A 223,132-nucleotide genomic window follows, 5' to 3' on the forward strand; every position below is an offset into this window, starting at 1 on the left:
TAAAGACTTTAGAAGGCAGACTAATTATTCTTAAACTCACGAGGGACTGTTGTTATCTTGTGTATATTTCTACTTTATTTATTATGGATCTTTGTTAATAAATGCACTCAGTCGGCTAATAGCTTACTCTTCTAGGAAACAAACCATCACAGCCTTTCACGTAATCCGACAGCTCACAGATTCAAATTTTTTTATCGCAAGTCATCGGAGCAGAATTAGGCCATTTGGCCCATCGAGTCCACTCCACCATTCAATCATGGCTGATCTATCTTTACCTCTCAACCTCATTCTCCTGCCTTCTCCCTTTATCCTTTTAATTCTCTCCTCTGTAAAAACCTCAATTAAGAAAACATTTTATTGGTTAGGATAGAACATAGCTGTATCGTAGTGGACATGATGTTGCTTTGTCTTGCACTGAATTGCACCTGTTGTGGATTCTGTAGCCTGATGAGAATGCAGATATGTGAGGTTTCCCAACATAGGGCCAGTTTTGGGCAACGTTAGTATTGTGACCAATGGAGAGATGTCAGGCTCAACCCCATGTTGCAATGTGTGGAGGGATGTAGCAGTTGCTAAACATCTCCCACCTCAGTCCCTGTCCTAGAGGCTGTTCTGATTTGTTGCCAACCATTGGTTTTCACCGTGAACTGTGCTGTGCCTTGTCCAGGGCCCCAGCTCCGGGATGTCCCCCACTTCTGCATACTCTTCCTTCTGGTAGGCCAATCCTTTAACCAGCTTTTGGGTGGCTTGGTCTTAGAAACCTGTGCTCAGCATCATTTAACACCCCAGGAGTGATTTACTGTAAATGCACATAGTTTTGGTAGAGGCAATAATTGAACTTACAACAGGAGCTTTTACTAGGCACGCACAAGATCTTTTCAGCACTTCTTGAGGTAGGGAGAAGCAATGAAGGCAAACACACCCATGATGGCTCTGACCAAACCATTAGCCAAAGCTACAAGGACAAGGATGCCATGAAACAGGCCACAATGTGGTTTACTCTTTAACCTCTTAAACCAATTGGTGGCTCAAGTTTAATTAGAAACCTTCAGCATATATTCGAGGATTTTAATTGTTAAATAAAAGCAGCGCCTTACAATGAAATGTGCATGGCTGTGTCTTTTTATATATATTTTGAACAATGAGCAGTGTTTCTATACATTTTGGAGTGGTTTCAAGCCCGTTACTTTTCTCACTCTTGTTTACAGAGTGTGAGGTACATGGGCACCAGTACATATCCACACACAGCAGTGAGCAGATGCAATGATAGAGGCTTATGCAGTGTCAACTGGTTAGGAACTTCATATATGGTTGTAATTGGCCACTTGTCCACTACAATAAATATAGGACGTAAAGTGCTGGAGTAACCCAGCAGGTCAAGCAGCATCGCTGGACAACACCAACAGTTAACGTTTCAGGTCTTTAGAAGAGGACGGTATGAAGAAGGGTCCAGACCCAAAACTACACCTGTCCATATTCTCCAACGATACTGCCTGACCTGCTGACTTACTCCAGCACTCTGTATCCTTTTGTTGTAAACCAGCATCTGCAGTTTGTTGTTTCTGTAATTAAAGAGTGGAGATTTCAAATCACAGCTGTTTACGATTGGAACAGTGATAGAGGAATTGAAGGGGAGGGTGGGGAAGACCGATGCAAAATTATGTTCAACGCAGCAAGATAAAAGTTAATATTTAGCAATGCTGTGAAATAAGTGGATGTTCAAATACTGAACCAGTCCGACAATTTTTATAAAAACAGAGACACTGCATAATTCTCCAGGTTTATTGAATTTTTCCCACAGGCTAATGCACCAGAGTGTAGAAATTTAACAAAACCAGATTGAGATATGTCCTGTCAAAGTCCGACTGTTTTAATAGATGGTGACATGCTTACTTTTTAGTTGGAGTACAGCTGTCGTTGGCTATGTTGAATAACAGAATTGTCACACTCAATGTAATTGTGTTCTAAAGTGGCTGTTAATTACTGAACTGTAACTAAACTGAAAACCACTTAATAAACTTGTAGATAAAGATGATTTCCACTTGCTCTTTATTTCAAATAATTTGGTCCTTTTTAGTAATAGGATTCATTTTATTTCCTTGTTTTAAGGCATGACATTGTTGTTGGGAGATACAGATTAAGCAATTCATTGTGACATAAATCACTGTTTGAAAATGATTTACATAACCTTTAAAGCATTTAAGACATCTCGGGGCAGAGTCAATTGAATATTTAATAATTGGTGGTCATCGTTGTATTCAGGAAAATCTTTGTGACGACCACGATCCCACAAACAACAACTCCGCTATTGTAATGTGGATTGAGATAAGTATTGACCAGAGCTCCACTGAGAATTCTGCCACTCTGCCAAATAGTACCATTTAAAAAAAACCCAACCCTAGGTAAAATGTTATCTTGTCGCATTAGCAGTCTATTTAAAATGACATGTCTTAATGCCAACTGCTTTTAGTATTTACATTTGTCAAATATTCTCAATTTGTAAGAACTCACCATCATCATCATAAGTACATGAATTTGTATTTCCGACCGTTAGATGGCTTAAAAATTGAATCTGATTTAAAATGAAATGTCTTATTGCCAACTGCTTACGGTATATAAATTTATCCAATATTCCCTACTGAAGGATCTCACCATCGCAAGCACACGGGTTTGCATTTCCGACTGTTAAAATGCTTAAAAGTGGAACCGGACTTCTGAAACTTAATGTTACAAAATACGTCAAGCCGAGTTATTTATCCACTTCAAAGATATGCCAATGTTGGCAGTGAGATTGTGAGTTTACGTCAACAGAAGCAGAAAGAGAAATCGTGGTGAGGTAAAAGCGAGTTGTCCAATGATACAGAAAAGACTTTGCTCATTCCAGACCAACTGACTTTGTGGCCTTTAGCAATCTACTAGTTCTACGTTGTCCCACTTACACACCCAGTCCTGACACACTCGGGGCAATTTAGAGACCAATTAGCCTACAAATCCACATGTCTGAACTGTGGGAGGAAACAAGAGTGCCTGAAGGAAACGTGAAGAAAATGTAAACTCCACACACAGATAGCACCCGAGGTCAGGATCGAACTTGGGACCCTGGCACTGTGAAGCAGTGCCCCCTTTTTTTTGATAAACATGATTTTCATATTCTAGTTCAGTACCTCATGAAGTTACACAGCGAACAGCTCATGCTGACCTCTTCAGATTAAAAACAAATCCTTGCTTAAATAATGGACAATGTCCTGCAAATTAATGTCGAACTGTACACTGGTGTTCACCACATCCTAGCCCTGGGTGAGAGAATATTGCAGACAACATCATATATAGTTAATGCATTGGCTTTCTTAATCCTCGGAAAATGTTTGATTTTATTTATTAATAGTATGATTAAAGATGGAAAGCGACGGAGAAGTCTATGTGCACTCTATAAAAATATATACATATTATCAAGGTTGTTAAAATGTTAATAGTAAAGTTACCGCTCCCAAAAATCAAAAGTGGAACTCCTCTGTGAGCTGTGATACGATTCACGAGGCTGGGTTGGGCTCCTGAGAGGCAGCGCGGACATCATTAGCTGAGGGGTGAGGAGCAGAAAAGACACAGATCTCCTTCACAGCTGGCTACAGAAAAGACTTGGCCCTCTCGTTCCTCAGATATCAGGTCTATTGTCTCACCCCATTGACCACTCAGGCCCCACCAGCCGTGATTTGTCAAGGGTTTTGGCTGAACTGCACAGTGGCACTTAGTTTCCCTTTGCAAAAGAAGGCCTTGGGTTTAGGATGAAGTGGTACTGTATCAAGGCCATCCACAGAATGGTTTACAGAACATAAAAATATGCAGCACACACAAACACACGCGTACAAAGACGGACTCTGTATTTACAGCGTTCAAGTAAATGTAGCAGTCGTGCCGGTGGCCGTGGTCGATCGCGTGCCCAGGTGACCACGGCGGAGGGCGGTTCAGACGGTCGTCTGCACGGGGGATACCGAGTGTGTGGGGGAAGCTCTCTCGGACGAGGACGACACCGCCAGGTTGCTGACCTCACGCTGAAGCTCCTCCACCTTCTTCTGCAGCTCGGCCCGGATGCCCAGGAGCTCCTTACTGTTCTGGTGAATCGGAACCTGCCAGAGGGAAGCACAATGGGACTGTCACTCACACACGTGCAATTAATCCCAGCCACTGCCCAGCAAGGACCAGTTCAGTTATACACAGACAGGGGCTCGCACTGTCCTGGGGCAACTGTCCGCAGCTATTTGACATTATTTTAGTAGAGCAGCTGGTGGAGCTACTGCCTCACAGCAGCAGAGACCCAGGTTCGATCCTGACCTCAGGTGCTATACATGGGAAGTTTGCACGTTTTCCCTGTGACCAAGTGGGATCCTTCTGGGTGTTCCGGTTTACCACCACATCAAAAAGATGTGAAGGTTTGTATGTTAATGCCCCTGGATAGATACAAAAGTGGGACTAGTGTGAACGGGAGATCAGTGGTCAGTGTGGGCTCGCTGAGCCGAAGGGACTGTTTCCATGCTGTATCTCTAAACTAAATTAAATCAGATAAACCAGTGGCAAATGGTGGAAGAGGTTGTTGCTGCCCTGATAATTCAAAAGTGTGTGTTAAAGATCCAATCCCACCACAGTAGCTGGAAAATTTAAATTCAGTTAATTAACGAATTAGGAATTAAAAATCAGTCACTTTGAAACTTAAAAACTGTCATAAAAACACATTTGCCAGAGAAGGAAATTTGTAACATTGATTGAATGATACAGCCCTTCGGCCCACCAAGCCCATATCGACCATCAATCACCCTGAGGAAACCCCATGCAGTCACAGGTAGAACGTGCAAACTCCACACAGACGGCTATCAGTCAGGATCAAGACCTGGTCTCTCTCGCTGTGAGGCAGCAGCTCTACCCATTGTGCCAGCCTTTACTTTGAAGTGATAAACACTCTGGTTTGGTGCAAGTTGACATTATTTCCAGCCAATTCCAACTTGGTATAATTACAGTGCTGTGTTTCAGTGAGCACCCCTCTATTCCTGTCACTTAAAGATTCCTACACTACAGTTGTGTGAACGGTACGGTTAGGAGATGAGCACTTTCTGGATTAAACCAGGGTCTCTGGCACTGTGAGGGAGGCAGCAGCTCTACCTGCTGCTCCACTGTGCCGCAGTGTCGTTACGTTGACCAGAATCGGCTTATTTTGGCCTATGGACCTGAACTATCGTTGTCGACTGTGGAATGGTTGAAGCAAGTCTTCAATAAACTGCTGTGTTGGAAGAAGGGTCTCGATCGAAACGCCACCTATTCCTTTTCTCCAGAGATGCTGCCTGACCCACTGAGTTACTCCAGTATTTTGTGTCTATCTTTGGTGTTTATTCATTAGTTTAGTGTAGAGATGTATTGTAGAAACTGGCCCTTTGGCCCATCGAGTCCACACTAACCAGCAATCACCCATACATCAGTACTATGCTACACATTAGAGACAATTTACAGCAGTCAATTAACCTACAAACCTGCAAGTGGGAGGAAACGCAGCACCTGGAGAAAACCCACACGGTCACGGGAAGAATGTACAAACTCCGTACAGACAACACCCGAGGTCATGATCCAACCAGGGTGCTCTGGCGCTGTGAGGGAGCAACTCTACTGCTGCGACACTGTACCGTCATCTGTAGTTCAAGGCGTTAGCTCATCTCCCCCTTCTCAATAGTAACTAGGGATGGACACCTTATGGGGCTGTCCCACTGTATGAGCTAATTCAAGAGTTCTCCTAAGTTACCCCCGATTCAAACTCGGAGATTTACGGTAATAGCCCCTCATAGGTACTCGGGGCTCTCGTGGACATTTTTCAACATGCTGAAAAATCGTCAGGAGTCTTCCCGAGCTTACAGCATTTCCCGCGTACCTGCTGTTAGCGTTACGAGCCACTAAGAGACGTCCCGAGCTCCGACGTACCCACAACGTACATTCCACGTGCTTACACAAGTTTGATTTTTTGTTTTAACTCGGGAGAGCTCTTGAATTAGCTCGTACAGTGGGACAGCCCCATAATGCTGCCATTGTCAGTGACATCCACGCCCCATGAAGGTGCAACAAAAAGATGAGTAAAACAAGGAGTTGCTGATGGAGGTGGTTACTATTGGGGGAGATGGATTGCCCAAGCAAGACGAGGGCGAAGGGAGACACTACCAGACAACTTTATATATCACATTTGAAAGATTTGGAGAAACACAATATTACATTAATTTTGCAAATCTCCAGTCAGTTGAGAAGAAAGTAAAATACTGGAAGCACTGATGATTGAAAAATGATGCATTAAATGATAAAGTGGGAATATATTACTTCAGTTAAAATGTGCCAAGGGAGCACTGCTGTGATGATTAATATTTTTCTCATGATGGTGGCCAAAGCAGTGTGAATCAGCCAAGAAAGCACTAAATTTGCATGCACTAATCCCAATAGCGGGGGAAAACAATTGCTCTTCCAGTTATCATAGAGGTTCCTAACAAACGGACAGTTTCTTCCCAACTGTTATCAGCCAACTGAACCATCCTCTCAACAACTAGAGAGCGGTCCTGAGCTACCATTGGAGACCCTCAGACACTCTTTAATTGGGCTTTATCTTGCACTAAACGTTATTCCTTGATCATATATCCATACACTGCAGATGGCCTGATTATAAACATGTATATTATTTCCGTTGACTGCTTAGCACGCAACAAAACGTTTTTCAGTACCTCAGTACACGTGACAATAAGCTAAACTAAACACAAGAAGAGGCCATTTACTTTATTGTGCTTTTCCTTTACATTCCCCACCATTCAATCATTCATTGAATCATTCATTCATTCAATCATTCATTGAATCATATATTCATTTATTCATTCAGTCATTCATTCATTCATCATTCATTCATTCATTCATTCATTCATTCATCATTCATTCATTCATTCATCATTCATTCATTCATTCATTCAGTCATTCATTCAGTCATTCAGTCATTCATTCATTCATTCATTCATTCATGTGACAATAAAGTATCAATCCTAATTTTATCTTCTTCCTGCCTTCATTCAATTCACTCTAGAAAATTAATACTCAACCTGCTTCCATCCCATCTGCAATTGCAGATCATACCAAGCTGTTGCAGAAAGAAAACTCAATGGATTTGTGGACAGATGATAGAAGTATACACAATTATGGGGAGGATAGACTGAGTAGGAAGTCAGAACCTCATTGCCAGGGTGGAAATATCAAAGACTGTGACCACATGGGTTTTCTCCAGGTGCTCTGGTTACCTCCCACAGGTTTGAAGGGTTAATTGGCTTCAATAAAATTGTAAACTGTCCCTAGTGGGGAGGATAGTGCTAGTGTACGGGGTGATCACTGGTCGGTGCGGACTCAGTGGGCCTGTTTCCACGCTGTATTTCTAAAGTCTAACCAGGAGCTAGAAGACCTGATTAACAACTCTGATCAGCCAAAAAATGTTAGCTACTAAATTCTTGATTGCAATTTGGATTTTTCTGTCAAACTAAAAAATATAATTGTGAAAATAGAATCACAGAACTGTTTGTTAACGGAACAAGGCCATTTGATCCATGGATTTGATTTTAGACTTTAGAGATACAGCGCGGAAACAGCCCCTTTGGCCCATCAAGTCCATGCGGACCACTGATCACCCCATACACTAACACAATCCTACACACTGGGATTTACAATTTTTACCAGAGCCAATTAACTTACAAGCCTGCAATCTTTGGAGTGCGGGAGGAAATCGGGAGCACCTGGAGAAAACCCACGAGGTCATAGGGAGAAAGTACAAACTCTGTCCAGACAGCACCCGTAGTCAGGATCAAACTCAGGTCTCTGGCGCTGTGAGGCAGCAACTCTACTGCTGTGCCAATTCTGTGCAGGTTCCCAGGAGAACACTATTACTCTCATTCCACACAATCTTACAATTTTATGAAATAAAGCTGTCTACATTATTAGAACCATACGCTATAGGTTTAGGAATCTTTATACAATTGAGTCTGTTTTTTAAAAAGCATCCAGGTCCTGAAGAATTAGTTTGTCTTTTATCCTTTGTTACATGTTTTAATGCCAATGATTATTAGCTCTCGGGTAATCTTGCAGCTCTGAATGTTTCTCCTAAATGGAGCCTTTGAATAAGCCATTGTCGTAAAACAAAGCAACTTGGAGCGTGGTAAAGGATCAGTCTGGTCCTGGTACCAGCAGCTGCGTTCCAAACAGCAATTACATCAGCCCTTTGACCTCCGTGACTAAAGCAGCCTCTACACTAGTGAGGAAAGCCATCCAACAGCAGCAACATTTATCCCTAACACTCACCAGTTTCCATTCATTAATACATCAAACCACATGGGAATTCCACACAGGGGCCGGCCCCTCAACATCACCAGTCCACTTGGTCTCCTGTATCGCAGTTTACTAAGCCTGCGCCCCATCCCCACTCCAGTCTCTCTTTATTCTCCTTTCTTTCAAACGCTTCATGGACGTCCATCTAGTCTCTGCTTCAATGGCCAATTTGTTCCACAGCCTCTCAGCCTTCTGCATAGAAAAATGTTTCTCTTGCTCCCACACCCTGCACTTCTTCCTTCCATGTTGTACATCTCTGCTCCCTTGTTCTGTATCCCTCTATCACAGCAAGTTGTGTTTTGATCCAAGTTTAGTTTAGTTTAGTTTATAGTCACGTGTACCGAGGTACAGTATAAAGCAGGTGTCGGCAACCTACGGCCCACAGGCCGAGCGCCGCCCGGATCCCGAAATTATCCGGCCTGCAGGTGTAGTTTTTCCTCCCGCAATCATCTGGCCCGCAGACGTCCATCATCTCCGGTACCTGGAAGGTGATTTTCGGACCTAGGGTCGGATGAAACTCGCTGAAAAAGCCACATTCAATCCTGCAGCCCATCGCCCTGCTTGAGGCCAGGCTCCTCCTCCTGGGCCCGAGGCCACGGTGACGCAAGGAGGCCTGCGCTGGAGGCCGCAATGGCTGTACCGCATCCTGCGCAAAGCCGCTGGCACAGCCGCGCACCTTCTGTGCCTGGGCTTCGCTGGCGGGATCGAGGTTGTCAATAGGCCGGGGACGAGTGAGTACGAGTATTTGAGCCACCGCCTTCAGGACAGAGCCAAGGCAATGGTCCGTGGGTGCGCCATGTTCGTGAGCGCCCGTAACTAGAGGCCAGTGCCCTGGGTGGCTTCCTCGAAAGGGCGGGATCCATGTGAACACGTGATTTGCTGCCTGCCATCCGGGGCGGGATCCATGTGTACACGTGATAGATGTGGCCCGCCATCCGCTCAGACATGCGTCCTGGCCCCTATGCAGAACAAGGTTGCCGACCCCCGGTGTATAGCTTCTTTGCTGCGTGCTATCCAGTCACGGGAAAGACGATACATGATTACAATCAAGCTTTTGATGAAGGAAATAATGTTAAGTGCCAGATAATGTTTAATGCCAGATAAAGTCCAGTACAGTCCGATTAAAGATAGTCCGAGGGTCTCCAATGAGATAGATGATAGGTCAGGATTGCTCTCTAGTTGATGATAGGATTTTTCAGTTGCCTGATAACAGCTGGGAAGAAACTGTTCCCGAATCTGGAGGTTTGCATGTTTATACTCCTGTACCTATTGCCTGATGGGAGAGGTGGGAGTTACCAGATATTTACCTTATTCCATTCCTTAATCACTGCAAGTACAACTTCTAAATTATCCGATCGTATTCTCTGTTCTGACTAACCACAATTTCCATTTCTTTCTTCGGATGAGGATTCTGTCATTCCACACGCTATCCTAGTGAAATGTTGTTTTACCCTGACATTCCACCATCATTCCTCTTATACAATGACGCACTTAACCAGACACAAACTGCAGGAGTATCTCAGTGGGTCAGGCAGCATCTCTGGAGAAAATGAACAGTGACACTTTTGGTCGGGACCCTTCTTCAGGCTGATTGTGGTGGTGATTGGGGGTGGGGGGTGGGAAAGCTAGAAGAAAGGAGGGTCGGGACAAAAGCTGATGAGTGATAAGTGGATACAGATTTGGGGGTGGTTTGATTGTTAGTTGATTTGGATAAATGAGATTCACTAGAATATTACCGGGACTTCCTATACATAAGGTTAAGAGAAATATGGGCCAAATGCAGGCAGATTACTAGAATGTTGCCTGGGTTTCAGCAACTAAGTTACAGAGTAAGGTTGAACAAGTTAGGTCTTTATTCTTTGGAGCGCAGAAGGCTAAGGGGGGGACAATAGAGGTCTTTAAAATGATGAGAGGGATAGACAGAGTTGACGTGGATAAGCTTTTCCCACTGAGAGTAGGGAAGATTCAAACAAGGGGACATGACTTGAGAATTAAGGGACTGAAGTTTAGGGGTAACATGAGGGGGAACTTCTTTACTCAGAGAGTGGTGGCTGTGTGGAATGAGCTTCCAGTGAAGGTGGTGGAGGCAGGTTCGATTTTATCATTTAAAAATAAATTGGATAGTTATATGGACGGGAAAGGAATGGAGGGTTATGGTCTGAGCGCAGGTGTATGGGACTAGGGGAGAATACGTGTTCGGCACGGACTAGAAGGGTCGAGATGGCCTGTTTCCGTGCTGTAATTGTTATATGGTTAAATGGGACTAGCACAGAGTGCCAACATTTTGTGGAATGGACAAGTTGGACTGAAGAGCCTGTTTCTTTTAGTCTCTGACTCTGACTCTCTCATTCCTGTCTGACAGTGAACAGATCCCAGTTCGCAGATGACAATGCTCGTTTTAGATTTTGCAGATGAATTTCTGCTTTGCCATCCTCCAGTTTAGATCCAGGCATTAAAGTAAATGCAAACAGATTTCCTTTGAGACCATGTGGTCAGGATTACCAACATCCAGGAGCACCAGGGGAAACATCAGGAGAAATACCAGTATGCATGCTTCCTTTAAAACTTGTTTAATACTCGCCCTCACTTGAGTGAGTGAAACTGAATAGAAGATTGCTGGATTTCCACCCTGTTAAGGCAGCTTTCCAACCTTTCCTGGCTCCATACTTGAGAGCACATCCAACACCAACCCAGGCAATTACAACACGCATGCCTTAAACAGTAAGCAAGCTATTTCTAATGCTCAGTAAACATACGCGTTACTGAGCACAGTGGCGCAGCTGGTAGAGCTGCTGCCTTACAGCACCAGAAATCCGGGTTCCATCCTGACCTCAGGTACTGTCTGAGCGGAGTTTGCACCTTCTCTGTGACCTTGTGAGTTTCCTCGGGGTGCTCCGGTTTCCCAAAGACGTGCAGGTTTGTAGGTTAATTGGCCTCTCTAAATCGCCTGTGTGTGTGTGTGTGTGTGTGTGTGTGTGTGTGTGTGTGGGTGCGTGTGTGTGTGTGTGTGTGTGTGTGTGTGTGTGACAGTGGGAGAATGTTGAATTAGTTTGCACAAGTGATCGATGGTTGGTGTGGACTTGATGGGCCAAAGGGCCTGTTTCCATGCTGTATCTCTAAACAAAATTAAAACACCAGTGTGCTTTTAATTCCAGAGGGGATTGAAGAATGGGAATTAATTATTCAGTAGCTTTGCACATAGCAAAGTTCATAATCACATCTCCATTCAGGCAATCAATGGGGTTAAAGTGCCCACAGCTCAACTTTGTGTGAAGGAAATATTTCCAATACACTTTCAACTGATGCTATCTGCTAATAGTTTGCTGAACTTAAGATAGAATGGATGTGGAGAGGACATTTCCAGTAGGGAGAGAGTCTAGAACCAGAGGGCACGGCCCCAGAATAAAAGGACATACCTTTGGAATGGAGATGAGGAGGAATTTCTTCAGCCGGAGGGTGGTAAATCTGTGGAATTCATTCCACAGACGGCTGTGGAGGCCAATCATTGGGTATTTAAAAATGGAGATTGTGGGTTTTTGATTCTTGATGAGTAAGGGTGCCCAAGGTTACGGGGAGAAGGCAGGAGAATGGGGTTGAGTGGGAAAGATTGATCAGCCGTGATCGAATGGCGGAGCAGACTTGATGGGCTGAATGGCCTAATTATGCTGCTATATTTTATGATCTTGAATTTTAACAAATGTTGGTCAAAATTAGGCAGCTGAGCTGAAAATTGTGAAGCGCTGGTAGAACGAGATCATGGAGGCACTGGCAGGCAAGGTGGTGGTGCTGGACACACTGAGGAGAGATGACTGAGGACTCACACCAAAGGGACTGCTGGATTATGTGATGGGGGGGAAATGGGGGGCAGCTACTTGGCGCAACTGTATCAAGCGGCATAGTAGCGCAGCAGTAGAGTTGCTGCCTCACAGCGCCAAAGACCCGGGTTTGATCCTGACTACGGGTGCTGTCTGTACAGAGTTTGGTCGTTCTCCCTGTGACCTGCGTGGGTTTTCCCCGAGATCTTCCATACTCCAAAGACGTAGAGATTTGTAGGCTAATTGGCTTGGTGTAATTGTAAATTGTCCCTAGTGTGTGTGGGAAAGTGTTAATGTGTGGGGAACGCTAGTCGGCACAGACTCGGTGGGCCGAAGGGCCTGTTTCTGCGCTGTATCTCTAAACTGTACTAAATAAACTAAACTGAAGTGGCAGGTTGGGAAACACAACAGCAAAGTTAAGCCTTAGTTAGCAGGAGGGAAACTAAAGGAAAATACAAAAGCATTTGAAAGTAGAGAAAAAACATGGTGGTGCATTTCCACCGTAACTTTCATGACTGTGGAACAGGACAGGAAAGGTTTGGAGGGATATGGGCCAAACACAAGGACGAGTGTAGATGGGGCATGTAGGCCAGTGTGAGCAAGTTGAGCCAAAGGGCCTGTTTCCATGCAATATGACTATGATGAAAGGAGCGTTTAATCTCTTTTCGTGACACTGGTTTGGGGAAAGATTTAATCGAAACCTGAGGGGTAATTTTTTTTTTTACACAAAGGGTTTTGGGTGTATGGAACGAGCTGCCGGAGGGAATGGAGAGATATGGATCATGTGAAGGCCGAGGAGATTAGTTTAACGTGACACTATGTTCAGCACAGACATTGTGGGCCAAAGGGCCTGTTCCCATGCTGTACTGTTGTATAGATCGGGTGAATGCACAGAATCTTTTACCCAGAGTTGGGGAATCAAGAACCAGAGGATATCCTGTAGGTTTACGGTGAGAGGGGAAATATTTAACAGGAACCTGGAGGGAAACTTTTTTTTACACAAAGGGCGATAGGTATAAGGAACGAGCTGCCGAGATACAGATATTAGACTGGTCAATGAACTGTGGAAGTCGGCTATGGGAACAAACGGAGTTCCAGAGCCCCGGCCACACGGGGCAAATTCAAGTCACCGACCGGCGCGGAAGTCACGATGAGGTAGAGGTCAGCCGCCTCACCGGCTTGGGCACCACAGGAGGACTTCTTTTTCGGAACTTCCGGGGGTGGTGGGGATTTTGGTCCGGATTAAGGGGGGGGGGGGGGGGAGGGGGGAACCCGGAACACCCAATTGCCGAAGATCAGTGGTGGACCTGTCCTCATGTTAGGACTTCCGGGGGTGTTCTTGGCATTTTCTTTTACCTGGCCGGGCCTCAGGGTTCCCGGAACACCAATTGCCGGAAGATCAGTACCTGTCCTCATGTTATTTATCACCTTCTTACCTGTGGCCTCATCCTTGGGTTCCACCTGACGTAATAATTCACCCACAGCTCCAGGTGCCGTAAGCTGGTGACTGGGTAGAGCACGTGGTTTTCATAATTCACGTAGAACGGGTTGGTGAACTCCTCCAGCTGGCTGTTTATGTAGGACCACAGAGACACCGTCTTTGTCTGTACTTCCTGCGGAGAGACGGCACAGCACACAGCAACGTTACACTTAACCACAGGCCGTCTAGACAATGCGCCGAGGCTGCATCAACGCTTTGCATTCACACACTACAGTGCAGCTGGTAGAGCCCATGCCTCACAGCGCCAGAAACCAGGGTTCCATTCTGACCTGGGGCCCTGTCTGTGAGGAGTTTGCACGTTCTCCCTGTGACCATGTGGTTTCCCCCGGGTGCTCTGGTTTAGAGCACCCGGGGGAAGGGGGTTAATTTGGTGAGGAGGGGTTAATTGGCAGATGGATGGACAATGCTTAGAGATGAGAAGGGCACAAAATTGTGTCGGGTAATGAGAGAACAGGAATGTAATGTACAACGTGAGGGATGCAGGTGGAAGGGGTGGGGGAGGGAGGGGTGGGGGCGGAGGTCGGAAGGGGAAAGAGGGGAAGGATAGTGGAAGAAATGGGTGCACACAAGGACAGGCACAGGAAAGAGAGAGGGTGGAAAAGGGGGGATCTAATCCAGAATTGGAGAATTCAATGTTCGTAATGTTGGGTTGTCAGCTGCCCAAGCAAAATAAGGGGTTCTGTTGCACCAGTTTGCAGGTGGCCTCGCTATGACAGTGGAGGAAGCCCAGGACGGTAATGCCCCTGTCCCACTTAGGAAACTTGAACAGAAACCTCTGGAGACTTTGTGCCCCACCCAAGGTTTCCGTGTGGTTCCTGGAAGTTGCAGGTGGTTGCAGGTAGTGGAAGCAGGTAGGGAGACTGACAAAAACCTCCGGCAACCGCACGGAAACCTTGGGTGGGGCGCAAAGTCTCCAGAGGTTTCCGTTCAGGTTTCCTAAGTGGGACAGGGGGCATCAGATCAGTGTGGGAATGGGAAGGGGAGTTAAACTGTGGGGAGATCAAGTGGCCAGTCATGGTGGAGTTACCACAGAGACTGCGAGCGGGGGTTCACTTTCACACTCGTCACTTACCTCCTTCACTCGCTGTTGTTCACTGTTGAAGAGGAAGGTCCCAAACAGACAGCTGTACAGATGGTCCAAGATGGTCAACAGGAAGAGCTCATTAAATTCGAAGGCAGCCGGAAACTAAAATGGTAGAAACATACAAAATATACATTTCGAGCAGCAAACAGTCTTGATTAAACAGGAGGTAGACACAAAATGCTGGAGTGACTCAGCGGGTGTGGCAGCATCTCGGCCCGAAACGTCACCCATTCCTTCTCTCCGTAGATGCTGCCTCACCCGCTGAGTTACTCCAGCATTTTGTGTCTACCTTCGATTTTATCCAGCACCTGCAGTTCTTTCTCATTGATGAAACAGAATGTGGAAGAACTATGATATGTTATGCCTGGGGAACGGAAGAGTTCTAATTTCTGGAGGTTCCCAACTCTAACTGATGTCCATGTTGGGAGTTGGAATTAGGGTGGAGGGGGTGGTTTAGTTTAGTTTATTGTCACGTGTACCGAGATACAGTGAAAGCTTTTTTTGCTTGCTAACCAGTCAGCGCAAGACAATACATGATTACAATCGAACCATCCACAGCATGATAGATGGAATAACAGTAAGTGCAAGATAAAGTCCAGTAAACGATAGTTTGAGGGTATCCAATGAGGTAGATGGGAGGTCAGGGCCATTCTCTAGTTGGTGAGAGGACGGTTCAGTTGCCTGATAACAGTTGGGAAGAAGCTGTCCGTGAATCTGGAGGTGTGCGTTTTCACACTTCCATACCGCTTGCCTGATGGGAGAGGGGAGACGAGGGAGTGGCCAGGGTGAGACTGATCTTACTTTGTGCTGTTGGCCTATGAGATGCAAAACACTGCAGACGCAGGATATCTGAAATATAAGAGAATGCTGAAAGTACTCAGCAGGTCAGGCAGCATCTGTGGAGGGAGAGAGAAAAAAGAGTTTACTTCACCTTGAGGGCCACCCAGTGGTCGGGTTGCTGCGTTGCAGCACGAGACTCATGTTCAATCCTGACTATCGGTGCTGTCTGTATGGAGTTTGTACAATCTCCCCGTGACCGTGTGCGTTTTCGCAGGTGCTCTGGTTTCCTCCCACACTCCAAAGACATGCAGGTGTGTATGTCAATATGCCTCTGTAAATGACCCCGATAGAGTAGGATGCGAAACTGGAATAACATACAAGTAGTGTACGGGTGATCGCTGGTTGGCGTGGACTCGGTGGGATGAAGGGCCTGTTTCTCTAAACTGAACGTTCATCAGAAGAGTCAAGGTAAGGCTGATTATCTGAAACAGTGGATTTCAATGCTGAGTCTCAAGGTATTATTAAGTGCCCAGAAGGTCGGCTTTGATGAACGCTGAGTTTGGGGTAGTAAGTGGAGCCAATCCAGATACACAAAGCACAAATAAAGAGTGAACGCACTCCTACCTGTCTGGTTATCTGCCACACACAGTCGATGAACTGCAGGAAGATGGGCGATCGATCTGCGGCTGCATGGTTCTCATCCCCATGTCCTACTCTCTGAATGAGACACAAAGACGTGAGCTTATATCAAGTCTGAAGAATGGTCCCGACTCGAAACATCGCCTGCCCAATCCCTCATCGTATGCTGCCTGACCCGCTGAGTACGTTCAGTTTAGTGTATTCTCACATGAAAAGCTTTTCGCTTCCTGCTATCCGGTCAGCGGGAAGACTACACATAATTACAATCACGCTGTCCAGACATACTCCAGCACTTTTTGTGTTTTGTTCAAAATTCCAGCATCTGCAGTTCCTAACGTTAACGTAAATATCTGCCTGGCCTCAGGATGTCACTAAGCAAAACCTGCTGCCTCACGGGGCCAGAGACCCAGGTTCCATCTGTGTGGAGTTTGCACGTTCGTGTGACTGCGTGGGTTTCCCCAGGTGCTCCGGTTTCCTCCCACATCCCACAGGTTTGTAGGTTAATTGGCCCCCTGTAAATGACCCCTAGAGTGTAGGGAGTGGATACAAAAGTGGGATAACATACAACTAGTTGAATGGGTGATCGATGGTCGGCATGGACTCGGTGGGCCAAAGGGCCTGGTTCCATGCTGTATCTCTAAACTAAACTAGTTAAATGATGTACTGACGGAAGTTTCGTTTAGTTTTGTTTCTCGTCACGTGTAACGAGGTACAGTGAAAAGCTCCGGACCAAAGGGATTCCACTTCACTGCACTGCGTTTACTCACAACGGCAAATCTGTGTCCAAAGCTGAGCCATTCCTTCTCCAGCAGCACCTCAAAGCCCTTGATGGTTCGGTAGTAGCTATCGAGGATCAGCATGCTGAGCGACACAAGCTGAGAGGTCCGGTCCCACCCGTCGCTGCAATGGATGACCACAGAGGTCTTTGCCGACTCCACCTTGTCAGCCATGCGGACCGCTCCCGCCAACAAGATCTGGGAAGAGAAGGCGATGGCTAGTTAACAAACGCAGACGCTCACCCACACCCGGAATGTGTCGCAGGAAGAGACCATTACGGACACATAAGCAGTCTCGTTTATTTCACTTTCGCTTATTGCCACATGAACCGAGCCTTTGTTGCGTCCTATCCAGTCAGTGGAAAGACAATACTAGATTACAATCGAGCCATTTACGGTGTATAGATACATGATAAGGGAGTAACGTTTAGTGCAAGGTAAAGTCAGCAAAGTCCGAGCAAGGATAGTCCGAGGGTCACCTATGAAGCAACTGCAGACGCTGGAATCTCGAGCAAAAACGCAAAGTGCTGGAGGAACACAAAAGGTCAGGCAGTATCTGTGGAGGGAATGGACAGGTGACGTTTCAGGTCGGGAGCCCTCTCCAATTGTAAGTTACTGAACATTTGAATTCTCCAATTTTTAGTAGCAAGTCTGAAGAAAGGTCCCAACCTGAAACGTCGACTGTCCATTTCCTCCACAGATACTGGACGCAAGGAACTGTAGATTTTGCCTTACAAAGAAAGACACTTTGTAACACTGGAGGAACTCAGCAGGTCAGGCAGCATCCCTGGTGGACATGGACAGATGATGTTTCGGGACAGGTACGAAGGAGGCCTCTGACCCTTAAATCCACCTTACGTTCTCCAGCGATGCTGCCTGACCCGCTGAGTTACTCCAGCACTTTGTGTTTTGCTCAAGAGACCAGTGGGAAGATGCTGTACATCCACGTGTTTGGTCCATTCAAGGCGACTTGCTTCTGTTCCACAGGCAAGGGGTTAGCCACCCATCGGTACACAGCAAGATCCCACAGGCAGCCACCAGCTGTGGGTATTGGCCGAGAGAGCTCCACGCCCTGCACTGAACCCCACACTGGGGGGATCGTTTATACCAAGCCGGAGGAGTGGGGCACTATTTGTGGATGTGGACGGGATAGAAACATAGAAAATAGGTGCAGGAGTAGGCCATTCGGCCCTTCGAGCCTGCACCGCCATTCAATATGATCATGGCTGATCATCCAACTCAGTATCCTGTACCTGCCTTCCCTCCATACCCCCTGATCCCTTTACCCACATCTAACTCCCTCTTAAATATAGCCAATAGACTGGCCTCAACTACCTTCTGTGGCAGAGAATTCCAGAGATTCGCCACTCTCTGTGTGAAAAATGTTTTTCTCATCTCGGTCCTAAAATATTTCCCCCTTATCCTTAAACTGTGACCCCTTGTTCTGGACTTCTCCAACATCGGGAACAATCTTCCTGCATCTAGCCTGTCCAACCCCTTAAGAATTTTGTAAGTTTCTATAAGATCCCCCCTCAATCTTCTAAATTCTAGCAAGATCTAGCGGATGTTTCCACAAGGCAGACTGAGCGTTGGCGTTCAGTGAAACGATCGGCCAGTGTGCGCTTGTACAAGTAGGTGGATGCAGGTCAGAAGCGGGGGCACAAACATCAGTCAGGCTGACTCCATCATGGGACATAAAGCGTCTCACCCGTATGTATTCCAACCAATGCGTCGAGTCGATGTTTGACAGCCACTTGGATTCGTCTATAACTGGGTAAACAACGTCCTTCAGTTTCCTCAGAGATTCCCGGATCACATGGATATTATGGATTTCCAAGAAAACAAGCTCGGCGTTGGAATAGGCACTTTCACTCTCGTATCCTCCCCCCTTGGCCTACACAATGGCAACAGACAATGCAGTTATCAGTGGATCTTGCAAACATTCAACAATGTTCTAACTCCTTCACCACACGTTGAAAGTAACGTCCAACATGCATTATTGCAGCGGCCAACATTATACTGCACAAAAACTACAAAGGGGACAAGTTGGAGGCACAAGGAACTGCAGGTGCTGGAATCTCGAGCAAATAAAAAAGTGTGGAGGAACTCAATGTGTCAGGTAGCATCTGTGAGGGGAAATGGACAAACGACGTTTTGTGTAAGGATCATCCGTCCGGAGAGATTGGAGTGTGGGGGGGGGGGGGGGGTGGAGAATGCTGGATAAGAGAGGTGTATACTAGCTTGGCAAGTGATGGGTGGATACAGGTGTGGGGGTGACTGGCGGATGGGTAGAGTAAGTAATAACGGCCAAAGCGGTGAAAAGGAGACAAAAGGGGTCAGATAAGAGAAGTGGAGTGAAATGTAAAGCTGGAGGGGGAATATGTGTGGACGGGGACACGAGCAGACAGAGAAGTGGTGGGAGGGGTGGGGGGGAATAGAGGGGGAATGGGGGACTCAGGTGAAAAATTCAATTGTGCTCTCATAATTTTGTCTGGATTAAAGGTGGTTCCGGACCACCAGTTGGTCGGTGGTGGAACTATACGTTATAACCATATAACAATTACAGCACGGAAACAGGCCATCTCGACCCTTCTAGTCCGTGCCGAACACGTATTCTCCCCTAGTCCCATACACCTGCGTTCAGACCATAACCCTCCATACCTTTCCCGTTCATATAACTATCCAATTTATTTTTAAATGATAAAAACGAACTTGCCTCCACCACCTTCACTGGAAGCTCATTCCACACCGCTACCACTCTCTGAGTAAAGAGGTTCCCCCTCATGTTACCCCTAAACTTGTCCCTTAATTCTCAAGTCATGTCCCCTTGTTTGAATCTTCCCTACTCTCAGTGGGAAAAGCTGATCCACGTCAACTCTGTCTATCCCTCTCATCATTTTAAAGACCTCTATCAAGTCCCCCCCTTAACCTTCTGCGCTCCAAAGAATAAAGCCCTAACTTGTTCAACCTTTCTCTGTAACTTAGTTGCTGAAACCCAGGCAACATAACACCGACATCTAGTCCAATCATTCAAAGGCTTAGGGTTTTCCAACAATTTCTTTTGTAAATATTAATTTTTGCTGCCCCCAGCACAACATTCACATTGGGCACCTTATTGGCATCGGCCACACTGTTTTGCCGAGCGTCGAAGATGGTCAGCTTGTGAGACTGGGCGTTGGCATCCATGATGGTCTGCAGGTACTTCTCGTCTTCCTTGCACCGCTTGTCGTTGGGTCCCACCATTGGCTGGCTGCATCTGGTAATGGTGGCTTGGGTTTCCGGATGGATCCATGACAAGACCTGTGGAAACACGGGGACAAGTTTCATGGTTCATCCACGTCCAGCCGCTCAACAGAAACAGAGGCGTCTGTGGACAATATCCCAGGAGTGAGTGGGTTAACCTCCGATGAGCGTTTGACCGCACTGGGCCTGTACTCACTGGAGTTTAGAAGGATGAGGGGGAGGGGGACCTCATTGAAACTTGCTGAATAGTGCAAGGCCTGGGTAGAGTGAATATGGAGAGGATGTTTCCACTAGTGGGAAAGTCTAGGACCAGAGGGCACAGTCTCAGAATAAAAGGACGTACCTTTAGATGAGAAGCAATTTCAGAGGGTGGTGAATGTGGAATTCATTGCCACAGACGGCTGTGGAGGCCAAGTCAATGGATATTTTTAAGGTGTAGATTGGTAGATTATTGATTAGTAATGGTGTCAGGGGTTAGGGGGAGAAGGCAGGAGAATGGTGTTGAGAGGGAAAGATAGATCAGCCAATGATTGAATGACGGAGTAGACTTGACGGGCCGAATGGCCTAATTGTGCTCCTGGAACTTTTGAACCTGACGGAAACATTAACAGCTTCACTGCACCAAACATGGTGAGTCCATTCCCCAGACTGCTGTCCCTTCAGTCACCTACCCTACCTCACAACGTTAGCCCGCAGCCAATAAAACTATGACATGGTTCAACTCCAGATATGGAAGAGCTGGTCCTGTTGCTAAGTGACCCAAGATGTGACTGGGATTCAGTGCACTAGGAACGTCATGGAGACTGGGATATGACGCACCGCTAGTGTCAGGGAGAATGGGATATGATGCACTGGGAACATGAGGCAGACTGGGGTACGTGGTACTGGGAATGTCATGGGGACTGGGCTACGGGGGACTGGGAACGTCAGGAAGACTGGGATAGGGGGGCGCTGGGAACGTGAGGGAGATTCGGACATGAGACACTGCTCATGTCACGGACACTGGGATAGGAGACTGTCAACAACTCACTGGGAATCTCCCGCTGGTCCGGAAAGCCGCCACTTTGCACAGGTCGTCATCTTTGACGTTGGTTGGCATCACTACAATAGCTGGGTAAGTGTCGCAGAGCTCGTAGTTGCTGTTGACTTTAGATATTGTCCAACTTTCATTTGGCAGACCCTGCAACAACATTGGGCGGAGAAAAGGTTTTAAGGTCATAAGTCATTGTAGTAGAATTAGGCCATTTGGCACATCAAGTCTACTCTGCCATGCAATCATCTATCTCTCCCTTCTTCCCATAACTACTGACACCTGTACTAATCAAAATTCTATCTACCCTTGCCTTAAAAATATCCAGACTTGGCCTCCACAGCTTTCAGTGGCAAAGAATTCCACAGATTCACCACCCTCTAACTAAAGACATTTCTCCTCTTCTCCTTCCTTACAGAATGGCCTTTAATTCTGTGGCTATGACCTCTGGTCCTAGACTCTCCCACTAGTGGAAACATCCTCTCCACGTCCACTCTATCTAAGCCATGCAATATATTGTGTACGTTTCTATCAGGTCCCCCCTCATTCTTCTAAACTCCAGCGAGTACAGGCTCGGTGCTGACAAACGCTCATTATAGTCTAACGTACTCATTACTGGAATCATTCATGTAAACCTCCTCTGGACCTTCTCCAGAGCCAGCACATCCTTCCTAAGAAACGCCGCCCAAAATTGCCCACATCGCACCCGTAGTCAGGATCGAACCCGGGAATCTGGCGTTGTAAGGCAGCAACTCTACCGCTGCACCACTGTGCCTCCCGCCTAGATCCAAGATGTCATTGGAGCCGGGTGACTCTTTGTGTGCTGGGCCTAGAGGTGGATCTGCAATCACTCCTTACAATCGCTCCACTCTTATAAATCTTTACTTCAACTAAAGAAATGTTATTCCGTGTGAAAAAGAAACATCTTCTAGATGCGCTGGACGCGACCTCAATGATGTGACCTGGGGTCATCGGGTGTTTCGGGTCTCACAACATCAGACTCCCTCGCCCAGGCGACCCAGCCGGGGTTGATCAGGCACCGACTTGCGTCCCAGCAGCAACAGCCCACGGATCAGCCATCTTAGTAACTACTCTGCAGGGGTTGGGAGATTCTAGTCCGTGGAGGGACTGGGCTCTGTGGGGTGAGTCCTGGCCAGGCTCCCCCTGTGTCTCACCAGGTTCAACGCCTGTGCGCTGCACCTCTTTCTCCTTCTCCGAGCATTTAATTCTCGTCTGGTGGGTTTTTAGGCCACGGTGGTTCATTGGGCCTTTCCGTAGCTTTGTTGGGTGTTTTTCTCACGAAAGACACAGACTGGGGTGCTAACCCAGCCTGTCCCGGGTGCAGTCTCTCCGTGCCGTCAGCTGTCTCTCCAGTAGTCACCAAACTATTCTTGGTCGTCCCATTATCCTGTATCTGTACACGATGGGCAGCTTGATTGTAATCATGTACAGTCCTTTTGCTGACTGGATAACCAAAAACACAAAGTGTTTCCCTGCACCTCGACAATAATGAACTAAACTAAAAATAACTCTTGCAGGATTTTGACATGGCAACATTGAAGAGATGGAGATAGAAACAGAGAAAATAGGTGCAGGAGTAGGCCATTCGGCCCTTCAAGCCTGCACCGCCATTCAATATGACCATGGCTGATCATCCAACTCAGTATCCTGTACCTGCCTTCTCTCCATACCTCCTGATCCCTTTAGCCACAAGGGCCACATCTAACTCCCTCTTAAATATAGCCAATGAACTGGTCTCAACTTCCTTCTGTGGCAGAGAATTCCACAGATTCACCACTCTCTATATAAAAAATGATTTTCCCATCTCGGTCCTAAAAGACTTCCCCCATATCCTTAAACTGTGACCCCTTGTTCTGGACCTCCCCAACATCGGGAACAATCTTCCTGCATCTAGCCTGTCCAACCCCTTAAGAATGTTGTAAGTTTCTATAAGATCCCCCCTCAATCTTCTAAATTCTAGCAAGATGTATTTCTACTAAACTAAACTAAATGATTGAACATTGGACCTGCCACCCTACGCAATCGGGGCTGCAACTCAAGTTGTAGACTATGGGAAGACGCTAAATTAGTTCAGCGATATAGCCAATGAACGCTCAGAAGACAGCTTGCCATGACTGTCCCAAGTCAGGGAGAACTTGCTGGGAACCAACAAAGGAAAGGAGAGCTTCCATCATCACACATACTACGTTGGATCGGTAAAAGGGCCTGTCCCACTTTCACCACCTAATTCACGACCTTTTTCACTCGTGGACATTTTTCATCAGGTTAGAAAAGCGCCCCGACCTACTTGTTGCCACGAGTACCTGAGACTAGCCTCACGGCCTGCTACGTCCTACCTTCAGCCTCGTGACGACCATGCTGCGAGTATCAGTCAAGGGCAAACTCGGCAGCGGGCGAGAATTAGGTCATGAAAGTGGGACAGGCCCTTTAGGATAGAGGACAGGAACCAGCAGCTCATCACCTACCCCAACTCAATGGGTGGAGGAGCTGAACATTTTCCAAAACCAGCATTAAAAAGCAAAAGGAACTGCAGACTCTGCTTTATTAAACAAAGGAAAAAAGCAAAGTCATTGGGCCTGGCCTGAGAGGCAGTGAGGGTCACAATGTATCCAGACTGAGGAAGGGTCCCATCCTGAAACGTCACCAGCCCGTATCCTCCAGAGATGCTGCCTGACCTGCTGAGACACTCCAGCATTGTGGCTTGCAGTTTTAAAAAGTAGATTGCTCAAAGGAAATCAACTTCACACAAGAAATAGTGACAATGCACTAGATACCTGTATAGTGACACAGTGGCGCAGTGGTAGAGTTTCTGCCTTACGGCGCCAGAGACCCAGGTTCGTTCTTGACCACAGGTGCTATCTATTTGGAGTTTGCACGTTCTCCCTGTGGCCGCGTGGGTTTTCTGCGTTGGTATCCTCCTAAATTGTAAATTGTCCCTAGTGTGTGGGATAGTGCTAGCGTGTGGGGAGCGTGTGGGGATTGCTGGTCAGCATTGACTCGGTGGGCCGAAGGGCCTGTTTCCATACTGTCTCTCCAAATTAAAGTCTATGGTACTGTAGTGACCAAAAGGAACATAAATGATGTCTGAAGAAGAGTCTTGACCCGAAACGACACCCATTCCTTCTCTCCAGAGATGCTGCCTGACCCGCTGAGTTACTCCAGGATTTTGTGTCTACCTTCGATTTAAACCAGCATCTGCACTTCTTTCCTACACATAAATGACATACCTGTCTCTTATATTCTGCAACTGGGTCGTAGACCTTCCAGCCCTGCACAGGGAAGTTCTCCTTATATTTCATTGCAAACAGTGGCTAAAGAGGAGGAGAGGACACAATAGTTTAGCAAGACAACGTTTCATCATGGAGTGCATCACATGCAGCTTAGTCACAAAACCCAAACAATATGCTGCTGTACATGGACTTCAGTAAGGCGTTCGACAAGGTTCCACATGGTAGGCTGCTCTGGAAGGTTAGATCGTATGGGATCCAAGGAGAGATAGTTGAATGGATAGCAAATTGGCTCCGTGGAAGGAAGCAGAGGGTAATGATCGTAAGTTGCTTCTCGGACTGGAGCCCTGTGACTAGTCGTGTGCCACAGGATTCGGGGCTGGGCCCGTTACTGTTTGTCATCTACATCAATGATTTGGATGAGAAACTACGGGGCAAGATTAGCAAGTTTGCTGATGATACAAAAGTGAGTGGTTTTGCAGACAGTGAAGATGGTTGTGAACGATTGTAGCAGGATCTGGATCGAATGGCCAGGTGGGCGGAGGAATGGTTGATGGAATTTAATACAGAGAAGTGTGAGGTGTTGCATCTTGCGACGTCAAACAAGGGCAGGACCTACACAGTAAATGGCAGGTCTCTGGGTAGTGTTGTGGAGCAGAGGAATCTAGGAATACAGGTGCATGGTTCCTTGAAGGTCAAGTTGCAGGTAGATAAGGTGGTCAAAAAGGCTTTTGGCATTTTGGCCTTCATCAGTCAGAGTATTGAGTATAGAAGTTGGGAGATCATGTTGCAGTTGTAAAAGACGTTGGTGAGACCACATTTAGAATATTGTGTTCAGTTCTGGGCACCATGTTATAGGAAAGATATTGTCAAGCTTGAAAGGGTTCAGAAAAGATTAACGAGGATGTTGCCAGGACTAGAGGGTGTGAGCTATAGGGAGAGGTTGAGTAGGCTGGGTCTCTATTCCATGGAGCGCAGGAGGATGAGGGGAGATCTTATAGAGGTGTATAAGATCATGAGAGGAATAGATCGGGTAGATACACAGAATCTTTTGCCCAGAGTAGGGGAATCGTGGACCAGAGGACATAGGTTCAAGGTGAAGGGTAAAAGATTTAATAGGAATCCGAGGGGCAACTTTAGTCTCAGTAACAATGCTGTATCTATAAACATATTAGCAGTAGACCACTCGGGAGAGAGGCAGCATCATGGGAGGGAGAGGGAGAAAGATAGAGAGAGGGAAATAGAAAGAGAGAGGGAGATAGAGAGAGGGGGGGTAGGATGGAGGGAGAGAGGGGATAGGAGGGAGGGAGAGGGAGGGAGGGAGGGAGGGAGGGAGGATTCCAATGTACAATGAGCTGAAATCTCTTCTCCAAAAGGATGTTGCATAATGAGAATGTTGCCCGCTAGGTGTGGCGTCTCAGTTGCTAGGTCTACAGGAGAGAGTTTGATAACAAGGGGCTGGATTCCTGCCTCAGGTTCTTCATTCCTTTGCTGTAAAACAATGTCTCCATTTACACACCGCTGTCACTCACAGGAGAGGATGGTTTACCTGATTACCTGTGATTGGTTTTTACTACCAACTCCTTTTTCCATCAGCTGTAAGTATTTAATTCCATTCCCCTTCAGGGTAAATTGTGATTGAACATTGAACAATAAATGCCCGTGCGAGTTCACGGCACAGGCGTGCAGGCTTACCAAGTTTATTGAGACGGGAAAGGCAAAGTGTGTGAGGTTCTCAAAGATCTCCAGTTTCCCATGCTCCTCCTGCTTGTAAGTGAAGCGTAGATTTCTCATATCCTGCAGGAACAGTTGGACAACATTACGTCTAATCGTTTCCAGAAATAACATGAAATACTGGAGATGTAATTCTATCAACTGAATTATTTTCTTAAAGGAGTTCAACTGGACTGGGACATGGATTGGGAAAGGTTTGGAGGGATGTGGGCAAATGGGACTAGCTTAGATGGGGCATCTTGGCTGGCGTGGCCAAGTTGGGCCGAAGGGCCTGTTTCCGTGCTGCATATCTCAACGACTCGAAGCACTGTCTGGTGAACTACCAGGAGGCATGAGAAATTGCAGGGACTGGGATCGTGAACAAAAACCAAAGTGCTGGAGGAACTCAGCGGGCCAGGCAGCTTCTGTGGAGGGAATCGGGTCAAGAACCTTCTTCAAACTGAGCGTTCCCTCCACAGGTGCCGCCTGACCTGCATTTCACATCCGCCGATGAATACACTAATAAAATCAGGGCCGTGTCAGGGAATGCCAAGTGGACAAGCTTTATAGATTGTGGGGTGGCACAGTGGCTCAGCTGGTAGCTACAGTCACCCAGGTTTACTGCTCTCCTTTCCTGGCAGTGTGGAGTGTGAAACCAGCCAAAAATGCCCGGGTTAGTTGTTGAACTGGTCACTGTAAACCTTTAGGCAGCATGGAAACAGGCCCTTCGGCCCACCGAGTCCATGCCGACCATCAAACAACCACTCACACTAGTTCTATGTTATCCCACATTCGCGTCTCCTGACTGCACACTAGGGGGCAGTTTACAGAGGCCAATTGACCTACAAACCTGTATGTCTTTGGGATGCAGGAGGAAACCGGAGCACCCGGAAAAAAAACATGCAATCTCGGGGAGGCACAAACTCCACACTCCTCCCGAGATCAGGATTGAACCCGCTACTCTGGAGCTGTAAGGCAGCAGCTCTACCAGCTCCGCGCCACTGTGCTACTCTTCTTTCTAATCTGCAGACTAGGGTCAGTATTGGAGGAAGAGGATAGGAATATGGGTTAAAGCATGATTAGTGCAACCTGCTCCCAGATCCCATGCATGATGGTCACCATTGACTTGATGGGCTGAAAGGTCTGTTTCCGTGTGGTATCTATTACTGACTGGTGCAAAATAAAACATGAACAGCACGGTGGCGCGGTGGTAGAGTCGCTGCTTTACAGCACCAGAGACCCCGGTTCGATCCTGATTGTGGGTGCTGTCTTTACGGCGTTTGGACGTTCTCCCTGTGTCCGAGTGGGTTTTCTCCAGGAGCTCCAGTTTCCTCCCACATTCCCAAAGACATGCAGGTTTGTAGGTTAATTGACTTGGGTAAAAATCGTAAATTGTCCCTGGTGTGTAGGATAGTGTTAGTGTACGGGGACTGCTGGTCGGCACGGACTCAGGGGACGAAGGGTCTGTTTCCGTGCTGTATCTCTAAACTAACTTGCTCTATGTGATAAAAGACTTGGGGGGATTTTACAATTGAGCTCTGTAAAATTGCCCCTAGTGTGTAGGGAGTGGATGAGAAAGCAGGACAACATACAACTAAGGTGAAGGTCGACTGGCTTGGGTCTGTTTCCATGCTGTATCGCTAAACTAAACTAAATCACAAAGTGATTTATGTCTGAAAAAGGGTCCCGACACGAAATGTCACCCATCCTTTTCCTTCAGAGATGTTACCAGACCCGCTGAGTTACTCCAGCACTTGGTGCCTATCTTCGGTAAGTACTGACATTGGCCCCACTCTCGACTCTGCTCCCTTGCCTAACAGAATGCGCCTGGGCTTGAACTGGAAGCTTTACCTTGCACACAATCTCCAGGCCGCAGGAACTTGCTCCGTGCCCTTGTAAACCAGCGATTTGTTCAATGCGGCTCATGACACCAAGTGGGATGTCGAGAGTGAATGGAGGCTCCTGGAGTATAATGGCAAATTATAAGATTGATCAGGGCTTCATTTAACCAAACTGTAAAACACTGAAACTAGGAGCTTCAAGACAGAGCCAGCATTGGATTGAGATGCACAGAGATGCCCATGTTGTAGAATCCCTTTGCACAGGAGCACCAAAATAATAGAATGTTGATGCATGGGACCACCCACGCAAGAGCACTGCTGCACAGGACTGATAATGCGTTAAAACACCAAAGCACTGCTGCCACTGCATGAGTGTACTATTGCAATGGAACAATGATGGGGAAGGATGTTAATGCAGCTGATGCACAGGACTGATAATGCAATGTTGCAGTGACTTGACCCTTAACACTATTGATGTACAGTGGGGTCTTGAGGTCCAATTCCATAGCTCCACATGTAGGTAGTGTTAAAGATGGCATAGTGTTAAAGAAGGCTTGCTTTCACAGGTCGGGGCATTAAGTGTAGGAGTCCGGAAGACATGAGGTCGTTTTATAGGACTTTGGTTAGGCCGCATTTGCAGTTCTGGTCGCCCCATTACAGGAAGGATGTGGATTCTTTGGAGAGGGTGCAGAGGAGGTTTATCAGAATGATGCTTAGATTAGGGGGTACTAGCCACAGACTTGGATTGTTTTATCTGGAACGTCAGAGAATGTGAGGAGAGCTGATAGTATATAAATTTATCACAGCCATGTAGGTAGACAGTCAGAACTTGTTTTCCCAGGATGGAAAAAAATCAAATACAAGAGGGCATACCTTTAAGGTGATAGGGGCAAAGTTTAAAGATGTACGGGGGCAAATTTTTTCGTCAGAGAGTTCTGAGTGCCTAGAACACACTGCCAGGGGTGGTGGTTAAGGCTGTTACGATCGTGGCATTTCAGAGACATTTTGATAGGCACATGGATATGCAGGGAATGGAGGGACATGGATTAAGTAAAGACAGCTAAGAGTTGGTCTTGGCGTCAGGCTCGGCACAGACATTGTGGGCCGAAGGGCCAGTTCCTGTGCTGTACTGTTCAACATTCTATGTTCCACGAACGTTGTATGTATGTTCTTTACAGGAGCGGGGCTCAGCCAATGCAGCCCAGTCACACCAACGATGTCTGCCTCCTGCAAATAAATAACAGCACAAAGACCCAGCCTGAAATAGACTTCAGCAGTCCACTTAAATCCAAGGACACAAGAGCAAGGTCTGGTTAACTCACCCGTTCCACGCTTTTGAAGTACAATTTGTAGTCAGTTAGTGTAAGTGTTCCACTGATGGCTCCAATGAACGGGCAAATGTACGTGACATCTTTGGCTGGGGAGAGAACGTACAGATTTCAAAATGCAATCTGAACACCTTATTCCACTTTTTGAGCTATATACACACATACACATAAAAATGAACAAACAATACTGGTCTCCTGGTCTCCTAATCTGAGGAAAGGTATTCTTGCCATAGAGGGAGTACAGAGAAGGTTCACCAGACTGATTCCTAGGATGGCAGGACTTTCATATGAAGAAAGACTGGATAGACTCGGCTTGTACACACTAGAATTTAGAAGATTGAGGGGGGATCTTATAGAAACGTACAAAATTCTTAAGGGGTTGGACAGGCTGGATGCAGGAGGATTATTCCCGATGTTGGGGGAGTCCAGAACTAGGGGTCACAGTTTAAGGATAAGGGGGAAGTCTTTTAGGACCGAGATGAGAAAATCATTTTTTACACAGAGAGTGGTGAATCTGTGGAATTCTCTGCCACAGAAGGTAGTTGAGGCCAGTTCATTGGCTATATTTAAGATGGAGTTAGATGTGGCCCTTGTGGCTAAAGGGATCAGGGGGTATGGAGAGAAGGCAGGTACGGGATACTGAGTTGGATGATCAGCCATGATCATATCGAATGGCGGTGCAGGCTCGAAGGGCTGAATGGCCTACTCCTGCACCTATTTTCTATGTTTCTAATAGCATAAAATGGCAAACCCAATGCCCACAAGTCTAGGTCGTTCGGAGCTTATTTGGAGGTTGTAGTGTTTAATAGCCTGATGGCTGTAGGGAAGAAGCTGTTCCTGAATCTGCACGTTAGTTTCCAGGCTCCTGTATCTTCTTCCCGATGTCAGGAGTGAAACGAGTGTGTGGCCAGGATGTGGCCTGCCAATAAGTGGTCTACTGTACATCTGTAGAAGTTCCTCTCTGACCCACCAAATCTTCGCAATCTGATGGGCGTTGATGGTCTTTCGTTATAATTGCATCAGTGTGCTGTGTCCAGGAAAGATCTTCAGAAATATTATCACAGTTACCAAGATACAATGAAGACCGTTTGCTTGCGATCCAGGCAAATCATGCCATGCTTAAGTGCAACAGGTAGTAGAAATGAGAAAAGAAACAGAGTGCAGAATATAGTGGAGGAAGGAGCTGCAGATGCAGGTCTACACTGAAGATAAACACAAAATGCTGGAGTAGCTTAGCGGGTCAGGCAGTATCTCAGGGGGAAAGGAATACTGTAGGTGACTTTTCTGGTCGAGACCCTTCTTCAGACAGAATATAATGTCGGGACCCTTCTTCCCGACCTGAAACCTCACCTATCCATTTTCTTCAGAGATGCTGCCTGACCTGCTGAGTCACTGAGACACTGAGTTTTTTGTCTATCGTTAATATAAACCAGCACCTGCAGTTCCTTTTTATTGCAGGTTATAGTGTAACAGCTGCAGGGGAAGTGTCACTTAAAAAAGTGCTGGGGCCGCAATGGGGTAGATTGGAAGATCAAGAATACATCCTTAGAATACGAGAGTGCATTAGCAGTGGGAAAGAAGCTCTTCTTGAATGTGGTGATACATACTCTCAAGCGTTGGTATCTTCTGTCCTATGGGAGTGGGGAGAAGAGAATGACTGGGGTGTGAGTGGTCCTTGATTATGTTTGCTGCTTTCCTGAGACAGCATAAAAGGTACAGTAAATTAATTGGAGGGAGGATGGTTTGCTCGATTGTGTCCACAACTCTAAGCATTTTCTTATGGTCTTGGCCAGAGCAGCTGCCATACCAAGCTGCGATGCATCTCAATAGGATGTTTTCCATGGTGCATCTGTACAAGTTGGTAAGAGTCGTTGGAGAATTTCCTTCGTCTTCGGAGGAAATAGAGGCAATAGCGAGCTTTCTTGTGAGAATTAAGTGCTCTCACGTAATTCTGCCCGGATTAAAGGAGGTGCCGGACTACCGGAAAATCAGTGGTGGACCCGTGAAACTTAAGTAAGAATTCAACACTTACCGATTGTTTTGATAGCTTCTCCTGGAAAGAGTGGTGCCTCCTCCATTTGAGCCACCTTATTTCCATCCCTCAGGACCTGATGATCAATCAAACCCAGTTAAAGCATGGCCCGCCCATTCATTTCACCTTGCCCCGCTACCGCTGTTGCCTCTGTCTTTCTTAATGTAGTGACTCCACTGTAATGGGCCTCCAGGCAACTAAACCTACCCAGCTCGTCACTAACAACATGCCCAGGGCAACGCGCACCTCCAGATTCAGGGACAGTTTCTTCCCTGCTGTAATCAAGCAGCTGAATCATCCTACCACAACTAGAGAGCAGTCCCGAACTACTATCTACCTCATTGGTGACCCTTGGACTATCTTTCATCGGACTTTACCTTGCACTAAACATTATTCCCTTTATCTGTACACTGTAAATGGCTGGATTGTAATTATATATTGTCTTTCCACTGATGGGGTCCACGTGACAATAAACTAAACTAGAGGGATTTTCAGTGGTATTGCGGAGATCCAGTTTGCACTGTGCGGACTCTTTAGCTTTTAGATCAAGCTGGAGCCGGAGCTTCTGAGACTTTGTCTTCAATCGCCACCGCCTGCTGGTTCCCCTCCAATTCACACAACATCCCCCACCTAGAAACACACTCCGTTCCTTCGTCTTGGCTGGGTCGAGACAGTCAATCTCCCAACGCCCTGCACGTTAACGGCGCCACAATCCTCCTTCTCACGACCAATAAATCCCAGCGCTGCCCGGAATCTGGAAATCCAATGTGGATAGGGACATGGAAGTGAAGGGAATAGAAGGATATGGATCATGCACAGGCATACTTGAGATGCACAGTGTGGAAGTAGGCTCTTCAGCCCACCCAGTCCACACCGACTGGTGATCCCCATACATTAGCACTATCCTACACACTAGGGACAATTTACAATATTTACTGAAGCCAATTAGCCTACAAACCTGTGCGTTTTTCAAGTGTGGAAAGAAACCGGAGCACCCGGAGAAACCCCACAAGGTCACAAGGAGAACGTATAAACTCCGTACAGACAGCACCCGTAGTCAGGGTTGAACCCGGGTCTCTGTGCTGTAAGGTAGCAATTCTACCGCTGCACCACTGTGCCACCCCTAATCAGTTTAACTTGTCATCACGTTTGACACAAACACTGTGGGGCCCATTCCTGTGCTGCACTGTTCTATGTTCAAAATGATAAAAACAACTGCTTTACAAAATAATTACAAGTTGAAACAAGACGTTTGTTTGTGAAAGGGTCCCAAAAACCTAAAACCTGTTGCATCTGTATTCTGTCGACTCAGCATAGGGGTTGGCGTGAAAAATGATCGGCAAATTCTCTTGGCTTCATCTTATAATACTTCCGAACCACAAGAGTTGGCTTGGACTTACTCATCAGAAGATTAAAGCTGCCACAGGTAAATAATGTGCATATCTTTTACTCTGACAGTCTATTGACAGGAATATAGTAACACTGCTGATGATTAAACTCAATGGCATTGATGGTGAAGGCCAGTATCCGTTCTGTGGATAGGGTGCAGGGTACCAAGACCGTATGCATTCACATTTTTGCCTGCGGTTATTCATCTGTGCGGGATTAGCATTTAACATGCTCCTCGCATGCTGTGAATACAGAGCAATAGCCAAAACCCCCAGAGACCGGCCATTTTAACTGCAGCATTTTCTAACACACTGTTCCAAATGATCCATTGGATCAAGACACTTAGTTACCTGAACCAATTCCTTTTATATTTACATTCCATTTCACAAACATACACATAACATGATGCATTGTTAGTAGGCATTGCGTGGTTAACAACCTGTCTTAGTGACACAGTGGGACATAGCCAGTCTGAACACCCAGAGCTCCGAATATGCTTTGTACAGAGCATCATTTCACAATGAGACACGAGCTCGAGTATATCTCTCTCTCCAATTAAAACAATGCATGGTATTTTTGTTTCAGATTTTGTGTCTGTTAAATGAATGCCAACAGATTCACAGCAGGCAGACTGCAGTGAAGGATAAATCAAGATGATCTGAGTTGTAACTGTGTTCAGATTAGCATGTCCCACACTGGAAGCAGAGAGAAGACAGAAGCATGCAACGCACACCCACTGATTTGACCCGAGACAGTTGGCTTCCATGGCGTTATTTATTTTGGGGGGAGGGGGGGGGGGGGGAGGGGGGGGGAGTGGGATAAAACCCAATTCATCAGCATGCAATTCATTCATTAGTAAGTCTGAAAGTCAACTGATGTCTGAAATCTCAGGCGCCAGTCAAAGGAACAGAAAGGAACATCGCAGATTGGGAATAAAGAGAATGGTCACTTGCCGAAGGGAGAACACCCTGGTCAGGGTCAGAAATACAGGAGCCATTACGTCCATCCTGATTCTCCTGTACATCCGAGTGAGCGATGAGGGAACAGATTTGAGGGAACAGAGGGTGGGGAGGGTGGGGGGGGGGGGGGGGGGGGGGGGGGGGGGAGGGGGGGGGGGGGGGGGGGGGAGTCATGCAGAAGGGGAGAGGCATTGTAAGTTACACTTTATCACCATGCCACACCAGACCAGAGGGAGGGGCAAGTTCCTGCCGCGCGATTTGAATTAGTTTCAAGGGTGCACTGGAGGTGTTTCTTTAAACAATGAAATCAATGCAGAAATGAGCAGTTTGCACTTTCTATCCTCAGGTCACAAAAACGGTGTTGGGGAAACTGTACTAAACCGTGCAGGTGCACTGAATGAGCATCCTGCTTTTCAACCCGAGAGCGTTCGATCCTTCATTAAAACTGCGAGCAGACTTCAAAGGGAAAAAATGGGTTTCTTTGGTTGGGGATGAACTTTGAAGTCTCCTGAAAGGAACATGAAAAGGACTTTATAAAAGCATTTGATTTACGGTGGTGTACAGCGGCGTGCTGTGCTGTTCTCTGCTTGGAGTCCGCTGCCGCACTGTGAACGCCTGTGTATCGCCCATGTTCAGCTTGAGCTTGAGTCAACTTCAGCGGTTCCCAGCAGTGGGAGCTTGGCTGCTGCTCAATGGCAAGGACAGGGAATGTGACTCCAAGTTCTCAAACCTGCTCACCAGTTCATAAGATCATAAGTGATGGGAGAAAATTAGGCCATTCAGCCCATTAAGTCTACTCTGCCATTCAATCATAGCTGATCTATCCTTCCCGCCTAACCCCTTTCTCCTGCCTTCTCACCATAACCTCTGACACCCATTCTAATCAACAATCTATCTATCTCTGTATCCACTGACGGCCTCCACAACCTTGTGTGGCAAAGAATTCCACAGATTCACCACCCTCCGACTAAAGAAATTTCTCCTCATCTCTTCCTAAAAGAACGTCCTTTAATTCTGAGGCTATGACGTCTAGTCCTAGACTTTCCCACTAGTGGAAACATCTTCTCCACATCCACTCTATCCAAGCCTTTCACTATTCTTTGATAGTTCATCGATTCTTTGAAACCATGACTCAGTTCGAGTTTTAAAAAATAGACACAAAGTGTTGGAGTAATTCAGACAGTTGGGCAACTTCTCTGGAGAACATTTTGGAGAACAAGTGACGTTTTGGGTTGGGACCCTTCGTCAGATGATGGTCCTGACCCGAAATATCACCTATCCATGTTCTCCAGAGATGCTGCCTGGCCCGCTGAGTTACTCCAACATTTTGTGTCCTTTTATCTCAACCAGAATCAGCAGTTCCAGAACTTGGACAGAAAATCAACATATTGCAAGTAGCATTTGATGGCTAGGAAGACATCACTCTATGGAGGGGGATCTCGCAAGCTGTTAACATCACCCTAAAGTGTACATCTTTTTAAACCATTATAGGTAAATAGCTTGAAGCACTTTAGATAAAATGAAGGTAAAATCATATTGGAAAAATAAGGACATTTCCATATTGTTATTCAAACTAATTTCTTAATAGTGGTCATCTATTATGGCTCATCTTTAATTTTTTTATTGGCCTTGGTGTTTAAATAGCATCCCCACTGGTCACTGAGGAAGGATGTCCTTCTGTGGCAGGATGCGATGGACGAAGCTTCGGGCCTACCACGCCCTCGAGGTTGGCTGCGGGAGGTGCCCCCGGGACACAATGGTGAGGAGCGGGATGTTGTGTCCAAGGATAGTGAAGGCCGGATTCATGCGACAGCTGGGGCTTGCCTGGAACGGGCACTGCTCGCAAAGACTGGAGCGTGGACCGGACTTGGAAAATGGCGCCCAAACATGGCGACTCTTGCATGTTTAGTAGACTATGTCTGTACACTTGCTCATCGAGGATGTGCTTGGGGATGGGAACGCTCTACTGAAGAAAATAATTCCACTGTGCGTTTGCACCCATAAAAGCACCATTGAACCATTGAAAGGCTTGGTTGAACCAAGAGAAGTTTGTTCCAAGTTCTGGCCCTTCTAGAATAGACCCCTCCTCGTGCTCTTTCAGTGTCTGAAAGCCCTCATGTAGGTCATCTCCCAACCTTCACATGACCAAAGGGAGCCCCACCCTCTCAACCTACCCTGACAGGTAGTGCTTCAGTCCCCCAGTATTATTGTACATTAATCTACACATCAATGCCTCCAAATCCTGGTTACAATCCAGAGTCTGAAACCCGTGACCACTGAGGGGAGTTTCTTCCCAACCACCATCATGCTCCTGAACACGACACAACACTTTCCTCAGCTATGAACTTCCATGGACTGTCTTTGGTTGCATTAAGATCTACAGGTTTTTGCACTGGTATTGCAGTTATTCATTTATTGATTTTGTTTGCTGACTGGCCCATTCTATGACTAGCGGCACAACACAACTGGTCGGGTTGCTGCCTCATGGCACCAGAGACCCAGCGTCGATCCTGACCTCGGGCGCGATATGTGTACGGAATTTGTACGTTCTCCTCGGGGATTTCCACAGCTTCCTCCAACGTCATACCGGTTTGTAGGTTAATTTCCGACTGTAAATTGCCCTTGAGGTGTAGGGAGTGGATATGAAAGCGGGATAGCATAGAACTGGCGTGATTGGGTGATTGATGGTCGGCATGGGCTCGGTGGGCCAAAGGGCCCGTTTCCATGCTACATCTCTGAACTAAACTGATCTAATGTAACTTTTGTTTGCGGGCCTGTTGTGTTGCTGCAAGCAAGAATTTAATTATTGTGTAGTCGGTACACATGACAATTAAACACTCTTGACTTGAATTGACTTAGCCAAGGTTCCACATGACATTTTTAATCACAACCTTTTAGAAGTGAGTGGCAAAGTCTGTCATTTTCCTTAAAAAAATTAAATGTGGATCTGCTGTTGAACTGTAATTCCCTCTTCTTGCCCAGCTCTTTTAGATTAATTTTGTCCAATAATTATCCTTCTCACTAAATCGTATTCCACAGGGTTCTGGTGCACGGGCCACTTTACACAGCCACCCTGCAGGTTTGTTAAAGCTATCGCCTACTGTGTTATCTATACACTCCTAATTCACTGCCACCGACAGTACTTTCAGTTTAATTCAGAGACGCAGCATGGAAACAGGCCCTTCGGCCCGTTGAGTACAGGCCGGCCATCAGCCACCCGTTCACATCAGATCAATGTTATCCCATTTTCTCGTCCGCTCCCTACGCACTACGGGCTATCTTTCGTAGGCCAGCTTTAACCTACAAACCGGCGCGCCTTTGGGTTGCGGGAGGGAAACCTGAGCAACCGGAGGAAGCACACCCAGTCACACAGGGAGAACGTGCAAACTCCACACAGACAGCACCCGAGGTTGAGATGGAGGCAGGGGCTCTACCATCTGTGCCACTGTGCCGTCCTTGCTGAGGTGACCTTCCTGGAGATGTATCACCGGTTGAAGAGGGCGCACACATGCACTAACTTTCGGGATTATTGATCTCTTCGTTATGATCACTTTGACAATGACTTCACCGTGTTATTTTTCGGTGGGGGATGTAATCAGAGCACGATCAAATTGTCCTGCATATTATAAACTGTGGGCCCGCTTCATGAGGCCCGCAGTGAAGGGAAAAAGGGAGCAGCTGAAACCTTTATTGCCGGCACTCTATTTGGAACAGGGTTGTCTTCACATGAAAACAAACCCTTCCTCCTGCCATCCCTACAGCCCCACACGTCAACTTGGCACATTCCACGTCTTTTGTCAGCTTGGTGCAAGTAAAAAATATCATCTTCATTAAAAGGCCGCTAAAACATAAACAGTAACTGTATTTACACTGCAAACAGGAAACAAGGGACCAAACACACACACACACGCACAGCAAGCTTTGCATCAGACTACAAGAACCAAACAGGAAAGAAATAAGCCTGCTGTGTTCCTGATTGGTTTTATCCTTACCCTGAGATCAGGTCTCCTGAAAACCTGTTAGTTAAAATACATCAAGATGAAATCAACAAAAGATGCTGGATATGAAGGGGCATGGCCCCAGCATTGAATCCTGTTCATCCCCGTCGGCCAGCATTGGAAATAAATTACTGTAATAAGACAGATTGCAGTGATACCCCAAATTCTACAGCATTCACACTGTGCTGACACTGTAGTTTTTTTCACTAGTACTAGCATTAACTCAATGTATTGTTGTCTGCTGGGGCACTCAGTGACCGTGTTCCCTTTGATCTGTGCAGGGAATGCTGTGGTGTGCTGCGATCACGCAGGTTTCCCTGCGGTATTCAGAACTGGCAACAGAGGCTGCTTGCTGCTCCAATGCAGCCAGACTCGCCAGACGCAACATGCGGGAGATGTGGCAGGAATTAAACATGTGTGTGTGTGTGTGTGTGTGTGTGTGTGTGTATGCATGTATGTGCAGATACGCGCGTGTCTGTATACATGTAGGTGTGTTTATATATATGTCTGCATGTATGCATATATAGGTAGACACAAAATGCTGGAGTAACTCAGCGGGACAGGCAGCATCTCCGGAGAGAAGGAACGGGTGACGTTTCGGGTCGAGACCCTTCTTCAGACTGATGTCAGGGGAGTGGGCGGGACAGAGATAGAATGTCGTCAGAGACAGTAAGACTGGTGGGAGAACTGGGAAGGGGGAGGGGATGGAGAGAGAGGGAAAGCAAGGGCTATTTGAAGTTCGAGAAGTCAATGTTCATACCGCTGGGGCGTAAGCTACCCAAACAAAATATGAGGTGCTGTTCCTCCAATTTGTGCTGGGCCTTACTCTGACAATGGAGGAGGCCCGGGACAGAAAGGTCAGATTGGGAATGTTAGGGGGAGTTAAAATGCTGAGCAACCGGGAGATCAGGTAGGTTAAGGCGGACTGAGCGGAGGTGTTCAGCAAAACGATCGGCGAGCTTGCGCTTGGTCTCACCGATGTACAGGAGTTGGCGGATACATTAGATGAGGTTGGAGGAGGTGCAAGTGAACCTCTGCCTCACCTGGAAAGACTGTCAGGGTCCTTGGATGGAGTCAAGGGGGGAGGTAAAGGGACAGGTGTTGCAGCTCCTGTGTTTGCAGGGGAAAGTATCTGGGGAGCGGTTTTCTTGGGAAGGCAGAAAGGGGTGGAGATGGAAAGATGTGGCCAGTACTGGGATCCCGTTGGAGGTGTATGCATGCGCGTGTGTGTGTGTGTGTGTGTGTGTGTGTGTGTGTGTGTGTGTGTGTGTGTGTGTGTGTGTGTGTGTGTGTGTGTGTGTGTGTGTGTGTGTGTGTGTGCATGTACGTGCATGTACGTGTATGTGTGCATACGTGTGTGTGTGGGCCTGTGCGTGTGCTCGCACGTGTGTGTGACTATTTTTGTTTAGTTACTTTAGAGATACAGGATGGAAACAGGCACTTTGGCCCACTGAGTCCACACCGATCATCAAACAGCCGTACAGGCTGGTTCTATGTCATTCCACTTTCTCATTCACTCCCTAAACACTAGAGGCAATTTATGGAGGGCCAATTAGCCTACAAACCCGCACGTCTTTGGGATGTGGGAGGAAACTGGAGCACCCAGAGGAAACCCAAGCAGTCACAGGGAGAACATGCAAACTCCACACAGACAGCACCCAAGTTCAGGATCAAACCCGGGTCTCGGATGCTGTAAGGCAGCAGCTATCCCAGCAGCGGCCCTGTGCCGCCTAAAGCTAACACATACAAAACTTCGTTGTCCCCAGCTCCTGTACATTCAGCTGCATTGGTTTCAGCAGACGTGAGGCTGCTGGTGGATAGAACAAGCAACCAAATCTTACACACGTTCGTAGAGCAGGTAATCAGCGAGGAATTTACCCTTGCACTCCCTGAAGTCAGTAGCGCGGCATTCAAGGAAGTGAAGCATGAAGTCTATTTATTCTTAAACAGCTACTGGTAGTCACCGAGAGAGACACACGCACACAATGTCTCAGGAATTGAGTGGGAAATTAGAGGGCAAAGCTGGAAGATGAGACAGGCATCATTTAAAGGACGCAGCATTACTAGAAGGATGTAGAGGCTTTGAAGATGGTGCAGAAGAGTTTCACCAGGATGTTGTCTGGAATACAATGTATTATTAATGAGAAGAGAGCAGACAAACTTGGATTGTTTTCTCTGGATCATCAGAGACTAAAGGAAGCTCTGATAAAAGTAGTGTGTATGTGCAATTTTGAGAGGTGTAAGCAGGGTGGATGGAGTTTTTCATTCTCAGGATGGAAAAGTCAAATCCTAGAAGGCGCATAGATTTAAGAGAGGGGAAATTTAAAGGAGATGCGAGGGACAAGTTTTTTCTTACACAGAGCGACAGATGCCTGACATACACTGCCAGGAATGTTGGTGGAAGCAGATATAATTGCAGCATTTAAGAGGCATTTAGTCAGAGACATGAACAGGGAGAGAATGGAGGGATATAGATAGACAAGGTGCAGGGAGATGTGCATATGGTTGGTACACATTTGATGGGCCAAAGGGTCTGTTCCTGTGCTGTGCTGTTCTGCGCAACTCTGAAGAGAAGGGAAGAGGAGGAGATCGACTGTTTTGGAAAAGCAGAAGTCACGGGCGTTAAAATAATGTCACTCACCCTATAGTCCTTGGAGACGGCTTCTGGCACTACAGAGGCTGAATGTTGGGTTGAGATAGTAGCAGCTATAAGCTGTTTACACCATTCAACGTGAGACCCTGCAGGACTGGATAAGGGGAAAGTGTCAGATCGTTGGACAGCCATCACTGTGAACGCCCCAGCCCCTCTCCTTGATGCATGCACACTGGCATTGAGGCAGTTTGCCCGCTATTTGTAGTGGTCAATGAACCCAGAGCAAGGTATTTTTAAACCAGGAATCTGTTACCGTCTCTGCTAATGGTGAGGCAGTTACATGCTGGATCCCATCATATTAGAATGCTGACAACTGACTAAAGACTCATTAATGACCTAAAACCAATAAAACTCCGAACCCCAGTTTAAAAAAGGTATGTATTTATTGGAAAGGGCATAAAGTGCTGGCATAACTCAGTGGGTCAGGCAGCATCTCTCCAGAACATGAACTAAGTATGAAGAACTGTCCCGACCTGAACGTTGGCCATCCATGTTCTCTACGGATGCTGCCTGTCCCCCTGAGTTACTCCAGCACTTTGTGTCCTTTTGTGAGAAGCAACATCTACAGTTCCTTGTTTCTACATTCAACTAGAAAATCACTTAAAAGATGCTTAGGAACTTTAAAAGTAGAAAAAAAAAGCTGTGCTGGAAAAAAACTGTTTAGATAAAATGAACAGTTTGCTTGTAAACTTCCAGCAGTAATCAGATATCACTGAGCCACAAGAACACAATCTGTTAGTTTCACTGTCGGCATTGAAATTGTGAAGCGATGGCTACTATTGATATTTGAGAGTCATACCGCACGGAAACAGGCCAGACCAACTTCAGCCCAACTTGCCCACACCGGCCAACATGCCCCAGCTACACTAGTCCCACATGCCAGCATTTGGTCCTTACCCCTCCAAACGTGTCCTATCTATGTACCTGTCTAACTGCTTCTTAAATGTTGGGATAGTCCCTGCCTCAACTACCTCCTCTGGCAGCTTGTTCCATACATCCATCACCCTTTGTGTGAAAAAGTTACCCCTCAGATTCCTTTAAAATCTGTTCCCCTTCACCATATAACATATAACCACATAACAATTACAGCACGGAAACAGGCCATATCGCCCCTTCTAGTCCGTGCCGAACACTTATTCTCCCCTAGTCCCATCTACCTGCACTCAGACCATAACCCTCCATTCCTTTCCCGTCCATATACCTATCCAATTTATTTTGAAAATGATAAAATTGAACCCGCCTCCACCACTTCCACTGGAAGCTCATTCCACACAGCTACCACTTTCTGGGTAAAGAAGCTCCCCCTCATGTTACCCCTAAACTTCTGTTCTTTAATTCTCAAATCACCTTGAACCTATGTCCTCTGGTCCTCGATTTACCTACTCTGGGGCAAGAGACTTTGTGCATCTAACCCGTTCTATTCCTGCCATGATCTTAAACACCTCTCACCCATTGATCCAGATCCTGCTGCAAATCTTTCACAACCATCTTCACTATCTGCAAAACCACCCACTTTTGTATCATCAGCAAACTTGCTTAATCTCATACAATCATTGATATAGATGACAAACAGTAACGGGCCCAGCGAACCGTGAGGCACACCACTAGTCCTGGCCTCCAGGCCCGAGAAGATCACCCCCTCATCCTCCTGCGCTCCAAGGAATAGGATACCCAACCTCTGCCTATAGCTCAGACCCTCTAGTCCTGGCAACATCTTCTCTGTACCTTTTCCGGCTTGACAATATCTTTCCTATAACACGGTGCCCAGATCCGAACACAATAATCTAAATGTGGCCTCGCCAACGTCTTATACAACTATAACATGACCTCCCGACTTCTATACTCAATATACATTCTGCTCTGCCATTCAATCGTGGCTGATCTTTTCCTCTCAACCCCATTCTCCTGCCTTATCCCCGTAACCTTTGATTCCCTGATCAATCAAGAACCCGTCAATCTCCACTTTGAAAATACCCAAAGTCTTGGCCTCCACCACCTTCTGAGGCAATGTTTCCACAGATTCACCGCCCTCTGGCTGAAGAAATTCCTCCTCATTTCCTTTCGCAAAGTATGTCTTTTTTATTCTATTATTATTTTTTTTATTAAATCATTGAAAATATTAGCGACGCAGTGGTGCTGGTTTCCGACAGGCATTTATTCCAAGGCTGTGCCATTTGGTCCTAGACGCTCCCACTAGGGGAAACATCCTCTCCACATCTGCTCTATCCATGCCTTTCATTATTCGGTGAGCTTCATCGAGATTCCCCTCCTCATCCTTCGATACTCCAGCGAGTGCAGGCCCAGAGTCATCATACACTCATCATACGTTAACCCATTCACCCCCAGGATCATTCTCGTAAACCTCCTCTGGACTCTCTCCAGCGCCAGCACGCCCTTCCTCAGATATGGGGGGGGGGGGGGGGTAAGTCTGCTCATAATACTCCAAATGCCATCTGACCAGTGCCTTATAAAACCTCAGCATTATATCCCTGCTTTTATATCCTAGTCCTTTTGAAATCAAAGGTAACATTGCAATCACCTTCCTTACGACTGGTGGTATCATAGACATCTTCACTGTCTACAATACCACCTGCTTTAGTGTCATCTGCAAACTTACTAATCATGCCTTGTACATTCTCATATAAATCATTGATACAAACCACAAACAGTAGACTTTGCCCTCTCATCTTTATTTGATAGGAAATAGCTTCTCACAGTTTCCCCAATCCATGCCACTCATCATTTTATATACTTTTATCACGTTCTCACACAACCTTCAGCGTTGCAGAGAAAACAACTTCTCCCTGTAGCTGACACCCTCTAGTTTTAAGAAAGAAGTGCAGATGCTGGTTTAAATCGAAGGAAGACACAAAATGCTGGCGAAACTCAGCGGGACAGGCAGCATCTCTGGAGAGAAGGAAGGGTCTCTACCCGAAACGTCACCCATTACTTCTCTCCAGAGATGCTGCCTCACCCCGCTGAGTTCCTCCAGCATTTTGTGTCGAAGCTCTAGTTTAGTTTATTGACACATGTACCGAGGTACAGTGAAAAGCTTTTTGTTGTGTGCTATCCAGTGAGCGGAAAGACTATACATGATTACATAGAAACATAGAAACATAGAAAATAGGTGCAGGAGTAGGCCATTCGGCCCTTCGAGCCTGCACCGCTATTCGATATGATGATGGCTGATCATCCAACTCAGTATCCTGTACCTGCCTTCTCTCCATACCCCCTGATCCCTTTAGCCACAAGGGCCACATCTAACTCCCTCTTAAATATAGCCAATGAACTGGCTTCAACTACCTTCTGTGGCAGAGAGTTCCACAGATTCACCACTCTCTGTGTGAAAAATGTTTTTCTCATCTCGGTCCTAAAAGATTTCCCCCTTATTCTTGAACTGTGACCCCTTGTTCTGGACTTCCCCAACATCGGGAACAATCTTCCTGCGTCTAGCCTGTCCAACCCCTTAAGAATTTTGTAAGTTTCTATAAGATCCCCCCTCAATCTTCTAAATTCTAGCGAGTACAAGCCAAGTCTATCCAGTCTTTCTTCATTTGGCTGCTTACAATCAAACTGTCCACCATGTACAGATACAAGATAAAGTTTAGTGAAGGAATGCTGCTGTTGGGAGTAGAGGATTTAAAGAGTGGAGCGATTGTAATTAATGATTGCAGATCCACTCCTGACTTGGGTGCCATCTTGTTAATTTAGCCATCTAATCCAGGCATCGTTCTGTTAAACCTCCTCTGCTCCCTTTCCAAAGCCCCCATATCCTTCTTGTAATGGGGCGACCATAACTGCAGGCAATACTCCGAATGGTCCAGTCTCTCTGCCCAAGGAAGGATGTTCTTGTGATGGAGGTTTTCACTGAGGACTCACCAGGTTGACGGCTGGGATAGAAGGATTGAGGAATGAACAAGTCGAATGTGTCAATCCTTGCTGGAGATTAGAAGAACAAAAGGCAATCTCACTGAAAACACATAGAATTCTTACAGAGGATTTGACGTGGTTGGTACAAAGAAGTTGTTTCCCTTTAACTGAAGTGTCCAGAATCTGCGGCCACAGTCACAAATCAAGGGGGTGAGCAATTCAGGATGGAGATTAGAAGGAACGTCTTCACCCAGAGAGAGGGTGGCTATTTTTTGGACTGATCCTCCTGACCACTTGCAAGAGAGAGAGAGAGAGAGAGAGAGAGAGATAGATTTTCAGATATTAAAGAATCAGGCTAAATGGGGTTACTGCAGGAAGATTGCTCTGAGACAAAGAATTGGCTAAGGAAAAAAAAACACACACACACACACACATAAAGTGCTGAAGTAACTCGCCGAGTCAGGCACTCCAGCACTTTGTGTCGCTTTTTTGGAAACCAGCATCTGCAGTTCCTTATGTCTAAAGAATTGGCTGGTTTTCTTGAATGGCATCGCAAGCACAAGGGGCTGAATCCTCTCATCCTGCTCCTGTTGCTTATGTTCAATTAGTGCAGTGAGAGTGAAGCCCACATTTATACTGCCGCAGGGCTTCCCTTGTGCCCGAGGGAAGCAAAAGAAACTGGGGAGCGTAAGAAAGAATGTACTTTGCCAGCCTCTGCCACGGGGACATGGCAAGCTCTGAGGCACAACTACAGTGTCGTAAATGTGGGTATATGGAACGAGCTGCTGGAAGGGATTTTAAGACGTTTAAGAAACATTTAGACAGGTAGATGGACAGAACAGGTTCCGAGGGATATGGGTCAAACACGGGCAGCTGGGACTAGTCTAGATGGGATATGCCAGTCGGTATGGGCAAGTTAGGTTGAAGGGCCTGTTTCCACACTGTATGACTCTATAACACTCATTCCAGAGGGATGACGTGCAGGGCTAACTAAGACTTTTGCCTCCATCACAGTGAGGAGATGCTGGGTGAACTCACTGTGGTGGATGTTAATGTGTGTTTATTGTTGTTTTATTGTATTGTATTATATGTATGACTGCTGCAATTTCGTTCAGACTTCGGTCTGAATGACAATAAAAGGCTATCATAAAAACATAGAAACATAGAAATTAGGTGCAGGAGTAGGCCATTCGGCCCTTCGAGCCTGCACTGCCATTCAATATGATCTATCATCCAACTCAGTATCCCGTACCTATTCTCTCCATACCCCCTGATCCCCTATCCACAAGGGCCACATCTAACTCCCTCTTAAATATAGCCAATGATGGCCTCAACTACCCTCTATCTATCAGAGAGTTCCAGAGATTCACCACTCTCTGCGTGAAAAAGTTCTTCTCATCTCGGTTTTAAAGGATTTCCCTTTTATCCTTAAGCTGTGACCCCTTGTCCTGGACTTCCCCAACATCGGGAACAATCTTCCTGCATCTATCTGTCCAACCCCTTAAGAATATTGTAAGTTTCTATAAGATCCCCTTATAGCTTAAAAGCTTAAAAAGATATCAGCTGCCATCTTCCAGGTATTAATCTATCTATCTATCTATCTATAAACTGTTCAACCCCAACAGCACATAATATTGAAACAAGCTAATACACAAGAGGACACACACACTGCATGAGTAACTCAGCAGGTCAGGCAGCATCTCTGGAGTACGTGGCGAGGTGATGTTTCAGGTTGAGACCTTTCTTTAGACTTGACTCAAAACGTCACCTATCCATGTTCTCCGGAGATGCTGCCTGACCTGCTGATTTACTCATGCACTGTGTATCCTTCAGCGCATAACGCTGGGCTTGCAAGTCTGGCATTGGGATCATGTACGTGAATACCACAATACAAAAGCTTAAAAAGATATCAGCTGCCATCTTCCAGGTATTAACTGGTTGAGGTTAAATGAGTTTGCAGAGACAATTAAGCACCAAGCTCTTACTGACTGACACTGGATCGATGTCAATGTGAGACTGCCTATTGTTTCCTGCACAAGCCAAACTATCATAGTTATACACAGAGAGATATTACTAACTGTCCAAGCATTTCGTGTCACTGCCTGATCTGCTGAGATCTTATGTCTTTAATTGTCCAGACCACTTGATGTTTCCCTCTGGCTTGTCCAGGAAGTCCCCAACATAGCAATGCATTTCTTCCAGTAAAACATAAATAAAAAGAAACAAAAAACAGCAGCACAGGGACACAGGTGGTAGAGGTGTTGCCTCATAGCACCAGAGACCCAGGTTTAATCCTGACCTCGGCTGCTGCCTGTGAGGAGATTGTGCGCTTTCCTCCCACATCCCAAAAAGCGTGCATTTCTTAGGTTAATTGGTCCTAACACAGTTTAAGAATAAGGGGTAGGCCATTTAGAACTAAGATGAGGAATAACCTTTTCACCCAAGGAGTTGTGAATCTGTGGAATTTTCAGCCACAGTGGAGTGGAGGCCAAGTCACTGGATGTTTTCAAGGGAGAGTCAGATATAGCTCTTAGGGTTAACAGAATCAAGGGATATGGGGAAAAAGCAGGAATGAGGTACTGATTCTGGATGATCAGCCATGGTCATATTGAATGGCGGTGCTGGCTCAAAGGGCCGAATGGCCTACTCTTGGTTCTTGGTTTCTTGGTCCTCCAAAATATTCCAAATGGAATTTAAACTGGAGGTGGTGAAGGGAGGGCTTAAGCCAGAAAGGGTTATTGGGAAGAAAGAGCTACTTTACATTTAGTTGCATCTGGTTGGGTAACTATAGTTGGGTGGAGATTATTCCATGCTTTAATTGTGCGGGGGAAGAACAAATTGCTGTACACATCTGTTTTTGTAGCTGGGATCACAAATTGGATCAAATGCCCTCGTCTGCTCCTAATTGGTTTGGGTTTGGTGTAGGTCTTGTAGTCTATGTCGAGCTGACCATTTAACATTTTGTAAAAACAGGCCAAACGGTGAGCTTCACGTCTGTCTTGGAGAGGGTTCCACCCCAGAGAATTCAGATGTTTGGTGACACTCGCTTCTCTCTCATAGGTGTTAGTAACAAATCGAGCTGCCTGTCTTTGGACACGGTCGATGGAAGAAATGTTTTTATTTGTGTATGGGTCCCATGCTGCAACTGCGTAGTCCAAATGAGGTCTAACGAGGGTGAAGTATAGCTTCTCCTTGACAGAAGTTGAACAATGATGAAAGTTGCGCCTGCACCGATTGTCTTATGTTTCTAACATGTAGGGAGGGAGTGGATGAGAAAGTGGGATAACATAGAACTAGTGTAAAGGGGTGAGCAATGGACATGGTGGGCTGAAGGGCCTGTTCCCTTACTGTCATCCGAAACTAAATGACAAAGTAGTTTGATATCCTGAAACAACTCAACAGGCAACGTCAAACAAAGCCAGAAATCTTGGGGTCATTATGGATTCAGATTTAAATTTCGACAGTCACATCAAATCAGTAACAAAATCGGCTTACTATCACCTCAAAAACGTAGCAAGATTAAGAGGACTCATGTCAGCTCAAGACTTAGAAAAACTTGTACATGCCTTTATTAATAGCAGGCTAGATTATTGTAACGGTCTCCTTGCAGGTCTTCCTAAAAAAACTGTCAGGCAGCTACAGCTTGTTCAGAACGCTGTTGCTAGAGTTCTAACAAAGACCAAAAAATTTGAACACATTACACCAATTCTTAAATCCTTACATTGGCTCCCTGTATGTCAGAGAATTGATTTTAAAATCCTGCTGCTCACCTATAAATCACTACATGGTTTAGGACCAAAGTATATCACTGACATGCTTCCACTATATAAGCCTTCTAGACCGCTAAGATCTTCTGAAACCAATCTGTTAGTGATTCCCAGAGTAAATACAAAACATGGGAAAGCAGGATTTAGTTACTATGCAACAAATAGCTGGAATAAACTTCCTGAAGATTTAAGACTTGCCTCAACTTTGACCACTTTTAAAACAAGACTGAAAACTTTTATGTTTACTTTAGCTTTCAGCTAAATCTTAACTACATTGCACTTTTAACTTTTGCACTTTTTATAATGCATTTTTAATTTTGCTTTTCTTTTCTTTTAGTTCTATTTTATTTCATTTTATTATTTCATTTTATTGTATGACATGTTTTTATGTGAAGCACTTTGAGTCTGCCTCGTGTATGAAATGTGCTATATAAATAAAGTTGCCTTGCCTTGCCTTGCCTTCGAGATACAGCGCAGAAACTGGCCCTTCAGCCCACCAGGTTCGCGCCGACCAGCGGTCCCTGCACATTAACACAACCCTACACCCACTAGGGACAATTTTTACATTTACCAAGCCAATTAACCTACAAACCTGTACGTCTTTGGAGTGTGGGAGGAAACCGAAGATCTCGGAGAAAACCCATGCAGGTCACGGGGAGAACATTCAAACTCTGCACAGACAGCACCCGTGGTCGGGATCGAACCCGGGTCTCTGACTCTGCATTCGCTGTAAGGCAGCAACTCTACCGCTGCGCCACCGTGACCGTCCGGCTCTCGCCTCCAGTTCCTCCCCACCCCCTACTATCAGTCTGAAGAAGGGTCCCGACCCAAAATGTCACCCGTCCTTTTTCTCCAGCGAGGCCTGACCCGCAGAGTTACACCAGCACTTTGTGTCTATCTTAGGTAAGTACTGGCATTGGCCCCCCCTCTCGATGGTCAACGTGAATTTGGTGGCCAAATGTCTATGTCCATGCTGTATCTCTAAACTAATACTACACTTCATGAGGTCAGTGGGAGAAAAATGAAATGTTTTTAAAAGTAGGGGCTTGGATTTATAAAGTGGCTGGGAGTCTGCTGCATGACTACTGTACGACTTTTCTTTCATTGTGTAAATTAGACTAGGTTAATGACTAAACCTGGATTCCATTCCATTTGTATATCCATTGCATCCTGCTAGTAAATTATTATTTAACTTCAAGTTATAAGTGATGAATATTGTCAGGTCAAAGATTTGATATTGGTTAGATCAAAATTCCAGAGTGTATTTTACAGATGAGAGCTGAGAACTGACAATGCCATTTACAGATAATTGCAATTTCTTGCAAATTTCAACATGAAATTTCTTTGGTAAGAAAAAACGACATTTGCAAACATTGGTATTTACATTTCATGAACATAGGTGCATACGCTAACAATGGGTATTTAAGGCCAAGTTAAGACTCAATATTTTTAAAAAATTGATAGTTGAAAGCTGGAATGTGTAGGAAGGAACTGCAGATGCTGGTTTACACCAAAGTCACAAAAAGCTGGAGTAAGTCCACGCAACATTTCTGGAGAAAAGGAATGGGTGATGTTTTGGGTTGAGAAAGTGGGATAGCATAGACCTAGTGTGAAGGGGTGATCAATGGACTCGGTGGGCTGAAGGGCCTGTTCCCATGCTGTCATCCAAAACTAAATCACAAAGTAGTTTGATATCCTGAAACAACTCAACAGGCAAGTACACTTCTTCAGACTGAGAGTCAGGGGAGAGGGAAACTGGAGGTATGAAAAGGTAGTGTTGGTAACTTGGCGACTTTGCACACTGCCTCAAAAGAAATGTATTCTACAATCATTGCACTATTTTACTTATATATGACTGTGCTTATGTACAGAATGATTTTGCTGGATTCTATGCAACATGAGGCATTTCACTGCATCTAGGTACGTGACAATAAAATTGAACTATTTGGTAATGGCAAAATAAAAGAACCAATCTAGTCATTCAGCAGAGATTCAAACCCCTCGGGCCACTATGTTTATGTCGATTATCACACACCCATCCTCATTAATCACTGCCCAGTCCATCGCCGGCTCCGACCTCCCCACTGTCAAAGGGATTTATCAGAGTCGCTGCCTCAAAAAGGCAGCCAGCATCATCAGAGACCCACACCATCCTGGCCACACACTCATTTCACCCCTGCCATTGAGAAGAAGGTACAGGAGCCTAAAAACTCTAATGTCGTGGATCAGGAGCAACTTCTTCCCTACAGCCATCAGGCTATGAAATACTACAACCTCAAATAAGCCCTGAACTACAATATACTATTATTATTATTATACTACTATTGTTTGATTTTTGAGTGTATGTGTGTACTTGTGAGTGTGTGTGTGTGTGTACTTGTGTGTGTGTGTGTGTACTTGTGTGTGTGTGTGTGTACTTGTGAGTATGTGTGTGTGAATGTGTGTGTACTTGTGAGTGTGTATGTGTGTACTTGTGAGTGTGTGTACTTGTGTGTGTGTGTGTACTTGTGAGTGTGTGTGTGTGTGTGTGTGTGTGTGTGTGTGTGTGTGTGTACTTGTGAGTGTGTGTGTGAATGTGTGTGTACTTGTGAGTGTGTGTGTGTGTACTTGTGTGTGTGTGTGTGTACTTGTGAGTGTGTGTGAGTGTACTTGTGAGTGTGTGTGTGTACTTGTGAGTGTGTGTGTGTTGTGAGTATGTGTGTGTACTTGTGAGTGTGTGTGTGTGTACTTGTGAGTGTGTGTACTTGTGAGTGTGTGTGTACTTGTATGTGTGTGTACTTGTGAGTGTGTGTGTGTGTGTACTTGTGAGTGTGTGTGTGTACTTGTAAGTGTGTGTGTGTGTGTGTACTTGTGAGTGTGTGTGTGTGTGTGTGTGTACTTGTGAGTGTGTGAGTTTGTGTGTGTGCGTGTGTGCGCGCGTGTGTATTATATATACACACATTGAACTTTTATTTTCTATTTCTCTCGTTTATCATATTGTTTAGTGTATTATGTTTACATATTGTGTTGTGCTGCAGCAAGTAAGAATGTCATTGTTGTATCTGGGACATATGACAATAAAACACTCTTAACTCTTGATTCATTACCAGGTCTGAGTGCACAGATTTCCATGCTTTGGCAAATCATGTTTTTGTCCAGATACTAAAATATTGTGAGATCTCAGTATTCACCAGTCACGAGGGTAATGCCATCCTGGTTCCGAGAATCCGCTACGTGGAAAAGTTCTTCCTCAGATCCTCTCTAAATCCCCGACCGGCGGCACTGTGTCACAGCCTCACAGCACCAGAGACCCAGGTTCGATCCTGACTAGGGATGCTGTCAGTACGGAGTTTGTATGTTCTCCCTGTGACTGCGTTTCTCCAGCTGATCCAGTTTCCTCCCACAGTCCAAAGATGTGCAGGTTTGCAGGTTAATTGGCTTCTGTAAATTGTCCCTAGTGTACAGGATAGTGTCAGTGAACAGGGTGATCGCTGGTCCACGCAGACTCCGTGGGCCAAAGGGCCTGGTTCAGTGCTGAATCTCTAGAGTCTAAAGTACTTAACTTCCTCTGGCTTCTCAGTTTAGACACCTCTGCATTGGAGAGCGTTCCTACTATCTACCCTATCTATGTGCCTCGTATATTTTACACAGCTCGACCTGTCTCCTCTGCTCCAGAAAAACCTGCCTGTCCACTCTCCCCAACCAGCTCACAACAATCCTTCCTTGGTCACAGAACAGCTGCTTTCACATTGTACCAAGTAGTCTTACCCACAACAATCAGAAAATGAATGATGCCAGATTGTCACTAATTTATCATAACTTCAGATCATGGGAGCAGATGTAGGCTGGCTATTCAGTCCATGAATGGTCTACACTGCCAATCGATCATGGCTGATCAATCTTTCCCTCTCAACCCCATTCTCCTGCCTACTCCACAACCCTTGACACCCGTTTAATCAATATCCGGCAATCTCCGCCTTAAAAATACCCAATTACAGCCTCCACAGCCGTCTGTGGGAATGAATTCCACATATTCACCACCCTCTGCCTAAAGAAATTCCACCTCATCTCCTTTCTAAATGTGCGCCCTTTCATACTATTTAGATAATAAACTAATCGAAAAAGTAAAGCATCTGTAAAATAAAACAATCTGGATTTCCCCTTCTGTCACCGAGTGTTTCAATACTCAGACAAGTTCGGGATTCTAGTCAAATGCAAAAACAATGTTTTGAAAGCTCTCACATAGAAACGCACACATTCCACAATCTTCCTGATTGATCTCCAGATGTCTGGTGAGATCTGTGAGGCACCAAGTACTGTAGTAATCGCAGCCTGGTGTGCAACAGAGACCAAGGCAGCCAGACCTACAGTGCCCTCAATAATGTTTGGGACAAAGACCCATCATTTATTTATTTGCCTCTGTAATCCACAATGTGAGATATGTAAAATAGAAAAAATCACATGTGGTTAAAGTGCACATTGTCAGATTTTTATTAAAGGCCATTTTTATACATTTTGGTTTCACTGTTAAATTGCAGCTGTGTTTATACATAGTCCCCCCCCATTTCAGGGCACCATAATGTTTGGGACACATGGCTTCACAGGTGTGTTTAATTGCCTCCTTAATGCAGGTATAAGAGAGCTCTCAGCAACTAGTCTTTCCTCCAGTCTTTCCATCACCTTTGGAAACTTTTATTGCTGTTTATCAACATGAGGACCAAAGTTGTGCCAATGAAAGTCAAAGAAGCCATTATGAGACTGAGAAACAAGAATAAAACTGTTAAGGACATCAGCCAAACCTTAGGCTTACCAACATCAACTGTTTGGAACATCATGAAGAAGAAAGAGAGCACTGATGAGCTAACTAATCACAAAGGGACGAGACTGCTTTGTACTTCACGTCTGAAGAACAACAAGCACTGATGCTTGGTATGGTGGCAGCCATGAAAATTATCCTAACAGACTGGAAATCATCTACACCCCCCTGCTTCGAAAAATGGCTCAATGAAATGATAATAATCATACAAATGGAAAGGATACGCTTCTACAACTCCAAGGTACCAAACAACTTTTTAAGTGTTTGGGGACCATTTATCAACCATCTCAAAGTCCAATAACTTCATAATTTCATATTATCTGCAGTGATGTAGTCCTGTGACCTTTACTTCTGCTTTTGCAATGCATGACTGTGTAGCATCATGTGGATTGTACCAATACTGTTATGTCTGGCGGCTTTGTTTTTTTTATTTATTTATTTTTTTAAATTATAATTATTTGTTTTTCCTTCCTTTTTTTTCCTGTTGTCTTTTTCAGTTTTTATTTATTTAATTTTTTTTTGTTGTTGTTTGTTTTGTTCTGTTTTGTTATAAAAAATGGTATAAAATAATAAAAATATTAATAAAAATATTAATAACAAAGGGACTGGCAGGCCAAGGAAGACCTCCACTGCCGATGACAGAAGAATTCTCTCTTTAATAAAGAAACATCCCCAAACACCTGTCCGACAGATCAGAAACACTCTTCAGGAGTCAGGAGTGGATTTGTCAATGACCACTGTCCGCAGAAGACTTCATGAACAGAAATACAGAGGCTACACCGCAAGATGCAAACCACTGGTTAGCCGCAAAAATAGAATGGCCAGGTTACAGTTTGCCAAGAAGCACTTAAAAGAGCAACCACAGTTCTAGAAAAAGGTCTTTGGACAGATGAGACGAAGATTAACTTATATCAGTGATGGCAAGAGCAAAGTATGGAGGTGAGAAGGAACTGCCCAAGATCCAAAGCATACCGCCTCATCTGTGAAACACAGTGGTGGGGGTGTTATGGCCTGGGCAAGTATGGCTGCTGAAGGTACTGGCTCACTTATCTTCATTGGTGATACAACTGCTGATGGTAGTAGCACAATGAATTCTGAAGTGTATAGACACATCCTACTATATCTCTCAAGACATATCTGCTCAAGTTCAAACAAATGCCTCAAAACTCATTGGCCGGTGGTTCATTCTACAGCAAGACAATGATCCCAAACATACTGCTAAAGCAATAAAGGAGTTTTTCAAAGCTAAAAAATTGTCAATTCTTGAGTGGCCAAATCAATCACCCGATCTCAACCCAATAGGGAGGTTGCACAGCAGTCGAGGTCACAACCCCTGACCCATACTGTTGCCACGCAACGGCAACTGGAGTACATGCGGTGAAGTGCAGGTAAGGACTTACCGTGGTTTCCAGCGTAGCGAACCTGTTAAACACTGCCAAAATGGTCAATAATTATGGAGCGCTGTAAATAATTGTGGAAATCGGGGTAACCGTGAGAGACATTTATCCTACTTCAAGAATTCAAAAAGTGAGGAGAAATTATGGTAGAGAGAAGCAACAGCTGATGGGACAACAACAGCTAAAGCGGTTGGCGAACATTGGCCGTGCAGATATCAAGATTGAAAATATTGGGAATTATCACGTTTGCTCACTGCATTTCATCAACAGTAAGGCATTATTTGTGTTTTTTCTTGATTCCTTTGGTATCTAAAATGTTTCAGAAGTAATAAATCTGGCTGTAAAATGGTTAAATCGCCCATGGTTCTCGTGGGTTTTTACATACAAAAAGAAAACACTTCTGAAGTTAAACTTATCATTTTTAAAAATCGCAAACGATACGTGGATTTTGAATTACATTTTACTCAGATGCAAGCCAAGGAATGGCATAATTGTTAGCTGTTAATTGGACATAATCAACCTCAGCAAATTGACAATATCTTTGAAAGGGAGTGGGTGTTTAAGTTGTCAGGACATTTTATTATTTGCCAAAATATACCTCATATAAATATCATTATAATATATATAATAATGCCAGAAAATTTACTTTTCCACACACCACTCGTAAGTCTGGAGATGTTTTTAATGATATATTTAGCTTAGGAAACATTTTCTTTTTGCATGTAAAAACCCCCTTAAGAACCATGGGCGATTTGAAAAATTTTACAGCCAGATTTATCACTTCTGAAACTTTTTAGATATTAAAGGAATCAAGAAAAAACACATAATGCCTTACTGTTGATGACATGCAGTGAGCAAACACAATAATTCACAATATTTTCAATCTTGATATCTGCACGGCCAATGTTCGCCAACCACTTTAGCTGTTGTTGTCCCTGCAGCTGGCGCCCCTCTCTACCATAATTTCTCTTCACTTTCTGAATTCTGAAGTAGGATAAATGTCTCTCACGGTTACCCCAATTTCCACAATTATTTACAGCGCAAAAATTGACAATTTCGGTGCTTTTTAACAGTAGAAATTACGTATTTCTTCTGTTAACAGTGTATGCCGGAGGCTGCCATATCCTCCACATGGATTGAGCTGCTCCGTGCGTCACGCCCTTTGACCCGATGACCTTACGTGCAACCCCCCTATTGAGCATGCCTTTTATGTGCTGAAGAGAAAACTGAAGGGGACCAGACCCCAAAACAAGCATAAGCTAAAGATGGCTGCAATACAGGCCTGGCAGAGCATCACCAGAGAAGACACCCAGCAACTGGTGATGTCCATGAAGTGCAGACTTCAAGCAGTCATTGCATGCAAAGAATATGCAACAAAATACTAAACATGACTACTTCCATTTACATGACATTGCTGTGCCCCAAACATCATGGTGCCCTGAAATAGGGGGGACTATGTACAAACACAGCTGTAATTTCTACACGGTGAAACCAAAATGTATAAAATTGGCCTTTATTAAAATCTGACAATGTGCACTTTAACCGCATGTGATTTTTTTTTCTATTACAGATCTAAAATTGTGGAGTAGAGAGGCAAATAAATAAATGATGGGTCTTTGTCCCAAACATTATGGAGGACAATGTAGGTCTCCCACAACCCCGCACGTATCGTTCTGCAACTAGCCTTGCTCTGTGCACCCAGCTCTCGATACGACTGCAACTGAGCCCGGGCTCTGTGCAACAACAGCTCCAAGGCCTGGGTTTCGCAGCATCCGAAACATTTGCAGCTGGCCAAGTTTCTGAGCACTCTGCAGGTGGAGCTGGATCATGCACCCTACTATTGCACGGTTCTATTGCAACTGGAGCCCGGGGTTTGTACTCTCTTTGCCCGGGCCCGATGCTGGGCGTCTCTGCACCAGAACCGTTTGCAGAGAAGCCGGGCTCTGAGCACTCTGCAGCCGGAGCACAGAAGCCCAGTAGCCCGGAGCCGGGTCATGCATCCTACACCCGGTTCTATTGCAAGTGGAACCCGGGGTCTGTGCACTCTGTACCCGGAGCCGATGGCACCAGGGGGTGGGTGTCTCTGCACCTGGAACGATTGCAGACCGCCGGGTTTTTGGCCACCCTGCAGCCGCAGCAGAGCAGCCCGGAGCCGGGTCATGCATGCACCCTACGGCCCGGCCCGGCCCGGGCTGCTCCACCGTCCCAGCGGAGGCTCTTACCCGTCCTGCGACTCCACGCTCGCCTGCCCGGAGCCAGGCGACAAGCGCGGCGGCTTCTTGGCGGCCAAGCTGTCGGAACTGACCAGTCTGTCCATGGGCGCCGGGTCTAGTGTGGCTCTCTGGCCCGGGTTTCCTCTGCACAGCCCGGCTGCTGCCCAGCGCTTGCAGCGGCCGCTTCCCCTTCCTGCCGCCGCCTCCCTACACCTCCAAATCTTTGCTCTAAACTCACAATTCAACGTCATCTGCTTTCCTTCCCCTGTCATTTCCTGACACCCGGGGAGACAAATGTCACAACTAACAATTTAGTTTGAATCAACTCATAAAGGCAATAAAAGTGATTTCCAACAAAAAAAAAAGCAGACACGTTGGCTTTTTCTGGTGGTACAAAGAAAATAATTAAATGAAGATTGTTGCATTAATATTTCTGCCTTTAAAAAATTCGCGATTTTTACATTTCTGCCCCCAAAATGCATGCCATTTTTGATTTCCCTCCACACACAAGACTCAGATTGAATCTGGCGATCAACGTTTGGCAAATATATACAATTACTAAATAAAGAGGCTGTATCAGAGACAGATGTAGCTCAGGGCCCCTCTCCAGTTGATGATAGAATGGTTCAGATTTGCCCGATAACAGCCGGGAAGAAACAGTCCCTGAATCTGGAGGTGTGTATTTTCACACTTCTGTACATCTTACCTGATGGGAGAGGGAAGTAGAGAGAGTGACCAGGGTGAGACTCATCCTTGATAATGCTGGTGGCCTTACTGAGGCATCATGGTGTAAATTTACCAGGCTTAGACCATAGACCCAGCTGCTGCTCTTCTCTGAACGGTCATTACCCACTCCCCCCAATAGTATCCAAAAGGGTATATTTGTTCAAGGGTAATTGCCACGGGAGATTCTTGAACACACTACCTAATCCCATTCCTGGTCTTCTTCTTGGGTAGGGCGTGCACAGCCTAAAGTTGTAGACCAAGGGTAGACATCTAGGCCAGGACAGCATCAGTTACTGGGTGGATGGCTTTGAAGCCACCAGGGAAAAGCCTCAGTGGGCAGTCATTCACGATGTGTAGGATGGTCTGGTCTGGATGTCCGCAGTAGTAAGCAGGGCTGTCTGTTATCCCACACTTATGCAGGTGACGGGCTGTTCTTGCATGGAGGGAGCGGATTCTGTTCGGGGTAAAATGGCTAGTTTTCACGGGGCGACTTGACGCAAGATGTAGCCAGAGTGGAGTGGTCGTGGTCTAGCACGATATCACACGATATAACGGGGGGGGTAGACAAAGAGTTCCCACAGTACTCGGCAATTCTGTCATTTTTGCGAGTGACTTGTCCGTCTCCCGATCTTTCCCGTTAATCGTGAATGAACATCGTGGACTGTAGTGTAGTTAATCACGTGGCACAAATGATGTTCCTTTGTTGTCACACACTATATTGGTTTTTTTCACCCGAGCTCTTTAATGAGCTGAAGAATAATCTGTGTTTTTTTAGACAAATGTTGTTTGGTGTGATGCACCTTCTCTCAATATGTGCAATAAGTCGTCTTTTTATTTTGTCAAATATGAATAAAGACAGTCTCACATTGACCGTGATGATTGTGTTATTTTATGATCTACTGACAGGTGAAACTTTCAGTCTGAAGAAGGCTCTCGACCCGAAACGCCACCCGTTCCTTCTCTCCAGAGATGCTGCCTGTCCCGCTGAGTTGCTCCAAGCAACTGGTGTCTATCTTCAAAGGACTGACCAGGACTGCCTCTCTCTCTCTCCCTCTCACACAGGCATGACTGGAGGAACTCCGCGGGCCAGGCAGCATTTACGGAGGGAAATGGACAGGCGACCCATTCTTCAGGCTGCCTTATGTCTCTCTCCCCCCCCCCCCCCTCCCCCCAACTCCCACCCACACACACGAATGCTGGAGAAACTCAGCGGGTGCAGCGGGGCCGAAACGTTGTCTATTTCCTTCGTTCCATAGATGCTGCTGCACCCGCGGAGTTTCTCCAGCATTCGCGTGTGTGGGTGGGAGTTGGGGGGGGGGGAGAGAGAGACATAAGGCAGCCTGAAGAATCGCCTGTCCATTTCCCTCCGTAGAAGCTGCCTGGCCCGCGGAGTTCCTCCATTCATGCCTGTGTGAGAGGGAGGGAGGGAGAGAGAGAGAGAGGCACACACAAGGTGAATGCGAAATCTCACCTGCCTGTTTCAGTGACAGACACCCACCGCCAGTAAATGAAGACACCCCCATCTGTCTCCCCCTCCTCTCCCTCGACTCCCCCACCTTTCCCTCCCAACTCCAGTCCCGTCCCGACCCCCTGGGAAACTGAAGGTTTCCCGCTGTAATTAAAGAGTTCCCATGGTAGACTGTAAAACTGGGACTCTGATCCTGGACTCCCCCAACATCGGGAACATTCTTCCTCCATCTAGCTTGTCCAATCCCGTAGATACGATTAGACAGGTATCTAGTTATTTAATTCAATTAATGATTTCTATCGCCCAGCCTCTCATCTTTCAATCGGGTTCGGCCAGGAAGGAACTGCAGATGCTGGATTAAAACGAAGATAGACACAACATGTAGCTCAGCGGGACAAGCAGCATATCAGAAGGGTCTCGACCCGAAATGTTACCCATTCCTTCTCCCAAAAGATGCTGCCTGCCGTCAAACTCATTCTCTTTAAACCGACATCTGCTGTTCCTTCCGCCACATACACAAGAAATAAGCAACTTTTCGGGCCGAAACGTTGCCTATTTCCTTCATTCCATAGATGCTGCTGCACCCGCTGAGTTTCTCCAGCATTTGTGTGTGTGGGTGGGAGGGTAGAGAGATAAGGCAGCCTGAGGAAAGGCTCGCCTGTCAATTTCCCTCCGTAGATGCTGCCTGGCCCGCGGAGTTCCTCCAGTTAGAAACTGCTTTCAGACAAAAAGAGACACACTGACATTAATGAAATGCTTGTTAGCTAGTTTTATTAGATTTGTATGTAAATAGCAAATTGGCTGGATTCACTCTATCCAACTTCCGGGTTCACCGTTCGCAGGAGTTCCCACGGTGACCGCAAGAGTTACTACGGATATCGCACTGGCCACTACGTTCATAAAATGTTGCAATGCTCAACCACAAGTGTACAAGTCACTCTTGGACAAATTCAAACATGTTTGAATTTTCTCCCGAGTACCCAAGTTACACGATTACCTGCCGTTAGCGCCACGGTGGTCCACGAATGCCGTACTGTTACCGCACGAGGTTCCCACGATGTTAAACTCTGGTTACCTCTTGCGTCAAGTCGCCCCGTGAAAAGGGGGTTTTAGTCATTGCTTGCGATGGAGGTCAAAACCCGGTGATTTCACTATGGGGTCTGTGATGACCTCTCCGTTGTTGGTGTTGGCATCTTTCCAAACTCTACGCCACTCAAGTCTTGGAGTCAAATTCTTCCAGTGATTTAACGGAAGACCAGAAGAGTTTGCAGGACTTCAGGCAGATTGTTCAAGTCAGCATGAATGGGAAAGTCAGGGTTAGTCGCGATGGTGCTATCATTGTTACCTTTCCTGGTGATGTCTCATCCACCTCTGCCTGCACCTTAGATGGTCCAGTTTCTGAGATGCGCAAGTCTATGTCTTAATTTGAGCAAATTAATCAATCACTTGTAATATACAATTTACAATCTGCAAAGCCCATCTTTCAATTACTACATTTATTTTAAAGAAAGGTTTTGCCGTTTAAAAGGGTAATGTTTAGAGACACAAGGAACTACAGATGCTGGAATCTTAAGCAAAAGAGCAATGTGCTCAAGCAACTCAGCTGATCAGACATCAGGCAGGTCTGAAGATGGGTCCCAACCTGAAACATCATCAATCAGTCTCTTCCCTCCACAGATCAGCTGACCTGCTGATTTACTTCAGCTGTGTTTTACACAGGTAAAGTTTGTCATGCAATAGATATGTTGTCTGTGTGGAGTTTGTACCTTCTCCCTGTGACCCTGTTGGTTTTCTCTGGATGCTCCAGTTAACCCCACACTCCAAAATGTACAGGTTTGTAGGTTAAATGGCTTCTGTTAATTGTCCCCATTGTGTAGGAGAGTGCTCGTGTACAGGTGATCGCTGGTCAGCATAGATGCAGTGGCCTGTTTCCACACTGTATCTCTAAAGTCCAATCAATTCTTCATGTTTACACTCTGCAGATCCAAACATTTCTTACAGGAAGTTAAGCCACGTAAATTATACCATGGCAAAATAGTATGTTTCGGGATAATAAACTCTGAATCTCTGATTCCAAGGCTACAACTTTTTATGCAATACAAAAAGTTTATACAAAAGGTCAAAGCTTGCAATCATGCCTTAATTTATGTGTATTTTAAAAGTTATGGGCATTGTAACCTCTGATATACACTAACAGAATATTCCCAGAGCATTGCAAATATCTACTTTGGCCTTAAAATGATATGGAAAAAGTACACCACCACGTGTGGGAGTAATTAAGCATCTTTGTTTAATAGAGAAATTAGCATTAAACACATTGGAGAAATACCAGAACATCTTAGATACCATCTCTTATTTTTATTTCTCATCAGCTAAACAGTAGCATATTTGACTGTACAAGGCAAACATAACATAGATCAATTCTGTATACTGTTTCATTATAAACATCAATTTGTAATGCAATGCATACAATGCACATTAAAAGATTAGTCCCCTATTTCTATTGTTGCAAAAATGTTATTTGTATAGCATTATCTTTAATGTATTCATATTTATACTTTTATAACCATCAATCTTGCCGCCTCTCAGTATATGTGCAGTTTTCAGAAACTGCGTATGTAGAAACAAAAAGCAAAATGAGAGCCAAGGCAAATATCCTGAGAAAAAATAAATATACTGGAAAAAAAAATAAAGAAAATGCTACAAATCAATAAAGATGAAATGTGTCCACACATTTTTAGGAAATGTCAATGAAATGTTAATATTATGTTACATTTTCAAGCTTTTTAAAAAAAAAAAAATCACCCTTTTCACTCATGTTCATGAATACTGGAATTTAAACATCTTGGGGGTCATTTCCGCCCATGCTGTAGTGGCAAAGCATTATTGTCAAGTAAATCTAAACAGGGCATTAAATGAATTGAGATAAAATGAAAGCTACATTTAACCCACAAAGATATAGTCTCCATTTTTTTAAACTGCATAATAATAAATATATGCAAGTGCTGTCAGTTACATTCATTAACAGTCATAAAATTATTTTAATGAACATTAAAAATGAATGTTGGTTGAAAGATTTGGAAATTGTTATCCATGGCGTAAAAGAACACTCAAAAGATGATTAGCATTGGGTTATATCATATACACAAGGACCTCTTAATTCAAGTGTTGCATTTTCCACCCTTACGTAAGATACTGCATCTCATCAATCCCATCTCATCAATACTTTAGAAGTATTTTTGCATCTATTTACTTGTGCTGCAGTCACACGAGCTCATTTCACATCAGACATGCTACAAAGCAAGCTGTAGTTGAAGGCAACATTGAACAAAATTAATAGTCAGTAGTCACAATGCGAAATGTGCATTCCTGAAACTCAGTCCAAATTCACCCCTTCTTGGGATCTTGCACGAGCTTGAATTCAGACCATCCATAGCACAGAGAACCATTTGTATATCAGATTGGTAAGAATTTGACAGCAAAGGTATTTGGCCACAAAAGATTATCTATGATTTTCAGTAAATTCTGAGAGTATCAGACTTAACATAACAGTTTAATCTGCCAACATAAATGAATAACAAAGACTTGATAGCCCACAAAATAAAAGCCTTGGGCTACTGCTGAAACAATTTGTCTTGACATTTAAGTTGCTCATACAGATTAGCCAATAGTGAAATGATTCAAGCAGCCTGGATTTGTTATTTAATAATTTTCTTGTGAATATCGAGAAAAAATTGAATAATTGACAGTGTACAATTTAAGATTTGAAGCGACAACACGGTTATATTTATTACTAATTACCTAAAGCTTTTATGTCTTGAATTCAACTTATTTTAACTGAGCCATTGTTAGTAATATGCCCAAATAATCCAAAAGTATGCCATCCCTAGAAAGAAATGTGCAACAGAAAATTCAGGAAGTAGCTGCACATTGCAACAGGGCAGAAGACAACAGTGACCTAGATCATCTTGCATTCTCAGTATCCACACTGGATTCTAAGCGTTGCTGTTTTAACTACCACAGACCTTTGGTCTAAGAGTTAAATCTGATGGGACAGTCATGATTTGATGTAAGATTGTTGCACAGTTCAGTGTTAACACACTGGATGTACAATGTATGATGAACTATTGTGGCCCACAAGCGGCCATATCCAATTGTAGTTCAATGGCAACAAAGCTGTCCATGAAATAATGGAGTTTAAACAAAGTAAAAGTAGAGCCTTCTAGGACATCCAAGCTTTGAGGTCAAACACGATTTATCTAAATTGTTTTTCCTGATGGCAGTGGAATAACGTGTAAATGGCAAAGATTAGGGAACAACTAAATTCAATGTAGGCCTCTGTAGTTTGAAGCCAACGCATCATGAATATGAATTGGGTGTTGCACCAAATGTTGAAAGTTGGGCTCAATTTAAAAAAATATTGAATTTTGCATGGTCAGAATGTTCCAGGGCATCATACAATCAATTAATTACTCTTTGGAATACAATTATTGTTGGTGCACAGGTAATGTCTTGGATTTAACAAGGTGAAACCAAATGCACAAGATCGAAGATTAAATAATGTGGTGTCTTAGTGATAATTAATAATAAATATTAATCGAGTATAAGGTTACTATCCTTGAGATAAAACCATAAGATATTTTAAAGAAACAAAGAGCTGCAGATGCTGGTTTATACTGAAAATAGACACAAGTGCTAGAGTAACACAGCAAGTTTGGCAGCATCTCTGGAGAAAAAGGATGGGTGACCTTTTGTGTCGGAACCCTTCTTCAGACCGAAGTGCCTGAAGAATGGTCCCAACCCATAACGTCACCCATCCTGTTTCTCCAGAGATGCTGCATGACCTGCCGAGTTACTCCAGCACTTTAGGTCCATGAAATATTTTACATATGGGTGAAGCCTGCTACTCTGACCAATACAGCTCTCTCAACAGCAACATTAACTGTCTGCTTAAAGGATGTTGAGAGGTCTGCAATGGAACTTAGATCCACACTAATAACTTGGTTGAGTGCTGCCAACTTAACTAAATTCATATATCTCTTTTGCAGTCTATATATTAAAAAAAATTAAACTAAAGATGCAAAGAAAAATCATTTTAGAAAATTGGCCTTGCACAACAAGCATGGAATCCTAAACTAATATTTATATTAAATCTGGCGGACATAAAAATGATTTGAAAAATATCGCAGAGTGCGATGTCGCACGATGCTTTACTACCCATTACATCTGCAGCACCACAGCATTGAGGATTAAAGCTTCGAATCAGTGTAGGCATCATTAATACCTTCTCATTGGCCAATTTCTGGTCCACGATTTTAATGTCAAATTTTCAGGCTTAAACGTGATATTTTTAGATCCATTGGTGCCAGGGCGACAAACAATGAAAGCCAAGGTTAATCAGTTATTAAAATACAGCAGTTTACAAAATTAGTCACTCCTTTTGCTGACCCATCATAATAAAATGTAATTTCTAAACCTGAATACAACTTTTAAGGGGCAAGGTATGTCAACATTCTCAAGAGCAAATTATATTTTCATAAACTTATCTCAAATTTTATTTAAATTGTGTGGAACATTCGCAGCTAACAACAAACAACCCCAATTAACAAATACATTGGATATTTGTGAAGCTGAATAGCTCCATTGGCAATATGGGTTCTCCTGCAGAATTACTGATTTTTTTTTTAAATACAGAGAGATAGTTTTGTTCAGTGGGAGTTCATACTTACAAAAATGTTGGAAAATTCAGACTGTAAAAAACAATGAAATGAACTTGTCATCTTTTATTCAAATTCCTGTTTGATATTGAAATAAAGTAACAGTGAAACCAGGAGAATATGACCACTGCAGGTCACAGAAAAATACACTGTGGATGAAACTAAGCGTGGAAGATTGTGCGAGCAAGCTGTGCCAAGTCTACTGCCCATGAATCAAGCAGATCACAAAACAGGTTGACACCTTGCTTTTGCCCATTTTGTGCTACACTCTAAGATCAATCTCATCCCCACTGTTTCAAAAGCTTTCCTAACCTTGTGCTTGTTATGCTTAGTATTGGCCTTTGATTAACTAGATAACAACATTGTGGTCAGAAGCAGTGTGTGATAAGTAATTTGCTGTGAAATCCTATAAAAGGTATTGAATTTGTTTAACCCATAGAAGTTTGATAGAGGTCTACCAGACCCCCTGCGACATATGGATTTGAGATGAGTAATTCCACAGTTTCCTTTATTCAGTGATAAAGAAAGTCAGCATAGCACCTGATGCAAACAGAAAGAGCAGGACATTAACCCTACATAAATGGCAGCCTGCTACCATTTAAACTAAGGCACAAGCGTAATTTTAGAATATATTTATCAAAATAGTTTTAATTCACTTTTTGTATAAAGAGGCATTATAGTATTAACATGCAAATAAATCAACACCCCTATCCAGCAACCTTTTAACATGCTGCAGTATAACATATATAAATTCTTTACAGTTTCTAAAGTAATCAGAGCTACAAGAATTCAGATGTGCACAGCTCAGAGAGTTGTCTGTGATCGTGGAGACACTGGCACAGGCGAGGATGGAGTGGATGAATTAGAAACATGCGGAAGCATTCCTGTTGAGGAATCCATAATCTGTAGTTCCTCAAGTTTCTTCAATAGCTGCTCCCTCACAACCAACAATTCTTTGTATCGCTGTTGAACTGGGTCTTGCTGTTGAGAGATAGAACAAGAAAGAGCATTAACCAAATACTTCAACCATTTAAAAAACACAGTGCTGGAGAAAGCCAGCAGGACAGGAAGCTTCTCAAGAGAACATGGATAAGTTGCTTTGGAAAAGCAGTCAGCAGCAAACATATTGAAAGACTCGTCCCAACCTGGTCATTCCTTTTTCTTCTTCCTACTCCAGTCCAGCAGAAGGTACAAAAGCTTAAAAGCGGACACCACCAGTGTAGTGACAGATTTTATATTCTCAAGGATTTAGTCCTGATAGTCACAGTCCTGATTGATGACAGAGGATCAGAAGGTAATCTATACGCACTCACGAGCTCTCCACGAGACATTCAATGCCATCGAAAGATAAATCTTCTTTTGATTAATAGTTTCTTTATTGTAGTAGTACAAACAGTAAGATAATCACAAAGGCTTCTTCTTGTATAAGTACATTTCGATCATAATCTCGTGGTCCTGCTCGTGCATGATCAAAAACTGTCTCTTCCTCAAACTAAACTAACTACTAGGGAGTCCAAGCGAGAATCCCCACCGCTTAGACGCCTGAGACTACATATAAATCCCACCCACATAATTACAGGCAGATAAAATTTAAAGGTAACTGGTTATAGTTATAACATACTGAGTTAAGCTAAATGGCTACTAATTGTTCTGAGTATATAACGAGGCAATTACTAATAGACATTAAAAAAGAAGCTATAAAAGCTTAACTTAATATATCAAAAAACAAAAAATAACATGCATTATTTATCAGCATTCAGACTTCTTTAGCGATTCTTCCATCTTCACCTTCGCCTTCTAGAAGCAAGCATAACTTGGTTATGGGTCTTATTAAAAAAAATGTTTTTAGTCTGAAGTCATACTGTACGTACCAAACCCTTAACGTCAGGCATGGTACCCAGTAAATAGTCCAAAACTCAAAAGTCCAAAGTTTTGACAGCATGAAACTTCTTCCTCCATGTCCGATCAGTTCATGGATATGTCTTAACAATAATGTTGACATATGAAAGTCCTTTGAGAGACTAATAGGATGCTTGGCCTCTTCAGGCATTGCTAGTCTATTCAGACGACCACCCACTCTCAGAAGTCCTTCTTCCAATACCGGATCCAGCTTATACAATTGACTGTTTCTTTTGACACCATGTACTCCACCTTCTAACGTCGATATTTCCTCTTTGTATTTCTGTCTTTGACAGAAAGAAATAATCGCGTTTACCGCTTTGAGATCATCAAGATGTAATCCTTGTATGTCAAATGATGCCTTAAAAACGTGCATTTTCCTTTCAACCTTTTCCTTTAGTTTTTCAGAATCTTCTTCAGAATGCTTTTAGCAATCTCTTTCCTTTTTTGAGCAAACAGCAATAACCTTGTTTTTGCTTTTAGAAACCAAGCCACCACATTCACCAGCTTCTTCTATGATGGAAAGTGGGTAATTAAATAATTAGTTGTGTTTATTGAATCTTTAGCAATAATGTTCACTGTGATGTTTTGTTTAATTTCCGGATCATTAGCAGAGATTTGAAATCCCAGCTCAAGCTTTGGCCATTCTCTCTCTGGCCTACAGAGAAACTCTGGTCCATTGATCCATCTATTATTGCTTAAGAAGCGGTCTGCTGTTGGTTCTCTAAAAGCTTCATCCGAAGGATTTTCCTTTATGTTAATATATTTCCACTGTGAAACATTAGTAGCACCCCTTATATAAGAGGTTCTGTTTGCTACAAATGTTAGAAAATTCTCATTGTTGAAGTACTTAAGCACTGTAATACTATCAGCCCAGAAGGTAGATTGTTCCAGTTGAAGCTGTAGTTCTTTCCTTAGCATGATGTCAACTTTAACAGCTAAGACTGTGGCAGTAAGTTTCATTCTGGGAATTGTAATTTGCTTCAATGGTGCCACTCTGGCCTTTCCCATTAAGAATGCAACATGTACTTTATCGTCATCATTTTCCAGTTTCAGATATGAAACAGTACCATAGCCACTTTCACTGACATCAGAAAAATGTTGCAACTGTGCACATCTGATCTTACCAAAGTTTGTAGGTTTTATACACCAGTCCACTTTAAACTCCGAGATCTTGTCAAGATCCATTAACCATTCTGTCCATTGCTGAGAAGAGGTTTGCATTATACGCTCATCCCATCCAAGCTTTTTCTTACAGAGATCCTGCAAAATTAACCTGGCTGGAAGTGTAAATGGTGCAAGAAATCCCAAAGGGTCATAAACAGAACCAGTCACAGACAGGATACCCCTTCTTGTACATGATCGCTCTTGAATCGAGATTCTGAACTTGAACACATCTGAACACGAGTGCTCTTTCAATTGGCAGATTGTCTTTGTCCAAATCCAACTCCCTGCTCTCCTTGGCTCTGTCATCTAGTGGAATGCTTTCCAATACAACACGGCTGTTGCTGATCCACTTGGAAGGCATGAATCCTCCCTTAGGAGGTCAGATGTTTTACCATTTGAATTGCTTCCTGCTCCTTAGACATGGATTTTAAGCAATCATCCACATAGAAATTATTCTTCACAGTGTTTGTCACTTCTTCTGGAAAGTGAGCTTTATTGTCCTCTGCGGTCCTCCTTAATGCAAAGTTCACACAGCTAGGTGATGACACTGCTTCAAAGAAATGTACCTTCATCCGGTATTCAACAAGATCTTGTTGTGCATCCCCATCAGGCCACCATAGGAATCGCAAGTAGTCAATGTGTTTTTCTGATTCTTTCTGACTTGATGAAACATCGCTTTAATATCAGGCATCAAAGCAATTGGTTCTTGTCTGAATTTAATAAGAACTCCAATGAGTCAGTTGGTAAAGTCTGGACCCTGCAGTAGTTGGCAGTTGAATGATGACCCTTTGAAGACTGCAGGACAGTCAAAGACCACCCTCAGGGTCTCTTTCTTCGAGTGATACACCCCATGGTGCGGAATATACAAAAGCTCTACATCACTTCAATTTAGTTGGTTTGTTGGTACAACTTCGGCATAATCATTGTCAATCATGTCTTTTAGGAAAGACATATATTCCTCATGAAATTTCATATTCTTGCCAAACATGCGTTTCAGATTCTGGGTGTGTTGCTCTGCAATGCAATGATTATTCGGCAGACTAACACTTTCTTGTTTGAAAGGTACATCTAGACAATAGTGTCCCTCTATCATCTTTATTGAGTGGTTCATAATAGTCAAAAACTTGGATTCTTCTCTGAACATTTCTTCTGATTCCTTACCAGTGCTTTCATTGAAGTCATGATTGTATTGCTTGATCAATAGCTCCTCTAATTTAACAGTAGATATTTGATTGACAGCAGCAGCAAGGTAGTTATTCTGGTTCCTGCTTCTGATGTTCCTTCTCAATGAGCCATAGATAACCCATCAGAGTAGGGTTTTCACAGCAAACTGTCCATCCCCATGGCTCCTCACAGTCTGTATAGGTTCCAATGCCTTCAAAGCATTCGTTCCGATAAGTAGGTTGATACCAGAATTTATTTTAGGTATCTTGACATCCTTCAAGCAAGGCCATTATTTCAAGTCCTAGGGTATATTTTGATGACAAACAGGCATGGTCTCATGTGTAAACACCTCAGATATTGGTATAAAATTGTCTTCATCCAGACTAGATATTTCCATACGTAATATAATGACTAACGTACTCTTTCTCTTCATTCATGGTACACAATAGAATCTTAACCTTTTCTCCTGTAATGTCCAGCCTTCTCATCAAGCTTTCGGTACAAAAGGTAGCCGATCTTCCATGATCCAACAATACATATGTCTGCAACGCTGTATTCGTCTTGCTATTACCTGTACAGGTAAGACAGAGAAGATACAGGTTTCTATCCTGGCCCCAATATGGGCAGTTATCTGAGGTGAGGTGACAGCATCACTTGTAGCTGGCTTCACCTCTGTTCTATTTGCTCCGGCTTCTTCTGCTCAGTGTGAAGTGCTTCAGGATGATCTTGAGGGGATATCTGGACATCACCCTGTACTTAGCTTCCTCCCAGGACCCAGACATTCTGAAGCCATGAACCTTCATGTCCCCTCTCGCAATTGGCCCTGACCTTACTCTCTTATCCCTTCTCGAACTTTCCTTCCCATTAATTTGGGATTAATTAATTAAATCCTATTAAATCAATTAATTTCCTTCCCATTAATTCAGAATACTATGTAATAAACATAAAGAGGGAGTTATTCCCAGTGGCTCCGGCTGAAGAGGAAAGACCCCATTTGGTCTCCCAAATAACCGACTAGACAGATGCAAAGGGGGGGTGGTTCTGGGACGCCAGAATGCACCGCTGAGCCTACTGGAGATGTTGTGGGTTCAATCAGCGAAATGTCGATGAAAGTAGGTGCCCACTTGATAACCCCAATGACATGTCTGCCTAGCCTTTCTCAACATCGGAGGAGCATACGTGAGTGCAGAACGCTCCCATCAACATTGGGAGTAAATTGATATTTGGCACTTTGGACGTTTAACATCTAGTCCTGTGTATTTGCAAACAATTAATAGAGAGTTATGGGGTCATACAGCACGGAAACAGGCCATTATGCCCAACACGCTCCATCTACACTTGTCCCACCTGCCTGTTTGGCCCATATCCCCTCAAACCTATCCTATCCATGTACCTGTCCAAATGTCTCTTATACGTTGAAATAGTACCTGCCTCAATTACCTCCTCCGGCAGCTCGTTCCATACACCTACCACCTTTTGTGTAAAAAAGTTACCCCTCAGGTTCCTACTAAATCTTCACCCCCTCACCTTAAACCTATGTCCAATGGTTCAAGATCCCCCAACAATGCACATTCATCCTATGTATTCCACTTGTGATTTTTTCATGTTGTTATAGTACCTACCTTGACTACCTCTGGCAGCTCAAAAGGACACCAAGTGATGGAGCAAATCAGCAGTTCAGTGATATCTCTGGTGAACATTAAAACAGATTTATCTCTTTGGGATTCAATGTTACAAACTCTTCCAATCAACTCAGACCCAGTCACATTCTATGGCAATTGATGGATCAGATCAATTCTTGCACAGCCAATTTCAATAACTAAACTAACAAAAACTAAACTGGACCAGTTCCATACGTATTAGTACAAGAACAGGCAAGAGATTTACCATGTATTTCCACTACCTGTAAGGCATAAGTGTGATGGATTACTCTCCACCTGCCAGTTCAGCGAAGTTCCAATTAGCAGAATACCTTTCAGAACAAAGCAGCCGACTTGAAAGACATCCCATCTATTTCTTCAGCATTTATTCCCTGTGTCACCTAAGTGTTATTGCTGTCAAAATATACCAACGACAAGATGGATTGGAGCAAGACCAAGAGAGACTTTATTGTCATGTGTTCCAGATAGGACAATGAAATTCTTGCTTTGCTTCAGCACAACAGAATATTGTAGGCATAAATACAGAACAGATCAGTGTGTCCATATACCATAGAATATACCATAGAATATATATATACACACACACATAAATAAACAGATAAAGTGCAATAGGCTATTATAGTTCAGAGGTTGTTTGAAGTTGTGTTTAATAGTCTGATGGCTGTGGGGAAGAAGCTGTTCCTGAACCAGGATGTTGCAGATTTCAGGCTCCTGTACCTTCTACTTAAAGGCAGCGGAGAGATGAGTGTGTGGCCAGGGTGGTGTGGGTCCTTGATGATGTTGGCAGCCTCTTTGAGGCAGCGACTGCGATAGATCCCCTCGATGGTAGGGAGGTCAGAGCCGATGATGGACTGGGCAGTGTTTACAACTTTTTGCAGCATTTTCCACTCCTGGGCGCTCAAGTTGCCGAACCAAGCCACGATGCAACCAGTCAACATGCTCTCTACTGTGCACCTGTAGATGTTCGAGAGTCCTCCTTGACATACCGACTCTCCGTAATCTTCTTAGGAAGTAGAGGCACTGATTAGTTTTTTTTATAATTCCATCAGTGTACTGGGACCAGGAGAAATCTTCAGAGATGTGCACGCCCAGGAATTTGAAGCTCTTGACCATTTCCACCATCAACCCGTTGATATAAACAGGACTGTGGGTCCCCATCTTACCCCTTCCAAAGTCCACAATCAGATCCTTGGTTTTGCTGGTGTTGAGAGCCAGGTTATTGTGCTGGCACCATTTGGTCAATCGGTCGATCTCACTTCTATACTCTGACTCGTCCCCATAAGTGATACGTCCCACAACAGTGGTGTCGTCGGCGAACTTGATGATGGAGTTCGCACTATGCCCGGCTACGCAGTCATGAGTATAGAGTACAGCAGGGTGCTGAGTATGCAGCCTTGAGGTACTCCCTTGCTGATTGTTATCGAGGATGACACATTTCCACCAATACGGACAGACTGGTCTGTGAATGAGGATCCAATTGCAGAGGGATGCGCAGAGACCCAGATCTGAGAGCTTGGTAACCAGCTTGGACAGGATGATGGTATTAAATGTTGAGCTGTAGTCAATGAATAACAGCCTGACATACGAGTTTTTGTTGTCTGTGGTCCAGAGCGGAGTGGAGAGCCAGTGAGATTGCATCCACCGTTGATCTGTTGTGGCCTCTCAAAGCACTTCATCACCACAGACGTTAGTGCCACTGGTAGATAGTTAACTTTGTAAAGGGCCTGTTCCACGAGCATGCGACTGCATGCAGCGAGCAACCAAACTGGAAGCGGGGGCCGCGCGGAGGTCGAGTGATCCCGTACGAGTTGACATGAAGTTTGAGCGAAGGCGTATGCCGTCAAGACGCTGCGTACGTCGTCAAGACGCTGCGCACGCCCATCGAGGTGGTGCGTATGGCCTCAATGCGGCTGTGGACAGTGTCAGTTTTTCGTATCCCCGCGCGATGTTGGGACCAGCTCCGCACTACTCCATACGGCTCCAGCGATCGAAGTGGGACTGGCCCCGCGAGGCCGTACGGCTCAAGCGACCACGTTAGGTCGCACTTGCCGCATGGTGTCGCATGCTTGTGGGACAGGCCCTTAAGACCTCAGTGACATCAGCTGCGAAATCTGTGACTTTGCTTTCTGGCAGGGATAGGGTAGAAGTACACAGATCGCATCCAAAAGCTCCTCTTAAATCACAAATGAGAAATGCATCCCCATGTCTTCATTGTCATCACGCCAAAATCCTGATGTCCTTATTTTCAGTTTAATTTATTATTGTCACATGTACAGTGAAAAGTTTTTTTGTTGCATGCTATATTTCAGCAAAAATACTATACATGATTATAATCAAACTGTCCACAGTGTGCAGATACAGGGTATAACGTTTAGTGCAAGATAAAGTCCACTAAAGTCCGATTAAAGATTGTTTGAAGGTCTTCAATGAGGTAGAGGGAGGCGATGACTGCTCTTTGGTTGGTGAGAGGGTGGTTCCGTTGTCTGATTAACAGCTGGGAAGAGACTGTCCCTGAATCTGGAGGTGTGTGTTTTTAAACTTCTATACCTCTTGCCTGATGGGAGAGAGAAGAGGGATTGTCCATGGTGAGACTGGTCCTTAATTATGCTGATCAACTGTATGGGCTACATTCATCAAATGGCCTCAAGTGAGAATCTGACTGAAAATAGCAAATTAATAGCAGGTGAAAAGGAAAACAAGATGGCAGCGTGTGGCCGGAAGTTAACTTACAAATGAACCCAAACTGACTGGCAAGACATATAAATAGCAGGCAGTAACAAAAGGAATTGGGTTAGTTAGATACTAAAGAAAGTGGTCTCCACACTGAAGCAGTGGGCGTGGCTGGAATACATAAAGTAGTTTATGCTTCTCATGGTAAAGAATTATAATAAAATCCAGTGAAAAGGAAGGCAGTAAAAATAATAGATGAAATGTAAAAGGAGGTATTAAAAGGCTGGCAATGCAAGGCAAGCATCACCCAGTTTAAACAGTAGCATCACAAAAGGTGCTGAAGGAACTCAGCAGGTCAGGCAGCATCTATGGAGGGAATGAACAGGCAACGTTTTGGGTCAGGACCTTTCTGTGGAGGTCAGTAGCATCTTAGTTTGCCGCAGGAAATGGGAGGGGATACTGCAGGAAGTTGTAGCATAATCTTCCAAACATCCCTTAATACTGGGTAAGCAACAGCAGGCTGGAAAATGAGAAAGGCAACACCTTTGTACAAAAATAACCATAATGATATCTTCAAATGCTGGCCATCAGTTTGATCTTGGTGCATGGAAGCCTTTAAAACAATAGTCAGGTGCTAGGCAAACATTGAGTTAATAAAAGAAAGCCGGTAATGGCTTGGCTAACCAGACTGAATACTGCATAATGGGAATAGACTGGATGTTATCTATACTGATATTCAAATGTCTTTTGATAAGGTTCAAAATAATGGTCAGGTCAGCACAATTAAAAGGATGGTCAGCACAATTAAAAGAGGCAGTTGCAGGATGGACACAAAGTTGTCTGAATTAAAATAGAGTCCAGGATGGCAGGACAGGCAGGCCTGCGGAAGTTGACATTTAATGCAGAGAAGTGTGATTCGCTTTAGTAAAGAGAACGAGGGCAATGCTACATAACGACACCGTTTGAAAGGGTGTACTGGATCACAGGGATTTGGATGCCTCCAATTCTTTAAAATTGGCAAAGTACATTGTATATTTAGTTGGCAAAATGTTTGGAATGCACATTTCATAGAAACGGATAGACAATGAATGTAAATACAGGAAAAGAGTTAAAGGCCTGAGTAAAGAAGCAGAAGTATTTTCTAGAATGATTACAGGTATGTGGAATATCATTTTCACCAGATCCTGACCCACTGATTTACTCTCACACTTTGTGTCCTTTTTAAAAAAATCATTTACATAGCTTGGCCAGAAAAGCTCATTGCAGCAAAGATCCTTACGTGGTTCGGTGGAGACATACAAATTTATGTCCAGTTTAGAAAAACTAATAGAGAGAAGCTGTTGAATCAAGGAGCAGCGGATTTATATTTGATGTGATTTATATGTGATTAGATTTGATGTGGAAAAAAATCATGGAAGATGTGAGGAGAATTTATCATGCAGAACGGTTACAATCTGGAGTTCTCAGCCTGCAGGATCAGTGCCCGAAAAGCTTTGGATAATACATAAAGGGAAATAACATGCAAAGCAACAGGGAAAGAGCAGGGGAAGGGGACTGAATGGATTGCTTTGCAAAGGCATGATGAGCAATATGATCTTAAAGCAGTTCAACAGTGACAACTTTCTCAAAATCAGTTTGGGATAGGCAGTAAAATCTGGTCTTTCTAACAACTCCCAGATTCCATTAAAAATAAAACAGTCTCTTTGGAGATGTCTTGAGATTTTCTATTCCTTTAGTTGGTTTATGGTGTAGAATGTAGAGCACAACTTGCCCCGGCAAGTTTCTTGAATGCTACACATGGAAATTTAGTTCCACCGTTTGCAGTGGGTGTACTTGAATCCAATGTGACAATCATGAGGTTATGCTATCTTTGTGTTAAATTGCAATCCAGGACGGGCGAGGAGAAAAAACATAACATTTGATTTAAGTACTACCATTCATGCGCCTATGTACACAAGTAGGTCTGCTCAGAGGGGCAAACATTTTTAAAAGAGGTGAACCTCATTCAACAGACAGGTGTAGAGGGCAGACCTGGAGAAGGGATTAATTGGATGGGCCTTTCGAAGAGCAAGCAATTTTTTTTTCAAAGCCAGAACATTAAAGGACTTTGAAAGATCAGTGACAGAAAATGTGATTACGACAAGAAAACACATTTCAAACTGATGGAAATGCGACAGGAAACCTGATAGATAACGATCAACTTCTAGTAAAATCGCACACTGCAAATTAATTATTTCTCTTAGAAGAGATGTCAAGATCAGCTAGAGTCAAGAATGTATTTTAGATTAAGTTGAGATCTAAAGCAAAACATATGAATAACACAGAGAAGCCGAACAGAAGATGTAATATTCCTATAATATAAAGGAAGCCATATTGATAGATTCATTGAAAGATGCAGCATGGAAACAGACCCTTCAGCCCACCGAGTTCTTGTCAACCATCGATCATCCATTCGCACTATGTCATCCCACTTTCACAACCTCCTTAATGAATTCAGGACAATTTAAAGGCCAATTAACTTACAAACCCGCGTGCTTTTGGGATGTTGGAGGAAACTGGAGCACCTGGAGAAATCCCGTGCAGTCACAGGAAGAACATGTAAACTCCACATAGACAGCACCCGAGGTCAGGTTCAAACTCAGGCCTTTGGTGCGTGAGGCAGCAGCTCCACCAGCTACGCCACCATGGCGCCCAGTATTCGCTAACAACATTCTTTATCATGAAGAAAGCCGCAAAATCTCATGGAAGGAATTCATTGTATTAATTTAGTTTGGTGTCTGTCTGACAAATCAAAGTCCTTTCCCAGAAAAAAGAATAAGTTTCTGTTGGCTCTTACCTTTAAAACTTTACTTTTTCTTACAGAAATACAGTATTTACGAAAGACCGAATTATACCTTGATGATCATCGTCATACCTGCTGTCTGAACCAAGGATTCCAACGAATATAGTAGTTGACCCAGAGATCCAGGTGTCGCATGCTGGCCACTGGGTACAGCACACGCTGGTCTTTTGTATAGAAGGGATTGATGTACTTGTCCATGTCATTATTTGTAAAAGACCATAAGGAGACTGTCCATTTCCGTAACTCCTTGAATCAATAAAGAAAATAAATGACTTTTAAAAAATAAAATCACACAAGTAGTACTTACGATTCATCAGATTATGGGGCATATTTTATCTCCAACCATTCATGTTTTCAGTGAAGTATAGATCTAAACTGATGTATTAGATGATACTGAACTTATTGTAAAGATAGTTACATAGTTATGGTGTTATCCATCTGGATAGCTATAATTCATTATCTACGGATAGAAAGGATAATTTGATTTTATTAGGTCTGAATCTCAAGATGTACAAAATCTGAAACTTTTTGATAGAGACAATACATTCTGTGAGATACAGAAAAGAGAGACACCAGGTAGAGGGAAATTATAAGTACAGAAATAAAATAATGATAAACGGCACGTCATTCAAAGAAAGAAAGAAACAAGAGGCCGTGGACAGGTGCAGAAAGAGCAAAGGAAACAAGCAAAGAGGCAGTTTCAGGAAAAGAAACCCACAAAATTAGTATTTCCTTACATTTATAAAATGTCTTTAATGCAGTAAAATGTCCCAAGGCACATAACAACGACACAGCAAGTCAACAAGCAAGGGAAAAAAAATAATGGCCCCAGCGTTAAAATGGCCTTATCAGCACAAACATACATATTTCAATAAGAGTAAGCTACAATTCTCTCCTTTTTCCAGGAATTTTGTATTTTGAGCTTTGGAATCGAAAATATGATGCAAAAGATAATAGAAAATATGTTGCGTATGAGATTCCAGTTCCTTAGCTTCCTCATCTCTTCCCTTGCTCGATTGAATTTATAAATATGTGAGACTCTTGGTCTCACGCTCAGTAAAAGTCGGGAATAAGAGAATATAAACATGAATGGAGAAACTAGACTGGGCTGAACAAAGAAATAGGCAAGTTGAATTAAAAACAAACAGCTGAAGAGAAAATAAACGAGTAAAAGAAAAGGCAACCATAAGGAATAGAAAGTCTTGCACATATAACACGAGCTTAGTTAAGTTATGAAATATGGAAGATTTTTATTATCCCCATACCTCTGCCCTGCCCCTTGATTCGTGCCCTCGTTATCCCCATCCCCCAATCTAGTTTGTGAATGAGCACAGGGTTTAAGTAATAAAGACAGTATTCATAATGGGAGCAGTACCACAGAATGCACCATAGTGATTGCCACTCGACAAGTCATCAAACCATATTTGTACCAACCTCCTTCGAGCGCTGCTGTTCACAGGTGTATAAGAAGGTTCCAAACCGACAGCTGTACAGGTGATCCAGAACGGTAACCAAGAAAACCTCGTTAAACTGAAAGGCAGTCGGAAACTAGAACCAAGAGAAAGATGTCCCTTTCAGCATATTTTATTAAACTCTCCAATGGTAAAACTTATTTAACCCATAAAACTTCTTTACCTCAGAGTAAGAGTCAATATGTGGAGAAACCTTAATCAGGTCTACGTTCAAATGTTTATGTGTTGCACGGTGGCATAGCAGTAGAGTTGCTGTCTTACAGTGCCAGAAACCACAGGGTTCGAACCTGACCACGTCTGGGTGCTGTCTGTACAGAGTTTGTACGTTCTCCCCATGTCTACGTGGGTTTCCTCCGGATGCTGCAATTTCTTCCCACACTCCAAAGACGTTCAGGTGTGTAGGTTAATTGGGTTTGGTAAAAATTGTAAATTGTCCCTAGTGTGCAGGATAGCGTTAGTGTAGATGCATCGCTGGTAGGTGCTGACTCGGTGGGCCAAAGGGTCTGTGCCCGCGCTATATCTATAAACTCAACTAGTCCAATTTATATTCCATATAATACAAAATAATAGCCACGGTTTGCACGCCAAGGTGAGCCATTTTGTTTAAGTTATTCTTTTATATTTTGACTTACCGGTTTAGACAGAGCCACTCTTAGTTTACAACCTCCCCCAACACACTCACAAACACACACTATTTTCCAGATGGACACAAAATGTTAGAAAAACTCAGAGGGACAGGCAGTATCTCTGGCAAGATGGAATGGGTGACGTTTTGGGAAGGAGGAGGGGATGGAGAAAGAGGGACAGCAAGAGCTACTTGAAGTTAGAAATGTCAATGTTCATACCGCTGGGGTGTAAGCTACCCAAGCAAAAATATGAGGTGTTGTTCCTCCAATTTGTGCTGGGCCTCACTTTGACAATGGAGGAGGTGCAGGACAGAAAGGTCAGTGTGGGAATGGTATGTGGAGTTAAAGTGTTGAGCAACCGGTACTACTTTCCAGCCTTTGTGTGACTGACCTCTTTCTCCTACATTAAGGTGAGTGCCACAAATATCACTCCACGTAGCCCCAGTCGTGGCTTCCCCAGAGGATAAGTTACTATCTGAACTCTCTACAACTTCAGTTGGCCTTAGAGAAGCAAAATGATGATGCACCAGTGAAAGTAAATGGTTGCAGGAATGTCAATGCTTCTCATATTCTCCAAGATGATAATTTTTGGAAACAAACATAATCAAATATATTAGTCCTGTGAATGTACTCTCTTTAAAGCTAATCTTTTTTTTTAAATGAGCACCTAAGTTCATAAATTCTAGGAGCAGAATTAGGCCATTCAGCCCATCAAGTCTACTCCGCCATTCAATCATGGCTGATCAATCTTTCCCTCTCAACCCTATTCTCCTGCCTTCCCTCAATAACCCTTGACACCCTTACTAATCTCCGAATTGTGTATTGTTGCTGTATATGTTGTTTTTGTTTCATGCTTGTTTTAATTGTATGGTGTCCTTGAGAGTCCTGAAAGGCGCCCTATAAATAAAATGTATTATTATTTTTATTATTAATCAAGAATCTGTGAATCTCCGCCTTAGAAATATCCATTTGACAGCCTCCACAACCGTCGGCAGCAATGAATTCCACAGATTCACCACACCACGACTAAAGAAATTCCTCCTCGTCTTTCTAAAGATACGTCCTTTTATTCTTAGGCTATGGTCTCTGGTCATCTCATCTTCTCAACATTCACTCTATCCAGGCCTTTCATTATTTGGGTAAATATATCATAATATTCGTAATATTAATTTGTAATACATCACCTTTTTGTAATATTTTCAAATCTTCAATGCAGAAGTTGTCAAAATATTCAGCACAAGCAGTCTGTCATATAGTGAACAAATCATAAAATGAAATTCAAAACACTCACCTGTTTTGTCATTTGCCACACACAGTCGATGAACTGCAGGAATATAGGAGATCGATCTGCATCTGCGTAGTTCCTATCACCATGTCCAATTCTCTAAAATAAATAACTTAGTCAACAAGTTTTCCTGATCCAATTATTGTTACATATAATTTGCAACTTTAACATAAAACTATAATTACTGACTGGTAGAAATCGGATTCAAATTGACTAAAAGAACAAACTGGTGGAGGAACTCAGCAGCATCTGTGGAGGGAAATGGGCAGATGACTTTTTAGACTGAAGGGCCCCAACATGACATCTGTCCATTTCCTTCCACAGATGTTGCCAGATCTGCTGACTTCCTCCGTTATTTTCCACTCAAGATTTCAGCAGCTGCAGTTTCTTGTGTCTGCTTATTCAAATTGGGTGTGTTTGTAATTTTTAATAAAAAGTTACAGAATTCATAAATCTCCGAGCAATACTTAAGGGCCTATGACCGAAGACTTTTCAGATGGTGACAGAGTTAAGGGCCTGTTCCACTTATGCAACCTTTTCGGCGACTGCCGGCACTCGTCATAGGTCGGCGAAAATTTTCAACATGTTGAAAATTCAGCGGCGACCAGAAAGACTCTTTGGGTGACTAGGAGACCTCTCACGACCATACAGGCGACGACCATACAGGCGACCCCCTGGTGACATGTTGAACATTTTTGGCGGCCTACGACGGGTGCCGGCAGTCGCCGAAAAGGTCACGTAAGTGGGACAGGCACATTAGGAATTTTATTTTGAGGATTTTCACAATGACTACTTTCCTAAATGTTTAAAAAAGGTAGCGTTTTGTAGTTATTCAGGTGTGCATTACCATCAAATGGGAATGCCTGCACATTCCTGACATATCTTTCCCACCAATTCCACCCAAGTTTGTATGATCAGAATGATTAACAAGTTACCTTATTAACTGAAACTCCTGCACTGATTATTACAAATCTGTCATTTGCAATGACACAGGCTGCATCTTAAGTTTAACAGGAAGGGCAAATCCAGATACAAAATCTTACTCTCTCACCATTAGCTTAGAACATTTGTATCTAAAAAAATCAGATTCAGCTCCAATTATAAGCATATTTTAACACAAGGGAAATATCTGACAATTTGCACTGTTTGCCTTTTGACACACAAAAATTAGACACTTCTGAATTATCTTCTCACAATTAGATAGTATTTATCTCGTAATTTATCGAGGCAAAGAACTGCAGATGATGGTTCACCAAAAAAGACAATACACTGCAGTAACTCAGCAGGTCAGGCAGCATACCCGGAGATCATGGATAGGTACCGTTTCACGTTGGGACTTAGCGCCCCTTCTCCCGTCTCGTCGCCCCTTCTCCCTTCACGCGGCGACCCTCTGTGGCTCCGGTTTCAACACACTAGGAGCATCAAGAACCAGCTGGGAACAGACTTTGCGACCTCCGCAATTCACTGTTGCACCGAACACCACAGCCCCACCCGGCTCGGACCTGCCCCGCAAAGAGTGGGTCTCTGAACCGGCACCATACAGGGGTCGGCCGGTTCAACGCCAACATGCATCGCTGGGGGCTGCGTTCATCACGTCATCAACAGCGCAGCCCGTCATTCCCCCCCCCCCCCCCCCCCCCCCCCCCACACACACCCACTCTTACAGCTTTCCTCTCCCTCTTACAAACACTCCGAAGAAGGGTCCCAACTCAAAACGTCGCCTGTCCATGCCCTTCAGAGATGCTGCCTGACCAGCTGAGTTACTCCAGAACTTTTGTTTGTTTATTAACTTTGGCATATGCATACTGCTGGCAAGGCAAACATTCATTGCCCATCCATAACTGCTCACAAGGGTTGTTGTCATGCACTTAGTGGCTTTGAAGATTTAATATCAATTCTTGTGTCAAGATCAATTTCTACTCAAGCCAAGCTCTTCCTATGCAAGATTATTATTGGATTTTATGAAGTTGTGTGTGTATCATTTGCCCAATTGTCAATTTTTGGTCGTTCATCAAGAGATGACATTCTTTTGACCATTTGCAAGTGCATGCAAGCCCCAATAGTATGAGGGAGGGGGTAAGTGGAATTAGGAGAAGATAGCAAAGCTAGACTCTGCCTACATTTAAAACATATACAGGAGATTAATGGAGAGAACGTAGAAATCTGACGCATTTAGGAGCTGATTGTGGACTTTAGAAGGGCACTACATCTGAGGACGTATATGCCACTGGAGATAAATGGACAGGGTGAGCTGCTTTAAATACCTGGGAGTCCACATCACTGAGGATCTGACATGGACATCACACGCTGCCGCACTGGTGAGTAAGGCAAGGCAGCGCCTTTATCACCTCAGGCAGCTGAGGAAATTCAGAGTCTCTCTGAGGATCCTTCAGTGCTTCTACTCAGGGGCTATAGAAATCATCTTGTCCGGCAACATCACAATCTGGTTTGGGAACTGCTCTGCCCAGGACAAGAAGGCTCTGCAGAGAATAGTGCATTCAGCCGAATGCACTAAGGGAACTACATTCGCCCCCCTGCAGGGACTATACATCAGAAGGTGCAGATCCAGAGCCTGCAACATTATGGGGGACCCCTATCACCCTAGCAACGAACTGTTCCAGCTGCTACAGTCAGGCAAACGCCTCCATTGTTATGCTGTGAAGACAGAGAGGATCAAAGTTCTTATAGCAGAGCAAGATGGCCCACTCCTACGCAAAACACGTAGTACGGTCATGGGCAGATTCATGGATGATTATAGGACCCATCTTGGGCCTATAATCCCATTATAGCGGAGCTCCGCTATAAGGTCTTTGGGAGAGAGAGGTGGGGTAGGAGCCGGGGTGCAGAGAGCATGGGGAGAGATGTGGGGTTGGGGGCTGGTGGGTTAAGGGACTACAGCATGGCGGGGGGGGGGGGGGGGAGACATTGTAGTGTGGGGGCAGGCAAGGTGGTGCCGGGGGAGGGGGAGAGTTGAGGGGTGGGATAGGGCCTAGTGTGTGTGAAGTTGCGGGGAGGTTTACAATGTTTCTTATTTAATGTCCCTTGTCTAGTCTGAAATAAAGTTCATCATTGGATATAAAAATCAGAAGAAATAGAATTGTGTGTGTTATATGATTATATACATTTATATCACATTCATGTATGTGTGTTTATAAACATTTTATTCTTTAACAAGAATTAACAGAAGTATGAACTAACAGAATTATGAATCTAACCCTATATCACACACAAAAACTTCCCCCGCAATGTCAATTACCCTGCGAGTCGGGTCGGGTCGGGCCGGGTAAGTTCCGGTTACTACAAAATCAACTCAAACACTGCTTATGAGCCACTTAAAAAGAAATGATTTAAAAAACATTAAAAAAAGACAATTACCAGAGTCAAATTTTATTCTTGACAAGAATTAACAGAAGTATGAACTGAGAGAATTATGAATCTAACCCTATATCACACACACAAACTGTTCCCCCGCAACGTTGATTACACTGCAAGTCGGGTCGGGTCGGGTAGGCTCTGGTTACTAAAATGGGCGGGGAAAAATGACCAGGATCCCCTCCGTAGCGTACTACACGTCAGCCCATTGCATTTCGCAGGAGTAGCCTATCTTGCTCCGCTAAAGGATCTTTGGAGAGGATGAAACTGAGTTTCTTCCCACAGGCCGTCAGGACTGTTATCCCACCAGGGACTAATTTACTCAACTAATTTACTGTTGTGTTGTGTCTTTTTAAAATTGCTGGGGGTTTTTTCTATTATGTAAATACTGATTCTGTTCTATTCTGTTCTGTAGTTTTTTCCACAATCCGCAGGCATTGCCACTTTCATTTCACTGCACATCTTGTATGTGTATGTGACAAATAAATCTTGACTTGACATTTACACTGTTGACTTTAGAGACATGGAGCAGAAACAGGCCCTTTGGCACATCGAGTCTGCACCGTCCACTGATCAGCCCATACACTAGCACCATCATATACACCAGGGACAATTTACAATGTTACCCATGCCAATTGAACTACAAACGAGGATGTAACTAGTAGAGTGGATAAAGGAGAACCAGTAGATGTGTTATATCTGGACTTTCAGAAGGCTTTCGACAAGGTCCCACATAAGAGATTAGTATACAAACTTAAAGCACATGGCATTGGGGGTTCAGTATTGATCTGGATAGAGAACTGGCTGGCAGACAGGAAGCAAAGAGTAGGAGTAAACGGGTCCTTTTCACAATGGCAGGCAGTGACTAGGGGGGTACCGCAAGGCTCAGTGCTGGGATCCCAGCTATTTCCAATATATATTAATGATTTGGACGAGGGAATTGAATGCAACATCTCCAAGTTTGCGGATGACACAAAGCTGGGGGGCAGTGTTAGCTGTGAGGAGGATGCTAGGAGGCTGCAAGGTGACTTGGATAGGCTGGGTGAGTGGGCAAATGCATGGCAGATGCAGTATAATGTGGATAAATGTGAGGTTATCCACTTTGGTGGCAAAAACAGGAAAGTAGACTATTATCTGAATGGTGGCCGATTAGGAAAAGGGGAGATGCAACGAGACCTGCGTGTCATGGTACACCAGTCATTGCAAGTAGGCATGCAGGTGCAGCAGGCAGTGAAGAAAGTATGTTAGCATTCATAACAAAAGGATTTGAGTATAGGAGCAGGGAGGATCTACTGCAGTTGTACAGAGTCTTGGTGAGACCACACCTGGAGTATTGCGTACAGTTTTGGTCTCCTAATCTGAGAAAATACATTCTTGCCATAGAGGGAGTGCAGAGAAGGTTCACCAGACTGATTCCTGGGATGTCAGGACTTTCATATGAAGAAAGACTGGATAGACTCGGCTTGTACTCGCTAGAATTTAGAAGATTTAGGGGGAATCTTATAGAAACGTACAAAATTCTTAAGGGGTTGGACAGGCTAGATGCAGGAAGATTGTTCCCGATGTTGCAGAAGTCCAGAACAAGGGGTCACAGTTTAAGGATAAGGGGGAAATCTTTTAGGACTGAGATGAGAAAAACATTTTTCATACAGAGAGTGGGGAATCTCTGGAATTCTCTGCCACAGAAGGTAGTTGAGGCCAGTTCATTGGCTATAGTTAAGAGGGAGTTAGATGTGGCCCTTGTGGCTAAAGGGATCAGGGGGTATGGAGAGAAGGCAGGTACAGGATACTGAGTTGGATGATCAGCCATGTCCTGCACCTATTTTCTATGTTTCAATGTTTCTAACCTGTATGTCTTTGGAGTGTGAAAGAAAACCGCAGTACCCGGAGAAATTCTACGTGGTCACAGGGAGAACGTATAAACTCTGTACAGAACAGCACTCATAGTCAGGATCAAACCTGGGTACCAGGTGCTGTATGGCAGCACCTCTACTCCTGCACCACTGTGCAGCCACAAACCTACATTTTAGGTACATAAGCTTTGAGAGCGAGTTTCTAATCAGGCACAGAAAGTCAGGAAGCCACTCCTCCTAAATACACAATAGCTGCAGAGCATTCGTGCAGTTCTTAACCTTAGCCAATGGGCACTATGTTAACAAGTTGAAGGGCAATAGAGCCCATACAAATCTATTTATGCGGCAGGCCATTGCCTTTCAGCGAATGAAAGGAAAAATAATTAACCACATCATAAAGAACCTTTGAATTTAGTCTACAACTGCAGGTGCTGGTTTAAAAAAAATGCTGGAGTAACTGAGCATGTCAGGCAGCATCTCTGGAGAACATGGATAGGTGACATTTGTGATCAGGGCCGTTCTTCAGACTGATTGTAGTGGGTTGGAGAAAGATGGAAGAGAGGAGAGGCAAGACAAAGCATGGGGAGTGATAGGTGGATACAGGTGAGGGGTGTTTTTGATAGGCGGGTGGTTGGAGAAAGGCCAGAAATGAAAGGACAAAAGGCGTGAGATAAGGATAAAAGAAGTGCAGCAAATTGTGAAACCAGGTACAGGTGCACAACCTTTTATCCGGAGTTCCAGAAACCGAAAAGCTCCGAAAACCGGCCATTTTTTCCAGATGTCGTCTGCGCACCAAAGCTCGCGTTTGGCGCCAAACTTGACCCAAAACGACCCACGGTCAACCCAGGTCTGTACTACTGTAGCGGCTGCCTCCTCCCTGGAGACCGGGAGACGATTAAACATCTGTAAATCATTGCTTAAATGTTAGTCAGTTAGTTTGGAGGGCTTTTATGTGAAGGGGGGTGAAGGGGTAAACTTTAATTCTTAGTCCCCTACCTGGTCGGAGAGGCGGGGAGCGGTCAATGCCTTACCGGGTCGCTGTGCAGTAAGCTCCGCAGCGCTGTGGCCGTGGGGCCGCGGGCGGCGCCGGTTGTAGCTCCGACCCCGGCAACTCTACCCCTGGCTGCGAGGCGCTCCAAATCCAGCACCGCCCGCGGCCGGACGCCCCAGCTCCGCGAATGTCGGGAGTCGGCGGCGTCGCAGCGCTGGGATACCAGCGGGGTGCGGGCAATGCCTTACCGGGTCGCCGTGCGGCAAGCTCCGGAGCGCTGTGGCCGCCGACACACAACATCGCGGAGCGTCGCTGGATTTGGAGCCGCGCAGCCAGGGGTAGAGTTGCCGGGGTCGGAGCTCCAACCGGCGCCGCCCGCGGCCGGACGGAGCCCCCAGCTCCGCGGCTCCAAATCCAACGACGCTCCACGAATGTTGGAAGAAGGCGGCCACAGCGCTCCGGAGCTTGCCGCACGGCGACCCGGTAAGGCATTGCCCGCTCCCCGCTGGTATCCCAGCGCTGCGACGCCGCCGACTCCCGACATTCTCGGAGCTGGGACGTCCGGCCGCGGGCCGCGCTGGATTAGGAGCGCCTCGCAGCCAGGGGTAGAGTTGCCGGGGTCGGAGCTACAACCGGCGCCGCCCGCGGCCGGACGGAGCCCCCAGCTCCGCGAGGTTGGGAGTCGCCGACCAGGTAGGTAGGGGACTAAGAATTAAAGTTTCCCCCTTCACCCCTACACCACCACCACCACATAAAATCCCTCCAAACTAACTGACTAACATTTATGCAATGATTCTCCCGGTCTCCGGGGAGGAGGCAGCTGCTCCATACTTTTCAAGCCGCCCGCGCTACCTACCTAATCTACGCTAAAAATCTTCCATTCTGAAATCCGAAAATGTCCGAAATCCGACAAGTGTCTGGTCCCAAGGCTTTCGGATAAAAGGTTGTGCACCTGTAACAGGCACAGAGGTGGAAGGGGAGTAATGGGTGCAATTCTCATGCCACCGGGATAAAGAATACTGTCACTCTTACATTATGAGACATGGTTCCAAATTCTTACCGTTGCAAATTTGTGCCCAAAACTTAACCATTCCTTTTCAATAAGTACTTCAAACCCTTTGGTTGTTCGGTAAAAGCTGTCAAGCATTAGTAAAGCTAGAGATGTCAGTTGTGCAGTACGATCCCAGCCATCACTGCAGTGTATCAAGGCTGAATTCTTTCCAGATGCTAGTTTATCTGCAACTTGGATTGCTCCTGCCAGAACAAACTGAATATAAAGATGTAAGTTGTAAAGCTGTCTCTTTTGAAAAAAATGTTTACTCATTTTACAATGAAAATTAACGGATGTTCATTCTTTCCAAGAAATTCACAATTAAAAGTTTATACAGAAATTAACTACAAGCAAAATTAAAGAAAAAATATTTCTGTGACACTTTAATCGAGGCACTTAAATAAAAAAGTTTAAATCATGACTTTTCTATATATAGAATATCAAGATGCTCAACCAAAACCAGATAAACCAAAATTGTAAAACAAAACACTGCAGATGCTGGGAATTTGAAATTAAAACTAAAAATGCTGAAATTAATCATCAGGTCAGGCAACATCTGTGGATACAAGTGGATGATCCTTCATCAAGTTTGCAAAAGTTAATAAATGCTCAACCTAGTTCTCTCTTCCTAATTTTCTTTAAAACAAAATAAATGAAAGTAACCCACTCCCCTTTCTCTGCCCAAGAACCCATTCCCCTTTCTCTGCCCTCTCTTCACCTTCTCCTCCTCCACAACCCCCAACAGGTTTCCCCCCCCCCCCTCCCCCTTTACCTCCACTTGTACCGTTTACAATGGATACACAATTTGCAACCTTTCTATCCACAAGGTTAGAAATTCAGAATATATCTTTTCGGGCTCACACCTGACTTCATCTCTGGCTTTTGTCCAACAATCTACCTATCAATAAAAAACATTGCCTGTGTTCACCTATTACCTGCCATTCTGTCCTGCCCCACCTCTCAGCTTTCTTTTCTGCCCCCCTCCCCCCCACACTCAGTCTGAAGAAAGGTTCAGACCCGAAACATCACCTATTCATGTTCTCGGGGGATGCTGCCTGACCTGCTGAGTTACTCCAGCATTTTGTGTCTATCATTGGTATAAACCAGCATCTACAATTCCTTGTTGTAATAAATGTTGTGTTTAGCTAGTCATCACCAATTCAGTCACACGCCTGCAGCAGTCAGAACTATCTCACCTTGATGTGTTCCAACCAGTGTGTAGACTCCAGACTTGACAGCCAGTGGGATTCCTCCACACTGGGGTACACAATATCCTTCAACTTCCTTAGAGATTCCCTCATCACATGAATGTTATGAATATCAAGGAAAATGAGTTCTGCTCTCTGATAGGCATCGTCACCTTCATAGCCTCCTCCTGTGGCCTGTAAAACAAAATTGACCTTCTCAATTATTACTGAAAATAGCCAGAATTCATGGAACCAAATCAGAAAAGTGGGCATGATATAGTATTGGGGTACGAGGGAGAAGAATTTATAACAAGACTAGACTAAGTGGGACCCGTTGGCCCTAGCATCACACGGGAGGGCTGGTCACCCAACGTAATATTCCACCTCCACACCAATTCCAATATTGCTCGCCAGTGCAGGGGGGGGGGGGGGGGGGGGCTTTCTGTTGCGCTGGTATGGGTGTTGTGGGCCGAAGGTACTGGTTTCCAGAGGGCTAGTATAGACATTGTGGGCCGAATGGATTCTTGGGCTGGCAGCTCAGTCACTGAGGCCTGGCAGTATAGTCACTCGGACCTGGCAGGCTGGCAGCTGAGAAACTGCCAGAAATTCTGCCCAAGACAGGTGACAGAATGTAAGAGAGAAGGGGGAGAGGGTGGACTGAATGGATTATTGGGCTGGCAGTTCAGTCACTTACGGCTGGTGGGCTGGCAGTTCACTTACTCACAGCTCATGGGCTGGCAGTGCAGTCACTCATGTCTGGTACGCTGGCAGTTCACTCAGTCACCCCTCTTCCCTTCACCCCCCCCCACTCTGCTTCTTGTCATTCACACATACACAGACTCATTCACACACACACTCATTTACACACACACACAGACTCACTCACACACACACATCACTCTCACACACAGACTCATTCACACACATATACAGACTCACACACACACACACACACACACATTCATTCACTCACACACATTCATTCACTCACACACACTCACCAAATACTAAAATGCCAAGTAACTTCAGAACGTGTTGAATATAGTGTGTAAAACGAATGTTTAAAGCCTCCTGTAGAGGCTGCTGGTGCTGAAGCAAAAACGTGCTTTAAATAACATCCAACAAACACACTCACCATACACAGAGCCAGCTCTCCTGAATTATTTAACGGCACCTGCACTCAGCGCCATCTTGACTATATTATTGAAAGGTCCATGTAATGTGTGGCCTAGCATTACTGCAGTTTGGGTAACAGATATTCACCCTTACAGAATTCAGGAATTACTGCTAAGAAACTTGAGATGTGGAATAAAAAAATTTCTCTTAAGGGGTTTATGCACAAAAAAAACTATTTAGACACAATGTGAAATAAACCACAAAATTTGACATATTTTCTCACGGGTTTGCATTACAGAAGATTGTGATACCAACAGTTTTCTAAAAACAGAACCGCTTCATAATGCTGGGATTAGTTATATTGCACCTTTCAAAACAAAGGAACCATTAATAAATAGCTTCAATTAAAAAAGTATGCAAAACTAAAATATATCCCGACCAATTCTATCATGAATTAAAATGAAATTTACTTTAGTTTATAATTTATTGCCACGTGTACCGAGGTACGGTGGTAAGCTTTTTTTTTTGCATGCTAACCAGTCAATCGAAAGACTATACATGATTACAATCGACCCATCCATAGTGTACAGACTCATGATAAAGGGAATAATGTTTAGTGGAAGATAAGGTCCAGTAAAGTCCGATTAAAGATAGTCCGAGAGTCTTCAAAGAGGTAGGTAGTTGTGTGTTCGCGTGCGCATGCGTGTGGATGTCTGCGCATGTGATCCCGGAACTACGCCAAAACAGTACATGATAGCACTACAATTTTTGGACCACCTGACTCACAATTGCCCTGATGAAGGGTCTGAAGGAGGGTCTCGACCCGAAAAGTCACCTATTCCTTCGCTCCATAGATGCTGCCTCACCCGCTGAGTTTCTCCAGCATTTTTGTCTACCCACAATTGTACTGTGGTCTTTTGTATTGTTTCGTTCAGATTGATGTTATACTTTACAAGTTATTCACATTTTTAACTTTACTAAACCCCACTTTGAGAAAAATGTCTTCCCTCTGCACTAACACTTGCATCTATAACGTCACAATGGAATTGTAGCCCTGCTTGCTACAATGTTGCTATCACAGGACACTGGGTGAGGCAGCATCTATGGAGCGAAGGAAATAGGCAGCGTTTCGGGTCGAAACCCTTCTTCAGACTGATGTGAGGGTGGGGGGAGGGGGGGCAGAGGTGAGGAAGAAAGGAAGAGGTGGAGCCAGAGGGAGGGAGATCTGAGAAGGGGAGGAGAAAGCAAGGACTACCTGAAATTAGAGCAGTCAATGTTCATACCACTGGGGTGCAAACTATCAGTGTTTTTTAACCGGCCCGACGACTCGCTTGCTTGAAGTGCAGGCCACAATTCTAACACATGCTCCCTAGCAATTGTCATCCTATATTATTTCCTTTTAAGAATAAACTAGAGACAATTGATGGAGCAATGTGTGAGTGTATATCAAAGACCCCACTTTAGCTATCCATAAAAATGCAAAGAATGCTGAGAAAACAAAAACTGTACCCACAAATTGTGTTTTAAATTATATTTGGGGATAATAACACTGACATTATTGCATTTACTGACTGCTTCTGGTGAGCAGGGAGAAGAGGACAGTGGACTTTCCTTTAGCAATAGTGCAAGGGAGCAACCAAGAGATGGAAAGGACTCTGTGTGGACTAGTTAGTTGAGGTAAAACCATAACATTAATTACTACTTAAATTCAACATTACAGCTACTAAATTACCAATCTAATACCATAACCATTAAAATCAGGTTATTCCTAAAGTATACCGTCTCTGCCTTTATATCCGTACACACCTTGTTGGCTACTGCGTTAACACTTGGCCTTGCATCGAAGATAGTCAACTTCTGGGTTTGGCCATTGGATTCTCTAATAATATCAACATATCTTTCATCATCTTTGCTGCGTTTTCCACTCATCCCAACCAGAGGTTGACTACAACGGACAATCACAGCTTGATTATCAGGATGTATCCACGATAACACCTGAAACAGAGACAAACTGAGGTCATTATGAAAGTCCATAGTTTGATTTTTACAACTAATGGCATTAATCAGAGTCCCGAGTTCAATCCTGATTACGGGTGCTGTCTGTATGGAGTTTGTACATTCTCCCTGTGACCGTGTGGGTTTTCTCCGGGTGCTTCGGTTTCCTTCCACATCCCAAGACATGCAGGTTTGCAGTTTATTGGCTTCTGTAAATTGTTCCTAGTGTGTAGGATAGAACTAGTGTACAGGTGATTGGAGCGGAATTGGTGAGTTGAAGGGCCTTTTTCCATGCTGTATCTCTAAAACTAAAAGAACAAATTTGCAACCATGACCAAAAACAAATAAATTGGGAGAAGAAAAAAAAAACAAGATGCCTGCCCTCTGCTTTCGTCAGCCCACTGAAAATAACTTTCTATCCAATCCTCAGTAATTAAATCATGGGCCTCAAGCATAGATCAAAGATCCGTGAGGTTTGAGATGCATTGTTTAGAAATGAAAAGCTTTTCCAATTTATGGAACATTTTGTAAAGAATCGAAACGCAGTCATTTTTAAACAAAGCAAAATGTGATTCTTGGTTTGGCGAATCAAAATCATCTTCTTGACACACATCCTGGCATGAAAAATTCAATACACATAGCGCTGGAGTAACTCAGCGGGTCAGGCAACATCTCTGGAGAACATGGATAAGTGACATCACCTATCCATGTCTCCAGAGATGTGGCCTCTCCCGCTGAGTTACTCCAACAAATTGTTTTTTTAGAAAACCAGCATCTGCAGTTCCTTGAGTCACCAAAAATTATATCTTAGCCTAAAAGGTGGCAATGTAATTCTGTTTAGAATTTCTTATTTTAGCAAAAGGAAAAAGAAGAAATGGGTAGATGAGAAAGATCATTTAGAATCACTTGTATGGGCCCAGCAACAATCATTTGACAAACTCGCAATAAAACGTCAGCTCCTCTGTGACATTTCTGACAGGCTGGTAGTTGTTACAACACCATCATACATACTGAACTGAATACACCCTTAACAGATGTCACATCTCAACATGTCATATCATCAATATGACACTAAGGAAGCCATTTAGCCCATCAAATGCATGCCTACTTTCTGCGGAGCAATCCAGTCTATCCTCTTTCTTGGCTCAATCCTCATAACCCTGATCTTTTTCCCTAATTTGCCAAATTTCCTTTTGAAACAGTGATCACTGCCACCACTCCCACAGCCTGTGAAATCCAACTTGATAGCCTTTACTGTGCAAATAAATCCTTCCTATATGGTGTGCCAATACTATGATAATATGAGGATAGACACAAAATGCTGGAGTAACTCAGCGGGACAGGCAGCAACTCTGGAGAGAAGGAATGGATAACATTTCGGGTCGAGACCCTTCTTCAGACTCCAAATTTATATTAAAATTTTAAATTTTAAATCAGATTTAATCCAGCATCTGCAGTTCTTTCCTACACACTATGATAATATATATATATATATATTCTATATATACAAGATATAGACAGAAAATATAATATATACAATATGCATATTGTATATGCAGTATAGTATATTTCAAGATACTGTGCTGGTATTATGACTTTATCAAACATATATTCCTTCATGATTCTGTACCCTGCCGCTCATCTCATCTGCTGATGGAGGCACATTTGCTTTGTACACCTTACCCAAATCCAATATACTTTGCTCCATAGAAAATAACATTGATTTTGGCAACTGAACTAAGTAGCTGAAACTGATTCTGGCAATTCTCCTCTGAACTCCCTTAAGGATCTTTTCGGTCCTTCTTAACTAGATTAGAGTGAGCATATCTGAACACTGTCATTTAGCAATGGACTAACAAGGATTTTGAATGAACGAATGAATTATACTTTTTTGAATGAATGATACTTTATTGTCACATGTACAATGTACAGTGAAATGCTTTGTTTTACCTACAACCCAGAAAAATCAAATAGACACTACTGTATCTATTTGCAGTAAACCAGAACTCCAGAGAAGTTTCAGCATAACCTCCCTGTTTCTGTACTGTACTTAGGGAGCCCAAGATCCCAAATATTTGCTAACTACCCTGTTAACATGTCCTGCCAACTTCAAAGGTCTTTTCAATATCCAGGTCAACAATACTCATGGGAAATTCAACTTGAATTTTCTCAAATGTGCCTGGGTGTTAAAGAAATGTTGAGTCATTTGGAGAAAAAAAGCATAAAACCTATTTTTTTTAGTGCTACTTTAATTTTAAGACAGTTCAAAATATGGTCTTCCTTTTCCCTTTTAGAGGACAGAGATTTAGCAAGGATCTGAGGAGGACCTTTTTTTATACAGAAAGTCACAAATACCTGGAATGCAATGCTGGAGAGAATGGTGGAAGCAGGGTCACAAACAGCATTAAAGGGATGTCTAAATAAGCACTTAAATCATCTGGGCATTAATAACAATGGGCCAAGTACTGAAGAATGGCGTTAGCGGGATGGATGTCCTCTGGTTGGCATGGGTGTGGTGGGCCATGCATTTTCCCTGCTGCATGATTCTATGAATGGACAATTATCACCAGATATTATATATTAATTTTACTATACCCACCGGTAATCGACCCTTGGATCTGAAGGCAGCTACTTTTCGCAGATCATCATCACTAGCACTGGCTGGAACCACTAAGATTGGTGGATAAGTGTCACACAGCTCATAGTTCTGATTTATGTTGGTGATTCTCCATTTTCGCTTTTCATCAGGTAAGCCCTGGAGGAACATGCAACATAAGTAAACGGTAGCCAACCAAAAATAAAATGTCAGCAACACTAAAATTTAGTGGTAAACATATTTTTGTTAACTAAAATGAAGCAATATACGCTTGAATCTGCACTTCAGTATGTTACAGATAAAAAGCGTACAACTACCATAGAAGGTAGCCTTCCTAATAACATATCACTGTGGCATCACCTGATGGTCAGACCACTTACTGTCGAACCGTCATCACGAGGACTGTCACGTGAAGTCATGGGTTAAGGGGAGTGTCTTGCTACATCAGCAGATCTTACCTTGAGCTCATGAGTCAACAGGTAGCTGAGCTCGAGTCAATACCCTCACGCAGCAGCAATGACTCAATATGTTTAGAGTCCTGAACGTACATGTATGTCAAACTTATCTCACCGAATAAAGTAACCGTTTGATCACAAAGTTTGGACTCGCTACATCCCAAAGATTTTCCTCTTCCAGTTTCTAAATCAGGCTTAGTTGCCAAGAACAAAGATGTAAATAAAGCTGAATGTAGAAGTATCAGATGAAACAAATAGGTATTACTGATTCCTTCCCTTCCTTATAAAACCACGTCTCTGTTTGCATGTGAAAGTTGAGGAAATGAACAAACTGAAAATACTAACAAATACACAAATACACAAAATGATAAATTACGTTCATTATATAGTTAGCTGATAATGCTAACCTACTTAAAGTTAGGAAAGTGAATATTTCCTCCTCCAAAGTATTATCTGCCTTGTAGGAAAACTGATCCTTATAGAAAAACAACTTAAAATTTGAGGAATTAAAACAAATGTTTTAATTTTGATGGTTGAACACTCACTACATTTAATGGAATGCTAACTATATTTAAGAGAAAAAAAATCCTAATCCTTCCTCGGTTATCATCTCCTTCTGTAGAAATGATGCAAAACTACTAACAAAATTAATTATTCCTTTGTCCAAGAAGCCCCTTACTGATTAGATGTAGTTACTTCAGCTATCCACATGAGTATGCTACAGGACCAGAATATACACATCTAAAAATATATAATTACATATTTCCAGTGAATTTAATAAAATGTATCTCATCACTTTTAACTCTGTTCTCAAAGCACATTACTTATTTCTATATATCCAAATCAACGTGAAAATTCATGTTCATGTTATGGAAGCAGAATTAGGCCATTCGGCCCATCAAGTCTGCTCCCCCATTCAATCACGGCTGATCTATCTTCCCCTCTCAACCCCATTCTCCTGCCTTCTCCCCATAATTCTTAACACCCTTATTAATCATAAACCAGTCAATCTCCACCTTAAATATATAAATTGACTTGGCCCCCACGGCCATCTGTGGCATGGAATTCCACGGACTCACTACCCTCTGACTACAGAAATGTCTACTCATCTCCTTTGTAAAAGTATGTCTTTTTATTCTGCTGGTCCTGGACTCTCCCACTAGTGGAAACACCATCTCCACATCCACTCTATCCAGGCCTTTCACTATTCTGTATCATCTCCAAGGTCAAGAGTGTCAGTCTATCTAGGTAGACTTAAGGAGGGACCTTGAGGAGAGAAGAAAGAGGAATTGCAAGTGGATTTCGATACTCGTGTCCAAAATGTAAGGTTCAAGTAGCTAGACCTAAGGCCAACAATAGCAGCAAAATGGAAAGGAGTAGAATAAAAATGAGTTTAGGTGCTGGAAAGTGTAAGAGGATGTCACAATCACAGGGAATGTTCTGCGTCATAAAGCATTTAACAAGCATGGATAAGGATTTTAAATTACAGTCTGGAGCCTTTGTGTCAGACAAAAGGTAAGAGGCACACAAAGGATTAAAAATAGGAAACAAAATAATTGTCAAAGTCTCGCGGAGTAGGAGGACAATAGTTAAACCCGAAGGTAACAAACCCACAGATGAGAGATTCAAAAGCTGAGAAAGGGGCAGAGTCAGGCAATGTTATTAAGATGAAAGCAACTGATCCACAGCACATATGGGGTCAGAAACAGAGCTTAGGGTTGAATGAGACACGGTTTGCAATCAGTCCTAGTCAGCCTACATTGACTGCGGCTGATAGTTCAGCTGTTTCACAGCTTCCACAACACAAGTTTGAAGGTGTTCTACGGGGCTATATGTGTGGGAATCTCATACTGTTCTTGTGACTGTATAAGGTTCTCCTCCAGGTGCTCTAGTTTCCTCCCAGGTCATAAAGCCACACATGCTGCAGGGTTAATTAGCTACTGTAAATTATCCCAATGTTGGTTGCTGATGGGAATCTCAGACAGGTGTTAATTGGCATGCGAGGGAAAATAGGTTGCAAAGAAATAAATGGGCTTTGATGGAATGATTCCCAGAACCTGCATCAACCCGATGAGCCAAAAGGTCTCTTCTAGATTTAGGAAAATTAGAAATTTGAGCCACAAACAACTGCCAGTGATGGAGTCACTCTCAATCATAGATTGTGGTAGAAGCCAATATCAATGGTACTTTATTCTCATGTACCGAGGTACAGTAAAATTATTTTGCATACTGTTCCGTTTAAGTCCAACTACACATGTGCACAATCATACTCGTGTACAAGAGTGTAAGAATAGTAGAGGTGGAGGCACTGCGGCAGTTCATAAGAGTTGCAACATTTCCACCACCATTCTGTTTGACGTGTATAAAGGAACTGCAGATGCTGGTTTAAATCGAAGATGGATACAAAATGCTGGAGCAACTCAGCAGGACAGGCAGCATCTCTGGAGAAAAGGAATGGGTGACGTTTCGGGTCGAGATCCTTCCTCGGACTGATCAGACAAAATAAGTCTGAGGAAAGGTCTCGACCCAAACCGTCACCCATTCCTTCTCTCCAGAGATGCTGTCTGTCCCGCTGAGTTGCTCCAGCATTTTGTATCCATCTACCATTCAGTTTGATTCAAGTCCAAAGTTGATAACAACGTAGAACTCAACTTTGTAATTTACAATAAATTATCTTATTAAAATTGGACGTCAGATAAAACCTGAATAATTTGACCTCATGTGTATTGTCCCCACTGTTAGAAGTTGCCTCCAAGGTAAAAAGAAAGCCACGGGCAGATGCCAGGGGTGTTCTAGTAGTACTGTGCTATGGCAAGTTAGCATGGCAGAAATCATCAGGTTATGATCAGATGAGCAAGGAATCAGGATAGGATATTCTGGACAACCACAAAGACTCTAGGGAGGATTACATACTTTGGCCAGGGTTATGAATGGGAGAATATATTTTTTTTTAATGATGGCACTGTGACAGATATATAAACCCGACTGGAGAAATTCAAATGTGGAGAGGCAAGGAAAAGAGACATGTATTTTGGAAGTGACAGCAATGGCAAGGACAAAGGTCAAAGATAGGATGGCAGTTTGCAAAGAATACATGGTTTTCTCTGCTTTTTTCTCTCAAATAAAAATCTATAGCCATTTACAGAAGGCCAAGGTATTCGAGGACAGAACAGTTTCAACATTCAGGGGGGCATCATCAATAAATGTGAGCAAAATGTAGAATTTAAAGCTAATAGAAGTTTGGCAAAGTCAGGTAAAGAAAGAAAAATGTGGATTTAATGTTTTCGCGGGGAAAAGCAGGTTGGGGTGGGGGGGGAGGGGGGGTGGATAAAAGCTGCAGCTGACACTCTTAGACTTAGTAATAAAATCCATAAACTCTCGAAATCATTGAAGATAAAATTGGAGGGTCAAAGGAAATATGGAACAAGAAATTACCTCAGAAGGCATTTCTGTTTTCAAGAGAATCAATACATAGTGAAAACCTTTTACTAAAGTAGATTGAGGCCTGATAATTTTTGATTTGCTGATTGCTGATTAAAGCATGTATATATTAAATACACTCCAACATGAACTCATTATGGGGAGTGCAGGGGCCCATATCAGGCAGTGATGAGAGAGAGCATTGGTTAAGAAAATAAAGGGAATATGTGTGGCTTTAGAAATGGTGTTTGGTTGTTAAATGTACAATACAAATATTAAACAGCTTATGCATTTCAAACCTAAGCTGGCCTTAAAAACAGCTTACCAGCCTCTTAAATTCTTCAATTGGGTCATAAACTTTCCAGCCATCTTCGTAGCATGTTTCTTTATTTTCAAACGCAAAAAATTGCTGAAAGGAACATAACAGTAATTGTTAGAACACTTAATATATTTGTTAATTTTTCCCATGATTATCAAACTTTCCTGCCGTGTCTTTATGGAATATTCTGATCAGATCTCCTGGGCAAAACAGAGCTCAAAAGTTCAGCTCAGAAAATCCACACCGTGCTGAAATTGGCAGGCCGACTTACTCTGAACCCTTGATGGCAGTAATTTCCAACAAAAGTACAGTGAATGCTCTATGACCCTGTCCATCTCCCCTGCTTCCCCTTCTCCATACACTTGACTAATGACACCAACGTTCTCAGGCCTTTTGCCACAGAACATGTTAAACAAATATGTTATGTGCAGCATGTATGAAATAAACACTTGAAAAAGATTGGGAAATTCTTCTCGGCTCATTTGGCACGGAATACGTTAAACAAGACAAAACAAGTGTTATGTGCAGCGTTTATGAAATAAAGCAATGAAAACGATTGGGGGAAAACTGTTTGTTTGGGTTCCTTGCCAAATCCATGTACATTTAATTAGTTCGGGTCCCATTAGTTGCGAAAAGCAGGAGTTTCTGACCCCAAAATAGAAATACAAAAGAAAGGAGCAAATTAATGGTAATAATTTTAATAGGTTTAAAAATACTGGAGTTTCTTCTGCAACAGTTGAAAAATAACATAAAATGATAAGAACACAGATCAGGCTGAGCCGGTGAACTCAACACGATGGATGTCACACCCGTGAAGATTCCGGGTAAACCATGGGAACAGAAGACATAGGCTGAACCACAGCAAGCACTTCCTAGAAGAGTAATGATGGTCAACCTTGTAGCATGGGGGAGGATCATTACATCTGCTCAAAAATGTAATGCATAACAGATGCCACTAAACTCTAGCAGTAATTGATACATAGACATATTCTTAATTACCCTTTCATCCTCCGCCAATCCCACCCCCTCCTCCCCTGTGCCCCTCCTGGACTTGCACCTATTTCTCAACCTCCCTCCCCCCACCCACTCATCCACCTACATTCCTTCCTCCAGCTTCACAATGTGCAACTATTCAATCATTTTTGGTTTAGGTTTATTATTGTCGTGTGTCCCGATGTACAGTGAAAAGTTTTGGTTTGCATGCGATCCAAATAGATCAGATAGAAACATAGAAAATAGGTGCTGGAGTAGGCCATTCGGCCCTTTGAGCCTGCACCGCCATTCAATATGATCATGGCTGATCATCCAACTCAGTACCCTGTACCTGCCTTCTCTCCATACCCCCTGATCCCTTTAGCCACAAGGGCCACATCTAACTCCCTCTTAAATATAGCCAATGAACTGGCCTCAACTACCTTCTGTGACAGAGAATTCCAGAGATTCACCACTCTGTGTGAAAAATGTTTTCCTCATCTCGGTCCTAAAGGACTTCCCCTTTATCCTTAAATTGTGACCCCTTGTCCTGGACTTCCCCAACATCGGGAACAATCTTCCTGCATCTAGCCTGTCCAACCCATTAAGAATTTTGTACGTTTCTATAAGATCCCCCCTCAATCTTCTAAATTCTAGCGAGTACAAACCGAGTCTATCCAGTCTTTCTTCATATGAAAGTCCTGACATCCCAGGAATCAGTCTGGTGAACCTTCTCTGTACTCCCTCTATGGCAAGAATGTCCTTCCTCAGATTAGGAGACCAAAACTGTACGCAATAATCCAGGTGTGGTCTCACCAGGACCCTGTACAACTGCAGTAGAACCTCCCTGCTCCTATACTCAAATCATTTTGCTATGAATGCTAACATACCATTTGCCTTCTTCACTGCCTGCCGCACCTGCATACCTACTTTTAATGAATGGTGTACCATGACACCCAGGTCTCTTTGCATCTCCCCCTTTCCAAATCGACCACCATTCAGATAATAGTCTACTCTCCTGTTTTTGCCACCAAAGTGGATAACCTCACATTTATCCACATTATACTGCAATGTGATATGATTACAATCCGTGTAAACTCGTACAATAGATAGAGCAAAATGAAAGATAGAGTGCAGAATAATGTTCTCAGCATTTTGTGCTTCAGTCCAATGTCCACAATGGGGTAGAGGTGAATCAGATAGTACCCTGGCTAATGGACAATTAAATATATTCACTTCCCCCACCTCAGTACCCACTGCCTGGCATCCATTCTGTCTTTTAATCTGTAGGTTTTTTTGCCGCCATCTACCTATCAACACCCCTTCACACACACACACACAGATCTGTTTCAATGTATTATCTACCCCTCCTCTCTTCTAGCTTTCTTTCCCACTCACTCCACAATCAGTCTGAAGGAGGGTCCCAAACCAAAATCTCACCTATCCATGTTCTCCTGAGAAGCTGCCTGACCCACTGAGCTACTCCAGCACTGAAGTATTTTTGTTACACTGTTACAAGAACTAGACAAAATATGTCAGACCCATCAACGGTTGATGAGATTTAATGCGTGGGATTACTGATTTATAATCCGTGGCAGAAGAATCAACAACTTGAGGAAAGCAAGACATACTCAGAGGCAGCCATGTGACACAGATAGTAGAGCTGAATAGCAGAACTGATGCCTCAGTGCTTTGGCAACCCCAGCTTGATCTGTGACGTTGCCCGAATGCTGCCCTGTGACCACATATTCCGAGGTGCCCTGGTTTATTCTCATATGTCAAAGATAAAGGTGATGGTAGATTAGACAAGACGGCAGGTGCTGGAATCTTGAACAAAAAGTGAAGTGCTGAAGGAACTCGGCAGGCCAAACAACATCTGTGTAGAGGATGAAGGAGGTCTGAAGAAGGGTCCCAACCCCAAAAGTGATTAGTCAGAAGGGACCCAACCCAAAACAGCCATCCACTCCCTCAGCACCTGGCCTGCTGAGTTCCTCCAGTAGATTAAATAGCCACTGTAAACTGACCCTAGGATGCAGGTGTGTGGTATATGTAGGGGAGAGTTGGTGGGAATTTGTGGAGAAGTGATTACTGGAAAAAATAGTTAGAGACTATATTTCTCTGTGAACTAGCTTAGACCTGATGGGCAAAATGGCCACTTCCAATGTTATAAAGAAATTAAAATATGTTATTTGGAAATGCATGATCTAAAATGGTGGTAATACTAATTTTCAAATGGAATCGGATAAAAACTTGGAAATTTGCAATGATCTGTGGAGACACCAGTGGAGCCGGACTAATTGACAGTTCTTTCATTGACACAATGGATCAAATAGCATTAGTACTCGTTAATTGTCATGTGTACTGACCTGCAGTCAAAATATGCGTCTGAGATTTGCGTATTATCCAGTCACATCATACTAATACACACACAAGTAAACAGGTAGGGCAAAGCGAAAAATACCAGTGTGGAATGGAGTATTAGAGTATTATAGTATTAGAGCTACAGAGAAAGTGCAGATTAAAAAAAGTGATTTGGCCACAATGAAGTAGGTTGGGAGATCAGGACTACAGTGTTATCTAATGAGAGGGCTGTTCAGTCTGATAACAGCAGGGAAGAAGCTGTTCACTTCTATTAGGTCAAGATGGGTCCACTGCTCTATATCAATCTATAATTCCATGAATTGGCAACATCTTAATAGATTTTAATTTGTCGTTTTGCAAATCAACTATATAAGGGCGAATTTATATTTAGACTCTATGAAACTGATAAGTAAGAGAGATCCAGAGTGCACAGTACCCTGGAGAGCAAAGTGGCTTCAATTTCCAAATGGTGAGCTTTTCCAGTTATTAAGGACGTGTTAAGCAGATTACACAGAAACAGTTCCTAAACTGAAAGAAATCTTCTAGCTGTGGGCACATACTACCTTCATCATCCAAATATGCAGCTAGCTGAAAGTTCACAGAAAGTAAAAAAAATAGGTGTAATCATTTAAGCTTGTGACTTGTTACGGGAAATATATTAGAATATCAAATGTCAATAATAGATCAAATTAACTATTGAATTTGACTTTTAAAAAAAAAATAGAAACCAATCATTTTCTCACACATCCCTTCTTTGCTTTTTGACAACTTGATTCAAGGCATTATTTTTCGAAACAATATTCCTTGAGGCTCCAATCACACCACACCGAGTTAACGTGCAGGTTCAGCAAACAATTAGGAAGGCAGAAACAAGAAACTGCTGATGCCAGTTACAACATTAGGGCATAGAGGGCCGGAGCAACTAAGCAGATCAGGATGCATCCCAGGAGAATAGACAATAGGCAATGGTGCAGGAGTAGGCCATTTAGCCCTTCGAACCAGCACCGCCATTCACTGTGATCATGGCTGATCATCCACAATCAGTAGCCCGTTCCTGCCTTATCCCCATATCCCTTGACACCACTATCTTTAAGAGCTCTATCTAGCTCTCTCTTGAAAGCATCCAAAGAATTGGCCTCCACTGCCTTCTGAGGCAGAGAATTCCACAGATTCACAACTCTCTAGGTGAAAAAGTTTTTCTTCATCTCCATTCTAAATGGCCTACCCCTTATTCTTAAAATGTGGCCCCTGGTTCTGGACTCCCCCAACATCGGGAACACGTTTCCTGCCTCTAATGTGTCCACTCCCTTGATAATCTTATGTTTCAATAAGATCCCCTCTCATCCTTCTAAATTCCAGAGTATACAAGCCCAGTCGCACTATTCTTTCAACATATGACAATAGACACTAGACAATAGGTGCAGGAGTAGGCCATTCGGCCCTTGGAGCCAGCACTGCCATTTAATGTGATCATGGCTGATCATCCACAATCAGTACCCCCATTCCTGCCTTCTCCCCATATCCCCTGACTCCGCTATCTTTAAGAGCTCTATCTAGCTCTCTCTTGAAAGTATCCAGAGAACCGGCCTCCACCGCCCTGAGGCAGAGAATTCCGCAGACTCACAACTCTTGGTGTGAAAAAGTGTTTCCTCATTTCAGTTCAAAATGTCTTACCCCTTATTCTTGAACTCTGACCCCTGATTTTGGACTCCCCCAACATCGGGAACATGTTTCCTGCTCTATGTGTCAAAACCCTTAATAATCTTATATGTTTCAATAAGATAACCTCTCATCCTTCTAAATTCCAGAGTATACAAGCTCAGGCGCTCCATTCTCTCAACATATGACAGTCCCGCCATCCCGGGAATTAACCTTGTGAACCTACACTGCCTGCACTCCCTCAATAGCAAGAATGTCCTTCCTCAAATTTGGAGACCAAAGCTGCACACAATACTCCAGGTGTAGTCTCACTAGGGCCCTGCACAACTGCAGAAGGACCTCCGCTCCAATACTCAACTCTTCTTCTTGCTCGAATAAATAGTGGGCAAGGCAGCATCTCTGGAGAACACGAATAGGTGACCTTTCAGGCCATGACCCTTACTCAGTTTGAGGAAGGGCTCCGACCTGAAACGTTGCCTATCCACGTACTCCTAAATTATGATGATGTTTAAAAGAGTTTGAATGTATATATCTCCCAATTGGTGTATCTTTAACCAGGGTTCAGTATCCCCAAATAAGAGGACGATCATTTCTTATAAGTGATGAAAAGAAATGTCTGCAGCCACAGCTTTGTGAATCTTTGGGGAACTTCAATCGTGAAGTATTCAAGGAAGAGATTGCTGGATTTTTGAATATAAAGGAAATCAAGATTGATGGTGTTGGTTTGCTTTGGTCGGCCAGCCACAATTGTGAGCAACAGCACACATACAAGGCCAAACAGCCTATTCTTCATGTACTTGTCATATAACATCAAGTCATAGAACCACACAACAGATAATGAGGCCTCAGCCCATCATATCCATGCCATCCAAATATGAGGCCATTTAAGCTACTACTTCCCAATTGCACTCCTTTGTGATCCTTCCAACCATCAATTGTAATATTATGCCGTTATTGACCTTGATACCAGGGGAAGTAGATCCACTCCATTCATCCTTCCTCGGCCTCTCAATTTAATCATCTAAATCGCCACCCAATCTCATTTTTTAAGAAAATATTCGGAGCTTAATCAGTCTCTTAGCACAACTGTAATCATCATAAACCACTACAGATCAATTTTGAATTTTTCTTCCCAGTGTATTTTAAATATAATTAATCTAACCATATTGTAATCTCGCCCTCCAACACATTTCCAACCTGCACAATCTTTCCCACATGGTTGTCCAGGACAAGCAAACCATTCTGGATTTGCCATCTGGTTCAAACACAAGAGATTTTAAATTCATAAATCAGAACCAGCTCAAGTACAAATTAATCCCTGTCGAGCCACTCATGTCTATCTTCGGTTTAAACGAGTATCTGCAGTTCCTTCCCACACTATAAAATCGTGTCAGGATATGTCACTAAAAGATTTAGGATGATTATTGTCACGCGTAATAAGGTACAGTGGAAAGCTTTGTTTTGCATGCTATCTAAACAGATTAGATGTACATACTATCAATTCAAACTCAATTACAATAGATAGAGCAACGAGTACAAGATATAATTCTCAGCATTATAGCGTATCGGTTCCAAAAAGATAAAGCCCTAGCTTATGGATGTGTGATTCACAAATACTTTTCTGTCTCTTTTAGATGAAAAATAGTAACTCGCTGGATCAATACAAATAGTAAGACTGTATGGTCAGATTTACCAACAATCAATTAACACACCGAAGCCAAATGGTATAGCAGACTACAGAATTTAAAAAGGGAAAATGCTTTTAATCCATATATGGTTAAAATACCCTTTTTGCCATACATTATTTAGAGTCTGATTAAGTGACATGCTTCTGGATAAAGTCATGCTTGCCTTTCGCTAGTTATTCCAGATGTGATATCGTAAGTCAACAACACAAAACTGTTCACCCACAGATTTTGAACGTCCTGCCAAAAAACTAAAGCCGATGGGAGTTTCGCAATACTTACCCAGCAAAAGCCTTCAAGGGGTCACAGCTATTACTTAATCATGATGAATGGCACAACATCAGTAAATGTTGTGAAGGATGCCATGGAGAAGGAGCTCACATTCCTTCCAATTGCCTGTGGATGCCTTGAGGATCTACACTTCAATTCACACTGCAAACACAGTCCATTTATCGTGCTCAGTTTCCAGATCAACCAACCTGGCTGGCCTGTTCCCCTCAACAATATATTTCCTGTATTTCCTTCACTTCTGATTTTTAAAAAGTAATTTACAAACCAAAATACATATGACGGGCGCTAATTTTTTAGATGTATCTGTCTTTAAAAAGTCGACTAGTGCTTTCAATAATGAGATTGTGTAAAGTTATTATTTTAAAAAATCGACATGGTTTGATTATTTATGTTCTTGCCTCTGTCAGAATTATGTTGGTCAAAACTTCACTTTGTCTTATGCACTGAACTAAGGTTGATGCTGCAGTGGGATCCCGAATGAGTGCCTCATTATTGGATCCATCTGCCTGTTCCTGTAACAGTCAAAGGAAAGCATGAGGTTTTCTCAGTGTCCAAAACAATATTCTGTTGAATCAATAGCAATACAAAGAACTCCACTGATCATTCATCTCATTTATTGTACTGGGAGCTGACTATTGTAAACTGGCAACCTGCCCTGTACCTATCAGTTACTGTTTTAATAGCTCTGTGGGTTTTGGCCGTAATTCAGTACATTGTGCTAAATGTTAGTCACCGTGCTTTAGGAAAGATACGAACATCATGTAGTGATGCAGAAATGGCTTTGAGGATGTGGAACCTGGTAACACGGAAAAGCAAAAGATAGTGTCACGTTCTATTTCAAGGTTTCAAGGTCAGTTTATTGTCACGTGTACCAATTAAGGTACACTGATATACGAATTACTATGCAGCCATACTAAAAAAAAAGCAACAAGCCACACACTACATAAAAGTTAACATAAACATAAACCACAGCGGATTCCTCACTGTGATGGAAGGCAATAAAGTCTAATCTTCTTCCTCTTATTCTCCCGCGGTCGGGGTAGTCGAAGCATATTTAAGAGTAAAGCAGGTGCAAAAGAAATATGACAGGAGTGTTCAAAAGACGAGAGGTCTCGCTCGTGAAATGGTGCTCCCAGTGATTGAAAGAAGAAATCACGGGAAGAGGTTTAAACTATTTGGCAAACAAGGTTCCACACTCCAAAGACGTACAGGTTGGTAGGCCAATTGGCTTCAGTAAGTAGTAAAAAAAATTGTCCGTAGTGTATGTAGGTTCAGATTCAGATTCAATTTTAATTGTCATTGTCAGTGTACAGTACAGAGACAACGAAATGCATTGTACAGGGTTAATGTACAGGGTGATCGCTGGGCCGAAGGGCCTATTTCTGCGCTTTTTCTCCAAGGTCTGGAGTCTGAAAGTCTAAAGGTGATACTGGGAAAAACTATTATTTTAGGAAAAATTATTATAATCTGGAAATGCACTGCCCAGCAAAGTGTGGAGGCAAATTTAACTAGGGATTCACCTTGAAAGAGAAAACAAAGACGTATGGTCAGCACATAGTGCCACCTGCACTCCATTTGCACAGAGCTGGCACAGACTCATGGACAATTGACCACCCTTTGTACCACTGACGTTCGATTTCCACAACAACAGCTGGTGAAGGGCTCGCTGGTGCACCCTGTGGAAGATGTTGGTGACTCAGCCGGGAGTTGTTCTCCACTGCCTCGAGTCCTGGCAACATCCTTATTAATCTTCTCTGCACTCTTTCCAGCTTAATGACACAAGTGCGTTTCTGAGCCCCATTTCCTGGGATTCCACTGCTTGACTCCAGTCAGGGGCATCTTGTGTGAGGGTGCTTCTGCGGCCTGCAACTCCTCCTTCTCTGGAGCTGGGAAGGAAGTGTGCCCATTTGTGGCACTGACAGAGGCAAGAGACACCACCCAACAGTATCGAAGCACAAGCAAATGTGATGAACTAAAGGAGCTCCAGCGAACAAATGCAAATCATTTCTGAACATATCTGTAATGGCCCACAGCACAAACTTTCTAATTTAGCACTGATTAGCAATTTAATTCAAAGGTGCCTACAGGAAGCCAAGCAAAGGAAATTGTGATTTTGTATACTGATATTTGACATTTAGACTAAAGCATATTTTTGGTGCATGATAGAGCTTAACTGAAAACAGACTGCTTATTCATATTAGGAACTTGCTTTGACTGTTAATAACTAACATCCTTATTATCCTTATTATTATTATAACTATAAAACTCTGATTGTCTGTGTGTGTGTGTAGAGATTTATCCCGTGAAATCAAAATTTGCCTTATCTGAAAATTTCATGCATTATTTCTTGAGTTATTTATGAAAATGTTCACAAATCTCAAATAACTTAGAAAATAAAGGAGATGGTCTCGCTGATGAGGTCACAATGGATCTGACTGCCTGCCTTTGCTCACGTTGCGAGTGACGTCACCCCTTTCACGTCTTCTGCACTTCTTGGCTTCCTAATTTTCACTTCTTTAAATATGTCACTAATCGTTTTTAAACTGCTGCTCAGGTCGTGCTGCGCGCTCCGCTGAGCTCCTTGAAGTTCTAGAACATGGTGGCGACGATGGGAAGGTGACCGTGGCGACCATTGCTCCCTCCGGGAGTAGCGATGTTACAAAACCTAACTTCAGCAGCGCTGCAGATCTGTCAAGGGCTGTGGGCGCGACTTTGACACCTTGGGGGGGGGGGGGCGCGGCAGGATTAAAATGCAGGTTTGTATCGCTTGTCGGAGAGGGATTTCCTCGGGCTGCTAGTCAATGAAGAAAAATCGATCGAGCTTCCGTTCCTGGGTATTTATTTATTTATTTTTTTAAATCGCTGGCCAATTTAATATTTGGATTAGAGTAAAAATGTGGAGGGGAGCTTCGACCGCCGGCCCTGCAGTCTGTGGTGCTTCTGGCTGCGGCGCGAACTTTAAATCTTCGACCGCCCGCCTGCGGCCTACACCAGCCTGAAGCCGCGGTCTCCGGTGGGGAAGTGCCGATCTTGGACTTACCTTGACTTTTACCTTCTCCTTTATTATCTGGACGCCCGCAGAGACGGCTGTGGAGGGTTGAGGTCCCGGCCATGGGGGGGAAAATGGAGGAGGACTGGCCAAGTTCTGTGCCTTCCACCACAGTGAAGAATGCTGTGGTGGATGTTTGTGTTAAATTTTTTATTGTGTTTGTGTGTTCTTTATCATTGTACCGCTGCTGACAAATTCATTTCACTTGCACTTTATGTGCAATGTGACGAATAAAACTGATTGATTTATTGATTGAAAATGGGTTGCCTGCTCTGCCTTTCATTGGAATGGCAGATCTCAGATATAAACATAGCGGCATTTCACCATATCAGCTCTTTATTCAACGACTCGGGTAGAGCTGATTTAGGATCTTCATTTGCCCTCACATGAAGATATTTAATATCCATGCTGATGCAATTGCTAAGATCCACACGTTACACTGTCACAGCTCCTCATAGGTGGTTTCAGAGAAGGCTGCCTGGAGAGTCACACAGACACTCCTATCCAATTTCAGAAGTATTTCTAGAATGTTTGAGAGTTTGTATTGATGGAAAAGAGTTTCGGCAATGACATTTCGTTCAGACCGAAAGGTCTGAATGACAAATAAAGGATTCAATTCAATTCAATTCGAATTGCCCAAAACCTTGTTGCCTTTGAGAAGGCCCTAGCAAGTTTCAGACATGTGATAATGTTTGCGTTTCACACGATATTTGCTAAACAATTAGAACGTGTGCAGGCGTTGAACGTTCTTGGCAGACCCCTGACTGGCCAAATACATTCAGTTTACATCAAGGTCTCTGGTCATACAAGTTGACATTTTCTTGGACTTCTCCATTTCAGTTTCTCAATGTCATTTGTGTTTTGGCTCTTGACTGTAATCATATGCAGATACAAGTAAATGATTCTAACATTACTGTTAAATCCCAAGTCCAGATAATTGCGTAAGTGTCTATTATCGGAATGAAATTAGATGATGTGACATTTGCTTTTCAAAGCAGTGACTTAAAACCCCACTTCAGAGACTTGAGAATCAATCTCAGTTGACAAGTCATTGGACCTTCTTGGCAGATGGTATACCTTGACAGAGGTATACCTTGTCCTACACTGGTACCCACCGAGCACTTTGTTTACACAAAAAGAGACAAAATATTGGAGTACCTCAGCAGGTCAGGCAGCATCTCGGGAGAACACGGATGGATGACATTTCGGGTCAGGCCCCTTTTTCGGTTTGAAGAAGGGTCCTGACCCATAACGTCACCTATCTATGTTCTCCAGAGATGCTGCCTGGACCGCTGAGTTACTCCAGCACTTTGTTTTTGTAAAATATAATGTGTTCATGCTTGCATGAAACAAGATATCAATAGCTCACTGGAAACTTATACACTTAAACCTTCACCACTCCCTATGACAATTATAAAGACGTTTCACAGCAGTCTACAGTGCATTCAGAAAGTATTCAGACCCCTTCAATGTTTCCACATTTTGTTACGTTACAGCCTTATTCTAAAATGGATTAAATTCATTTATTTAATCATCAATCTACACGCAATGCCCTATAATAAAAAAGCGAAAACAGGTATTTAGAAATTTTTGCAAAATAACAAAAAAGAAATAACTGAAATATCACATTTACTTAGGTATTCAGACTCTTTACTCAGTACTTTGTCGAGGCACCATTGGCAGCGATTACAGCCTCAAGTCTTCTAGGGTATGACGCTACAAGCTTGGCACACCTGTATTTGGGTAATTTCTCCCATTCTTCTCTGCAGATCCCCTCAAGCTCGGTCAGGTTGGATGGGGAACGTTGATTCACAGCTATTTTCAGGTCCCTCCAGGGATGTTCGGTTGGATTCAAGTCCGGGCTCTGACTGGGCCACTATAGGACATTCAGACTTGTCACAAAGCCACTCCTGCGTTGTCTTGACTGTGTGCTTAGGGTCATTGTCCTGTTGGAAGGTGAACCTCCGCCCCAGTCTGAGGTCCTGAATGCTCTGGAGCAGGTTTTCATCAAGGATCTCTCTGCACTTAGCTCCATTCATCTCCCAGTCCCTGCCACAGCAAAACATGCCCACAGCATGATGCTGCCACCACCATGCTTCACCGTAGGTATGGTATTGGCCAGGTGATGAGCGGTGCCTGGTTTCCTCCGAACGTGACACATGGCATTCAGGCCAAAGAGTTCAATCTTGTATTCATCATCCTGGTCTTGAAAGTCCTTTAGGTGCCTTTTGGCAAACTCCAAGCGGGCTGTCATGTGCCTTTTATTGAAGAGTGGCTTCCGTCTGGCCACTCTACCATAAAGGTCTGATTGGTGGAGTGCTGCAGATATAGTTGTCCTGGAAGGTTCTCCCATCTCCACAGAGGTACTCTGGAGCTCTGTCAGAGTGATCATCGGGTTCTTGGTCACCTCTCTGACCAAGGCCCTTCTCCCCGATTGTTCAGTTTGTCTGGGCGGCCAGCTCTATGAAGAGTCCTGGTGGTTCCAAAGTTCTTCCATTTAAGAATGACGGAGGCCACTGTGCTCTTCAGGACCTGCAATGCTGCAGAAATTGTTTTATACCCTTCTCCAGATCTGTGTCTCAACACAATCCTATCTCGGATGTCTACGGACAATTCCTTCGTCTTCATGGCTTGGTTTTTGCTCTGACATGCACTGTCAACTGTGGGACCTTATATAGGCAGGGCTGTGCCTTTCCATATCATGTCCTATCAATCTAATTTACCACTGGTGGACTCCAATCAAGTTGTAGAAACATCTCAAGGATAATCAATGGAAACAGGATGAACCTAAGCTCAATTTTGAGGGTCATAGCATAGGGCCTGAATACTTATGTAAATGTGATATTTTGGTTATTTCTTTTTAATTACTTTGCAAAAATTTCTAAACACCTGTTTTCGCTTCTTCATTCTGGGGTATTGTGTGTAGATTGATGATTAAAAAATATGAATTTAATCAGTTTTAAAATAAGGCTGTAACGTTACAAAATGTGGAAAAAGTGAAGGGGTCTGAATACTTTCTAAATCCACTGTATCTACACTTTAAAAACAAACATGACTTCTATCTCTGACTGGTACAGAGTCATAAAAAACTGGTTTAAATTGTTGCTGAACAAGTTTTAATTGTTTTCCATTTCTTTGGGAATTAATTAGAAATGTATTTAAGTAGGACAAGAAATTCATTGTGTTGGGACTAAAATAATCACTTATGGCCACAAAACTTTATGGACAGCAACATTAAACCTTCTGTTAGCACAAGGCACAGCGTTTCAGAACACATGGTCAATGCACACAACAATGTGCAAATTTGAACCATATTTTGAATATCTGTTGGTCTTGTCATTCTTACACAAGTTACACACTGCAGAAAGACTCTAAACAAAAGGCAGTATTGATAGAACAACTGCAAGTGGTACTGAAACAGTTACAATGACTTCTTGTTTCTAGTTTATGGCACCGATACTTCTCCTTTACACAGAATTATTAAATTAAAAGTCACTTAGATTCCATCCTGGAAAATCAACTTACAAATTTAGAACTTGGCAGATAAACTGCATCTTCTACTTTTCACATGACTCATCGGTATGTGTTTTTCTGAAAAACGTTACAAGTTCGAGACTCGATAATCAGAGGACATTGGTTTAAGGTGAGGGGGGTAAAGATTTAATAAGAACCCGTGGGGTAACTTTTTCCACACAAAGGGTGGTGGGTGTAGGGAATGAACTGCTGGAGGAGGTAGTTGAGGCACGTACGAAAGTAACTTTTACAAACCATTAGATAGGCACGTGGATAGGACAGTTAGGAGGATATGGGCCAAATGCAGGCAGGTGGAACTAGTGTAGATGGGACATGTTGGTCAGTGTGGGCAAGTAGGGCCGAAGGACATATTCCACGCTGTATGACTGACTCTCTAAGTTCATTTTCACCCGTTGATCTTGTTCAGCATTCAAACATTACAAATGAAAGCAGAAAATGTTGGAAAAAGTGATCGGATCAGGCAACGGACAAATATATATGAATTCTATCAGAACTCTACCAAAAAAGCAACAGCACTTGAGCATTCACTGTAGTGTCAGCCCAGTTTGGTCTGCATGTTTCACGATTGGAGTCATGTCTGTGGTCAAATAGTCTTTAGGAAAACATGCATAACCTGCAATAAACTCTTAGGAAAAGTCATTAACCTGAAATATTAACAGTGTTTTGCTCACCACAGATGTTTACCTGCCAATAACATTTTCTGTCCGTGTTTCAAATTTTCAGCATTGGGGATGTTTTGCTTTTAGAATTAGAATTAGAATTCAACTTTTTGGATTCAACAAGTAATTTTTTTTAAATCGCCACAATTTCAAAATAATCTTATTCTGATCGTTTATCTGATGCACATGAACACAAGTATATAAACACACAACTGGGAAAGAATTCTAAAAAGAACAACATGTACTAAACAAGTCAAACCCAACTCGGAGTCGAGTTTCAACTCTTTTCTACAAGGAAATGTTTTCTTATCATTATGTTAAATTCTCCATACAAAGTAATCAAAATGGATGAAGAGTTCACACTGCTCCATATTCATTACGGGATTTATAGTGACTACAAGTCCATGCCAGGAAACATTTTCATCGATTTAAGAATGCCTGCTCAATCTTTCCCTTTCTAATAGTCATAGAGCACAGAAACAGGCCCTTTGGCCCAACTCATCCATGCCAACCAATATTCCCCATCTAAGTTATTTGCTTTTGCCTGCGTTTGGGCCCATATCTTTCTAAACCTTTCCTATCCATGTACCTGTCCAAATGTTTTTTTTTAAATATTATTGTACCTGGCTCAACTACATCCTGGCAGCTTGTTCCATATATCCTCCACCCTGTGTGTGGAAAAACTTGTCCTGAAGTTCTGATTAATCTTTCCCCTTCTCTCGACTGAAATCTATGTCCTCTAGTTCTTGATTTCCCCCACTCTGGGGGAAAAAGACTGTGCATTCACCCCATCTATTCCCCTTATAATTTTATACACCTCTATAAGGTCACCCCTCAGCTTCCTGCACTGCAAGGAACAAAGTCCGAGCTTGTGCCACCTCTCTTAATATCTCAGGCCCATCAAGTCCTGGCAACATCCTTGTAAATCTTCTCTGCATCTTTCCAGCTTCATTTTCTCTTTCCAACAGCAGGATGACTAAAAGTGAACACAATACTTCAACGGCGGACTCACCGTCTTATACAACTGTACATAATGTTGTAAACTTCCATACTTCCCCGACAGAAGATGGCCAGTGTGCCAAAAGTTTTCTTTACCACCCTATCTACCTGTGATGCCACTTTCGAGATACTATGGACTTGTATTCCTGGATCCCTCTGCTCTACAATACTCTTCAGGGCCTTCCTTGGTTTGACTTTCTAAAATCTAACACCTTAAACTTATCTGAATTAAACTACATCAGCCATTTCTCAGACCACATGCCCAGCTAATCAAAATTCCACTGCAATTCTAGATAACCATTTTCCCTGTCTATAATATCACCTACTTTAGGGCCCTTTGTAAACTTACTAATCTTGCCTTCTACATTCTCATTCAAATCTTTGATATGGGCGACAAATAGCGATGTGTCCAGCACCAATCTCCAATGGGCCTGTCCCACTTAGGCAACTGCAGGAGACTATGCAGTCGCCACATGTTCGCGGGTGGTTGCCGGCGGGAGTCGCCTTTATGGTCATGAGGAGATCCCACATTCTGGGAACTAGTCGCGGCCTCATTATGGTCGCAGTGAATTTTTCAACATGTTGCAAAATTATCGGCAACCTGAATGAAGACACGATGGAGCGTAGCGAGAATTCTCGTGCCGTAGGTGGGTTGCCAGGAAGTTGAAGGTTCTGGCATAATGCTAGCAAATCACTCATCAACCTTTGGTTTGTCTGTGAAGCAAACTTACATCATGTACAATATCCAAGCAGGTAAAGGAAACAGTTATGTTATGAAAGCAAAAAGCAAGAGCAAATTATTTTTGCTAACCTACACAAGTGGCTAGATGATAAGCTGATTCCATTAAAACCCTCAAAAGCAAATTTTCAACAGACAAAAAACAGCCGATCTGACCCAAAGATTAAAAATAGGACATCTTTAGAGATAGTGTGGAAACAGGCCCTTCAGCCCACCAAGTCCACACCAATCACCCCATATACTAGCACTACCCTACATACTTGGGACAATTTGCAAAGGCCAATTAATCTACAAACCTGCACATCGTTGGAGTGTGGGAGGAAACCGGAGCACTCTGAGAACGTACAAACTCCATACAGTGACTGTAGTCAGGTCTCTGGCACTAGGGCAGAAACACTACTGCTGTGCCACTGTGCCACCCTAATCTAACAGCCTGGAAACATTTACATGCAAATCTGTAGTAACAGTTACACAAATTATTCCTGAATCTTTTACAGCAACAGGTATTTCCTTTAAATTCATGAACAGATGGCTACCTTGCTCAGAGCAGAAAATATAAGCACAAATTTAAATAGAACATGGCATAGGAACAGGCCTGTTGGCCCACAATGTCTGTGCTGAATCTGATGCCAAGATGAACCAATCTCATCAGTCTACAAGTGATCCACATCCCTCCATTCCCTGCAGATGATTGTAAAAGTCAGAAATCAGAGTGTGGTTTCCCCTAGTGATTATATTCTTAAGTCTTTCGTTCACACTATATGTTCATGTGAATGGTGTTGATTGAAACCATAGCAAGGAATTGGGAATCTAAACAATTTGTACCATTCACATGAATTAAACAGCATAATGTAGTTTTACTTTTCTTGCAGGCCATCTCAGATTCAGATTCAGATTCAACTTTGTCATTGTGCAGTGTACAGTACAGAGACAACGAAATGCAGTTAGCATCTCCCTCGAAGAGCGACATAAATATGAGCAATAAATAAATCTATTTACCAGCAAACAGTCATAGGTCAGAGGAGTGTCCGGGGGGGGAAGGGTGATTGGCAATCACCAAGTGTTGAGTAGTGTAACAGCCGCAGGGAAGAAGCTGTTCCTGGACCTGCTGGTCTGGCAACGGAGAGACCTGTAGCGCCTCCCGGATGGTAGGAGGGTAAACAGTCTGTGGTTGGGGTGAGAGCAGTCCTTGGCGATGCTGAGCGCCCTTCGCAGACAACGCTTGCTTTGGACAGACTCAATGGAGGGGAGTGAGGGACTGGTGATGCGTTGGGCAATTTTCACCACCCTCTGCAGTGCTTTCCGGTCTGGGACAGAACAGTTGCCATACCATACTGTGATACAGTTGGTAAGGATGCTCTCGATGGTGCAGCAGTAGAAGTTCACCAGGATCTGAGGAGACAGATGGAACTTCTTCAGTCTCCTCAGGAAGAAGAGACGCTGGTGAGCCTTCTTGACCAGAGTAGAGGTATTGTGGGTCCAAGAGAGGTCATCGGAGATGTTGACCCCCAGGAACCTGAAGCTGGAAACACGTTCCACCTCCGTCCCGTTAATGTGGATGGGGGTGTGCGTGCCGCCTCTGGACTTCCTGAAGTCTACAATGAGCTCCTTGGTCTTCTTGGAGTTAAAGGCCAGGTTGTTGTCAGCGCACCATGCTGCTAGGAGCTGGACCTTCTCCCTATAGGCCGACTCATCGTTGTTGCTGATGAGGCCAATCTAAAATAATCTACGAAAGATTTAGCGATAAAAATACAAAGACACCTATCTGCTGATGAACATATTCCAGCAAATCTAAGCAATGCTGTAGAATAAATAAGAAGGATGATTTTAAGATCAAAATGCATTAAATAATCCTACATTCCTTTCTCCACTCCTATACGTTGTCTCCCCCTTTAAAACACTCATTTTATTTCTGCATATTACTGCTGATACAAATGCTGTTAGTGGCAACAAAGGAAATTGTCACTTTTTTTAAGTGTAAAGGGCCTGCCCCACTTGGTCGTCATTTGCGCATAATGCAGGTGGCGCGCGAGGAATTTGAGCATCCCAAAATCCTGGGGTGCCGTGCGCTACCGCGCGTCACTGCATACGCCACCACGCGCCATGCGCGCTTCACGACACGCCAACCAATTTTTAGGATGTAGCGCAAATGACGCCTAAGTGGGACAGGCCCTTTAGATTGCATGAGAGTTAACTGTCATTCAGAACTGTTGGGAAAGGGGCTACGTTGTTACACACACGTACATTAATAATAGTTTCCCTTTTAATAATAAAACTTCTGACATAATTTAGCCAATATATGAAAACACTTCAATATCCCCAAATTAAAACAAGGTCAAATTGCTAGTTAAGTTACAACTGGAGCATTTCATCCTATGATTTATTCTTCTGTTTTTCGTTATTCTCCTTCAATACCCCTACCTGGCCCCAAACTACACAGATGACTTGGGAATATGCCAACTTGTAACCCACTACTGTGCAATTTTACACAAAGTTTCAGACGCTGAGAAAACTGACACTAAAAGTTAACTTAAGAGTTGTCCAAACTCAAGTAGACTTTGCATTTTGCAAGAGCTTAAACAAAGCACTGCAAGAACTAAAAGCATGACATTTGTTTGCAAACAATTCTAGAATGATATACTTAACGGACCATGAAACCGCTTCAATAATGGAAAAAAAATAATTTGATTATGATATTTTCACTACATGTTACATTATACAACATTCACTAAACGGAGAGAAAAATCCCAAATGAAACTTGTCAAAATACAATGTACAAATGTGTACAGCTACATGTAACATAAAAGGTTTACTTTTTAATCAAGTTTAAAATATGCAGTACATAGAGGTTAGCAGGGATGGAATGAGAGAATCTTTGCCTCTTACTGCAAGTACTTGAGAGCCATATCCTCACCTGCACAGCGATACAAGAAAATAGCAGAAATAGGTCAAGTAGAAACCTCTCAAGCCTGCCCCACCATTCAAAAGCATGGTTGATATTCCCTAAGTTTCATCTTCTTTCTTGTGCCAGTTTCCCAGTCCCGAATTCCCTGATCATTCTAAAATATTTGTCTCCTCTTTAAATACGTCAAACGATCATATGATTAGGTGGGGGAAGCTTGAGGGGGCATATAATTTATGTGTGTTCTTGCACAGGTAAGGATATGGTCACACAACTGTTAGCTTTGTAATAAGGGGAACTAATCACACAGAATGGAAGCAGTCCAGCAATGACAATCAAGGATCATCCATCAAAAACAATCTATGTGACTGACTCATTAACACCACACCATTCCAAACCCTTACATATTTATACTATTGCTAATTTTTCCAAAAGTCAAATGTTCTTATGATAATCTAGTTTTAACTCATCATACTTCCTACTTCACTGTTCCACATAAGGATCTGATAATCTATGGTCATATGCATAAATAAATCTGTTGTACTAATAGTTCTAACTCCCTGGCCTCCAGGGATATGGACCAGCTACAGGCAAATGGGACAATTTAATCAGCATGGCCGAGTTCAGCCAGAGGGCCTGTGTCCGTGCTGTTTCTCAGCCCTATCTGATGACACTTACCTTCTTGCTCCTGAGACCAAGAAGCTGAGAATGACCATGACCTTGACCTCCATAAGAAAGCAGCTGAGCCCAACACCAACTTCTTCTAAGCTCATCTTGAAAGCTCATTTCTTGGGCAAATGCTTAACTTTCCCTCGCTAATTGTTCTTTGGGAACCATTAGCTGATCTTTCATGTAATTTGTAGAAGGAAAGAAAAATGAAATAGGCCATTCACCCTTGTAGGTGCACTACAACAGGATATTCAGCTCAATTGTTCTGAAATGGTATTTACTTTCAATGAGCAATAGTCCCAAACATAGATGTCCATTGTGTTCCATGCCCCTTACTCTTTCAGAAACGTCATCTTAAATACCCAGAGTCTTCAAATGGTGCACTCCATAACTACTCAAATATCTGCAGAATAAAAAGGTTCATCTTTTTCCCTTCCCATGTCATCTTTAGTTTAGAGATATAGCACAGAAACAGGCCCTTCGGCCCACTGAGGCCTCGCCGACCAGCAATCCCCGTATACTAACTATCCTATACACCAGGGACAATTTACAATTTTTATCTAAGCCAATTAAACTACAAATCTGTACGGCTCTGGAGTGTGGGAGGAAACCGGAGCACCCAGAGGAAGCCCACAAAGTCACGGGGAAAACGTACAAACTCCGTACAGACAGTAGCAATAGTCAGGATCGAACCCTGGTCTCTAGCGCTGTAAGGCAGTTGTGCCACCATACCACCCATCTTGTATCTATAACTTCCAGCACTCATACTTCAAAGGCTTGCTTTCTACTCAATGCATCTCATCACATTAACACATCATTTCACTGTGACAATGAACTAAAACTAAATCTTTCAAGACACAGAGAAAAATACATAAAATACTTTGCAGGTCAGGCAATATTGTGAAAAGATCAGATGCAAAATTTCAAGCTGAAGTCCTGTTGTTAGAACTCTTTATTATATTTCTTAAGATGTAGAAAGTGGTCTTTCAGCCATTGAAACTATGCTGAGCCTCAGAGCAAACGCATCAACCCTCACCCAAAAAGATGGAGTAACTTAGCAGGACAGGCAGCATTTCTGGAGAGAAGGAATGGGTGTCGTTTCGGGTTGAGACCCTTCTTTAAACTTTCCTTTGTTCTGTTTTATATCATGCTTTAGACATTGTATTGTATTGTATTGTATATCTTTATTGTCATTTCCTGAGTATTCACATACCCAGAGGAAACAAAAAAACGTTGCTCAACCAGTGTCCATTCAGTGTGCATTAAAAATAAATAGAAATAAAAATACATATATCATGAACAAATTTAACACTCTACTAAACATTCAACAGGCGTTCCGATCGGCAGCGGCACGACATCCTATTAGATGTCGGTTACTGTCAAACTGCAGAAGGGTCTCGACACGACACCTCACCCGTTCTTTCTCTCCAGAGATGCTGCCTGCCCTGCTGAGTTACTCCAGCTTTTTGTGTCTATCTTCAGTTTAAACCAGCATCTGCCGTTCTTTCCTACACAACCCTCTTACTCAGCTGGCTCACAGCAACTGACTCTCTTGCATGCCCAACAATTCGACTCTAATTGTCCTCCCACATGCACTAAGAATAATTTGCAGTAGCCAATTAACAAACCAACCCCTACTAGAAACTGGAGCACTTGGAGACCAAAGGGAGACCAAGCAAGCTCCACACTGCAGCCACTGAAGATCAGGATGACAGTGTAAATATGCTCCTATAGCTTACCCCCCTTAGTCTAGTTCAGATAAAACACTGAGTCAAGCACTGGAACAACTAAACTTAATTTTTGGTAGAACAACTAAACCACTGCAGGCTCGATCCTTGTCTCTGCCTGGCCAAGCCCTTCAGCCTCGTGCAAGCACATTGCCCAAAAGGTCACGCAGTCCCAAGTGCCCTTCCAGAAGATCAACAGCGATCTAAATGGGGGCTACCTTTTATAGGTCAACGAACCTTGAGAGGTCGAACTGCATAGGGGTGGTTCCCCTTACAAACCAATCATACATATCAATTACATCAAAGTATTATTGACAGTTCCCCAACCCAATTACAAAGAATTCCAAACAATGTTTCTTACAGAAGCTTCTGGAAGGAAGTCAGTTTAACCGATTAATGCAACATTTACCCTGGAACACAAACAATTCAGCCAGGGCTTCACACTCTGGCCAATCAACAAACAGCAGAGTAACTGTCTTGCAACATTATTTACAATCCCTTTGCAGTAATCCAATCAAACTCATGCATCCACATCACCTTGGAGTTCTTCTGCAAAATTCTCTTACATATTAACAATCACAAAGATACTTGGACCCTCCTTATCTGATGTACTGATCTGGGACCTAGACTTCCCGGCACCAGCTAGCAGCCTGTGGCTTCTTACACAGAAAGGGCTAACAAGCCTTGTAAATGCGTGAATTATCTGCTTTATTTTGGCTCCATTTCGGCCAGGATTTACAACAGCAATAATACTACTGTGCCACCCCCTATTCACCATTATCTGATCTGTTGAAAGTCTCCAGCATTTTCTGCTTCCATTTCAGGTTTTCAGCATCTGCACGTTTTGATTTTTTTTCCTATCAAAACACACCTTCGCAAATAAATTACTCATGCCATACAGGATCCTAGCAAACTTGCTCTGTTCTTCCTCTGATGCATTAGCATCCAATAAGATGTCTAAAGCCTGATAGAAAACAGAACAAAAGGCAGCCTACCAAATATTTATGGCTCCACATTCTGAATTCTACTGAATTCTTTCAATGAACAGGGGAAGCACTGACAGCAATATGCTTGCACCACAATGTTTTTCAGCACAAACAGTACAATCTGAGCTCCCTTTGCTTTACAGATGACTGCACATATACCTCTTGTTGCTCTGGGCTTGCCAAAGGTTTAAATGTAATTAGTTTTCGACTCAAATCACTGCCTCACTGTGGCTTAGCAATTTTGTTAAAAAGACAAATCCCTCCTCAACACCTGCACACTCCCCCCCCCCCCCCCCCCCCACCAACCAACCACCCTTTATCCTCAAGCTTGTTAAACTCCCAGAAAATTCTTTATAGTATAAAGCCTAAACCATTAACACTTTCACTCCACTGCACTCAGCCTATAAATGTTTGCTATATTTTCTGCTTTTATTTGCTGAGATAAGAGGCATTTTTAGTTCAATCCCTCATCTTGTATTAATTAAATCATCTAAAGGCAATCTGCACTTCAGTAAAGGATCCATTCAGCCATTTTTCATGTCAGCGACAGGGGGCTTCATTTACACACTCATCCAGCAGAGGTCACTGCAGAGCAATCCAACCGTAAACCAGAGAAACCATAGGGCACCACTCTTATAAATATAATTATGAAACATAAATTTACTGCTGCACAGAAACGGTCTTCTCATCAGGTCTGCGAAAATGTTTTGCATAATTCTCTAAAGTTATTGGATCAAGGAAGAGATGTTCCACTGTTTCATAATTAAAGTAATGGTTTGTGACAGAGAATTCAAAGATCTCTTATGGTTTACTGTAAAATAATCTTTATTACCGAGAGGGGCGCAGGGGCACGGAGAGGGGCGCAGGGGCACGGAGAGGGGGGCAGGGGCAGGAGAGGGGGGAGAGAGAGGAGGGGGGGGAGAGAGGAGAGGGGGAGGAGAGAGGAGGGGGAGAGGGAGAGGAGAGGAGAGAGGGGGGAGGAGGGGGAGGGGGGGGGGAGGGGGGGGGAGGGGGAGGGGAGGGGGGGGGGGGGAGGGGGGGGGGAGGGGAGGGGGGAGGGGGGGAGGGAGGGGGGGGGAGAGGGGAGGGGGGAGAGGGGAGAGGGGGAGGAGAGGGGAAAGGGGAGGGGGAGAGGAGAGGGGGGAGAAGGAGGAGATGATGAGGGGGGGGGAGGGAAGAGAGGGGGGGGGGGGAGGAGGAGAGGGGGGGGGGTTCCCAAACAACCATTTGCAGGCAGTGCTTTTTTTACTTCAAACTAACCATATATTCATTTTCAAACCACATTAAGGGTACTCACAGTGATGTAGACATTTGTTCAGTGTCATTCAGAGCTCAGAGTGACAGAGACTAATTGACAGTGGAGGTGGAAATGTCCGCTGCAGTTTGTGAACTATGGGTGAGTGGTGGAATATTGTGTGTGACTGGGACCTCTCCCACTATCCCCATCCTCCCCCACTCCTCAGCTCCCCCCTATCCAATCCACCCCCACTCTCCCTCCACACCTCCCCCACTTTCCCCTCCCTCTCCCTTCCTACCCCTTCTTCTCCCTCAATCCCCCAAGTCTCCCTCCTCACCTCCCCAGAATTTCGATGTAAACCACCGCGTTTTCTCCACCACGTCGACGATGAAGTTGTAGCTGTCAGGGGGAGGCGAGCAGTCTGGAGCCGCTGGAGGGAGGAGAGGCTGCGCGGGAGGGGGAGGGAGAAGCTGAGGCTGCGCTCTGGAGCTGCAGGAAGGGGAGGGAGAAGCAGATGCTGCAATCTGGCACCGCGGGAGGGGAAGAGAGAGGCATCCCCACAGGCCCGGAGCAGCAGCCCCTAGATCCCGCATTGTCTCGAACCCAGGCACAGGGCACGGAACCGCGCTCAGGGCCCAGTCCATGTCTGTGTCCAGCGTGCTGTTATCGGGAACAGCAAGTTTTTTAAAAAGTAAATGAGATCCCATTGTGATGTAATGGTGGAACGCTGCTGTGTTTTTGTTAAAAGGGAGGGTTTTTTTTCATGTAAATAAGCCCCATTGTGACGTCATATGCTGCTAATGGCGAGTGGAGGCGCTGTTTTCATTTTTCTAACGGTTGAAATGTTCATAACTTGTAAAATATATCATTAATCTGAACAAAACTTGAGACACACACACCAGGCCTATGGTGAGTAAGGTGGGCCAAACATTGTAGTGTCATCGTGTAACTTTTTGGGTGAATTTCAGGAACAGACAGACACAGGCAGACAGACGAACAAGATGTGTTTTTGTAATATATACTGGACCCGTTGGACCCCGTTCCCCCAATGCAATATTCCACCACTCTCCCATAGCCCCCAACTGCGCAGGCGCGGCTCATTTTCCGTCTCCCTCCTCTTCACTCTCCCTCTTCTTTCCATTCATCACCTCCCCCACTCCCTCCCCTTTCCCCTACCGTCAGTAACTCTCTCCTTCCCTCCATAACCCCTCTCCCCTCCCTACCCCCCTCCTTTCGTTCTATCTCCCTGCTTTCCCATTCCTCACCTCTCCCCACCCCACTAAACATAATGTTGAAATAACATTTCTCCTTCTTCCCTCCCTTCCTCTGCTTACAACAATGTAACAAATCTCCCATTGCACTGGGAGTCATGTCTCCCCTCCCCCATTCCCCTGACAACAATGTAACACATCTCACTTTGCACTGGATGTTCTGTCATTGGGTAACATTGTAACAGCCAGGACAACTTTTAAAGTGAAAAGTTTGATTTTTTAAAGTGAAATGTAAATTTTTTAAATGTTTAAAATGTGAATAACTTATCAAATATAACATCAATCTGAATGGAACGCTGCTGTGTTTTTGAAAACAGAGTTTTTTAAAATGTAAATGAAATCCCATTGTTATGTCATTGCGGGGTGGAACACTGCTGAAGGGCAGTTTATGTAAATAAGATCCCATTGTGACAGCATACCCTGCTAACTGCCAGTGCAAGTTCAAGTCATTTTTGTCAAACTGTTGTAAAGTTTGAAATGTGAATAACGTGTAAAATATAACATAAATCTGAAGGAAAGTTTGATACACTACACCACAGGACAAAGGTGAGTAAGGTGGGCCGAAATTGTAGCGCTGTCCTGTACCGTTTTGGCATAATTACAGGACCCAGGGGAAAGTAAGCATGCAGGTACAGCTGGCAATGAAGAAAGCGAATGGCAAGTTGGCCTTCATAAGAGGAGTTGAGTGTAGGAACAAAGAGGTCCTTCTGCAGTTGTACAGGGCCCTAGTGAGACCACACCTGGAGTATTGTGTGCATTGTGTAGTTTTGGTCTCCAAATTTGAGGAAGGACATTCTTACTATTGAAGGAGTGCAGTGTAGGTTCACGAGGTTAATTCCCGGGATGGCGGGACTGTCATATGTTGATAGAATGGAGTAGCTGGGCTTGTATACTCGGGAATTTAGAAGGATGAGAGGTAATCTTACTGAAACATATAAGATTATTAAAGGTTAGGACATGCAAGAGGCGGGAAACATGTTCCTGATGTTGGGGGAGTCCAGAACCAGGGGCCACAGTTTAAGAATAAGGGGTAAGCCATTTAGAACGGAGATGAGGAGAAAAACCTTTTCACACAGAGGGTTGTGAATCTGTGGAATTCTCTGCTTCAGAAGGCAGTGGAGGCCAATTATCTGGATGCTTTCAAGAGTTAGATAGAGCTTGTAAAGATAGCGCAGGGGATATGGGGAAAAGGCAGGAACGGGATACTGAGTGTGGATGATCAGCCATGATTACAGTGAATGGCGGTGCTGGCTCGAAGGGCCGAATGGCCTAATCCTGCACCCATTGTCTATTGTCTCACAGACAGTACGAAGCAAGATCTGGTACCACTGAATATTATGTTTAACCTTGCATCTCAGAACAGTTTACCTAATTCTCTTGTGTAATAATATACTCATCATCTTTAATGATCCCATTGAGATGACAATTTATGCCAACCATCTGTACCTTAATGGTAAATTTTATCAGTTGTATTTAACTGCAAATCCAAATGGGGAAAGGGTGATGAAACCAATCCGATGTATAACGCTGTGAGTCAACAAGATATTTTCAAATGTTCTGTATACTTGCTCAACCCGTTAATGTTAAGTATCGCGCCTCCAAACTCCATTGCTTTCTCTCGTTAATAAGAAAAATGATAAATAAATTCATTGCATAACAGCAAGCACATGCAAAGGAAATAGAATCTGCAAATTAATATTCTACAATCCAAGATAGTGGAATAACGGAATAATTCTTGTAAAGCTGCTATTAAAGAAAAAACCTGTAGATATTTTTCACACAGGAGAGGGCCACTTAACCTTTCTTACCTGCATTGAATTCAGGTCTTACGAGATTTTACTCCTATGTTCCCATTTTCAGCTCTCTCCCCATATGATATACTTAATACATTTTGTTCAAGCATAGCTATATAAAACACGCTCCAGCAAATTCCTCTTATGCAGGTGTTTTTAATGGCCAAGATTTGATGTGGGTTTACTCCTAAATATTTAACAATGTGCATGCACGAGTAGAATGTGTTCAGCCCCTGTCCCACTTTCCCCAGTTACTCATGAATTCTCACGAGTTTGCCCCTTGATTCAAACTCAGAGATGCCAGCCGTAGGTACTCGGGGCTATTTTATTTTACTCATTGACATTTTTCAACATGCTGAAAAAACGTCCCGACTTACCTGATGCCCCGAGTACCTACGGCTGGCATTACGAGCCGCTACAAAATATCTGCAGACTCGCTACGGACATTCGCCGAGTTTGAATCAAGGGGAAAACTCGGGAGAATTCGTGAGTAACTCTGGAAAGTGGGTCAGGGACTTAAGGGAGAGCTTGACTTTAAGGCATGGTCAAAATATGAAGGCAATAAAACTATACTAGACTAAGTGGGACCCGTTGGGTCCCATGTTCACACGGGAGAGCTGGTCCCCCAACGCAATATTCCACCTCTCCACTAATTCCAATATTGGTGGCCAGTGGGGGGGGGGACGTTCTGGAGAGCTGGTATGGGTGTTGTTGGCTGCAGGGACTACTGGTCTCCAGTGGGCTAGTATGGACATTGTGGGCCAAATGGATTCTTGGGGTGGCAGCTCAGTCCCTCAAGCCTGATGTCCTGGCAGCTTACTCACGGCTGGTGGGCTGGCAGTTGACATAGCTATTCCTTGAAATTCCATTTCAAGCAGAGTGCAAGGCCACCAAATTCAAGTGCAGTTTCATACCATTTCAAGGAGGGTGCAAGGCCACCAAATTCAAATGCAATTTCATACCATTTCATGCAGGGTGCAACAACACCACATTCAAATGCATTTTCATACCATTTCATGCAAGGCTGCAGATGCTGGAGTTTCATTTTGGGCCAATCAGACAGTCTGAAGAAGGGTTTCGGCCCGAAACGTTGCCTATTTCCTTCGCTCCATAGATGCTGCTGCACCCGCTGGGTTTCTCCAGCTTTTTTGTGTACCTTCGATTTTCCAGCATCTGCAACTCCTTCTTAAACATTCAAATGCATTCATTCTATTTCAAGCAGGGTGAAACCACCATAAAACCACACAAAACACCACACTCATAGTTCAGTAGACATTCAGTGTGTTCAGTTGATTCACAGCTCAGACAGAGTCATGACCTCTCCCTCCCCTATCATGCAGAGACCCACACTTCCGGGTTTTATAATCCCTCCCTATCCCACCGGAATGGGCGTGGCCTTCATGGCGTGGTTGACAGGAGAGAGATTCCCAACATTTTTTAAACACTAATAACACTTTTGTTTTTCATTGATGGGAAGAATCCTCTGCACCTGGTGAGCAGAGGGGGAGTGAGTAAGATGACCAAAAATCAGTCGTAAGTGGTAGCGTTTTATCTAAAATCAATGTAGTGCAAACAGGAAGTTGTTATGTTTAGACAAACAACCATTTGCATGCAGTGCCTTTTCACTTCAACCCAAACCCCCCAAACAACCATTTGCATGCAGTGCCTTTTTACTTCCACCCCACCCCCCCCCCCCCCCCCCACCAAACAACCAATTGCATGCAGTGCCTGTTTACTGCAAACCAACCATATTTTCATTTTCAAACCACATTAAGGGCACTCACAGTTGAGTAGACATGTGTTCAGCGTTATTCAGAGCTCAGAGACACGTGACCCTCTGGCTTCCTCCACCTTGCAGAGATTGAGTGAGGAACACCACTTCCGGGTTGTATAGTCCCTCCCCCACTCCCACCAGCAGGAGCAGCAAAGAGAATGGCAATTTTAAAAAAAACATTAATATCTCTCTGATTTTTAATCAATGGGAAAAATCCTGTGGTTCAAGAAGGCGGAGGGGGGCTCTGAGCGAGGTGGCCAAAAATGACGGCTGTAGGTGGCAGCGTTCTCTCATAAAATCACAGCACAGAGAGCCAAAAGCGGTCAAGATCAGACTTTTAGTAAAATAGATGATTTACTATTACTATTTATTACCACATTACTATTATTTATATATCTTCCAAAGAAACACATAAGGCAGTGACCTCAAATACAATGCAGCTTTTCTTCTCAGAGATAAGACATTCACACAAGAAAATATGAAGGCAATAAATCTATATATGGAGAAATTAAACCAAACAAATTGTTAATATAGTGATGTTTCTGATGATAACAAAGCCAATTACTTAGGAAATCAAATCTTAAAAAGTAAGCAGGACTATCTTCAAGTAGTGTAGGTAGGAATTGCAGATGCTCGATTACACCAAAGATAGACACAAAATGCTGGAGTAACTCAGGGGACCGTGCAGCATCTCTGGAGAAAAGGAAACGTCACCTATTCCTTTACTCCAGAGATGCTGCCTGACCCGCTGAGTTACTGCAGTGTTTTGTGTCTACTGTCTTCAATCAGAAGCCTACTAAATTTGTATATATATATATATAAGGTGTTGTGCACCCTCCTCCTCATCCAGGAAACATTCATAAAACTATCAACTTAAATACATATCAATTGAATTAGAACGATCAAAATGTCACACAGAAGTACAACTTTAATTTTGAAAAAGTGCTGAAGCAGCAAGAAGATTTTGCAATAACGCATTGCTATTATTTATATATCTTTTGTTGATGCTCTGAAGTAACACACGATAAGGCAGTGACCTCAAAGGCAATGCATCTTTTCTTCTCAGAGATAAGACCATCTGACAAGAAGAAATATACGTAAATAAGCTTGGAATTGGGAAAATACAAATATTTTAGATGAGCAGTTTTAAAGTTTCAAATCTACTGCAATCAAATGGGAGCCACCCGTCAACATTGCGGTGGCAAACCTTTCCATTAAAGGCTTCCTTTTTACGATTTAATCCTTTGCTCAAGCAATCTAAATGGAACTGGGATCATATACAGTCATTACATACAATCTGGATTAATCTTACATTTTATTTATTGGCAGAGTGTATTCACAATAGAATTTCTTACCAAGCCACTTGATATAGGAAATGCATGCTTTGTAAGATTCTCAAACATGGATTTTCTGCTACGACCTTCCTGTTTGAGAGCAAACCTCAGGTTTCGCATGTCCTGTGAAAAATGAAAAGGAGCTCTTTCATGATGTGCAATAGATAGAGAACAGCCTGGTTACAAAAGGTGGAACGTTGTTATAGCTCTTCAAAGCTATGATAATGCAAACAGATTAATCTTAAAGCTTGGAATTGAGGCTTTTTAAAAAAAAAATGAAAAGATTGCCTCCCAAAACAGTGTATTGTCAGATATCAAATAATACACAAGGGGATTGGATTGTAAATCAAAATTACCATTCAAAATTATTTTAATCAATGCTGGGAGGGAAAAGTATTAAATGTAGATGAGGAATTTCATTTTTTAAATTCCTTCATGCAATAGCATGCATATATGTTGGTTTAAATGCTGCGCCATTTAGTTTAGTTTAGAGATACGGCGTGGAAATAGGCCCTTCGGCCCACCGAGTCCGCAATGTCCAGTGAACCCCATACACTAACACTATCCTATGGACTCGGGTCAACCTACAATTTTTACCGAAGCCAATTAACCTCCAAACTAGTACGTCTTTGGAGTGTGGGAGGAAACTGGAACACCCGAGGAAAACTCACGCGGTCACAGAGAACGTCCAAACTCCGTACAGACAGTACCCGTAGTCAGGATCGATCCTAGGTCTCTGGCGCTGTAAGGCAGCAACTTTACAGCTGCATCACCATGCATACACTAGTTCTACGTTATCCCAGTTTCGCATCCTGTACACTAGGGCCAATTTTATAGAAGCCAATTAACCTACAAACCTGCACCTCTTGGAATGTGGGAGGAAACCGGTGCACCCAGAGAAAACCCACACCGTCACAGGTGAGAACGTACAAATTCAGTACAGACAGCACCCACAGACAGGATCGATCCGGGTCTCTGGTGCTGCCCATAACTATTGCCATTTAAGGATAAGGGGGAAATCTTTTAGGACTGAGATGAGAAAAACATTTTTCACGCAGAGAGTGGTGAATCTCTGGAATTCTTTGCCACAGAAGGTAGTTGAGGCCAGTTCATTGGCTATGTTTAAGAGGGAGTTAGATGTGGCCCTTGTGGATAAAGGGATCAGGGGGTTTGGGGAGAAGGCAGGTACAGGATACTGAGTTGGATGATCAGCCATGATCATGTTGAATGGCGGTGCAGGCTCGAAGGGCCGAATGGCCTACTCCTGCACCTATTTTCGATGTTTCTATGTTTCTATAACTATTTTAAAACAAATAGAATTGTGGTCACCAGTCCCAAGGTACTCCCCTACTAACGCCTCATATCCCAAAAGGAAGTGAAGTTTGCTCCTTCGATAGTCGAACTATTTACATATTAATTGAGAACATTTTCCTGAACACATCCAAGTCCTTCGTACTATGGCAGCCCCATTTGATATCTGTAAATGACCCACTTGTACAAGCACTTCATGGTACTTTCTTTAGCTCATGTCGAATCACTTATCAGTGCTACAAAGTCACAGTTAACTCTTGTGACATGTCATCAAATTATTTAAAGAAGGAATTAAGGTATTTCATGATGCAAGGGTGGAGCCCCAGAACATCACTGTCTAACAAAAGATGTAGCAAGATGTTAAAGAACCCATGGGTGACCTTGCTGGAAAGAATACAATTTCTTCGTTCATGGCCTTTTTTTTTTAATTAAAAAGTCTCTTTAAAAAAAAACACAGCTGCATCACAAAGAGTCTATTCAAACAGAAGATACACAGAAAGCAAATGTTGACAGTCTCCTTAATTTGAATCAAATTCTTGGCATAGCTTTAACACAAATGTCAACTCAACAATTTCAAATATCTTTTTAGGACAAAAAAAAAATGACGTTGAACTCCACATTACGAATAAAATATACAAATGCTGACTCGATTTGCTGTGAAATTATATTTCTCAAAACCATTGATTACATTGACACCTTAGCTTAGCATCGACTAGAATGCACATTTAACAGTCCACTGTATTAACAAAAAATCTATTTTCAACATAGTCCCAGGAGATGAAAGCCAGACTGCTTAAACGGCATGCTTCTCTATTTTTCCCGCTTCCTGTTTTCAGCTCAATTTTAAATTGACTCTTAGGATGCATTCATTTGAAACTTGGGGGAAAAAGTATATGAAAGTAGGTGAGCCATCTCTCTCCAGGGTCCACCACTAAAATCTTGTGAAATTATTTACAAACATCTGCATCACATTAAGAACACATTGCTTCCAGCTGAAGTGGACAGAAGACAGTCCCTCCAATATTGGTACAACAATTTGAGTAGAGACACATTGTACACAGCAAAATAATTCTATATTATTCATTATACTTTCAGACTGTCACAACAGCAACTTGAACGGCCACTTGTAAGTGTATTCTTGTTGTGCATACTTCCTTTAAGACTTTAGAATTTACTTTAAACATACAGCACGGAAACAGGTCCTTTGGTCTATAGAGCATGCACCGACCAGCGATCACCCCGTAAACCAACACTATCCAACACACTAGGGACAATTTTTACTGTAAGCAATTGACCTACAAACCTGTACATCTTTGGAGTGTGGGAAGAAACCAGAGCACCTGGAGAAACGCCATGCGGTCATAGGGAGAGCATACAAACTCAGTACAGACAGCACCCATAGACAGGATCTCTGGTGGGTGTTGGCACTACTCTGGGCTAGCCCCATTTGCCTGCATTTGACCTATTGCATTTTATTCCCTTCCTACCCACATATCCACCCAAATGCACCACCGAGACTCCTCTCGCAAGGCACACCCTACAACCCAATATCAGTGAAGTAATTTCAGGAACTTTTACAAAAAATGTTTGATCAGGTGATTTTTTACTCTGCAACTCAAGGAAACTACCCACCTTTCCGAAAAAGTGTATTTTTCCAATATTACTATTCAACAACACTAAAGGCAACTCTTACCATCCAATTCCACAAACCTTGCAAACTTTTCACCTTGCTAGCTGGAAGGTACCTCAGCCAAATTGTATGGTCTTGCCCTCATACCCATGATTCCCTGAGCTGGCTTGTTAAAACTGAGGAATTGTGCAGAAAGGCACCAAAACCACAAAAAATCCTCCAAAATCCCTGATATTTAGTTGATGATCACAGTGTATTTAACTATTGACAATAGACAATAGGTGCAGGAGTAGGCCATTTGGACTTTCGAGCCAGCACTGCCATTCACTGTGATCATGGCTGATCATTCACAATCAGTAACCCATTCCGCCTTCGGCTCATATCCCTTTATCTTTAAGAGCTCTCTCGAACTCTCTCTTGAAAGCATCCAGAGAATTGGCCTCCAGGGGGAGCTCAGCATACATTGCATTTGATTAAGCCATGTACAATTACCTTCCATTTTTCTTGCATTTCAGTGGTCAACAATTTATTGTTATTTCAACTTTCCTGCCATGTTTTAGATTTCTCCTTCCTCCCCCTTACATTGCACTATGTGGGAAGAGGGTGCAGCCAGAAATAACTTTAACAAGGACACAAGCATCCAGTTGCAAATGGCAGTTACGTTTTTAAAAAGAATGTTCAGAAACACTCCCCTGAGGCTTCCAAATATCCCAAAAATTCTAGTTAGTCAAAATGTTGGTTAACACTGCATTTGAATCAGGGAAAGCTCATTAATCAGCAAGATGGCAGTGTTAATAGCCGAATAGTTTATTAAAACAAATACTTCACTAGTACATGCTTAAAGTTACTACTTCAATTACTTTCATCATCAGTGTGTAACATGTTCAGCCCATAATTATTTATTTAAAAAGACTTACTTTGCAAGTAATTTCCAATCCATAAGAATTTTCACCTCTGCTTGATTGGCCACCTATCTTTTCAACTCGACTTATCACGCCTAATGGGACATCAAGTGTTGTCATGGGATCCTGCAAAACACAATTACACATTCACCTGGATGTCACACCTCTGCTTGACTATATAATTTGGCAGCAAAAACTACAAAAAAAAAACCACAATTAATTGATCAATTAATAATCAATTTGTTTTAAATACAGAGACTCTTTGAAAGATGTAACTAAACATCTAAGCGTGTAAAAGCCAAGAAGCTTTAAAAGCCATCAACTGTTCCTTAATACACTGTATGCCTTATTAAACTACTATATGCTTTATTAAATTGCCCAATAACTAACTGGAAACTAGCTTTTACAACAAAATAAGGTTCAAAGTTGGCACAAAATGAAACACGATCTATCCACCTGCAAATTTTTTCCCCCAAACATTCATCTTAAATGAAGATGACAATTGTGAACAGGTCATTTTACAGTAAATTTTACAGACATTTTCCAGAGCATCAGAATTAGGCAGCTTAAGAAAAACAAAAGCATAGAGACGAGGGAAAAGATAACCAGCTGGAATTGTGCACTTTGCACATTTAAGAATAATTATGTGCATTTCCAGTATTATCTATATACGTGTGTGTGTGTGTGTGTGTGTGTGTGTGTGTGTGTGTGTGTGTGTGTGTGTGTGTGTGTGTGTGTGTGTGTGTGTGTGTGTGTGTGTGTGTGTGTGTGTCCCTCCCCCCGAATTCCATAGAGCTGCCGACAGCTTTCGTGCATGAGATGCACATGTTTCATTTCCAGAACATTCTGAACGCGTGACGCACGGTTGCATTTCGCTCTGTCTCTCCCCCTCTCTCTCCCTCCCCCCTCGCCCTCCCCTAAACCCCCTTCACCCCTCCACTCCACCCCTCCACTCCACCCATCCCCTACCCCCTTCCCTCCACCTGATCCCCTCCCCACCCCTCCTTTTCCCCTTCATCTCTCTCACCCTTCCTCACCCACCCTCCCTCACCTCCTCCACCCCCACCCTCTGTCTCTTGCTCTTCTGTCTCTGCATCTCCCCATTCTCTCTCTGCCCTCACTCTCGACCCCCCCTCCTCTCCAGACGCGCCTGCGAGTTGGGGGCTATGCGTCAGTGGATAAGCGGTTATGGGGTAAAAGGAGCAAATTAATATATCAAGAGGGTAGTTAGCGTGTGTGCAAGGGGTAGTTAGTGTATTTGACACCGCATGTCGCCTCCCCCCCCTCCCTCGCAACCACACATTGGGGGAACAGACCCAACGGGTCTGCACTTGGTCTAGTGACCTTTAAAGACATGAAGGGCAATAAGTAAGACAGAGGCCAGGCTGGGGAGTTGATGGGTATGAAACAGAGTGTGAGAGTGGGGAGACAATTGGATTTCAATAACTTATGATCTGCAGAATTTAGGAAAGCTGAAGCCAGGTGTCATCCTGTAAAATAACATCTTAATCAAACGATGAAATATTAAGTGTTGTCATAATTCCCTGACGTGAGAGGTTGAAGTTATAGATGATCAAGCAATAGTATTTTCACACGTCTCTGTCTCTGTGTTACCTGCATCTTGGAGGCCGAAGGTTAAATTGAAAGCCAAGAACAGTGGCTGTAAAAGGACAGCCTGACCCACGGGGGGGGGGGGGGGGGGGGGGGGGGGGGGTGTCCTTCCACAACGTGTGGGGAGCCTGGTCCGGGTCAGCATGGCTGGGCCCCGCCAGGGGTAGAGTTGCAGGAGGGCAGGAGCTGTCCCGAAGGGGGGGGGGGGCAGGAATCTGGAAACTGCAGAAAACTCTTGATCCTGTCTACACGACTAAACCAAACCCCTGATCCTGTCCCGCCAGCCTTTTTTCAAAATTTAGCTACTCAAAATGGAGGTGCGCCTTCATTGCTGGGAAATACGGTACATATACACACGCACATATATATATATATATATATGTGGATATACACATGTGTGTATATTTATTTATTTATTTAAAGGTATTTGCGCTCTTACTACTAAAGAGCTATTCATAGTGAATTTAAGCACATACCAAAAATAGAAAACTAAAATGAACCATAAAAAGTAACATCTGACACCATTCGTATAGTTTGATTAATAACCTGTATTCACAGAGTTCCATTCAAGCTCAGCGTATGTCCAAGTACATCATAGCTGCACAGAAACTTCACAAAAATTTAGGCATTTATTTTAAGAGATCTATTTTCATTAAAATTTATTTTAATAAAAATAGTCTCACTGTGTTTAAGATTTTCTGACATTGCTGTTGTAATTCATAAATGGTATTGATGAGAATAAATGTCAACTACTAAAGTAGACGTCCTGATGAAATTTGAATCCTCAAATGGTTCAGTTTGTTCATTCAATGTATAATCAAGGTTAGAACCCAATTAATCAAAATCTGTCCAGTGTTATCAGTTCTCAATGAGATAGCAACATAATTTGCTTTTAATTTTTGTTTAATTAGGCAAACAGAAATTGTTTGAGTCCTTTGTCACCCTCAAGGCCAGAAAAACACGTTGGTGTTGATGGTTATGGCACAGAGGAGTGGTAAGAAACAGAGTAAGAGGGGAAGGGCTATAGTAATAATATATAAACACATGTCTGCTTTAGATATAAGTATACTGTTTAAGTGTAGAGTTCTATTGACACAGTTTTCAAACTGAGGATTTGTTTCTGCCTCAATAACATTGGAAAGTTTTTCTGCTATTCACGCAGCTTTGCACTTTAAAGGTTTCAAAGGTCAGTTTATTGTCACGTGTACCAATTAAGATACAGTGAAACACAAATTACCATACAGCTATATTTTAAAAAAAAACAAGACACACAACTACAATAAAAGTCAACATAAATATTAACCACAGCGGCTCCTCCACATTCCTCACTGTGATGGAAGGCAATAAAGTCTAAACTTCTTCCTCTTATTCTCCTGCTGTCGCGGCAGTCGAACCATCCGTTTTAGGGGCGATCAAAGACCCTGCGCCAGGCCATCGAAGCTCCCGAAGTCAGCCTCTAACCAGGGACCGCAAGCTCCTCGATGTTAAAGTCCCGCGGTTGGAGCTCCTGAAGTCGAACTTCAGCAGAGGCCGCCAGTTCCACGATGTTAGGCCGCAGTGCGGATGGAGATACGAGACGGGAAAATAATCACATCTCCGTCGAGGTTAAAGATTTTACAAAGTTTCCCCCACACCCCACATAAAACAAGCTAAAGAACAGTAAAACATACATTTAACACATACTAAAAAAACAACAAAGAAGTAAGGGACCGACCAGACTGTTGAACAACATTCTACGTGGGAATACCATCAAACGTTAGAAAAGTATTTGGGAGCTAAATAATACCCAGGGAATTCAAGCTAGTTGTAAACACTTGTGAGCATGGTACAAATAATCCTTGCAAAAGGATTACATGTAAAAATAATCCTTGCAAAAGGTATCGGTTTCTGCCATTATAGTTTGTTTTTCCAAGTTCACACAGTCATGCACAAAACATTATCATTCCAGAATACGACCAACTCTCAGGCTGCATAATATTTACAGTATTTTTAATATTCTGTTCAATACACAAGGAATGTGTTGAACCAAGTAATTCTCTCCAACATATGTTAACAAAGAAATACGTTTCAACACCATTCAGCTCTTCTGACATTTTAAACTCGGGTAGCTTTACAGCAATTGAAATAGGATAACTTCAACAATGTGTCATATAACACATATTAAATTAATCCTATGGTTTCCGTTGGTCAACAGTTGATCAAAGATTGTCCAATTTGATCATGGCTTTCTAAACATATTATATGTGGGGCAGTGTTCCGAGTCCCAGTTATAACTTACCAGGCAAATTAAATAAATTCTCTTAAGACACCCATAAATTTGCTCAACAAGCAACATGCTGGTCCTTTTGACAATGGAATATTTGAACCTAAATAAGTTTTTTTATTTTTCCCTCCACTCACTTTGCAGCAGCAGCTAGTGATAACAGCTTAATATAAATAACTTACCAACAATGTATTACACAACTGAATTTAAACAGTCTTGCTATACTTTACAGTGGCTTAAAGATCCGTACCCAGAGGTTAACAACATGCCTACTGTGAACTGCAACGCTACAAGAAAATATAACTCATTGTTCAAATGTCAAATTGATGAATGAAATGCTGTGCTGTAGCTAAAACTGTCTCTGCAGGACATTTTTTAAAGTAAAACATTGCACCACAGCAGCAAGACCTCGGTTAGGGATAAAGCAAGGAGTGGATTTTCACGTCTCACTTCTTTTCCCCTCTCCCATCTGGCAAGAGGGACAAAAAGTATGAAAATGCATACAATCACACTCACAATAATACTTTATTAGCCAAGTATGTTTTGCAACATACGAGGAATTTAATTTGCCAAGTCAGTCATCCAAATAAAAAGCAACGGAACACACAAAATACATTTTAACATAAACATCCACCACATTGACTCCTCCATATTCCTCACTGTGATGGAATCCTTCAGATTCAGGGACGTTTTCTTGCCAGCAGTTATCAGGCAACTAAATCATCCTTTCACCAACTAGATAGCAGTCCGAACCTGACATCTACCTCATTGGGAGACCTCTGGACTATCTTTAATCGGACTTTACAAGACTGTAACTTACACTAAATGTTATTTCCTTTATCATGTAACTGTACACTGTGGACAATTTGATTGTAATCATGTATTGTCTTTCCGCTAACTGGATAGTATGCAACAAAAAAGCTTTTCACTTTACCTCGGTACACATGACAATAATAGTATGCAACAAAAAAGCTTTTCACTTTACCTCGGTACACATGACAATAAACCAAATTTTCCACATGGGTGAATGTACTTAGATGTGTTTCACAGTCGTGTCGCTTTACAATGCTCAATGATCAGACTCACTCTTGAAATTGTAAATGCACAAAATTTTACGACTGCAGGAATCGCCAGAATGTAATTTAGCATGTAGGTAAGAGAGAAACTTACCCTTTTCATGAAAATTACATTCAAGACGAATAAAGTTAGACTTCATGAAGTGTCAAGTGGTTAAGCGAATAAACTGTGAGAATTAAGTAGGAGTCGGAGTTTTTGGGAGGAAGCCATGAAGAAGATTTTCACGTAAAGAGATTAGAGGAAATTGGGTGACACAAAAAAATGTGTTGAGAATGAAGTGGAAGATAAGAGACAACAGCTGGTCACTAACATGAGGCAAAATATAGTGACTTTTAACACTTTACCAAAGTAAAATAATATAATTAAGAACTATCCATATTAAATGAAAATGAAAACTTACCAGTTCAACACTCTTGAAGTAAAGCCTGTAATTTGTAATATACACCACGCCTTTTTTAGGTCCATTAAAGTGACAAACGTAGATCACATCCTTTTCTGCAAAACAAGGAAATAACACTCACATTAGCTCATTAGAAGCCAGAAAAAACAAAAAAAAGCACAAGATATTGCTGCCTTTCAATAATCTCATAGCTAATCTTCCACCTCATCATCACTTTCATGCATGTAATCCCATATTATTAAAAAGATTAATCAAAATAAGTTGTATTTATACATTGAAAAATATCATAATTATCAATTTGATAAAACGATGGCAACTCAAACGGAATTGTTACAGGCAAAAGATATCATCAATGTTATCTTACCTTTGCTTTTTACATCTTCTCCTGGTAATAGTGGAACATCCTCTGTTTGTTGTGCCTGTAAATGAAAGCCAAATTAACCCATCAAATCATTTGATCCAAAAAATTGCATCCGCTAAAACTGTTTACACTGCAATGATTAGTGAATGGATTAACTTTGGTCATCCCTCAGAATAAATCAAAACAGATTTATAGATAATACAAATTTTGCTATACACAACTTTAGAGATATAGCATTGAAACAGGCCCTTCGGCCCACCAAGACAAGCGATCGCATGAATACTAGTTCTATTCTACACACTAGGAACAATTTACAGACACCAATTAACCTAAAAACTTGCACAGGAGGAAAACAGAGCACCCGGAGGAAACCCGCGCAGTCACAGGGAGAAAGCACAAACTCCCTAAAGACAGCACCCATAGCCACCTGCATTCTTGCTGTTCAATCAAATTTGGACAACTGTCCAAATTCAATTGAGCTTTTCATTTCACTTTCGAGATCTGGATTTGAATGTATAACTGAAAGCATCCAGCTTGAAACTTGGGTGGAGGGGTGGGGGCAGCTTAATCCTGCTATTTACTATCTATATCAAGAAAACTCAATAATTGATGAGCCCACCAACAACAGTTACAGAACAAAGTTAAAATCATCACTCAGTAAGTCTGCCCGCTCAGCAAGACAGGCAACTTTGGTGCAGGCAGAAGCTGAGCTAAAATTTCAGGTCAATGATATTTTATCCGAACCAAGTTAGAAAACAAACATGCTTTAAATTACAGGGTGTGGGTGGGGCAGGAAGAGAATAAAAGATATGTTTGTGAGAGGGTGGAGCTCACAACAGATTGAATGATGGATTGTTTTGGTGCTGGCCAAGAGAGGATGACTTGCTAATTGGTTTAATTTTCGGCAAAGGAGGTTGGTAGTGAAGTGGGAGGGGTTGTTTATTTTAATGGTGGTGGTGGTTATTATTATTAATCTTCATAACCTACCATACACTATTGATGCCTAACATTCCGGCAACAATTTTTGCACTACCTCTTCCATGCACAACCTGTTAACAGGTTTGCAGTTCCCTCTTAAACACTGTGTATACTCTCTGCGTTATCTCTTCAAGATATGCCTATGCCACAACCTTCTAACAAGTCCTTGCTTCTCCTCTTCCTCAGCCCCCCTGCTGTCTCCTCCCATCCCCAGCCTCGAGACAGTTTCACAAACCTCCTCTCTACATGTTCAGCTGTCTCAATGTTTCACTCAATGTTTTCCCTGCACTAATACTCACTGTTCAGCAGCTTTAAAAAATATATTATTTCTACATTCATATACTGCAATCAAAGAAAGTATCTTCTTGATTAATCTCATCATAGCAGTTGGTTTCCCAGATTATTTGCTGCAGAAACACAAGTACTTTAAAACATCAAAATCTGCATGCATTATATTTTTGGATCTTACTTCAATTACCTTCCTTCCCCCTAACATTCTCTTCTCAAGATGGTAGCTCATTCGATGTTATTTCATAAATCATTATGTATTTATGTATTTGAATTATGTATTATGTATTTTATCTAAATGTGTGCAACTTGAGACGAACAATTTTAACAACTGCTTTGTAGGACATCAAAGCCAAGCTTGATTCTGCTCTCCTCCAAACCTTCCGCTCACACTATCCAGCCAGTCACTGGATAGCAATCTGGAAAGCTGCTCCTTGTGGATTTTTTTGTTAATCCATTTCTGTAGCATGGGGACATTGAGAGCAATTATATTGCTTCTTCCCCACTCCAGCTGAATCAACTTAACTCAATCCAAGCATGGAATGCAGAACCTTCCTGATTGGCACATGCCAGCAGGACAAATGCTAGTGAGCTTCTGAAGCTGTAAATAAACTAGCTGGCCAAGTTCATACAGTTCAGACATCCAAACAATTTTTTCAACAAAAAAAAATGGCCTTAAACTGAGATTCCAAAAAAATAATCAAACAAAATTCACATTTTCTTAGTAATAATAAAAAGTAACTCCAGATGCTCGTTTATACCAAAAGTTAGACACATAATGCTGGAGTAACCGAGCTGGTCAGGGAGCACCCCTAGACAAAATGGACAGGTGACTTTTCAGGCTGGGACCCTTCTCCAGACCCAGGGGGGCTGTGTGGGGGAGGGGAGCCCTTCAAAACCGTCATAACTTGCTTGGAGAGAGAGAGGGGGGGGAGAGGGGGGGGGGAGGGGGAGGCAGTTTCATACTACTTCAAGCAGGGTGCAGACCAAATTCGAGTGCAGTTTCATACCATTTCATGCAGGGTGCAAGGCCACCACATTCAAATACAGTTTCATACCATTTCAAGCAGGGTGAAACCACCATAAAACCACACAAAACACCACATAAACACCACACTAACAGTTCAGTAGGCATTCAGTATGTTCAGTTGATTCATAGCTCAGAGCCATGACCGCTCCCTCCCCCATCTTGCAGAGGCTGAGCAACACACCCACACGTCCGGGTTTTATAATCCCTCCCCCCTCCCACCGGAAGGGGTGTGGCCTTCATGGCATGATTGACAGGAGAGAGATTCTCAACATTTTTTAAACATTAATAATACTTTTATTTTTAATCGATGGGAAGAATCTTCTGCACCTGATGAGCGGAGGGGGACCGAGTAAGATGGCCAAAATCACAGCTGTAAGAGGTAGCGTTTTTTGTAAAATCAATATACAGTGCAAACTGGAAGTTGACAAGTTTAGACTTTTAATCATTTGCCATTTCAAACCAACCACCACCAACCATTTGTTGTGCTTTATATCAAACCAACCACCACCAACCATTTGCTGTGCTTTATTTCAAACCAACCACCACCAACCATTTGCTGTGCTTTATTTCAAACCAACCACCACCAACCATTTGCTGTGCCTTATTTCAAACCAACCACATTTTCATTTTAAAACCACATTAAGGGCACTCAAGGTCAGTAAAACCACACTCACAGTTTAGTAGACATGTGTTCAGTGTTATTCACAGCTCAGACTGAGAGATGTGACTCTCTAGCTCCCCCATCTTGCAGAGACTGACTGAGGCACTCAACACTTCTGGGTTTTATAGTTCCTCTGGAAGGGGCGAGGCCTTCAGAAGAGCGAATCTCAAAAAATTTTAAACACTAATAACTCATTTATTTTTAATCGATGGGAAAAATCCTCTTGCCCTGCACAGCGGAGGGGGACTCTGAGTAAGATGGCCAAAAATCACAGCCATAAGTGTTTTTTCTAAAATCAATATACAGAACAGGAAGTGGTCAAGATCAGACTTTTAGTAATATAGATAGATATAGATAATAACAATATAATTTCACTTATTTATGAACAACTGATGATGAACAGATACCGGTATACCAGAATGAAAGTCAGTCAATAAGAAAAAATATATACAAATCCAGAATCAATAATTTTACCCCCTGGAGGTAAATTTACCCCAGGTTGGGAACACTTGCTATAAACAATCCCAATATTCTTGGCTCATGATGCTGCAGGGGGAGAAAATAGCTGTCAAGGCTCCCATTTCTGATCTCTTACCCATGCCGTGAAATAGATCAATGGGCTTTGGTTAATGATGGGTCTGGTCTCATGTGTCATGTTTTGAACAGATGAACTAAAACCCATCAAACCACTCAAATGCTGGGAGTTCCCATTGTATCAGTGGATATCATTGCCAGGAAATTTCAATAATCAGAAGAGAGGAGAAGCATACCTTTTTAGTCGAAGAGCCGATTGGTGTAGAAGTGGAATATACCATCGAAGAGGATGCCGAAGCCATCTTTAACCCAGGTTTTTGATGCTCAAAAGAGCGTACTGCAATAGAAACAGACTAGCTAGTCACAGCAACAGTTGCAAAGATGCAAATCTTACTAAAAGATCAAAGCAGCCTTGTACGTGTCAATGCATCACATTGTCCAGAATGGATTTTATAAATTCAGTCATATAATGTGGAAACAGACCATTCGGCCCAATTTGCCCACGCTAACTAACATGCCTCATCTACCCCCGATCAGTCTGAAGAAGGGTTTTGGCCCGAAACGTTGCCTATTTCCTTCGCTCCATAGATGCTGCTGCACCCGCTGAGTTTCTCCAGCTTTTTTGTGTACCTGCCTCACCTACACTCGTCCCAACTACCTGATTTTGGCCCAGATCCCTCTAAACACCCTATCCGTGTTTTTTGATTGCATGAAATGATTTTCATAGTCCATAAATGTAACCATGTCCATATGCAACCCAAGCATATGAAAGTAATCCCTTATCTGTCAATTTACATCCATGATTCTCTATTTTCGTGCCTCGTAATTCATATTTACTGCAAAATGTTGTATAACCTGCACCTTGAAAACGTGAGAATAGGAAAAGGGGAGGTTTTAATAGCATGGATTTACCAGGCAGTATGAGGCTGGACACCCGGCACCACAGATTTCTAAGAAAACAGCCCACGATTAAAATGCCCTGGTAGGATTTCCCTTATTTTATTGCTGCTTTCAACCCAAGATGTCAGGCAGACCTAGTAGCCAATAAGCCAAAAACAAAAGGAATCATGGGAATTGTCAAAGGTCAATTGTGATAAAGAAAAAGCGAATGAAGCACTGGCTGTAAAAATTGTTAACTATTCTACCACTGAATTAATCAAGAATTCTGTCAACTCAATAGTTTCCTTTCTTGTTCAGCTGTTTACACACCACTTACACAGTCCCAGTTCTAGTTCAGTTCATTAATCTGCAAAAGTTAAAGAATTTGTTCTTTTCATTTAATCCTTAATGTGTTTGCTACTGGAATAAGAAAATATTACGTGTTTGAAACATTTTCTTACCTTTAATCATAATTTATGAGTAAAAATATATGTAATCTGAGGAACGGGGGAGCCAGGTAGTGGGAGAGCGGGGTGAAACAGCGAGGGAGAGGGGGCAGATGCGAGTGGGAGACGGGGGGAGAGACTGAACCGGCAGAGAGACATTCTCGGCAGCCGAGTTGCTGCGTCTGTACGGACCAGCGTTTATCCGTAGTCAGGATCGAACCCGGGTCTCCGGTGCTGCAAGCGCTGTTGAAATGCTACTGGACCGTCCCCTCCCGCGTGTCCTATCCCTGTTGGGGGGCAGCCAGCGATGTCCGGGGTGACCATGGACTGACGGGACACTGGCCCGGAGCAGTGGTGGCCCCAGGCTTACAGCCAGAGTGGAGAAGAAGCACTAACTCCTGCTCAACTCTTCTCCAACTCCCAAGGAACCAAGCCCCTTCAGCTGCACCTGTCGCCTTATCCAGTGGCTATTGGTTAAGCCCCTCGGTGCTGGCGAAAGCCAAACACCAGTCATCAACGGGGGTACACACAAAATGCCGCAGTAACTCAGCGGGCAGGCAGCATCTTTAGAGTAAAGGAATAGGTGACGTTTTGTGTCGAGACCCGTCTCCAGAGATGTTCCCTGACCCCCTGAGTTACTGCAGCATTTTGTGCGCTTTTGCCAGCACCGAGGGGACTCCACTCAAAAGTTTTGCAAAAGTTTTTATACCCCTTGAGCTTTTCCACATTTTGTCACGTTACAACCACAAATGTAAATGTATTTTATTGGGATTTTATGTGATAGACCAACACAAAGCGGTGCATAATTGTGAAGTGGAAGAAAAATGATACATGGTTTTCAAACTTCTTTACAAATAAAAAACTGAAAAGTGTGGCGTGCAAAAGTATTCAGCTCCCCTGAGTCACTACTTTGTAGAACCACCTTTTGCTGTAATTACAGCTGCAAGTCTTTTGGGGTATGTCTCTACCAGCTTTGCACATCTAGAGACTGAAATTTCTGCCCATTCTTCTTTGCAAAATAGCTCAAGCTCAGTCAGATTGGATGGAGAGCGTCTGTGAACAGCAATATTCAAGTCTTGCCAGAGATTCTCAATTGGATTTAGATCTGGACTTTGACTGGGCTATTCTAACACACGAATATGCTTTGATCTAAACCATTCCATTGTAGCTCTGGCTGTATGTTTAGGGTCGTTGTCCTGCTGGAAGGTGAACCTCCACCCCAGTCTCAAGTCTTTTGCAGGCTCTAACAGGTTTTCTTCCAAGATTGCCCTGTATTTGGCTCCATCCATCTTCCCATCAACTCTGACCAGCTTCCCTGTCCCTGCTGAAGAAAAGCATCCCCACTGCATGATGCTACCACCACCATGTTTCACAGTGGGGATGGTGTGTTCAGGGTGATGTGCAGTGTTAGTTTTCCGCCACACATAGCGTTTTGCATTTAGGCCAAAAACTCCAATTTTGGTCTCATCTGACCAGAGCACCTTCCTCCACATGTTTGCTGTGTCCCCCACATGGCTTGTGGCAAACTGCAAACGGGACTTCTTATGGCTTTTTTTCAACAATGGCTTTGTTCTTGCCACTCTTCCATAAAGGCCCGATTTGTGGAGTGCACGACTAATAGTTGTCCTATGGACAGATTTTCCCACCTGAGCTGTGGATCTCTGCAGCTCTTCCAGAGTTGGCTGCTTCTCTGATCAATGCTCTCTTTGCCCGGCCTGTCAGTTTAGGTGGATGGCCATGTCTTGGTAGGTTTGCAGTTGTGCCATACTCTTTCCATTTTCGGATGATGGATCGAACAGTGCTCCGTGAGATGTTCAAAGCTTGGGATATTTTTTTAATAACCTAACCCTGCTTTAAACTTCTCCACAACTTTATCCCTGACCATCTGGTGTGTTACTTGGGTTTCATGATGCTGTTTGTTCACTAATGTTCTCTAACAAACCTCTGAGGCCTTCACAGAACAGCTGTATTTATACTGAGATTAGATTACACACAAGTGGACTCAATACACTAATTAGGTGATTTATGAAGGCAATTGGTTGCACTGGATTTTATTTAGGGGTATCAGAGTAAAGGGGGCTGAATACTTTTGCACTCCACATTTTTCAGTTTTTTATTTGTAAAAAAATTTGAAAACCATGTATCATTTTCCTTCCATTTCACAATTATGCGCCACTTAGTGTTGGTCTATCACATCAAATCCCAATAAAATACATTTACGTTTGTGGTTGTAACGTGACAAAATGTGGAAAAGTTCAAGGGGATGAATACGTTTGCAAACCACTGTATCTGCCTCCTGGGGTTATGCAGGAGAGGGGTGCATTGTTCGCCACTATATAATAACCCTGTATAACCCGGGAGGGCAGCCTGAATGAGAATGGAACCCTTACACACAGGCTCAGGGGAACCGTGATTCATTAGATTGTCACTGCTGAGATTTCTGCATGGACCAGTGGAGAAGGGAGAAATAGTGTCGCTAACTCTCATAGCAAATCAACAACGCTTGCAGCGCCGGAGGCCGAGTTTGATCCTGACTACGGATGACATGCAGGTCTGTATGCACGCAACCGCTCAGCTGCTGAGAAATTTTTTTCTCAAGTGACCTATGACCTGGGCATGCGCAGTCGGAATACCCAACAGGAAGTGAAAAGCAAAGAATATTTTACACTTTTAAAAATCACTTTATAGGGAACCAAAAAAATATACTGAAGCATTATCATGACCTCACGCTAGAACCAAAACATCATTAACTTAAATAAAATTAAATATTTTTATTATATTTAAGAATGTATGGAGATACATGTAAGCAGTTATAAAATAAAGAGAAACACAAATTGCTGGAGTAAATCGGCAGGACAGGCTGCATCTCTGGAGAGATGGAATGGGTGACGTTACTCCAGCATTTTGTGCCCCCGTTCCTTCTCTCCAGAGATGCCACCTGTCCCACTGAGTTACTCCAGCATTATGTGTCTATCTTCGGTTTAAACAGGCATCTGCAGTTCCTTCCTACACATTTTGTCTATTCCATTGCAAATTCTTCTCAAGGTATATCTACTTTGAAGAAGTTCTCCTCCGATGAGAGTTCTGCAACATCCTCTCTCGCTGCTCTATATCTCTCTCTACATTGTCTATATCTCTTGTTTCCATTTCCCCTGACTAGTATGAAGAAGGGTCTCGACCCAAAACGTCACCCATTCCTTCTCTCCAGAAATGCTGCCTGGCCTGTTGAGTTACTCCATCCAGCAATGTGTGTCTACCTTCGGTTTAAACCAGTATCTGCAGTTCTTTCCTGCACAGTTATAAGATGAAATAGACTGTACAGAGGTAAAATTACCACATAATTAAAAATAAAATCATGTACCTCATTCAAATGAGGCGTCATATTCTCAATGGCCTTAACTGCAATGGTGTAAAATGTTGAGGTTTACAACAAATTACTTTGCAGACACATACACGGGCGGCACGGTTGTGCAATGGTTAGAGTAGCTGCCTTATAGCGCCAGAGCCTCAGGTTTGATCCTGACCATGGATGCTGTCTGTACGTTCTCCCCGTGACCGCGTGGAGTTTCCCCGGGTGCTCCGGTTTCCTCCCACCCTCGAAAGATAAACAGGTTTATAGATTAATTGGCTTGGGTAAAATTGTAAATTGGCCCTAGTGTGTAGGATTGCAGTAGTCTATGGGGATCACTGACTGGTCCACGTGGACTCAGTGGGCCGAAGGGCTTGTTTCCGTGCTGTTTCTCTGAACTAAACTGAAAGATAAAAGTCCAGACTTTTCGCAACTGATTTTTGGCAGATGCCACATACTGGTGTTGTTTTTAGGCAGGAGTACCAGTAAGCACTAACAGTGTTATTTGACATTACAACTGTACGTTCCTGCCCACTGGTATGTGGCAGTACTAGAGGCCAGGCATCACCACACTATAAAATAAATTATTTTGACAGGACCCGTGCATGTGATAATGATGGAGCACTGGGTGCATACTACAATTCAGTCTATACATTCCTGGAGAACAAAGAAAGAATCCATGACCTTAAAGCATAAACTGGATACAGAAATCAGTGTCCCCTTATGGAATATCTACATTTAAATATAATTTCCATACATAGAACAAGTGGAGGTATACGGCATCATATCTCATCTACAGGTCAAATACAAGACAGTATAGTGAAATCAGAGCATGCTCTTTTCAGCAAGAACATAATCATAAAAGCTGTCCTTTAGATAGTGGCAAAGTTTTGAAAGATAAAACATATCTGATGGCTGCAATATTTATACAATCCTTGCTTTAAATATAGAATCATCGAGCTACCAAAAATTACACAAAGGTTGACAGAGAAACAAACATTTTGCAAACCCCACATGCTTGCTCCCTGATCCTTGTGGAATATTTGAATTAATACCATTGACTTTTGCAGTCCAGATTCTTACATTTCTACATTCCTCTTTTCTCATAATAGGATATTAAAATGAAATATGAAGAAACAAAGCTCTTCACAAATGCTGCCTGACCTACTGCATATTTCCGCTCTATTTGAGAGCCCACACTATTCATTTCTGTTTGTGCCACAAAATAATTTTCACTATTCACACGTTCAAGGACAAGAATCCTCCAAGGACTCACTGTTAGGATTCATTCAAGCAGGATCAGACTTTTCAATTACTCATCCTCCCCATTATAGAACTTGAACTGCCACATTGGGTCGAAAATAAATTGTCCTGTGCTTCCCTGCAGCACAGTTATCGGCCAAGATCTTTTCAAACAATTTCTCCATTCGTCATATAATCACAATAGGCTGTGGGCCGAGGAGCTTTTTCGTTCAGGTTCGTGACCCAACTCACGGAATTACCTAAATTTTTAACATATTGTGTAAAAAGATTATAGAAATCAAACCTGAAACTCGTCAAGACCAAAACCTGCACATTTTTAAGAAATATGAGGAAAAACCTCAATTTTTCTGAGTAGTAATTGCCCAATCAATGCACGTTTGACATTGAGGTCGGACACAAATTGACCAATCCCGCGCTTTGTTTTATGGTCGCTAGGCAGCAAGGGCCCTGGGATCATGGCGCCCTCCTCATTACATCAAAACAATAATAAGGTTTCCAAGGAATAAAGGTAATGCTCACCTTGCTGATGATTTTGTTTGTCAATTGATTTATCTTTATAAAGTTATGATGTGAACTGTTAAATAAAAATGATAAACAACAAATGTAGAGCCAGGGTTAGGATTAGGGTCAGTCGGTCGGTCAAGCTGGCAGTCTGTCAGTCGGGCTTGTTGGTAGGCCGATGGATGCTGTGGAGGATCAGTCGGGCTGTCGGCCGCTGGTGGGTGGTGAGAGTTAGGCCGGACCTCTGGTGGGTGGTGGGTGGTGAGCGTGGGGCCGGGCCTCCGGTGGGTGGTGAGAGCGGTCGGTCGGTGTTGCAGCAAGCGAGCGGGCGGTCCGATGGAGCCGGCGCTATGTGGGCGCTGAAGGCGGCCCGGGCGGCACACAGGGCAGTGCTGCTTCCCGCCATCATCACCACCAGAAGGGCATGCTGGCCGAGGTGGACGCCCTGCGGGGCCACACGTACGGAGCCCGCAGCCGGTCCCAAAGCGGCTCCAGCTCCAGCCGTGGGCAGCTCTGGAAGGGGGGCGAGTTAGGGTTAGGCATTTTCCTGTCAGTGGACGATGCCTTAGCCTTCCCCCAGCCCGGCACTGCCCCAATCCCACTATGGCCGTGACCCCCACTCTGCAGACTGGCAGTCAGTGGGGTTCAGTAAACGGTGGGAACCCACAGGAACTGCCCTCACCCATTAATTAGGCTGGTTCAGGAGCCGGACCTCTGCGGCAGTCTCATTCAAAAAACAACTCACAATTATATTCATTATATTATTTTTATATAATAATTATACATAATTATATATGATTAGTCATAGTCACATCATATGGCCATATTATCTAAATGGTGGCCGATTAGGAAAAGGGGAGATGCAACGAGACCTGGGTGTCATGGTACACCAGTCATTGAAAGTAGGCATGCAGGTGCAGCAGGCAGTGAAAAAAGCAAATGGTATGTTAGCATTCATAGCAAAAGGATTCGAGTATAGGAGCAGGGAGGTTCTACTGCAGTTGTACAGGGTATTGGTGAGACCACACCTGGAGTATTGTGTACAGTTTTGGTCTCCAAATCTGAGGAAAAACATTCTTGCCTTAGATAGAGTACAGAGAAGGTTCACCAGACTGATTCCTGGGATGTCAGGACTTTCATATGAAGAAAGACTGGATAGACTCGGCTTGTACTCGCTAGAATTTAGAAGATTGAGGGGGGAATCTTATAGAAACTTACAAAATTCTTAGGGGGTTGGATAGGCTAGATGCAGGAAGATTGTTGCCGATGTTGGGGAAGTCCAGGACAAGGGGTCACAGTTTAAGGATAAAGGGGAAATCCTTCAGGACCGAGATGAGAAAAACATTTTTTACACAGAGAGTGGTGAGTCTCTGGAACTCTCTGCCACAGAAGGTAGTTAAGGCGGCCCGAAACGTTGCCTATTTCCTTCACTCCATAGATGCTGCTGCACCCGCTGAGTTACTCCAGCATTTTTGTGTACCTCCCCATGGTGTAATATGGGCATTGGACACTAGATGCCGCTTACTTTTTCGATCTCATTGTCTAATTAGTTTAATTAATTAATGTGCAACTTTTGGCACTGACGAGTTATGACTTACTTCTCAGTTATTATATTTTATCTATTCTGGGCAAAATTGCATGTAGTTCCGAGACATGGGTCACGAAAGTTGATTTCTATACACATTTTTGATGCTCGGCCCACAGCCTACAAATGATCAAAGATAACACCTGGCAATAATCAAGAACATCTCTAGTCTTCTAGAAATGGACAGAACAGCTGGGGAAATAGCAGTGGAATGACCTCTCTTTGCCAAGGTTCTACATGGAGCCAAGGCAGACACAAAATGCTGGAGTTAAGCCCATGACCAACTAGGGCGACCTCCACCGCGACCTCTGGTGAGTTTGCCCGCGACCCATAGTCGCCACGAGGTCGTAGGAGGTCTTCGTCACATCCCTTCATGGTCAAGAGTGGTCTCCGCATAGTCGAGGCTTCAGTTAGGTCGCGGCGTATGTTTCAAGATGTTAAAAATTGACCACGACTAAAAATAGGTCACCGTGGGAAAAATCAATATTTTTTTTAGTCATAGGTCTAGTCGAAGCCGGTCGTAGTTGGTCGTGATGCTAGTCATAGGTAGTCGAAGGTAATAGCTCTGGGGTGAAAAAAAAGGTCAGTAGAAAAAAAAAGGTAATTTAAACAGCAGAACGTCACCTATTTCACTCCAAGGCATGTTCATTCATAGCTGGAGTTTTTTGGAGAGGAGGCTTCTGTTTTAGAGATGGCACCAAAAAGGCAGCAGCACGTGGGGAGGGCACAACCCTAAAAAAAATCCTGCCATGCAGGTGTTGCCCACCCAGGAGGAGTGGCAGGAGGTGATGCCACAGGAGGTGATAGTGCAGGAGGAGGTAGCCCTGCATGAGAGACCCCTGGAGGAGGAGACCAGGATGGTAGTACATGTCCCCACCACCACCCCATCCTTCACTGCCTCATTTGAAGGCAGCAAAGCAGCCCTTTCTCCTATGTCTGACACAGCATCAGAGGCAGGTGCCCCATTGGTGGTGAGGGAGGGCTGGAGGAAGGTTATGCCCTACACCTTCACCAGGCAGCAGGAGGGGGATTTTGAGGAATGGTTCCAGCAGAATGCCATCCTGTATGATAAGGAAAATGAGTTTGTACAGGGACAGGGACGAGAATGGCATGCTTGCCATCTACTGCCCCACATGTGTGCTTAAAGTTCCATCTTTTGTCAATGTCCAGCGCCACTCTCTTCCAGTCATCTGGTGTACTGGGACAGCCCATAATATCATCTCCATTCACCCATTGAGACCTCTTCTTATGCTTCCTCTTCTTCCTTTGCTCTTCCCCTTCTGCCTTTCTTAAAAGGCTGCTGAAGCAAAAGGGCTATTGCAAACAGCAGTAGTTGTATTTTTACTAACATCCTCCAAACTAGTTCCTTCCTTACTTGCATGGTTCAGAATGATTTAAAAAAAAACCTGGGGGGCATTTTTAGTGAGAAAAAATGCAGACATGACATCATTTTATCAGGTGATCATTTGAGCTGTAGACATTCGTCACTGGTCGTTGTTGGTTTTCGGTGTGATCCTCTGAGGTGGAAGGGGTTCATGCTCATTCACGGACCAATTTGCCAGAGACCATCCTCGAGTAAAACGTACATGGTCAAAGCCAGTCTTCAACATAGTCGAAGGAGGTTGTACACATAGTCGAGGAAGGTTGTAGGAGGTCGTAGGTCACCCCGACCTTGATTTTTTATTAGTCACTTAAGGTCGCCAGAGGTCGCAGTGGAGGTCGCCCAAGTGGGACTTGGGCATAACTCAGCAGGTCAGGCAGCATCTTTGGAGAAAATGGGCGGGTGAGGTTTTGGGTTAGAACCTTTCTTCAGATTGCATGAGAGGGAAGGGAACTGGAGGTAGAAAAAGGCCAGAACATTTGGTTCTTATTGGCTAATTGGGTCTTCTCGGTAAGATCCATTGCAAGACTAAGCCAATCTTATAATGTCAAAACAGAGGAATTCAGAAAGCTTTTTACTGGATTCAATAATTTCACAAAATCAATCAAAGTAATGTCATACAAAGTCATACAAGAAGTCCAGGTATGACATGAACAAGGCCTTCCGGAAAGCAAAGAGATACTTTCAGCCTAAACTGGAGGACCAGAAGAACATTCAGCAGCTGCGGCAGGGCTAGCAGCCTATCATTTCTCAAAAATGAAACCAAATAGTAGCTCAAGAGGCAGCAATGCATCACTCCCCGACAAGCTCAATGCTTTCTATGCTTGTTTCAAAAGGGAGAACATTGATGTATCTTCTCTGGCCCACATCGCCGCTGCCGACACTTGAATCTCGAATAAAAAATATTAATCACCATTTCAGCAACTATGATCTACATTTTTACATTAATGGCCCTATAAAACTGCAGAAGATTTTGTTGTTCCATTGCCGGTACATACGACAATTAAACACTCTCAACCTGACTGAAAGATATGAAAGGAAACAGATTGAAGTGTGCTTGATTGCAACAATTGAATGTGAATTGCATAATTAAGATTCCAATCAACATGAATGCTCTTTGAGCTGAATATTGTGGTTTTCTAGTTATCACCATTAGATCTTTTAATCACTCAAACATGGAGGTTCATACCAATAACTACTGTGACTGTAATGATGTTGTCCAAATGGTGACAGCTCAGGCTCAGTAGGATTTGATGAAAAATTATTTACAAGATTTTTCTTTGCTCCGTTAGACCAGAATTGCTGTGTAAACAGAAAGTCACGCTGTTTCTAATATGATGAGGCGATCAACTCAATGTAATTGTATCTTCAATGTATCTTCTCATTGTAACAGAAGATGCATGTCGGGAGTGGTCACGGTGGCGCAGCAGTAGAAGTGCTGCCTTACAGCAAATGCAGCGCCATCGATCCGGGTACGATCCTGACTACAGGTGCTGTCTGTACGGAGTTTGTTCGTTCTCCCTGTGACCTGTGTGGGTTTTCTCCGAGATCTTCGGTTTCCTCCCACACTCCAAAGATGTACAGGTTTGTAGGTTAATTGGCTTGGTAAATGTAAAAATTGTCCCTAGTAGGTGTAGGATAGTGTTAATGTGCACTTTAACCACATGTGATTTTTTTTATTACATATCTAAAATTGCAGAGTACAGAAGCAAATAAATAAATGATGGGTCTTTGTCCCAAACATTATGGAGGGCACAGTATACTTAAACGGCTCCAAGACCTGTACAAGTATGGAACACAAGTTGTCAATGTTTGATATTAATTTTAAACAAATTCGGACACAGTTGGCACTGTTCTGAGGTATGCATTAAGACACCTGGAATGTACTAAAAGATAGACAAAATACTGGAATAACTCAGCGGGACAAGCAGCATCTCTGAAGAGAAGGAATGGGTGATGTTTCACGTTGAGACCCTTCTTCCGATCTGATCCTTCTTTAGTACTAAAAATGCCTTTTTTTGACAGTACTTTAATTGTCAAGATCGATGGTGATTTTTTTTCTAATGCATGCCAACAGGTCGTTTACAGATCCAAAATTTATCAACTTGACAATTTCAACTGACTGGGTGCCAACAGCCTTGTAAGGGAGAGTACTGCTGCCCTTTATGTGAAAAGGTGATTTCTAATTTCACTTTTAAATGGCTTCCCAATGAAAGACAAAAAAAAACTGAACCGCTGAACGTCTGAAATAAAACCATACCATAAATATACCGTCTGGCAGCATCTTTGGAGAGCAAACCTGTTTTGTCTGCAAAGTCAGCAACATGAAACTTCAATGATTTTCCTCTTTTTCTTTATCTTTTTTCACCATAATATGTTTAATTTTTTAACAAGATCACACCATAATCTTCAAAATTATGGACACTGAAATACAAATAGAGTTTATTAAAACTCTAAAGCAGTTGAACAATACTGGTGAATCTGCACTGTTTATCCACATAAGCTGAAGTCAGTACTCAAAACAGTACTTCAGAAAGAGACTGATACAGATACCATGCAACAGAAGCACCACTTCTGCAATTTTTCTATTTTAATTCTGAGTTAGAGGCCATCAACCACAGGGGAAGCTGCCCATTACTAATGTAATTCAACTCGCAGTAAAATGAATGAAAAAGGGTGAAAGGCTTATAATGGCAAATGTTCGATATAAAGAGAACACAACAGCGCCAACTTGAAAGGTTAAATAAAACCTGTAGCGTTTTAATAACATTGGCATCCTATGAAACACTCAATATTTAGCCGTTTTGCAATTGAATCCAACCCATTTCATTTTAACTGATTCTGCTTAGCACTTGAACATAATCCACATTGGTTCAAATATAAACCAAGAATAATGCAACCTGTAAGATACATCTAAATACAGAACAAAGGAGCCTACCCTTTTGTTTAAAGGTCTATCTGCCAGTCAGCCCACAGTTGAGTCACTTGTTTATTTTTAACCTTGTCAAAGTCCTGTTGCATTTGTTAATAAAGTCAGATAACACAAATCCTCTGTGGCGTCACCCTATCATTCAGATCACACATAACCTAAATGTATTGCACATGAAGAAATGTCAGTACTCTACAGCTACAAAGCAAAATCCAGAGCTGAATGAACTGAGAAATAAGCAGGGCTTCAAAATTCCCTGAAATATCAGAAGTTTGCCCAGATATTGTAATATTGCTAAGAAGAACAGTTTTCAAATTTTTAACCAGACCTCTTTTTACAGCACACAACCAAATCAGATCGCAGTTGTGCCTTATCATTCAAAGTCGTTATCAACCAACGACTTGTATTGATAAACTTAATTCCAATTACATTATTGGAGACTATTCGAACAACTAACCCATGACTAACCCAGTCTGAAGAAGGGTCTCGACCTGAAACGGCACCCATTCCTTTTCTCTAGAGATGCTGCCTGTCCCGCTGAGTTTCTCCAGTATTTTGTGTCTACCCATGATTGTTGATGTTTTAGTTTGAAATGTCTTTTGAACTTTAATGGTTTTAAAGTCCCCTTTCCAAACAGATCTCTACATCTCTACAAATAACTTACAGGAGGCCTTGGTTTGTAATCAGACAACTGATGAATCGGGACTTCACAAAAACACCCACAGCTATATTGGACGGCTCATACAAGATTGACATGACAGAAGTATGCTCGTTTTTACCACTAGAACTTTGTTGCAGTTAACACAATTACAGTTCTATTTCTTTCTTCAGATACAGAGAAGGCTGATTAATGTCCCTGAAGAGAAGCAAACATGCAGAAAGCACACTGGACACCCCCCCACCCCTCTCTCCAAACACTGGTCATGACAATCATAGGGATGATAATGCACCCATCTTCCCCAAACCTCTGCTGAATAACAGATTGGATAACCGCAATGGCCACCTCTCAAAGGCCAACCCATTCCTCCACACCGCTCCCATGACCGTCCACCACTGCCACTAGATTTGCTGCGAATGCATGCAGGCAGCTGTAGGTTGTGCCACAATGATGGGCCCCACAGGCTTCTAGCTCAAAGGGGCCCTGATGCTTTCCAATGGAACAGTCTTGAACTTCAGGTCAGAAACCAGCGTCAAACATTCCATAAGCCAACATTGGATTGCAACCCACATTTGGATGCAGAGAGAGAGAGCAGGATTCTGAGGCAGAGATACACATGTACCTGCTCAGGTTTGTCCAACTAGTGGATCTGCAACAGAATGAGGATACCGACAATTTGCTTTGTGCAGTAAATGCAGTTTTTGTGGTGTGGGACCGGGCTGCAGCCCACAGTCATTGACATGACAGAAGACAGAAGCAAGAATTTCATTGTCCTATACAGGGACACATGACAATAATCTCACTTGAACTTGAACAGTCACCATGGGCAGACTTTCTGAGGCTATTGGACAATCATGCAACTGCATTTTCACATTATTCATGGAGTTCTGATTCAGATTAGTTTATTGTCATAGACACTATGGTGCAATTTTACTTCGGAGTCACGCGAGTGATTCCGTGAAGACCCCAGCGCAGTGCGCATGTGCGGCATAATCGCACAGCTGTGCAGAACGCGGCCAGCGGGAGTCGGCAGCTCCCGCATCCAAGGAACGTGAGGTAAGTACTTACCTTAATCGGGCCTTGTGGTTTTTGCTCCAGGGGGAGCAAAGTAGAGAGGCAGCGGCCCCCGTTTCGACTCCAGCGAAGGAGCCAACAGTGGAGGGGGAAAGGCGCTACCCGGACCGCAAACGCTGCGGACCGCTGCAAGGAGCTGCGCTAATGCCGGTCCGCTGAACAGCTGTTTGGTGAACAGCAGCAGACCGGCGGGAAGTTTAAAAACCCGACCGGCAGCCCTGCAGACTCCTGACAAGGAGAATCGCCGCCCGGGAACCGCTACAATGCCGCCTGAAAAACGGCAGGCAGCCTCTACATACAGGTAAGATAAAAATCTTCCCAATTTAACAGGTTCTACAGGAGCCAACTTCCTCCAAAACTGGAACAGGTTGGAGACAGCAAAAATAGTATGTCTGTCTCCCCAAGCCAGAGGAGGTCATGGAGTTCACCTCCAGGCAAAAAAGGGGCACTGGCTGAATGCCAAGGGAGCTGACACTCCTACCCCAGTGCTATTGCACTAGCCATCTCCCTTGTCGAGGGATTGATGCAACAGCGGAGTTTGAGCTATGCCTCCTCCAATTTATAGCACACCCTTTTGCTCCCTCTTTTGAGGCTAGCTAAGGAGGCCAGGGCTGGGCTGGCTTAAACGCTGGGCAGGCGGACGAGAACAGCAGTATGCCAGGGGAGCAGGATCAGGAAGAGCTACTGGGTGTCGTGGGCCACTACATGGCTCCTCCACGCGACCATCTTCCCAACAAAGCCCTGCAGGAGCAGGCCTTTCTAGAGGCAAATCCGCAGGCAGCTGCGTCAGCAGACTCGCAGACAAGCAGCGAATTCTGAAGCTCCTAACAGAAGGGTAAGATGTTACCGCCTTTGCTCGTTTTTCCACGGATCATACTCACCTGGCAGGCGAGACGCCATGATCACCAAGGTGGTTCTCCCAGGATGAGACTATCCCGATTGCACTACCAGGGTGCTGACGCCTAAGATGTTCCCAAATTTGGGATACTCGACTGAACAATGGTGCATATAGACCTGCCCGCAACCCCAAATATACGGGGCTATGCAAACCGCTGCTGCGGGAAGAGAGGCAGCTAAACCTGTGCGCCTCATGAGGGCAGGCCATGGAACGAGCAGGACATCGCAACACCCAGCTGGCAGCACCCCTCGGCATCCACCAGCAATATCAAACAAGGACTGGTGAAAGCCTGGCGACCGCTTCACATTACCCCCAAAGTTCTTTTAGACAGGGGCCCAGAGCGGAGCCGTGGGAAAATGCGCTGCCCCACCGACAGCACCAGCATACCAGCAAACTAGGCCTTCATGAAAAAACAATAAACATGGAGGTAGGTAGTCTGGTTCCTCCCAGTTTACACTAAATAAGGGTGTTCTACTAACTGCGGGGGGGGGGCATTTACACTTGTTGATAAAGCATGGGATGCTGTCACAAATAACTAAAAATATACTCAACAGTATTAGAGGATAAAAACGAATTCAAATTGGGCATATTACCGCCAGTTCAGCAATGCGCCCAAAGGGCATTTTCTCCCTCTAACAAAAGAGAAGTGAGAAGGTCAAGCTGAACTAGAAAGGCTCATTACTAAACGGATCATGGGAGTAAACATGAACCAGTGGAATTTGTATCGAATATATTTACCAAAACTACAAAAGATGGTGAATGTAGCATCATCATTGATCTAATATCACTAAATAAATCTGTTGAGTATATACACTTTAAGATGGAGACGGGTTTTTGTCACTGCCAGACATCTGATCTCCCAAGGATACCTATGGGGAGCATTGATATGGAAGATGCTAACTATCTTATACCCATACACTAGGATCATTATAGATACCTAAAAATTTTTACCTGGATAATGGATATCCCGGTTAAGGTAACCATGGGAGCATAGAGCATTCCCTATGGTCTAACCTCAGCCCTAAACTACTATAAATATTAAAAAATGGCCATGAAAATATCAAGAAAACAAGCATAATCATGGCATATATTGGATGATATCCTCATATTAGGGGAAACAAAGGAATTAGGTGTGGGAGCAGTTCTAGCTACGAAACAGCTCTCTAAAGCTCTGAGGTTCATCCCACGCCCAGACATACCAGAATTGAAGCGTTAACTACCAAGGATTATCTGGGCTTCAATAATAATTCCGTCCATATGACTGTTACTTTGCCAAGGTACTTGGGTCACTATAATCAAATCATGAATGTACCCACTGAAGCTATATCACAATTAAGGTGGTGGGCAGACATATATTTGGCATAGTTCTCAGCCCTATTATCATCACCAATCCCAACTTGGTTATTAAAAACCGATGCCAGTACTTTAGGCTGGGGAGCAACTAAACTCCATATCCAGCACAGGTAACAGATGGACCAATTCACAAACATCGTTACTACATATACCGGGCATCAACTACATGGGATTGGTGATCGCCTATTGGGCTAAAAAGCATATGCATTTCAAATGCAGCACGCACATATGTGGTTATGGATTGATAATACTATGGTGGTGGCTTACATCAACCATATGGGGAGCATAATAATCATTATTGTGCAACAAATTGGTCAAACAAATCTGGCAATGGTGTGTCAAAAGACATTTTAACTATCAGCTGCCTATGTCCTAGGAAGCTAGAACACAGTGGGAGACACCATGTCACGGGGTAAAATTTATGATTACATTGAATAGATGTCAAACCCAAAATATCTGCTAAAGGTATTAAGCAGTTTGAAAGCCAGATATCAATTTGGTTGCACAAGATGGAATTACCAGTAACCTATGTATGTGACTTAGGAACCAGATTAGAGGCAGCAGCGATAGATGCCTACACGCTGGAAGGGGGAATTTCTGCTTTGCCTTCCTCCCTTCTGCCTCATCAGACGGGCACTTCGCAATACAGATGGGATCTGTCTCCGAGGTATTGAACGTGCCCGACCGGCCTACACAGCCATGGTTCCCAGTTCATCACGACACGGTGGGCGAGTCACCTATGGATTTCCCTAGTGGACCATGGTTGCTGACTCAACCCAGTATCAGGCACAAGCCACCCATGCCAGGGAAACATCAAACTCCTGGGTGCAGGGTTTGAATAGACCTTACCAGGGACTGGGACTATCCAAAGGAACCATTACCACCATGTCGGCATCCCTGCGAACAGTCACTAAAAGCTAACATGGGTAAAATACTGCCACGACGCAGGGACAACGAACTATTCAACCACTGACGTATTGGAGTTCCTGGAACATCTACACCATGACTAAAAGGTGAGTTACAGTGCCGTAAATACAGCATGGAGCGCCTTATCTGCTTATCTAAAACAGCATGACAGCAGAGCATGGGATCCCATCCACTGAAGGTAAACTTATGAAGGGCAACTATAATAATAAGCCCCAAAAACCCAGGTATACCCATGTATGGGATATCGGTGTGATATTGACATATCTCAGAGAATGGCACCAGCCAGATCCCTCAGCTTGCTCAATCTATGTTAAAAACGCTCATGCTTATGGCTCTCGTACACGCTCACAGAGTCCAGTCTCTCCATAAGACTAGACTGGATAACATGGTGATTACCCCAGACGCATCACGTTCATATTCTAGGTCTGGTAAAATCTAACTCGCAGGTATATGGGACTAGGCGAGATTATGAGTTCGGCACGGACTAGTAGGGTCGAGATCGCCTGTGTTTTCCGTGCTGTAATCGTTATATGGCTATATGGACCAGGAACGCCCAATTAACTGGTGGGATTCCGGGCCTACCCACCAGAGTCCAGGTTGAGTGTGGTGACCCATCTACTACTATATATAGACACAACCCACAATCTTAGAGGGAGAGGAAAGCCTATGGGTCAACCACAGAAACCCCAAGACGGGGTACGAGCCAAACCACTCCAAGGTGGCTCAAACAGGTACTGAAAGCTGCCGGAATAGATAATAATACATTTTAATCCCATTCCACTAGGGCAGCATTGGTATCAGCGGCTGAACGAATGGACATCCCGGTTGACCACATTCTCAATACGGCAGAATGGTCAAGGGAACGATGTTCAGAACATTTTTTATTATAAACCGTTGATAAACCCGATTTAATTGCAGGAAGAATATTACAAACTGCAATATTAATTTAAGCTCAGGGGAGCTCTTTATGTTGTTATTGTTAACAAATACCTTTCTGTTTCTTTTGAAAGCAGATCCACTGGTTGATTACGATAACACTTCCTCCCTCAAAAACTTCGGCAGTGAGTGAAATAAAAACTGTTACACGGTTTGAAATCACAGAACTTTGAAGTCTTCACGGAATCACCCACGTGACTCCGAAGTAAAATAGTAAGATTAAACGAGTACTTACCAGTATGAAGTTTGATCTGTATTTTATGAGGAGTTACGGTGAGGTATTACGTGCCCGCCGCTCCCACCCTCAATATATAGATCAAACTAATAAACTGATGTCTCATGATCTTTACTATCTTACTTCAAATATTGTGTCTATCCTGTGATTTCACACCGCTGCTTCGAAGTATGCCGCACATGCGCACTGCGCTGGGGTCTTCACGTAATACCTCACCGTAACTCCTCATAAAATACAGATCAAACATCATACTGGTAAGTACTCGTTTAATCTTACTATTAAATCTCACAAGAAGCTCAGGGAGTAAACATACAAAGAGTAATGATAAATACAATATGGGATTTAAATGCAGGACAGTGAGAAAATTGCCATACCAGACCATGATTGGACCAGTTACGAAAATTTCTACAGTACAGCTGTAAAAGTTTGTTTGGGCTTTCCGTGATATTCAAGATTCAAGATTCAAGATTCAATTTAATTGTCATTTGGACCCCTTGAGGTCCAAACGAAATGCCGTTTCTGCAGCCATACATTACAAACAAATAGACCCAAGACACAACATAATTTACATAAACATCCATCACATTGCTGTGATGGAAGGCCAAAAAAAAACTTCTCTCCACTGCACTCTCTCCCCCCCGATGTCAGAGTCAAAGTCAAAGCCCCCGGCTGGCGATGGCGATTGTCCCGCGGCCATTAAAGCCACGCCAGGTGATGCAAGGTCGCACACCGGGTCTTGATGTTAGAGCCCCCGGCGTGCGCTCGCAGAGTCCCGCGGCCATTCCAAGCCGCGCGGGGCGGTGATGTCAGGCCCCGCTCCAGGAGCTCTTCAACCCCGCAACTCGGGCGGGAGAAGTCGCCGTTGCGGGAGCCCTGAAAAGCGGTCTCCCTCTAGGGACCCGCGGGCTCCCGGTGCCGCCGTCCGCCAGACCCGCAGTTGCAGCCTCCGAATCTCCGGAGGTCGGGCCGCAGCAGCAGCAGCACTCCACCACCGCTCCGGACTCGGCCAGCTCCGCGACAGTGAGGTGAGTCGTCGGCACCAGAGTCCCCGGTCTTCTCCTGTTGGAGGCCGCTCCTCGTTGCAGCCCCAACGACAGCGGAGACCCGACAAGAAAAGGTCGGGTCTCCCGTGCAGGGAGAGATTTAAAAGTTACCCCCTCCCTCCCCCCCCCCACACACACCCCAACAAAAAAATAACAAAAACTACATAGAAACATAGACAAAAAATAATAAAAACGCGGACGGGCTGCAGAGGCCGCTGCTGACGAGAGTCGCGCCGCCTACCGGTATGACAAACCTTCTAAGAAAGAAGAGGTGCCAATGTACCTTCTTTGTGATTACATTTATGTGCAGGACCAAAGAAAGACCAAAAATGTTAATGCCTAGGTGTTTGAAGTTACTAACTCTCCACCATTAACCCATCAATGAAAACGTAAGAGTAAGATCATGGAGCAGCAGCACCTCCAGGAAGCATCCCTCAGTTACCCTACATAAGAGTTAACTGTAATCGCTAACCCTATGCAAAATTTAAACTGGAATATAAGCTGCCCTGTGTTAAGTACAGCCTTTCAAATGAGAATAACAATCTCCTATCTATCCTCGCAGATGGCATAATTGTAAACACCAGCTGAAAGGATAAATGGGCTTCAGTTTCTTTATCTCGATGACAGCTCTGCCTTTCTTTTGTGAACTTCAAAGTTTCAGAAATCAAAATGAAAATTCACTGTAATGGGACTTAAGATGATAGGCACAGCGGTAGAGTTGCTGCTTGACAGCGCCAGAGACACAAGTGCAAACCATACTATGGGTGCTTGTTTGTACAGACTTTATATAGCGATGTTACAAAACTTACCTTCAACGGCGCTGTGGTTCTGCCACTGGCCGTGTGCACAACTTTGGCGCCTTTGAGCGGGGGGTGGGCGGGATTAAAATGCCGTTGTCTCCTGCTTATAGGAGGCGGTTTTCCTCCGGCTGCTAGCTGCTGAAGAACAATCGATCGGACTTCCGTTCCCGATTTTTTTATTTATTTAATCGCTAGACAATTTAATAATTACATTAAAATAAAAAGCGACTTCTAACGCCCTCAACGCCTACAACATGACAGATCGCATGAACGGGCCAAAACAAAATGCAAGTCGTTTATTTTACATATAAACTTGTTTCTTGGGATGGCTTTAATCAAATGTAACGATGTGAAAATGTGATTTGGGCCCCATACGAACCGGCAGTGTTTTGCCTGGCGATATGGGGTTCAAATTCAACGCAAATGCAACGTTCCAATCGATCGCATTCCAGAAAAACCCACTCACAAGATGATTTAAATGCTCTTTTTTTTTGGACGATCATGTCATAAGAGCATCTAAATTGTCTATATTTTGTGTTATTGTCTACCCATAGTCAATATTTTTATACTAATATGTTCCCATGTATTGTGCAAAAAAAATTAAAGTTTTAATTATATTGAGTGGATGTTTCTAGATTAATTTATGGGAATTAAACATTAAATTCCTTCTATCTGGCATATAAATTCATGACAGTGAGATTTAAAAATCATGTTATATTTTGAATTCTTGTGTGAATGGGATTAGTTTGTTATTTGGATAATTAGGCTATTTAAAAAATATATCCTTTTCTTAACAAATGGAATCTACAGGACATTCTTAATGGGGAAAGTAGCAGGCAGAAAGGCATGTCATGTGTGGTTTGAAGAGCAAAAACTTGTAGTTTACAATGCCAAAATTGAAGAGTTGAGGAAAAGCAAGGTGTACAGAGTTGCTTATTGGTTACAATCTGAGGAGTATGATGATGCTACTGATTATGATATGCCAATCCACCAGCTAGCAACTGATCTTCTCCATAAAGACTTGGTCTATTGCTAGAAATTGTAATTTATTTACCTATCTGTTGCAGATTTACAGCATATAATACAATAATATTAAAGTTCTGATGTTGAGAATATCACATTTTTAAATTTTCAAGGCAGTCTGGGTGTTTATTACTATTTCCGTCACAACGGTCAATTTTGTAATTAACTACAATTAGATAATTAACTAATATTTGTTTCAGAATGCTTCAATCTATAATAACTGAAAATTTCATTCAGTTCATTGATTTTTAAGAAAGTTATGGCCTTTTGACTGTCTTCGATCACAGCTTTTGTGTGAAGTCAATAGAAAAGCAATAAGGAACAAGATGCTAATTTCCATGTATGAAAATGGCCATAACCTTTTTAATACTGAAGATATGAAAGTGAATTAGGTGTCAAATTAAACTTTTTATGCTTTAACTGGTGGGATAAATTGCATACTAGATTTTTTAAATCTCAAAATTTTGTAACATTGCTATTTTATATGTTCCCCGTGACCGCATGGGTTTTCTCTGTGTTTAAGAGGGAACTGCAGATGCTGGAGAATCGAAGGTTACACAAAAAAGCTGGAGAAACTCAGCGGGTGCAGCAGCATCTATGGAGCGAAGGAAATAGGCAACGTTTCGGGCCGAAACTGAAGAAGGGTTTCGGCTCGAAACGTTGCCTATTTCCTTCGCTCCATAGATGCTGCTGCACCCGCTGAGTTTCTCCAGCTTTTTTGTGTAACCCTGGGTTTTCTCTGGGTGCTCCTGTTTCTTCACACATTCCCAAGACATGCAGTTTGTAGGTTAATTGGCAGGATGGAATTAGTGTACAGGCATTTCTGGTCGACATGGACTTAGTGGGCCGAAGGATCAGTTTCTACGCTGTATATCTAAACTAAACTAAAATGACTTCTAACATTCTAGTCCATATAATCCACAATTGGTCAGATACTAAAGTATTGGGTATCACATTCTGTTCATGGGACATTATGTAAACAAATACGAGCAGCATAATTGCAGCTTAAGATGCATTGGCTGTAAGAGGAGGAGATCTGAAAGTAACAAGACAAATGCATGTTTGTTTTCTCTCACTGACAAAATCATTGCAATTTGCAAAATAAATAGGCAATCAGCAAATATGACTAAGAAAAATCTTTTTTTCCCCCATAGAGATAGACTTTAATTGTGGACACTAGTCCGACCTCAGGTGAAATGAAACAAGCTTTTTTTTTTTTAAACATAAAAAAAAATCTTTGACAGGGCAGTAAATGGTAACAACCGGAAACTTGTTCTCTCAAGGGTAGTATAAGCTGAAACAATCAACGATTTTGAAAGCAAATAGTGTAGCTACTTGAGGGAAATATGCGTACAGAGGTTCAAGGATGGAGCAGAGAAATAGGATTGAGAGTGCAACGTTTTACAGAGAGCAGGCATGAACTCAATAGTTTCCACAGACTCTTTCTGTGCTCTATGGGTTTGTGACTAAGTGCCTTTGCAGCATGGAACATTGGGTGCCATGTAACCTGCAGGAAAATTGACGAGTTAATACTGAACATTCAATTTGATTTTCAGGCACACCAATGGGTGTTACCTACTGGTCGCCTGTTCTGAATGTTCTAAATGAGCAAGGAAATAAATCTGTTCCAGTGTCAAAATTCAATTGGTCGGAATACATCATGTATTCTGAAAAAGTTCAATAGAACCAACACAATGTTAAAATGAAAAAGGATGAATTGCAATTCCCCAAATATGGCAGATTTCTGCAAGTCTATCTGCTTCTAAACCATTGACAATAAATGAGAACTGTTAATTCATTACTGAGAGATTAAATCAATTACATAGACATTTGATCAGCTATGTTCACCACTACCAATGATTAGCTAATACTCTCCAGGGTACAAGTCATGAATACGACTTCCCATGATGGACAGGTCTCGATTCAGGGCACACTAGTAATGAGTAAATGAGGTTTGAAATCTTAATGTTTCAATATGGTAATTCTGCTGAAATCACCTGGGTAGCATTTACTGCACTTTCAATGCTTCTAATGGTATAACATCATCTTGAGGGCACTGTAGTTACCACACAATACAGTAGTTTGGGATTAGATTAATTTTGAAAACCATACTATAATTTAAAAAATTCGTAATTAAAACGGCACCTTATTTCTTTTAACTTACTCCTATTCCTATGTTGAAGCAGCTTACTCCAATGAGGAAAAGATGCTGAAGAAATTACCAGCTTCATATTACCAAATTACTATGGACAACATACAGGCTTGGGCTGATTGATAACTGGCAGGTAAGAATATGTCAATCAAGTTTCCAGAGACAACTCTCCTCAAAGTTCATCAAACCATGTCCCAATTACCATTGTTGAATTTCCCTCATCAATCATTGCCCACTGTACAAGTAATTAATGGACCCATCACAAAATAACATTGGCTAGATGAGCAAGTCAGAGGACTGGCGTTCTATGGCAAATGCACCGCTTCCCAGCAGCTCACACCTTTCCACAATCTATAAGTCACAAGTAACAAGTGTACTGCAATATGCTCCACTGGCCCTGATGAGTTCTGCTCCAAAATCCCTTATGGAGTTTGACACCATCCAGTTAGATTGTCTATCCACCACCTGAAACATTTACTCAATCCACCATATTCGCCACATGAGAGCATCATCTTCTGTAATTTCTAGCAGGCAGGAGTAGTGGGCATAGGTATCCTGAAAATCCACCATTCACTTTTAAAAGCAGGTTCCACATCTTTATCCATATTTTCCTGCCTTGAGCATCATGATCACTTTTGCTTCCTTTTTTCCCCCAAACAAAAAGCAGAAATGGCATCCACTTTACCGTAACCAAACCATCCTCTTGAAACTGTGTAGTCTTAGTAGCAGAATCACTGGAGCATCCCAGAACTGCCTATCAGACATCACTGAAGTATATTTTCACTGCACTGACTGCAGCTCACAGAAGTGATCCTTCACCACCTTCAAGGCCAATAAATGTTGACTTTGCTAGGGAAGGCCATTTGTCATGATTGCAAAACAAAATAACTTGACTACAGTCTTTATCAATTCATTCTTACCTAAAGCAAAACAAGTTCTAAAATTATGCATGCTACAGCAGATGCATCGAGAAAATACAACAGAAAAATAGACTGTAATGGATGTCAACAAAACTAGGTCAGAACAGTTAAATTCAACATTCATAACTTAGAAAATCTTTCAGCTTGAACTGTAAACACGAGCCACAGTCATTGTGTGATTTAAACACATCTTTAATGAGCGCTTAGCAGCACTTATGACAACAGGTTATCAATACATCCTAGCTGCTCGAACCGAAGTGCCGGAACGGGGCGTTAGTATGGGTGTTGTGGAGGGGTGGTGGTGATTGGCTCACATGCACTATCAATCTACATCCTTCCCCCTTGGGATTAAGTGTGGAAAGTGCACCCATGCCATGGAGTTAAACAGACTCGCCATATCTGTCTGGTGGTCTGCTAACACGTCCCGAGCGCGTGCGGACCCAACCCTCCCCTCCCCCTCCTGAAAGATGGGACGGAGATCCAGGAGGCGAGAATGACGCAGGAGAGGCTTGCGGGGACCGAAAGGGGAAACATGCGGTGGGTGAGACCCCGTGGTTAGTGGAGACCGAGGGACGAGGAGGGGTGTAAGGCATGCGGGGACAGGTAGGAGACATCGCAGAAGGCAGCTGGAACTGGAGCGGTGGAGCATAGGGATCAGCAGGCGGTGGGTGGGGCTCCCTCACAGCAAGCAGGTGCTGTCGACTTCTCCGGTAAACCGCTCCCTCACAGTCCACCATGTAGGATCGTGGCTCATCAGTCGGGCTGACAACAGTGCCCAGACGGGAATGTCCAGTCGAAATTCGTAGACGGACGACCTGGCCAGGCTGTAGAGGCTCGAGTGGTCTGCTGGAACTGTCGTATGATCGTTTCTGGATGTTCGGCCTCTCTTGGAGACGTCTCTGGATAGTGGCAGGCTCCAACGCGCGAGGAACCAGCTGCTGTTGTGCGGTGGGGATCGGAGAGCTCGTCAATCTCGACATCAGGCGCTGTGCCGGCGATCCCAGGGTACCGTCCCTGGCAATGTTTCTGAGATTCAGGAGATCGAGGTAGACATCCGACTTTGAAATGCGTACTCCCTCCAGCAAGTGTTTGACGCTTCTGACAGCGCGTTCAGCGAGTCCATTACTCTGTGGATACTCGGGGCTGCTCGTGACGTGCTGGAAGTTCCATCGGTCTGCGAAAAGCTTGAACATGTGGCTGGTGAACATGTTGTCGGTTCTCAGGCAAACAGGAACGCCATAGGCGGAGAAGTGTCTCTTCAGCTTCTTGATGACCATCTCAGACGTGAGGGAGGTCAGTTCGTCAAGTTCAAACCAGTTAGAAAAGGAATCGACCAGAACGAGGTAGTGCTTTCTGCACCATTCGAAAATGTCTGCCGCCAGCGACGTCCAGGGCAGTGCTGGTGGTGGGTGTTGCAGAAGGGGCTGCCGCTGCTGATGAGGCGCAAGGTTGTTGCAAGTGGGGCAGGAGGCTATGCGGTCTCGAATGTACTCGGCCATCCCCGGCCAGTAGAACAGACCACGAGCGCGTGCCAGTGTGGAATCGGCCCCTGGGTGACCGCTGTGTGCTTCTTTGAAGTATTCATCTCGCAGTGACGAGGGTATCACCTTGTGACCCTTAACCACAACACCATCCTGTACCACCAGTTCATCACGTACCAGGAAGTACGGCTGTACCTCTGTGGGCGTGTCGGATTGTTTGTCTGGCCAGCCTGTTTTGATGATGGAGGAGAGGGTTTGAAGTGTATCGTCAGTGGCAGTGTGCGCGGCCAGGGTATGCAGTTGCTTACTGGGGACGAGGTCGACACCGAGGACCGTGAAATCCTCCTGTTCATGGGGGTGTTGTTCGCAAGATGCCCGAGGTGCACGAGAGAGAGTGTCAGCAACATGCATGTCCTTACCCTTCTTGCGAAGTCGTACCGCTGCAGCATCATGCGCTGCAAGCGAGCTGGCGCGGCATGGATGGGCTTGTTCAGGATTGTCACCAGTGGTTGGTGGTCCGTCTCGACCATGAATATGTTGCCAAGGACGAAATCACGGAATTTGGTGCAGGCAAAAACGACAGCCAGCAGTTCCTTTTCGATTTGCACGTAGTGCTGCTCTGTGTCGGTCATGGTGCGGGAAGCATACGCAACAGGTAGTTGAGCGCCATCAGCAGATTGTTGCAAGCAGGCTGCGCCAAGCCCAAATTTCGAGGCATCGCATTTTAATATTTTAAATAATGTATGTCTATTGTCTATTTTTATTGGTATGTTGTCTGTCTGTGTTTTTAATATTACTTGCACATTTGGAGTATGGGGAAACGTAATTTCGATCCTATGTGTAACTACTGTTGCATAATTGAATTGACAATAAAGTTACTTTGAACTTTGATCGTCACAGGACGGTTCAGGTCGAAAAAAGTCAGGGTAGGTGCACTGGTCAGTTTGGATTTTAAAACATCAAAGGCTACCTGATGCTGCGGGAACTATGACCATGCAGTGTCCTTTTTGGTCAGGTGCCGCAGTGTGGAGCATAATTCGCTGAGGTTTGGTATGAACTTTCCGAGATAGTTTACCATGCCCAGAAAACGTTGCAGGCCTTTTACGTCTGTGGGGGCAGGCATCTCTGTGATGGCAGCAGCTTTCTTCGGATCGGGTTTAAGGCCATCAGGAGTAAAGATGTGGCCGACGTAGAAGACCGCTGGAACCTGGAACTTACACTTGTCAGGATTGAGCTTGAGGTTGATCTTGCGAGCGCGCTCCAAAATGAGCCTGAGATTGTGATCGTGTTCTGCTGCGTCTTTGCCATATACGAGGATATCGTCAACAATGATAGCACAAGGTAGGCCCTCGAATAATTGCTCCATGGTTCTCTGGAAGACTTCACTGGAGTAGATTCCGAATGGCATTCTCAGAAACTTCTATCTGCCGAATGGGGTGGCAAATGTGGTGAGGTTTGATGACTTCTTGTCCAGCGGGATCTACCAGAAAGAGTTCTTTGCATCGAGGACTGAAAATAGGGTGGCCATTCCGACCTTTGCCGCAACATCCTCGACAATCTTCATGGGATGGTGTGGGCACTTAATGGCAGTGTTCAGGTCTTTCGGGTTGATGCACAGACGGATTTCGTTCTTTCCCTTCTTGAATGTGGCAATCATGGTCGAGACCCAGGCAGTGGGGTCGCTGACTGCTTCAATTACGCCTATGGAGGTCATGTTTTTCAGCATAGAGTGAACCCTGTCAGTCATGGCATATGACAATTGGTGTGGGGTTCGGATGATGGGCGTCACATTGGGGTCAGTAATAATCTTGTAGGTCACAGGCAACTTGCCTAGGTTGTTGTCGAAAAGATCAGGGAATTCACTTCTGACACCATGTAAACACGAGCCAAAGTCATTGTGTGATTTAAACACATCTTTAATGAGCACTTAGGACAACAGGTTATCACTACATCCTAGCTGCTCGAACCGAAGTGCCGGACTGGGGCATTAGTATGGGTGTTGTGGAGGGGTGGAGTTAGTAGTGCTGGCCTGTGTGTGATTGGCTCACATGCACTATCAATCTACATCTATTCCATGCCTGTATACAATCCATCTATTCCATGCCTGTAAATAGTGTTACAGTTGTCCTCGTCAGGTTTACAGAGTCATATGTAATTTTTTCCTCTGTTTCAACCAAAACAACAATTAAGTACCTTGGCATCCATATCACCTACAACTTAGCCCCTTCACACTGATGCCGTGATCAAGAAAGCACATCGGCATATATGCTTACTTAGGTGTCTGAGAAGATTCAGAATGTCCACAAGAATTCTCTTGTACTTCAACTTGCGAAATAAGCTATTCTGACAGATGCATCTAAGCCTGGTACAGTGCCCTCCATAATGTTTGCGACAAAAACCCATCACTTATTTATTTGCCTCTGTACTCCACAATTTGAGATTTGTAATAGAAAAAAAATCACATGTGGTTAAAGTGCACATTGTCAGATTTTATAAGGCTATTTTTAACATTTTGATTTCACCATGTAGAAATTACAGCTGTGTTTATACAGTCCCCCCATTTCAAGGCACCATAATGTTTGGAACACATGGCTTCACAGGAGTTTGTTATTGCCCAGGTATGTTTAATTAACTCCTTAATGCAGGTATAAGAGAGCTCTCAGCATCTAGTCTTTCCTCCAGTCTTTTCATCGCCTTTAGAAACTTTGTTTGCTGTTTATCAACATGAGGACCAAAGTTGTGCCAATGAAAGTCAAAAAAGCCATTATGAGACTGAGAAACAAGAATAAAACTGTTAGAGACATCAGCCAAACCTTAGGCTTACCAAAATCATCTGTTTGGAACATCATTAAGAAGAAAGAAAGAACTGGTGAGCTTACTAATCGCAATGGGACTGGCAGAGGAAGACCCCACAGATGATGACAGAAGAATTCTCTCTAGAATAAAGAAAAATCCCCAAACACCAGTCCGACAGACCAGAAACACTCTTCAGGAGTCGGGTGTGGATTTGTCAATGACCGCTGTCCACAGAAGACTTCATGATCAGAAATACAGAGGCTACACTGCAAATGCAAACTACTGGTTAGCTGCAAAAACAGGATGGCCAGATTATAGTTTGTCAAGAAATACTTAAAAGAGCAATCACAGTTCTGGAAAAAGGTCTTGTGGACAAATGAGACGAAGATTAACTTATATCAGAGTGATGGCAAGAACAAAGTATGGAGGAGAGAAGGAACTGTCCAAGATCCAAACCTCATCTGTGAAACTCGGTGATGGGAGTGTTATGGCCTGGGCATGGAAGGTACTGGCTCACTTATCTTCATTGATGATACAACTATTGATGGTAGCAGCACAATGAATTCTGAAGTGTATAGACACATCCTATCTGCTCAACCTCAAACAAATGCCTCTCATTGGCTGGTGGTTTATTCTCCTCAACAATGATCACAAACATACTTCAAAAGCAACAAAGGAGTTTTTCAAAGCTAAAAAATGGTCAATTCTTGAGTGGCCAAGTCAATCACCCGATCTCAACCCAATTTATATGCCTTTTATATGCTGAAGAGAAAACTGAAGGGGCTACCCCCCAAAACAAGCATAAGCTGCAATACTGGAAGACACACAGCAACTGGTGATGTCCATGAATCGCAGACTTCAAGCAGTCATTGCATGCAAAGGATATGCAACAAAATACTAAACATGACTACTTTTATTTACATTACATTGCTGTGTCCTAAACATTACGGTGCCCTGAAATGGGGGGATAATGTATAAACGCTGCTGTAATTTCTATATGATGAAACCAAAATGTATAAAATTGGCTTTTATTAAAATCTGACAATGTGCACTTTAACCTCGTGTGATTTTTTTCTATTACAAATCTCAAATTGTGGAGTACAGAGGCAAATAAATAAATAATGGGTCTTAAAATAATGACAGAAAATAACAGAAATACACAGTTAGCCTACTTAGAAAGAAAAAAAAGGAATTTCTGGTAAGACAAAAGAACTGAAAATGAATAGAACACATTTATAACCATAATTTCAATTTATCACAGAAATAATATCTTAATTTATTTTTCAAAAGAGAAAATTATATTTCAACCTAACAGAGCTAAAACAAGTTTGTGACTGACCATCAACTGATGATACAACAACACATTTAGTGAATAAATTAATTATATTTGTGATTTTCTTATTGGACCAATTATTGTTGTTCTATTAGAACTCACTGGTTCTCTAAGCGATATTTTTGCGATGATAGCATTGAATACTCAATTACTCCATTGGTCCAAAACAACATAGCCCAAGTCCTCACCCTTTATGGGAAAGATCATTGGCATGATCTTGCATCAAACATTAATCAGAGAATTGCAACTCTCCCCAAATATGGATTCCTGCTAGTAGATACAAGGAACTGCAGATGCTGGCTAATACACAAAAGGAGTAAATCAGCAGGTAGACACAAAATGCTGGAGTAACTCAGCGGGACAGGCAGCATCGCTGGAGAGAAGGAATGGGTGACGTTTCGGGTCAAGACCCATCTTCGGACTGATGGATGGTACTGGAGTAAATCAGCAGGTCAGGCTCTGGAGAATATGGACAAGTCACCTTAATGGTCGAAACATCACCTATCCATGTGCTCCAGAGATGCTGCCTGACCTGTTGAGTTACTCCAGCACTGTATGTCCTTTTGTGGATTCCTACTCATCATTAAACCACAATTTGTAATTCACTTTCATTTGGGTTTTTGTGATCAACAAAATTAGAAACTATCATGCTATAATCTCTCCTACAATATGCAGACTTAGCACAACAATGTATTAAATCAGTCAGCTGAGAAATAATTAGATCAGCTTCAAGGAACTGACATGTATCTTTCAGTTGACCCTTGAATATGATACTGAGAATTAGTTGAAATTGAGGAATTCAATGTCATACAATTACATAGCATGCCGCAGTGAGACAAAATGAAAGAACACTTTATATTCTGCTTGGGTAACTTACAACCCAACAGTTGAACATTGAATTCTCCGATTTCATGTGTTTCCAGATCACCCCCCCATGTCCTGTCCCCCACTTTTTCCCCTGCCTCCCATCCAAAAGCGCACAACCATTTGTCACACCATCCCATCACCCTAGTCACCGTTTCCAACCACACATCTTGCTTCTTCCCCCCACCGTATGCTCATCCCCAGTCACCGCGACCCACATTTCCTTTCATCCCTCTTTTCCCTTCCCCATCCACTCATATCGCTCCCTCGTCTTTAGATTTCATTCCTCTGCTTCTTTCCTTATCTGACACACTTTTGTCTCTTTTTCACCTCCAGTCTTTGTCACGATCTCCACCGTCTACCAATTACCCCTCTCACATGGAGCCATTTTCCCCATCGCCACCTCTTTCCCAGCTCCCCTCCCCCCACCAGTCTGTCAGTTCAGCAGTCTAAAGAAGCGACCCGACCCAAAACGTCATCGGTCCACTGGCTCCACAAATGCTGCTTGACCTGCTACGTTTTTTTTCCCCCAGGATTCCACCATCTTGTGTCTTCAGAAAAACTTGCACTGTTTTGTTTCTCATTTTGCATGGCATCTAAACAACTTCCCAAAACACTTCAAAACCAAGGCAGTTCAGAATATAAACCTTTGGAGAAACATTTTGTTGTGATGATAGAAATACACCAGTAATTTCATGCAACCAGTTTGTCTTAGTCGACCAGTCAATCTATTTTCATTTGGCCAGATACCACCCAACCTACTAATTTATCCAGCATTCTTTTATTTCAGAGTTCCATCAGCTACAGTATTTTCCATCTCCATCCCAGCAGTTCATATTTTCTCTTTGTTCTCATTCATTTTTCTATATCTCCAACATCTGCAATTAACCAACCTCCGCCATCCTCTCTCAAACAACAACACCAGCACTTATGTCATTCAGTCTCTCCTGATTTCCCTATCTGAGGCATTCCTCTTGTTCTAACCAGCCTTAACTCTTGTCGACAGATTAAAATGCATTAACCTTTCACTATACTGATTAAGGGACAATAACTTTAATTTGATAACTTGGTTATTCTTTCTCCACAAGTGTTACCTGACCTCCAAACATTGTTTAGCATTCAGAAACAAAGAACTGCGGATACTGGTTAATACACAACATTAAAACCCGTTGGGTTACTCCAGTACTTTGTGTCCTTTTCCTAACATTTTCTCCCACCCATCCATGTGTTACTTTAATATTTCAGCAACATTTTGACATTTCTTACTTCAATGGAGTTATTCTCTGACAGTTGTACAATGCCTTAATATCAATATCTTATTCAAGAATCAAGAAAATGTTATTGCTATATGCCCTGAAACAGAACAATGAAATTCTTACTTGCAGAAGCACACAAAAAATGTAAACATAGTACTCCATAAAACTCATAATAAACAAAAGTTCAACGTTTGTAGATTAAAAAACAAACAAATAACCAGTAAGTGCAACAATAATAGAGGATCATAATGCAACCATTACAGTCGCTACAACTCCACTTAATTCTCCTGCAAGTTTCATAAACTGTCACCTCATTGCAGTAAATGCTCTTGCTCAGGCTTCAAGGAGTACACACTGCTCTCTCAATAAAAAGGTAGAAGACATCTACAAAAGGTGGATCAGATTTAATCAGAAGCCACAACACCCAGACAGACAAAAAGGGTGAAATCACAAAATTAATCTTAATTCTGCCTGGCATTTACAGTTGGTGGAAGAAGGGCACACAATCACAATCAAGGGATTCTAGTGAGGGTAAGGAAGGGTTTTTTTGATGCATGTTTTGCCTGCAGCTCCTGCACTGGGATGGTTTGGTGCTTTGACATGGACTGCTGTTAACTCTGACACCTGCCCCCAGTGCAGACAGACAGAGGTGACTGCAGGCAGGGCCCAGAGCGGCAGTAACCCCTCACCTGGCCCAGCCCAGCCCAGCCCAGCCCAGCCCAGCCGCCCTCCTGTTACTAAACCCCGCAATGAGCACCATAAACAGCGAGTGTCTGACAGAGTGGGTGCTGGAAGTCGCGGGTAATGCGAGGGAGGGAGGGGTGGGGAATACCTGCTGTGTGCGGCTGCGAGTCCCGCAGGCCCAAAGCCGCCGCCTCCTCCTACTCCTCCACCCGCCCGCCCGCCCGCCTGTTGCTGCTGCTGCTGCCCGCGTCACCTGACCGCACCACTGCGCACGCGCGCCGGCCCCACCGCCCCGCGGGATCATGGGAAATGTAGTCCCACATCACCCCAGCCTGACTTCTTTGTTCTGATGGCCTCTGTAGTCAAGTCAAGTCAAGTCAAGTCAAGTTTATTTGTCACATACACATACGAGATGTGCAGTGAAATGAAAGTGGCAATGCTCGCGGAACAACAAAACACCAAACAAATTATAAACACAATCATAACACACATATTATTTTACATAATAAATAATAGAAGGAAAAACGTTCTGTACAGTTAGTCCCTGGTGAGAAAGGCGTTTACAGTCAAGCAAGTGGACCAACATAAACAACACAGGAAATTAAAATTTAAAAAACTGTGACAGAATGGTCTCTATGTTTTACCAGATGCAGCTCCAATAACTAGAAAGCTGAACGCCATGCAGGATAATGGACACAAAATGTTAGAGTAACCCAGCGGGTCAGGCAGCATCTCTGGAGACAAGGAGTCTTAAGAAGGGTTCCGACCCGAAACATCACCTACTCCTTTTCTCCAGAGAAACTGCCCCTGATCTGCTGAGTTACTCCAGAATTTTGAGTCCATCTTCTGTGTAAACCAGCATCTGTAGTTCCTTCCACATGTACGGTTCTATGTTCCTACACCATCCAGGATAATGCAGACACAGGGAACTGTAGATGGACCTCAAACCCACCTTTTCCCCATTCTTTGCCCCATCTAGATGCAAACCAATTCCTCCCACAATCCCCCCCCACCTTTCCCCTTTGACATATCCTTTCCTCTGTTTTAGAATTCACGTTTCTTCACTCATTATCTCAGTCTTTAATCTTTTCATCACTGGCCTTTGCCCAACCATCTGCCAATCTAAATCCGCTCACGTGGATCCTATCACTAATATATACCTATGTATACTTACTTTGAAGAAGTTCTCCTCAACCTCCCAACCCAAAACGTCACCTATTTAATGTTCTCCAGAGATGCTGCCTGTTCACTGAATTACTGCAGCCCTTTGTATCTTGTTTTGTAAACCAGCATCTGCATGACCTTGTGCCTCCAACCATCTCTCACTGTGCTTTGTCTTGTCCCCACCTCTCTTCTAGCTTTCTCCACTACGACAATCAGTTTCAAGAAGAGTCCCAACCTGAAACGTCACTTATCCATCTTCTCCAGAGATGCTGCCTGGCCCCATTTGAGTTATTCCAGCACCTTGTGCCTATTTTTGACCATCCAGGATAACGTAGCCTTAAAATTGGCACAATAGTCACCATCCAATGCATTCTCATGTTTACTATTATTTGATTTGATTGGATGGTATGCAAAACAAATCGTTTTACCGTACCTCGGTAAACATGACATTAATGAACTGAAACTTAAAGCAAAACATCCCTCTCTCTATTATTGTTGCAGCATCTAATGAACATAGCAGTTAGTAGCCCAGGCTACCAGAACAAACAATGCTTGTCACACGTGGATACAAACATTGGAATATTATCATCTACAAGTTCTGCTTCAAGTCATCCAATATCCAAACTTGGAAATGTATTGCCTAAGATGGGGCCTGTGCGCGGAGTGGAGCAGTGGAGCAAGATCTTAGTTTTCCCGCTGGATTATAAGAAATTCAAGTTTGCTATTAATTCTTACCATCATGCATCTTCATATTAGTGAATGCAGCGATGTTGTTGCTGTATCCTAGTCTTGGGCGAGGTTGAATTCTGTCAGCAATCTTCCTTTTTCCTCGAAGCATCATGAACTATATTCCATATTTAAGTCACATAGGATGCTTCTCGTTCCTGTCACCTGCAAAGGTTAGGCAAAGCAACTGTTCAGAAGTGAGAGTATTGTCCGGATGGTTTTCCTCAATAGTGCTTGTTCCAACCAATATGGAAGAGCCATCCATAAGGCTTGCAAAAGATCCATCTTGGTTTTGGGACAGAGCTGGCTTTTGGCACCATGATTCTCACATATCAGGGACTAGCTAGTATTGCAAGGGGAGAAAGTTGTGAAGGATCATCTAGGAGTAGGTGTGTAGCTATTCTTTGCTGTCACCATTGAGATCTAGGCAGAATTCCGTCTATTCCTGCCCCCTAAACAACAAAGATACTAGGAAAGAATATAAGCTGATGAAGGCAGCTTAGCTTCAGACTAAATACCTGAGCATTGTTTTAGGTAAGAGTTTCACATAATGGTCGCATCTGACTCAAAATGTTGTGAGTGGTATATCATCAATGGTGTCAATTCTCGAATGAGTACCTTCAACTATCTGTCAGAAGAATAATCCTCTTGATTTAACCACACTGTGTGAACTTTGGAAGATGTTAGTGCGGTCAGTTCAAAAGTGCCCATTTGGGAGTCCTGAGGTTAGCATGATCCCTGAAGCAAACATACAGGCAATACAATACCGCTGCATAATATTCTTCCACTATGACTATTCGATGAAGTTCGTAGTTTGCATGCACCCTCTCCCTTGAGCCTCACATCCTCCATGTCATTAAAACCTCCTTCTTCCATCTCCGCAACATCGCCAAACTCAGACCCTCTCTCACACCTCCCGCTGCTGAAAGACTCATCCATGCCTTCCTCCCGACTGGACTACTGCAACTCACTTCTCCTTGGCATCAGCTCCACCTACATCAACCGACTCCAACTGGTCCAGAACGCAGCCGCCCGACTCATCACCCACACCAAATCCTGGCATCACATCACTCCAGTCCTCAAACAACTTCACTGCCTTCCCATCTCCCACCGGATCAACTACAAAATCCTGATCCTCACCTACAAAAGCCCTCCACCATCTGGCCCCCCCATATTTCACTGACCTCCTCTCCTCCTACCAACCCTCACGGTCCCTCAGATCCACATCAGCCGGTCTCCTCTCCATCCACAAGTCCAACCTCCGCAGTTTTGGGGACAGAGCCTTCTCCAGGGCAGCTCCCAGGCTCTGGAACTCCCTCCCCCAACTGATCCGTAATTCCGTGTCCCTCACCATCTTCCAGTCCCGCCTCAAGACCCATCTCTTCACCTCTGCCTATCCTTAGCCCCACGTCCCCCTCCCTTTTCATATGTGCATTAATTGCCTCATATTGTGTTTTGTATTGAATTCTGTCTTTACTTTTTATTTCAATTTTATTTCAAAGCACTTTATTCGTCCCCGAGGGGCAATTTAAAAGGCGCATTACAGTAGCTTTTTAAAAAGGGACACAATCAACAAACATAAGCAACACACATACTGCACAATCAACCAGCACACGCATTCCACAGACACACTGCACAATCACACAACACACACCGCACATCAACATTCAACACATAGTAATTGTTTTTAAACTGCTTCCTAAGTGCTTCAATTAAAAAGTGCATATAGAAGGTTATTTCATTTCATATGTTCATGAGTCAGTGATCAGCATTAAAAAGCTGGACAGCCCTGGGGATGAAGGTTGCCTTCCTCCTCTGTGTCCGGCAACCCGGACAGCGGAGTCTGCGTCCTGAGGGGAGCCACTCAAACTCAGGAAACAGGATGTGAGAGGGGTCCTGAAGAATCCTGCGTGTTAACTTTACAGACTGTTGGTCGCATAGGGCAGTGAGAGTTCGGACGGGCTGCTCAATGATTTTTGAGCAGACCTTGACCACATTCAACAGGCGGTTTCTGTTTTGCAGGGTGATGGAGTGGAACCAGCTAGTGAAAGAGAAGGTTATTACATTTTCAATGAATGCGTAGTAGAATGTGGTGAGAATGTCTTTGTTAATCCCAAATGACTTCAGCTTCCTGAGTAGGTACTGTCTCTGATGGCACTTTTTAAGGATTTCCTCTATGTTAGAGGAAAACCTTAGCAGGTTGTCGAAGGCTGTTCCCAGGTATGTGTACTAGTCATGTCTCTACTATTTATTTCATTCCCCTTACATGTTTTTCCTCTACCTGCTAAATTTTTGTAAGGTGTCCTTGAGATTCTTGAAAGGCGCCCATAAATAAAATTTATTATTATTATTATTATTAATGCTCCAGGTACGATGTGGTGTATATGTAGTGGAATCATTAGGTATAGATCTGATGCTGCAGAAATATCAGATGCATGAAGATAAATTCTGCTTGATCAAATCCCATTGGAACGGTCTGAAGAAGGTCTCCAGAGATGCTGCCTGTTCCGCTGAGATACTCCACGCATTGGAATTGTATGTTGGCCAGCTGGAGGATGCTGTGAAATGGTAGAATTTATAACTGCGGAAAATAATCAAGCATGCAACTGAACTAGTGAGGTTTAAATGGGCAATTTGGACTTTCCAATGGCGGCCACGGGCACAGTGGTAGAGTTGCTCCCTTACAGCGCTTGCAGCGCCGGAGTCCCGGATTCAAACCCGACAACAGGGTGCTGTCTGTACGGAGTTTGTACGTTCTCCTCGTGACCGCATGGGTTTTCTCAGAGATCTTCGGTTTCCTCCCACACTCTAACGACGTACAGGTATGTAGGTTTATTGGCTTGGTGTATGTGTAAATTGTCCCTAGTGTGTGTGTAGGATAGTGTTACTGTGCAGGGATCGCCGTTCGGTTCGGACTCGGTGGAGTGAAGCGCCTGTTTCTGCGCTATATCTCTAAACTAAACTAAACAGGGAGCAAACAAAGTGGAGGAAATAGGCGACGTTTCGGGCATAAACAGGGAGCAATGCAGTTCATATCAAAAAGTTGGTGGATTTCTGTACTGTGTCAAACTTAGTTTTTTTTTGCGGCAAATATTGCATCCAGGTTCAGAAACAGCTACTTCCCCACAGCCATCAGGCTATCGAACTCAACTCAAACAAAACTCTGAACATTAATAGCTCATTATCTGTTTATTTACACTTTATCTGTTTTATTTATTCATGTGTGTATATATTTATACAATGGTATATGGACACACTGATCTGTTCTGTATTCATGCCTTCTATATTCTGTTGTGCTGAAGCAAAGCAAGAATTTCATTGTCCTATCTGAGACGCATGACAATAAACTCTCTTAAATCTTGAATCTTGAAATTAACCATGGAGCCCGGCCTTAATATATTCAGTAATGAGTACCAAGCCTGCTTTTGTAAACATCTTAAATAGCATGTGCATATTTATCTAATAATGATTGCAATGTGATTACATCCAGGGGAATGTTTGAATTGGATAAACATTAAAAAAAAGTGTTCATATGAACAAACATAGTCTACTTTCCATAATTTAATTAACAATTACATTGTTGTTGGTTTGCAATTTTCCTGACTACCATCTATTCCCCAAAATAATAAAGATAAGAAAAGAAAGCAGGGAATTATAAACCAGGTAATCTAAAATCTATTGTTGACATATTATTTGAAAGTACAATTAACAACAGTATGAGCGAATAACGGCAATTTTTATTTTATCATATTTATGATAGATTTGCAATTGACTAGACTAAGTGGGACCTGTTGGGTCCCTGTCACACAGGAGGCTTGGTCCCCCAACACAATATTCCACCACTCACCCATAGCCCCCAACTGCACAGGCACTGCTCATTTGCCCTCATCCCGAACACTCTCTCTCCATCCTCGTCACCCTCCCCCTTCTTTCCCCTCTCCTTCTCTCCTCCACAATCCCCCCCTCACCTCTCTCTCCCTCCTCTTTCCCCTACCCTCAGTCACTCCCTCCATCCATAATTCCTCTCCCCTTGGGTGGGTTGGTTGCAGCAGATGCAGCTCGCACTCTGCTCACCCCGCATCTTCAGCTATCAGCCTCACGCAGCAGATCCCGGACCCACTCCAGCTTCACTCAGAGGCTTCCGGTTCAACTCAGCAGCTTCCGACTGGTCGTGCTGGTCTCCGCAGAAGCAGCCCGCAGGCTGCTCACTTTCTGCGAGCTGCTCAACACAGTCCGCACCTTCGGCTTTTTATTCTCCTCATCGCGTTATTGACAGCGGGTTCCGGAAGGGGCGTTTTTTAAACCTTCATAACTTTTGTACTATTTCACCGATCGGAACAAAACTTATTTGACTTGCAGCAGAGGAGTATAGTGAGTAAGGTGGCAAAAAATCATAGCGCTATGGGGTTCGTTTTTGCGCAAATTTAAATACAATGCAGACCGGAAGTGGTCAAGATGAGAGTTTTAGTAATAGTATAGATAGAAGAAGATAGAAGATGGATGGCTGACAAAATGTATGGATTTTTTGAAGAGCTTACAAAATTGGTAGTCATGCGAATATCTTTGGACATTATTTTTATTGACTTTCAAAAAGCTGGCTGAAATTAAATTTCCTCGAATTTAAAATTAATTACTAACCTGGTTAGGTGAATTGATTGATGTTTTCAAGATATTAATGGGAACCAAATGGTAGATGCAGACAAGTCCTGACCTTGGTTTGGTAATCTCAGCATTCATGATCACTCAAAGTCGATGAAGATTGTCTTCCTTGTGGTCCTTTCTGTTGACCTTGAGATGGGTGAAGAGGCCGATCATGGAATGTGGGATATCCCTCCGGGTGGACACCTATGCATCACATCTTTTAACGTGGGGATGGGGTCAAGGAAAGACCGTTCACGTCGCGGCCCCTGTTTCCACCAATTTTTCCACCACTATGCACAAGAAGCCCAAGACAGACACCATTGTATGCAGATGCCGAGAAGTGTGTTCAGCTCTGCCTGAACAATTTCTAATCTTGTGTGTGGATTCGATAAGAAGAAGAAGAACGTGGGGAGACTAGTGCAAGGACAACCCACACACATGGTCCTTGACAGAGGCAGACCTGGGTTCAAAGGCATGGACTCCATGACTTTTCTTAGTCTCCCCCTGCTGCAACCTTTTTCAGCCTTCTCAGCCATCATGGTGTTTCATGGCGGAGGCAGAGAGCAGCACAGTGGCGCAGAAGTAGAGTTGCTGCCTTACACGTCAGAGACCCACATCTCCCCGCATCCACCCCATGGAATATTTTATCAATCATGCCCTCTCTCTTCAAAACATCAGCAGAAACCATCTTAACCCGTCCAGCAGCTCCACAGGAGACTTTCCTCCCATTCCAGGTACCGTATCTTCCAGTCAGCCATCTCTGAACTGCTTCCAACACATATCTATATTAACTTCTAAAATAAATTCATAAAGGACATTTGGAAATGTTTCTACATATAGGGGATTATGAAAATTTATAAAAGCTGGTTGTTGCAACATCAATTGTTAATTTTAAATATGAAAATGTTATTACCAAATACATTCAGGAATGTAGGGCTATGGTTGGTACATGGAATTTGGTCATAAAGTTGGCATGATTTCATTGAATGATGAAACAGGGGTTAAATGGCCAAATACAGTTCTAAGATATTTAGCAAAAAATAAAAAAAGTTAGGAATGATATGAGCCAGGAGCAGGCAAGTAGAACTAGCTCAGACAATAGGTGCAGGAGTAGGCCATTCAGCCCTTCGGGCCAGCATCGCCATTCACTGTGATCATGGCTGATTATCCACAATCAGTACCCCATTCCTGCCATTTCCCTATATCCCCTGACTCCACTATCTTTAAGAACTCTATCCAACTCTCTCTTTAAAGTGTACAGAGAATTGGCCTCCATTGCCTTCTGAGGCAGAAAATGCCATAGATTCACAACCCTCTGTGTGAAAAAGTTTTTCCTCATCTCCGTTCTAAATTGCTCACCCCTTATTCTTAAACATTTTCCTGCATCTAGCATGTCCAAAACCTTAATAATCTTATATGTTTCAATAAGATATCCTCTCATCCTTCTAAATTCCAGAGTCTACAGCCCAGCCGCTCCATTCTATCAACATATGACAGTCCCGCCAACTCGGGAATTAACCTTGTGAATCTACGCTGCACTCCCTCAATAGCAAGAATGTCCTTCCTCAAATTTGGAGACCAAAACTGAGCACAATACTCCAGGTGTGGTCTCACTAGGTCCCTGTACAACTGCAGAAGGAACTCTTTGTTCCTACACTCAACTCCTCTTGTTATGAAGGCCAACTTGCCATTCGCTTTCACTCCTATACTCCTCTTGTTATGAAGGCTCAGTTAGGCACTTGGTCAGCATGAAAATGTTGGGCCGAAGAGCTGTATGGATCTAAATCTCTATGACTCTACTAGAAAAAAAAGATTTCTAGAACAAAATGTATATGGAAGTCTTAAAAATAACTCAAGCCTTGCACAGTAGAAACCAAACTATCAGATCAAGAAATGAAAAGTTGTGTAATATCAGTTTTGATTGTCTCAATTAGTTCTCCAAGGCAATGGCTCCAGCACAAGAAGATGAAAGTGAACTTTGTGGAAGTTTGATGTGTCAATGGAAGGTTGGACATGACACTGGAACTAGTTCTTCATAACCAAGAACATCCCAGATACATTGTTCAGTGAACAAAGGAATGTCTATCACCAAAATAGAAAAACCTGGAAACAAGTAGTAGATCAGGTAGATTTTGGAGGAAAAGGGTTAATATTTCAAGTTGAAGATCCTTCCGTGCATTACCTCTCTCTTGGATTAGAGATACAGCGCGGAAACAGACCATTCGGCCCACCGAGTCCGCGCTGACCAGCGATCCTCGCATATAAACACTATACTACACACACACAAAGGACCATTTTACATTTATACCAAGCCAATTAACCTACAAACCTGTACATCTTTGGAGTGTGGGAGGAATCTGAAGATCTCAGAGAAAACCCATGCAGATCATAGGGAGAATGTACAGACTCCGTACAGACAAGCGATCGAACTCGGGTCTCTGACGCTGTAAGGTAGTAACTCTACCGCTGCACCAGTGTGCTGCCCAGCTACTTATAGCTCATGTAAAAGTTGCAAATGTAATTAATGGTCAATTTACTGAAATGTAACCAAGGCACACGCTTCTGGAAACTCAATATTATTGATTCCATCTTTGAGATGGAACATGTCAAACCAAAACCTCAGTTACATAAAATATTGTACAACAATATTTGGGGAAGATCAGAGTGTTCCTGGTGTGCTGGATAATATTAACTCTCACACAATAATCATTAAATTAGAGCATCTTGGTATAACTTCATCACTGTGAGGCATTGATGTATGCAAGTTGCCTGCTGGTTTTCCTTACATTATGACAGTAATTATGCTTCAAAACGACTTTGTGATCTGCAGAGTGGTATGAGGCCTCAGGAGGCCTTGCTATATAAAAGAGAGTTCTTCTTTTGTACCGGCTTCACAGCAATTGTGAATGCTACATATTCACTGGACCGTGAACCACTTTCCAAAGTCAGTTACCTTCCAAAACTAACATTTGTTTTTTTTGTTGTTGCCTCATCTACCCTGAAGTGATATCTGCAATGCTGTTGTGAGATACTTGAAGTAGAGGATCTGCCGTTATTTATTTATGATTTTTGTTTCTATAAGTAGACAGTAAAATAATTGTCATCTGGCTACTTTTGTAGTTATTTAGTTCAGTTTAGTTTAGAGATACAGCGTGGAAACATGGCCTTCGGCCCACCGAGTCCGCGCCAACCAGTAATCCACGTACACTAGCACTAGCCTACACACTAGGGAGTATATTTTGTTTACTGAAGCCAATTAACCTACAAATCTGTACATCTTTGGAATGTGGGAGGAAACCGGAGGTCCTGGAGAAAACCCACATGGTCACGGGGAGAATGTGCCACCGTACCGTACAGCCATTGATGTTGGCGTTGGTAGAAAAAAGTGCTGGAGAAACTCAGCCGGTGTGGCAGGCTTTATGGAGCGAAGGAAGTAGGCAACGTTTCGGGCCGAAACAAATTGGTTCATAATTGTCACATGTACTAGAATGGAGTAAAAAGCCTTATCATCCAATCAAATCATACTATACACATGTGCAATCAAGAAAGACACAAGTACAACAGGTAGTGCAAAGAGAAAAGCAGGGGCCGCGGAACGTTTTTGAAAGTGGGGGGGCTGAGCGATTACTGATCACCGTCCTCGGGGGGAGAGTGGTGCAATTATTATTTTTTGTTGCTGTTCGACCTCCAAAAACTGGGCGATAATACTGGCCATCCCCAACTCAAAAAGTCAGGGATATATCCCTCAGGCCCCCTTCCCCCCCCTCAGCTCAGAAACTCTCAAAAATTCTCCATCTCGGGGGCCCGACTTTCTCTCTCTCAAGGCTGACTCTCCCTCCCTCTCGGGACCGACTCTTTCTCTCTGGGGAAGGGAAGGTTTCGGGTTGAAATTCTTCTTCAGGCTGAGAGTCAGGGGAAAGGGAAACGAGAGATATAGAACGTCTATCTAAGTGGCCCGTTGGCTGGTCCCACAACGCAATATTCCAGCAAATTCCAATATTGGTGGCCAGGGGGGGGGGGGGGGGGGCTGGGGTGAGGTTAGTATGGCTGTTGTAGGTCGAAGGGACTGGTTTCCAGAGGGCTAGTATAGACATTGTGGGCCGAATGGATTCCTGGGCTAGTACAGGCCTGATGGGCCTAAGGGGCTCTTTTAAAAAAAAAATCTGAGTGAAATCTCAGTGAAAGGCTCCTTTTCTGGACTTTTCCTGGCCTGGCACGGCACAGGCCTTTTGGGCCAAAATGCTCCTCTTGGGCTAATATGGACATTTTGGGCAAAAGAGACTGGTTTCTCGGCTAATAGGGGCCTTGTGGGCCGAAATTAGTGGTTTCATGCAGGCCAAACAACTCTTTTCATTTTATTTCCAATTGCATTGCACTTTCAAGTACAGGGCAGGCTCAAGCCAAACAGCTGATTGCATTTTCAGTGTATTTCCATTGCCATTGCAGTTTCAAGCACAGGGCAGGCCATTTTCATTAAGGGCAAACAAATCATTTATTCAAGTTCATTGCACACTCACAGTGTTCTGTAGTTTCCCAGCTTAGACAGAGTCATGACCTCTTCCCCCACCATCTTGCAGACAGACTGAGCCACGCCCACACTTCCGGGTTTTATAGTCCCTCCCACCTGAAGGGGCGTGGCATTCATGGTGGTGATTGACAGGAAAGAGAGAATCTCAAGATTTTTTTAAACATTAATACATCTTTTATTTTTCATCGATGGGAAAAATCCTCGAGGCCTGCGCAGCGGAGGAGGACAGAGTAAGGTGGCCAAAAAAAAAAATCACAGCCATATGTGGTAGCGGTTTTTTCTAAAATCAAAGCACAGTGCAAACAAGAATTGGTCAAGATGAGACTTTTAATTATATAGATGAATGAAAGATATGCAAATAAGTAACAATGATAAAGGTAACAGGCCATTGTTAGATGTGGGCTAGATGAAAAGTAGTTACAGACCATGAGACTCAATAAGACGACTTTGAAGCTAGTATGACTTTGGTGGGGGAGGGATGGAGAGAGAGGGGATGCAAGGGGTAAGGAAGTTAAGGAAAATTAAAAATCCGCAGATACATTAAAGTTGAGATAAAAACAGATAATTTTGAAAACATTGAACATTTTTGTGGAAAAAGAAAAAGAGTTAATGTTTCAGGCCAAGGACTTTATTAGAGCTGGAAAAGAAAGAATATGAGTGGGTTTTAAGTTCCAGAGTTAGTGGGGATTTGAATAAAGTCAAAAGAATGTTTGTAGTTGTGAAAGGCAGGTCTGTTTAACATGGCCTGCAGGTTAACCTGGGTAATAGAGAGAGAAAAACTGAACCAATACCATAGACGTACAAGAGCAAATTAATGATTGGTTTCACAATGGCTGAAAGCAAGTAATGATGTCGCATGGAGTTTCGCACTGAGATCACTTCTCCTCACTGTGGAACTAAGTAATCTGGGTTCTGGCAAACAGTATGCAGTGAAAACATTTCTACTTGTTACCCAAATCAGCACCGTAAAATAGTTGCTCTACAGCACCAGAGAGCCAGGTTTGATCCTGACTACAGGTGCTATCTGTATGGACTATGTACGTTCTCCCTGTGACCATGTGGGATTTCTCCACGTGGTCCAGTTTCCTCCCACACTCCAAAGATTTGTAGGTTAATTGGCTTCGGTAAAATTGTAAATTGTCCCCTAGTGTGTGTGTGTAGGATAGTGTTTAGTGTGCAGGGGTCACTGATGGGCGCAGACTCGGTGGGCCGAAGAGCTTGTTTCCGCACTGTTTTCTCTAAACTAAAACTGTACACTAAAAAGTTAATTTTGAAAGACCAAGTGAAACTGCGAAGGGGCACAGAAAGGATGGGAAAATCGGTTGAATGGGAGAAACTTGACACCAAATACATATGAAGAGACACATTTATCAAACTAATTTAAGTTAACTCACTGAAAGCAGTCATGAAGCCAATACGTTTAGATTCAAAGATAAGCGTTACCAACTACGCCAAATGGTCATTAAAGTAGCTGATTAATGCATTAAAATGTATCTTCAATGTGCTTGGAGTTAAAAGTCTTGGGCATGGGTGGGGCCTGGCATATCTCTCCATCCAGAGGTGTGTTGCTTTTCCTATTCTAAAAGTCTAACCATAAACTTTAATTTTTATTGAGTTCTGTCTGGAAAACCACAGGAAAATAGTTTTTCAGGACAGCGACTCAATGGTTTATTTATTGTCATGTTTACAGAGATACAGTGAAATGTTCTTCTGCATGCTATCCATCAAAACATACCATATGCGAGTACAGTGAATCCTACATGTACAATCAATCATCTTCTGGAACAGTACGCAGAGGGTTGCCACCTTCCTGCACCATCTTGCAACTTCCCAGTCTCAAATATCTGATCTGTGCCTCAGGAGATATGCAATCATTCTTTCTCACATTAAAGCCCAGTATCTTGGTGGCACGGGATTAATGATGTAGGTGTCGGCCTGGCCCAGCGCTATGCCGCCAGCTCCTTCCACCGCCGCTCCGCCTGGCTGCCGCAGGCTGCGCTCGATCCACTCACTCACTCGGCTGCTGTAGAGCCCCCCGCGGCCACCTCCGCCAAAACATGACCCATGATCACGACTCATGAAACACCGTCCGTCGCATCCAGTGACTGTCCCTCCGCTTCCCTGCGCCAAGATCCATATCCCCTGCTTCCCGAGTCCACTCCAGGACTCTAGGGCTTATAGACACTAAATGCTGGAGTAACTCAGTGGGTATATTGTAGGGCATGGGAGGCAAGTTGACAGATAATGTTCACAGGCACTGACTTCCCCCCCCCATCACCACCATCTTGAAAGATGTCCTGATCGCCATCCAATGCCCTTTGCTGAAGGTTACATATCATTGGATGAAGGGAAATAGAGCATTACTTCAACTGTTTAAGAAAGAACTGCAGATGCTTGAAAAATCGAACGTAGACAAAACATGCGGGAGAAACTCAGTGGGTGAGGCAGCATCTATGGAGAGAAGGAATTGGTGACGTTTCATCACCGCCAGGATCAAATAGCCTGCTAATACTGATAATATTAACTTCATTTATAGTCTGGCTGGCAGATATTAAATAGCATGGAATCACACACTAATATATAAATAATCACCTTCAAGACAGCAGAGGAAAAGGCTAAGGAGACTGAAATAAAAAGTAAATATAGATTTTTCAATGGTTTCAAGGATGCGCCTAGAATTAACAAGAAACAGGTCTCATCTCACTGCAGTAGGTTGAATTATTATTAGGCACTGGCTACTCAAGGTCTCAGATGTAATAGCACATCAAGAGTATAGAGTATCAACAGATCACAATCATTGCCTGCAGCTACACTGGGCAATTAGGAAGGCAAACAGCATGTTAGCTTTTATTGCAAGGAGATGGGAGTATAAGAACACCAGGCCATTAGGCTACTCTTAATCATTTGCAAAGTGAGTCATCAACAGGGCATCTGTTCAATGATACTTTATTACCACATGTACCTAGGTACAGTGAAATGTTTTGTTTTGCATGTAACCCAGTAAAATCATGTCCTCTCGTTCTCCGAAGGCCCCTCTCGTTCTCCGACGGCTGCTTGCTGGTCCCTCCTTGTTCTAACAGCGCGTGCCCCATCAACGCCAGTGATGGATGAGCTGGGCCTACTGGATGGCTTGGTCCCGCTCACTGGGAACAGTCCTGGCGCGCTGCTCTCGACAGCACTGGTGCTCAGTTTGGTCTTTGCACAGTCATCTCATCATTCCTTGTCTTCATTCAAGCCGAGACATAGGTACAGTAAACCCTCGTTATAACAGCCATAGAGGGAGGAATGGTGTCCATTATTGCCGATTGGCCACTATAACCGAGTTAGGTATTATCATTGTATAAGTATTAGACACTAACAACTTCGGTTGCTGGTCAATACACAAAATAATACAAAGTGCTGAAGTGACTCATCTGCTCAAGCAGCATCTCAAGAGAAAATGGACAGGTAACATTTTGGGTTTAGTGTCTCGGTCTGGAATGGGCCCAGGAATCCAGGTGAGTTGACGGCCTCAGCCTGTTGGAGGCCAGGTGGGAGGCGAGGATCGGTGGAGGTGTTGGTCCTGGCCCGCAGGGGGCCGGAGAACAGGTAACGGCTGGCAGTGGCGGCGAGCACAGCCTAGAAGCGGTTGAGGAGGCGGTATGTGCCGGCGGTGCAGGGAGAAGGTTCGTCCTGGAACCGGTGTGAGCCCGGGGTGGCCGGTAATGTGAGCGACAGGGAAGGTAGAGCGAGCCAGGCTTGGCGTTGGCAGCCATCGGTAGGTCTGTCTGCTATAATCCAGATCCATTCTGAAGAGGTCCATTAAAGCGAGGGGTTTGCTGTTTGCAAGAAATAAAAGTGAAATAGGGCTTTTCCTCCTGCTTCATCTTCCTTAATGCGACTGCTGATCTGTTACCTCTGCACCACGCCCCTGTACTAATCCCACTCGGCTTCATCAACTTCCATGTCCTAAATCTATGTTTGGGACATACTCAACAAATGAACCTCCACAGCCAACGTTGGGTAGAGAATGCCAAAGATTCATAGATACATAGAAAATAGGTGCAGGAGGAGGCCCTTCGAGCCAGCACCAAGCATTAGCATTGGGTGAAAAAATTACTTCTCATTCAAGTCCTGTATAGAAACTCCTTATTTAAGAGACTATGAGCCCTGAATCTGGACATCCAAGCCTCAAGGGAAGCATAAGCCCCATAGATGGTCTTTAAGTTTTCAATCAGATCACATCTCCTTCACTTAAAGCACAAAATAATATCACCTCAATCTGCTTAATCCCACCCTCATAGGACAGTCCACCCAAGAGTCAATTCGGGCAACCTTTCCCACTATCATAAATATTTGCTCAGACTTAGAAATTAGAGATACAGCACGGAAACAGGCCCTTCGGCCCACCGAGTCCGTGCCGACCAGCGATCCCCGCACATTAACACTACCCTACACACACTAGGGACAATTTACACATACACCGAGCCAATTAACCTACAAACCTGTACGTCTTTGGAGTGTGGGAGGAAACCGAAGATCTTGGAGAAAAACCCACGCGGTCACGAGGAGAATGTACACACTCCATACAGACAGCACCCATAGTCGGGATTGAACCAGGGTCTCCGGCACCGCTAGTGTTGCAAGGCAGCAACTCTACCGCTGTGCCACCGTGCCGCCCCAGACTTGTGCACAATATTTCAGATGTATTCTTAATGGAGCTATAAATAATAACTCTTGTGTTGAAATCTTCTTGCAATAAAGACAGCTTACAGTTTGCAATTCTAACTTCTTCCTGCACCTGACCTTATCTTCCACTAAATATTGTATCCTTTATCCTTTTCTGTACCCCATGGACAACTTGATTGTAATCATACATAGTCTTTTCTTTGACTGGTTAGCATGCAGCAAAAAGCTTTTCACTGTACCTCGGTACACGTCTCAGTATTAAACTAAACTAGTGTAAATGGGGTCAAGGGTGGGTTGTGGTCTGTATGATAGACTGGGCTACAACCACAGCTCTCTGCAATTTCTTACAGTCTTGGGCAGAGCTGTTCCCACACTGAGCTTTGATGCAACGTGACAGAATGCTTTCCACGGTTCGTCTGTAGAAGTTTGTAAGTCACCATTCACCAGCAGCTGGAAGAGTGCAGCCTGCATTCTGCATCCACGTCCCTTTGTGGGGTGGCTCGCAATGTTGCAGCTGTGATATTACATGCCAGTCGCGATGTAATCTTGCAAAAGATCAATAGAACAGCAGGCCCTGAAACAAACCCATGTGTTGTTACATAGAACCCCAACAAGAAGTACTACATTAGAAAACTGCAATACTCTGGGGTCTTCTAAAATTGTTAAAATGCTGTGTTAATGTCAATAAACGAAATATGTGATTTTTTAATTTTTTTTTTAAGGCTTGGAAGTAACAGCACAGTGTGTGTGAGTTTCTTCACCAAACTGAGTGCTGCTCTTCAGGAAGGAAGTGTACCATCACTTTCTCAAGGCCAATGAGGAACAAGCAATGTTTGCCTTTCTTGCCAGCAACACCTGCGGCCACGGTGGCGCAGCGGTAGAGTTGCTACCTTACAGCACTTGCAGCACCGGAGACCCGGGTTCGATCCCGACTATGGGTGCTGTCTGTAGGGAGTTTGTACGTTCTCCCCTTGACCGCATGGGTTTTCTCCGAGATCTTCAGTTTCCTCCCACACTCCGATGACGTACCGGTATGTAGGTTAATTGGCTTGGTGTATGTGTAAATTGTCCCTAGTGTATGTACGATAGTGTTAATGTGCGGGGATCGCTGGTCGGTGCAGACTCGGTGGGCCGAAGGGCCTGTTTCCCCGCGCTGTATCTCTAAACTAAACTAAACACCTATAACTTATGAAGAAAAAATAACATTAAAAAGCCATGTTGCGAAAGATTTGGTTTTGGTCTCAAATGAAGGATACAATTGCCTTAAAGAGATTTAAGGGCCTGTCCCTCTTGGCAATTTTTTCGGCGACTGTCGGCATAATTGACTTACGTATCAGGTCACCGAAAAAAGTTGCGGCGCAATGTGACGTAACGCGGCATGATGATGTATTGACACGTGGTCTTTCCTCAAGAGTCGCTACATTTTTTTTGCCGCCGTTGGATTTTGAAATGTTCAAAATCTTTCAGCGACCCTGATACGTCAGGCAATGAGGTCGGCAGTCACCGAAAAAACCGCCAAGTGGGACAGGCCCTTAACTAAATTGATATCTGGGATATCCCATGTGATGAGATTGAGTCGGATTTGTTTATATTCTCATGTTTAGTAGAATAGGAGATTATATTTGTTGACCATATAATATAGTTTAATTTAGTTTAGTTTGTTGTCACGTGTACTGAGGTACAGGAAAAGCTTTTGTTGCGTGCTAACCAGTCAGCAGAATGACAAAACATGATTAAATCGAGCCATTTACAGTGTATAGATACATGATGCGGGAATAACCTTTAGTGCAAGGTAAAGCCAGCAAAGTCCGATAGCCTAAGGGTCACCAATGAGGTAGATAGTAGTTCAGGACCCTGGCTACTACCTCCTCTCCCCTCTCCCCTCTCCCATCAGGCAAAAGGTATAGAAGTGTGAAAATGCATACCACCAGATTCAGGGATAGTTTCTTCCCAACTGTTATTAGGCAACTGAATCATCCTACCACATTCTACCACAACCAGAGATGCAGAATGTACATCATGGTACCAGGCAGCTCAGTCTAACCTCTTCACATTATTGAATTCGAACAGCATCAATGAAGGCCTTTCAACCCATCCAACCCATGCTAACTCAAAGTACAGCATTCCCAAGTCTTCTTGTCCCATAGCTCCTCAAATTCTATTCACTTAGCCTCCTATCCATGACCCTTTTAGGTTAGTTTAGAGATACAGCGAGGAAACAGGCCCTTTGGCCCACGGAGGTCACGCCAACCAGCGATCATCCGTACACTAGTTCTATTCTACACGCGAGAGATAATTTACAGACCAATTAACCTACAATCCTGCACGTCTTTGGAAGAAAACCCACACGGCAACACGAGGAACGTACAAACTCCGTACAGATGGCATCTGTCATTAGGATCAAACCCGGGTCCCTGGCGCTGCAAGGCTGTAACGCAACGGCTGCGCCACTGTGCCACCCACTTGTATAAACCATTTGTTTTGTTTTCAGCATCCGTGCCCTATTGCTACTGGGACCATTCTGTCTTCGCACCAGAAGACAAAGTCCCAACACTTCACAATTAAGTACAACTCTTAAATCATCCTCTTATTTATTCTGATGTTGAAAGGCTTGCTTAAGGTCGTTGCCTGAATGCCAAGGACATTGTAATCATGTTACACCAGGAACTCGTCATTGTTGGGAAAGATGAAATGTTACTTCTCAATGGGCTCATTACATTGCTGGTTTGAGAATTATGAAATGTTAACAAGTGTTTGCTTTCCTGTAATCTTGTACAACAGTATAAACAACTAGAGTAGCTCTGCAAACTGGGCATATCCCACAAACCCTGTATGTCTCACTGTCTTTATGTTCCTTTGTTTGCATTCTCTTAATCTAATGGCACCAATTTCATAAATTCATAAGTCACAGGAGCAGGATTAGGCCATTTGGCCTATTGTGTCTACTCCACCATTCAATCGTGGCTGATCTATCTTTCCCTCTCAACCCCATTCTCCTGACTCCCGCCCCCGTAACCCTCGACAACCTTACCGACCCATAATCTGTAAATCTCCCAATGACTTGACCTCCACAGACATCTGTGGCAATGAATTCCACAGATTCATCACCCTCTGGCTAAAATTCCTCCTCATCTTCTTTCTAAAGGAATGTCCTGTTTGCCCGAGTTTATTTTTGTTCATTTTTTTTTCTCTTTCTCTCTAACAACCCCCATAAATCCATTGACCAGATGACTGTGACAGCCTATTCCTACAGAGCCTTTCAGTGATATTCCCTTTGTCCTATCCATCTCCCACCGCCAATCTCTGCAACTTAAAACTAAATCATTTTCCCTTTATCGGACAAAGGATCTTTAACCTCTGAAGAATATACAACATAGAACAGTACAGAGCAGGAACGGCCCCTTCGGCCCACAATATCCATGTCAAACATAATGCCAAGTTTAACTAATCTCTGTCTGACTGCATGTTATTCACATTCCCCCTATCCCTATATATGCATCTGCTTATCCAAGAGCCTCGTAAAGGCACTACCATATCTGCTTCCACCACCACCACCTCTGGCAGCACATACGAAGCACCTGCCACCCACCATATAAAAAAAGAACTTGCCCCGCGCATCACCTTAAAACTTTGTCCCTCTGACTTTATAGCCATTTCTTGTGGACTTTGATATTTCCACACCAGGGAAAAGGTTCCGACTGTCTACCTTATCTAAGCTTCTCAGAATTTTATATACTTCTATCAAGTCTTTCCTCAGCCCCCAACACGCCGCAGAAAATAAACCAATCCAAGTTTGTTGAAGTTTCAACTCCTTCCACAGATGCTGCCTGACTGAATGTTTTCAGTATTTCCTGTTTTTATTTCAGTATCTGCAGTATTTTAGTTTTTAAGTGGTTATCAATACCTACTGGATGATCAATGAATGCCTTGGAAATAATTACAAAGTACAAATACTCCATTTGTAATATTGCCAGGTTTAGAGGGGTAGACAGGCAGTTGGGACTAGTGTAGACGGGGCATGTGTAGATGGGGCATGTACTCGCTAGAATTTAGAAGATTGAGGGGGGATCTTATAGAAACGGACAAAATTCTTAAGGGGTTGGACAGGCTAGATGCAGGAAGATTGTTCCCGATGTTGGGGAAGTCCAGAACAAGGGGTCACAGTTTAAGGATAAGGGGGAAATCTTTTAGGACCGAGATGAGAAAAATATTTAGGGAGTGGTGAATCTGTGGAATTCTCTGCCACAGAAGGTAGTTGAGGCCATTTCATTGGCTATATTTAAGAGGGAGTTAGATGTGGCCCTTGTGGCTAAAGGGATCAGGGAGTATGGAGAGAAGGCAGGTACAGGATACTGAGTTGGATGATCAGCCATGATCATATTGAATAGCGGTGCAGGCTCGAAGGGCCGAATGGCCTATTCCTGCACCTATTTTCTATGTTTCTATGTTGGCCGGTGTGGGCAAGTTGGGCTGAAGGACCTGTTTCCGCTGGATGACATCATGACTTTGCAGAGATGGGGCAAGGAGGGTATTTGTTTGACAAATAGTATTAATCCATGTATAGGAAAACCATGTAATAAATCAATATTCATACCACTGGGTTGTAAGATGTCCAAGTGAAATATCTCTAGTTAAACCCTATTATATATTTGATGCACATTATGCTTAAACTGGCTCTCTAACGGCAAATTCTAACATGCATGGGACAACTTTTATCTTCAAATCTCTTTGTACAGGCAAGGGACAGACAGTTGGGGCAGGGTAAAGTCATTATCAGGCAGTTGAAAACAAAGGCAATACCATAAATATCAGCGAAAGACTCATGGACGAAATCCAAATCAAACAAAAAACATGGCGGTCGACTTTCCTGGTACTGCATCGAGCCGCGTTAGACTTCAAGGCACGGCAAATACAGGAAAACTGAATGGGGTGGGACTCACAATAGTGAAGGAACCCACCCAGTGTTCTGACCCAGAAGGACTTCCTTAAAGCTGTGCCCTCTTCCACCCAGCACTTTTCCTGTGCACTTTTACAATGCTCAGGTCAAATAACACACCCAGGCTTAGGCGCAAGTAAGTGGCCCATTAAAAATAGCTTAAAATAACCCAGTACCACATTTAGAGTAGCTGGAATACCAACCGTTCATTCCCATTGAATACAGAAGCAAAGTTATGCAATACGTAAAACAAACACTTGGAGTCCTAACTGTGGGAAGAAGGCCAATGTGCAGTGACTTCATGTCTGCCGTAAACAAACAACTAGGCTCAAGTTCAAGAAGATGCCCGGAACATTTGCTGGATCTCCCGGTTGGTTGCTAACCATTTTAACTCCACCTCCCATATCTGACCTTTCTGTCCTGGGCATCCATTGCCAGGGTGAGGCCACTTACAAACTGGAAGAACAGTGCCTCCTATTCCACTTGGGTAGCTTACAACCTAACAATATGAACACTGAATGTTCCAATTTGCAATTTTATCAGAGCCAATTAACCTGCAAACCTGTTTGTTGTTGCAGTGTGGGAATAAAATGGAGCACCCGGAGAAAAACCATGCGGTCACGGAGAGAATGTCAAAACTCCGTACAGACAGCTCCTGTAGTCAGGGTTGAACTCTCTTTCTTTTAATATAATTTATTAGAAGTAAGTACAATACAGTGGTGCCTTTTTACAGGTGCCTACTGTATGTTAACAGAATACATTCTCTGTACAACTTCATTTTTTTATTTTTTAAAGAGAGAAATAAGAAGAAAAAAGGGGTAGATAATAAAGAATAAGGAAAAGTGTAGTGTGTGTGTAGATAAAAAAAAGGAAAAGAAATAGTGAGGAAAAGAGATAAACGAGAAAAGAGAGCAGGAGGGAGGTTATCAAATAGACGCAAGGAGATGCGTTTTTATATTGTTGATCATCTTTCACCCATACCTGAAACTTAATTTTTACAATACTGTTGCACCACATGAATCCAAGACATCAATAAATGGAGACCAACTCGTTAAGAATTGGTCTTGTTTAACTATTAGGAGGAGTCTTATTTCTCCCAGGTGTGCCGTGTCCAACATATTACTAATCCACATTTTAAGCGTTGGTATAGTAGCATTTTTCCAAAATTTAAGTATGAGTTTATTAACCCATAATTTAAAAATGAGTTTTGGGATGCGTTTCATTTGTTCCCGTCTCCCATTACTCCAAATATAATCGTTTCAGGATTAGGCTCCAATTTTATCTTAAATAGCTTTGTGAATATATCAAAAATATCACACCAAAATTTATGAGGGTTGAACTCTGACGCTGTAAAGGGCCTGTCCCACTTGGCCGTCATTTGCGCCTCATTTACGCGTCATATGTAAAATAGGTTGCGTGTCGTTACGGGCGACATCGCGCGGAAGTCACGCATCATCATGTCGTCTGGTTCGCGTGATTACCCTGCGGCACGCGGCGACACATGGTTACGCACGATGACTTAACCATTCGTCACCACGCGATACATGTGAGACGTCGGGACGCCAGCGTGCGTACCCAATGCATCAGCATGCCTACGCTATACGTCATACAGGTGGCGTGCGAGGATTTCGTGCAGCCAGAAATCCTGAAGCATCGCGCGCATCTCCACACTCCTCCACGCCTCTACATGCGCCCGTCCCGCGCTACCCACATGCTACCCGTGCGTCACAATGCGACAACCACATTTTTGGAGGTTGCGTAAATGGCACGCAAATGACGGCCAAGTGGGACAAGCCCTTAAGACTCTACTGCTGCGCCACTGTGCCACATCAAAGGGAGGAGCTGATGACAATGCAGGGAGGATAAAATGGGTTAGGTGAGAATTAGTGCAAAAATGAGCACTTGATGGTCAGTATGGACATGATGGGCAGAAGGGCCTGTTTTCATGCTGCATTTTTCCACGACTCTGTGAGACAAAGGCACGGCATCATTCCGTTCATCTTTAGCATCAACTGGACATATCCATTGATTGATCCCCTTCCCCCTCCCATTCCACATACACTCCTTCCTCTAGCTTCACAATTTGCATCTCTTTATCCTTGACTCCGACTTTAACTGATCTTAATCCTTATCCGATCTTCAGAAGAAGCAGCAGGATTGTCTCCTTCATGTGTATACAAGGTGCCAACTGGTTTGCTTCTGAAGTGTAAATCGCAAATTGAACAAACCTTCAGTGAGGCATTGCGCCTTTGATATTGTCAAACATGCCAAGGAGAGAATGCAGAAAAATAAATTGTCAATCGGCTGAAAGAGGAGGCACTGGAACAGGGCTTTAGGACTTGGTCAGGGGGTAGGTTTTAAAGAGCAACGTACAGATGGTGATTGCCAAGGCAGGTGAAGACATGACCTGCAATGGAGGGTATCAGCTGACTGTTCACAACACAAAGGTGAGAATTTTAAATATGAATTTAAAAGCCCAGAAGCTGGTGGTGAATGTCAGTAAAAGCAGGCAATTGAACAATAAGATTGTAGTGGCACAGTGGTGGAACAGCTAGTGGAGCCAGTAGCCAACAATGCCAGATACCCAGGTTTGAAGATAGACACAAAGTGCTGGGGTAACTCAGCGGGTCAGGCAGCATCTCTGAAGAAGAAGGATGGGCGACGTTTCGGGTCGGGACTGAAGGTCAGGACATTAACCCTGTCTGAAGATGGGTCCCGACCCAAAACATCACCCATCCTTTTTCTCCAAAGATGCCACCTGACCCGCTGAGTTACTCCAGCACTTTGTATTTATCTGTAGTATATACCGACCTCTGCAGTTCCTTTCTACACACAATCTGGACTGTACCAGGGTGTACCAAGTTTGTTTGTTCTCCCTGGGATTCCTCCCACATCCTAAAGACTTGTGGGTTACACAAAAAAGCTGGAGAAACTCAGCGGGTGCAGCAGCATCTATGGAGCGAAGGAAATAGGCAACGTTTCGGGCTGAAACGTTGCCTATTTCCTTCGCTCCATAGATGCTGCTGCACCCGCTGAGTTTCTCCAGCTTTTTTGTGTAACCTTCGATTCTCCAGCATCTGCAGTTCCCTCTTAAACACTAAAGACTTGTGGGTTTGTTAGTTAATTGTAAATTGCTTCCAGCGAGTAGGGGGTGGATGAGAAAGATGGATTACCATAGAATGGGTGATTGAGTGTTAATGTGGACTTGGTGGGCTGAAGGGCCTGTTTCTATTTGTATCTCTAAACTCCATCAGGGTTATGGCTGAAAGTCTTAAAGATCACACCACATATGAGCAAATAATTTATTCTCACGCTTTTAATAAACAATCTGCCTTGGAAAACCCACCAGCATCCGCAGAGGTGCATCTTCCCTTCGCTCTGTAGCATGTTTTGGGCCTGTTGTGGTATTGGGAGACAAAGACCATTGGAGGTTGTGAGATTGACCAGATCACCGAGGACGGAGCATCCACTGCCGACTCTGAACACGGCGTCGAAGGGACCCGCGCTGCCGAGAGAGAGGTGGGACCTGCGAGCACCCATGGAGAGCGAGGGGACCGTCGGAGAGCGGGAGGGTTGTTGGAGGGCGAGGAAGGCCATCAGACAACCAGCCGCTGGGAATAAAGCTCTCAGGCATTGATTAGCGTTTTATAGGCTGATGAGATAGAGCACGGAAACAGGCCCCTCAGCCCAACTCACCTATGCTTTTGTTTTTGTCTTTAGTTATAGCGATATAGCATGAAAATAGGCCCTTCAGCCCATCAAGTCAATGCCAACATTCACTCGTTCTATCCTGCATGCTAAGGACAATTTACGCCTAGAGACACTCTGAGTGTGTCTACCTGATCTATTCTTCTCTTGATCTTACACACCTCTAGAAGATCACCTCTCATCCTCCTGCACTGCAAGGAATAGAATCCTAGCCTGCTCAACCCCACCCTATAGCTCAGCCCCTCGCGTTCTGGCAGCATCCCCGTAAATCTTCACTGCACCCTATCCAGCTATCTCTGGTATAAACCAACTTTTGCAGTTTTTCGTTTGTACAGAAGTCCAGTCTGATGCATAGGTGTGAAGAGCCCAGACTAATTTCCAGTCATACAATATGACCTATTCAAGAAAAAGCACATTTTCAATCATATCACAGTATGCATAGTTGTGATATTACATTTCTAGCCCTTATGTTCTATACAATAAAATATTGTAAACCTTACTGTGAGCTATGTTGAAAGTTTTAGTTGACTTTGCCCAGCAGGTCCCTAGAGAGTGATGGGACTGATAAAGTTGCTGATAATAAACCTTGCAAGATGAGTCTCCTCTTGGACCATCGCTGCTGAATTGTTGCTTGTTGTTTCATATCTTATCCTATAACTCAATTGGACACAGCCCAGACCATCACACAAACCAGCCTCCTCTCCATTGACCCCCCATCTACACTTCACGCTGCCTCGGCAAGGCCAGCGGTTAATCAAGGACCAGTCTCACCCCCGTCACTCCCACTTCTCCCATCTCCGATCAGGCAAGAGGTACAAAAGTATGAAAACACACACCTCCAGATTCAGGGACAGTTTCTTCCTTGCTGTTATCAAGCAACTGAATGGTCCTCTCATCAACTAGAATACTGATCCCCCGATCTACCTCACTGAAGACTTTTAAAGTATCTTTAATTGGACTTCATCAGACTTTATCTTGCATCATGTGTTGTAACTTAATCTTTAATCTGTGCACTGTGAATGGCTTGATTATAATCATGTATATTCATTTCTTTGACTGGACAGCACGCAAGCAAAAGTATTTACTGCAAACGTGACCATAATAAACTAAGCTAAACCATCTACTTGTGAGCCTATATTGAAAGGTTCAACAGGTGCATTTGACCCACAGAGTATTTCCAGCAAATACTGCATTAATCATTCATCAAGTGGCCCTTCAGTTGGATTTATTTCCATTAACATTCCACCATGTTATTTATCTATTTATCTAAGAGGAATTGCCTCAAAAAGGCAGCCAGCATCATCTCGGATCCACCCCATCCAGGCCACGCTCTCAACTCAAGTAAAGAAGGGAAAAAGGTATAGGAGTCTGAAAACTGTAACGTCCAGATTCAGGAACAGTTTCTTCCCAACAACCATCAGGCTATTAAACACTACAAACTCCAACTAAACTACAAACTTTGTTTTAGTTTTGCTGTCTTGGGTTTTCTATTTATTGAACTTAATAGTTTTGTTTGTTGATGGTGTTATCTATTGAACACTGTACTTACAAACCTGTTGTGCTGCTGTGAATAAGAATTGTATGACAAAACTCTCTTGCCTATTTGCACAAATGATTTGTGAACATCCCTGATACACCTTCTGGTGCATTTGGTGAACAATGCAAAAGGTGCAAGAAGGAAATACACCCAGCAATCTCCTGTCTTAGAGGTAAATGAGAGAGAGAGAGAGAGAGAGAGAGATCTTTAAACCAGCAAAAAAGACAAATCAGGTGACTGTCAACCCAGAGAACGTTATTTCAATAATTAGCTTCTGCTGGACCTCTGCACCTCAGTGTAGCGTCGTGGAATGTTAAATGATGAACCACCTACATAATGCAATTAGACTAACATGGACTCCACAAAGGCCAATTGCAACAAAAATAATACAAACAGTGTGCATTGATTTAATATTTGTAATGTTAGTTCTCCCAAACAACAGTGAAGGACAGAAGGACAAAATGTTTGGTCAGTGACAAATTTGAAGGAATGTTTTGAAACTGGGCAGAGAGGTAGAGAGATCGAGGGAGATAACTCCAGAACTGAAAGTGCGGTGAGAGAAGGATATAATGGCACAGAAAGGTTTGTGATTGGAGTGTACAACTAGGAGAGGTGAGCTCGTGTAGGGAAGGGAGGACATTCAATGTATTAAAGTCCTTCTTATGTTAATGCTAGCAAGGGCGAGAAGGTTACTGATTGTGCAAACTTTAATGAGGTGACCATGGATAGTCTTTATCTGATGCACAAAGTTAGTGAACCCTCGTTATAATGGACCATGGGAGGGGGAAGGGATGGAATGATGTCCGTTATTGCTGATTGTCTGCTATAAGAGGGTGGTTTTGGAAGGTCTGCGAAGGTCTTTAAGACCAGCGCTCATGGCAGAAATGGGAGAGAAAGTCATGTCCTCAGATTAAGCTTAGTTTAGAGATACTGTACAGTAATGGGCCTTGTGGCCCATTGAGTCCACAACGGCTATCGATCACACATTCACATTAATGCTATGTCATCCTACTTTCCGACACACTAGATAGTCTCCCAACCCTCATAGGCCAATTAGGCAATAAACTTTAACCTTTAAGGGCCTGTCCCATTTGGGCGTCATTTACGTGACAGGCCGGTCGTGACTGTTGCGCGAAAATCGTCTAGCAGTACGACAGTCGCACGCTAAGTGGTCTTGAGGGCCCTGCTTCTTTTGGGATCCATATGCGATGTTGTTCGTACTTAGTCCGATCTCCGTGGCAAGGATTTTCCCAGTGAAAAAAAATTCAAAACTACGTGCGCTCTATACCCGTGTGGTCAAGTGTTGCGGCGCTCAGATGACGCGCAAATGGCGCGCCGACGGCGTACGGGCGGCACATGCTTACGGATGTTGACGCAGGGTGACACATAATAAATTAGCATAGGCAATGTTCGTGCGTCACCATGCGTAACCATGCGTCACCACGCACTACACGTACGCCATCAGTACGTCAGCGTGCGCAAGGGATACGTCACGCAGGTGGCGTGCGAGGATTTTGAGCATTCCGAAATCCTGGGGTACCGCGCATTACCACGCATCATTGCATACGCCACCACGCTTCACCACGCGCCATGCGCACATCACCACGCTCCAACCAATTTTTAGGATGTCACGCAAATTACGCGCAAATGACGCCCAAGTGGGACAGGCCCTTGAGAGATACAGCATGGAAACAGGCCCACTGAATCCGCTCCAACCAGCGATCACCCTGTACATTAGCACTATCCTACATACTAAGGACAATTTACAATTTTAACCAAAGCCATTTAACCTACAAACCTGTGTGTCTTTGGAGTGTGGGAGGAAACCAGAGCTCCCAGAGAAAACCCATGCAGTCACATTGAGAACGTACAAACTCCATACAGAGAGCACTCTTGATCAGGCTCGAACCCAGGTCTCTAGCACTGTAAGGCAGCAACTCTACCGCTGCGCCACCGTGCCACCCTATACTGGTAGTCAGTTTACAGAAGCCAATTACCAGACCAACTAGAAGTTGGGAGGTCATGTTGCTGTTGTATAAGACATTGGCGAAACAGCATTTAGAATATTGTGTTCAGTTCTGGGCATCATGTTATAGGAAAGATATTGTCAAGCTTGAAAGGGTTAAGAGAAAATTTACGAGGATGTTGCCAGGACTAGAGGGTGTGAGCTATAGGGAGAGGTTGAGTAGGCTGGGTCTCTATTCCTTGCAGCGCAGCAGAATGAGTGGTGATCTTATTGAGGTGTATAAAATCATAAGAGGAATAAATCGGGTAGATGCACAGAATCTCTTGCCCAGAGTAGGGGAATCGAGAACATGGGTTCAAGGTGAAGGGGAAAAGAATTAGTAGGAATCTGAGGGGTAACTTTTTCACACAAAGGGTGGTGTGTGTATAGAACAAGCTGCCAGAGGAGGTAGTTGAGGCTGGGACTATCCAATGTTTAAGAAACAGTTAGACAGGTGCATGGATAGGACAGGTTGGGAGGGATATGGACCAAATGCAGCCAGGTGGAACTACTGTAGCTGGGACATGTTGGTTGGTATGGGCGAGTTGGGCCGAAGGGCCTGTTTCCGCATTGTATCAATCTATGACTCTATTACCACAAAACTGGGACACGATATAAAATCAATCACTAACTTGTTAAGTAATGGATTTCTCAGAATTGTGTTATCAATCAATCAATCAATCAATCAACCTTTCTTGTCATCTGGCAAGCAACAGTTGTACAGTGCAAAATGAAAAGACGTTTCCCAGGGAATAGCGGAGCATCGCACATGAAATTTAAAACATTTCACACATAATAACACTAAAAACAATCCAGTCCCTGATGGAACAGTATAAATAGTTAAAAGCAGGTAAAACACAAAGTTAAAATACAATAAACCAATCATAAAAATATCCGGGGCAGCTGATTTGAGTGGCCAGTGCCAGTTATTAAAGTGTCCGTGCCAGCCGCAGAACCAAGTGACTGTGAGTACAGAGTGACTGTTTAGCAGCCTCACAGCCTGTGGCAGGAAGCTGTTTAGCAGTCTTGTAGTCCGGGCTTTGATGCTTCGATATCTCTTGCCTGATGGCAGGAGATCCAGGTGTATGTGGAGGGGGTGCAGTTTGTCCTTAGCAATTCTCTGAGCTTTTTTCAGACAGCGGCTCTGGAACAGTTCTTGTACCGAGGGTAGGTAGACGCCAATGAACCTCTCTGCTCCCCTCACTACCCTCTGCAGAGCCTTCCTGTCCGAGTAGTTGCAGGTGGAGTACCACGTATTTATGCAGTACATGAGTACAGGCTCCATTGTACACCTGTAGAAAGTCCTGAGGATGTTGGTGGGGAGTGAGGCCTGTTTTAGTTTCCTCAGGAAGTGCAGTCGCTGATGGGCCCGTTTGACGGTCCCAGTGATGTTCCTGGACCAGGTGAGGCTGTCTGTAATTTGCACACTGAGGAACTTTATGCTCTCCACTGCAATGCCACTGATGTTGAGGGGTGTATGCTTTGGCTGCGCCCTCCTGAAGTCGACAACCATCTCCTTCGTTTTGTCGACATTTAATTCTAGAATATTTTTGCCGCACCAGTCCACTAGTTGTTTTACTTCCTCCCTGTACATTGATTCGTCATCTCCACTGATGAGTCCCACCACTGTTGTGTCATCCGCGAATTTTATGATCTTATTGTCCCTGAATCTGGCAGCACAGTCATGTGTGAGCAATGTGAACAGCGGGCTGAGCACACAGCCTTGAGGGGAGCCGGTGCTCAGCGTGATCGAGCCTGAAGAGTTCTTGCCAACACGGACTGACTGCGGTCTCTCTGTCAGAAAGTCCAAGATCCAGTGACACAGGGTGGTGTTGAGGCCCAGCAGGGTGAGTTTCTCCACAAGTCTCTGTGGGATGATGGTGTTAAACGCTGAGCTGAAGTCAATGTACAGGATTCTGGCGTATGTGTTTTTGTTTTCCAGATGCGTGAGTACTGTGTGCAGCGTGGTAGAGATGGCATCCTCTGTAGGACGGTTCGGGTGATAGGCAAACTGGAGGGGGTCTAACGATGAGGGGAGGCTGGCAGTAATGTGGGGTTTCACCAGGCGTTCAAAACACTTCATTATTATTGGGGTCAGGGCGACAGGGCGGTAGTCATTGGTTAGCCCATTGGTTAAGTTACTAGACCCATAATATTCAGTCAAGAGTTCCAATCACACCATTATAATTGAGGAATTTAAATTTGGATTTATTTTTAATATAACAATGTATGAAATTACCTGTTACAGCGATTTGGCTTCTTCTCTATTGCTCTTCAGAATGGGAATCTGACAATGTTTGTAGCCTTGGATAACTCCAGGCTCTCCGCTATTGTTGATACGTTTCTGCCTTCTCAACTCAAATGAAAGATGGCAATGAATGCCACCTCCATCAGCGGTATCCACTTCCTGTGAATCAGTAAATATCTCTTTTTAAAAAAGCAGGCTCGATGGGCTGAAGACTCTGCTTGTGATGTTCTCAAAGCCATTTCCAAAGTGACAATGTTCTCCTCCTTTCTTCACTCTAGTGAGCCCAGATTACAATGAGAGAAAACGCTACTGTGATACATTTGTAGCGATACTGTCCCGTAGCACAGAAACAGGGTGGTACGGCAGCGCAGCCGTACAGTTGCTGCCTCACAGCGCCAGAGACCTGGATTCGGTCTTGACTACTGCTGCTGTCTGTGCGGAGTTTGTACGTTCTCCCCGTGACCAAAGATCCTATAGACCACTCCTTCTAAATGCAATGGGCTGATGTGTACTACGCAACGGAGCGGAACATGGGCCTTTTTTTCATCCATTTCAGTAACCCGACCCGACCCGACTCGCAGTGTAATCAACGTTGCAGGGGAACAGTTTGTGTTAATAAATTATAATTCTGAAATTGAGAAGATTTTTACCAAAGAACTTTTATTTTTACGAGGATGTTTCTGTAACCGTCTTCCGTCTCCGCACCAGTTATATTTGATCCGCTACGGGATCTTTGGTGCGGAGACGGAAGCCGGTTACGGATCTGCCCATGACCGTACGACGTCTTTTTTGTCGAGTGATCTGACTTGCTTGCTATAGAATCTTTGCCTGTGACCGCGTGGGTTTCCTCCGGAAGCTCCGGTTTCCTCCCACACTCCAAAGACGTGCAGATTTGTACTTTAATTGGCTTCTGTAAAGCGTTTAGGATAGAACTTGTATATGGGTGAACGCTGGTCGGCCCGGACTCGGTGAGTCGATGGACCTGTTTCCACGCTGTATCTCTAAACTAAACATGCCCTCAGGTCCATTACATCCATCGAATACCCAACTACTTTGGGCTTTTTATTTGCACTATTAATGGGTTTATTAATTTATTTCAGTATTTCTGTTTGTTATATATTATCTCTGTATATGGTTTTACAGGCCAGTTATGCTGCTGCAAGCAAGTTTCATTATACTGTTGTCAGTACATATGACCCCTTGACTCTTGACTGCATTTTCCATGGGATATTTTGTTGGACACTCCCAGTAAACCTGGTCTACCCAGTGCAGTGCCAGACAAGCTATACCTGCCAGTTAAGTGCATCGTCCACCTTTATTCTTTCCCCAGTCCCTACACTGCACCAATTCCTCCAACCATCCCTAATCTCCTGCCCTACCCCTCGATCTCCTGAACTCCAGATCCCGGTCTGTCACCCATAGAACTTCCAATCTGCACTGTTGATGTGTTCCCTCCTAATTTATTTCCCCCAGCCCAAACCAAAACCGTCCATCCCTAATTTTTCCCATCCCACCTGGTCCCATTTTCCTTCTCCTCAAAAATCTATTCATCCATCTGATGCATAATATTCAGAAATACTGAGTTTACCCTCATAAAAATATATCCATTAATTTACAAATACGTATCCTCCAAGAGAGGAACAAGGAACTGTAGATGCCGGTTTATTAAAAAAAAAAGACACAATAGGCTGGAGTAACTCAGCAGGTCAGCCAGCATCTCTGGAGAACATGGATGGGTGAAGTTTCAGGTCAAGACCCTTCCTCAGTCTGGACAATGATTGCCACAGAAGGCTGTGGAGGCCAAGTCAGTGGATATTTTTAAGGCAGAGATAGATAGGTTCTTAATTAGTACAGGTGTCAGAGGTTACGGGGGAGAAAGAAGGAGAATAGGGTCAGGAGGGAGAGATAGATCAGCCATGATTGAATGGTGGAGTTGAATGTGTCCACCCATCACCGCTGGGTCGAATGGCCTAATTCTACCCCTATCATTTCACTGCACATTCATTTTCTGCACTACCACTTTCATTTCACTGCACATCTCGTATGTGTATGTGACAAATAAACTTGACTTGACTTGACTTGACTTGATCACTTGTGACCTTATGAACAACTTATGCAATGATTCCAGTTTTTATAACAGACGTGAAAAGCTTCAAATTCGGCAGCCCGAGTGTTGAATCACCCAGCGACCCATGCCATAAACGCCACGTAGTTCATGCTGGAAGTATGGCAATCACTAATAATGCAGTCTTGGCACAAGGCAAGTTTATTATGATAATGAAGCAAAAACTTGTCATACTATTTGTGCTCCAAGATGGTATTAAATTAAAAATAAAAGAAACACATTCAAGGCAGGAAAGAAAATACATATAACGAATAAAACATGAGATCACGAAATATTTCAGCCAAAAAAAAAAAAACATTATGAAGTTCATAACATCTTGGTAGAATGCACATACAAAATGTACAGACCGTCAACACGAGCTGACAGGTTACAAAGAAAGCAATTTCATATTGACAGCCATTCCATCAGTTTGCTTGCCGCGGTAACTTGCTGAAATCAAAATGGAACTGATGGTTAATGAAGATTCTTGAACTCAGGGATAAGTCACCTGTTCAACACAAGACTGCACTGTCTAAGTCATGTCGATAACACAACCTGTATTTTAACATTGTAATACATAGTATTACTAATTGAACAATGTAGTCTGCATTTTTTTATACCAAATAAAAATAAACAAATTTGCTAATATAAAAAACAATGATTTCGCCTATACTGTATTTTATTGACAAATGATCCAACCAAGTATAATTACTCCTTCCTGACATACAATATTTATTAGGAAAACATAATTTACAGAATATTTTGAAGAAATACATTAAATTATGTATTGCCACTTTAAAACTCAGTGTTGCAGTCAGTACACTGGGTACACCCAGCGATCTGTACCTGCTAGTAACTGGAAGGTTGCAGTCACCACACCTACACACATGCTCATTAATCTTCAGTCCACTGCCACGATGTGTAGATGGGCACTCACTATGTACAAGGGCCTGGAGGTCAGATAAATCACACCGACCAGGCAGGCTTTAGGAATGCTGCCCCAGAAAGTCATCAAGCGTTAAGTCATTAATCCAGTCGTCGTTACTGCTGCCGCCCTTCATGATGGACTCTATGAAGTCGGACTCGTTACGCGCTGCCGCCAAGGCGTTGCCGTTATTGTGTTGGAGAAAGTCAAAGGTGGACACCTCGGTGGCGGGGTTCATGCGGCTGTAGGAGGCTGATGACTGGGCACTGGACACGTAGCTGGCGGCAGTGAGTCCGGGCAGCGGGTGAGGCTGGCTCAGGCTGGTGATCCCCTGTGGCACGGCTTTCATGCTGGTCATGGCCGCTGACGGTAACCTCTGTTGACTGTGTCTGGGAGACGAGCCGCTCATGGAGACCATGCTTTGTCCAGCCTGCCCCGGGTTCAGCTGCTGCAGCGGCTTCATCTGCCCCCCCGGCGCTATCTGGTTTGGCGGTGCCATGCTCTGGTGGGGAAAGGGATGCACGGGCAGGTTGGGCCGCATGGCTTGCTTGGGGAACAAGGCGCTATTCGAGAACTGCTGCATGCCACCGTCCATTTTGGCCTGATTCTGCATTCCTTGAATCCGTTGCTGTGCCCACATTTGAGGGGCCATGCTGGACGTGCCCAAGGGGGTTGATATTCCCTGCACGGGCATGCTGGCCCCTGCCTGGTTGATGGATTGCCTGACGTGCTGGGGAGGTACGGCTGGGTTTGGTACCGAGCCTGCGAACCCTGGCATTGCTGTCCTTTGCCGGATTATAGCCTGGCTTGGCACGGCCTGGCTGGACGAGCGCATTCCCAGAGCGCTCTGGCTTGGCCGCAGAGGCATGTTGATGCCGGGTGGTGGGATGTAGACATTCTGTTGACTGCCGCCGTTATTCGGATACATCCCCATAGTCCGCTCGGCCTGGCTGGTGCTCACTGCCGCAACCCCAGGTCCAAGGTTGTTCTGGGGTATCACTTGTAAAAGGCCGGGGTTCAGCCGCATCCCGCAGTGGGCAGGTGGCGTTGGCAAAGACTGCACAGAGTTTGTCGACAAAGGTTGTACCACAGCTGAAAAAAAAATCATAAACAAATTAGTCTGGTTTGCGTACCAAAGCCCAGAAGTGGGGACATGGACATTAAATAACTGAAAGATTAGGCAATTTAATGGAGGTACATTGGGGCAGCAATAAGAGCTGCTGATGTCTCTTTACGTCAGGGACCTGGGCAGGAGAGTGCTGAAGGCCTTTGTAATCCGCTTTTAAACTGATTCAGTCACAGTGGCAGCGTTGCAGCCTCACTGCGCCAGACACCTGGGTTTGGTCGTGACTACAGGCGCTGCTTGTATAGAGCTTGTACCATCTTCCCGTGACCGCGTGGGTTTTTTCCAGGTTGTAAAAATTGTATATTGTCCCTAGTGTGTAGGATAGTGCTGGTGTACAGCATGGACTTGGTGGGCCGAAGGGCCTGTTTCTGCGCTGTATCTCAAAACTAAACTAAACTAAACTAAAGAGTGTTTAAGAAGGAACTGCAGGTGCTGGAACATCGAAGGTAGAGAAAAATGCTGGAGAAACTCAGCGGGTGAGGCAGAATCTATAGAGCGAAGGAAATAGGCAACGTTTCGGGTCGAAACCCTTCTTCAGACTGATGTGAGGGTTTATGCCAAAGATATACAGAAAATGCTGCAGAAACTCAGCTGGTCAGGCAGCATCTCTGGAGAAAAAGAATAGGTGACATGTAGGATCGGAAACCTGCTTCAAACTGAAAGTAGAGGGGGGGGGGGGGGGGAGAAATAACTCACAAAAGAAACCCACCCAGTTACAGGGAGAACATACAAACTCCACACCGACAGCACCCGAGGTCAGGATCGAACCGGCATCCCTGGCACTGTGAGGGAGCAGCCCCACTGTGCTGCCCCACTCTGCTGGGACTTTGAGATGTTTTCTTCACATCACATTTTGTTGTCCTAATCCCACATTAAATCCAAGTTCTACAGAAGATGTAGTGGCTTCGGAGAAGGAGCAGAGGAGGCTGAGCAGAATGATGCCTGGATTAGGGGGATCTAGCTTCAAGGAGAGGTTGGATGGACTGGGATTGTTTTCTCAGGAACCCCAGAGGTTGAGGGGCGATCTGATAGGTACAGAAAATGATGATCGGCATTGATCGTGTGGGCAGTCAGAATCTGTTTTCCATGAAGAACATGTCAAACATTAGAGGGCATAACTTGAAGCTGAGAGGGGCGAAGATGATGGAAATGTCTTTTTTACACAGGGGGGGGGGGGAGTCTGAGATGTGTTTAAGAGGCGTTTATGAGGCTTTGGGAAAGGCGCATGGATATGCAAGGAATGGAGGGATACAGATCACGTGTGGATCACGTGTCTTGGCTTCACGGTTGGCACAGACATTGAAGGCCGAAGGGTGTGTTCCTGGAGTTCTGCAACACCCTCTCTCGCTGCTGCTCCGAACCTTTTCATTCCTCTAGGTTCCCTCTTCCCTGACTCTCTGAAGAAGGGTCTCGACCAGAAACGCCACCTATGCCTTTTTGACAGAGAATCACTCGTTGCGTGTTGCATGTGCTGTTGGCGCCACACACGGGTGATTCACCTTTCATCCAATCCCCTTATGCGCATCACTTGCACGCTATATTTTGCCCGTCTTTGTGACCCCCCTCCCGTCCAGTCCCCCTCCCCTCCCCCCCCCTCCATGTCCCCTCCCCCTCAATCCCCTGTCCCTCCCCTCCCCCTCAATGTCCCCTCCCCTCCCCCTCAATGTCCCCTCCCCTCCCCTCAATGTCCCCTCCCCCCCTCAATGTCCCCTCCCCCTCAATCCCTCCCTCCCCCCCCCCCCCCCTCAATGTCCCCTCCCCCCCCTCCCCCTCAATGTCCCTCCCATCCCCCAATGTCCCCCCCCTCCCCTCAATGTCCCCTCCCCCCCCCCTCAATGTCCCCCCCCCCCTCAATGTCCCTCCCATCCCCCTCAATGTCCCTCCTCCCCTCCTCTCAATGTCCCCTCCCCTCCCCCTCAATGTCCCTCCCCTCCCCCCCCCCTCAATGTCCCCCTCAATGTCCCCTCCCCCTCAATGTCCCCCCTCCCCTCCCCCTCAATGTCCCTCCCCCTCCCCCTCAATGTCCCCTCCCCTCCCCCCCCCCCTCAATGTCCCCTCCCCTCTCCATCTGGCCCCCTCTCCTTGTCTCTGTAACCCCCTCCCCCCCGTCATGTCCAGTCCCTCCCCTCCCCCTCAATGTCCCTTGTCCCCCATCAGTCCCTTATTGTCCTATTTGGGAGTGAGAGGCGGCAATCCTAAAACCGAGGCACCCAGAGAAAACCCACGTGGTCACAGGAAGAATGTACAAACTCCATACAGACAGCACCCGTGTCTCTGGTGCTGTGAGGCAACAACTCTACCGCTGTGCCACGGCCCAGCAACAACATTGAGGCAGAGCACAAGCTCTCGTTAAAGACCCCCTCTGTTCTGCCCCCGCTTTCATCTTACCTTGGAAATGATTTAATTGCTGAACTCCAAACACACTCCTCTGCTCCTTGTACTCGGGGGACACCCGGATCATGTGGCCATTGATTTGTTCATGTTGTCTTTGTTTTTCCTGGTGTGGGGGGAGGGGGAGAGAAGGGCGGTGGAATGTTACTTTAATTAATGCTTCAGTGACAGATAATACTCTGCAAAGTTCTGATCATGTAACGCTTCACTATTTAGACAAATTCATTCATCACAATATGGATAAATCATTGGAACTTGATTTCCTCGTACATCGATGAGGACAAGGACCAACCCGCTTGAAAATGCTCTCCACTGACATAGACTCACAGAGTTATACAGTCTTACACAGAGCAAGCACAACTTGCCCATGCCGAACAAGATGCCCCACCAGCCCACGTTTGGCCTATATCCCCCTTTCCTACCCTTGTACCTGTCCAAATGTCTTTTAAATTAATTTATAGTACCTGCCTCAACTACCTCCTCTGGCAGCTCATTCCATACACAGATCACCCTCGTTGTGAAAATGTTGTCCCTCAGGTTCATATTAAATCTTTCATCTCTCACCTTAAACCTATGTCCTTTGGTTCATGATTCCACTACTCTGGGTAAAAGACTCTATGCATTCACCTTATCTATTCACCTCATGATTTTATTCACCTCTTATAAGATCGCCCCTCAGTTTCCTGCACTCCAAAGAATACCACCGCAGCCTGCTCAACCTCTCCCTGTTAGCTCAGGCCCTCGAGTCCTGGCATCATTTCTTGTAAATCTTCTCTGCACTCTTCCCAATTTAACCACCTCCTTCCAATAGCAGGGTGACCAAAACTGTACAAAATACACCAGTCTGAAGAAGGGCCCCCACCCGAGACATCACCTATTCCTTCGCTCCATAGATGCTGCCTCACCCGCTGAGTTTCTCCAGCATTTTTGTCTACCTTCGATTTTTCCAGCATCTGCAGTTCTTTCTTAAACAAAATACTCCATGAAATAACACAGTTTTAGGTATTACAGACTTACAAGTTAAGGGCCTGTCCCACGAGCATGCGACTGCATGCAGCAAGCGCGAACTAACGTGGTCGCTTGAGCCGTACGGCCTCGCGGTGCCGGTCCCACATCGATCGCCGGAGCCGTATGGAGTTGTGCGGAGCTGGTCCCGACATCGCGCGGGGCTCCGAAAAACTGACACTGTTCAAAAATTCCGCGCGGCAACGGCATGCCGGCCCGCAGCCGCATTGGGGCCGCACGCAGCGTCTCGATGGGCGTACGCAGTGTCTCGACGGCGTACATAGCGTCTTGACGGCGTACGCCTAGCGCGAACTTCCCGCGGACTTCGCTCGAACTTCACGTCAACTCGTACGGGATCACTCGACCTCCGCGCGGCCCCCATTTCTGGTTTGGACGCACTCGCCGCATGCAGTCGCATGCTAGTGGGACAGGCCCTTTAGTGACAATAAAAACTGTGATAGATCTACGATTGTTTGGGAATCCCAATGGTTGCACATTAGGTTCACTAGTTTCTGTTTCCTGCACTCCTTTTAACTTCAGATTCAGATTCAGACTAGTTTTTTGTCATATACACCAGAGTACAATGAAACTTCTTGTTGGCATGCAGCTCATGCTGTAAACATTGTGATGATAGATGCAACAATGCAAGTAAAGCAGCAGAATAGCGCAAAGCTTGTAGTTCAATGTGAAGCACAATATAAATTTAATGTGATAGAACAGAATGACTAAATGATGTAGAGTTAATAGTTAAGGGCCAGTCCCACTTGGCCGTCATTTACACGACAGGCCGGTAGTGACTGACGGGCGACGGTCGGGCGCATCATCACGCGCCTTCAAATATTTGATCTGCTCTGCAAGTAGAATTAGTCAGCGTATTAACATCATTTGTGAAGAGAAACATTGATAACATTATTGTTTGCTGGAAAAATTCATTTACTTTAAAACTTTATGAAATACTCCCAACAAACACAAATTTGTATTCCAATGTAGCAGGTTGAGGGTTTGAACCCAGCTTAAGAATTAGTTTGCCAATTTTTTTTTAATGATGTTTGTAAAATTGTTGGTGGTTATTTAAAAAAAACCTGATTTGGTTACTAGTGTTCTTTTAGGATATAAAATCTGCAATCCTTACCTGGATGTTAACTTTTGAAACATCCTTAACGAAGGATATTTCAAAAATACTTATTAAGGTGTAACTCTGAAGACATTACTCTGAAAGCATTGATGCTTACGGCGCAATTATTTTCTCTTTGTGGGCAGCGCGCGGCAGCACATGGTTACGCACGGTGACGTAATCATGCGTCACCACGCTCTCCACGTAAAAGGTCAGGACGTCAGCGTGCGACCGCAGTACATCCGCGTACGATACGCCACGCCGGCGGCGCGCGGAGATTTCTTGCAGCACGAAATCCTGGAGAGCCGCGTGATACCGCGTGCAACTCCACGATCCTCCACGCCTCTCCACGCGCCCGTCCCCCGTTACCCACACGCTACCCGTGCGTCACAACGCGATGACCAAATCTTTGGAGGTCGCGTAAATGGCGGGCAAATGACGGCCAAGTGGGACAGGCCCTTCAGTGAATGCGACTGTACCTCCGGGACGGGGTGGGAAAGAGGTCACGGCTCAGGTAGCAGTGAGGAAGAAGCTTTACGTACGTCTGGTGTCCAAGCTTTTGTGCTTCTGTGTCTTGGCCCAGGCACCCCTGACGATATACTTCCAGCCTTCCCCATGCAAAGCAATGTGAAGATGGACTGGATGGAAGGAAGTGACAAGCCAGTGATGGGAGTGGAGAGAGACACAAAATGCTGGAGTATCTCAGCGGGACGGGCAGCATCTCTGGAGAGAAGGAATGGGTGATGTTGCGGGTCTCAACCCGAAATGCCACCCTTTCCTTCTCTCCAGAGATGCTGCCTGTCCCACTGAGTTACTCCAGCATTTTGTGGCTAACTTTGGTGTAAACTAGTATCTGCAGTTCCTACACCAGGCTGTGTTCACCACTCTCTGTAGGTGGGCACGAGCAGAGTAGTTGCCACACCAGGCTGAGATACATCCCATCACATTACTTCTTGTAGGGCATTTGCAGAAGTTCGAGCGAATCCTTGTGGACAATTGGTTTAGTTTCGGGATAAAGCGTGGAAACAGGCCCTTCGGCCCACCGAGCTTGTGCTGACCAGCGACACCCACACAGCAGCACTATCTACACACTAGGGACAATTTACAATTATACCAAGCCAATTAACCTACAAACCACGCCGACTTTGGAGTGTGGGAGAAAACCGGAGCACCCGGAGACACGGACAATGTTCAAACTCCGTACAGACAAGAGGAAAGGATTTAATAGGAATCGGAGGGGTAACTTTTTCACACAAAGGGTGGTGGGTTTATGGAACAAGCTGCCAGAGGAGGTAGTTGAGGCAGGGACTATCCTAACATTTATGAGACAGTTAGACTGGTAGATGGATAGGACAGGTTTGGGAGGATATGGGCCAAATACAGGCAGGTGGGACTAGTGTAGCTGGGACATGTTGGCCGTTGTGGTCAAGTTGGGCCAAATACAGGCAGGTGGGACTAGTGTAGCCGAAGGGCCTGTTTCCACGCTGTATGACACAACCCGTCCTGACCCAAAATATGGCCTATCCATGTCCTCCATAGATGCTGTCTGACCCACTGAGTTACTCCAGCACTTTGCGTTTTACACCCTCAGTCGAAACCCACTGGGCTCTGGTTAGCAAACTTCCTCTTAAACTTACTGGGTGGGGCCTTTTATCCTGCACTTCTGTTCTACAATGTTTAATCCTCTGGAGCTCTGATTCCCACACTCCCTTTAAACTCTCCAGGTTCACGGGAACATTTGTTATACTACAGTGCGACATTTTGAAAAGTTCATTGAAGTACAAAGGGGTATTTATTTGAGTAATATCCAATAGCCCTGAAGATCTGCTTGTCCAAATATCGTGGGGGGCCAGAACCGGATTATCTGAATTTAACTGTACAAGAAATGTCGTCAGATTAATGAACGCAGTGTAAATATCCCTTTGTTCAGCATCCTTGGTCTGTACGGAAATTCCCCCTAATATGGCCTGTCCCACTTAGGCAACTCTTTAGGCGACTGCCAGGGACTAATTTGAATGGAATTCACCTACAACACCTGGCGATAACCTACGCCAACACCTCCGTCAAGCTACGACAGCAAAAATTGTCGCCACTGCTGCCGAAAATTTTTCAACAAGTTGAAAATTTTGTGGCAGTCGCCGCAAGAATCGCCTAAGTGGGACAGGCCCATTAGATAGCACCTACCCTACCAGAGAGAAGGATAAGAACCGCAAATGCGTGGAAACACCGTCTTCTGAAGAGGGACCCGACCCAAAACATTGCCTCCAGAGATGACACCTGACCTGCTGAGTTACTCCAGCATTCTGTGTCTTCTATTGAGTGGCACAGCGGCAGTGTTGCTGACTTACAGCGCCAGAGACCCGGGTTCGATCCTGACCACGGGTGCTGTCTGTACAGAGTTTGTACGTTCTCCCTGTGACCGCGTGGGTTTTCTCCGGGTGCTTTCATTTCCTCCCCACACTCCAAAGACGTGCAGGTTTGTAGGTTAATTGCTTCCGGTAAAATTGTAAATTGTCCCTAGTGTGTAGGATGGTGCTAGTGTATGGGGGTGATCGCAGGTCAGCGCGGACCCGGTGGGCCGAAGGGCTCGTTTCCACGTTGTATCTCTAAACTAAACTGCAGGCATTGGGTAGAACCCTTCAATATGAAATGTCCCACAGGCTGCTCACAGCTGAAGAGGAGCTTTGGAATCATAGACTCCTCCCACTCGCACCTTTCGCTGGGACTCCCTAGCAGAGCCGAACACCAGTACCCTGCGGAGCTCTGCACCATCGTCCAGTCACCCAGCTTCAGCTTCCAGACGGACACTCCCTATTTTCTTCAGGAATTCGGGAAATAAAATGCTAACGAGAGTTGGATGTTACAAATCGCAGCTGTACGTTTTGGAAGCGTTTGAACGCTTGTAGTACAAGGCTCTTCTGTTCGAAGCCTTTCATAGATGCCAAAATGAGCTTGTTTATATTCCAGTGTCTATCGATGGCCAGGCTGAATTTCCTGAATCCTGTCCCAGAAACAACTTGACAAGAAAGCTCTTGTTGGTTCACCTGCATTTCGCCTGTGACACACATAAAGTTCCTGTGCCTTAACAAACATGAGTTCATCCATGCAACCAACTGCAGTTCAAAGCAAGACATGAAGTGGGGGGGCGGGGAGGAAGGGCAATTAGCGCAAATCCGCTGCTATATCCTATGCACAGGCGTTTGATTTGTGTTAATGTTTTTATTTGCCGTTCCATGTGCAGCAGAACAGCCCACTATCCGCTCACACATCAATGAAATCCATGCGCTTAAATAAATAAAAACACATGACTTAATTGTTCACATCCTACCAGACTTAAGAGTCTCTGTTTTGTTCAGGGGCTTATACTTCAATGATCAGCTACAGACTCCTCGATCCCTCTCCCCCCTCCCCCAACATAAAACAATGACCAAGCCAATGAATAAGGCACGGAAACAGGCCCTTCGGCCCAACTCACCCATGCCGACCGAGATGCCCCGTCTAAACTAAACTCGTCCCGCCTGCCTCAATCTGGCTCAACAGGGCAAGTCAGCAACTGGGTACATCTTTAAATTCCACACTTCCAATCATGGAACATTTTAAACCCAAGTCAGGATCTTTCCCCCGTCACCCTGCATCAACCAGAGCACCCTGCCCTCAGAACTGACATGTACAGGGACAAATTATAGAGTCATACAGCAGAGAAACAGGCCCTTCGGCCCAACTCACTCATGCCAACCAAGATGCCCCATCTAACCTAGTTCCATTTGTCCAAGTGTGACCCATAACTCTCTAGACCTTTCCTATCCTTATACATATGCAGATGTTTTTTCAAAGCTGTCATGGTGCCTGCCCCAACTACCTCCCCTGGCAGCTCGTTTCATAGACCCACCACCCTCTGAATGAACGAATTACCCCTCAGGACCGCGGACCCACCCACGGGCTCATCAGTCGGCGGGACCCACGGGCTCATCAGTCGGCGGGACCCACCCAAGGGCTCGGCGAATAGCCGAACCAGGAGGGGGGCCTCTGGAGACATCTGCCACGAGGAGCAAGGGTCGGTCAAACAGTGAACCGGGTCAATGCCACCAACGCCTTCAAGCTAAGCGCCCCTGGGACACAAAGACGGCTGGGCAAGGAGAGGGACGTTGGTTGGCGGGACCTGCTCCACTACATCGAGCAGCGCGGGCCAACCGGACTTGAGTAAATATGCAAACAGAATGTCGCCGTGCAGTTGCATACGGGACAAATAAAACACCATTAAGTGCCGGCCCAGAGCCGTCTAAAACCCCTCACACATTGCCCACAGATTTTGTGCACAGCTTGAACTAGCAGTATAAACTCAATCTGCATTTGATCCTTTTGCAGTGCCTCAAGAACTCAGTTATGAACGAGCACATGGTAGAGATTTTGACTACAGTCAGGGATTACATGCATTAAGTGTAACTGTTTCTGTGAGATAAATGACAATTATTCAATTTTATTTTTCTCTTTCCACAGATGCTACCAGAGCAGCTGGGGCGGTTCTAACACCAGTCTACTTGTGTGTGTCAAACCCGTCCCGTCTGTAATGTGTTTCTACCACAATAAGGTGAGTGAGGCGGAGCTGGGTTCATTCAGGAGTTATAATCTCAGCAGTGTGTTCACTAAACTGCCATCTGAAGAGCTTGCCTCACCTGGTCAGCCATGAGTTGTTGCTGGAGGAGATTATGTTGCTTCTTCAGGAGTTGCTGCTTCAGGAAGGCGTGCGATGTGGCTTTGATGTAATTATTACTGGAGTTAGGATCCTGCAAGAAGGAGAGAGAGAGACAAAGTAATTAGAGAAAACTATACGTTTACGGAAACCTCCATTTATTTGTGAGGCTTTCAACTATTTCATCTGCAGTTGAGAGACTAACATTCCCTGCAGCACAAACCTTCACGTGAGCTACATGCTGTGATGAATCTATAGCCGAAACCCGGAGTGAGCTCGTGGTTTAAACTGTGCACCAGAAATAGATTAACAAAGGTTCTGGCTAGCAAGAAGAATGGTTTTCTGATTAAATGTGTTGGAAGGAACTGCAGATGCTGGGTTACACCGAAGACAGACAAAATGCTGGAGTAGACAAAAGTGCTGGAGAAACTCAGCGGGTGCGATAGCATCTATGGAGCGAAGGAAATAGGCAACGTTTCGGCCCAAAACCCTTCTTCAGACTGATGTAGAGTTGGGGGGGGGAAAGGAAGAGGAGGAGCCAGAGGGCTGAGGGAGAGCTGAGAAGGGGAGGAGCCAATAAGGGCTACCGGAAATTGGAGAAGTCAATGTTCAGGCCACTGGGGTGCAGACTACCCAAGCGGAATATGAGGTGCTGCTCCTCCAATTTCCGGTGGTGTTCACTCTGACCATGGAGGAGGCCCAGGACAGAAAGGTCGGATTCGGAATGGGGGGGGGGAGTTGAAGTGCTGAGCCACCGGGAGATCAGGTTGGTTAATCCGGACCGAGCGGAGGTGTTCGGCGAAACGATCGCTGGAGTAAGTCAGCAGGTCAGGCAGCATCTCTGGAGAAAAGGAATGGGTGACGTTTCGGGTCGAGACCCTTCTTCACTAAATCAGTCCATTATTCATTTAAAGATTAAATGTCTATTTGACTGACAAATCTTATAGAACAGTTTGTCAATCATTTCCACACACGCACTCAAATCCAGGATGGGGGTTTCTTCCGGGTGATCCGGTTTCCTGCCACATCCCAAAGACGTGCAGGTTTGTAGGTTAATTGGCCATCCGTAAATTGTCCCAGTGTGTAGGGAGTGGATGAGATCGCGTGTGATCTATGCTTGGTAACTGTGGGCAGAGGGGCCAGTTTTCATGCTGTATGTATTAATCGACCCATCAAGACACAAGGAACTGGAGATGCTGCCTGACCCATGGATGACTCCAGGCACTCTACTGAGTCCGATGACAGGTGGCACCTCAATGATGCAGCACACCACAAGTATCGTTCTGAAAGTGTGGGAGCTCAACCAGGTCTTGCACACACCCTGGACTGGGGTTTGAACCCACTTCAATCAATCAATATGCTGCAAGAGCATTGGTTTCAATCGACAATATTTACCCCTCAACATTCCCTTTTCACTCCTTTCCCATTGGGCAGAGAATACCAAAGCTTGAAAGCACTTAACACCACACTCAGGAATAGCTTCTTCCCTGCTATTACCAGACTACTGAACGGTCCTCCCATTATGAAGGGCATAGTCCCGATCTTCCAACCTACCACATTTCAGACAATGCACTTTTTTTTTAATCTATACATTCCCTCTGTAACTGTAATGCCATAATGCTCTTTACTCCAGTGGCACAGCGGTAGAGTTGCTAAGACCCAGGTTCGATCCTGCCTACGGGTGCTGTCTGTACAGAATTTGTACGTTCTCCCTGGGACCGCGTGCGTTTACTCCGGGTGCTTTGATTTCCTCCCATATTCCAAAAACGTGCAAGTTTGTAGATTAATTGTCTTCTGCAAATTGTACCTAGTGTATAGGATAGAACTAGCGTAGGGTGATCATTTGTCGGTGTGGACCTGATGAGCTGAGGGCCTGTTTCTGCGCTGTATCTCTAAACTAAACTAAACTAAACTCTGATACTTATCTATTTGCCTACCTATTGTATTTGTGTATAACATCTTTACGCTTATGTATGGTATTATTAGACAGGACACAAAACATTATTTTTCACTGTATCTTAATGCATATGACAGTCGTAAACCGATACCAGTTATTCTCAAGGGTAATGCTGTGATCAATCCAAGGGAGGAATATTGCTGATGTAGTCGGCATTAAATTAGATGAGCAGTTGTAGCCCTTAATTATTGAACAGTCTTTCCATTTGGGATAAAGCTCTATCCAAGAGGATGAATCAGCTGGAGTTCATTGGACACAATCTCCAAGGATTTGCACAATCGCAGTTGGAAACTGAATGGTGAATTCCTCTGGGATGCATCTAAAAGCCCCACGTGCAGAGTTGGTAAATTGCGATGCTCTGGTAATGGCTTGTTGCATGTCTAAGCTGCAGCACTGCACCAAAGCTAATTCTCCGAATTAGCAAACTCTGCTGTTTACAGTTCAGTTGAGCGTGATGCCTCCTGTTCTCGTGCTGTTCTGCTTCCTTGAGCAGAAATGATCAAATGCACATCGTTTCGTGCAAAGCCGCCCAGAAGTTGCAACGCTCATGCTGCTTGCGGTATCTCACGGAAGTGGCAGGAGCAATCTCGGAAATGCAACAGCGGGAATTCAGGCCTCGGGAAGGAACAACAGGAAATGGTCCAAACCTGGTACAATGTGTGAAGGAATGGCTGTGATAAGATACAGGGACATTACAACTGCCAGCAATAACTGGACTTCTCAGCAAGGGCTCAGGAACAAACACTCTCAATTCCCTCTCCCGAACAGACACGTTGTCACTTATTTAAAATATTCTATACTTAGAATTAAAAAAAAACAATATTAGCTGCTAGTTTTGAGGAAAGTTTGGTTGGTTTGGGGGGGAGTGGGTGGAGGGGTAGGGGTGGGGGTGGAATGGGGTAGGGGGGTTATAAAGTTAATTAGATGACCCGTGGACCCGTTGGGTCCCCATTGTGACGCCATTAAGTACACACGCAAATATGAGATAAAAATGGTGAACTTAAAATGACGCCTGGCACGGCAAACTTCCCCCAACTGCGCATGCACGGGTACCGGGACCGGCAACCCTCCCCAAACTGCGCATGCACGGATACCGGGATCGGCAAGTGTGAGCGCACAGCGCAGGCGCAACCTGCCGCATTGACACTTGTGCCATGCGCGGTAGAAAGTTATAAAGGCAATTACTTTGTTAAATGGAACAAAACTTGATACCACACACCCCAGGCGAATGGTGAATAAGGCGGCCCTAAAATTGATGTGCTATCATGTACCATTTTGGCTGAAATTCGGGAACATACATATATACATACAAGATGAGACTTTGGGTGAGTTTTTTGCTAGACTAAGTATAGATATTACGGAGGCTAATTAACCTACAAATTTGCACGTCTTTGGGATGTGGGGAGGAAACTGGAGCTGCCTGAGGGAAATCCATGCAGTTACAGAGAGAACGTGCAAACTCCACACGAACAGCACACAAACGTGGGTCTATGGCCCTGTGAGGCAGCAACTCTACCAGCTGCGCCTCTGTGCGCCACCCTAGAACTGAAATGATGTCTCCATGAACTGCTTACACCATTAGATGCCAAATATAATATATCAGTTTAACAGGCGCAAGGTTTGAATCATGACAAACAGCACCATCTATCAAAGATATACAGTAAACCCTGCAATAACAGACCTCTATGTAACGGATTTCAGTTATAGCGGACCGAAGCTCCGGTTGCACCACCCCGCCAACTCCGCCAGTTACCCAACGAGCTGGCTCCAGGTGGTGGGAGCTTCCGGGTGCAGGAGCAGAGAGAGGGAGCAGCATGAAGGCGGCGTGGGTACCGGGCCCTATACCCGGTGCACCATGTGTGAGGCTGGGGGCTCTCTAGCTCCCTAGCCTGGGAATCCCCCTCAGGTTCAACCTCCCCACCACATCCCCCTCCCCACCTCATCCCATGTTTGTTTCCTCCAGGCCTTTGTTCCTCCAGGCCTTACCCCCCCTCACTCTGTTAGTGCGGACACCTCCCCCCTCTCCGGAGTCCATTATTGTGAGGGTTTACCGTGTACAAAGTGCTGGAGTAGAACCCGGATAGCGTGGATGTGGAGAGGATGTTCTCACTAGTGGGAGAGTCTAAGACCAGAGGCCACAGCCTCAGAATAAAAGAACATGCCTTTAGAAAGAAGATGAGAAGGGATTTCTTCAGTCAGAGGGTGGTGAATCTGTGGAATTCATTCCCGCAGAATGCTGTGGAGGTCTCCAATGAGTATTTTTACGGTGGATTTTGACAGATTCTAGATTAGCACAGTTATGGGGGAGAAGGCAGGAGAATGGGGTTGAGAGGGAAAGACAGATCCGCCATTATTGAATGGTGGAGGAGACTTGATGGGCCGAATGGCCTAATTCTGCTCCAAAAACCGATGAGCTTATGAGTAACTCAGGTGGTCGGGCAGCATTTCTGGAGGAAAAGGATGTGTGGCGTTTTGGGTTGGGACCCTTCTTCAGACTCTCTCAACCTACATTTTGGTAAGTACCTTGCGGGGAATCTCCATGGTCCCACACTGGAACATGTGAAACTACATTGTGGTAAAAACGTATCATTATAACAAACCTGTCAATCAGCAATGTGGTGTACACCATAACATGTCAGTTTGTATTAGGCTTTGCTTGTGGGTCGTTTGCTGGTGTTACTGAAATTTAATGTCAGCGAGAAGCCCTTTTATTTAATATTTTGCCAGCAGCAATCAATTTTCTCCATTAGGAAATGAGGAAATTGAACGACCCTGGGAAATACTGTGCCTTGCAGTGAATGCATGTTAAAGCAGATAGCTTGTTAACTATCCAGGATCAATGTACATCTGCTGGCAATCACCCTCCTTAAGAACATGGAGAGAGCTCCCTCATCCACCACGTATGGCTAAATGGTGGGTAAATCTCTCATCAAGTCAACTAGACATGTTTAAACATCCAAAAGATAAATTCAGTGAATGACATTAATTTCACAATTAGTGATCCTGCTTTAGTAACTTCAAAACTACCACGTCAGCAGAAGCCCACCCTGTTACTTTAGACTTTAGAGATACAGCACAGAAACAGGCCCTTCGGCCCACCGAGCCCGTGCTAACCAGCGATCCCCGTACATTAGCATTATTCTACACACTAGGGACAATTTACAATTTTTACCGAACTTAATGGACCTACAAGCCCACACTTCCCTGGAGTGTAGGGGGAAACCGGAGCACCCGGAGAAAACCCACGCAGTCCCTACCACTGTGTCACTGTGCCGATCTTGGTGTAGTGTTGAGGTAAGTATGAACCTGCTCTGTTGCATGGGCAGCATGGTGGGGCAGCAGTCGGGGTTGTGGCCTCACAGGTCCTGCTGTGTGCGTTCAGTCCTAACCGTGGCATTTTGGTGGCCCGCTGTAAGTAGCCCCTTGGGCAGGAGGTAATCAGAGGCGGGTTGATCAAGAGACCAGGTTACAGGGAAGTGAGTGGGGGAATGGGATGGATGGGAATGCTCTGAGAGCTGGTACAGACTCACTGGGCTAAATGGCCTCCCAGACCTTTAAGAGGCTTTTAGATAGGTCGGTTGAAGAGCAGGGAATAGCGGGATGTGGGTCGTGTACAGGCGGATGAGATGAGTTTAACCTGGCATCATGTTCGGTGCAAACATCGTGGGTGGAAAGGCCCCTTCCTGTGCTGTACTGTCTGCCCTATGCTTAGTTTTAGTTTGGTTTAAAGATACAGAGTGGAAACAGGCCCTTCAGCCCACCAAGTCCACACCGACCAGCGATCACCGCACATTAACACTACCCTATACACAGTCAGGACAATTTTACATTCATACCAAGCTGCTTAACCTACAAGCCTGTCCATCTTTGGAAACTGAAGATCTCGAAAACCTACACTGCCACGGGGAGAACGTGTAAACTCCGTACAGACAAGCACCATTGTCAGGATCGAACCCGCGTCTCTGGCACTGTAAGGCAGTAACTCTCCCGCTGCGCCACCATGCCGTTCAGTAGAGTCGCCAACTGTCCCGTATTAGCCGGGACATCCCGTCCCGTATATTGGGCTAAATTAGTTTGTCCCGTATGGGATCGCCCTTGTCCCGCATTTGACCGCTACTACACGGATCGAGGGGACTGTCGGGTCGGAACGCCGTGTCTGGCCCCGCCTCACCCGTCCCGACGTAGTGCAGCCCATGGAGTGCAGCAGCAGCACCTCGCCAGTGGCCCCGTCGGGACCGCCTGTCCGTGTGACCGATCATCGGTTCATGAGTTGGATGGGGCGCCAGACTTTGCGAGCCACGTTGCCCGGGCCAAAACTCGTCAGCTGGCCCGCCCGCCGGCTGGGCTTTGTGTGTAGTCCAGCACCCGGGGCCAACTCATCGTTCACCCAACCACGGCCGAGTCCGTCAACGAATTGACGTTGGGAATTTGTCCCTTATTTTGACCTTTTGTCCCTTATTTGTGAGGGAGGAAGTTGGCAACCCCTATAGAACAGCGACGGCCAACAAACAGAATGGAAGTTAAACTACAACTTTTATCATTAATCCCTGCAAAGTGGGAACGTATTTTTGACAGCCACAGACAGTCAGTGTCTGGCAGGTCACAGAAAGGCAACATTAGATCGAAAACTTATGCAATGTCTGATGCTGCGTTAGATTGAGTTTGAAAACACTCACATATCGAGTGCATTATGAACGTTTCCTCAAT

General features: G+C 44.1%; 3 protein-coding genes across 7 annotated transcripts in view; all 3 read right to left on the bottom strand.

The window, feature by feature from the left end:
• Nucleotides 1–1,803: 1,803 nt before the first annotated feature.
• mtmr1b (myotubularin related protein 1b) lies at nucleotides 1,804–56,682 on the bottom strand. Of its 4 annotated transcripts, none has more exons than XM_055644032.1 (16): nucleotides 56,457–56,682; nucleotides 40,394–40,499; nucleotides 33,749–33,811; nucleotides 31,407–31,482; nucleotides 29,369–29,463; nucleotides 28,057–28,167; nucleotides 26,188–26,289; nucleotides 24,493–24,576; nucleotides 21,245–21,394; nucleotides 20,083–20,271; nucleotides 18,680–18,865; nucleotides 16,963–17,169; nucleotides 16,181–16,273; nucleotides 14,765–14,878; nucleotides 13,628–13,804; nucleotides 1,804–4,124 (listed from the first exon to the last, which is right to left on the bottom strand). In XM_055644032.1, the coding sequence occupies exons 1-16, from the start codon at nucleotides 56,549–56,551 to the stop codon at nucleotides 3,963–3,965; spliced, it is 2,010 nt and encodes a 669-aa protein (XP_055500007.1). In that variant the 5' UTR covers nucleotides 56,552–56,682; the 3' UTR covers nucleotides 1,804–3,962. The 4 variants fall into 4 exon arrangements, with proteins under 4 accessions (XP_055500007.1, XP_055500008.1, XP_055500009.1 ...); XM_055644033.1 differs by lacking the exon at nucleotides 33,749–33,811 and adding an exon at nucleotides 37,747–37,770; XM_055644034.1 differs by lacking the exon at nucleotides 33,749–33,811.
• Nucleotides 56,683–60,908: 4,226 nt separating this feature from the next.
• Nucleotides 60,909–173,193, bottom strand: mtm1 (myotubularin 1). Its single transcript, XM_055644036.1, has 15 exons — nucleotides 173,101–173,193; nucleotides 140,423–140,523; nucleotides 136,699–136,753; nucleotides 136,335–136,429; nucleotides 130,999–131,109; nucleotides 127,162–127,263; nucleotides 97,506–97,589; nucleotides 93,309–93,464; nucleotides 90,521–90,709; nucleotides 87,608–87,793; nucleotides 86,421–86,627; nucleotides 79,151–79,243; nucleotides 77,196–77,309; nucleotides 75,834–76,007; nucleotides 60,909–65,339 (listed from the first exon to the last, which is right to left on the bottom strand). The coding sequence occupies exons 2-15, from the start codon at nucleotides 140,486–140,488 to the stop codon at nucleotides 65,163–65,165; spliced, it is 1,809 nt and encodes a 602-aa protein (XP_055500011.1). The 5' UTR covers nucleotides 140,489–140,523; nucleotides 173,101–173,193; the 3' UTR covers nucleotides 60,909–65,162.
• Nucleotides 173,194–205,361: 32,168 nt separating this feature from the next.
• The window catches only part of LOC129702308 (mastermind-like protein 2), a 454,918-nt gene continuing 437,147 nt past the window's right edge, over nucleotides 205,362–223,132 (bottom strand). For both annotated transcript variants that reach the window (XM_055644038.1, XM_055644037.1), the window contains 3 exons: nucleotides 216,452–216,562; nucleotides 209,657–209,765; nucleotides 205,362–207,234 (listed from right to left, as the gene is read on the bottom strand). In XM_055644038.1, the coding sequence (XP_055500013.1) occupies nucleotides 206,204–207,234; nucleotides 209,657–209,765; nucleotides 216,452–216,562 (1,251 nt within the window). In that variant the 3' untranslated portion in view covers nucleotides 205,362–206,203. The remainder of the gene's footprint in view (nucleotides 207,235–209,656; nucleotides 209,766–216,451; nucleotides 216,563–223,132) is intronic.

This window comes from Leucoraja erinacea, chromosome 12 (assembly GCF_028641065.1).
Source record: "Leucoraja erinacea ecotype New England chromosome 12, Leri_hhj_1, whole genome shotgun sequence".
Taxonomy (NCBI): Eukaryota; Metazoa; Chordata; class Chondrichthyes; order Rajiformes; family Rajidae; genus Leucoraja; species Leucoraja erinaceus.

Excerpts from the sequence above, each read along its gene's own strand:
- mtmr1b (XM_055644032.1), bottom strand. The coding sequence starts at position 56,551 with ATGGACAGACTGGTCAGTTCCGACAGCTTGGCCGCCAAGAAGCCGCCG. Across the intron at positions 29,464-31,406 it reads AGAAGCTATCAAAACAATCG|CCAAAGATGTCACGTACATT; the intron begins GTAAGTGTTGAA and ends TTCTCTCCCCAG. Across the intron at positions 17,170-18,679 it reads ATTGGTTGGAATACATACGG|ATCTTGTTGGCGGGAGCGGT; the intron begins GTGAGACGCTTT and ends TTCTCTTCCCAG.
- mtm1 (XM_055644036.1), bottom strand. The coding sequence starts at position 140,488 with ATGGCTTCGGCATCCTCTTCGATGGTATATTCCACTTCTACACCAATC. Across the intron at positions 131,110-136,334 it reads ACTTCAAGAGTGTTGAACTG|GATCCCATGACAACACTTGA; the intron begins GTAAGTTTTCAT and ends TGTGTTTTGCAG. Across the intron at positions 87,794-90,520 it reads TTAACGCAGTAGCCAACAAG|GCCACAGGAGGAGGCTATGA; the intron begins GTGTGTACGGAT and ends TTTGTTTTACAG.